The 284443-nt window shown below is 42.0% G+C and overlaps 23 protein-coding genes, 1 non-coding gene and 4 pseudogenes across 36 annotated transcripts; 13 read left to right on the top strand and 15 right to left on the bottom strand.

Moving 5' to 3' along the window:
- Positions 1-23040: 23040 nt before the first annotated feature.
- Positions 23041-49994, bottom strand: rab28 (RAB28, member RAS oncogene family). The gene is made up of 8 exons (XM_076149278.1): positions 49895-49994; positions 49569-49669; positions 44651-44747; positions 41822-41910; positions 39663-39792; positions 28524-28627; positions 28295-28372; positions 23041-24443 (listed from the first exon to the last, which is right to left on the bottom strand). Exons 2-8 carry the CDS (start codon positions 49641-49643, stop codon positions 24351-24353), a joined length of 666 nt encoding a protein of 221 aa, XP_076005393.1. The 5' UTR covers positions 49644-49669; positions 49895-49994; the 3' UTR covers positions 23041-24350.
- A 5439-nt stretch (positions 49995-55433) lies between these two features.
- nkx3-2 (NK3 homeobox 2) lies at positions 55434-57364 on the bottom strand. The gene is made up of 2 exons (XM_076149150.1): positions 56694-57364; positions 55434-56040 (listed from the first exon to the last, which is right to left on the bottom strand). Exons 1-2 carry the CDS (start codon positions 57088-57090, stop codon positions 55616-55618), a joined length of 822 nt encoding a protein of 273 aa, XP_076005265.1. The 5' UTR covers positions 57091-57364; the 3' UTR covers positions 55434-55615.
- A 7522-nt stretch (positions 57365-64886) lies between these two features.
- On the bottom strand, positions 64887-76351 carry bod1l1 (biorientation of chromosomes in cell division 1-like 1). Of its 2 annotated transcripts, none has more exons than XM_076149054.1 (30): positions 76116-76351; positions 75668-75792; positions 75381-75571; positions 74773-75267; positions 74468-74617; positions 74194-74354; positions 73846-73942; positions 73525-73651; positions 73384-73447; positions 71379-73278; positions 71241-71299; positions 71030-71150; positions 70813-70914; positions 70677-70720; positions 70537-70591; positions 70269-70333; positions 70101-70182; positions 69897-69946; positions 69736-69811; positions 69470-69510; positions 69173-69335; positions 68503-68570; positions 68260-68383; positions 68118-68167; positions 67941-68004; positions 67779-67858; positions 67500-67599; positions 67123-67237; positions 66520-66591; positions 64887-65868 (listed from the first exon to the last, which is right to left on the bottom strand). In XM_076149054.1, exons 1-30 carry the CDS (start codon positions 76230-76232, stop codon positions 65748-65750), a joined length of 5079 nt encoding a protein of 1692 aa, XP_076005169.1. In that variant the 5' UTR covers positions 76233-76351; the 3' UTR covers positions 64887-65747. The 2 variants fall into 2 exon arrangements, with proteins under 2 accessions (XP_076005169.1, XP_076005168.1); XM_076149053.1 differs by having other exon boundaries at positions 64888-65868; positions 70101-70191.
- A 507-nt stretch (positions 76352-76858) lies between these two features.
- Positions 76859-76940, bottom strand: trnal-aag (transfer RNA leucine (anticodon AAG)). The gene has a single exon. It is a non-coding gene; the product is annotated as a tRNA-Leu (tRNA).
- A 407-nt stretch (positions 76941-77347) lies between these two features.
- Positions 77348-80577, bottom strand: aurkb (aurora kinase B). The gene is made up of 9 exons (XM_076149068.1): positions 80471-80577; positions 80037-80075; positions 79496-79580; positions 79302-79347; positions 78994-79182; positions 78566-78704; positions 78200-78348; positions 77841-78015; positions 77348-77576 (listed from the first exon to the last, which is right to left on the bottom strand). The coding sequence occupies exons 1-9, from the start codon at positions 80474-80476 to the stop codon at positions 77403-77405; spliced, it is 1002 nt and encodes a 333-aa protein (XP_076005183.1). The 5' UTR covers positions 80477-80577; the 3' UTR covers positions 77348-77402.
- Positions 80578-81410: 833 nt separating this feature from the next.
- LOC142999574 (F-box/LRR-repeat protein 12) lies at positions 81411-83999 on the bottom strand. Its single transcript, XM_076149176.1, has 3 exons — positions 83833-83999; positions 83629-83704; positions 81411-83103 (listed from the first exon to the last, which is right to left on the bottom strand). The coding sequence occupies exons 1-3, from the start codon at positions 83931-83933 to the stop codon at positions 82063-82065; spliced, it is 1218 nt and encodes a 405-aa protein (XP_076005291.1). The 5' UTR covers positions 83934-83999; the 3' UTR covers positions 81411-82062.
- A 458-nt stretch (positions 84000-84457) lies between these two features.
- cops6 (COP9 signalosome subunit 6) lies at positions 84458-88068 on the top strand. Its single transcript, XM_076149214.1, has 10 exons — positions 84458-84519; positions 85318-85443; positions 85578-85709; positions 85804-85892; positions 86002-86064; positions 86169-86216; positions 86451-86565; positions 86846-86938; positions 87186-87286; positions 87584-88068. Exons 1-10 carry the CDS (start codon positions 84477-84479, stop codon positions 87722-87724), a joined length of 951 nt encoding a protein of 316 aa, XP_076005329.1. The 5' UTR covers positions 84458-84476; the 3' UTR covers positions 87725-88068.
- A 559-nt stretch (positions 88069-88627) lies between these two features.
- Positions 88628-90131, bottom strand: and4 (actinodin4). Its single transcript, XM_076149268.1, has 3 exons — positions 90035-90131; positions 89787-89947; positions 88628-89410 (listed from the first exon to the last, which is right to left on the bottom strand). Exons 1-3 carry the CDS (start codon positions 90129-90131, stop codon positions 88628-88630), a joined length of 1041 nt encoding a protein of 346 aa, XP_076005383.1.
- Positions 90132-91342: 1211 nt separating this feature from the next.
- mcm7 (minichromosome maintenance complex component 7) lies at positions 91343-98883 on the bottom strand. Of its 2 annotated transcripts, none has more exons than XM_076149207.1 (15): positions 98686-98883; positions 96435-96514; positions 95855-96019; positions 95630-95754; positions 95357-95537; positions 95088-95225; positions 94834-94983; positions 94585-94699; positions 94361-94492; positions 94158-94241; positions 93722-93933; positions 93370-93635; positions 93109-93277; positions 92196-92305; positions 91343-91872 (listed from the first exon to the last, which is right to left on the bottom strand). In XM_076149207.1, exons 1-15 carry the CDS (start codon positions 98714-98716, stop codon positions 91647-91649), a joined length of 2184 nt encoding a protein of 727 aa, XP_076005322.1. In that variant the 5' UTR covers positions 98717-98883; the 3' UTR covers positions 91343-91646. The 2 variants fall into 2 exon arrangements, with proteins under 2 accessions (XP_076005322.1, XP_076005323.1); XM_076149208.1 differs by lacking the exon at positions 98686-98883 and adding an exon at positions 97064-97080.
- A 313-nt stretch (positions 98884-99196) lies between these two features.
- On the bottom strand, positions 99197-113839 carry stag3 (STAG3 cohesin complex component). The gene is made up of 30 exons (XM_076149081.1): positions 113747-113839; positions 113323-113496; positions 112302-112398; positions 111953-112029; positions 111570-111774; positions 110946-111025; positions 110588-110863; positions 110261-110359; positions 109604-109683; positions 108906-109013; positions 108702-108774; positions 108471-108585; positions 108270-108373; positions 107906-107998; positions 107610-107702; positions 106715-106915; positions 105886-105953; positions 105696-105783; positions 105355-105435; positions 103652-103744; positions 103373-103541; positions 102979-103112; positions 102548-102649; positions 101988-102121; positions 101746-101880; positions 100874-101064; positions 100455-100638; positions 100110-100211; positions 99893-99992; positions 99197-99601 (listed from the first exon to the last, which is right to left on the bottom strand). Exons 1-30 carry the CDS (start codon positions 113837-113839, stop codon positions 99551-99553), a joined length of 3600 nt encoding a protein of 1199 aa, XP_076005196.1. The 3' UTR covers positions 99197-99550.
- Positions 113840-115927: 2088 nt separating this feature from the next.
- On the top strand, positions 115928-122743 carry gpc2 (glypican 2). Its single transcript, XM_076149082.1, has 11 exons — positions 115928-116105; positions 117783-117941; positions 118577-118711; positions 119484-119659; positions 119770-119850; positions 119966-120131; positions 120559-120689; positions 121247-121393; positions 121659-121795; positions 122201-122373; positions 122463-122743. The coding sequence occupies exons 1-11, from the start codon at positions 115928-115930 to the stop codon at positions 122741-122743; spliced, it is 1764 nt and encodes a 587-aa protein (XP_076005197.1).
- Positions 122744-123675: 932 nt separating this feature from the next.
- Positions 123676-131289, bottom strand: LOC142999645 (integrin alpha-6-like). The gene is made up of 25 exons (XM_076149267.1): positions 131108-131289; positions 130609-130730; positions 130412-130491; positions 130062-130332; positions 129856-129978; positions 129565-129778; positions 129270-129466; positions 129091-129179; positions 128787-128914; positions 128292-128381; positions 128144-128208; positions 127829-127974; positions 127431-127577; positions 127192-127313; positions 126885-127047; positions 126719-126802; positions 126542-126621; positions 126375-126449; positions 126146-126245; positions 125883-126059; positions 125704-125805; positions 125361-125471; positions 125153-125257; positions 124935-125060; positions 123676-124804 (listed from the first exon to the last, which is right to left on the bottom strand). The coding sequence occupies exons 1-25, from the start codon at positions 131287-131289 to the stop codon at positions 124715-124717; spliced, it is 3189 nt and encodes a 1062-aa protein (XP_076005382.1). The 3' UTR covers positions 123676-124714.
- A 5834-nt stretch (positions 131290-137123) lies between these two features.
- Positions 137124-141388, top strand: LOC142999424 (uncharacterized). The gene is made up of 7 exons (XM_076148989.1): positions 137124-137305; positions 137482-137578; positions 137725-138069; positions 138165-138521; positions 139783-139905; positions 140125-140189; positions 140560-141388. The coding sequence occupies exons 2-7, from the start codon at positions 137536-137538 to the stop codon at positions 140707-140709; spliced, it is 1083 nt and encodes a 360-aa protein (XP_076005104.1). The 5' UTR covers positions 137124-137305; positions 137482-137535; the 3' UTR covers positions 140710-141388.
- A 2049-nt stretch (positions 141389-143437) lies between these two features.
- On the top strand, positions 143438-154637 carry LOC142999430 (uncharacterized). 2 transcript variants are annotated; one of them, XM_076148996.1, is made up of 6 exons: positions 143438-143598; positions 143748-144089; positions 144173-144526; positions 151935-152057; positions 152274-152338; positions 152695-154633. In XM_076148996.1, the coding sequence occupies exons 1-6, from the start codon at positions 143556-143558 to the stop codon at positions 152821-152823; spliced, it is 1056 nt and encodes a 351-aa protein (XP_076005111.1). In that variant the 5' UTR covers positions 143438-143555; the 3' UTR covers positions 152824-154633. The 2 variants fall into 2 exon arrangements, with proteins under 2 accessions (XP_076005111.1, XP_076005112.1); XM_076148997.1 differs by lacking the exons at positions 143438-143598; positions 143748-144089; positions 144173-144526 and adding exons at positions 150023-150127; positions 150275-150616; positions 150699-151052 and having other exon boundaries at positions 152695-154637.
- A 1861-nt stretch (positions 154638-156498) lies between these two features.
- LOC142999428 (uncharacterized) lies at positions 156499-178529 on the top strand. Of its 2 annotated transcripts, XM_076148993.1 has the most exons (7): positions 156499-156659; positions 156811-157152; positions 157235-157588; positions 157963-158079; positions 158341-158405; positions 158596-158789; positions 177259-178529. In XM_076148993.1, exons 1-6 carry the CDS (start codon positions 156617-156619, stop codon positions 158743-158745), a joined length of 1071 nt encoding a protein of 356 aa, XP_076005108.1. In that variant the 5' UTR covers positions 156499-156616; the 3' UTR covers positions 158746-158789; positions 177259-178529. The 2 variants fall into 2 exon arrangements, with proteins under 2 accessions (XP_076005108.1, XP_076005107.1); XM_076148992.1 differs by lacking the exon at positions 177259-178529 and having other exon boundaries at positions 158596-159013.
- On the top strand, positions 160030-162183 carry LOC142999434 (uncharacterized; annotated as a pseudogene).
- LOC142999644 (uncharacterized) lies at positions 163664-169350 on the top strand. The gene is made up of 10 exons (XM_076149266.1): positions 163664-163723; positions 163879-164226; positions 164309-164653; positions 165224-165340; positions 165531-165595; positions 165694-165834; positions 167230-167314; positions 167449-167790; positions 167899-168249; positions 168560-169350. The coding sequence occupies exons 1-10, from the start codon at positions 163681-163683 to the stop codon at positions 168649-168651; spliced, it is 1929 nt and encodes a 642-aa protein (XP_076005381.1). The 5' UTR covers positions 163664-163680; the 3' UTR covers positions 168652-169350.
- Positions 169595-260226, bottom strand: LOC142999432 (uncharacterized). Of its 3 annotated transcripts, none has more exons than XM_076149000.1 (6): positions 260173-260226; positions 171788-172117; positions 171353-171700; positions 171124-171252; positions 170946-170980; positions 169595-170703 (listed from the first exon to the last, which is right to left on the bottom strand). In XM_076149000.1, exons 1-6 carry the CDS (start codon positions 260213-260215, stop codon positions 170581-170583), a joined length of 1008 nt encoding a protein of 335 aa, XP_076005115.1. In that variant the 5' UTR covers positions 260216-260226; the 3' UTR covers positions 169595-170580. The 3 variants fall into 3 exon arrangements, with proteins under 3 accessions (XP_076005115.1, XP_076005116.1, XP_076005114.1); XM_076149001.1 differs by lacking the exon at positions 260173-260226 and adding an exon at positions 245148-245201; XM_076148999.1 differs by lacking the exon at positions 260173-260226 and adding an exon at positions 172239-172299.
- LOC142999429 (uncharacterized) lies at positions 175031-177263 on the top strand. Its single transcript, XM_076148995.1, has 6 exons — positions 175031-175123; positions 175320-175658; positions 175777-176130; positions 176675-176791; positions 176908-176969; positions 177077-177263. Exons 1-6 carry the CDS (start codon positions 175081-175083, stop codon positions 177224-177226), a joined length of 1065 nt encoding a protein of 354 aa, XP_076005110.1. The 5' UTR covers positions 175031-175080; the 3' UTR covers positions 177227-177263.
- Positions 181138-183247, top strand: LOC142999431 (uncharacterized). The gene is made up of 6 exons (XM_076148998.1): positions 181138-181516; positions 181674-182012; positions 182131-182487; positions 182567-182707; positions 182839-182888; positions 182971-183247. Exons 1-6 carry the CDS (start codon positions 181474-181476, stop codon positions 183088-183090), a joined length of 1050 nt encoding a protein of 349 aa, XP_076005113.1. The 5' UTR covers positions 181138-181473; the 3' UTR covers positions 183091-183247.
- On the bottom strand, positions 183337-201767 carry LOC142999423 (uncharacterized). Of its 6 annotated transcripts, none has more exons than XM_076148988.1 (7): positions 201659-201717; positions 186352-186690; positions 185881-186234; positions 185139-185261; positions 184876-184940; positions 184548-184757; positions 183337-183928 (listed from the first exon to the last, which is right to left on the bottom strand). In XM_076148988.1, the coding sequence occupies exons 1-6, from the start codon at positions 201699-201701 to the stop codon at positions 184608-184610; spliced, it is 1074 nt and encodes a 357-aa protein (XP_076005103.1). In that variant the 5' UTR covers positions 201702-201717; the 3' UTR covers positions 183337-183928; positions 184548-184607. The 6 variants fall into 6 exon arrangements, with proteins under 6 accessions (XP_076005103.1, XP_076005098.1, XP_076005100.1 ...); XM_076148987.1 differs by lacking the exon at positions 186352-186690 and adding an exon at positions 201137-201475 and having other exon boundaries at positions 183351-183928; positions 201659-201762; XM_076148983.1 differs by having other exon boundaries at positions 185881-186690; positions 201659-201720.
- LOC142999427 (uncharacterized) lies at positions 191896-195439 on the top strand. Its single transcript, XM_076148991.1, has 7 exons — positions 191896-191953; positions 192802-192894; positions 193071-193415; positions 193534-193887; positions 194442-194558; positions 194671-194732; positions 194855-195439. Exons 2-7 carry the CDS (start codon positions 192852-192854, stop codon positions 195002-195004), a joined length of 1071 nt encoding a protein of 356 aa, XP_076005106.1. The 5' UTR covers positions 191896-191953; positions 192802-192851; the 3' UTR covers positions 195005-195439.
- Positions 197228-198975, top strand: LOC142999433 (uncharacterized; annotated as a pseudogene).
- LOC142999425 (uncharacterized) lies at positions 207989-213360 on the top strand. The gene is made up of 8 exons (XM_076148990.1): positions 207989-208068; positions 208227-208571; positions 208690-209046; positions 209520-209636; positions 209750-209811; positions 209919-211155; positions 212955-213047; positions 213245-213360. The coding sequence occupies exons 1-6, from the start codon at positions 208026-208028 to the stop codon at positions 210066-210068; spliced, it is 1074 nt and encodes a 357-aa protein (XP_076005105.1). The 5' UTR covers positions 207989-208025; the 3' UTR covers positions 210069-211155; positions 212955-213047; positions 213245-213360.
- Positions 212146-214524, top strand: LOC142999623 (uncharacterized; annotated as a pseudogene).
- Positions 214775-220170, bottom strand: LOC142999422 (uncharacterized). Of its 2 annotated transcripts, XM_076148982.1 has the most exons (6): positions 217351-220168; positions 216854-217192; positions 216383-216736; positions 215571-215693; positions 215308-215372; positions 214780-215189 (listed from the first exon to the last, which is right to left on the bottom strand). In XM_076148982.1, exons 1-6 carry the CDS (start codon positions 217394-217396, stop codon positions 215040-215042), a joined length of 1077 nt encoding a protein of 358 aa, XP_076005097.1. In that variant the 5' UTR covers positions 217397-220168; the 3' UTR covers positions 214780-215039. The 2 variants fall into 2 exon arrangements, with proteins under 2 accessions (XP_076005095.1, XP_076005097.1); XM_076148980.1 differs by having other exon boundaries at positions 214775-215189; positions 216383-217192; positions 217351-220170.
- On the bottom strand, positions 238601-240016 carry LOC142999621 (uncharacterized). Its single transcript, XM_076149244.1, has 5 exons — positions 240004-240016; positions 239554-239895; positions 239317-239424; positions 239120-239178; positions 238601-238998 (listed from the first exon to the last, which is right to left on the bottom strand). Exons 1-5 carry the CDS (start codon positions 240014-240016, stop codon positions 238870-238872), a joined length of 651 nt encoding a protein of 216 aa, XP_076005359.1. The 3' UTR covers positions 238601-238869.
- A 22149-nt stretch (positions 260227-282375) lies between the features above and the next one.
- Positions 282376-283701, bottom strand: LOC142999521 (uncharacterized; annotated as a pseudogene).
- Between the last annotated feature and the right edge of the window lie 742 nt (positions 283702-284443).

The raw sequence follows: 284443 nt of genomic DNA, 5'->3' as shown, positions 1-284443 counted from the left end.
TTTGAGGACAGAGCGCCTCCAGATGAAGAGAGTCTCTCCGCCACCACAGCCACCACAGAAAGCGCAGCATAAGCGCAAAAGTTTCTTGTGTAATTCGAGGCCACTCCAAATCTGCCATCCCTCCATTTTCTAATTAGTTAATTTCCCCACACGTAGCCGGTATGGAGTCTTTCAAAACGGCAAAGTGTTATGCAAAAGGTGAGAAATGCACACATTTAGCCTGCTCTGCGTCCCTTTGCAGCTAATTTAGTGTGGCAGGGCCTAGTTATGCCTGGATTACTGTTGCCCAGAAGAAAATCTACAATAATAAAATGACAGAGAAAACGCTGGCGAACCAAAGCAGAGAAACCATGAAGAAATTAGGTTTGATTAACCTTATGGGTGCTCGTTTCAATTCTCACAGGCCTATTTATTTTTGAACATGTGGTCGACATTCCTTCAGCTACACATTTCCCGGCACGTCTATTACATCTAATCTGTAAGTGGTTCCCCCCCCCCCCCCCAAAAAAAAGGACGAAAAAAGAACAGCATGTATGTGCGCATACGTCATACGGGCAATTTTGAAAATCGACATTTGAAATGGTAATACAGCCCCGACTGTTGCTCCTCAGGGGGCTACACACACTATAAATCAGGTGAAATCATCCACAGCACCATGTTATTGTGATGTGTTGCGTGTTATTCTACTTAATCATAAATATGAACGCATACCTGCAAGCCTTCAAGATATTCAACCTCTGAATAGGAACTCTTGATCGCCCTGAGGAGATCTTTTGTCTGTCTCTCTAATATCTTGTTGACTATGTGTGTGTGTGATTATGAATAATTAGAAGGAAAACTTAATTCATAAGCCATTAAGTGTTATGAACAGCAATTTCTGTGACTCTCTCAGTGGCTCTTTAAGGCCACTCTGAATGCGGCACACAGAGCCAGCTCAGTTCTCCCTCTTTCTGGCAGCTGTAATTGAGCCTAATAGCCGCAGCACAGACATAGGGAACCTCTTTGACACCTAGACCAAATTTTCTAATGAAACGATCAAATAAGCATCATCCAGCCTCGGCATATCAAAGCCGCCGGCAGCTGGCAGCGTGTCATGGTCTGACATTTGGGCTTTTTAAGCACTGCCAGGCCTGTTTCCCTCCATGTCCTCTGGCCTTGTATTAACACTAATAATAGGGAAAGGTCTACAAGGAGAAAAGATGTAGTGATGAATGGAGGTGCCTTTTGCCAGCTGCTGAGGAGAGGACATTGGCTGATTGCATCTGTAATGGACTATGACAAGTTGCAGCGGTGACGCGTGCACAAGTGTGTGTGTGTGTGTGTGTATGAGACAGAGAGAGAGCGACAGAGACAAAAGAGGAGAAAGTAGCGAGCTGAAGGCCTCATTTGATTCCACTGTATTTCATTGTGACATATTTTATTTAAAGAGTAATGCACAAGTTCATTAAATGATAGTGCTAATGTTGTTCCAGTTGTCTGTGCTCGTTTTACATTCTTGGTTCATTCTACACACAATCAGTTCAGTCTGAGATGTCAGAGCTCATTTTTCTCTTTTCAAAGGAAGAACTTCTGGAAACATCTCACACAAGCAAACCTGAACTTTATGTTGCTGTTTAATTATACGGTATTTGTGTACTTTAAAATCCTATTACTGTGAGTCACGATTGAGGAAGAATGATTATATTTGGGGTTCTTTAAAGAGCCAAAAATGTATAAATTGTGAAGGCAAAAAAAATTCATCTGAATGCATCTTGACTGTAGACAGTAAAAGGGGCGACGCCTCTGAATTCCAACAATAAATTGTCAAAGTGCCGCGTGTCGGTTTCTTCTCATTTAGCCCGACGGAGCTGAATTCAGACTAAAACCATTTCTCCAAACCTCTCTGTTCCTAAGTTTGACACCAAAGCCCCAGCAGGAGTGGTTAGACCTTTTCAGGAATACCCAGAGGAGCTCGGGATGTCGTCAGTCCGCCGCCTGCTTATTTTTCATGCTTCTATTGGGACTGAACACGTGCAGACCAGTTGCCCACTTTTTTCCCCCTCTCGCACTTGTTTGGTTACATTTGACTTTGTGCGAGATAAGAACCAGATTTAACTCTTGTTGCGCTGGGCGGCAATTGGGTGAGAGGACGCTGACAGAGAGAGCGGCTGAAAAACGTCTTAGGTAGACCGCTGCGTAGTCTGCTCTATCTCTACGAGGTCCCCCCTCTATTATGTTACCTTTCAAGTGCTTTGTCACAGGACGGAGCTATTCTGGTTTGTTTCGCCTGTGGAACGACTCAAACAGCCTCGGTGTTGTTTTAAGGCTCGACTTTAACGAGTGCGTGCGTGTGTGTGTGTTTGTGTGTGTGGAGAATGTTTCAAGTTAGCCACACAGTTTATTTATGGAATATTTTCTGACACCTACTTACACCATTATCAACCCCACTCTTGTAAAGCCCCCCGGGTGCTGTCTGTGAAGGTGCCTGCTTTATGACGACCCTGTCACAATTACCCACCCCCCCACACACACACACACACACACAAGCCAAGAATAAAATCAAATGATACTCCACAGTGGACATTTTTTATCTTACGTCACTGATGTGTAATATGGTTGTTTCTCAAACTGTGGTACGTGGACCATCAATGGTACAGTGAAACAAAACAACTGAACTGTATGGAAATTCTGTTAATGTGGCAAATATTCATTAATCAAATTGGTTTTATTAAGCGATTGTTTTTATAGTTTAATTATTGCGTTGTTTAAGTTAATAATACTACTTATTTGCTGTTTAAACTTCCATTCTCATGGAAAATATTTGTTCAGTCGTTGGGGATGTAATTTTTCTCAGAGCTGGTCCTTTTAAAAATCCGATTTCTCGTAGCCGTTTTTTGTCTTTTTATGCCATATTTTTTGTTTGCATTCAGCACAAACAAACTGAAATGATTGGCAGAATTAAATGCACATTTGGATGGAGAAAGCTGTTTTTGCGACCGCGTCCAAGGTTATAAAATCAAGCCAGGCTCGTCTGCAGCCAAGATCATCTACAGCTAATTATTCAAAATTGCATGCAGCCCAACACAACAATGCACCATTTGACAGTATGAAATTCAGCGCATTTTAATCACCATTTATAATTTAACTAAGTGGCGTGTATTCCAAATACAATTGATTAATTCAATACTGAGCACCTTGAATACATTACAGAGCAGCATTTGTGCTGAGAAGGTTTCCACTGCAGTCGCTGCAGCAGTAATGTCAGCGTAGCGTCACACAGGAGATCTGGGTTTGGCTCTTGTCTTGTTTTTACATTCCACTGCCTCAAAAACGTTTTCCTTCTTTTAAAATGAATCAGGCCGTTTATTCACAGGTGATAAAAGTACAGTCTACGGTTATTTCTGCACCTTTGTGAAAGCTGTGTGTTCACTTTTCATTTGCTGGAGCTGTGTGCTACCTTTCACCAGCACAATGCTTAAGTCATGTAGAGATCTGCTAACTATGATGATCAGGATACTAGTTTAACATTTGTAAAGAAAACTACAATTCTGTTGATTAAAGACTTAAGCAACAAGATGATCAAACCAATAATCATCGTCTCAGGTTAAATTAATGTGGTTTGACAATAATTACTTAATACAATATCTAAAAAATAAACACCAGATTATCCATAATGAGTTGAAAAAAGATCTTAATTAAACGTGACATGATGAAAAATTAACACCGTTTCTACCACAGTTGGTTTGGTTTGCTTGCTTGTTTGGGAGAGTTTACTCAAAAAAGGTTTGAATCCATTTTAATGAAACATAGTGGAAGGATCGGTCATGACCCAAGAACCCATTAAACGTTGGTTTGTATCCAGGTCCAGGAGCAGATCCAGGAATTTGTCAAATGAGATGTTTTACCATATTTTTCGACAGTTTCTTCACCCCCGATCAGTGAGAAGGGTTTGGTATGTTTATCTCATGACAGATCCGTCTGTAGGCGGAGTAAGGTCTGGAGCCACATTGACTGAATTGCTGTACTGTAACAAAACATGCAACGACCACTAATGTAGCTGAGATGATGCTGGTTCTGTGTAGATATAAGCACTTTTCTCATACTTTTAATAATTACAGAGACAGATGGAGATTATATGCGGTTAAGATAATCATTTCTTTCTTTTTTAGTCTGTTTTAGGAGACCACTTTTGTCTCGGTGTGTCCGGCCTTGGTGAAGGAATGCACTCCGATGGATTAATGCTCACTAAATATTTCTCCTGCTTGTTTTCAAGAGCAGCAGCTTGAATTTTTCATTCTGAAGGCTTGCTTGTAACACACACACACACAACCACACACACATCCAAGTCAACCTAAATCTGATATTGTTTGGTGTTGATGAAGGACAAACGAGATGGGACATTGTGTCCAAGTGCAACAAGCAACGCTTTCTGTCTGTCTGTCATCGGTCTCATCTCAGCGTATTTGTCTTGACTCCTGTTCTTACAAGGCTGCGGAGGATAGTTGTCTCATTCTTCTCTGTTTAGACAAGACCTCCTCCCCAACACCCCCTGATTTGCCAAGAGCTCTGCACAATTAGGAGTTCAAACATTTTTCTTTTAACAGGTATGGAGTCTTCCAGCCCTTCACCCAGCCTCCACTCACCGTTACCGCCCGAGGGTGCCGGCTCGTCATTGTGAGCGGTGGACAGGTAAAGCCGACTCTAAAGGCGGGGAAATAAGCCTTCATTCTCTATTTGACAGTGACAGAAGTCCCCCTCTCCTCTCTCTCTCTCTCTCTCTTTACTTTTTCTCTCTCTCTCTTCCCCATCTGGCGCAGCTGCCAAGAGAGGGCTCGGCTGTGACCCCGTTGTCAAGGACACAGATGGGAATTAGGAAAAGTGGACTTGTTTCAAACAATTATAGAAATTACTTTAATATCTTAAAACAAAAAGACTGAGCAATATATTTATTTGAAATGTTGACTGTCAGCTTGAATTTCCACTCCGGCGTGTATGAGTGTGTGCGAGTGTGTGCGTGTGTGTGTATTTGTGTTACAGACAAAGTCCAGTAAGGGATGATGTGGAGATTGTGTCCACCAGGTGTGTTTTGTATTGGACTTAATCTTAATGTTTGGTTGTGCTTGTTTTAAAATCACGTCTAACAAGCACCTGCCAGGGGCTTAGAGAGGATCGGGGTCGCGACCTCCAGCCGCCACCCCTGAAATGGACACCGACTAATAGAGACCCGTCTGTTAAATTGTAATTGAATGTTACACGGCACTCTGAACTCAGAATGGTCTTTTTTCCCGTAAGCGTGCAGGATTTGGGCAGACGCTCCAATGACAACTTAATTTCATCGCCGAGGAGCAACGCAGAGTGTTTTTGCTCAAGACTCTCCCTCAAAATGCGGCTGTTATTAATGATAATTGGTAAAAAAAAGGTGACACATGTCTGACTCTTGTTTATCTTGCATTTTAGATAATTTGAGGTGCATTTCTTTCACAAGGACAAATTGAAGAAATTGTAGAAAATTCAGCATAATGTGTTTTTTCATACAAGACTTATTTGGGGGGGAAATTTTACTTTTGTCGTGTTTGCATCAAAGCTGGGGTTCATTTTTATTCTTTAAAATAAACTAAAAACATTTGATATTGTAGTGCAGAAAGATTTTTTAGTAGAATTAAGTATATGGTGGTTTAAAATAGAGGATTTATTAAGAGATTAAAAGAAATGCAACATTTTCTTATATAGTAGTTGTTTGATTGAGGCAACAGATTTCTGTCTGGATTGTGTAATTTACTTACTTTTATTTTGTAAAATTTAGAACAATCTTGAAATGTAGGAGGAAATCTAAGTCCTCTGTAAACACTTGTCAAGTTCCAAGGGAAACCAATTCAGAGCGTCTCAGCGGGTCAAAGGTTTCCGTTGGTTAAGTCGCCTTCAATGTAAATTTGATTTTAAACAGGAGCGGCCTGACAGTAGATTGATTTGCGTAGGAACAGCCAGGGGGAGCTGTATTTACAGAGGAGAGGCAGTAGAGGGAGTATTGCCACTGTCTATGGGGAATATTTGTGTGTGTATTGTATTATAGCTGAGTGAAACAACCCTGGGCTGAAACGGATATACTCCTGCACCTGTGGACATCTTCAGCCCGTCTTTTCCAAACTTATACAGCCACTTTGGAGTCTGTAAGTACTATTTTCCCCCATCAGCTTCACGAAAAGCAAACACACACACACACACACACACACACACACACACACACACACACACACACACACACACACACACAACTGTTGTCTGATCTCAAAAGCCGAAGAAAGAAACGTACAAAGCAATGAAGGGCAAAGCTGGGATTGAGCTTGTCTAATGTTTCCAAAATGGCTAACTGTGAAAGGCCCCATAATTGATACGCGGGACCCCAGAGGGCACGACTCCTGTCAGATCAGCCGGAGGGAAGGACTGCCAGAGCCACGCACGGCGGGGAATATCGGCTAATTAGCTCCGTTTAAACATTTCCTGGTTTGAAGAACTTAAAGAGCAGGAGACGGGGGGGCACAATCACACGAACAATACCTGCTCACTTAACAAAACCCCCCTCCTCACACACACACACACACACACGAGTACGGATCAGACGCTTGGTAACGTTTAGGGAGAAGGGAGAGAGAAGCGTATCAAAACTGAACCATATGACTCGTGGCTCACCTGTGACCTGCTGCCACTGAAGCCTTCTCTAATCAGCTGCTGCAGGAGGAGGAACGCAAGCCCAGAGTGTGTGTGTGTGTGTGTGTGTGTGTGTGTGTGTGTGTGTGTGTGTGTGTGTGTGTGTGTGTGTGTGTGTGTGTGTGTGTGCGCAAGCTGCCCACACAAAAGAGAGAAGTTTACCGTCAATAATTTTCAGGTCCTATTGTGATTGATTAACTTGTGCACACGTTATTCCAGGTTTATAGATTTGATCATATTAAGGATACAGGCTAGAATCACCACCAATGCAGCTACACACTTGTTGCATGATTCAAGCTCTTTCTGGTCCTATTCAGTCTAGACGACCAGAGGACGAGACGACGAGGCACGCACCTAACAACACAGAACAACCACATGCAACACTTCTACAAACTACAGCACCAAAGTTACTTTAGTTACTTTACATTGCATTGCTCTTACACGGGATGTAATTACAACGCAGCGTCCACTCCTTGTATCTATACCAGTGTTCCCATCCACAGCAAAACACTGCTTTGAGTATCTAAATCCAGATAAGTGCATCCGATATTTGACTGTTTACTGGAGTCAAGTGCATGTTTTGCTGTCTGATGTGGAAAAGTCACCACACTGGCTGCTAAACACAATCAAATAAATCATATCAAAGAGTTTGTAAATACAACTTGATCCAGGCTTAGCTGCCAAAAGTGTTTATATAAGCCGAAGGGACTGAACCAACAGGTTTGTTGGGTTCATATATCTGCACCGCTGTTTACAATCCTGCTGAACATACTTTACAACTTTATCTGGATTTATTTCTTCATATTTTAATTTGACAGCATAAAGTAACAGGAGAGCCTTTTTCATGATGTTATCTCAGCGTGTATGAATGTACGGCGTGGTGAGTCTGACGGACACACACAGATACACACACACACAGACTGAAGTGTTACCTTCTCACTTCAACAGTGTGTGTTTCCATGCTGTGCCCACGAGACAATACACACCGTGAATAGGCATCAATAAATAATAGACAGCTGGATCGAGGGCTCCACACAATGCTCACAACAGGACACACCTCAGCCCAGGCCGACCCCACCCCCACCCCGAACACACCCTTCCACCCTCCCCACCCTCCACACCTCCAACCCCCCGTCCCCCCCGAGACTAAACCGCCTGTCAGAGATCATCATTAAAGTTGTCTCGCCTTGTCCCTTGGCTTAGAGAGACAAACACAGCACTAAGCAAATAAGCCTTTTCATCACGCACAGCAAGATTCTCAGTTATCAACGTCCCACTATAGGAAATTGTATAAGCAGTATCAGGCTGTGGTAATCTGCGTTCTAATTAAATTGGACATGCAGTGTTTGCTCACAAGATCGCATGTCACTGATTAGTGCAATGATGCCACGTTTAACCTTTAAATGTAATTCCTTTGTGATGTAAACTCACGCCGCCTGCATGACGGATTCTCTCCGCTGAACAATGAACGCATCGTGACAGACAGACGACTGAAAACAACTGGGCAGTATTTACTTTACTGTATTTGGTTTAAGGGCTTCTTTATCTTACTGTTTGTGAATGTGGAATTATACGTTTCATGGCGGATGGAGTGGAGCACAGATTGCAAAAATTAAGAACTTTCTAGTTGGTTTGTTGTTTAATATGAAAGTACAGAGGACACTTATAAGGTAGGGTTAGAAAGAGATGAAGTGATTTAGTCCAGTACTGTACTGAAGTATATTTTGGGATCTTGTGTTTAACTTTTATTCTACTGTAGTCTGCTTATACTAACTACATTCTGTTGCAAAATATGATGGCTGCAGTTTCATACTTTAATAAAATAAAAACAACTAATTTTTTACATTATATTACTTTTTATTTGAAACATAACCACGTTCCAAAACTGGACGTTGGATGACAAATATCATTATATATTATTTTATCTTTATCCTTTTTTTTAAAAAAATTTTACATTTACAATTTGGGTATATTACAGTGTATATTCCATATTTTTTTTATATATTTTTGCATTGTATTGGGGAAGTTTCAACATTGAACTTGACTTGATAGATAGATATTATTTAACAGTCTTGACAATACTATTTGACATAGAGTACTTTTGTTAATGTTACTGCAACTACTGAAACTGAAGACTGAACATTTCCATGGTGGAATTTCTACTCTTAATTAAATAAAAGATTTGAGTACATTAAGATTAAAACGATGGTCAGTGAAAAAATGTTGTATGATAATGAAGTAGCTGTTTCATTCTGCTGTTCTAAAGAAAATCACCACAAAGCAGGATAGTAACAGTCCCGTCTTTCTTCCTCTTGCTGTCCCTGATCGTCTCTGCCATTGCAACAATAACACCTTTCACCATATCTGCTCTTCCTGTTTGTGATCCTACACTGAAGCTCAAAGCTTTGTGTTCCCACCTGGCTGCAGGTTAGCAGGTCGCCAGGTAAGCATTTAACAAGCTCTCCATTGGCCTGTCTGCTCCACTTAACACCTGACATACCCCCTCCGTGCTGACCTATGACCCCTGACCCCAGACTGACAACCCGGGAGACGTCTCTCGGATACTTTCTTTTCTCAGCTCCGCTCGCCTTTTCTTCTCGGCCTCTTGCTGAGTGCCGCAGAGTGAGACGAGGTGAAAGGTATCCAGGCGTGTTCTGAGGGTTGGGGGGGAGGGGCACGCAGGTGTTCATGCCTCCACACCTCTCAAGTTCAAAAGCCATCGAGTCCTTAGCAACCAGGTAACAGTCAAACAATGTGTCACCCACCCCCACCCTGAGGGGACAGTGTCTCCTGTTTTACTCTGGCTAGCGAGGAATCACTGAGCGCTGAGCTTTAAAATGCATGATCCAAACGTCTCAGCGCTCACAGCCACGTCATCCTCACCCCCTGACAATGAAAATATACATATTAACCCAAGTGCTAACACCCATACATGTATGATATCATCGCTTAGTATTTAATCATAGCCAAAGTGACAAAAATAGGTGTCATACACAAACATGTGTGTAGCTAGAGACTTAAACCACAGGACAGACACGTCTGCGCTTATCCAACAAAACAGCCCTGCATCACGTCTGAATCTGCCTCCTATTTTATACTCCACATGTCCAATATTTCTTAGCTCCTGCAAGTTTATGGGTTCAAAAATGGGAGCAGGTCCAAGCATTACTAGTAACATTAGTGTCAGTAATTTAATGCGCAGGTGTGAATGGATTCTCAAACAAGCCGGGGAGGCCCCCGGCGAGGCCTGCGTCGGACTGCCAGGGCCAGCGGCAGGTTTAAATAAATACGCTGCTGAGCAGACATGTCGGCAGCTGGGGCCCGATATGGCCGCCGCTGTTTGTGTTGTGGCTTTGCCGCGGAGCTGAGGAGAAAGCAGCGGCGCTCTGCTTGGATGTTTCCTGGGAGAAGAAGGGGGGAGAAAAGCTGACGAGGAAAATAAGTGGCACCTGAAGACGTGCTGTGAGCTGCTGCATGTGTGGGCAGCTGACCAACATCAGCTCCCGTTAACACAGAAATACACTCAGGATGGGGTTTTTCATGTTTTTTAAAAGATGACATAATGATATCTGGTTTAATTTATTTACTACTTCATTCATCAAATAATGGAGAATGATTGACATTGAGAAAAATCCTTGATGATGAGATACTGGATGTAGAATATGCTTATAACGCTGCTACCTGCAATGTTTTCAATGATTTTAGATATCAGAGTTGTTCAGTTACAAACACACATACTCAGGAAAGCACATTCACACTCACGCTGTGCATAGTCCCATTAAGAAAACATTGTCATAATGTATGACCTGAATTAATTGATCATGCTCAAAGTCCATTTCATAATCACATATTGAAGATTACCATAGGTCCTGTCGCGTCAAACTTTGGTCATGTGGGCATTTTCCACGTTTACAAGGGGTCTATTAAATACAATGACCGGCTTCCAAACAAAACTTTCACAACAATGACGCCATCTTTGCTGTAAACCTCACATTGCTGCAGAGGGCAACAATGTGCAGAGTTAAAGATTTCAGCCTGAACATCTACTGCACTACCAACTACATCTGCAACGCCTTGATTGGGCGAACGTGGGGTAACGACACCTAAAGACCCAAATCACCCACAGAAAGATGGACAGACGGGAGTGAAATCACAGACAGGCAGGGAAAACCCCAGCGTCTCTCCTCCGTCCAGCCTGTAAGCAGATGAGAAAGGGAGGCGATGAGTAGGTGACCAGATGCCAGATGGGCCTGGTTAGGGATGGTTTATGGATTAAGAGCGGAGAAGAAAAAGGCAAAAGAGGAGGATCAGTTTCAATGTTTCTTTCCGACCTGCCAAAAATCCCTCATGGATGTCCTGACGGTCATAAAAAAAGCCCGAGCTGTTGATTCCCTCAGGCGCGATGCCAGAGGTGGAATAAAGAAAGTGCACCTCTAAATCCCACAGACAGACACCTGCAGGATATATGATACTGTATATTTCATCTCATCCTTTGAGCTCAGGTGAATTACTATCAGTGAGCATTAACTCGGCTTTAACTCTGCAAAACTCCTGTTTCATCACTCATCTCTGTACAGGTCTGAAAACACATCAAATTGGGAAACACTGCATTATCCTCTGCAAATGAGACTGCTGGGTATTTTTGAAAATATAAAATTGTTCAAAAATATGTGAAATGTTGTAGTTTTTAGTTATTTTCCATGCCTTGTCAATTTTCCTTCCAAAGTCCTTAACAATACATGGAAACACAAAACATGTTCAGTCATATTCATCAACAGTGATTCTGAATAATTAATATAAAATGTGTACTAAATGCTGTTTTTGTGCCGTATTCAATTAGGAACCAAGAATCTCTCTAAGACACTGTCACTTCTTGTAGTATTATCATTGCAGTAACTTTTAATTAATACTTCTCTAATTTATCCATTTGTGCAAAATTCACAAAGTTTACTAGTTTCAAAAGTTTTCAAACTCAAATCCTAAGTGTGCCTTTTTATTGTTCATCATTATAATCATTTCTTGACCTGCCACTTTTAGATTCAAACTGCTTTGTGTACTGGTGAATTTGTTTCTTGATTATGCAAAATGTGTGTGAGATGGATTGCAGATGCTTGTAAAGGAGAGAGGGACTGTGACTTTGTTTCACAAGCTACACACGCTTGGTGGTGCTTTCAGGGGGTTGACAAGGAAACAAACTAAAATTAATAATATGATTGATTACACAGTCAAACATAGAAAAGGAAGAGCGTGTAGCATACATTGTGAGCATTAATGGCATTAAGTTAAAGAATTGTTGATTTTGGCATAGAAACCTTTGTTCCTTAACTCTTCAAGTGCCCCCTGGAACCAAGAGACCCCCACAAGTAAAACGCACTGACTGCTCTGCACATTTATACTTAATACATTCATTTAACACTTGCTTCTAAGCCCATTTTGATGTTCTTTTAATGATATCCATTTATAAACGGTGCATGCTTTGGATCAACGTAATTTGCAGTGAAGAGTATAATATTTGAGGAAACTTAGATGATGCCTTTTTCTTTATTTAAGTTGTCCATCATTATAGCAGTGCGGCTATGCAGGAGCTCATATGATAGTGATGAGAAGGGCACAGGAACCTTTGTTATTCTGACTTCATTGTGTTTCTGTCTTCAGCGAAACTCTCAAAGTGGGAGTGCAGAACCCTATCCTCTGCTCTATGAATAGCAGACAGGATGAGGGGGGAAAACAATAGCGGAGGGCTTGGGTGTTCCCAGCATCACACACCGAGAGACCAACCTTTGGTTCATCCCAAGTCCTTCATCAAATATTAACCCTCCTGTCAGTCATCAGCCGCCGTGCAGGCAGAGCTGGACGGCCGACCCTTTTCACAGCTGGTGGGCCGCTGCCATTGGATCGGCTCGAGTCAGGGGCCAGACTGACAGAAACTCTGCTTGTGTCTCTACTGTCAGAGGATGCTGCTGAAACTGTAAAAACATTCATGTGAGAAATAGTGTTGTACGTTTTCAGGAGTTTACCGGCCACCAAACAAAGAATAAAAGGGAATAGACAACGGTTTCATTATATCAGTACATTACTTTTTGTTTGATTTTAAATATGCCTTTTACTTTGTTATGCTGGTGGAGTTTCAAAAAGGGGCAATATTTGAAAAGAATGTAATGTATTTCACTTAAATAATATTGTTTAGTTTTACAGCTATTTTATCTTGTGAAACTCTTCTTCTAATATAATAACCTGGTTGGTTTTGAGGTATGTTAGTAGATTAATTGTGCTGTAATGATTTTATGCTGAGCAGTGACACATAATTGAGAGCACATTCTACACATAATATTGTATGTTATAGTGCTTAGGCAGTTACTATAATTTGGTTGAGAGGATTTTTATTTTAAATTATTGTACTGTTTCATGTATTTCCCACTTTTAACGTGTCAAAAATGCATGTTTCTCTTTTCACCTGTATCACCCTTTATGATAATAATAAAATCATTAATATTCCTATGGAATGCACTAAGATGATACATACAAATCTGAAGCTGTGATGTGAAAAATGCACCTGAATAAAGATTAGTTTAATCAGTAGCATGAGTGAGACTTTTTATCAAGGAGTGGTGAAGATACAAAGAGGAAATTAATCCACAGTCAACATGTTACAACTGGCCTTAATCCTCCACTTATTGCCTTAGTTCAGCTGTAATATGAAATTTGTATAAGCCCATGTTAGTGTGCTCAAGAGTAACAAACCTTGTTTATGCGATTGTAAGTTCATTTTCTCAAACATTTAAATGTAGAATCAGAATCCTGTTCATTCCACCCATATAAAGCTGACTTCACATTTCATCACATAACCAAAACTAACTGTGCACGAAAACATACTGAGTAAATCAGTGCATTCTCCTCCATCAAACAAAAGCCCTGAGAGAGAGAGAGAGAGATTTGAATGCTTTTTAAACGTATAATAAAATTAGTCATAGCGTCATGACGGACCTGTTTAACTAGACCTGGGTCACATTGCCCCCAGTGGGGATTAATTCCATTCAGAGGGCCCTCTTGTGAATTTGCTGTGATGAGAGGAAGGAGGTAAGCATATGAGAGGATAAATGTAGAAACCTCACCTACAACTTCCCCCTTGTCTCTTTGTGCCAGTTTGGGGATTAGTCACCAGATACGACAGATATTAATGACTCCTGTTAAAATGAATATTACGTGACATCAGATCCCCTGTTGCATGATTTAATTTCCACACCCCACAACATAATGGTGGAAAATATAATTCCCCGGACCTGTCAAAAAGGCTGTAAGTGGCGTTAAGTCCTGTCAAATGAACAAAAAGGACGAAAATATTTTTTGTAAAGTCCATCACGGTGATAATGTTTCAGGTGACATTCTCCCTCCATACACCTGAGACAGGTGACTTTTGCGGTCAGAGGATTATCTGTTATAGAGTATGAAGAGGTTCCTATTGTGCCAGGCCAGGAATATGAATAACCAAAGAGTTGGCTGTGCGAAAGGGGGAAGACGTTGGCAGGAGGTGACACGAAGACAACATTAGCTCATCAGAATATATGAATTAGTAAAACAAGAGAGACACTTTGGAGGGTGCTCTCTAACTTCATCCTCCCAGTCACCTTTGACTGTGAAACACAGCTATTGGCCCGTCTATACATAAGTCATAACGTTTCCAAATTTGACTCAATAATTCAGCAGATAATTGGCCCGGCTTAATTGGGGGTGGAGCATAAAAGATTCAAGGTGCCTCTTAAGTGCAGCACATCAGGCGCCACTTATAATGATGACAGATGGCTGTTTGTTGGGTTGGGTGTCAGATGGGAAGGCTTTGTCATATTCACACTTCCCCTTGTTAGGAGACGGATCAGGTTTTTCCTCTCAGAGCGCTACATAGTTTCTCTTTTTCATACGCCAACTGTGACTGCGGTGAATTATTGAGACACTGCAAGCTGATGAAGTGCCAACCATTGGTCCTCGGTCAGCGTGCGAGTCAAATGTTTTGTTTGTGTTTCTTTCAAGCGAAATCGCCTTTAATGAAGTGCATTGTGGAAAATGTATCGTGTTACAGGCTGAACTAAGTGGGACATTTTTACAGCAAAAGTCTAGATTACAAAAAAAGGTTTCCCTCGCTTTCGTTTCAGAGATTGCTTGAAAACTTCTTACTCATACCTGCATACTCAATGCATTTTATATCTGCATTAAGAGCAAAATAACGATTGATAGAGTTAAAGAGAAGCCCCTGTAGAATTATTTTCTCTGGCTCCGACCTCCATGTACAAAATGAGTTTACCCAAAGACAAACATTACATTGAGTTCGCCGGAAAAAACGAAAATCACGCAGCAAAAAATTCTCCCCCGGCTCCGTATTTACCTAAAGCAAGACAGAAAATTAACCTAGCCGCAAATGTATTTATTCTTCCTCAACTTTTGCCCTGCGAATGAGCAAAGCGCTCACAAAGAACACCCACCACCACCATTTATTCATTAGTGCTACATTTATGAAGGGGTTAATTACACGAATGAGGCCTTGGCCAATTTTGAGCAGAAAAAACATCATTATTTTCAACTTTGTCTTTCAGTAAAGCTACATTCAGGGCTGAAACGCTCACACATACACACACACACACACACACACACACAAAACAGCTATCCGATTCATGGAAATCACACTCCACACTGTGTGAGTTAGCAGCATGTGCGCGTACGTCTAATGTGTTCCTGCGTTCCGTGTTTTGGACATTTCCTGTTCCTAATTGCCTAATAATTTAAACATACTTAGTTTGGCTCATTAGCTGTTTATGAAGACTTAAGGGGGGGAAACACCTGTTCATTTCCTAAATGAACTCCCAAAAAATACTGTGCTGTGTTCAGGGGCAAGAAAAAAATCAACTAAGACATAACATAGTGGTCTCAACACAGAGAACTGTTTAATGGAACTCCCAATACGAAAAAGTAAACACCAGCCTTTATGCCTTTGTTAATCTACCTGCAGAGACACGTTAGAGGAGCTTTCGGGGGCTGTAAATCAAGTGTTTCCTTCCACTGGAAAAATAATGACGGGATAATGAAGAGGCCTGGGGCAAGGCAGAAGCATTGAATTAGGAATAAAGTAAATGTCCAAGAGGAGCCATTTGGATTGTATTAATGATATTTCCGTGTGTGCATACGCGAGAGAGAGAGAGAGAGAGAGAGAGAGAGAGAGAGAGAGAGAGAGCGAAAGGGGGCTGGTGCAGAAAATGTCCATTTTTGCTCGTGGTGAAAAGACTCAAGGTTAAGGGGAAGAAATGGCGTTGGGTCCTTAGTTCAGCATGAACAGGTGCTCTACACAACACCATAGGGACTCCGGATGAATCGCTCTAATGCCTTCCAGTCATCAGATCGCTGTATACTTCACAGTACATGACAGTGTTTTCATGCATTCCCTTGTCAAAGTTGTCATTTCGCAAGCATTGACACAAAGAGGAGGCGTCCCCATGTCCTCGCTCTCATTGGCTGTTGCTTCCGTAGGCTGTCACATGATTCATGCCTGTGTTGGAGTCTAGATACCGCCTTGGCATCTGTAATACCTCACAGAGCCTCTGAAAATGTGTTATGTAATTTACTTGAGAATCCTTGCTCATGGGAGTAACTCCTAATGAGCCTCCGATCAATGGCGTCCAGATTTTGTTGGAAATGTTATGTGAATGACCAACGAGAGCAAAGAGTAAGCTTGATGAAAAACTGTATTCAGCCAGTAGCTACCATGCAGCAGTAAGCACCCAAAGCTACTTTATGCATCCTTTGTAGAATCTACTGAAATCCTCATTGCATCCTGATGGGACAAATTCAATGCTGGCTGAAAAAGGTCATGTCTGTCCTGCACCTACTACTGATGGATTATGATTTGGGAAAAACCTTTGGCCTCAAAAAACCACAAAGTCTACCACAGTTGTCCATCATGTTCTTGGTGGGATGAGTTGTGGAGGCTAAAGTGGGTTGTAGCACATGGGATGAGGGAGGAGGAACTCAATGTTTTCTCCACCATTCCACCTTCTCCGCAGAGATGGAATGTTTGTGCTTGAAATCGGAATACGAAGGGTGATGGAATTTCCACTGTTTACTCAACAAATCTAGGCTTGACTCTCATTAACTCACTGTCAAAACACATCTTATTATCATTGCAGAGGTATTTTACTCTGAAAGGCCATTACTTGTACTCAAAGCTCTGCATTGTACTTTCTCTCCTGCAAGTGAAAGAAAGACCTTTTAAGTTCTATAATTATTATTATTGTCATCATTTGTACTGATAACTAACAATTATAAACTTGAATAACAGCGATTCCGACTCAAAGGTCACAACATAGTAGAGACCACAAGGTCCAGGACCAAATGCAGCCCATGTAGTTGAGTGCACTTGGTCCACATTTGAACTCAGGCCATGTGCACTCAACCACATGGGCCACAACTGGAACACAACCCATGTGGACTCTTGACAGTTGTGGTGGAAACAGCGATCGAGCGCTGCGCCTCTGCTATGTGTTTGCGCAGACTTCTCATGCATTGTCCTATTCTGAGCATCTAAGTTTGCACAGTGCGACAGTACGAGCGAGAGAGAGACAGCGAGTGCATGTTTTTCACCTCGGACTCACAGATCCACTCTGTCATCTATGATCGATGGTCCAACTTTAGGACGGACTTGGCCCGTGCAGTGTTACCCCTTTGCCATCTTCACCAACAACCTTTGCTTGCACCTCTCTGTGCTGGAAACCTAAGACCACAGGCCACAAAGGGCTATGTAAAGCATCTCGCCCTCCCCTCTCAGTATTGTAATTAACCTGCCTCTCACCTCTCTGTCCAGCAGCATCCCCAGAACAGCCTGGCAATCACCAGACACTTCACACAACAGCCCGCACATGGGAACTTGACACTTTCTTCTTTTGTGACACTTTTCTCTGCGGCACTTCTCTTTCCAAATTATAACGACGGCCCGCCATGCCTCACACACGCAATGCCATTATATTCTGTAATAGCGCAGTGTCTCGATTAAAACGGTTTGACATATCACCATGAGTTAGTGAGGACTTATAAGTGATTTCATATGTTATAATACGGGACAGAGAAAAAACAACGTGGACCTCAAGTGGCTGAAGTCAGTAAATCACAGGCTCCACTCTGTCCATAGGCAATTTTCAAAGTAAGAAAACATTAAAGAGTTATTAACTTTTAGTGGACTTTCAATACAGGTCAAGAAATGGAAATAGGCTAAAATGCCAATAAAAGCATGAAGCCTTCTTTGGCCTGTGTCATGACAAAAGCAGCCCTTAAATCAGATGAGAACAACTCTGCCTTGTTCGTGTCTACAAACTCCACATCTAGCAGGTTTATTAGGGTGAACCTTTAAGGGCAGTCCAGCGCCTTTATTTCCATCAATAATTTCCTGATGACCTTAGAGCTCCACAAAAGGCTGCTTTTGATTAACAGTACTGTACTATGAGTCCTGCAGCGTTTGTGACGCTGTGATGGATACTCTGAAAAGACTCACACCATCCAGGGTTTCCACACTGCCCACATTGTGTTGGACAGAAAAAGGAATTCTAACGTCACCTCACATTATGTCAATGCTTTCGTGCTTCTCAATATGAAGCAGCTACGCTTTCCAACATACAATTTCTGTTACTGGCAATCCAAGGATAAGGGCACAATGAGAGAACATTCTTACCACCACGAATTGACCCAAGCACTCTCAGCACATTTCTTTCAAACATTTCAAGAAAACTTCCTTGATTTAAACAATTTCTGCGCTGCTCTGTTACGTGCCAGTCCCTCATTTAACTATATATTGTTATTGGCTGGACCAGCGGGGTGGTGGTGTGATTGGTGTCACAGTTGTTCAGCCAGAGGGCCTGGGTTCAATTCTCCTTGACAGCCAAAATCCACCCTGCTGAGGTGCCCTTCAGCAAGATACCGAATCCCTACTAGATCAAGGAGTGCTGTTCTCAAGCTCTATTAATTGTTTGGTCCACATACCTGAATGGACTGCTGACAAAAATATTTATCCTCATGTGATATGGTTTGATCAAGTCCAAGTTTTAGTGACTTTCATCTTCACGTTAGAGGAGTGCAGCGCTTTATTCATGGTAGCTCCCCGACCCCAGGCCTTATCAAATCCCTTTGGCTCACATTGAAAACTCATTGCTGTCAAGCTCAATACAAAGCCAGCTTTTTAATTCCTTGAAAATCTGACATTTGAGGTTCACTGACAGTATGTAACCTCTGTACACAAACCACGTCATTTCTAAAGACACATGCTGGAAAATGGTTATTCCTGTTCCTTTTGTCCTTAGGAAAGAGACTGGGTAGACAGACCACACATTTTCAACACATTTCAAGACATTTTCCTGCTTTGAGTCATCTCTGGAGAGAAATGAACACCTGAAGCTGTCACTCATGAATGTCAATAAATAGGGAGCTGTATAACAAGCCATCTTCACACACAATTGTACCTCCACTGAGGCCTGAGCAAGAGACTGATTTTGAGGCTCCCGCACTAAATGAATTTTCCAGTCTAGAAATGGAGTGAAAGTTCCACTCTGTCGTAAGTGCAATGGGACATAATTTGAGTAGCCTATGAACATGGCATTAGCCATTTTACCCAAATCCAGAAGGAATATTTCCTCTGGAAGTAGCCGTGGTATTGAATTTATTAGAGCTATGACCAATTTCTCTCCATTAAGGCCTCAATTTTATTCCTATGCCATATTTTTCTCACCTCAGAAAAATGCCACTGCGGAACATACACGTCTACATTCACACCCTTAAGTGTCTCTAAACACTGCAACATCTCCTAAGTAGTCTTTTGAAAAGCCTCAAAGTGTCATCCTCAGATAAATGCGATTTTCTTTGGACTGTAATGAATAGCACTTAAAGAGTCAATGGCTCTCATATCGGGTTGTGGATCCGCAGCATTTTGGGGAACAATGAGGGAGGAATCACAAAGCAAAAAGCGACAGAGATGAGCAGAGATGAGTAATGGCCTTGTAATCTGCCTCACTCATTATATTTACACAGTGCTTATCAACTCCTTTTATGTATATTTATCTTCTAACAGATGGAGTAAGCAGTGACATCCAACTCTGGTCCCACCCTGTGACTGTCTCTTTGTTGAGATATGTGCACAGGTTGGATTCAGGTGTTGAGAGGAGAGCCGGTGCCCAGGTGCTGGATCATTACTGTCATTTTTCCTCGATGATATCATTGTGTTTCGTCCTAACAGAGGAGATCCTTTATCCGGCACATTATCCATACAAGCCCGCAAGTAAGAGGAGATCTCAATTATCAATGCCGTAAAAGAGTTCATTAATCATTTGATCCTCAGGAACAACACACACACACACACACACACAGGCTCCAACCTTCATCTGCAACCGCCAACGTGTGTACAATACGATTTTGTTTTTGAATTTACGTCATTTGCAAGATACTTTTTCATTTGATTTGCAACCTCCTCACTGCTACAGCATTTTCCTGGGATCACAAAAAAAGTGCAGCCAGCAATCTGACCTTTTTTATTCCCCTTGTTTTCTGTCGCTGAGGTCTGAGCTTCTTTGGGTGGTGCTCTTTTTTGTCAGCCCTGACGGCTATCATCGCTAATGCTAACTAACTGGTGTTGACGTTGTCTGAAATTCTTACGAGCCAAAGAACTTTTCTTGACAGTCAGTATTCATAATATCTACAGTCAAGGCTTTCATAAACTCAGAATTATTGTGTTGCATTATTTGAGAGCAGAGAATGTCAAAATGGAAATTCATTCATATCAAAACATCTTACTTGAATTCTTTAAAGCAATAAAACAATATTTAATGGGAAGTTGCAGAGTAATTGCTTATCTCAACATACTTGAGAGTACCACTTGATATTTTGTAGTTGTTTTTGTTGGAATGAAATGATATCACAGCCCTGCAAAGAGGCCTTTGCTTTGTTACTGCTCTCTCATTGTTCCCTTCAATACTTTGAATCTAAAATCTGATACGAGAGCTATTCAGTTTTAAGTGCTATTCATTACAGCCCAGTGAAAATAGCATTCATCCATAGCCTCTAAAGAGAGGAAGGCTTTCAGTTTTCTGTCCCCGAGCCTCTTTTGCAGAATCTTTGCTTATACTGGCAGGTTCTCTCACCAGACCAACAGACTATAAATATGACCCCTCTGAATGCCCACATCCTTGCCCCTAAAATAAATCATATGCCTTTCAGCTGGAGCAGAAACATGGCACCTACCAGGACAGTCCAGTCTGTCTAAACAAGTCTAATATGTGCAATCTGCCAATGAGACAGGCAGAGTTCTCAGATCACAATCTCCAAACGCACACTTGGAAACACCCACAGACAACAAACGAATTAAATCCTCTGAAGTACCCTGGGAACTAAGCAGTGTTTGGCTCACCTTGGGGCTCTGAATAACTAGATGCCAGTTTTGGCCCAGAAGAGCCCGGCCTTGCCTGTCACTCCTCTAGTTGCTGGCTGGCCCGGCGTTCTGTAACAGAGAATAGGAGCCAGTGTGGGGACCAGGGGGACTGGAGCTCATCAGAGGGTTTGACTCACTCCTGCCTAGTCCCTCAACGCTGCGGGTCTGGCACTGGGTACAGGTGGAAAACGGAAGAGGGTGAGTGGGTAATCACGAGGGTGTTGGCCCCGTTCTGCCCACACAAAAACAGCACTGCCCACAACTATGGCCCTCTTACCAACTTGTCGTGTGTGGGTTTTTAGAATGTCATCACAGCATTACGGCAATGAGAAAAACAGACAGAGAGGAAGAGAAAAATGCAAAAAAGATTACTTGTTCCCACTGAATTCAAGTAATTGCATGTCAAAAGCAACGTGTTAAGGCAAAACCTTGAGAGGAAAAAGTGCTTTGGTTTCACGGAGGACCGAAATTTATTCCTAGATGACAAAGTAGTGAGCAAATTCAATGGGTCACAGTGGTCAACTAAATATTAACAAGGAAATTGTACAGTGTGTCTGTTTACTTCTGCATCCTTACTGGTATGTGTGTAGCCAAATGGTAAGTAAGCAAACACGAAAACCAAGCAGCACACATATTGATTCAAAGGGAACTTTTGAGGAAATGGAATGACAAATTCATTTTGACGCAAATCGCCTTTGACTTTTGGCAATCTGTCAAAGACCTCACCCTTCCGCATTACCCGTGCAGTGATATTCTTTCCTTCCGTCTTTAGGTGAGTGTCTGTGTGTTGAGAGTTTAAGCTGAAAAAGGGTCTGCAGTTGTTTTCTTTGCAAAAACACCTGTCTAAACAGCAGCGAAGCCAAGGGCAAAGTCTCGCCTGTCAGCACTGGTGACAGCTCTTGGCAAAAATTCAGCAGAGACAATTCTTAAGACATCCACTCAAGCGAAACAATGCACGTGTGCTGGAAAGACCCAACTGTGTTGCTTGACTCTCCATTAGGTTTCCGTGTTGTTTGTAGTAACTCGGTGGCGCTGAACAACACCTGTGTGAAGGAAAAATGCACTCTGGGTATTCTTGTAAAGCTACTGTCTTTGTTTCATTTGTTTATGTGGTTTTAAATGCACCTAATCCTCCTAAATACGCCCGTGGTTTCAGTGACATTGACTCAGCAGAAAAGGCTACACTAAGCTAAAACCCTCTTATAGTGGTGTGACGGCAACAAAAGGCTGAACTATCTAAGTGATTAATTAATACAGCTTACAACCATTAATAAAGCCGTTTGTATCATCTGTCCAGGGTGGATTTAGGTGCCATTTCAGTGAAGATTTACAGAACAAAGACCAGGTGGCTCATTAGCTTCCAGAGACTTAGGGCAGCCTGTATAGAAGGGGATCTCTGAGGTGGTCAAGTTTCAGTCCTTATGCTTAAATTTCAACACATGGATCCTTAATCTCTAATGCCCTCATCAGTTATAGTCCAGTTCCCATCATCTGCCACTCATCCAAGCACCTCGAGGGCCTGTTGCCATCGGCTCGTGTTGTGAAAAATGGGGATGAAACCAAGGCCCAAGCACGGTATACTCCAAATGTCAAGACTGCACTGCGGCTAACAAAGGTTGAGTAATGAGAAGGGCTGCGTGCATTGAAAGAGCTCATATTTTGGTAAAACTATACGACTGGAACTAAATGTGCTCGCTAATTTGTTAAAAAGTATAATCTCGGTTATTGTTTGATATCAGATCACAAACAAATGTCAACAGATGCAAATCATTTTTGTTTTCCATATAGCATTTTTATTTACAAACACAGATCTGGGCCATTACATCAAACTAAACATGCACTTTTTACTTTACATTCCTACTTTTTGTAACGTGTATTTTGTGTAATATTTGGTCTTTTTCCTATGAAAGGATTTTTTTCAGCATCTCAATGATGGACCTTTCAAATAAATGCTTTTAGTGTACAAGACAGAGTATTTTACACATATGGCAGATATATAAGTGGAACATAAGCAGAATCCTAACCTGTCAATAAACCATCATCAAGTCTGTGGTATAAACCTTTTCCCCCCAGTGGTCCAAACAATCTATTTTGACAAAAGTTGTATATGTTACAATACGTCAGCTCTCTATATCAATACACATGCTGTAAAATAGGCTATTAAAATGTGGCAAAACGTGAAGATCCCCTTTAATTTTTTATGAGTCATAGCCATTCTGCGATGCAAACTTCTGTTCTATAACGGACAGTAACATAAGGCTATGAGACCTCTAATAAACCGTTGTACATGACTGCTGCTTAACTGGACACTCGGGTTCTTCCTGAGTCATATTCAAATATCTTACTCCACAATATCACATAGTGTGGAGATGCACATCGAAATCGTGTTCACTTTTACGAGTGTAATCGTTAGTTATCTGGGGGAAGTCGATACTATTTGAGATTGGTAGATAGTGTTGATATAACCACAAGAATAAAGCATATAAATCTGTGTTACATTCTTGAAGTTGAAGGCTAGAATATATGTATGTCACGTTTACCTCACAGCATTGCTAATACAACCCTCATAATTGGCAAATAGAGAAGGTGAATTTACTTCAGACTCTTACAGTACCTTCATTTACCTTCTGCTCCACTTAGAAGCAGACCCACAGAGAGAATTCTATGAGACCTAATTCAGTCTCGCTTCTGTGGTTTTTATGCACCACACGATCACAACTTGCTGTTGTAAAGGACAAAGAAACGTGAAGAAATCTACTGAGCAGTGCATCAGTAACAGCAAAGGCAGAGGACAATATATTGATATAGATGTGAATATATATTCTGTATTTGCGAATACCATAGTTACTCTTTCTCCTTCAAAACCAAGTTACATCTCCATACAATCAAATGACCTCTTAAAGAGACTATTCTATTTATTGTAAAGTAATAATAGAAAATTAAGGAACGCTGTATGTAAACGTGAAAAGGGTGAGGTTTTCTTTTTAAACCTCCTCCTGCTAAATACTCCAACTACAAGCCAAGGCCTCGAAACCGCGCGGTCTGTTCTTCATCACACCCATACAACTGACATAGAAATACGGAAAACACGTTAAGGTCTTTTCAATCTGTAATATTTCAACTGGTGTCGACCCGAAAATGAAGAAAAAAAATACTGACAGTTTAATTGACATCTGTGTGTGTGTGTACGCGTGTGTTTGTGTATGTGTGTTGGAGAGGGTCACTGCACCGCACACATGGAGCTGCGAGGGGGGTTGACTGTCCTGGCCACAGGGTCCTGACTGTAGTTCACAATGTCTGCTTTCACCACTCGCTGAAAACATGCAAACAGACAAAACACACAGAATTAAAAAGGGGCTGCAATGAACAAAAGGCCCAGTCACCATGGTGTTAAATGTTAAAATACTCTTAACTAAAAAGGTTCCAAAAATGCTCTGCCAGGCTTTGGCTCAAATTAACTGCCCGCTGTGTTATCTGAATATTCTAGAGAGTTCTAAAGAATGTGATAATATTCCATACTTGGGATTACGTCATTCCTGTGCAATAAATGAGTATGCTAATGGAAATGACGCACTAAATATTCGACATGAGGCAATGTGGCAGCCACTCGCCCTCATGTCAAAATGTTTGTGCACTTCTGCCCTTAGCCAATCATGAGCCAGATGAAGGTCAAACTGAAGTCACGCCTGTTACCATCAAGTTTCCTTCACTACATCCATCTAAAAAAATAAAAATAACACACACACACACACACACACACTTTGAAATAGTTTGAATTCCTAAGAAGGTAAAATATAATTTTTTAACCTAATAATAAAACAAACAGCGTGATTAAGTTCTTTTAGTCATCTCTCTTCTCATTCTATTGCTAATCTACACACAATAAATGCTACCGCTGCCATGACAACACAATCTACCATAGCGACTATACAAACAAAACCACTGTTTTTGAGATTCTACTTGAAAATATGTCATCTGTGTAACTGGACATACTTCCAACTACTGAATAGAACATATTTTGCTCTGCATTGAGTTATCTTGTTTAATTGGGCCTTCATCTTGTGGGTAGTTCACCAACTCTGCCTTCACGATCCTCTGACCGGGATTGAATACATCAGACCAGTGGTAAGATGCAGGAAAAGAAAAAAACAGACAAAGATTCAGATATGAGAGAGGGAGATAACAGAGAGGAGAGTGGAGACAGAGGCCAGGAAGGTGAGTTATAGAAACGGGTGAGCAGACTGCATGGCACAAGACACAAGATAACAAAAGGATGGAATGACACGCTTCAAAATAATGAAGATTAGACGAGAAATCACATTAAGATCTTATAATCTAATATTCAACATTGTTTTTCAAAACTGTAAGGACATCAGCTGCAAAGCCAAGCAAGCAGTGTGATGAAAAATTGAAGCAAGACTCTAAATTTCTGAGCGCAAACCGACCCGAACAACACTTCTACAACAATCTCCCACCACTGAACAGAAATAAGTGATGATATGATGGAGCCAAAGACAATGTTACACTAAATTTGTGCCTGCTATACAGCCTTGATCATCAAAATGGTGGAAAAACATTATTTATTGTACAATGGCTCAAATGTATAACAGAGAATTCATCATTAGTAAAGTGATCTAATTTCAATTTGCTAATATAAGCTCATCAGTATTTGGTCCACTGACTCCTGCAGCATACCATTTTTCAAACGCAATGCCTACGGCTATAGTATGGGAAACCCGACACCGCTGAGGCATTTTTGTAGTTAGAGTTTTATCTTGTGGCTCCATTGAAACTTTGCTTTGGTACAGCCATTCAAATTTAGAAATGCTGAAATTCAGATGAAATATGAATTTGCCTTCATATTTACATACACGTTATTGTGAGTATAAATGACTGGTGGTCTCTGGGCTGCACGAGCGGTGAAGACCAGACCACTTGGCTGAATCCCAGAGCCCGATGGTTGCCTGATAAACGAGCTGCCGAAGCCTGGTGTCGGAGTCAGTGAGTGATCATTGGCATCGCTATCTGATCTAGCAGACAGATGACCATGACGGAAAGGGCTCCCAGGCAGATATAATATTGTTAGGGGTTGCGACCCTCATGTTCGGCTCTCTAAACCTGACAGCCGATAACGAGGCTTTGCTAGAAACCCGGCGAGACCCAGAGCCATGACCTGCTCAAAGCCTCGGCTTTACCTCCATGAAACAAACTCGGAGTCATTCCCTCACATCTCAAACATTATCCAAACACATACAGGGACCTGGACTTACTCTGCTCAGATTTGGCATAAATGATTAAATTGTGTGTTGGGTGTTGCTGTGTAGCTATTTGATCTACAGATAAGAATCTACCACAGTTGGCTACATCTGTTGCATTTATGTTAGGTTGATATTACGTTAGTGCCAAACTTCATGGTTGCATCGTTGCCATAATCGTACATTTCAGTCTACTGTATTTCTATATTTTTGATTTCTGTTTTAGTTTTTCGAGATGATCCTAAAGCATTCTGAATCACATTCAACAATCCAGACCACCATACTTAGTGGACATATTGTATAATGACATGAAACGTTTTCTAAAAATGAGAAATAAGATGAAGTAAAATGTTACACTTTGGTACGCAATTGTGATAAAAAAAATGTACATGTGAAAAAGCTCAGCTTCACAAATAGGCCAGTGTTGGCACTGTTTCATGAATTATGCTTTCCTCTGCATACTAAGTTTTAACACAGTATATAAATCAATGTTCATATCTATCCTGTTCACAACATCAATCACTTTCTTGGATTCACTGTTTTCCATAAACTGTCAAGCTTTCTGTTTGTTGAAGAACGACATCCAACGCAAATATCCTGATAAGGCTGAGACAGAAAAATATTCTCTCACACAGTCAGGACAATGAAACACTGGCAGCTGATGAAACCCCACATGGGGCGTGTGTGTACAAAATTTAAAAAAAAAAATCAAACAAATATCAAGTGCAAGTATATTCTTATACGTTAGCGCAATTATAGTTAAAAGTGGTGCTCTTCCTGGTGTTGCAAGCAGGAAATTAACTCTGCTTGCCTGAACAAGTCCAGGCTAAAAGTGGCTCTCTGAAAAAAAAAAACACTAGGGACGCCAAATTGCAGACATCACCTTATTGTGATAATTACACTGTTACTTCCACGGAACCTTTGCAGGAGCTGTACATACAAGTTATTGTTGAAACACACTAAGGTCTCGGTCTCAAGTTCTCTCCTTGATGAGCAGACGGGATCAGGCCACTTGTCCTACTTGATTTGCCTGGATTAAGGCACTTTGCCTTTTTGACACAGCTATCAAGGGAGATGAAGAAGTGCAAAGTAGATGGATGGCTTCATTAGCGGATGGTCACTTTTAGTTTGTCAACAGCAATGGCATTTGCAAGGGGAGACAGGCCTGAGAATTTGGCCAATCCTTCCCCTACATGCTCTCCCTTCTCTGGGGGTCCTGACCTCCTTGTAGCCCCCAAGCTCATCAACCACTACCCAGCCAGTGTGGCTCCAACTGGTCATATCAGACCCAGGATTAATGCTTCTGGGGGAGGTGACCCTGTAAATCCTACAGCTGCCATCACTGGGTACTTTGGTCTGGTTGGCAAGCCTGGACCCCGTTTCAGCCCAGGATGGTCAGAGATAAACCAAATAAATTAGACAGCCAACTCTAACCTTCTCACCTCTACAACTGCCTACCTTTAACCTCTGACTTCACGCATTAATGTGGTCAATGTGGGTCTATTTACAGATGGGCAGTGTCAGTGGCAGGTAGACCATCAGGAGGCCGACTTAACAAACTGATGTTTATGCAGCAAAGGTCCTTTACAGTGTGTGATGACCCCCGCTAACCTGGCCAACACACTCCCCGTGACCTCCCTAGAGTTCAGGCATAGTATTACACATTGAGCTGAGAGAAAGAAACCTTCCATTATTTAACCAGTCGATTCTCAAATTAAGTGCAAAAGGATCTCTTAGCATTGGCTGGTTTTCTGCCAAAGTGCTTGGAACCAGACTTCTAATTGCAGTAATGCACATTTAAAATCCCAGTTAGGAACCCATCGGTCCTTTAAGTTGTGGTGTGTGACGAGGCAGCTGCAGAGTAATTCAGCTGAAATTTGAGAGAGACCTTTTTAGTCTTATGGCTCACCTGGGACTGTTCTATCTCAGCTTTATTGAGCTTCACGCCAAGGATTTCAGCAGCAAGTCTCTGGAAACAAAGGTAAACCTGGAGACAGACGTGAGAGAAAAGTGGACATGGAAAATAGATCAAAGCAAGAAAATTCATATGAAAGTCAGTCAGTCTGTGGCTTTTAAACAATCAACTTTCACTTTGCTACATTGCTTTAATACTGGAGATTGAGTAAACTGTTACTAACCGAGTCCCCGGTCTTGGCCGATACAAACTGACTGATGAGGCCGTTCTCTTGGCAGAAGCGCTGGTGTTTGTCAGCTTTCACTGTCCTCATGTGCTCCAGGTCAACTGTGGATGAAACGCAGTGTGACGTGTCAGAAAACGTGCAGATAGGACAGGATTCATAAGGTGGGTATACGCCACCTCTCACAAGGTTAACCGTCACATGTGCAGACCTAAACAGAAAAGATAACAGTTTACACTCGAGTTAAGATGAGGGATCTGCCTAGTGTACGAGGCTGTAGCACACGGAGGCATGTACAAACAAAGCATAACTCAATTGTTATGCTGCTTTCAAATCAAATTTTATTGTCCGTTGATATTTCATCTCATGGCGGACTCATCACAGGGTGTTTGAGAGTGGAAACCCCGAGCTTCCTTTCCCAGCTGGTGTTCAAGCTTAATGTGACACATTCCACAGTGTAAGCCAAAGCCTAGTACAGTTGCACCCCGGAGCCATGCACCTCTATTTGACCTGAAACAGACAAACCGGCCCAGCTGTGGAGACATAGTTAAGACACAATACATGGATGACCGAAGACTTCAGGCTACGCTCGCAATCTCTGCATGGATGGCGAAAACAGTTTGACATATTAGTGTCCCGGCCTTTATGGTGGGCACAGGGACCCAAGAACTGGGTCTGTCACCTTCATGTTGATTTACCGCAAGTGTACAATGACAGCGCCTTCCTTTTTAGCTTTTGTCGTCGTGTCCCTGTGCATTCGACTCCTGTGCAGTGATACCAGGCTTTGCTTCTCTCCTTCCTAAGTACGGGGTCATGCTGGGGTCGCAGGAGAAGGTCACCTGGGGGTCTTGCTGCTGAAAGCAATAGCTTTCCTCTTTATTTCTCGCTTTGTGTGAAAAGGCAGCCACGCCCGGTACATGTCTATGGTTAGCTGGAGGAGGTCAGGCTACTGTACGGTGTTGCATTTCTCTCGTCCCCCCGAGTTTTACTCATTGTGTGAGGTTTCATTGAAGTTGTCAAGGATTTACCCCGTTCTCATGCCCCTTGGTGTGTGCGTGTATACGTGTGAGTGAGGGAGGATAAAGCTAGAAGCAGAGAAAGGAGACAGATACATAGCCAGGGAGAAATGTAAACACTGACCTAATCTAGTATTATTAATATCTCACTAAGTCATATGACCCAAAAATGTTAAAGGCCAAGCCACGGTGGAAAAAAATACATTTGGTGAGAGTCATTTTTGACTAAAATGAATATTACCGTCATCATAAGTGACATATAAACACAAACCTTTCTGGTCAAGGGCAGACACTTTTACGTCTACTCAGTGTCCAGAGCAGACTGTCATGTCTCTGCCCATACATAAACATAGCTGTCTCATAGGCGTCAGCAGGTTATTAATTCCAGTCATTAAGAGCGGAGGTACCCGGCACGCTACTAGAAGTAAACATTGCTAATCCGTTGGATCCTGCACACTTGGGAAAGGTTATCAATCATGTGTCACGGTCAGATTAGCCAACATTAACATGGTGGCTCAGGAGGAGAGGGAGAGCAGTGGGTTACTGTAAAACCCCATGATGAGAGTGAAGTTTCTTTGAACAGGTGAAACAAACATGCATGCAAAACTGATTAGCGCTTGTTGACATTTGCATGGTGGGGATTATAAATACAAAAGGGAGCAGGTGAAATACAAAGCACAACAGAAGAAGTCCAAAGACTGAAGCGCAGTCCGAGAGATAATTGCCTTAACAAGTGTCAGATTAGAGAGTTATTAAACACACTGGTGTTTAAATTCCGTACAATTTCTTGATACGATTTGTGAACGACGACTTATCTCTCTTTAGACGCCCAATAATAGCTCGGCCGACATTCTCAGACGGCAGAATTGTGCAGCATGTGGCATCCGTCTGTGCAAATTGAATATAAGGCTAATCCCACAGTTTTAGTGTTTTGCTCCATTTTTCTCCCTAATGTACCCATTTCTACTTATCAGGTTGAAACAATCTTCCCCCCGATGATCTGGTTTCCCTCCATTTCTGTCAAACTGTACATCAGCTTAACAACCCTTAGGAAGTGACTGCAAACACGAAATAAACTGTTTAGGCCTCTGAGCGCATAGAGATAGTGGAAAGGATCATCACTCGTCAAGACCGATAGCCCTCCCTCGCTCCGGTCACCGTCAGTGTTTATTTAAAAGGTCTGCCTGTCATTGCGGTGAGTTACAAGACAACAGTTAGAGATTAATATCTGTCGGATAAATTGGGGCTTTTACCATAACTAACCGGTTTGTTATGGTGCTGACCTATTACATAAATGGGAACGAATGAGAAGGAAATACAGATGTTTCTCGCCGCGAGTTAGCGGGACGTCAGCCTAGCTCCCTCACGGAAAGAATCCTCTCACTGGCAGGCCCAATTATCCGGGATCCAGACAGATTTGAAGAGTTATTTTTATGTCACTGAAAATGTAACACTAGTAAGGGAGTTGGAAGTAATCTGTGTGTTGAGTTTTCACTTTTACAGAGCTTTTACATCTCTGCTGTGTCAACATGCCTGAAGACCAGATACAACTCCAACTGCTCGTGTTTGCACTACATTCATTATTTAGGGAGACATTCACTATAGAAGAGGCAGAGATATAAGTTTAGTTTTGATTATGAGGAGGGAGGTGTATGGGAAATAAAAGGAACCACTAACACAACTAACTAAAGGACTACTCAGGAGGTGATATGGGGACATGAGGAAATTGCTTCATTTACAGATAGTACTCAGTGATCTTATTGTTGTCCAAGTCAACAATGTCTGTTTTTCTCCCACAACCGAGCTGAGATACTACCGTTTTTTCCAAAAAGCTTCTACTAAATGCCACAGTAAGAAATCAACACAAATCATTAAATTGACATCAAATTCTGTATCTCTGTTCTATCAATTAAAATCACTCCTTAAACTGCTGCACAGGTCTTAAATTATGGTTAGAGACAGAACGCTCCAATAAATGCACCGTGTTTGGTCAGAGGAGGATAGAACTCACAAAGGCGCTGGGATTCTAATAGCCGCCCAAATGCACAAGCTCTTCCACAAGGGAGCCAATTTAAATATGATTTACCTCTGAGAAACATTTACTGTCCAAATAGGTCGTTACACAGAAGTAGACAAAGCAAGCCATGAGAACATCGATTAGCAAGGAAAGGCAACAACAAGTCTAATATCAATATCTAAGAATGAAAGAGAAATCCAAGGTGAATTCTCCCTTTATACTTCAATATTTTGCAGTATTTCTGCAGTTAAACAAACTTTATGCTCAACATTAGCTAACTAGCCTCACATCTTAGACGCTGTGTGATCCTTTGTGGGCTACCGTTGTACTGTGTTGGCTGTTGGGGACCAATTGGAACAATTTATCTACTAAGCACCAACAAGAGAATATGCTGACATAACACAGCTAATTACCAATCGACTCATTTTTAAACTAAACAGCAGTGGGTGCAGCGGGGAGTATGGGGGCTGAGGGCGGTATGTGTGTGTGTCTGTGTGTGTGGTAGTGGTGTAGGGTATGCGAGTGTTGTCAGAGACTTGGGGCTCTAAGGGGTCGTATCCCGTTAAGTGAGAGTTACAGGGTTGTGCCTAATGAACCCCAAGGGAGAACCTATCACCTCCAACATTACCTCACACTATGACTTTGAGATCTGCTTAAGACAATTTCCCTCCCATTCACCTCAATGAAGGGAATCTAAAGAGCCAAATGAGCCCAAATCAACCAAGACTCCATTTTTAACATCTAACTAAATGCGTTCATGTCTGGACAAACTATTCACTACACAGCCCCCTCGATTATAACATTCAAATTCCATAAGAAAGCTATCATCAGTTCCCCTACTGAAAATAACTGCCCGCATGTTTCGGAGCATCCTGGTTACCGTCAAAGCACAGTAACGTTTTCTTTCCACTTTTTTCATTTATTATATACGAGCTTCAAATTGGGTGCGACACTGCAGATTAGGGAGAAGAATAAACCAGACATGCATTAAGTATTCACCAAGAGACCAAGCTAAAAGCATATTTTACCTCTGATATAAAACACAGCATTTGAAAATGTCATTTAATGGAAGGGCCCTTTAAGCTGTCACTAATAAACCTAAGTCACACCCGAACAAAGACTGTCTGACTATGCAGCCCTCAAGCCAGATTTCTCAGTGTATTTCTTATGTTGTTTTACAAAAAACTCATTTAAACATAGTTAATTCAAGTTAATTCAACTTTTCAGACATTCAGCAAATGAGTTGTTTACTAAAAACTGTTCTAAATCTATCACACCCTCCAAAAACCTGATGCAGAATACATCATGTTTATTGCAAGTGACGTTTAATTTATCTTTAAATTTTAAGTGCGAGATACAGGAAAGCATTTACAACCTTTCAAAGCCAGTGAAACTGTAATGAATCATTTTAAGTGTGATGTTTGATTCAATTAGACATTGATTTAACTTTCTCAGCACAAGCGGCCAATAAAAAAAAAAGAAATGTCTCCTGGAATTCATGTGAAACACTTAAATGATCAGTTCCAACTGTTTTACATCACTTTAAGACCTCATAAAAGCTGGGTATTACAAAACAACAAGGCCTTTATACTTGGAATCTTGAATGAGTCATGCAGGATGATAAGCTTATCCCTGTATCCCACTTATTAAAGTAGGAACAATTTATTTGAAAAAGAGTTATCAGAAGTGTGACAGAAAAAGTTGTCTGACTCAGTGGACACTATCAAGGCTTTCAGAAGTGACTGGTCATGCAAGAGTACTGCACGTTTTATTAGAGCTCCACAGTGTAGGTATCGTTTACAGAAATGATTTATTTTACAAGGACTGGAACTTCGAAATTTAATGCGAAAATAACACAACCCTGAAATATTGGAAAACATAATACTAAAATATTAACCATGGCCATAATAGCCATATATAATTATGGAAAGCATAATTCCATCATTAGCTCTTTATACCTCATCAATCATTAGCAAATCAAAAATTGCCATTAATAACAGGATATTATAAAAGTGGACCTATTAAAATAGTGAATTTTTGAATTTGTGAAAATATTTAAATAATCAACCTTATTATTATGCAATTATGGCTTCAGTCAATGATATTACATGATTTCTTCTTCTTTTTTTTTTTTTTTGCATCAAAGGAGGATAGAGTGAGTACAAACAGATGAAGTGCTGTTAGCAGCCTGGTGTTGTGGAGGTGAGCGGGCCCCGTGCAGGAGTTCTCGGGGGAATCCTGACAGAGACAGAGCGCTCTTTGTGCTCCGGCGCCCCTGCCCCGGTGGCCTGAAACGGGCCGGGACCATCGGGGACCGGCTTTCCACTAGGTCAGAAGTGTTCTGTCGACAGCTCATTGATCACAGCTCATCTTGTCATTTGATCGTTCCTCATGAAACGGTGTGCAGACACACTCGTACACACAGGAAAACACCCGTGCATTCACACTTCACAACATAATCAGATACTCTACAGCGGCTAGTAAAACATCTCACCTTCCTCCCTGGTAAGAGGGATGTAAAACAGTGAGTGACCAGCAGTAGCCATAGAGGCAGGGAGAGAGCTGGAGTGCCGCGCCGTCAGTTCTACAGTAAAACATGGGGAGCCGCGGGCCTTGCTGGCTGGATTAACAGGCTCTTAGGACTCATGAAAAGTGAACAAAAGGCCCAGTTCTGAGCTGACCGCACAAGACGCTGCCCAGGGTTTCACTGGCCATGTCCTCCAAGCTCTCCTGTCGCTGTTAAACTAAGTGGACTTTTATGGGGAAGTAGTAATACACGCCACTGTAAGGCAGCGACGTAACTATGAGCTTTAGTAATTATATGGCGCATAGGGGACCCTTCATAATTTTACACATTGCATCAGTTGAAGTCATTTCACAATTATAAAGTCTCACAGCGAACTATGATGCATGCACAAGCCCACAAATTCAAGTTTAAGCCTTCTGAACTGTGACATGGAAAGTGAGTGCTGCCCGAACAAACATCGTCCAAATTAAAAGTTCAAGCAACATTAGCGTGCACATACATTTATGTCATATTTCACACCAAAACAGCACAGTCTGCAAAACGAAGAACAGAAAGCTGGCTCTTCTACTCTGTCACATACAATTACAGCGTATACCCGTGAATCCAGATCAATAGGTTATTTACAAAAACCCTGCGACTGCACGGCCCCTTCCAGGAATTCCTCTATATCAATGTTGTGGAGCAGTGAAGAAATAAAGTAGAGGCTGAACATGATGAGGGTTCCAGGCTGCGCTCAGGTCAGGTGGCTAAGCTGTGCTGTGCAACTTAAATGGCCCGTGACGTACCACACAAGAAGGCATGCGAAGACTGATCATCTCCTGCATGTGCAACAATATTTGCTTTATGGATGGCTAAAATGAATGAGGACTTTCCATGTTTCGACAGGCATGAGAGTCCAGAGAGATGAGTTTAAGGACCAGAGCTGGGTCAAAGAGCTGTTACAATTAAAATCTCAGCATTTCCTTTATTCCAAACGGGAGGAACAGAGTGGATTGCGTTACCTCGACAGGAACAGCCACCTATTAGCCAACTGAGTAGGCTAAAACAAGCACTCGGAGGTATTTTAAAATTATACAAATGTTCTGTAGTGGTGGCTGGTAGGCGATTGACCACAGTGTAATACAGCTGTTATTCTTCATTCATCTGTCTATGTCCTTGTTGTAACCTGAATCTCCACTTCCCCATCTTTTCCAGACTTACAGTAAGACAGCCCACAACAGCCAATGTGGTTACTGAAACAATTTGATACACACGTCTATCCTGACCCCTTACCTTCAATAAAATTGGAAAAGAAACAGGAAACACTGGATTTGCTGTAAACTCTAAACATTCCAGATCTTTACCCAGCCGTACCCTGCCTTACTACATCTATATACTGTGTATGTATCTATATATATATGTATATATATATAATATTTTACAATGTCGAACCTGTGGTCATGCTCCCCACCGTGCACAGACACTGCTGACGTGTTCATCCCTTCTATCAGGGGAGGGGTGGGGGTGCCGGGGTAAGAGTACTGGGCTTTTGTCCCACCACATGTCTATTGTGGCTAAACCTTTCCCTTGGGGGCAATTAGGACCTTTTAGTTTGTTGTAAGAGGACCTAAGTACGAGTGGGTTGAGCCAGGAAAAACATTTTTGAGCTAAACCAAAAACAGAAGCACATTGAGCTCCTCTGCGCTCCTGGATTTCTGAGCATCTCTCTATTAAGAAATGTGCAGGCCTACACTGAACAGACAGGAACTGTGGCAGCTTTACAGGGTCAAGGAGGTGATGGGGGTGCTGGTGGGGGTGGGGGAGACTTCAACTCCAGCCTAGGCCTTGCCAAGAGGGCAAACAACTCAAGACCAACAATGTTGGTGGCAAGGACATGCTTCAAGAGAATTAGAGTAAGGGGAGCTACATGTTTCGTTTCAACTTTTTCATGGCTGGATAGAAGACTGGGGAGAGAGAAGTGTGAAGGGTAAAGGTATGCAGAGAGATCTGCTGTAGCGTGCAGAAGGCAAACACACGCATGTTGTTTAACACAACAGGGATACAGAGCCAATGAAAAGACATTACTGTAAGTAAAGGCAGCTACGGGCAGAAGTGTTGGTCTACACATGTGAGAGATAAGCGTTAAAAGAAGGCCTGAGTGTGTGAGTGAAAGAGTAAGGCCAGTGTTTGCACAGGGATGAAAATGAATGTGCAAGTGTGTTTGAGAGATGGAGCAAGATAGAGACATAGAGAACAAAGAGGGAAACCAAATGGAGTCAAAGAAAAGGTATGAGAGACAGACTGCGTGTGCAAATTCTTATTATGCGGGGACCTTATCTCCCTGCAGAAGGCAACGTTTCCCATGGCAGGCCTGAGTGGATCGGCAGTGAACAGTGTTAGAACCTCTGTGCAAAAAGCCATGAGTGATGAGGAGAGGTTAAGAGAACTGAACCCATTTAAGTCACCCAAATAAGGGCTGTACGAGCCCGTGATGGATGCTCTGGAGTTCCTGAGGGAGAGAGTGCTAGCAATGAGAAGGGTGATGGGTAGGGAGTGAGCCGGGGTCCTGCGATCCTGTCTTAATAAAAACAAATTGGATTGATAAACGGCAGAATGAAGTAAGGGCGCACAATCTTAATGTCTTCCAAGAAATATATGCACTCATTGCAGGTAGTCACTTCAGTAAGTCATGAAGGCAATTTTAAAATGACAACCATCGCATTTAACAATTGCGTGCGATGTGTAATGCCTTATTTTCTTATATCGCTGAGTTCTCTGATCTAAAAAGCAGCTGATGGCAAAGGGAGACGCAACAGAATGAATCCTATACAGCCCTTTGAAAACACACACACAGCTCTTATTTGCCTACAGAAAAACAAAGCACTGGACTGGAGGAAGACACGACCTTGCCGCAAGCCAACATTTCTCGAGAGAGGATCCCGTGTAACATACGGCGTTACACTGGACTGCACTGTAATAAACAGTTATAGTATGTTTAGACAGAGCAAGAGCTTAGCATTCTTCCATTGCCCACATGTGTTCCAAGGAACTCCACCAGTGTGCCTTGCTGCATGTGTCTCTGCACATTTGAGTGCCTGTGCATGTGCGGGTGCAAACGCTTGTGCGAGCAATTGTGTGCGCGCATGTACACCCTCAATAAAACATTTCATTGGCTTCCTCCCTGGATTGTTACAAGTGGTGCCATTATTTAACACGAGGCAGTGGGCAGCATGTGGAGGGCAAACGGGTGCAGCATACTGGTGCTTAACAAGCGCACTTAACCCCAGCTGGCCACGCTACGCCGAAGAAAGGAGAGGTTGTTCCCTACCGGTGACATGGCATAAGCGGAGTAGTAAGGTAAGGGGAAGAAGAGGAGGGGACAGCGTCATTAATGAACCCGTCTGCTCCATATAGGCTCTATTACCGGTGGGGAATGAAGACAGAGGTTAAATTAAATTAGATGGCAAGCATGGGGTAATTCTGGGAATTTTAGCTCAAACCTATATCCGGTAAGAGTGGTACATAAATAAGCCAAATAGAGCCGCATTTGATTGTAGCCTCATCCATGTTTACCCTGCTGATTTGCAGTTGCTATGCAAAATGTGAAAGATTTTTAAGTACTGCGACATGTTCAGTACGGGAGAGAACCTTCAGCTGTATATGCTGGCACCTTGTGTGACAGGTAGCTACTGCTGTGCACGGGACAGTGAGAACGGACGGCTGCCTTAATTAATCTGTGTGTACACAAGGGGAGAGCCACAGAAGATGCATCGACAAAGATCCTAACTATTAACAATGTTTCGAGAAAAAATTGTGTGTTGAAATGCAAGAACCTCCGCTAAGACAAGTCCGAACAGAGACATAAATCTAAAGTGTTTTCCTAAGCTCCTTGTTATGTCTGTATTGCTATTTTAGGTTGTCACAAACATGTTGCCCGACTCAGTCCAAATATCGTGGGAACCATTTGAAAGCAATCTCAACACTACTCCCAGAAGAATGCTATGTATCTGAATGTACAGCTCATTGTTAATGTGGGCAAAGTACCCATGTTGTAAAAAAAGAAAACGAAACACGACTAAAAAAGAGTTACATGTCCTCGGACCGAAAAACTGAGACAGGGTGGAGACGAAGAACAAAAACAGAAATGTCTGTGTGGATGATTCCAGCCATAGCTGGATTAACTCTCTGCAAGCTCCCTGAAAAGAAGGAGTCCATGGGAGGGTTCAGGGATTCATGAAGTCTTACAAGGTAATTGATTGCTCCTGGTGGGGCAATCTGTGTGGGACTTTGTTTTTCTTTTTTCGGCCAGTAGGAGCAGAAAAAACATGCACGGGCCGTTCTCAGCCACGCAGCCATTAGGGGAACGTCTGCGAGCGTGCTGGTGAGGAGCCTGACAGCGGGATGTACACTACTTACATATTAACAGTACACACACTCACCCACACAACCAAAACCTAGCCTAAATACAGCGGCGCCCATCGTTAAAGCCGGGGCATTAGGAGATGCGGCGGATGCAAAGACAAGAGAATCTGCTCGAGACATGCGAATTAAATCGTGACCTATGGTCCCCATTGAGTAACATTAGCAAGAGCTTCCTGTGTGCAGGCACCACTCTGTTGACCGTTTATCATTGCCTGTGAAGGTGGACAGTCATCATTACACACACACACATACACACACACACACACACACCGACCGACGCCTCACTTTATAATAACACGGCCGCAGCCATGACTCCACATCTGTCAGGGGGATGTTTAAAAAGAGTCATCATTATTACTCTTTATTTTGGAGATGGGTGGATAGGTGCAGCAGATAGCAGGGGGGAGGGAGGGAAGGGAGGGGAAGGGGGGGGAGATGGCCGAGCCCGTCTGGTTAACATCGAATTCGTCTCTTCTCCTTAACCAGCAAGAAGGGACAAGAGCAAAAGCTTGGGGCAGGGGGCAGAAGAGGCAGACGGGTACTGGCTGAGAGGGAGCGGGGGGGGCAACAGATAAGAGGTGCCCCAGGTCTGTTGGCCCGGGGATCTTAAATCACCGTCAGTCACTCCCCAGAGTGCACAAACATCAGCATTCCCATCCCTACCAAACTTCACTTTCTTATCTGTCTTATCACACTGATCGGGTATCTTGTACTCATCTCAGCAAACACGTGTGCTACCATCAAACACTCACTCCTCCACACATAAACACAGACACACACACGAGACATGAAATATGCATCGGAGTATAACAAAAAAAGAAACACCGTCTACTGTGATATTGTGTTTACCTACCTCACATCACCTTCAGAACTATTTCCTTTTAGAATTAAATTCGGAACTTTTTTGTAGAATTGAAAATAAAGCCAACCAAACTATTGTCTTGCAAAATTAAACTAGGAAGTGTGAGAGATTCTTTGTGGTCCAGCTGTCAGACTACTAAGAGACACTACAAGACAAAGATAACACAAATACAATCCACACAATCAGATCCACAGATTTCTAATTGTTTTCAAAGTGTGTCTCTAATATACTGCACCCTGTTGCTGCTAATTACTGTCAGGACATAACGTAATAGCGTGTGTGTGTTTGTGTGTACATGCACGTGTGTAACACTCACTTTTGTTCCCCAGCAGCGAGACAACAGGTTGGACTTCAGACTCCTCGTTGGCCTTCTTCACCATGCTGAGCCAGTCCTCCAAATCTTCAAAGCTTTGGTAGTTTGTGATGTCATACACCAGGAGAACACCCTGTATTGGCAAACAGATGCAGCAACAATGTCGATTCAGCCATTATTCAAGCCTAATTCCGGATTATTTTCCATGCAAGAGTTCTGCCTCATAATCAAAAACATGAGCAATATTGAGTGTGTAAGGGAACAGTAGGTGGCACTGCTCCTCTTCTTAGAGTGGGCAGGGGACAGATAGAGGGGGACACACTCACTCTTACTGAGATAAATTCAGCACTATTGAAATCTGCGTCCTAATGTGCAGTTTCACATGGAGGAGTAAAGTAAACGTAAACAGTAGTTGGACATAAACAGTTCCCGTTTTATAAATCCATTTCAGAAATCAGTGCAGAATAGTGGTGAGATCGGCTCAGTTGGCATCAAAGCTAATGAATGGAAGATTTCCGATGAGACACATATCCTTTTCCCCAATGTTAATCAATCAAATTAAATCAACAAGTAATCATTAGATACATGAGCTATTGGCATAATTCACGGCAAATAATCACAAACTAGTCTGGGCTAATTTAAAAGCACTGCAAATGAATGTGAGCCATGGTCAGAGACTTCAGCTTTTGCTGTTTGATGCAGCGAGACTGTGTCTCTGCTAAACGGGTGTCTCTTGCTTTGTGTTGCGCAGACATGGACTGTCACAACATCCAAGCTTGGTGACGACAGCTTGCGACTCTGACAATTACTCCTCGTCTCTCGGAAAGGCCATGATTAATCACAGGCTGCTCGGTGCTGAACGATAGGTGTGAAAACGTACAGCACAGAAGGGAAACTCCCTGTGCAAAGTGTCACAATGTGGCAGTGATGAACAATGTCGTGTTATTGGTGTAATGAAATGGTCAAGGAAGTGCTGAAGACAAAGCTTATGTTACACACGTCTAACATGTACACATGGAAGTAGTTCAACATTTTCTTTCATTTGCTGAATAAGCAGCAAACCTTACATCAAGTATAACTTCAAAAAGATGGCCGTCTATTTGTAATAGACAAACAATCAGTGATCCTTTGCCAACATAATTGGTATGGCAACCGTTCCTACAAACATCGTGTGCTCGTCTGTGGCTCACATCCAATACAGAGACGTGGAGACTTAAACTCTGATTAACTACTGCTTCTCAATCAAGAGAGATACTGGAGGTGACAGATCATCGTCTATAGCAACACAGATGCCTTTGCATAAGCCTTGAGAGAACACATGTGCAAGCTGGCACACACTCACACTAGTTCCTGTTTCCTATGCTGTCATTTAAATGAAGACCTTTTTAAGTTTTCCATTAGACAATAATAAAAGAATTACATGAGATGAGAGCAAACAGATCTTTTAGTGGCCTAGTTTTATCTGAGTCTCCTTCCTGTATGAGCCAAGATCAGATTCATATCAAATAAATAAAAGGAAATTTAACCTTAGAACAAATTAAATAAATTATGTATTAATTTAATATTTTCTCTAAATTTAATTATTAAAAAATTAATTATTAAAAAAATAAATTGAATTGTATTAAATGAGTGTTGAGCAAAAGCATGTGTCTAAATGTAATGTTTTTTATATGTTTGTTATTTTACAGTATTGACTTTCGGAAAATTATCAAGTCCAAAGCAGAAAAGGAAAAGGTAACAAAAACACAAAAGTAGAGATAAACAGAATTAGATGTGATTTTTAAAGCTCCGTTTGACCCGAGCCGTATTCGCTGTCTATTCGGGTGACAGTTTATTATGCTACGGCCCCAGAGGGAGGGAGTGGCAGACTCTGGATGGAGCTGCCGAGGCTGTAATAATAAGGCCGACCACAGTCACCAATACAGACCTATTTGGGAATTGAAACTAATTCTTCCTATGGCGAGTTTTTTTTTTTTAACCATTGTGACAACCTACACCAGCTGGTTTGTACACTAACGAATTTCCTATCCTTCCTGAGACTGAAGGAGTCGAAGACAGTTTGGCAGTTTCATTCATGTTGGAGACAAAGCAGCGGCAGAGGAGTGAGCGAGCGAGTGTGTGTGTGTGTGTGTGTGAGTGCGTGTGTATGTGTGTTACCGTACTTGAGCTCCATATATATATTTATCCAGCATTTTCCCTCCTAGCGTTTGGCCTCCAATGTCCCACACCTGCAGGGTCACATTCATATTGCCTAAAGTGGAAAAAGAGAAAGAAATCAATCAAAGATAGAAAAGCATTTTAAAATCAGTTTGAAAATGGTGTATTAATGTTTCATAGATAATATTCCATAATCTTATCCTAAACAATAATTGTTATGTGATCAATGATCAAAACTTGCAAAATGGTCAAGAAAGGTGATCATACAACAACTTGTCTGAGTTAATTCTGGATGTTTTGTACTTTTTAAATATTTTGCCGGTTGTTTTAACTGGGAAAATGACGACTCAGCTCAAAAGTGCATTTTGGGCAAAGGATTACCATAAATCATCACTGTTCATTTAAATAATAGAAACAATAAATCAGCGATTCATCTTTCATGCTAAGCCTTCTTGCCTGGCAAGTCACAGACGCCTCACGTCCAACAATACCCAGTCCAGGGATTGAGGGAGATGAATAGGTATGCTTGCTTACCCTCTAATTTAAACATTCACAGTACCTCTGCTCTTATTAGCCTAAGAAGTGCTGTTTGCATTGTGCCAAACCCTGCCAAGTTAGGAAAAGTGGGGAGAATTATGGGCTGTTAAGGAAAATGGCAATAATTAAACACAAAATAGGAGGAAAAGAAGGCTCTTGCCCCAATGCCTGTGGAAAGAGAAAGAAGGGGTGAATGAGAGAGAGAGACAGAGAGAGAGAGTGAGAGACGGGCACAAAAACCAAGTCCAAATAAATATTTTCTTCCTCTGGAAAATGAAAGGGGTGGTTTTAAAAAAAAAAGAAGAAGAGGAAGAAAAAGAGGAGGAGGGAGGACCAGACAGCGAGGAGTTTATGTTGGTGTGATGAGGGCCCTGCGCTGGGCCCGAGCTGCGATGGGGAGTTGAGCGTACAATGTGGACACGGCTGGACGACCCAACCCCTTCATAAGTCCCCTTTTAAAGCACGGGAAGGAAACGCTGAGGTTCACAGTCACTACATCTAGACTATACAGTGTCAATGTAAAGCTACACATGAGGAGTGCGATGAATAACGGCTCCTTGGTGTTACGAGGAGCCATCCCCACCCATCATCCATGCTCAGACATTCACTTTATTTATCTTTCAAAAGATCCACGCTGACTCAACAGCCACAGGAGTTTCTTGATCGTGCTTCGCGAGAAGGAGAAACTGCACTTGTGTGTGCCCGATAGCCCCGTTATGAAGCGCCTTTGAAAGACCGGAAGAAATGCACATTGATAACAAAATCTCCATCACTATGTGAGACGGAGCCGAAGCTGTCATAGTAGCTTCCAGTGGTGAAGTATGAAGTAAATTTCACCTCTAGTCAATCTCCTTAACCGCCGGTACCTCACTGGTTTGGCAGCGAGGAGACATCTGGACGAGGTATTGTTATAAAAAGCACACACAGAGGAGACTGTTGTGTGCCAGTCGGCCTCGCCTCACCTCTCCCCGCGTTGGAAAATGTACATTAAGTTTGACAAGCTGGGCCTTCATGGTGAGAGGGGCCGACGGCGACTATAGGCTACTCTCCCCCCTGCTGCAAAAGACCCTTACAGCCCCATAGAGACCCACAGAGCCAACCCACCTCTCCAATAGACGGGCGGAGGGTGGAGATCCTAACGAAGTTTCGAGACCACCCAACTCGCAGAGCCACCCTCCTCTTCATCAGCTCATCAACACCCAATTCCCCAGAAAATGGGCCATTTAACAACTCTGGTGCCACACCAGTATTTCAGCAGCGATATTGATATATAAAGTTGAAGCTAAGGTTAGTTTATCGCACAAAGATATCGATGATTATTTTAGGGAAGAAACTTACTGGAAAGAGAAGTTATGTGATATACAGCATTTGTTTCGAAAATTCTTATTAAAGTGTCCAGCATGTGCTTATGGTTGGCTCTTTTCATGCTGACTCCACCACAACATTTTTGGGGGTTTAGCTCTCCTAAGTATCATAACCTGAAACTGAGTCAAAATAGTATACTTCAGCCAACTCACAAATCAGCATTACTTTTAACTTTTAGCACTTAATTTGCCCCGTGCTTAATGTTGTTTTATTAGTAATGAAAGAATGGAGGCACTTTGCAGATTTTTGGGAGCTTAGGCCTTGGCAGAGTTTTAGAAATGCCATTTAAAATGCTGAAAATCCCCATTTCATACAGTAGGAAGTCAAAATGGAGTGCTCTCGTCTAAATATAGCATTAGTCAATAAACGTTTATTTTACAGATGTAACGGGGAGACAGACCGTGGCTTTATATCTGTGGGTTGTAACATAAACAAATAAGAACATGAATGTTTTATGTGGTGCAGGACAAAGCTCAGTTGAAGCTGGGAATCAATGATATGAATATAAAATGTTAATGTATTTACTCTGTACTGTGCCCACAGAATTATGAGTGCAGCTCGCCTGTTTGGACATAAGCTGTCCATTGGCTGAGTGGAATTAAAAAAACTCTTTCTGTTTGCTCAGGGGAGAACAGTTTTCAAAGTGAATAAACCTGACAAGAGGCAGACCCTCTACAATGAGGAGCGACCAAAAAAGACACATTCAATGCTTGAATTAACCTGAAGAACAAGCCCAGTCTCTGCAGAAATATGCAAGGAAAAATAGTTGCGCTAAATGGAAATAAGTGAGAGAAACAAGAATATAATTGTGCATGTGAATATCCAAGATATTTCCTTGCAACAACCCGTCTACAATCTGCAGCTACTTGCTTGTGCAATGCGCACGTCTCAGAACAAGTGAGCGCTCCCGACGGATTATGAAGGTGTCTCACCTGGAAGGCTTATTCTCTTCAGAAAGAAATCCAGACCGATGGTTTGTTTGTACTGCTTCCCGAAGGCCTCCTGTGCAAACCTGGTGGCGAGTGATGTCTGAAACAGACACACAAAGGGAGAGAGAGAGAGCGAATGAGCGCCAGAACACCTTTACAGCAATCAGCGTGGATAAAAATGTGTCATTCAAACCTGTTAAGTGTTTTAAAATGAAAAGGCTGTGAGAATAAAGGATTAACTTTGATTATGTGTCTGGCTTTGGTCTAATAGTCTCACACACACACACTCACATATGTGGTGTGAATACACATTCCCATACACACAAAACATAAAAACAAAATCACTAAGGCAATGGTCAAATTGCAAGATGCTGCAAAACTCCCTCCAGGGAAAATATAAGTGCTTCCTGAAAAAAAAACATATTTTAGTGGTCAGCAGAACTACTTCAATGCCTTCCACCAAAGAGAAAAACTTTGATTTCATTCACACTGACTAAATGCCAAACAAAGCTTTCACAATATTTCATTTCCTAATATTTTTATTCAAAGCAGTTACAAAAATACAAGTTCCTAATTAATCTTGCGACTCCTTTCCTAAACAGCAGTCAGCCATAATTCTTAAGCAATGTAACGTGGAGGTGTGCTCTCTAGAACATTAATTTCAACATTACAAATCCATTTTTAAGCACCTTCAAAAACGTCACGATTGACTGGAAGGTACGCTGATGTAATTGTCTGCCTCTGCTGCCGTCTCCCTGCCCAGCCACGGTTGTGACAGTGAAAATCGACGCGGATTACAAAAACAGGTGTCGGACGATGTGTCATGTCTCCAGACTGCAGACCCAATAATTGCCACAAATTATAAAACCTCCATCACTGTCACTGTCGTGTTTGAGGAGAAAAAAATAGCATGTTAGGGGCTCTCCTGAAATCCATGGGAATTCACTGCCGAGACTTGACATGCCAAGTTTAATTCATTTTGATGGATGAGGATAAGAAAAAAAAGTGCTGGATGTCTATTAGCTATCTTTAGAGCAGTGTGCTTACATAAACACGGCAGAGAAGTGAAGCAATGGGATTCCCTGAGTGTTCATGTGGCAGCAAATGCATTTTAATGTGCTACTTGACAATCACAGAGGGTTAGAGGATTTGAAGAGAATTCTTACTTTCAATCCACTAAGCCTCAACTTGAGCCTCTACTCTTATCTGCATCTACTCGTGTTCAGAAGTACATTCTCACCTTTAGACAAGTACCTTTTCAAATAAAACTGGGTGCTACTCTTTCCATTAAAGGCACTAAGAAAATGCACAATAAAACAGAATGACTCATAAGTTTAAATGTATATATGTGCACAAAATACATTATTTATTATATTGATCCAATTCTCTAAATCCAAATGTTAATCCTTATCCAATTCTTAAATGTTAGATTTAAACCCGATACTGTATTTGGCCTCATGTCTCTCTTGATGAACCTGTTTTGAGGAGCAGTAGAAAGATTTTTCCACCTAATTCTTTTTCAAGTTCCCCGACGCACAGACTTTTCAAAGCTCAGCATGAGCAGAGCATGTCACTGGCTCGAGAATGACTTAGAAATTACTAGAGGTGACTGACGCAACAAGGAGAAAATCGTCCATTTAAGTAGCCCAAACAATCACTGACAACACAGGAATAACAAGCTCGGACAGCAAAAATTTATTCCACATGCTCACGTTGGCCTAGTCGGCCATTTGTCTTGGCATTCCAGTAGCTTGGCTCTCCTCCCTCGTCGTAGTCCTTTTTTTCCATACTATTGGAGCTAACCAGCGAATGTAAAAGCTGGCGTAATCCCGACACTCCAACAGAGAACAGCACAGGGTCACCAATGATACCAGTGCCGGGAAATGGGGGAAGTTCTGAAAGGAACAACTAGGAGAGAGAAAAAATGGCAAGCTGTCCACAGTAAGTCCACGTGACGCAACTCCTATGAGAAATGTAACGCATCTGTATAGTATAGTGTTAGAACTGAAGCCTTTTGCCCCTCAGGACTGATTTCATTTCTTCTCATTGATGAAACGAACAATTTGCCTGCAAGCACCATTGCTGGGATTAAATAACTATTAATAGTTGTTGCGTAAAGCTCTTTTTAATGTATGGGAAAGAGAATAAAAACTATTCAGAAAAAAGAAAGACTGACTTGGAGCGTGGGGAGGAAAACAGAGCAGTGTGTAAGGCTGGGCCCTGCACCTTAAGAGGCTTGCTAAATGTGAGACTCTATATTTTGAAAACATCTCGCTCAGGTGGACAAGCCTACCTACACCTCTCCATACTTCTAAATGGACAACTGACCGCAAGCAAAAATACCTCCAAAAATGCTGTCCAAGAAAAACTGATCCGATTGCAATTTGCTGAGCAAATTGACATTAATAAGGGGGAAAACGGCATTCAAGATGTCAGTCAGTGGTGCCTTCTCAAAATGGGGTGCAGGGCTCCCGTTTTCTGCCCAAAACAGACAAGCAGGTAAGTCATTCAGACAGTGACGAGCTAACACCTGGCAGCAGTGTGAGGAGGGTTATTAATGTAGCGTATCTACTGGGAACTGAGTTGTGTGTGTTCTCTGCTCCGCCTCCCCCAAAAGAAAATGTCAACTTTCCAGAATGAGAACATTCATTTTTCTCATTGGGTCTCGCCATTACTGCTACATTCATTTTCTTTCTCCCAGAGGAAGGAGAGATTAGTTACGAAAGGGGATGTGTAGCTCAAAAGCACTTGAAGTCCCTGCCTTACATTAACACTCATTCATCTAGGGATTCAAGATGCAGTGAAGAAGAAACATAGCTGAATCGTCATGACAACCTTCTTGCTTTGCTGCAAATGATTGTTTGGTGTGACTCGGAAAAAGGGTCTCTGTAATGAATGAACGTTAGACTGTTTGCATCTGTGGTCTTTTAGAACATTTGAAAGAATATGCTGAACGCGTCTTTCAATTCAGTGCTTGTGAAAGCGTTGAGGGATCAACAGCAGTCCTTGAGAGCATCCATGGGTGTTGTGTAAGCATAGAGACAATGCAACGAGTAAAGGCACATTTGTTCACAGTTCTGACATTCATAAACGTCCCCACATGCAACACTCATCCCGCTGTTATTTTGCTCAGTCAATGAGAAAACAGCGACATTTCTCAGAGGGGCTGTCCAGACATAATTTTCTCAAATGGGGCCTCATTCTGGAGCCAAACGCATACGGGGTCCTTGGCCAGGAGAAGAGAGGTACACTGATGGAAAACAAGCACCAGCTGCAAGAGCCGGGCCTAGCAAACTGTAGTCTTCCTTTATCAACTGTCAGACTTGGTAACCACAATCACAGACATACATTTGATTGAAATCAGTCAATAATTTAAAAAGGGCCATCTTTTCATTTTGTTACGACATCAGAACACAAGATAAAAGGATACAAAATCTAGGACAGACAAATTTGTCACCACTGTAAACGCCATGGCTTCGTTTTCACTAGAAAACACAGCAGCGTGGACACAGAACCTTCAATTCTTCTGACAACTGCCAGAGCTACATTCAACTCGCCCGGGCAACATGGATTACAGGACTGCTAACCTTAATTGGTTTAGAACAAAAGATTTGTGCCAGATTACAATCCTTTATGCCATCTCTGAGACAGAATCAAAACCAAAGCCATCTGTAACTCTCAATCTAGCCACCGAATGGACAAGACAACCAAATCCTAGGGTATTCAAACTTTTCTTTGTAAAATAAAATCTACAATTACTCTGATTTACATAACTCAAACGTATTATATTTAGCTAATATTGCTGTACTAGAAATACAGATAATCCAGTTATCTAGTTATTTTCTCAAGCCATATCATCCCCTCAAACTAACGGTTCTTTAAATTCTATTACTCCGTTCATTATATTTCACATCAATCATTTAGCCGGTAAAATGTTAAAGAACACTGACAGATTGCCAGAGCCAAGGCTGACATCTTCAAATAGCTTGTTTTGTCCAACCAACGTTCGAAAAACCCGGAGAGGCGATTGACAAGGATTTACAGAGAGAGCAGTAAATCCTCACAGTGAGGGAGGAAGGAGGAAGCTACAAGTGTGTATCTTATAATAGTGACAGTAACTGGGTAGCATTGGTCTCCACTGCTTGCAATGTTATTATTATTATCAAAATAAGTGCAGGTCTATCCGTGTTGCTCTTAATAGCTGTGACAAATGGAGTGTGTCAATATTTACTCAGTAATATTCTGAAGGGGAATATGACACTTATATAAACTCAGATCATCAGGTTAAAATGGATAAAGGTGATGATGGCTCTGAAAAGAGGAAATCCACAATGAAGCAACCAACAACCTTCAACTCAAGCTAGAAATTAAACAACCGTCACCAGGTTACAGTGAAACACTGAAATGTAATATGCCTGAATTAAAAGTACACATTTAACTCAAATGAGCTGCATTTTGGTGAATAGAGTGAACTATCCCTTTAAAAAAACACTACATCGCAACTGATATTGATATTTAAGTGAATTGGCCGTTTAATAAAGCAATAACGTCACAAAAACATCACAGCATAACGCAAAATCTCAGCACTGTAACGTAGAGTTGATGTTTACTACGCTGTGGTCACAACAAAATGCAGCTGTGACGTCATTATATACCAATGTATCAAATCTTAGCTAATAGCCAACGTGGCTAACTAGCATCGGTCGCTATGGTGACTGGGAAGCGAGGAAGGGCTCGAGCCAAAGGGTAAACAGCCGTAAATCGCCACGGGTGATGACATTTAAGTCTTGAAAGTCGATATTAGGTTACGTTGTGCATGCGAAACACGCGAGTGAATAGCTACGTGTGTGTGAGAGAGTGTGTGTGTGTGTGTGAAAGAGAGAGAGAGAGAGTGAGTGTGAGTGAGTGTGTGTGTCCTCACCTTCCCACACGCACCGTCTCCAATCACTACAATTTTAAGCTGCCGGTCTTGGCTGTCCTCTTCTGAGTCCGACATTTCGCTACGCTGCGCTCCGACTGTATCTACGTGGAAAACACACACACGTACACGCCACAGTCAGTCACGGACGCTGAGTTGAGTTTCTCAGGTTAATCACAGATGGATTAAACGCAGCTGAGTGGGCGAGCACACGCCATTTTGACTCCGCTAATGCTGCTGCTGCGCTCGGCAGGAGCCCCTGACGGGACACTCGCTGCTCGCAGACATGTTTTCCGTCAAAACGAGGAAATATAAGACAAAATACAAACCCGAAGTCACAGTTAGGCGTTTTGGTTTGCAAAGCTCAAAGCTGTCGGCGGATATTCCCTTGCAAGAAGAAAGAGACCGTAAACCGGAAGCCAAGTGCAGTGCGTCCTGTGTGTGGCGCTGCGGTTGCCATGGTAATAAAGGTCAAAGGGTACGCATAGAAAATTAAGAATTACAATAAATAAAAATATTGTTTTCCAAACCATACTATTTGTTGTTGCTTGTGTGACGCATAGAATATGATACAACTGCTATATCTACATAAATTCAAAAACAAACTTTATCTCTCTCTCTCTCACACACACACAGACACAGACACACACACATTCACTTACTAAATATTGCACACACTTATTCTATTCCACAATATTCTATACAATTCAATTCACTTCACTATGATACACCTACATAACCATACAAAAGTATAATATAAAGTAAGTGTATGTTATTTATGTTCTGTTTGTTATTTGTGTTGCAAATATATCAAATAAAGGATCATATCTCGACTGATATCAACGATACCACTCTCAGCCATTCTCTTTCTCACACACACACACACACACATACACATACACATACACACCCAATCTTGAGTTTAGGCTGCCATTTTAATATTTGATACATTGTGTATGTTTTATCCGGACTTATCCTGAGCTAAAACCATTAAAATACATAATACACAAAAGCACACACGCACAGTCACTTAACATCAGTTAAACTGTAAACAGGCATGCCAATTATGAACACTGTATCCTGACATTTTGATAAATTGACCCCTGATCTGTCTCCCAGTCTGCTACAGCTCAAAGAGGAACTATCAACTGCGTCATTTGCTCTAAAAGTGATGTTGATACATTCACAAAATCAAATTTGATCGTTACTGGCAAACTGAACCGTATAGCCTCTGGTGAATTAAAAAAACATTAACAAAACAACATTAGATTTCAGTCCAATTCTTGTGCAACATTTGATTCTGGATTATCTGTGCGTGACCAAATTGTTTCAAGACGCAATGTAATGCTCAATCTATACATAAACAAAATATAATAATGTAATACCACTGGAAACGTCCAGCACAGTTCACAATGTCAATATGTCTGAACCAAACTGGATTGTAGCTTTTCATTAAAGAATTATACAGGGTTTTAGGTGTTTGCAATACCAGGAATTTAGATGCATTCCTCATAACACACCACAATGAAAACATGAGATAAGATGTAAAAAAAATAAAAATAAAATTGACATTTCTCTTGGTAATGAAAGAAAGAAAGCAGCCACCATTTATAGTGACCACAAACTGTCAAACAAAAGGGATGGGACACAAAAGGATGTGAATAATTTCACTATAAAACCTGTAATCGAGACTTGTGGTCACACACAAAAACATTTCTGGGTACAGTGTGTCTCTGTAAATGTGAAACGCCTGCTCTCCATCTTGCTACTGGGGGAACCTGGTCTGCGATTTTAGAATACTATAAAAGCAACATCACTGCAATCCTGATATGTGCAAATGTAATATAGAGGTTAGGGTGTAGTAGAAATGTTGCGTTCGTCACAGTATTTTCTATTGTTTGGTGATTGTGTTTGGTGATTTGGTGTTTTAAAAAGCCAGAGGATGAATCACTGTCCTCCTCTTTCACACTGTTTTCACTGCAGCGTCTCTGTATATGGGGGATGAAGAGGAATTTGCACCTGGGCCACTTTGAAGCAGGTGGCAGTGACTGTCAGGTCAGCATGGCTCAAAATGCTTATGGGGGTGTGATTGACAGTTTCCCAACCTGACAGAAAGGTCTGGGAAGGTATAACTGTTTTTAAAATGGCTGTTGGTAGATAAAGACGATCACAAAGGTCAAGGTCACAGGAGAAGATGCCACACCTCAAATATTGGGAATCAGTTTGGAACATGGAGAGAGTTTGAGTTTGTCCTCATATTGGATTAAGCTGTGATCAGGTAAGAGGATATTTAGGCTGTTGCTTGTTTTCATGTTTTATCAGTTGGATAGAGTCTGTAACCAAAACATATCTGGCCTCCATCTGAGCCCAATTAAGGCAAACACCACTTTTAAATCTAAAAAAACCTGTATGCAGAGCTCATCCTCACAACTCTATGCAGATCACATATATGAACAAATTCACTAACACTTCATGAAATCATTAAACTACTAAATCCTCAGCCATTTTCATTCAAATGTCTGATTCGTGACTGCAAAGTTGTACGAATATGCACCCCAAAAATATGAATGTATGAAACTGATTTGGAAATGGAACAAATATTATTGAAGTTACAGTCACATAGACGCAAATCTCGTTTTTGTTTTGTCTTCTGTTGTTAAATGAACAAAACAAAAAAGCAGTTCCGTCTGATTGAATTTTCTGTCTAACCTGTAGATTATTTATTTTTTATCTAGTTTACACGCCTTTGTTTGCAGTAATGAGGATCTATAATTCCAAAGTGTAGACGAATTAATTTTTTTCGCAAATAAAAGCCACGCAGGGTCAAAAACAAGGCTTCAAAAATGTTCGATATCCAAAAAATGTCTCTTGTAAGAGGTTTGTTAGAAATATAACGTTCGGTAAATATTTTTCAAAACTTGTACAAGTCCAAAAGGAAACATGAAGATATTTGAGATAAACAATGTTGTTAAGCAATTTAATTGTGTTGCTACATTTCGTTTTAGTCTATACTAGAAAAATGCTGATTCCATGAAGTCCAATGTCTTTTAATATTGTTATTCTTGACATGTTGAGATAAACCTGTTACAGAAACGTTTTCTACAAAAAAAGGACAGATTCCCTTCACAAAACACTTTTTTTAATTGAATACAACTTGAGTTATTTAATTCATTTCAAAGACGCGGACGAAGACAGAACGTGATATCGTGCTGAACTTTGTAATTCAAACTGGAGAGTCAGAACACCCTCCCGTTCCTCTCACTCCCGGATCAATGTATTTATCCCGCATTTGGGACACAATGTGGCCTGTTAGTTCATCAGGTCATGTCCACATCCACCCGTTGCTCATAATCAACGTGGATTTTGAGTCTAAATAACAATCAAATAAATCCAGCTCAGCAGCACATTCACTCACTGTGGGTTTAATAACAAACACTGTTCAATGGCGACTCTCTACGTGAATTATACCGCAACAGAATACGATACAACTACTGGTACAAACTAATACTTTATGAATGAAAATAATGTCCGGTATTACAGTTCATCACTGAGGTCAGGAGAAAACGGCTGCACGGCTCCAATACCCCGAGGATGAGTTGAGCAGTTGAGGCCAGTTAGGAATTTAAGAATAGAAAAATGCATCAAACGGAGTGATGACGGAGGTTAGAGTTTAAAGTGTGTGATCTACATTTACATTCACTGTAACTCCAGCAGACGCGTGTGAAAATGAGCTATCACATCCCGCACTTGTTACCAACATCTTATATGGTTGTAGCTCATTTAAATACATGCTACACCGGCATGATGACATCACAGAATATCCAGTCAAAGCCTATTTCTGATAAATATACAATAAATTCATCTCCCGCGCACCAAAAACGCGAGCACACCTTTATATGTTCTATGTTATCAGGGAGAGAATAACGGGGACACACATGGAGGATGGACGGGTCCATGCACATCAATGGGGGTGTTTGCATTTCAACGATCACGGAATGAAAAGCAAAGCACCGAGATATTTCCTCTATCAGATAGCTCAACATGCAGGTATGTGACAGGAAGTTATGTGGGACGGTCCGCTTCCCAGTGTCCCCCCCAATGCTCCCAAAGCATCGGTGCCGATGACCATGAACGCCTCGGGTGGCGTTCAGGCCCGCCTGTATCATCAAGGAGATTAGATTTTTAGGACATATAGGCTCTGCTGGTAAACAGGAGGATTATTTTTGTGTGCTGTAAAGGGTGTGTGTGTGTGTGTGTGTGTGTGTGTGGTATATACGTTGTTGTCATGGTGATCACCTGAAACATTTTGCAGCATCCTGATAGACATAATTAGTTTACGAGCAGCTGTTCATGCAGTTTATACGTTCAGAATGTCACTTTTTACGCGGGAAAACCGCCAATGTTGCTCCTATCAAGAAATTTAAGAGGCGAATTTAAACTATTTGAGTTGAATACAAATATTAAGAATAAAGTTAAATCGCTCCAGCACCAGAATGATGCTTTTTCTTCCCTCCATAACTCAGATGAAGGCGCAGTGACATGGGCCTCCTTAACCCTGCATCCTCCTCCTCTCCTTGTGTTGACACGCAGCTCTAAAGGTATACAGCTGTCTGTCTGTCTGTCTGTCTGTCTGCCCGCCCTGCTGTCCACCAAGCACACAGCGATTCATCATAGTCTGACAGGTGTGCTTGGGACGAAAGACACATAATGGCTCCATGTGTGAAGCAATGTTTCCTTATGAATCAATATTTAAGCTTATAATTGGCCCATATTACGTCAACAATCTATTATTATTGGTTGTTATTTTGCACATTAAACCGTCCTAATTTAGGTGAGATAAAGTTAGAACCAAGGTATTTCTGCACCAGGTTAATTTCACATATTTCTTATACCTTTTTGGAAAGAGAAAATGGAAATTTTGATATGAATTATAGGAAATAAAATTGAATAAAACTGTGACCTGGAATCACCCGAGTTAATATGAATCTTTAAATTGTAGTTTAACCTCTACTTTCCCATTTTTCAGTCAAAAAAAGTGAACCCATAAATCCTAAATTAACATATTACTTAAATTGCTTTGATAGTTATAATCTCTCCGCCCTAATTGTGTTCTGTGTCCTTGTGCACAGCAGTCTTGTATTTTACTCCAGAATAAAACGTTCAAACATCCTGATTTTTGGTAATGCCTGATATGTTTTAATGTTTTTCGACTTTAAAACGGTCAATTTACACAGATAGAAAAACAGGTACATTTGAATAGGAGTTTGGTCTGCTGCAGATCCCTCTCAGGCCAATAACACCACACACACACACACACACAAACACACACACACTCACACACCGGCGCTCCGCTGTACAGGTTCACACTATATGCATTGGGGTTTTTTTTTTTTTTTTTTACATTGTAATGATGTAACGTATATGCTCAAAAAAAGTGCTGAAATATCTTACCTTTACAAACACAGCAAGAAAAAACAACAACAACAACAAACCTGTAACAGAGACAAAGTCAATGGAATAAAGCCTATTTCCAATCACTGCAGAGGTAGGAAGGCGCATGTAAAACATATAAAACCAACATATAAGGTGACAATGTCATGTCTATAGACCGCCGGGGGAGGGGAGGGTGCCCAAAGTAGGGTCCGGGGGGCCTTCAGAGGTCCTTGAGGAATACTTGATACTGTATCGCTCGCTCAGTAGACGAGGAGGGCCAGACACGCACCATACACGTCGGGGCAGTAAAGGTCGCGACTTTTACATCAGATTTGTCTTCTTTGAGCGGCTTCCTCTGGACAGATCGTTACCAAAATGTGAGTGAGTGTGTTTCTATTATGGGGTGGGTGGGTGGGTTGGGGGCGCAGTAAATGGAACAACTTTGGTAAACACGATGAGGCAGTTCAGCTGGGAGACACTGAGGTTGGACTCTCAGCCCCCCTCAGGTCTTTCCTCTTGTCAAAAAAAAAAAAGTTTGAGTTTTGTTTGGTTTCCTGGGAGCAACAGAAGACAAAAAAAGAGCCCAAAAAAGTTGAATAAATACAGTCACCGAGTCCTCACTGGTTCCCCGCACACGCAGACAGTGTCCATGCGGGGAGACAGTAGGCGTAGGGGTAGTAGTAGGACGGTTGCAGGGACAGCAGCGGGGGCCGCAGGATCTCTCCCGGGCCGTACTGTCTCTGGTCGTCCCGGACCAACACTTTCACCGCCACCTTCTTGGCCGCCGGGGTGGACGCCATCAGATCCGCGGCCATCTGGCGGCGTTTCGTCTTGTACCGCCGGTTCTGGAACCAGATTTTCACTTGAGTCTCAGTCAGCTTCAGGGAGGCCGCCAGATCCGCCCGCTCCGGCCCGGACAGGTACCGCTGGTGGTTGAAGCGGCGCTCCAGCTCGAAGACCTGCGCATGAGAGAACGCGGCTCTGGAGCGCTTTTTCCGCTGTTTGGGCTGGTCCAGACCCTTATCATCCAAGGCCCCGGAGTCTGGAAGAAGGGGGACACAACTGGATGTTTTCAACTGAACGACCAGGAGCGTTTGGCGTTGAAATGAGCAAGAAAAATCGACTTTTACGCACAAAGAAGCTGTAATTTTCCATCTTATGTTGCATTAGAAGATCATTTCCATCCAAGCACAGAGATTGTTGGAACTTTCAAGCTTTAAAATCAAATAGAAAATATCTAACCAGTTGTTTTATTTTCAAATCCTATATTTGCGAAGTTTTCATATTCATTTTATTCAGTACGAGCATTTTTTTAATCCTCTTAATTCAACCGCATGTTGCCAGTAAAAGCACGTATAAGCTTTTATAAATGTCGGTTTAACGGTTTAACAGCCTGGGGGCCCTAAGTTGTGTCCCAAAGTTTGTCAACGAGCCAAAACGATTCACAAATATCTGCGCGTAAAACGTGGCCGAACCCATGCGTAAAAGTTTGGGTGTGGAGAGTAAAATAGGCCACAAGCACAACAATGACATAAACAAGGCAAATCGGTGTGGATCAGCGGTGTAAAAACAGTGTTTAATATGCAACAAATGTGTTATTTATGGGGATTTGAAGCCTGGAGGGTCCATTGAGTCGTTATGGTTTGATACAGAAGGTAAACAAACATGTAGAGAGGGGCTGTTTGTCCCGCTTACCCGTGATGGCGCTCGGCTCGCTGTCACTCTTGGAGTTCTCCGCAGCTGCACACTCCTGGTCCGTCTCCTCCGGCACGTCCGACGCTTGGTCCCCGTCTTTCTCCGACTTGCACGCCGCCGCCGCCGCCGCAGCAGCAGAAGCAGCAGTCTTACTGTCGTTGTCGTCGCTGAGTCCCGAGTCCGAGTCGTAGCTCTTCTGATCCGTCGGCTCGCAAGCGGCATCGGCGTCATCATCTCTCCCGGCGGCCGAGGCGGCGGCGTTCATCTCCCCGAATATTTTCCAACACGCCGTCTTAGAGAAGCACATGTCCAAATCTGGCAAGTGTCGGCTATCGTCCTTTTTGTTCAGAATGGCTTGGATGGAGAAAGGCATCAGCGAGTTGCCACGAACGGCCATTTTTATTTCAAAGTAGAAGTTTCTTTGCGTTCAAGTGGAGGAATTAAAGTCCAAATAGTGTAGAGGAAAAGTCAATTCATCCACATTGTAGGCGAGTCCCGCCGTGCGTGGAGCTCTGCTTGGGCCGCTTCACTCTTCCCTCCAGTGTTGCTTCTATTCCCCCCGTGGAGAAGCCGTGGAAAGGTTCTCCTACATCCGCAGACACGATGCTGCTCCTCCGCATAGCGCTGCCATCAGCCCGGGATCGTTCCACTCTCCGGCCCTTTTCACCCACTTTTACCGTCCACCCTCACCTGTGACTGACAGGCGCTCCTCGGCGTCACCTATTGGTCGAGAGCAGGGCTAAAGCCTCCTCGCTATTGGTCACTGTAAAACTACGTCACGCTGCGTTCAGACAAGTGGGAATTAAATCAAGACTACTACTAGAGAGGGTTGTAAGTAAAGTTTGTTTGCTCCTCTTTTTCGTTTTTAACGTTTTCACTTCGTATATATATCTTTCGCGAACACAATGCTTAACCGTTACTGTTGTTTTGTTACTTAAAGTAGTGGCTATTTGACATATTATATACGAAGGCGCAACTCTCCTCGGAAGCAATTCAGACAAATCAGACTCCCCCGTCCAAAACCCGCGGTATCAAATTAGCATTCTCGAATCTAACAAGCACAATTAACCGGATACGGAGTGGTTATATTAATTTCCGACTGTATTTTAAGGACTGAAAATGGAGAAAAAGCACGGAAATCCCCAGTGGACGTCATTGTCAAACAGGAATCTCACGTATCCCATTTTCCCTTCATACCTTGAATGCAGCACATCGGGACAATAAATACATAGGCTGTGGCATCGTTCTAAAACTTAACCCTTCACCTGCCGGGCTGCTCTGCTGCCTTTCCAGTGCGTAAAAAGCGTGAAGTCAGCGGGGTTTTTTTTTTTCGTGTTTTGGACAGAACTCTGGACACACACCGACGATTGTCAAGTTGTTATCGAAGTGTGAATGTTTTATTAAGACGTCAGAGTCAGTGAAGTGCTCCGAGTTGGACACTTTCGTAGCTGTAGCCCCCATTATGACTCGTCGTAATCAGGTAGGCCTCGATCAGCACAAATTCCTGCCTTTAATTAGTTGGTTGATTTCAAAGATGTTGTTTCTTAAAACGGAGTTAAATATCTTAGTCATCTTGTCTAGTTTAGTTGGATGGACTATCTCCTTCATAATCTGGTCTTAATCTGTTATACACATCCACACTTGAGCCTAAAAAAGAGATATACTGTCAGAATTTTTTTTAAATAACCTCCCTAATCAACTGATACTCGAGGTTAAATATCAGAATACATTATGGGATTTGCATTTTTAGGATTGGCTGTGAGGCTGCGCGTGTTTTTTGACGTGCAGATTCTCGTTGCAGACTTGAAATGTGAGAAATAACCATAGAAACCAAAGCAAGAGGTCATTATGTATTTACATGATTATCAAATATTAAATGTATACCGTCAGGCTCTGGATCATTTAGCGGATTAGTGTTTCAGTGTTATACTGTTGTCTCAGATCCGGATCATGACCTCTGTCGTTTTTCAGCTCTGTCTGAGCCGCGATCACAGACACACACACACTCACACTCTCTCCCTCTCTCTCACACACACACACACACTCACCTGCAGCTTCACATTTCCTCGGTTTGTCCCAATTTAAGCAAACCAATCACGGCTTCATTTGTATTTTGTCTCAAAGTCCCAGTTTAATTAATTTGATATAGTGCCGTTATTATTATAATTATTATGATTGGATTGGAAATATTCAGGAAATGTTTGTCTTATTTGAAGACACACACTAAAGAAAATTGTCCTGGTCGCTAGAATAAGAATTTTTGTCATTCTGTAAAATCTGTCATTTCTGTGGAATTGACGATTCATGTACGAATTTCTCCGGCCTCTTACTAATTCATTTGAAATGTTTAAGATTGGATGTTCCCACCACATTATATAATAGAAGAGATTTAATTGCTTTATCAGCGATCTTTAATATTATTGAGAAATAAATGGGCTGAAAAATGACATTATTATTGTTATTATGTTGGTTCGTTATTAAAGCGCAAAGGTTTATTCGCTCATTTGGAGAATTACAATATATATTTAAATAAAGGCTCGCGCTCTTATTTGTAAATATGAAAATCGAAAATCCGTCCAACGTGAATGTTACGATGCTTCAGGTCGACCAGACGCACATTTCCTCTGCTTTTCCCTTAATTTTGCTTATTTTTAAATTCTACACGTGAACGCCACACGGTCAAACACCTGCAGGTTGTTGGAAGAGAATTGACGCGCTGAATGTAAATGAGTCTCTGATCTGAACCATCACGCGCTGCGAGTCACTGCAGAGACGAGGAATCAAAGCTCTGACCTGATGTTGCCATTGGCTATACCCGGAAATTTTCGACCTTATAAATAAATTAAAGTTTCTCTCGTAAATTCTGACACTTGAACGTCCTGGGGAATATTTTTTTGTTACAAGAAATTTTAATTGCATAAAATCTGTAGGTTTGTGCGTCATATTTTTATATCATTGTAATTATTGTATTAAACCATCTAGTGGCCACTAAAACAAAATTTCATCATTGATCTTGTGACTTCTGAGTAAATGTATTCATAAACAAAATGCTGCATTTTGTAATATTAGCATGTGTTCATATCTCCGAAATGCTTGTGTGCAGGTTGTTGTGACTTGTACACTGACAGATCTCAGCCAAATGTTATTTCATCTGCAGAACTGACTTATTTTATGCTTTGTTTGTTTTTTACAAGCCCTGGATTACTAAATCTGGCTCAATCTTAAGGCTGTGTAATTGCAGGGGTGTCAGAATGAATGGAAAGCTGGTGAAACACATTATGTGGCATTGTCTCAGGAGTGGATGTGACCTTGGGGATGAAAGCGAGTAATGAAAACAGAACTAAAAAAGGGGAAAAGCAGCAAACCACCGAGACCGTCTGGATAGTTTCACACACAATGTCCTTCAGAAAGTCATTTCAGCCAAGGCCAATACACAAGTGGTCCTGTACATCACTTTGTTATTTATTCTCTTAGGTTATTTTAGTACAAGCAGCTCTTTTCTCTGCTTTTCTCCTCCACTCATCTCTATTGTTCCCTAACTGACCCATATACAAAGCTCTGCCTCGGGAAAATGGGAAAGAACTGAGGATTTTCCTGCACTGCCACGGAGCTCTGTAGCAAAGTGAGTTCCCCATATCAGTGTGATGCCAAGCAGAGCTGCATGGGTTCCTCTGTGTTTTGGTAACCACACTGGGATGAAGCGTAATAAGCAGTAAGTAGCTGTAAGTGGCAGGAAATGTAAACAGAAGCAGCTTGGTTTTCATTCACACAACTGTGGGCATGAAAAACAGAGATAGTAGACTTAAGCCTCTGCCATGTCTGCAGCCACAAATGTACACAACCGAGTTCATCACACGCCAATGAAAACAACATCTATATTATTGATCGATGGGTATGTTAGTTGCAGTTATTTTGAAATATTTTTAATGGAATATGAGGAGTTGTGGGCAATAAAAGATAGTCTTTAAAATTGCATTATTTCAAAATCAGTCTGGACTTGATTAAATGTACTTTCAGCTGGAGTTTTAAACATATATAACCTTTATGGGCTTTTGTTGTTCATGCAGTCAATATGTCTGTTTTGGGTGTTTTTGTGCATGAATGTCACCCTGTGGGTTTAAGAGTTTGTTTATTTGTATTTTATTTATGAAAGTATTATATATCGTGTATATATACATAAATACATATACAGCTTATATTATACACTACAACACTATATTATAAGTGCTTTGTATTTATTTATTGTTTCGGTTGTTTGCATGTTTTATATTTGTATGATCTCTTATTCTGAAAAAAGCATTTGAGGGTTTGGGGGGGGGGAAATCAAATTATTGTTATTGTTATTATTGTTAGTTTAAAATTTGAAATATTCAAAAATAAATCCGCTGTTTATTTAAAAGCTTGTATTCGTTTCCAGCCTGGAGGAGTGAGTGAGGGCTCCCCCTGCTGGTGCGGAAGAGTACCTGCTGTCATGCCGGCCGGTGATAAAGTGTGATTAGCTCGTAATGGCTGTGCTGGGAAAAGGTACACGCTTCCTCCAACCACCGCGGCTCCACTTACTATCTTCAGAGACACATCACGTCTTAATACGTCCAGACTGCCTGACTGCTCCTCCCCAGTGGAACGCAAGCGTGAAATTCCCACCACCTTTCCAGTAAAGAAATAAAGTTTAATGGCATATTACGCTAACAGCACAGTGGAAGACATTCTCCTCCTCCGCCCACACCAGGCCCCCTTTCCTGCCTTGTAACTTTAATCTTGTGATTTAAGCAGAAATCCTACCTGATGGTATGATGATGGTAACATCTCTGCTTCCCCTCCTCTCCAGGGTGTGTTTATGACAGGTCCTGAACTCTTTTCTTGCGTGCTGGTATGAAGAAACAGGCTCAGAGCACACACACGCACACATACACACTTACACACACGCCCTACCCTTGTGAGAATAGCTGCCAAATTGTGTTCAGATGGAGCAATACATGAGAGGGCACTGCCAAGAGTCATTTTCAATAAATGCTCCCAAAACGTCCTCTGAACTTCTCACCAAATATCAGCTCCACCATGATAGCAGCCTTAATCAACCTCAACACAGGAAAGTGGAAGGAAAGGGAAAGGATGGAGGGGAGAGTGAAGGAGGGGGGTTTTCTGCCAGCTTTAAGTATGCTTTTAGTTGCCGAAGTAACCATTGAACCCTCCAAATCTTCTTTTTTTTCCTAAAGAAAAATTATCCTTGCATGCGATGGAGCACTAAATGGCCAAGCCCCTGGGACAGCACACTTAATACAGTCAATGGAACCAAGAGACGAGCCGGGGGAGCAGCAGTTGTACTGTAAGTTCCTCCTCCTCTTGGAAGCGATTCAAAACATCTCAGCATGAACCACAACTACACTGAAGACACAGGAGCAGGAGCTGAAGGAGGGGGCGGCAGCACACTGTTACAGACCAATTAAGCTGTGTAGATAGCGCAGACGTGATTTATAGTTTATTTTGGGGTCTGCTGTGCTGACAAATGAGCTCTCATCCGCCGCTGGCACGCAATAGATAATGCAATGTAGCTGAAGCACATCATGAAAGGCTTGTGGGGTCTGAAGGGCCCGGCTGCCTGAAAGCTCAGTGAGCGGCTAAATAAAAACATCCTTCAAAAAAAGCGTCCCAGACCCCTTTGACTCCGTACACGTGTTACAAATGTAAAAATGCCACTTTGGAGTAACGAGGTGACGCAGTTCTGAAAACGTCAAGCGGCATTTAGAAATTCTTCAGGTATGTGAAGTCGATGTCAGACTGCAGCTGCGTTTGTCGTTTTGCATATTTAAAGATACAAGATTAAGCACTACAGCAGGTATGAAAAGTGTTTTAAAGGGGCTGATCCACTGGATTTATACAGTAAATCCAGTTAGTTGATCTCAGGGATCACTATTTAGCACGAGAAACTGTCAGGAAAATATCTACACTTCCAGAAAACAATTGTGTGTGTCAAACACATACTTTTAGTCTTTAGAACCGATACAAAGAGACCTTGGTGAGGTCACAGAGCTCATTTTAGTGACTTAAAACAGCCACAAAAACCTGTTGTAGATTTCTTTACTTGCTGAATAGTGATCCCCATAGCAATACACTAATACTTCAGTTGCGATGCAGATATAAATTCCTGAAATGGATCGGTTGGGATGAAGCAGTTTCATGTTCTGGGCTCATAATGAACCTGTAAGTAAACACAATAATCTTAAATGAAAAGAAGCACACGATCCTAACAATGAATGTTAACAATAGTCATCATTAACATTCTATATTATTACAAAAGCACAACTCAAGTCTTCTCCACTGCGGTTTGACCCCAGAATGTTCAGTCAGTAAGAACACTTCACACTGGTGTGTATTTCTTGCAGCTACAAATGCCAGACGTCAATCCAGATCTCGCTTTGGCTGCGGAATCATTTCAATACTGCGAAAGAATGAGGAAAAAAAAAAGACCCCCGAAGCCACCGCCCCTCCCCGCCGCCTGTCGCTGGCTATTTCTCAGAGTCTCGTATAAAACACTTCTGACGTTAAACACCTGTTAACTTTTATGTCTTGTGAGAGGAGTAGGGCTGAATGGGAGAGCATTATATTCTAGAGCTAGTCAACTTGGCCAAATCCCCAGTAGAGGAAAGACCACTCCCAGTACGGGGAGTGCAACGAGCGGGAGTGAGCGAGCCCCCTTATCCCGTGCAGCACAGGGCCCTTTGCAAGGATCCTCTCTGCTCCGACCCGACAGTGCTCCCGTCTCAACCGACAGCTGTGTGAAACCACCGTCTTTCCACAGCACTCTGCAGGATCGACTGCACCGCTGCCCACTAACCGGACCTGCTTAAGAGGGAAAGTGGGGAGATAGGAGGAGGAGGTTGGATCAAACACTGAGGCACTTCATGTTGCTGCTATGCTGGACCGTAGTCGCCGGTTTTTCCTTATACCACCTCTCACTCAGCTTCTCCTGCCAGAAACCAATAAACTAACACATTCTGTACATCACAACTTGCAATGTATTGTAGGATTATTGTCTAATTGATGTTGGTTCCTCAGATATATTGGATTGAAAATGTACAATTTGAGTTTTGTAGAAAAGAACTTCCAGTGTTTCTTCTTAACATCACAACAGATAAGAAAGCAGATTAAGTGGATCTTAATCTATGGTTGGATTTGGTGCAGGGTAACAGAATCAAGTTGGAAACATGCAACAAACTAATGTGGAGCTGAGATAATGCAGATTCATGATTCCTTTACAATTACCTACCTAATTCGGTCCCAGCTAGTTTGGTCTTGGTGGAGGTATGAGCTCTACTTAGTTCCCTTCTAGTTCTTAATGCAACGTTTTAAAAAAAATACTTTCCATCTCCTACAAACCCGCCCGATGTCCCTCAAACTGCTCCTCACAGGTAGAACTGCGTGGAAAACTCAAAAATCATTTAACTATAATACAAACGACTATAATAAAATGACTAAAATGACTCCTTAAGCAGCTCCGTTGGCATCGGGGAGTGAAAGGAGAGCTGTTCACCTGCCAGTCCTGGTGGTCAATCCAAACCTTTAAATGAGAGGTGTCGGGGTAATATTTAAAGCTTGGATTGCAGTACCAGGAAATACATGAAAGGAACACCTTTAAGGAATCAAATTTAGCAATCCGCAGGAATGGTCGGAAAACTTCAAACCGGCCTCTTTCTGCGAGAAGTTTGGCCTTCTGTAACCTTTCTCCACGCTTTTGGATCCCATAAGTTCAGGTGCAACGATTAAGGCCTCCTAACATGTTAATGATGGTGGAATATTTCATTCTTAGTTTGTCAGTTTTATCCCCCATTAGCAGGCAGGAATGTCCTCTCCTCCTCACCACTCGGGAGCTGATTGGACAACGCCTGTGGCTATTTACACGTTACAGACAGCACATCCATTTAGGAAAGGAGAGAGGAGATAACGTGCGAGACATAATACGGGTGAATTAATAAGCCATTGCGTATTCAGCCTTGTTCACTAGTTCTTCGTTTCTACTCCCAAAAGTGCCGAGCTTTCAAACAGCTGCAGGGGAAAAAAGCGTTTCACATTTCTGCACATTTGGATTTATCACGACTTGGGAAGGGAAAAAAGTAGGAACTCTAAATAAATATTTGCTGCGGCGTAAATACAAAGACTTCCATTCCATTTCCGGGAATAGTGACAAATATGTATGGACCACACATAGGAAACACAAAGTCATTTATCAGTGAAGTTCAAGCAGGACACAGTATATTTACAGTTAAAAAAAAAAACCAAACGTGTTCAAGCTTGTATGTCATCAATAAGACGCACACACACAGTCAACCGTGTTGATTCAGTCGTTTCTTTTCAGTGCCTAATACTGCTCTGCTATGTTACTGGAATGACTGAAAACCCTATAAACTAAAAAAAAAAAAAAAGAAGTGAATATTTCGTATAAAATCCCAAAAGCTCAAAGAAGTGGTGCGGAAAAATTCCTCCTTTACATTCACAGAATGAATATTCACTTATAAAACTCACAATGACAGCTAGATGCTTCACAGTGACGTCGACGGATAAGTGTGTGGATTTATAAAGCGGAGATGCAACAAAGGGATGCAGAAAGAACAAGAAGTTTAACTGTGACACAATCGGGCCTCTGACTGATAATTTCAATTCCCCCTCCTCTATCTCAAAGCATAACTCAGTGAGACTTTAGGCCTTTGATTGGCCTGAACTACTCTGGTTCACGAGAGTAAATGGAGGAATGATGAAGTCTGATCCAAACCATATGGGTGTAGCGTAGTAGAAGGTATTCAGGGGGATTTCGACACAGATCCTCGGGTTTAGGCCCGACCATCAGGGGAAAGTGTATAATACGATCCAGAGCTTTTCAATATCTCCAGTCAATGAAGCCCGACGCTCGACGTGCTAACTGACCGGGACAACAAAACTCTGGAGGGTTCACGCGTGAATAAAAGCAGGGATCCGTGTTGGGAAGGAAAAATGTTTGAGGAAAAAAAAAAAAAAAAAAACGTGTCGCTGGGGCAAATCAGTCCACTGCTGTCAAACCTTTTAACGTTTGGTTCTCTTGGAAGGGGGCTCCTCTGATTTCTGTCCTCCCCGCGTTCTCACCGCAGGGGGGCTGGCCTCTGGTTTACGGCCCCCCTTCGCCGCCGCTTGGCCCCTCGTTCCTCTGCAGGAGGGAAACAAGGAGCAAGTGTCAGTCAGTTTGTCGAAGTGTCATATTTAGGAGCTGGGAAAAAAAAAAATATGTGTCTAAAGAGTTACTCATGAAAAACGGTCACAATACAGCAGCAGCAGTTCTTCGTTACATAGAAAAAGGCACAAAGACGAGAACTTGGCGTGTCCGAGTGCTCCCGGGATTTGATGTGGAGGAGACGGGAATATCTGGAAATCTGGTTTGCAACAGACATTTGACACTTTACCGGAATACCATTTAAGAAGCAATAAGTTTTTTAAGATTACCATTACATTTGCATATTGGAATATTAATCCTGTGCGTTGATGAATCTAATCAGTCATTTTCCACCTGGAGAAAGACGATTAACACCAAATGAATTAGTTTAACGAGATTGCAAGTCTTCTTCTTGATTGTCAGTGTTCCCTGCATTTGTAGTGCATTTCCAGATGTTGGTACTTTCCTTTCAAAGAGCTTAGTATTTGTTTTCTTTATTTTGAGAGCTAATAACTCCAAACATTGAGAGATTCCGGGAAAACTTTGGAAAAATGTCCTCTTTCACGGAGAAGCCGCCTCGCAGTCGGTTTTGGTCGGGTTCCCCTTTAAGCCCGTTGGTTCTGCTGCGGCTCAATGAGGCAAACTCACCGGGTGCCAGCTGCGGTCTCCTCTTTACCGCTCTGTCGACTTGCCCGGGTGGACGGCTTACTTGGCTTGTTTCTAGAAGCAACAAAAACAAAATATGGAACAACAGTTGCTGCTTCAGCTCTAAACCTCCCCCCATTTTACTTTAATAGGATCTGACAGTGATGATGCCTTTGCGTGCTCAGAGAGCCGCCGGTAAACAATCCAGATGCTCGCTCGCCACCGCAGCATTTAGAATCCAATCTGCTTTACAACCTACACTACTATTTACACCATCAGTCGTCTGGTGTTATCTGCAGATGTGCGACATACTGTATCTTCTAACTAACTGTTGTGTGTTCAATCAAGTATATACTGTAAGTTGCAAAACGAAAGGGGAAATATTAGACATAGCCCCACATTTACAATGGTTTAATAATAATGGTTATTTCTGTGTCCGCTCAAACCAGGGGTGTTACGTGTGTCGTAAGTGAAGAACTGATCAAAAATTAGGTTTGAACAATTACTCCTTATATACAATAATGCTTATATCACTCTATAAAGCTCACTAAGATTCTGTTAGTGTTACAGTTGTTGTTCATTTGTGCCCACGCCCTGTTAGATGACCTTTCTGCCTCCAGGCGAGATGCTGAACGCGTGGTAGCCCTGGTCTTCGTTTCATCGTCCTCTTCCCCGTCATTCAGTTCCGTTTCCTTCTCGTCTGACTTTTTGTCCTTTTTATCTATAAAAGGAAAGAGTATAATTGGGTCACTTGATTGACACTTTTGTGAACCACCTTTAGAGTTATAAACATACACACAACTGATCATCGTCTCTGTCAGACTGAGGCAGAATTGTATCCTTGTCACAATCCCCCATCTAACATTAAGTGCGGTCAGTTAAAGTTGGAAGTTGCTGTCCGTTCTGGGTGACGGCCACTCTGCTTTGCATTCCTAATTCCTAAGCAAGCTCCTCGCTTGCTGTTAAGCGTCACATTTCCTTACCTGCATCCTCTGTGGCGCCTGCTGTCTTCGACGGTCTGCCTCTCCTCCCACGTTTCTTTACAGGCGTCTCTTGGTCCTCTTGGTGTTGCTCCTCCTCAGCCTGACGAACACACACAAACAACAACAACCAACATCTTTTCATTAAGTCGGATCAGATTTCATACACGCACAGAAATGTACATAAAGTATCAGCTTGTACACGAGGTCAGACTGAGGTCATCTCATCTAAATTATCAGTGAACTGAATTTGCATGTCCTTATTTTACATATTCAGCATACATCATCTGGTTTCTTCTCAGCGCCGCTCTCCTTGTTCGCCTCCTCTCGGCCCTCAGGCTCGCTCCCGGGAGGAGGACAAACTGCAAAAACACAAACGCAAGATGGAGAAACCGTACTGATCAACACATCCTCTTCGTCGGTCCAACTCGAAGCAATACTCACCGCTGTCTCGCTCAGGCTCATTATCGCTGTTGTCTTTCTCTTTCTCCTCCTCCGCCTGGGCCCCCTGTGGAATGACATCATTTGAGTGCGTGGCCTTAAACACATCAAGACTCCCAAAAACAACAACAATTCAGACGGGATGTGGAGAACACACAGATCCGCAAAGGCAAACCTCACCTCCGCACATTCCTCCTCCATTTCCTCAGACAACTTCGCCGAGGGGATACCTGTCAATATGAGGCACAGATAGTTTACTATGAAACAATCACCCTGGTAACCTGTAAATACACGGGAACTTGTAATGTAACACAGCGAGTACCTGTGGTGTCTTTGGAGTCAGGGCTTCCTGCGCCTTCGCCCTCCTCTGGTAGGGGTGGTGATGTCATCTGGGTTCCTTGTGGGCTGCTTTTCTCCAGCTCGCTTTCCTCTTCCGTTCTCTGCAGCTTTTGGAAAATTGCATATAGATAAGACAACAATCATGACCCATGAAATGTAGAAATTGGATAGAAACTGCTCATGTAAAGTATATGAAGTATATGAATGTCAGACTTTCTTAAAATACCTCTTCCTGTTGCTCTGCTTCCTGTGATGAGATTTTAGTAGAGTTCTCTTCATCGGTCTTCTTATCCTCTGATGAAGACAAAAAAGTTAAGAACTTTGTAACTTTGTTATTCTACACCGAGGTAAAGGACAAAATGTTCATTATAGTGTGTATTTATTCATATTTTGTGCATTCAAATGTAAATGGAGAAAAAGTGGGTAAGAAGAACCCTCAAACTTGATCTAAGGCAGTGGCAACGGACGTTCCCGGCGCCCGCGCGCGCAAAACCGCCGGTGCCGGGTTTAATATCGTCCACCCTGTAACGATACAGGGGACGCCTGACCCACTTGTGGTGCCGCACGGTCGTCCCGGTGGCCGGAAATAATGTAAAAGCACAGACGTGTTGTCCGTTGCCGGCAACGGTCGTGCCGGCGCCCGCGCGCGCAAAACTGGTTCCGGGTTTAATATCGCCCCTCCTGTAACCCCCCCTGAAACCTCTGGTTACAGGGGGGGTTAGGGTTACTAATTTTTTTACTAATAGATGAACAGATGGACATGTTTTTGATATGACTTACAGTAAGAAAGTACAGACGACTTTGGTGAAAATAATTTGTCATGACTAGATTCCTATTAAATCAATGACCCTTCCATACTTAAGACATCAGTCATGGATTAAAGGTAACAATCTTACCGGCAGCACTTTCTCTGGCTGAGGCTCCAGTCTGCTCCCCTCCATCAGGAGTCTCTTCCAGCTTCTCTGCTTCTTTAGGTTGCTCTTCCTCCTCAGTGATTGATTTGGATGATCGTCCTCTTCGTGGTATTTTAGCTTCTGGTACCTTCTCCTGATCGTCTTCCTGAGGACAAACAACCAGGGGAAAATGTGAAGTTTAAATTTGCTTTTTCAGAAAGTGGGCACATTACAGATAGATTTCAAGATTTCAAAATAATCAACGGTACTTGAATGAAAATAAAAGCAGTTTTCTTTCACCTGGGTGGTCGGTTGCTCTTCTTTTCCATCCTTCTCATCACCTGATCAATTACAAAACATAAATCACATCACATCATTAATTTTAGATGTGATTTAGGAATTAACCACAACTGCTGTACTTACTTTCAAAATTACAGACATGGCAGAATCATACAGGAATACGATCACAGATGATTGATTATTATTACAGTGCTGTGTGAGTCACAGATTGTGAATCCAGGTGTCGATCTGAAACAATCTTTACATTGAAATCTCAGCCACTGTACCTGATTCTTTTGTTGCTGTGACCTTCTGAGTGGACAGCCTTCGTTTGCGGCTCCCTCTTCCTGTTGTCCTCTCTTCCTGAAAACCAAAAGGTGGGTACATGTCAGTGCAGCAGGGGACGTACCAATGATTTTGACAGCATTAAACTAAATGAAGCACTTACCTTTTCTGATCCCTTTTCATCTTCCTGGCTGTCTGAGTAAGACACGTCACCTGGAAAACAAACACCGGAGGCTGAGACTGAGAGGGCACAAAGGCTCTACATGACGAGCAATATAAGAATATAATAAAAAGAAATAGAATCCCATCTATATAAACACACAAAATGTCTCTCCTGATCGTTTCCTCTCAATAAGTACACACTCACTGGCTTGTTTGACGAGTGTGGACAGACACTCAGGTCCACTTTCCGGAACGTCCTCCACCTTCTCTGCAACGTCAGATTCCATCTGATGTGGCTAATGGATGAGATGAACAGATCAACGCCGGATACATTTAGAAGACACGCATGAGACAAACGGCGAAAAGCACTTACAGTGTGAGGATCATTCTTCTCCGTGGTGACATCATCTTCCTCTGCTGTCTTAGGCTGAATCTCACCTAGTGGAAAAGACGTTACTGTCAAAATCTGATGTTTTAATTTGTATTATTATCACCTCCATCAACAAGTCTTACATTTCTGAAACAGAATTGACTGAATTAGCCGTCGGTGGATGTTTCTCACACTGGGATCTAAGAACAACAACAAATTCCAGATAGTCCAAAACTTGCTTGGTTATGGCTTAATTAAGGTTGCCACTTACTCATATCGTCAGTCTCCATCCTTGCCTGGTCGTTCTCAACTGCTTCTTCTTCTACCTGGAACCCAAAACACAAATTGCTTTACATTTTTTGAAACAGGTGAATGAAAGTACATCACAGTGCAGCATAAACGCTAACTCACCATCGGGCTCGCCTCTGTTTCTGCCACATTTTGCTGGGAGTCGCCTAAAATTAATGATAAAAAGACTTAAATTAACTTCACAATCTGAGGAGGCCTGCTGGTTGTTTTAGCCAGGACACTTCCAAATCTTCCTCACCTTGTTTGTCGGACATTTCCATCTCTCCAGCGTGGAGTGTGTCAGAAACAGCTGGTGTGCACTCCTCTGCGTCTCCTCCGACCTTCTCCACTTCAGACACAACTGCAGTGAGGATATTGGAGAAAAAGTCGGTGTGGAGTCAGCAAAAGTGTTTTGTCCTTCAAAACTTGAAACGAAAACAATCACAACAAATGGAAAAGGAGAAACGGCAATTTACCGTGTGTGTCAGCTGGTGGCGCCAGTGAGTCGCCCGGCTGCGTTTCAGGGCAAACCTCTGCACAGACGGCCTCTTCTTCACTCGACGGAACCTGACGTGCGTTGGAGTCAATGTCGGCATCCTGCACAGAAACAGAGCCATGACTCCACAGGTTAACACCTTCCATGTCATAACAAACCCAGGCAGGATGGAAACACTTTCATTTATTTACCTGTGGAGTGTGTGAGACGGATATTTCTCCCGTTTCTCTCTCTAATCCTTCTGACGCACCTGTGAAGGGATGCAGGCTTGAAATTAAACTCATGGAATAACTCTCGACACACGCAGGTGCAAAATCCTTTTTATGTACCTTCAATATGTGGCGTTTCGTCTGCCGTCTCCTCAGGCTGGAGAGTTTGCGGAGACGTAACCGTTGGCAACTCGGGGGCCGGAGGCTCAAACTGAGGGACCGTTTGCACGTCGCCTGGAAGCTGCTGCTCTTGTTCTTCAGCTGCGGCCGTGTCAATCAGTAATGAGGCGTGTGTGTCCGCCACTGGATCCTCCCGTGCATCTTCTCTGGTGAGGGCAGAGGTCACTGTGCTATCGGGGTCCATGGAGAGCAGAGTCAGGGCCGCCTCCGTCATCGTCATGTCGGCCTCCGTCATCGTCATGTCGGCCTCCTGAAGTGTAATCTCTGGGGCCGCGCGCTCCCGCGGGAGTCTGGCGTCCGCCGCGGTGCAGACGTCCATGAGAGTGAGCAGAGCGTCGGCCTCGGCCGGCACCAGCGTGGAGAGGGGGGCCATCTCGGCCAGACGCAGCTCGGTCTCGCCGTCTTCCGGCTCGGGGGTGATGTCGCTTAACGCGTCGCCCGTGTCGTCGGAGAAGGACGTGGGAGCGGTGGAGGGGACGAGATCTGAGTCCGTGCTGGTGTCTTGGAGGGCGGACGGTTTCTTAAGCGGCTCCTCGACCTCGAGACTCAGCGAGGATACCGAAGACTCCGAAGACTTTTCAGACTTGCCCGATTTGTCTTCTCTGTGCGTCTTTTTCTCGTCTTGGCTGTCATCTTTCTTTTCTGGGATTTTATCTTTCTTTTCCATTTTTTTCTTTGAGGTCTTGATCTCGGACTTCTCTTGGGAAGGCTCATCCGGAAGCTTCTGTTGTTCCTTTGCATTGCCCTCTTTTCTCTTCTCCTTCGTGGCGTCAGGTTTGCCGATGGGTGCACCTCCTTTGCTTTTCCCTTCCACACTTAGAACCTTCTTGTCTGTCTTTGAGGTTGATGCTGAGGATGATGGAGTCTTTATTTCCTCTCTGGATTTGGATTTGGCTTTTTCGACGACTCTTCCTTTCTCCGCTTGCTTCGCTCTTCTTGGATCTTTATCAGTTTCGACGCCGGCCTTGTTTGTTCTCTGGCCGTCTTGATCGGCTTTAAGTTTTTCCTTCTCGCCGTCTTTAGATTTGGGCTTGTCTCCTGGTCTGTCCTCCATGTGGCTCTTGGACCTTTTCAGGACTTCCTTGGGGTGCTTCTCTTTCTTCTTGGCGCCGTCTAAACCAGGCTCCATGTCTGATCTATCCTCAGAGGAGCTGGCAGAGTCTGGGCGGAGCAGCTGCTTGATATCAGTTTTGACAGAACTTTTCTCTCCTTTCGATTTGTCCTTCTCTTTAACCTTTTCCTTATCTTTGTCCTTTTCCCTAAGTTTGTCCTTCTCTTTCTCCGTCTTGGTCGCCTCTAAGAACGGCGCCTTCACTTTCTTTGCATCTTTAGCACCCGACTCGTCACACGCGCCCTCTGACACAGACGCCTTCCCGTCTTTTGTGGCTCCCAATATCTTCTTGTCACTTTTGACTTTAGCCTTCTTCTCCACCTTCTCTTCAGGAGACACTTTACCTGCCGTGACTTCCCTCTGCAGAGAATCATCCGCTGGGTGTTCGGACAATTTCTTCTCCTGCTTTTGTTTAAGCTTGGCGCGTTCATCAGACAAGCTGCGGTCTTTCTCTTTGCGTTCTTTGGGGTGCAGTTCTTTGGGGTGCAGTTCTTTGCGCGACGGCCGATCGAACTTTCCGCCTGAACGCTGCTTGAGCGCCTCTTGGGTCCCTTGCTCCAGATCCAGGATGAAGGAGTGCGTCCGGTTTGGGTCGGGCAGCTTTTTGGTGTCGTTGGAATCCTCCGAGACGCTGCTGCTTCTTCTCTGCCTCTCCTCGGACAAAATCGATTCTGGTGCTTTTCTTATCAGCTTCTGGAACGGCGGCTTTGAGGTTGTAGCTTTCACTTCCTAAATGTGAAGCAACACGACACACACTTCCATGTTAGGACCCGTCGACCCAAAGATCTGTTTAAATCTGAAATTTGTTGTGTTAGTTTGGTGGCTTTCACGTACCGCCTTCTTGAATCCTTCCCCTCCTGTATCGCCTTTCTTCTTATTTGAAACATCTCCCTCTTTCCTTCAGGGTGAAGAAGGAGCATGCATTTACAAAGGTGAACATTCACAAAAAACATCTCATTATCTACTGAGACGCACCTCGAGTCGAGCTTTCTCCTCCTGTTGAGAGCCATTTTTTTCTCCAGAACTTTCCTTTCTTTGCGGGCCTCTTTGGCCCTGGGACCATCCACACCAGAAAGGTCTCCACTTTGGTGTTTCCTCTGATCTGTGAAGGAAATTAAAGAGCGTGATTAAATACTGACTATGGTGAAAATCCTGGAGATCACACACAAGATACACCAATTTCGATTTGTCATCCTCCCCCACACAGACAAGCCAATTACAGACCCTTAACTTGGGAAACACATTGTTTAACATGAAATATGTGAGACAAAGTAAAGGCGTGATGGACAGACGGACCTTGTTCTTCAGCCTGCGTTGCTTTCTGTTTGCGTTTCTCCTCCATGCGCTCCCTGTTCTGCTGTCTCTTCAGCAGCCTTTCCTCTTTGTCCTTCGCCTAAGACAACACAAGACGTTGAGAGAGAAGAAAACAATCTTTTAAGTTAGAGATTCTGATCAGAATGCGAAATCATACAACCAACTGTTTTGAGGCACAAAAATAACTGAATATAGAAAAAACTGATGATGTAGGTGAAGAAATCACACAAATCATGGGCGACATTCTCACTGCAACAAGAAGCTGTGTTGCTTTTTTACAAGAACCAACCCTCTATTGATTCTGTTGATTTTCACGCTTGTGCAACTCACAGCAGATCGTCGGCGTTCTTCCACAGTGACCTCGTCGTCCGAGTCGCTATAGTAACGGGAGTAGAGGAACGGCTTGTGGACGTAGGCTTTGCGCCTGGGTTTGGGCTCCTTGTCGTCTTCTCCTGCGTCACTGCCGGCGTTCCTTCCCGCTCCCTCTTCATCTTGAAAGGAAAAGAATCCAACAGCCAAAGAGTTGAGACACAGACACAAAAACTGTTTCAAAATCAGCTGGTAAAGTCATGTAGGAATGATGGAAAAGTTGCTGTTGTGAGACCATCTGATAAAAGCTCGCCGTCCTCAGAGGAGTCGGACAGAGGTTGGTCGTCGTCACTCTCCCCCTCAAACGATGACAGGTCGCTGGTGTGGACGGAGCTCACAGTGATGTCACTCAGTCCGTCCAGGTCAGAATCCTCCAAAGAATATTCTGCAAGAGAAAGACGCTTAGGTTGTTTTGACAACATTTGACATTTCTCATTTGTTTACTCCTCTTTACTGCACTTTAAAGTTAGAAGTGTATGCCGTTTCTGCAGCTGGATAAAGTCTAGTTTTACCAAGAATTAGTTGCGTGTTCCATCTCACCTTCCTTTATCCTCTCTCTGGCTTTCTGCTTGGCCTGACAAGTGGATTTCACCAGGTCGTCATCCTGTTTATCTTCCATCTGTTTCCCAGTTAATTTGCTGGCGGCCTTCTCTTTGTCCTCCTCCGACTGTTCTTGCACTCCAGTCTCTTCATCTTCCAGCTTCACCTCCTCTGTGAACTTCTCTTTGAGCAGATCCATTTGTTCCTCAGCTTCCTCCGTCTTCACCTCTAAAGCCTGGGCTTCCGATGAGGGCTTCGCCTCCTCTGACTCTTCCGCCAACATCCCGTCATGCTGGTCATCTTCTTCCTCCACGAGATCCATGTCCTGTTCGCTATCCTCGTCTATTTGCATGGGCTCCTCTGAACTTAGGCCCTTTCGTCCTTTCTCTCCACTTGTGCTGGCCCTGCAGCTCGCCTCCTGGTTGAGAGAGGTTATTGTGTCCAGGATGGACATGGCATCACTGGCCGCAGCAGTACTGGGGACAGGTGGCAAAGCTGGAAACAGAATAATAGACATGTCTTTTAAAATGTGCACCCCCTCCATAGCAAACATGGTGTCCAAGGTGAAGTTAAGAGCAGAATAGTAACATGCATGACTTTGTGTGCACCTTGCTCTGGAACGCTGCTATCTGGTTTGGTCTCTGTCAAAGGCAGCGGGACAGGTGGTTCCTCTGAACAGCTGCCAGGTGACAGAAACTCACGGACCACCCGCTCCACCTGCGGCCTGAAGATATGATTGATTTTGGGATCCACCACCTGGGCCACTATCCTGTCCACTCCTTGTTCCAGCATTCCAGATCTGAGGTAAGCAGTAACAAAAAAACATGTAATACCAAAAAAAAAAGCATCAAACACCACCAGGACAAAGTTTTCTGTTGTCTTTGTTGTCACTTACTGTAGCACCAGCTGTCTGATGTTGTTTCTCAGCTGGTTCTTGTTCAAATGAGGGCTCCATGTGTGGTTAGAAAGGTGATTAGAGACAAAGTTGTCCACTCTTTGTTTCAGGTTCAGGTAAGCTGGCTGGAAGGGATTTCCAATATTTAACTCATCTTACATTATGAACACATTATGAACACTTTCACGCACAAAACTGTTACTAACCTAGATAGAATATAAATAATACACCAATGTTACAAATACAATGATAATATGCATAGTATAGTCATATTATCCCAGTTATCGCTCCTTTGTTTGACAACTATGCAGCCATGATTCGACTCTACACTTGCTACCCATATCTACAGCGTAAAAAAAACATCAAGAGGTCGTTTGTATTAAAAAACGTAACATTAATTATTTAAACACGACATTAATTCAAGCTTTTAAAGAAACCACACATGTACCTTTGTATCCACGTCTGCCAGGCAATCCCTCCTGAACTGGTCGAAGAGTCCTTGTGTTTTTAAATGACTAACGATCATTGAGACCAGCTGAGGGTCCCCCGGCGGCAAACCAGCCATGTGTGGATTAGCTTACAACAATTACAAGTAATAATAATGAAAAAGCATCGGGAAATTACCGAATATAACACAGCAGCTCTCTGTTTTGGTTGAAGTTCGAAGCAGGATCTGAACCGGAAGAAAACAGCCACTTCCACTGACCCGGAATATGTTTTTATTTTTTCATTTAAAAGAAAAACTTTATTTAAATCATTAAGTTAACCGTTTTGGGACGTTGAAATGAATAATTAAAGTGCATTGGTAAATACATTTTGAGAATAATAATGTGTTCTAGCCCGAACGCTGTTTTTCTTACCATGACTAAGGTTTGTGGCTAATCCGGTGTGGTTTAGCCATTTTGCTGCCCTCTAGTGCCTCAACCACAACCTTGTCTTTTATCAATTTAACCGGAAAACAATTCTTTTCGATTAATTTAAGTTGGTGACAATTCATTTTTCAAACATAATGAATAACATGCAAATGTCACATGTCCAAGAAGCTAATTGTGAGATCGCAATTGCATGTGTGTGAGCTGACCGAGTCCTTACTGGGCTTGTAAGGAAGGATTTCAAACATGAAGGAAGTTTAGACGTTTGTAATAACGCAGTCAAATACTACAGTTAAGTAAAGCTTTCAAGAAAAGATATTGGCAGCGGTGGGATTCGAACCCACGCCCCCGAAGAGACTGGAGCCTTAATCCAGCGCCTTAGACCGCTCGGCCACGCTACCATGCGCCCCTTTGTGTAAGAAGGATAATTTATCCACAGCACAGTCAATATTTGTCATAATTTTCTATGCTTAGAAAAAAAGATTTTAATTAAAAAACAACGTTTTTCTTATCCATATATATTTCGTAATTTGTTTATTAAAGATGTATAGGAAAACAAGGAAAACCCACTGTCTTTCATATAAACATGAAACTATGAGAACACACCAATAGCTTGATGCATTAAGTCACATACAGACAACCACAACAGAGCAAAGGCCATTTTAAAAGGTTTGCAGAAAAGGATAGTAAAAGCACTCTGAATACTAAAAAACAAACAACGAATATATGATAATCATCAAACTGTACAATATAAAACAAAACAGTATTATCTTATACCGATTATAAAATGTGCTCAAAGCCCAGAGTCCAAGTGAGTGTGAGAGCCTCCTCAGAGAAGGGAAATCAGAAAGGCTAGGCTGGGCTCAGGCCTTCTTGCCGGGGCAGATGGGGGGTAATACCCGGCGGGAATTGCCTTTCACCCATGGGTGGTCGATAACGCTCTGTAACGGGAGACGACTGAGTGGGCTGTGGCGGAGCAGCTTAGAGATCAGGTCCCGTGCTCCATCTGAGACGAATTTGGGGAAGTTGACATCCACCTAGAACGACACGGGTCGCATTTGGTCATTTCATCAGAAACAACTGCGTTTGACTCTCACTGTAACCATATGCTTTGATAATCTAGGTATTTAACAGTCTATGGATTGTGATATTTCAACTGCTGCCCTCGTAATCAGAGACATTTCTGACAGAAAGGTCAACCATCTTCAATCACACTTTGCACAGGTGTCACAACAGCAAAGTTTGTTCATCTGCATGCATTTCAACACGCAAAGAAACCCAAAAAAGAGAGAAATCCGAACCTTTGCAATTCTCCTATACGTCTCCGTGTGGTCGGCGGTTTCAAACGGTGGGTTTCCGACCAAACATTCATAGCAGAGGACCCCAATAGACCACAGGTCCACCTTCTCAGTGTGGGTGTGGCCCTCGACCATCTCTGGAGGGAGGTAGTCCAGTGTCCCGCACATCGTACGGCGCCTGGGGCAGATTTAGACAAAAGATGAGTATGGAACGCAAACAAGAAGCAACACACAGACTTCCTAACTGCAAGGAGGATTATAGAACTGTTACAAAAAAAGAGAGCAAATATGAAAGGTAAGATAAGTAAGGACTTGAAGAATCACTACTAAATCATAGAGAGGTAGAGATTTGGTTTGCTTACCTTAGAGAAGGTGCATGGACCGACCAGCCAAAATCGGCAATTTTCAGCTCCCCGCGATAGCCGAGAAGCAGATTCTCTGGCTTGATGTCACGATGAATCACTTTCTTTTCGTGGCAATAAAGCAGAGCATCGGCAATCTCCTCCATGTACTGCAATTGTTAGACGATTCAAGTTAGGTCGTAACAGGACATTCACTTGTATTACAATTATATCAACACTGCAAAGAGCAAGGCCTCTAGCAACAGCATGGTGCCTACAGTGGCACTCACACAGGACACAGGGAGTTGGAAAGTACTTCACAGCCATCAATAGAAAACAAACACCCCCAGACACTGCTTAAATTAAAAATACAGCATTGGCTCTTACTGTGGCAGTCCGTTGGTCATCAAATCTCCCAGCTTTCTGCAGCTCCTTGTACATTTCACCACGTGGTGCATACTCAAGGACCAGGAACACTCGTGTACGGTCATGAAAGTAGTTGTAGAAGCGTAAAATGTTGGGATGCCTGGAGAGAAAGGAGAGGTCGTATTTTACAGCAGCCGTACAGATTCAAAAACAGAAGTAGAAGGAACCATTAGTTGGTGTTTACAAAAGAAAATCCCCATTTGACTGAGCTGCATGAATGAAGGTGTTACTTCATTCAGGAATCAGACTGACCGCAACTGAAACGTGACCATTCCAAGATGCAGTTCAGTTCTGAATCAGTCAAGGAACACATTTTGCTTTAGCAGCAAATATAGATCAACATAAGAAAATAATAGATGACCAAAAGAGTCAATATGAACGACACTTACTTGAGATGGGATTGAATTTCAATCTCCCTCCTGAGTTGATGCTCCACACTCTCCTTCTCCATTTGTGACTTGAACAAAACCTTCAGTGCCACGACAGCTTGCAGCTTCTTCACCCTGGCCATGTAGACGTTGCCAAACTTGCCTTTGCCCAGAGGACGACCAATATCAAAGTCATCTATGGTAACTTTCCTGATTGAAAGTAGAGGGATATGTAGAGGCTCAGAAATATTCTTTGTGTTGAACACTCAAACCACGACAATGCAGACAATTCAAATCGATTGATAAGGGGAGGGGGGGGAGGCGCTCACCTGACAGCAGAGTTAGATGACGAGCTGACACACTCTCTCCCAGGGCCTAAAAATAACAATACGATCAAAAACAGGCACAGCATACAGTTGTTTTTGAATAGTCTGTGTGTGTGTGTGTGTGTGTGTGTGTGTGTGTGTGTGTGTGTGTGTGTGTGTGTGTGTGTGTGTGTGTGTGTGTGTGTATATAACATTACCTGTGACAGCATTTTTGTCTGCATCTGGACGTGGGTTCACTAGGACACGCTGGGGGCCTGTAAGCATGCTGCTGGGTGTCATGAACTGATATTTGGGGAAAAGATCAAACATAGTAACCAGTTAGTCAGAAACATCTAAATGACTCCATCCCAGTTCTTTGAAAAGCAATAACATTCCTGAAAACAGAACTTAGGAATACTTTGTTGTGATGTCTGGACAGGTGCCTACATAGGAAGCTGTGTGATGTTGTGGATTGCAAGATCACATTATAAAAAGGTGGAAAGCGGTCCAACATGATTTTCAGTGTAGGGAGCCATTAGGTAACCTGCAGGGTGTGTGCGTGTGTGCATGCTCTTGGTTTAAGCACAATGAACAGGATGATGTCTCTGCTTTCACATATATGTATTTAAATAATGTTGATTCAAATACAGGTTCAAAAGAAATTACTGACTGACTTTGTAGATTTAAATAAGACGCTGAATAAACACAATACACAAGAACACTTCATCTACACATCTTATTACATATATTAGAACTTACCGGCCTGTGCAGAGCCCTGGGCTCTTGATTTTCCTTGTTCTGTAAAGACGTCCAACATTAACGTTATTATTACTTATTTCTGTTTTAGTCTATTATATGGCTGCGGCGGTGTATTGTTAGACGTGACTACGTCGAAGTACAGCACGGTGAAGGCAGAACGCTGGTTTAAAAAAAACTTGATTCGGCGAAATGGTAACATTCCGAAGGCTACTTAAAAAACACACACACCAATAAGGAAACATGATATCTTTGTTAAGTGAATAGCTTTTTTGCGTTTAGGATATTATAATATCGAAGTCTGACAATATGCTGTTAGCTTAGCCAGGTATTAGCTTCAGTCAAACATGGGCGATTGACTCTATCGCTGAAATCGCTAGGTGTTCTCACCTTCGCTTACTTTGCTTTAATACTTTGAACAAATATATAAAGATTACCTGCATTGTGGTGATGAAGCGCCGTATATATGTCGCTTCGTGGAAAACACCGTCCTTCTATTTAGAACTTCCACAGCCGCCAACCTTTTCAAAAGTCTAGTCTTAACGGTCCCGATTGGTGGCCACGCTCCAGAAAGAGAGCCTCCTATTGGCCACAATGGTTGACAAAGGAAGCGTGTGATTGGTTAAACGCAAGTCCCGCAACCCCGGTGGCTTGTTGCTGTTGCTTTGGCTTCTGTATTTCCTGTCTGCAATTTCTTTGAGCATTTCCATGCATAAAGACCCTGTTCTTCTATTTTCCCTATTCTTATAAATCCCCATTCTTATACACTACTAACTAAAACCTGATATTTTACACAGAAATATTGAATAGTTATAAAATGCATTTACAATTAGGATTTTATTCTGCATGCAAATGACAAGTGTTCCACTGTCCTGTGCTTCTGAATGTTAATATACATTTAAATTAGTATTATCGCATATTTAAACACCTTTTGTCACACACTACACTTCCGTCTAAGTTTGCTTGGTTACATGATGTACCTTCTCTTTCCAACCAATCCAGCTCAACATGTGCCAAGGCCAGCACGTCGCTTCTATATCTTTTAAGCAAAACCATGCAAACTCAAAGACGAACTCTCCCTCTAGCGAACATGTCTCATGTTATTTAAGTCTGTGTCAATTCTAAATCCATGAGACAGCTGAGACATTTTCATATTTTGGAATAGTTGCACATGATGTAAAATGACTGACAAAGGCTGTATTGTTCTGGTATGAATATGGCTGACGGGCCCAAGTAGGTAGAACGTTATCACAGCAACGTTCATGGAAGTAGTCACTGCTTATTTGTCATCCATTTTGTACAACTCCTGATCCTCAGGTAGTTCTGAAACTTATTTCTTACAATCAAGAAAATCCAACATAAAATACAAAGACAACATGACATTTTAGAAGGATTTATTCGAAAAAGACAGAATTGCTTTGACTGTTTCTCATTCATAATTGATGCCCTCAGAAAGATGAGCTCTGAAAGTGACACTCAAGGTCAAATCTATGTTATTTCTGCTTCATGACACACTCAGAAATAGCCTCATTTATGTTTCTCTTTTTTTTCATTACAGCATATTTTCACGATAACCATTTCTTATTGTTGTTCTTTTCCATCATCATCTCGAAACCATGTAAATAAAAGAATTGGGATTAATAACAGGGAATGAGCCCTTTATAAAAACAAAATCTGATTAATTCTAATTATGTTCTGCTTCTGTAACACCAAAACATATGGTCACACACCTGCTTGTAACAGACATTTATGATCATTTACATTTGTTTTCAAAAAAGGGAAAAGGAACCGGAAACAGGTGGCTCATTGCCAACAATGCTTTAGTATTCTGCCTTTGTAGCTCACATCTGTTTATATGTACAGTATGTACAGTTGAGCAGAAATATTTCCCTTGTTGTTATACTTCAAGTGTGGCAGACCCGTCTTAATTCATGTGACGACTCATTCAGGAGGTGGGACCATATTCATACGAGTGTTAAGATTCAGAACAGAAGAAAAGAACACAATCTTCTTCAATCCAAACTATCATTTAGTCTGAATTTGTCTGAACGCAGCAGTTGGTGAAAATGACGGTGCAGTTTGGCAGCAGGACAGCTAGTGAGCGACGTAGACCCGGAATGGGATCATTGGTTTCTACTGTTTTGTTCTCATCTTCGCCACCATCTTCTCCACCATCTTCGCCATCTACAGCCTCCCTGTTGTCCTGTTCCTCTTCGGCCCCTCCCTCCCCCTCTACCACTGGAGGACACTGCCGAGGCTGGAAGAACACCTCGGAGAACTCTAGTCTGTGGAGTCCGCGGAGCATCCTGCAGCTCCGCAGTATCTGCATCTCGCTGAGCGTGCAGGCCCACAGGCAAAGGTTCTTCAGGTCCTTCAGGCGGCTTGCACAAAGCAAGCCTGGACCTACCTCCTTGCCTCCCAAACTCAGCTCCTCCAGCCCGAGCCATCCGGCTCCCAGCCCCAAGGAGACCATTTGTAACTGGTATCCCTGTCGCCCAGTGATGCCAACTTCCAGAAATTTGAGCTTTGTAAGACCTTCTACGCCAGAGCCTGTGTGTTTGGCGGCGCAGCTCCTGAGCCCGTTTGCTGTCACACGAAAAGTGTCACGCAGCTCCAGGCGACTAAGCATCTCCCATGATGTCAGACTTTGCAGGTGCTGGTCTGTGAAAGATGGCACATTGTTAAGGACTAACCTCTCAATAGCAATCTTTGGAGGGGAGTTGAGCCCTTTTCCTGCATGACCCCTGGATGTGGCTTCTCCCTTTTCTGGAGGACAAGCAGGTTCTGAAGGCAGGCTCTGGTTGAAAAATCCCGGTGGCAGCTCACAGCCACGCAACTCCAGCACTTGCAAAGTTGGAGGCAGGAGCAGGCAACTGGGCAGGACTCTCAGGTCTGCATGCAGGAGGTAGAGCTTACGCAGTCGTGGGCACTTTGTGGACAAAGCTTTGATCCAAGACTCAGAGAGAAAGATGCCCCCACGGGCAGAGAGCAGCAGCCCACGCAACCGCAGACATCTTAAGCCGCAGCCCAGGTAATGACGCAGGAGCCCCCACAGGATGCGAGCTGTCACCTGACTCACAAGGAACAGTCCATGCCGTGTGTGTGTATGTTAAGAGTGAAGGAGCAAAACAGAGATTTCAGTCAGTATTTGATCAAACACAAACAATATGTAATAACATTTGTTTCATTAGACTGATGGAGCTGAAGAGACAGCTTGTATATCAGGAAACAATGGAAAACTATTTCAATAATTGTAATAGAAATTTGTCAACTGACATCATTCTTTCAGCTTTCAATTTGACTTTTGATTAGAGTTAAATTGCAATTGTTAGACATCTTCAAACGTCTTTAGGCTTTGGAACACTTTGATGTCCGTTTTTCTTGGCATTATCTTTCAATATCAATGCTTTGACAGCAGGATTGATTAATAAAAATGCAGTTTAATAAAGAAAGCCTTATTAATTCAGGTATTGTCTATGCGCTTCCGATTTGTCCCAAAGTTTTTCCCGACACTTTGTTCACATAGCTGAGAAACCAAAGAAAGATGAAAAGACGACAATATGTGTTGTATACATGTTACCAGACACAATCCTACCCCTTTCCATGCGGTTAGATCGACGTGCCTCCACAGTCTTTGGTCTTTAACAAGGCGGCCCCATCTTTTACACACTCTGAAACGACACCGACAAATACGTGATGTAATCATGGAACACAAGTCGAAACAAAGCAGCCTATTACTTTTGCCACACGCGACAAACAAACTGATCAAATATTGCCAGCGAAGTAAAATAGTCATTACCTTCGAGCCCTAACTAGCTCTTTCACGTTCAGATAGGACAAGACATCGATTAAAATGTTTTCCGGGAAATAATCCAGATTACAGGCTCCGTATTCATCCATTTTGTAAACAAAACTCTAAAACCTTCGACACGGACTCAATATCGCGTTGCACACGGGTTGTGTTCAGTTGAGAAATCCGGAAGAAACCGTTCATAGCAGGTGTTCCGGCTATACGAGTAACCGCGTTAACTTGTGACTTCTAGTCCACCAGTTAACACGGACACCAGTGAATCAGTTACACGCATTGGCGCGGCTATAATAGTGGATGTGAGGATATGGAGAGCTCCATGCGAATGACATTGAGACTACAGTATTTTAGTATTAGTTTTTGGTCACTTATGGTGTAGACACCTAACATGCAAATAAATGTTAATGTCATGATTTGTTCGGATCGATCGTTCAAATAATCAACAGATAAACATTCCCAGAAGTTTTTGACAGAAAACATTTGCATAACCTCTGAAGAACGTCTCGTGAATTTTATTGTATCGCTAGTATAGATAGACTCCTTAAAAGCCTTACAGCGACAACAGCGCCACGCTGCGGTCGATCTCTAAAAGTCACAAAACTAATCCATTGCGCCTGCGCCGTTCACCGGACAAGATGGCGACGAGCAATGGTGGAGGAATGGAAGTGGACGGGGCAGGTAGATTATTTCTGTGTTATCTCTTAATTTCTGTCCCATATCAACATTGAATCATACGTACATTATACTGTATAAGGTATATTCGTCCTATGAGTGTCCGTAGCTAAATTATACACGCTGTTAAACCTGACAAATGGCGAGTTTACTGACACAAGCCGGATAACGTGACGCCGTCCAGTACAACTGTCAACAATTGAGTTACAATTAGTTTCCACGTTTCAATCGGAATGATCTTGTACGCGGTTTGTATTAGAGATCTAAATCCGTGTCTACAAACGCGTAATAACCTTATGGAACACATATGTCTACTATAAACGTGGTGTAGTGACCGGCCCGGGAGATGTACCGGCTTACAGAAAAGGCCACTGTCTCATCATGTCTTACCTAAAAGTAAAAGTAACGTCTTTGTAAGAGTAATGACGCGTGGCTGCTGCAAACCTGCATCGATACTCTGACAATTAGCAACGGGATAAGTCCAAATGATAACCCACCATGACGATATCTATCCCATGGTAACAAAAGGCTCAGGGCACGCGCGATATTGTAAATCACCGGACAACTCACCATGACGATATCTATCCCATAATAACAAAAGGCTCAGGGCACGCGCGATATTATACGCCTTTATCAATTGTTTACTAAATAACTTTTAATTTACATTCTAGAGTTTTATATAAAAATTGAATGTCATATTTAAGTACAAAGAATCGAAGCCAGTTATTTTGTTATGTATAATATTTCTTTATGGCTTGGTAATACACATATACATTTGTTCTTTGTGCTGTTGTGTGACTTTAGCCAGCCCCAGTGTCATGGCGTCAGGAGTCACCGGGAGTGTTTCTGTCGCCTTACATCCTCTGGTCATCCTCAACATATCTGACCACTGGATACGCATCCGCTCACAGGAGGGACGACCCATGCAGGGTAAGAACAACAAGTCTGTAACAGGGGCCGTACAAGCTACAGTCGAGCGCACGAGTCACAACACGTCACGGCACAGTTCAGCCGCCATGAATGATTCATTACAGCACCTGTTGTTCCCTCTGCTTGCTCTTCAGTGATCGGGGCTCTGATTGGGAAGCAGGAGGGTAGAAACATCGAGGTGATGAACTCGTTTGAGCTGCTGTCTCACACCGTAGACGACCGAGTACATATTGACAAGGAGTACTACTACACAAAGGAGGAACAATGTAGGTGGTGCTGATTGTGGTTTCTAAACTGTAGAATTTCTGTGCTCAACTTTACAGTGAGCAAGTGATGGCAATACATCCCCTTTTCTCTCAGTCAAACAGGTCTTCAAGGACATGGAGTTCTTGGGCTGGTACACCACAGGAGGCCCCCCCGACCCCTCAGACATCCACATTCACAAGCAGGTAGGCAGAGGTCGCATCGGACAAAGATACATTTGACTTTGACGTCAGATCGCCTCAATTATTTGATGTTGGAGACAGAACATGTACCTATTTCCTGCTCCCCTGCCAGGTGTGTGAGATCATTGAGAGCCCTCTCTTCCTTAAGCTCAACCCAATGACCAAACACACAGATGTGAGTCTTTCATCTTTGGATTTGTTTTTTGCATTAAAGAAAATGGTCAAATATGGGCGTATATTCACATCCAGCTGAACTAAACGATGCCTCCTCTCCTTTAGCTTCCTGTTAGTGTGTACGAATCCGTGATTGACATCATCAGTGGCGAGGTAGGTTCACACATTTAACACATTCATGGCTCTCAAGACTCTGATTTGACGCAAAATAGTCACCTGTGTAAATCTCTCTATAGTTACCATAGCAATAGTAATAGTTACCATAGCAATTAATCTTTCTAAGCAGCCAAACACTTCATATTTGCCTCCCAGGTGTACTTTATGTCTTGTCCAATAACTTAATATTCCATGCAAGTACACATGTGGACTCTTTCCTGTTTGCTCCAGGCCACCATGTTGTTTGCTGAGCTGACGTACACTCTGGCCACAGAGGAAGCAGAGCGGATCGGCGTCGACCACGTCGCTCGCATGACGGCCACCGGCACAGGAGAGAACTCAACAGGTACAACCACCATTACAGAAACATGCTGCCAATGAGAAGGAGATTATTGCTCCATTGTTGCTGCTATAATGAGAAACGGAGACATTGTTGAGGCGTCCAGCATTTGCAAACGCTGCTTTTGGTTTCATTTACTCAATGGAATCATGAATGATGTCACAGTTGTTAATGATGTCACAGTTGTCGCACACTATTTGCACTATTGCTACACAGTGCACAGTCATAGTCTCAACTGGTGTCCTTGCGGCTCTTAACTCTCTCTCATTCTGTTTGCGCCCCTCAGTTGCTGAACACCTCATAGCCCAGCACAGCGCCATAAAGATGCTCCACAGCAGGGTGAAGATCATTCTGGAATACGTCAAAGCGGTGGAAACGGGTGAGGCAAGGGGCGGGGCCGTTTCACAAGGGACCGAGGGCAAAGAATGTCAAATGAAAGTCTGGAGAGCAGCTGTGGTTTAATTAGGAGCCTCCTTTCCTCACTTAACACCCTGAAACCAGGCCCCTCACACTCACACACACACCTCCATAATCACATCCCCTTATTTCATCATCTCTTTCTCTGCTTTAAAATGACCTCAACACTTTCCTGTATATTTCCTTATTCTTATCTTCATGCGCTGCAGGAGAGGTGCCCTTCAACCACGAGATCCTTCGTGAAGCAAACGCTTTGTGCCACAGACTTCCTGTCCTCAGCACCACGAAATTCAAGACAGACTTCTATGATGTAAGCAAACTGGAATCGTCACTTTACCATGAAAAGAAATGATTTGTTAAACTGTCTCATTGTTGCGGTTTTGGCTCTTTACATACAATAGGTTATTTTGGGGCTATAGGTTTGGTTTTGAAGTAACAGAAAGTACATTTGTATCTTTAACCGTCCAATGGAAACAAGTACAAACAGAGAACAAGAAGAGAAGCGCAAATACTAGTTTCCTGAATACTGCATCCATACATTCAAAGGCCTGTAAAGTTTGATTGATTGGTGTGTCATGTTTTGTTTTTGTTTGCGTCTCCCCTGCAGCAATGTAACGACGTGGGCCTGATGGCCTACTTAGGCACCATCACCAAGACCTGCAACAGCATGAACCAGTTCATCAACAAGTTCAACGTCCTGTACGACAGACAGGGCATCGGGCGCAGGATGAGAGGACTTTTCTTTTGAGCCGGAGCAGAGACACCCGAGGTCACAAAAAAAAACAAGCACTGCAGTTTGTTTCATGTTTTTGTTTTTCTTTGTCTCTACTCGTCCATTTTTCGTTTTTTTGTGTTCAGGTTAGTCTAACAGTCAACTTTTCAAAACCAGTTAACCATTTCCAGAGGCGAGCGTTTCCACAAGCACTCGCTTTAACAGTCAGCGAGTAATGTAAAGAGAAAGACGACGATGTACAAAATCACTTTCTCCGTATGCACAGCAAAGGAACCCACTGTACATTAACCATTATTTGACCCCCCTTTGTTTTATTGTTGTTTCATGTTTCTGTGTAATAAAATGAACTGCTGATTTTTCATGCCAATCTCCTTCTTTCTCACGCCGTCATTAAACCCAACACCACTCGTTAAAAAAGCTAGAGACCTGCCGCTTAAATGAGCAGGTTTACTGGTCTGTGTGTTTGTAGTTAACACGCTGTTTGAAGTGTGTGTTCCTGCCTTTCCATTGGCTTGTAGAGGTACAGACGGACACAAAATGGAGGTGGGGTGGAGGAGGAGGGGGTAAAAGCAGGCATCAGCATCTTTTTTTATGGTATTAAACGTAGAGCGGAAGCAGACTTTTACTGCCCCACCAGGCGCCGGGAGGAGAAAACGTTTAAGTGGAGTTTTTTCACGCACTGCTGCTTTTCCATAACGTCACTCAAAGGTATAATACTCTTCTTCGTTCCCTGATTTTTGGACATTTTATTAAATGAGTTCACACACATGAACACTGTAACTGAAGTACACAAGAAAGTTACATCATGAAACGACACAAAATCTGAAACTACTGCTTGGATGTTTTCACTCAGTTATTCACAGATTTAAAAGTTTGATTCATTGCCTCACACACACACACACACACCTTCTGGATGTTCTATTTTTCCTCCTCAGGCTCATCAGCAGGAGGTTGTGGGTACTGGAAGCGTGAGGGGTCGTACAGGTCGTCCATGGGGTTGTATGGGCGCTGGAGGTAGTAAGGGCTGGGGAACAGAGCCACTTTCTTCTTCTTCTCCACGGGTGCAGGCGGGGCCGGCACCTCCACGAGCTCCTCCTCCTCTTCCTCCTCTGGGATAGGAGGAGGAGGCGGCGGGGGCGGGAGCATGATCTTCCCTTTGATGGGCCTTGGCGGGTTGTCGATCAGGCAGTCGGGGTCCCAGTAGGGATCACAGTCATACTCCATGCCCTTGAAGACGCGGATGGGGGCCGGGGGTGGCTTTTTGACCAGAACGGGGGGAGGCAGAACGGGTTTCTTGGGCGGTGGGGGTGGAGGCTGAAGCACGGCTACGGGGGCGGGCGCGGCCTTCTGTGGCGTGCAGTGTGGGTGGTAACGGGGGTCACAGAGCACAGGCACGGCGCCGCTGGGCAGGTAGACGATGTGGGGCTTGCAGAGGGGGTCCTTGCGGTTGCACAGGTAGAGGACGTCGGCCTGGGAGATGGACGGAGGGGGAGGGGCGGTCACTGGGGGCTCTGTGGGCCTTGGGACCCCTTTCATGGGAGAAGGGGGAGGTAGGGGTTTACATTTCTTATCTATTGCCGGGTCGCACATGGGGACGGGGACCCCCAGTTTGCTCTGGAAGTAAGAGGCGTCTGGGCCGTAGGTGTCCTCCAGGTACCTCATCTGCTGGTAGAGCATCCGCAGTTTATCGATCTCATACAGCTGGGAGGGGGACAACACAGGGGACAGACGCAGACAGTGAGATTAGAGGGAAAATACAATGAAAGCAGGAGAGAAAACATTTAAATATGTTAAACGGACAGACAGGACACAAAAGTCCTTGTTTCCATGGTAATTGTATTGGGATATGGGAACGTTCTATAGATATGGTGGACGTCTGACCCCCAAGTCCTTATTCATCCCTATATCAATCTCATGAGGTCAGTATTAATGTAATGAATCACAACCAATAAGCAATCGTAGGCGATCAATTCAGTCTCACCGCTCTGATTTAAACTGAATGCTACAGTATTTCAAGGTTCCATTCCAGGTTGAAAGTGTGTGAGATCACAGTCATCCCCGACCCTTCCTGTCTTACCCCCTCAGTGTGCCCGATGCTGCTGTAGTAGCGATAGTAAGACTGGAAGTCTGGGCTCCCTCTGTACCACCGTGGATCCGCATTACGCTTTGACCTGGAGTGAGTCAGAAAGTCATTGGCTCTCTCTGAGTCCATGGTAAAATCCCCGACAGGAACCATCCCTGTGAGAAAGGAAAAGATGAGGCTCGTTATGTTGCAAAGCACAAAGTGTGTGTACAGAGAGAGAGAGAGTAAAGTGATGATTTTACCTTCCTGCATCATGGAATTCAACAAGGACTTGGCCTCCATCAGGCCAGGGATCCACAGGACACAGCAGAGACCTGCCAGCCACAAGGGAGAAACCATCTTCAAGCCCTGAGAGGGAGAGAAGTGATGGGTGGTAGAAGTTTAGATCAGCTGGAGGGAAAAGTTCAGCTCTTTAAATATGATTGTTATGACTAAACAAACTGTCATTATTAGTGATCTCACAGTTGATAATGTCTCATATCTCTATCACATCTTCTTTACATGTCCAGGACAGAATCGGAAAATCACAGCAAAGATGTTGAATGTCTTTAAATAAAACATTTCTACTGCAACAACTTATACATAATTCATCTAAAACAACTATCTACATACATTAGATTTGTAGTTGATAAACACAATAAGCTTCAAAAACAACAACCAACACTTCAACCATCTAACTGTATAACATGTTAGATTGGACTCACCTATGTTAGGACGTCGTCTTCACTGGTCCAACGGTGTCCAGTGTGTTAAATACAGATTTCCCTGTCAGTCTCCCTGACGCGTCCTCTCCCGTCCAATAGGATCACACAGCCGTTGAAAGTAAAATCTGGTCTCCACCTCTCTCTTTAATACCATTTAATAAGGGGCTTCTGGCGCCAATTACGGATAAAAGCCCCCTGACGTGGAGCTGCAGAGCCATAAAGAGAACCGACTTCAAAAAGGAAAAATCCCCATTAAAGTCTGGAGGGAAACATCACCTGCTGGGACAAACTGCTTCTGTGGAGGAAATGCTGCTCACTGCACAATGTCTCAGCCCCTAAAGACAATCTACCTCAAGTTACAGTTGAGCTTTAGATATTTGCTAAACAATGTTGAAAGGTGCATTTTCACCCGTCGAACACTTGCTTTTACGATAGTTCAGTCCAGTTCCAATCTGACCTTTGATGAAGATGAATTAACCCCAAAAGTAAATCAATAATCTGACTTTTGTTTCTGCCTCAATGATGGAAAACATCTGGCCACAGCTCAACCAGGAGGAGTAAACACGTTGCACAAAGACAGATCGAGTTGTCTCAGGACGTAACGGGCGACACGTGGCCTCGACACAGCTGCTTTAGATGAGCCAACACTAAATGGATGCGACTTCTGGTGAAAGTTCGGTATTTTGTTCAAACGCGTGTCGGCTCAAGCTTTATGAGAAAGACGCGTAAAAGTGAGAATAAACCAGGTGTTCAGACGGCTGCAGCATACACACCTGCTGGACTTAAACGTACGTGTGTGTGTGTGTGTGTGTGTGTCGTGCACAATGAACCAAACACTTCAACATCTTCTTTTACATCAAATTTATTAGAACAGCAACAACGCAAAGATCCACATTTATACTGACAGATTTACATGAGGGATAGAAGGAACCGGAGTCAGAGACGCTGGAAGCTCATTTATATTCTGTGAAGCACCAAGTTAGAAAATACATATTTACAAGTGCTCAAACATGGGACAGAGAAAGCGTAGCCACGTTTCCAACAGCAGACATAATGCAGCTAAAAATATACAGATTCTGCTCGTCGTTTGGGGAGGAGTTAAGAGCTCCATACAAGTCTGTAAGACGCAGGACGTCCGCGCCGCGCGTCTTCACACGAAGGTGACGCGTGTGCGGGCCTGGTTGACCTGCCACACGTTGAGCTCCTCGTACTCCTCCAGGGCCTCCTGGAACTGTGCGGGGGTGAAGCCGCGGGAGACGCAGCGCTGCTCCGCCTCGGCCATGCGCACCACGCCCCCGGGCCCGCCGCGCCCCGACACGCCCTCCGTGGCGAGCTCGCGCACCAGGGAGAAGATGACGTCGGACGGACGCTGGGTCCTGCGGAAGGACGAGAGGGAAGAAGAAGAAGTGAGAAACGGGAGAGCGTTGAGGAGTTTAAGGGAACGATTTTGATAATTTTCTTGTCTTCTCCCTTTGTTATAGAACTTTTGAGTCTCATCCGAATGAGCAGAAAGGAGCTCGGAGCCGACACGAAGCGTTGCCGTGAGAACAGCGCTCTATAAAACCTCCGAGACACTTCACAGCTTCCTCCAGGATATGCAACTATTATTACAGGGCATGAGGCGCTCTTAAAGTTAATACGAGGACGCGTGTTTAACGGCTCGCGGCGCATAAACACGTTAATGCGCAGACGGTCTAACCTGGTGGCGTTGGACTTGTCCGCCTGGAGGGAGTCCTTGGACATCTCCATCAGCCTCATGGCCTCGTTGACGTCTTCTTTCTCCACGCCGTCCACCATGCGGAGGCGAGCCTGCGGGCGGCGGATAGAGATTCATTTAAAACAGGTCAAAGTTAAGACAAAATGAGTTTATTTGACAGAGGATCCAGTGGAGACGTGTCCCTGGTTGCGTGTTCGTGGCGGCGTAGGGCTGCGCTGTGCCGGCACTGTCAGACCGAGACAAGTGCAATGCCCTCTGGGACGCCCGGCAATTGCCCAAGTCTCCGCCTCTCAACACCAGCTAGTCTCTTTTTCGTAACGGGGACGGACGCGGGTCAAGGCGACGACGCGTCTGGACCGTGGTCAGTTTTGCATGGGTTTGCACAGCGATGCACAAAGGCCGACTGCCAACCCTGCAAAGCTGACCAGAGCAGACAAACCCTCACGCTGGTCGGGGCGGCCGGTCCCCCTGGTGGACGTCGGTGTGCATTGCCTGCCCGTCTGCCTGAAGTGCTGGTTTTGCAGTAGGTTGGGTGACAGCTACCTGCACAAACAGCACTTTTGACAACCAGTGGCCAAGAGGGCGACGCTTCCGTTACCAAGGGGAACACATTCGGGTAGGAAACAAAAAGGAACAGGAAGATAAACTGTACATTTATTTGAACTGTGCGTAAGTTGGCTCATCTGGCTGCGCTGTTGTGTTCCATTTCTTCGTTCCGTTCTTGTGTCCAGCGTGAGAAACAAGTGCTCACACTGCAGTAGGCCTGGTTATCGTCACTACCTGCACTGTAAGCACTTTACCTCACACAAAACCGCACTGAGGCCGACGACGGCGAGGGGCTGCAAACACAATTTACATCATCACCACCCGTCGCTGTTTACGGCGCAGTTCTCACCAGGGCGGTGGAGAGGCGGAGGATGGAAAGCAGGGTACGGGCAGAGGTGAAGGTGGTGTCCTTGCTGACGCGGGCCTCTTTCCTCATCTCCACGTAGGCGGCAGTGATGTAATCGGAGAGCGACTCGGGCACCGCCGGCTGTCTCTTCTTACACAGGGCGATGTAACGCCTGCGGAGAACGGCGAGACGCCTGGTTATCGTACTGCTCACGTTAACACGGGCGGGGTTTCAACACGGACACGCGCCGGCTGTTCTACGCACCTCATGAGCTTCATGTCGATGGGCTCGTAGTGGGTGGGCGGCTGGCGCGAGTGCTGGTGGACGTAGGTGATGTGCTGCGCCAGACGCAGGTCGGCCTCGGCGTCCGGTTTGTCCTGGATCAGCCACAGCAGGTCGAATCGGGAGAGCAGCGCCGCCGGCAGCTGGATGTTCTGCTCGATGGTCTTGCGGGGGTTGTAGCGGCCGTAGGCGGGGTTGGCCGCCGCCAGGATAGAGCAGCGGGCGTTGAGCGAGGTCATGATGCCGGCCTGAGACGGAGAATAAAACACCATTAAGAGCGGCAAGACGAAGAAGGAGACGAGTCTTCTTTTGATAAGTAGGGTCGATCTGTTACCTTGGCGATGGAGATGGTCTGCTGCTCCATCACCTCGTGGATGGCCGTGCGGTCGGCGTCGGCCATCTTGTCAAACTCGTCGATGCAGCAGACGCCCAGGTCGGCGAGCACCAGGGCCCCGCCTTCTAGGGTCATCTCACCCGTCAGGGGGTCACGCATCACGGCGGCGGTCAGACCAACGCCGGACGAGCCGCGACCTGTGGTGTACTGGCCTGAGGACAGGACAGAGAGACACTCATGAGACGTGGACGGAAGGTGGATCCCACGAGTCTGCAGGCCGTACTTCAGGCTGACTAGAGGCAGAATGAGTCTCTATAATCTCAGTCAGTGGCGACTAAGTCACACGAGAAGTTAATAGTTTATCATGTTCACGTGAAAAGACAAATTATTAAACCGGACTGATGGATTTTGTTCTGCTCCGGGGGAATGAACTCACTTCGAGGAGCCAGACGGTCAATGTAGGACAGCAGCTGGGACTTGGCAACTCCCGGGTCGCCCATCAGACAGATGTTTATGCTGCCTTGAGGAAGAGGGAGGAGGACGAGTGTTAAAACGTCTGCCGTTTCCGTGACGGCAAATGAGAAACATAAGCTTGTTTTTGGAAACGGACGAATGCGCCGCCCCCCTGAGTCTGCTCACCTCTGATCTTCATGCCTTTGGGCGCCTGTTCAACTCCTCCCACCAGCAGCAGGAGCAGAGCCTTCTTCACGTCCTCGTGTCCGTAGATCTCCGGTGCAATGGAGCCGGACAACTTCTCGTAAAATCCTTCCTCTGCAACAGAAGAACATTGTCTCGTTCAGTTTCCGGCACGAGCGAGAGACAGAACAGAAGCTGCGGCGCCGTGAGACCTCAGACCCTCGAACCTGAGATGCTGCGCAGCTCCTCTGGACTCAGATCCTCGTTGCCGAGCGTGTCGTCCTCCGTCTTGTTCATCAGCGTGATGCTGTGGGCCTCCATGTACGTCTCTGACAGAAGACCCTGGGAGGACAAAAATCACAATTAGGACACTTGAAATAGGGAAACCGATTAGAAGCGGCGACAACTTAACACCGCCAGCAAGACCATCTCCTTCCCGGTGCTGTTGTCATAGAGACAGGAGCTAAATGTTTTACCTGGGCAGCCTGTTTGAAGCCGGTGCGCAGCAGAGGCAGGAACACGCCTGAGATGGCCACGTGGTCTCCCGGCTGAGCCAGACGCGTGTTCTCACCGCGGGCGTAGATGGACATGCTCCTGGGAATGTTACCCACGGGGACCTGGTCGCTCTGTGGACGGACGAGGGGACATCTATCAGCGACATGCGGTGCCGTGTGTGTGAGTGAGACTGTGGTGACGTCAATGAGCAAACAGGGATATCAAAGCTCCTTACGTGTTCCTGAATACGCAGCTCCTGGAATTTGACAAATTTGGAGCCTCTGGTCTGCAGGTAGAGTCGACCTCCGGACTTGTTGGTGACGCACTCTTGGCTGGGACACATGATGAGCGGCATGAAGGACGGGGACTGGATCTGAGGGGCAAGGCGACATTGTGAGTCAGGCTTAATTAACCGCCCACCGTCTCCCAGAGGACCTAAATGAGGACTGCAACAAGACGACGTCACCGGTGTCTTTGAAGAGCGTTTCCGGAGGGCGACCTTACCGGCTGATAGGTCTCGGCGCCGCACTGGTCGCAGGTGTATGTCGCCACGGCCATCATGGGCTTGACCTCGGTGGCTCGGGTCACGATGCCGCGGACGTTCACCAGGTGCCCGATGCTGTCGGCCCGCACGTCGCGCACCACTTTGGGCTTGGCGGTGCCGGGAGGCTTGAAGTACAGCTCACTGTGGACAGGGACACGATCAGTCAAACACAAGCCAAGGTTTAAAAAGACCCAATGAGGACTTCATCCAACTCTAAACGCAACTGGACTTACAATCTCCTCATGAGTTCAGGGGGGTACTGGTTGTGTGCGTCCCGGGTGTCTGCAGGGTCCCGACCCCGCTGCTCCATCATCAGCCTGTGCTCGATGTAAACGTCCAGAGAATCCTTGGCCACCGCCTGGTCAGAGCCACGATTGGTTAGTTTATACACATCTCCGGCTAAGTACTTTAAGATCTCAAACAAATCTCCAACAGTCTGAGCTGTGAACCTGGCGCACCTCTCGCTCCCTGTACTCCGGCAGCAGCTCGTGGATGGAGTCGGCAAACAGGCCCGTGTAGCGCTTGGCGTTCTCGCAGACGCTCTCCACCAGCTCGGGGTCTTCCTCCGCCACGTCGTCCAGGTCCACGAAGAGGGCGACCTGCTCCCTGTGGGCCAGCGCCACCTGCGGGCGAGCAGAGGGGCAATGAGCCGTCGAGCGGTTACGGAAACAGAAGGACAAAACACTGAGCAGCACCTACATGATGGCCGCTGATTGTCTTCTGTAATATGACAAGCTGCTGTTTAAAGTCGCCGACACAACTTAAAACAAGCAATTTGGTTCCAATCTTGTGCATCAACATCATTAACACAGTATTCTACATGCTTCAACACTTAAATGACTTTGGATAAAATTACAACAATGCATAATGGCACAATAGATGAAGTGTGTGTATCTTTTAAATGGTTTCTACAGATTATTGACAAGTTTAGAGAGCTGATCCCTGGGGACAAAGACAGCCCCGACCCTTAACTGGCCGCTCCATTGTGTGTGTAAAAGAAGCAACATCACATCAGTGTACACAGACACTCATACTTACAAGTTGCGCTCCATATTTGAACACTTTCTTCCCATTATCGTCCTCGCTGTAAAACTCCTGCAGGAACCTTTTGCATTTCTCTGTAAACAACAACAACAACAACAACACATATACGTTACACATCAAAAAAACAAGTCAGCTATACATTTAAAGAAAACATTGCGCACAAGCCCCACCTTATGCTATGTTTACGATACTAAAACGAGTTTTGGTCCGAGTTTAAGCTGGATAACAGCAGCAGCACCTCCAGCGGGCCTTTTACTCGCTGGGAGCTAATTTGTTGTCCTGCGACGACCCCCTTTGTTGAGTAACATGGCATCCTGTAATCTCGATGAGTCACTACAGCCCGACAGTAAAGCGTTCGCCGAATCGACTGTAGGCACCGCGGTTTAGCCCCGAAAATGTGTGGGGTTTTTTTTGGGGGGGGGGGGTCGAGATGGGAGACGTTACGCAGCTAGAAACGAAGAATTAAAGACACACAACTGGCGCGCTCAGTTCAGTGTCCATTTTTTAAGTGGGAAATTTCACTCACTTCTTCGAAAAAGAACAACAACAAAGCGGCAATATTCAATTCCGCGGCGCGTGAAAGCAAACTAGGTGGTAAACGGTCGTAAAAGTGCGTCACTTACTCGGATGCTGCGGTTGAAAATCTGCTCCGGTGCTTTATTATTTCTGCGCTGGAGGATGTTATTGTAAACAAAGCAGCACATGGCTTTGGAACTCGCCGCGGCCGGTATCCCTCCGCGAGACATTCCGCTCGAAAACTAGGCCCCGTTGTTTTCAACAGGACAAACAACCACATTCCAATTAAAACTAACCCAAATCGTGTTAGAAATAAATACTTTAAAAATGTCAGTGTATATCAGTTGATACAGGGTTGTTCGGTAACGCAGAAGCAAAACGCGACACGGTGAAGGCGCGGACATAAACAAGTTCCTTAGAAAAGCCGTTTGTTGCGCCTTTATTTACCGAGCAGATCAATGGGTTCATTTAAACATTGCCAAAAGCCAATATTGTCAGGGGTAAGGTGAAATTATACAACAAAAAAAATAAGTGAATAACAAGTGTACACTGTGAGAGATGGAACGTGTTTGCTTTGTGTTGGAATTGCTTAACGAATTACATTTGGACGTACATTGTGTTTATGAAAATTAAGTTTAAGGGTCAAACGGTTTCTGTGGGAACAATGCACAAGTGACTTTGACTAAGAAAAGGCTCCAGTGAGTAATTTAACACAATTTGTTGAGTAGCTGGGTCGACTTAATACAAACCAGCGCGGTAGCAAATACAACATGGCTGTGTTGGTCATTTAAGGAGTACTGGCTAACCTGCTAGCACGCTAACATGAGTTTGGTAAAACCAAGTCGTTAGACAAGGATTTCCAAATTATACACATCCTAAAAAAAGGCCCATTTAACTACGTCGTGACCGGTATCAAGAAATGGTAATTCTCGGTTCAACCGAGTTCGTGTAAAACTTTTGGTGCAACACCTTTTGTCTTGTTTAAAGAATGAATTTGAATTGTTACGAGATAGCCCGTCCCGCCTTTAGAGTACTTTTACGCAAACGTTACGTCCGCTATATCGTTACCTCTCATATGAGCTCAAAGTTGACGCAAACCGTTCTTGTAAGCGGCGTGTGCTTGCGTAACACGAACCAACCATGTTTAAACAGACACTAACACAGTAAGAGTCTTTACACACGTTTAATGGCGCTGACTTCCTTCGTAAGTTGGTGTTTTGTACTTAACGTCAAATAGGACAAGGCTTGTGCTTCTAACTCTTCTCTGTAGTTTGGTTGAACTTGGCACAGTTCTGTGTCCCATGTGCGGCACACTGCGGTCCGGTCCTTTGTTTAAGGAAATCCATCCGGGTCACTAACGCTACTCATGACAATGATGGTAACTGGCGTTCGGAAACGTCACAGAAGTTTAAGCCGAAACTCTACCGTCTACCTCTAGCCGTCTCTACTTTAACTACAAGAGGCTTTACGGTACATGTAACACAAAACAAACGGACATAACGTTTGGGAGCAACTTGCTATTTTATGTGCGAACACAGATGAACAAAATGGGATCATAAATTACTGAAGTTACACTAGTTTATCATCCACCGCGAAACATCCTGTAACTATATATAGTGTTAGTTAAATGCAATGCTACTAAAAAGCTAACCTAGAGCACATTTAAGTTAACAAGCAATGCAGGACTACCTGTTGCTGCCATGCAGTTACTATAAAGTAAAGCCTTTACCTTTCTCTGCTGCGTAATCCTTCCGAGCCATGGCTGCAGCTGTTCAGTTTCGGGTAAAAGATTGATCTCACGTTAACTATCAGCCAAATCAAATTAAAATCCACGTTTTTAGTTCTTCCACTATCAGCGGAGACGATTATTCATTCACTTGCAGGCTGCCGGAGTCTCTCTCTCCTCAGACGCGGTGCAAAAAGTGGCGCGAGTCTGACGTCTGCGCCGACCAATCAGATCGCGTCTTTCCCTTAAGAGAGGCGGGTTTTCGTGGTGGCGCGAAAGTAGCTGCTGCTGTGTGACCACGTGACCCGACAAACTTCCGCCCTGTTTGTTAGGAGTGGCGCGAAAAGCTGCCATTGGATTGCTCACCCTTCAATGACCGGAAGGTGAACCCATAGAACACGTAATGGTAGACAAAGTTCATATCTGGATCCAAAAATAAATCCTCATTAATAACAGAATCTGCTTCTTACTTTGCTCTATAAATCATTCTTTATTATATAAACAAGTGCAGATCAAGGACAGGAGCCATCAAAAATACACTGAAGATATTCTGAAAGATAACATCATCAAAACAGGCGTCCCAATAAGCACAGACACATTTACTTTTGAACATGAAATAGTAATTAATTTGACCTGCTTTTGTGTCTTTATTTTCAAGTATTTTTCTTCTGTCAAACAACATTAACAACCGAAAATTGTCCCATAAGTGAAACCCTTAACTGGTTAATTCTGAGTACCACACTAGCTGGATATTTTGTACCTGCAAATGTACTGAAACACGTGAAATGCAGCAGTGCTGAAGAGATGAAGCGGTGAAGCTGCTTCATGGTGAGTAGTGACCCGTAGGTGCTGCAGACCCGTCATGGTCTCATTGAAAGAGCTTGTCGAGGAAATTGGGCGACGTGTGACGAGTGGAGGGCTGGAGGGCAAGAATAACAATGTCTGAGCTGTCCAGCGATGTCATCTTACTGCATTAACACCGCTCTAATTATTGACTGTGAAAAATGCCCAAACTGGATCAAATCTCTATTACTACAGTCGGCATTTCAAAATTAAACATACAGGTTTATTAAGAATGGTGAGTGACTCTTTGGCCTGCATCACTGAAGTATAACCAACTGATAAATTGCAACTTTATCAGATTTAAATCATTGTGTATGAACCGCAGTAAAACAATGCTATTTTAGTGCCCTGTTTTGTTTTTTTTTACCAGTGAATATTCAGCATCTTGATCCGAGTCAGAGTGGAACTCTTCAATCTCAGCCTCTCCTTCTCCTTCTTTTGCATTAGCCTCCTCAATCAGAGACAGCCTGGGGAGCACAACACAGATCCTATTGGACTTTTCTTATCTATACCTCAATGAGCCAGTTATTCATAGTGTCCGAGCAGTATAATGAACGAGTCGTCTCCTCTTGAGTTGGTCTAACCTTGTGATGTGGGAGTCCAGCTCTTGCTCATCTGCAGTGTGGATAGAATGGCTTGAGGATGACAGGGGGCGTTTTCTCGGCTTCACCTTTCGCATTCGGAACCTGAAGAACAGCAGCTACTTAATTTTTCCCTTTGTAAAAAGGTTTGTCAAAGTACTTCAGACATATGTACTCTACGTAGCTTTGGATAAAAGCATCTGCCAGGAGCTTAATCGTTTGAAAGAGATTATATAGGTAGAGTTGTTGACTTGGACAGCAAACAAAATGTCCAGCCACTGCTAACGTCATGATATTATATTGATATTATACATACTGCAGAGGTGTTGATGCACGGACCCATCTTACCCTGAGAACTCATCGTCAGAGCCCAACTCAGCCGAGCCACTGCCACGAACTGTGCCTTCCTGGGGGTCAGGGGTCACCTGTTCACCTGGCTGTCGCTGGACGGTGGAGGTGAAGGCCGGGGTGGGCAGGTTGCTGTGGATACTGCTGTCCAACCAGGATGCTCTGCTGCCGCTGGACACAGTGTCTGAAAACACAGGACGCCTTCGATGACGTGTTCGCGGCACTCCTCACAAACTTATACCACAAATACAACACTGGCACGGTGAGAGGTTCACTTCCTGATTAATAGTGTCAAGGTACAAACATTAAAACAGGCTTTACTGACAATTTCCCCCCATGCTGCCACCTTTTCATCATAACAATGTCCTGTGTGTGCATCTGTATTGTTCTGCTGGAGCCTGTGTGTGTGTGTATCTCACCCTGAGCTGTGGCTCTGCTGCGTTTTGCTGCAGGGGTGCTGCGTGAGGAGGCAGCCTTGCTTCTCCTCCCACCCGCCTCCCCCGCCTCTCTCTGTCTGGAAGAGGAGCGGGCCGCCAGGGAGCCCCGGTAGATTCTGACTGACGGACAGGGGAGGGCAGCAGCGGGACACTCTGCCACCAGAAACGCAGCCCTAAGAAGGACGAGGACAAAGAGCCAGCAAAACCTTAGTTTGGGTGCAGCGGCTCGGTTCTTATTTTGCAGCCAAGTACATCAGGACGAGTTACAGTGTTAGAATATAATCCATAGAACACACATTTGATTCCAAAATGACATCCGACAAAATCATTGGTTCAGACGAGAAGTGCTGATAATAAATAAGAATAAATATATCATCCTTATCCTCTCTAATTCATTGTTGTCATGCAATATACAGAGACGCCACTGGTTTGGCATTATTTGAAAAATGTGTTTTAATTGTAACTTTGTAATTTAGGCCAATCTAACCACTTCTGTGCAGAAACAATAAAATGAGTAAGACCAAACTCGTTTGAGTAAATGAGAGCATTGTAAATCTGCTCGTTTAGATGACATCACTGTTATTCTTGGTTTATTGGATGACATCATTGTTGGTAGCTCCATGGCGTCACCTTGTTGGTTTGCCGGCATCATTATGAGTCTGACACTGTTGGAAGCGTGGCCGTACATTAGAAAGTACAGTTGACTTTGTAATTTTCGTGTTTTTCAAAGACGTATGATCGTTTAATGTTGCCCAGTTAGTATTAAAATTCTGAGATTCAGTCGTACATCTGAATGTGAAAGTGAGTTTGTAAATGAAGGTTTGCATGGACGGGTGTGTGTTCTCTGTCCTCACAGTTGGTTGCGGTCCTGCTGGAGCACCTTGGAACTGAACTCGCTGAGGATCTCAAAGAAGGCCAGGTTTGGGCGCTGCTCCTCCTCCTCCTCCTCCTCCTCGTCGGCGCACCGCAATGCAAAACGTATGCCATCCCTATGAGCACGCACACGATACTTAATTTTTTAACAACCTAAAGTAGAACACGTGTGCAGAATGACAATCCCACACGGTGCGTCTGTCAGAGTGAGCGTGTTACTGACATGTGCAGGGTCACCAGTAGTTTGCTGACGGGTTGAAGAACGATCCCAAAGCTCATGGCCAGCCTCTTGGCCAAATCTCGAATCTCAGCCAGATCCTCGCTGCTATACTCCTCCAAAAGCATCTCTGAGAACATCTGAACACACACAGACACACACACACCAGACGAAAGTCAAACACGTTATTCAAAAGGAAGGATAAGGTTACAAAAGGTCATTTAATCATGCGTTGTGGTAAGAAGCCAAATTAGAGGGTTCATTTAGTAACATTTTCTGATTGGTTACTTTCTTGACATGATATTGAAATTCCACTGCTTATGTGAAACCCCCATCTGGTCTGATGAGGCAAACGTGTTGCTTTGCCTGGGCTCCATTTCTCTGTGAAATGATTCTTCCATCTGAGGCTGAAATCAGGAAAAGCCGATGAAGTGGATCGACTGGAGTTTGAACGTGTAATTACGCTACCGTGATTAGTATCCAATAGTTCTGTTGTCATGCACAATGACAATTACAAGGGAGGGGGGGGGGGGAACATGGATGTGGATTCTGAATTTGCGGCTCACCTGCTGCAGAGTCAGACAGACGGTCTTGGCGCTCTGCTCGGGACTGATGAGCTTGGTCTTGCTTAGAGTCTCTTTAATGATGTCACCAAAGTCTCCGTAGTACTACAGACAGCGGAGAGAGGAAGAGATGTCTTACACGTCACCCGATGTCCGAAAGTGTCGATGGAATCCAATCCTCTCCGGTCGTATTTGGATTAACCGCTGTTCCCTCTGACTCATTCTCTCACTGGTTCTAAAAAGACTTCCTCACCTTCCTCCACTTTCTTACACGTTTCTGCCATTATTCCCTTTTTCCCCTTTAACTAATCTGTGTCCTGGCATCTAATAGACTTCTCCACAGACTGACAGGTGGTCTGACATAATCGCTATCACCTCCTGCTGCACAGAGACACAATGAATAAACAATCGACCTTTCTCCTTCCGCTTGCTACCTTGTTGTAGTGCTTCAGGACGTTGGTGACGGCGGAGAGATCCAGCACTCCGTAGATGACCAGCTTGCAATAGCCGGCGAGCTGGTTACGCTTCTTCCTGAGGACGGTTATCTTCATATTTGCATCATCCTCATCTGAAAAAGGAGCAAGAATCCTAGTTAGAACTTAGGGGAGGAGGAGCTGACATAGACGTGTAGGCGTTGATGGGGAACATGCCACACAAAAGGAGACGAAACAGTAGTTCACTTCTAAATCACTACACATGCAAAGGAGCGTGCAAAGGAAATCCAAATTGAAATCTCATTACTCACGAGCTCTCTAATACAGAGGATGACTGTTATCACTTTGGTCTGAAGGTGCTTTTGAAAAGTGCCACTTATTGGTTGCAACAAACCGGTCAGCTCCACATCATTGGGGCCGGTGAAGACGTAGTCCACGACGAAGGTGGCCAACATGAAGCGCAGGGAATCGGAGGGTTTGTGGGCCAACATTTGGAGGGCGGGCTCAGAGCGGACCGAAGTCTCACTGTAAATCACCAGCAGGTCGCACAGCAGCTCAAACGCCTGTGGATGGACGGAAGCACACACACGCACGAGCTGTCTGAGGTCGAGGCCCGTAATGAGGTGCTAACACGTCCCGTCTTCCTCTCTCCCTTCAATGACGAAGCTCGTACCTGATCTCTGACCTCCGCCTGGTCCTGTGACAGACACGTCTGACACACTTTGCAGAACGAACGCACCTCTCTCTTAAGACGCTCTAGCTCCGCCTAGGAGAGATGCAGGAGGGTTAAAGGACAGAGGTGAGGAAGATGCTTAGATATGTGCCCATTTGTGTGTGTGTGTGTGTGTGTGTGTGTGTGTGTGTGTGTGTGTGTGTGTGTGTGTGTGTGTGTGTGTGTGTGTGTGTGTGTGTGTGTGTGTGTGTGTGTGTGTGTGTGTGTGTGTAGGACAGTACTAGGATACAGGGCAGGTTACTTTCATCCACCAGATGCAATACATGTAAATTAAGCTCTGTATTCAAATATTTACAAGCCGAAGGTTTAAGGTCCTTTCTGCTAACTACAGCAAAGTGGTGTGTGTGGGTTTGTGTGTACAAATTGCAAAGGAGGGCTGTTGGGGGGGTGAGGGGGGCTGCAATGCAGATGGAAATAAGCAAACATGAGGGAGTTATTTGTATTTGCTATGGAATTATGCTTTAGGTAAACACACAAATGGCTTCATGACTAATAATGATTCACCGAGCCTGTGAGAATGTGAGAGCGTGTGTGTGTGTGTGTGTGTGTGTGAAAAAAGAGTCAAACAGCAGGGGGAGTGAGAACAAACGCACAAGCAAAGAACAAGAGTGGAAAAGTGAAGAAAGAAAAAACACACACACACACACACACACAGCGAGTAAAGAGTGTGAGACAAGTGTTTTTGTGTGTCACTGTGAGCTCAGAAACTCTCCAACAGATTGGTGTGTTAATTGCCTGCTGTCCGCACAGCTGGTGGGTCGATTGAAGGAACGGGCAGGTAAGAGCTCCAAAGTGGACAGGAACCCCACCAACACCGCTTCTACAGGTCTATCAAGCAGGTCTTTATCATGTGTGTGTGTGTGTGTGTGCCTCTTTTGGCCTGCGCTCACACACACACACACACACACACACAAATGCACACAAGCCACGAGAGGCCGAGCTTCACAGGGAGCTTGGCACAGATGAGAGGAGGTGTTTGGCATCAGGTGAAGCTAATTAAGACGTTAACGCCACAGCAATAACAAACCAATGACCAACTCTGTCTGAGGCACCTGTCACTCAAATGAAAAGGCACCGAGGCAAATAAAAGGACTCTTCTCTTCCTAAAAACTGTTTACCTGTCAACTGTGTTCTCTCGGCCCGTATTATTACCCTCCCTGACTTGTGAGTGAACGCTACATTTGCATTTCCCGTGTATTACACAACAGCTTCCAATGTGACTCAGCTCGCAGGATCACAACTATCGATTTATATAACAGACTGGATTCTCTCATTTACACATCAACTGCTCAGATGTGCAAACTGAGCGCCTGGAAAAGGATGAGATCACTCGCAGGTTTTCTGTCCAACGCTGAACGCCATAACGCCCCGCGGTTTACGAGACCAGCTCTCTCTTATATTGGGCCGTGTACGTTCAAGCTTGTGTCTTAGACGTAGACGGAGCTGAAGTATGAATCGTTACTCCGTCGTCTCGACATTACACGGCCTGCTAAAATATACATATATATATAAATATATATACGGACCCCACCACAGGGGTCCCAGTAAATTATGAATGCAGTGTTGGAGGAGAATAAGCGGAATAAGGAATAATGTGTGTGTGTGTGTGTTTGTGTGTGTATGTGTGTGTGTGAGACGAGCACCTGGGCTGGTTTGGAGTTGACCACGTGCAGTTTGGCCCACATCAGGTGCAACGCTGCGCACTTCAGAGCCGCCACCACCAGCTGAAATGACACCGAGGAGAAGTTGATCAGTCTACGATGTGTCTGTGTGTGTGTTCGGGGATTTCACACACACACACACACAGACACACACACAAATATAATACATAATATTCATCCCTAGAAGGAGTTTTTGTCTTGAAATCACACCGGCCACTGGGAAGCACTTACAGGAAATGAAGCTATCTCGCTCTCACACACATTGCGGCAATATTCAGTGTACACAAAACCGACACATATCCGTCCTCCCACTCATCACAAACCTCCTTGTCGACGCCGATGGACTCCATGGAGTGTTTCAGGAGCTGCATGCAGGGGTCAAGCAGCTTCCAGCCTGTCAGGTCCTTGGCACTGGGAAACGCAAAACACACATACCCGCACACACGCCGATGTAAGGAACAGCGTGTAGCACCGCCGTCATGACAAACACACCGTATAAGGACACACACTGACCTGCTGAAGGCTGCGACCCTTTTCAAGGCAGTGGCTGCAGAATACACTTCATCCTCATCTGCAGTAGCCTATGGGTGGGTGCACACACACACACACAGTTTTTGTTGGTTTTACTAGACTTGTTGTCTGCTTACACACCTGTCCTGTATTTCTGAACCAGAATTGTCAGAGATTAATGTTTGAGTTCCTTCACATTTTGTTCCTGGGTTAAGTTTCCTGGTTGAATAAGAAATTGGGTTGGAAAAATGTACGGGAATGATAATGAGCAATCATAGAGAGACCAGCCATAGCAACCAGCCCAAACTAGGATACTGACATACATGTAAACACACTGAGCATGTATGGATTTTCCTGCTGACACACAGAAGCGTTTCTGCAGTGTTCCATACCTGAAGGCTGCGATTGATCATGGATTTGCTTGAGGACATGCTTCACTGTAATTCTATGCTTAACAGGATGTCCTCTTTGGTTTTTTTTTGTTTCCTCTCCTCTCCTCTCTCTCTCTATCACAGCCTATGATGTCATTTGTACTAGCCTACATTGCTGTTTGACATCATCCTGTAAGAACTGTATTTACCCTATGACATCATTGCAATTTCAATCTACTTGTATTCTAGACCTCAGGGTCTACGTATAAAGTTTTAACAACAAACAATAGTAATAATAATACAGCCTTCCGTCCCTCTCTCTCTATCTCTCTCTCTCTCTCCTCTTTCTGTATCAAAATGATCTCCAAAATATCCTACAACTGTATGCGCAATGTCATGTAAGATGTTTGCTTCAATAACAACAAAAGGCAAATGAACTGTAGTTGGACATGCTCTCCCACCTGCAGCAGGTCATTTAAGTAGGCGTTGAAGCAGTCGGTCAGGCCGTCCAGCAGTTGGCCGAATGCGAGGTGAGCGCGGGAGGAGAAGGTGTAGCGGTCCGAGCAAAGGGCGCTAGCCAGACGGGCGCAGGCCTCCAGCACGGCGGCCTTAGTGTGTTTCTTCACAATGCCACATATCTGAGACAGCAGCAGGTCCAGATACTAGGGAAAAGCAAACAAACCAGACATTTTCTCTCCTTTCAATTCCCGAGCGCGTCTGTCTGTTCATGCTTCGCCTCGGTAATGGAGCACACATCGCAGCGCTCTGAGGTCATTTCAGCTTTTTCCACTTTGTGATGTCGTTAGAGGTCGTGGTCATAGAGGGGGGAGACACGTCCCCTCCCGGTGGCTGCAGCAAGGACTACAAGCTGTCGCGGCAGCCACCGAGAAGACTACAGAACCCATAGGCAGCGGGGCGGTGAGAACAAAGGATGCTGCCCAGCTGAACATGGTTGAGCTGATTGTTCCAGGGGCGGGAACAAGAGGTGAACAGAGTGTAGAGAGAGGAGAGAGCTGAGAGGCAGGGAGAGAGAAGGAGTTTGTTTGATAAGTGGCCAAGAAGACAGAGACTGAGAGTTTTTGGTTCAATTTTGTGTTTTGGTTTGTTTGTCTTTTGGACTGCAAGTGTTAAGTTAAGCTGTTAGAGAAGAATGAATACACCGAATTTAAGTTGAAAAGCAAAGCCGGCCTGTCTTCATTTCCTGCACCCACACCTCTAAAAGCTCTGGACGTCTCCAGACATCACAGCTTCTCTAGCTTTACCAGTGAGGGAGATAAACTGCCCACGCACAACGCAAGCAGACTTCACCATCTATTAAGGGAGACTTGTTGGTCTCCAGACTTGCGGCCCTCCTACCTTCTCCAGCCGCCCACTGCTGCTGTACATCTCCAGGTCAAAGTAGAGCGGAAGCATAAGAAGGAGGCCGACCTTCTCGACGTCTGCCGAGAACTGGAGGTTGGAGGAAAAAGCAATTACATTAAGATATCAATACAACATTTACAGTATGAATAATTATCATGACATTAGCTCTGTTCGCACTGCAACATCAGAGGTTAACTGACTACGGTCTGATTAAAATAAACTGATAATGTCAAGCAAACTGCGTGTGTGTGTGTGTGTGTGTGTGTGTGTGTGTGTGTGTGTGTATGAACCTTAGCCACCAGCTGTGGCAGTAGGGGAATAAAGTGGGTGGTGATGCGTCTCCTGTCTTGCGCCTGGATCTTCTTTTCCTTGGTGCTGAGGCTCTACAGTGCACAGACGCATCACACAACAGAAAGAGAAGCAGTCAGGAGAAAGCAGCTCGTTTCGGATTTGGAGTCGGCCTGCACCGTGTTTTCAAGTGACGGCAAAAGAACATCATTCAGTGAGATGGATAAAAAGGAATGTATCACAGACTCCTGCATAGATTTAGAACTTGGACCAAACCCTGGGAGGATCTGAAGTTGAAACAAAAACAGAAGACATTTCCCCTGAAGCGCCGCTGCTGCCTCCCCGCATGTTCGTCCGGGTCCCCACCTTCTTGCCCTGACTTCTCCCAGCAGGCGGCGTTGCCTCTGCCGCTTGTCTGACGGCACATATCATCAATTCTATGAGAGTGCCTTCTTCCTCGTCCGAGAAGCCTGACAACATAGAGATGCAGAGACAGATAGGGAATGATGTACTGGGAGTTAGGATGGATAGAAAGGAGTTACAGGACGTTTCTTGTCGGCGTCGTACCATTTTCAGCATCAGTCTCCTGCAGCAGAGACGCTGTCATGGCCTCCCAGTCCTTCAGCTCAGAGCCTGCGACACTCCACAAACCATCCACCAGGTACGCCCAGTGGTCATGGAACTGCAAACAGTAAATACAAGGGAAAGAAGCCTTACTTTCTATAAAATACCTGAGGATGGAAGGAAGATGATTAAATGCTCCGATACGGTCAAATGATCTTAAATTACAGCGTCTACCTGAGTCTCGATGTGGAAGGAGACGAGGACTTGTAAGAAGTTCACTTGATTTGCCACGATCAGACTTTGCATCCTAATGGGCACACAGACGCACACACGTCAAATGATCCCCAGGAATCATGTAACAGCTGAGGTGGACTATTGCAAATCCAATATTCTGTTTTTTTCTGACATCGTGGGACATAAAAAGTATAAAAATCGTACTTTTTGTAGAGGAAGAGAGCGGCAGCAGACGCCAGGCCTCGGTGCGACGCGTACACCAGGGTATAGATGTTGCCGATGTCTTCTTCCGGCAGTCCTTCCTCCGTGTTCCTGATGCATTCAGTGCGCATGGAAACACACACACACACACACACACACACACACACACACACACACACCCTCATTCTTTTGTAACCTTGTATTGTAGGCTGAACGTGCATTTCATATTCAGTCACAGAATTGCGAAGACAACCAATACGAGCCAGATCTGCTCATCGAATAAATTAACATTATTGCCATAAACCTCCCAAAACAAACCTCTGAACTTGACAATACTGAGAGGAAAAGGAAAGGGAATGTGTAGGAAATAACCAGCGGCAAAAAGGGGAAAAAATAAATCTTATATTCTTAACTTTTGGCTCTAAAAACTAAAATATATAGGCAGAATTTTTATCAGTTAAGATCAGAATAATTCATGTATTTCTGTATTTCACAAGGCGCCCCCAAGTACATAGCCACTGCTCCCCAAATTTCCAGTCAGTACGGGTTAACATCTCCCCATGGATATAAATTCATTCAGTCATTTAACCCTATGCTGTATGGTTATTAACAGGCATTCATGTCCATCTCCTGGAATCCCATTCACGTGTTGCATGTGGCAGACACATAGGAGAGGCGCAAAGAAGCCGGCCTTGACCCACCGATGGATGAGAAACAGCAGATGCAGCACTTCTACGGCCACATCTGGGTCTTTATCCAGCGCCATACTGAGCATCCTCTCCTAGACGCGCACGGACACAAAACAGGCAGTGAGACAAAGAGACGTAAGCGCACACGCGTACAGACAAATGCACTCGTACACACGCGTGCGGAAATGTGTTCGCGCCCACGCCGATTAGGCACTAAGCCACGGCGAACACATTTATCTGCTGCGGCACATGTGGCTTTCAAAGCTTTTGTTGTGCTTGGGGAAGAGCTTATTAAGCAGCAGTAATTTGGCAGCAATTAATGTGTCCAGACACAAATCCAGACAGAGGAGGGGACTACACCAACTAAGAGAAAGATTTGTTTTTAAAAAGGCAAAGAAATACATGGGAGGGGAAAATCAATGACACCTGATATAAAACAGCTAAATATAGAGAGAGACAACGAGAGAAAGAATGAAGAAAAGAGATGCAAAAGGGACAAAGGCAGGAAAACACGGCAGGAAATATAACAACACAATAAGCCCGAATAGAAAAACAGAGAGGTAATGAAGGCAGACGGACAGACAGAGACGCAGGATAAAAAACCCGAAGGGCTGAATAAAGACGAGCAGTCAGTGCGGGGTTGAGTCCGGTCCGGCGGGACGCGCTCACTCGAAATCTGTTGGTGAAGAGCTCCAGGCGACCAATGAACTCCTTCTCCTGGTACAGACCCTGCAGGGCGCGCACGCACACCAGACGCACTGGACTTTGCTGTGAGGAATCAGAGAGAACAGTAACAACACACACACATGTCGATTATGAAGAGACGTGCAAGCACTCGGCGCGCAGGTCATGAGGTGTGTGTTTGTGTGTGTGTGTGTGTGTGTGTGAGAGAAGCAGACGCATGATGTGGAAAAACACAACACTGCTACTACACTGCTACTACTGGATGAAAATGTACCTGCTGTCCAGTGTGTGTGTGTGTGTGTGTGTGTCCACCTTATCATGCAGGGTCCAGCCCAGGTACTTGAGGCATCCATCATTCAGGAAGTCCTCGGGAGCCGTCTTCAGCCACGTGCCCAGCCCCTCGATACACGCCACCCGGATTTCAGGCACCCGGTCCCGGTAGCGATGCACAAACACGCCGCGGAAGACGCTGTTCATCAAAGACGACAGCTCCTCTCTGTTCTCCAGCCGCTGGAACATACACGTTAGAAAACACACTCTAGATTCTACATTCTGGCCTCTAACTTGGCGCGTTGAGCTGCATGTTGTCTCGACGGCGTCGACGGAGGACGTGTGCGTGTGTCACCTCTATCCTGATGCGCGACGTCTCCTCCGTTCCTTCCTTCGCCACGTCGTGGAGGTGCTGGGTGTTCTGCAGCTGCACGGACACGGCCACGGCCACTTCCACCAGCCCGGTCATCAGCTTCAGGACTGTTGGGTTGAAGACAGACAAGAAATAGCAGTGATGACGGGACGGGCTCAGTTTGAAACCTGGCCTTCATTTACAATCCGCCAATCGACAAATTCCATATAAATGTTTTTAAACGTTGCAAAAACTATAGGCAGTATTTAATTAATAGCCAGAGGAAAGCAAACGCAGAGCTTCCTTCCTTCCTTCCTCTCCCAGCTGGTCATCTTCACAACATGACACAGACAACTTTGTTCTTCCCTTTTGCTTGAACTGTACCAGGCTCTTCAACCCGGTGTCCACTTAATGTGTGTGTACTGCGGGACATGTGTGCCTGTGTGTGTGGGTGTATCGGTGAGTCAGGCGCTGGACACAGAGGTCTAATAAAAAAAAATAGAAAGATTACGTTCACACTGGAATTCAAACTGCGAGGTGCAATATGCTTTATTGCACTCGGAAAAAAAACCAATAAATATCCGAGCTGAAGCGTCCGTTTCACCAGCCGCCTTTAATTTCATTGCGCGGGTCATTTTTTATTGCGCGGGTGCGTTGTGCTGTTGTGCTTACCGAGCAGGGTGCTGGTGTGTCTGAAGGCCCTGACCTGGGAGTCGGACAGGCCGGTGAGCAGAGCCAGCAGGGAGGGGAAGAGGAACTCGTCGTAGATCAGGCTGTTCTGACAGGAACGCACCAGGACCCGAGCGAACTCGCACAGGCCCGCTTTGAAACGCTTCAGCTGGGGGCCCGGGGTGCACAGAGGGTAAATGGCCGAATGCTGGACGGGGGCAGGAAATCAAACTCATTCCATTTGCAATTTCATCAACATTCGATTGTTGTTAAATGAATCACATAGCCTGGAACACAAATCACATTTCTCCAAACTAAAGAAAACTAATTTACAGTCTTTACTTTGAATTTGCTACATTTCTGGACCGATGCTTTCCCTTTCTTACCTCATTAAACTCTTGGGTAAGCATGCTTATGATCTCAGCATTCTGCTTGTTGTCTAACATCTCTCTGTTTACCACTCCTGGACAAAAATTACAAAAGGTTACACCCTGAATTAAACACAGAGAACTGAAATACAGATTTGCACATTTACAAACCATTAAAACTAAAAGATTTTTTTCCTTTTCCTCTTACAAGTAATCTCCCTCACCCTTAAAAACTGCACTGAAAGCACACTGGGAGATCAATACCCGATTGCTGATCGATGCTCGTGGTGAAATTGGAAAGCTAATCTGCTGAACTCTGACCCCGACATCTCCCCGCAAATCTCCTGGCCTGCCCTCGACCTCTCACCTTTGCATCCGCAGCACTGAACAATGAAGTTGACGAGCACCAGCAGGCCCTCCTTGCGGCTTTCCTTGTAGCTGTCCAGCCACTCGTCCACCACCGTCTATGGATGGACGGAGAGAAAGAGAGACAGCGGCCAATGAGAACACGGCACCCGGATCAGAAGTACCGGTGTGAAGAGAGCTGACAGTTTGGGTTCGTTTCCTCTTGCAGATGGCAGCCCAGTGATTCATTACACTGCAAATATGTGGACAGAATAAACATATATCTATTAAGTTCCCAATGAAAAGATTTCAGTTTACAGCTTTCACTTATTTGGCCTTTATGCTCCACCTTTCCTTTCCTTTCCTTTCATCTTCTATTCCCTCTGAAATCCTGTTCCGTTCACTCTCTTTTGCATAATCGGTTTAGTCAAGCGTGACGCCATTACACATAAAGATGCTCCTCCTCAAAATGTCTTGAGGCGACCACTTGTGTTGTCAATAATGAGGAACCTAAGCAAACTGAAATTACAATACAACTTCTTGTATTAAAATAGGATTAGAATTTCTAAAACAGCGGTAAACAAAACTTGGTGATTATGTTGCACGGTCTCCTCAGAGCAGGTGGAGGGGAGGGAAGGGGGGGCACAAAGAGGAGTTCAACCAGAGCCTCCATCTGTGTTGTGGTATAACTATACTGTAGTAACAAATATCTGACCTTTTTGGTCTGTGTTCCTTTTTACTTGATTTTACCCAGAAGTGATTGGGGAAACACCTTTTCACAACCCAACAATGGCTGGGACGGATGCGTGCTGTCAATCATTGACCACGGCACCCAATGGAAGCGTTCCTTCCTCTCAGTACTTCAAAGGCAACTCCATCGGGTCACATCAGTCAGCCGCTGACAGTGCATGATAATCGCTCTCATTGTGGGCTCTTAGGGCCGGGGCTCTCCTCATTACAGATGCCTCCTACCCTCCCTTCTTATGTTTATACTCCCTTCCCCCCTCCACTCTCTGTTATTCCTGTGAGGGGATTTTGCTCACCACCATGGCACTCTTTCCAGAGCAGACAGCCTCATAGAGATCCCCAGCACTGATACCCTGAGAGGCCTGGCGGGATGTTCCCCTGGAGTGTTGCTGCTGCTGACTGGGGATGGAGCTTCTGCTGTGGCTGGATGATGCCCTCACTGCAGCATTCTGCCTGGGTCTCTTGGGTAGCTTTGGATGAGAGGAGGAGGAGGAGGAAAGAGGGAGTGGGGGTGTTATCCCAGGAAGATACTGCTCACTTTAATATAGCACCGAAATAGCAGTGGAGATAAGGTTTATGTCGAAACTCTATGACTCCAGTGAAGCCTTTCTGATCTTTTACTAAATAAGATAATTGTTTTTACAAGATGCCCCAAAAAATAAACACAGTTTTGATATGATAAAGCCATCATCTTCTGTCCGGGTTTGGGAGATAGCTCACCTGTGGTCCGGGCATGGCCACAGACTTCTTTTTACGTTTCAAAGATTTCATCTGTGCCTCAAAGTCACTGCCAGATCCTGAAGGATCATCCATGGAACTATATGGATTTAGAAAACAAGTTTCAAAAATCAACAGAATAACGCAAAAGCCACTCAACAACTTTTTGTGATGTGATTATCAAGTTGTACAGAGGCTTTCAGTATGACTAACATTACCTAGACATGTCCAGATCTTCACTTGCTGTGCTTGGTGAAACAGCCATCTTGTTAGAAGCGCCACTATGAAGGAGACGAAGACACACAATTACGAGACAACGCTAGCGAGCAGGCAAAATTGAACATTTTCACGTGTTCATTATGTAAAATTCTCTTATATGGGCAGAATAAAAAAACACAACGATTCCCCCCACTTTTGTATTCATTTGTAACATCCCTAAATTGCGATGGTGACATTTTTAAACTATAATGGAAACTTGAACATGAACACAAGTTAACATTTTAAGTTCAAAGGAAAACACACAGCAAAACGACGAGATGACGTCCCAAACCTGAACACAATCAACATATTAATTATTATGACCTGTTAAAACGATTACTGATCGATAGTTTCCTCTGAGGTGTCTTTCTTTCTTTTCGTGAGTGCAGGACGGCAAAATAATCGGTATAATTGACTCTGACACTACATTTGCCTGCGCGTCACCATACCAGAAGATGATTGGTCCGTCCAGGAACTTAGGTGACGGTGATTGGTCCTTCCAGGAACTCAGGTGACGATGATTGGCACACATTATACTTCTACACTTACCGCTTCGTGATCATGGCCGCCTGATGCCTTCAGGTTCAACAAATAAAACTTTTGTGTCGATATCCAAATAACAACGTACTGAGTTCATTCTTATCATCGAAAGACATTACTGTGGTCCTTTATTGACACAACAAAAACAATACAGACAGAGTTGTTTGGTCTTCCGTTTGGTCCATACACCTGCCTACATGATTTACAATTAGTAATGTTTGATTTTGTAATGTAATGATTTTTAAAAGCCTGCACATCCTTGGTACTTTTGGCACATACTTGATACACTAAACTTGAGTCGACATTAGACAGATTAGGTCATTACTTTGGACAAACAAAACGCAATATAATTGATCCAGTGTTTTGGTGCGAATGGTGTCCATATGCATCATGAAAGTGGCGTGGAGTACGGAGTACATTGTACTGTTTAAGTTTATATGTTTACCTTCTCATTGGTATTGATGGTCGAAGTGAACTCTTTCTGGCTGTCCGTTGTGTGGCCCCGGGTTTAGGACCCTGAGGTGTTGGCTTCCATTGTTGTCCCATGGTCCCCGCGTCAAACTTACCAGAGTAAAATATCTTCTTTCCGCTACAACCCTTCAAAATAAGGGTCCACGTTTGCGCGTACAGCTCACCTACATCATCTGACACGTGAAGATTGAACGTTATTTATATTTTTTTGGAATCTATTTAAACTCGAGTATAGGGCAAAATAGTTTGAAAAGGCTAGGCCACACCACCCTGCTGTGTTGATAAATATTCAATTTATACTGTGGCTATAATTCTTCAGTGTCGGCTATAATTCTTCAGATTAATATTAATTTATTTTTAGGGAGGAACTAAGGACCGATGTAATTACTTGAGATTATAAACAAACTTTGTATACATTGGTATTACGACATGCAGTGATCACAAACGACAATCAATCCCAACTTCACAATTAATAAAGGATATGTTTTAGTAACATTTTATTCTGAACGCAAATTAATCATTTCCTGTTATCACCCGTTCTAACTCCACTCCTCTTGACGCAGTTTGTCTGCCAGATGATGCTGAGGGACGGCAGCGCCTCCGCCAGCCTCACTTCCCTCTCCGTTCATGCTCCACAGCATCTTCTCTCAACAAGGACCATTTAACTTGACACGCTCGATGAAAACATATGTGTAATACAAAACAGTAGAGTATTTGACACTCATACGGGGAGAACTATGACTGTTTTTAACGATTGACGATTTTGGATCCTGTTTCTCAATTTTTTTGAATTACTTTTGTGTTCATTTTTTACCGGACAGTCATTCATTCATTGTAAAGGTGCTGCACCCATAGTCTGTGTTGATACAACAACCGCCACCCCTTGCTGCCCTTTTTGCACCCCCGTGGTGAGGAATGGATACCCGGTTCTCTTTACACAGGTACCCGCTGCTGGTGTCGCTCTGCACGGTCTATGTCCTGTCAGGGACCCGGACCCCGGGGGCTGCCGCGGGTAGGAGCTGCTCCGACACCCGGCAGGCGTACTCGGAGAAAGGCTACAGCACCGGCACAGCTCCGATGACTCAAATCTCCGGTAAGTCTGTCTCCTGTGGGGTTAGGGTTACGTAAATGACTGAGTCAGACAGGCAGACAGTTTTGGGACCACCTGGAAATAAGGCACCACGTGAATATCTATAACACAACATTAGATATTAGATGAAAATACGGACACGAATTAACATGTTCTGACTTCTTTATTTATAATTTATATTTCGAATGAAGCACAGTGAGATCATGTCGCTGATCAGTAGCACAGTCTTTCATGATATCACTCTACAACTACAACTGTAAACTCAAAGCACAATCACCTAACACGCACTATTAGGAGTATTATAAGACAAATATGACTGAAAACTAAATAATACGCCACACAGGCATAATCTAGGCATATCATGGTTAATTTCCTTAAGAAAAAAAGAAAAAAAGAACAACTGCATTGTGGCTTAAAAACAAACGACCCGAGCCCATCCTCCCCTCTGTGGTGTTTAAATAGGATGATTAAGGGGATGAGCAAATTGCCAACACCGGTGCAACAAAGAACCTCGCCCCTAATTAGTCTTTGCCTACTGGTCCTCTGTTAAGCTCCTTTGTATACCCCATAGGCTCTGCTCAGGGCTGATTATCGCATTTTATGATTAGAAAGATGCCATTTAGATAACGAACACATTGGGATTTGAGATGTTGAATGACTTAAAGTTTTGGTGGAGAGAGAGAGAGAGAGAGAGAGAGAGAGAGAGAGAGAGAGAGAGAGAGAGAGAGAGAGAGAGAGAGAGAGAGAGAGAGAGAGAGAGAGAGAGAGAGAGAGTCTGAACAAGTAAAGGGACAATAATGCATTTGAGTATAGCAAATAGCTTTGCAATGGGAGATTAGAGGTGCATGTAATAGAGGTGTGTATGTATTGGATGTGAGAAGTAGAATTGTAAGAATAATTTCAAATGTCGTGCAGTGCTGGAGTGTGAGGTTTTATTTTCAGGCAATTCAGCTCTGTAGGTGGAGTGATTGAGACAACTGCAATATTGATTGATTTTGTGTGTGTGTGTGTGTGGTGTGGTGTGGTGTGGTGGGGGTGGTGGGTTATCACTGTCTGAGTGTTGGCTCACTGTCCCGTGGGCCAGGGGGGAGCAGATGGCGGGGGAGAGCGAGGGATGAAGCCAGGGAGGCAGTTTAGAAATGGAAATAGAGGGATGAGAGAGGGCTAATAGTGAGAACACGGAGAGAACAAAAGAGCTGGAGAGGAACCGGGGCGAGGGTGGAGTTGGGATGGAGACTTTCCACTGTGCCTCCACAGTGTTATTGGTACCAGGTGGAACGTGTGGCAATAAAGAATTCAAACCTTTGTCCATATTGAAGTGTAGAGTGCTGTGTTTATGTCCCTGCGTCTCTGTTTGCATATCATTACCTCTGACATATCAAAGACTCAATCTGAGGTGACAAAGAAAGACGGATTGAGTCTGAATTATTCATGCGGGGGGAAATTACAATTCTCTATTAATCCCTTACCTTTGATAAGATGCCCCCTCAGTAACAGAACAGGCTGAAGGAATTAACATTGCCCAGTTTCACCTGATAATTACAGCTCCTGGTGTTATGAAGGATAAGCCGCGCTCTTTCTGGAGCTTTTGTAATTTCGTGCTCTATTAAACACAAAAATACTTGTATGTGTGATTAATGGTTCTGTTTCTACCTGTCCGGTTCTTGCTTTCGGGTGCAGGCGAGCACCTGCGGCTCTGTCCTCAAGACTACACCTGCTGCTCCAGCAACATGGAAGAGACGCTGGCCCTCCAGAGCGAGAGGGACTTCCTCAAAGCCGTGGAGGACAACAGCCAGTTTCTTTTGACCACCTTCACGCAGAGACACCGCAGGTTTGACGGTGAGCGGGTGACTCAGACTCAGGTTGAATGAAACGGCCCGCGCCCCGGCCGTCGCCCACTAACCCACCCACAGAGCCAGAGAGGATAGAGTCACCGCTGACTGAAACTGCTGCACAATTCACTTCAAAGGGTCAGATTTTAGAAACCAAAGGCAGAAAATTCCACCATGACTTCTGCATTTACTACTTCTGAACTGAAACAGATGGTTCACACCTACTGTACATTCACTGTATGTCTAAGTCTTGTCTGGATTCGAGGGAATGTAATCATTTTGCCCACATTATCTCAAATCCTGTATGTATCGCCGCAAGATTTCCAAATCTCACAGCCAAGGTTGAAATAGACACATTTCCACCTACTTGTTTTGGACTGGAATCACCTAATCCTCCTCTTCCTCTTTATATAATATATGCGATGAATCACTGGTGGACGCTAAAGGTGTGGGAGACTGCGTACATATCTCGTAAAGACTCAGACACAGAGTACATCTTGTCACGGCCATTAATCCAGGATCTGATGTAAGCGTCCCTGTGAGTTAGGGGGCGGTGGGCTGTTGGGTTTGGGGGGTCGACATCACAAGAATAGGTGGGTGACAGAACCGTATCTCTAATCTCTGTCCTTCCTGTCTCTGTAGAGTTCTTCAGGGAGCTAATAGACCTGTCAGAGAAGACCATGAACCAGATGTTTACCAAGACCTACGGGCGGCTCTTCACCCAGAACGCACACGTCTTCCAGGAGCTGTTTGTGGAGCTGCGCAGATACTATTCTGGTGCGTTGAGCGAGAATGCCCAATGCACTCGAAAAGCCGACGTGATCTGAACCGACAAACAGGGCCGCTGGTCCCGGTCGGAGGCGGGCCTGGAATGGTTCATAGCCGCACTACATGTCGACGTGTTTGGCCGCGCAGAGGCAACAGTGTCCCTCGAGGAGTCTTTGAAATGCCACAGAGAGCGAGAGAGAGCGAGAGCGAGAGAGAGAGAGAGAGAGAGAGAGAGAGTGTTGGAATCCCACGGATGCCAGACCGTTTCCTTTCCTGGCCTGGATCCCTCCGCTTTGGCCCGGCGGCGGCGGCGGCGGCAGCGAGCTGGCGAGCCCAGTCACAGGCTGTTGCTGCTTAGTCAAACTGTCATTGTCTGCCAAACACCATGTACGGCTAATTTGAGCGCGTGCTGCAGACTACAGATTGAGCAATTGCATATTCAGAATCTAGATACCAGTTGTCTCATTTGCAAAAATGGACAAACATCCAACCACAATACACATAACGTAACAAACAAATAAAAGTATTCAAGTCCACACTGCATATTTTGACACTTGAAACTGTTTTGGCAAAGTGCTCACATTGTCTCATATTGGCTGCAGTTATAAATGTGGTGAAAAGTTTGCAAATAATCTTTCTGAAACCTTTAGTTTCTCGTTATAATGGTGCCCAGTGAGTAAGGATATGATCCCGAAGATGAAGATGAAGAGCTTGAGTTCCTAGTTTTCATGTTGCCTCTGTACTTTGATCGTGAACTTGACCGTTCCCGTTGCGTCCACAGGAGGCAGCGTGAGCCTGACCGAGGTCCTTTCCGAGTTCTGGTCCCGGCTGGTGGAGCGCGTCTTCTCCCTGGTCAACCCCCAGTACCACTTCGGCGAGGAATACCTGGAGTGTGTCAGCAAGCACGCCGAGCAGCTGCTGCCGTTCGGCGACGTGCCTCGCAAAATGCGCGTGCAGGTGCGTAGAGTGTTTTGAGTCTACGTGAACGCATGAACCCATGAACACACCAGACTGAGACTGATCCTGAGACTGATCCCCTCCTGCTCTTCTGTCTCTTCCTCTTCCAGGTGACGAGGGCCTTCATCGCAGCTCGAGCTCTAGCTCAAGGCCTGGCCACCGGTCGGGATATCGTGAACAAAGCAACAAAGGTAAATGGGCGATGTTGCTCCCGTCCACTCTGCTATAATGAAACAAAAGACGGAGCTGAAGCGTTGTCTCATATTGTAATTTCTGTCCCCCGTGTCCTCCTGTGTCCACGTCCAGCTGACTGCAGATCCAGAGTGTGTGCGTGGGCTGATGCGTCAGTGGTACTGCCCGCTGTGTCGCGGCCTGCCCTCCCTGCGACCCTGCCACTCTCTGTGCCTTAACGTGGTGAAGGGTTGCCTTGCCAACCAGGCCGACCTGGAGACCGAGTGGAACAACTTCATCGGTGGGTTAAGGGAGGAAGAGGAGGAGGAGGATGTATACAAACTACTGTTCAACTGAAGTTTGGTGTCTGGGTTTCGTTCCCTGAGTCTCTAATCACGTCTTTAATATGAACCTAAAATCTAAAGTGGAGTTAAAGACATAAATTGCTTCCTGTCACTCATTTCCTTTTCCCCCAAATGCATCTCTTCCTCATTAAACATTAACGCAGCTCTCCTCCTTCACAATTGATCCGTCTTCCTGCTCTTTCTCTCCTTTCATTCCCCCAATCCCCCCCTCTCGCCTTCATCACTCTAGCCATGTCTGCTGCTCCCCTGATCCCTTATGATCACAAACACGTCTCCAGTCCTTCCTCTTTCTCTCTCTCTCTCTGACTTCTTCCCAATAACACAATCGCTCTCTGTCTCTCCCCTCCTTTTGTCCTCTTCCAGACGCTCTGTACCAGATTTCGGAGAAGCTGGAGGGGCCGTTCAACATGGAGCTGGCGGCTGACTCCATCTCGGTGAAAGTGTCGGAGGCCATCATGCACATGCAGGAGAACAGCGTCAGCATCTCTGCTAAGGTGCGGGGACGGGGTGGGGGGATCCGTATCTTTACTGCTTTCCAATCATTTGGAACGCAGAAAATAACTCCCAGGCTTCCTGTATGATTAAAACACGGCAGGTATCCCATAGAAACACCCACATCCCTACACACACAGGAGTTCTCCAAAAAAGGGAAATTTCCTGTTGTGTGGTCGCAGCTCAGCTCTGTATCTTCTCACTTTCCAATAACAGGATGTAATCTCGAGCAATAACTGAGCCCGAGACTGTTTTCACCCAGTTTACACAACAACACAAGGATGAATCCACCGCAGCAGATGAAGGGATAATAACTTCTCTGGTAGATGATGTCATATAGCCTCCAGACGCGTGTTTTGTGTTTCTTCGGCAACTCGACTCTCACTTTCCTCTAATGGACCAACCTTTGATCTTAGCACCACTCTGCAATTACTCTCCTCCCTGTATATGGATTTGAGGTCATTCTCTGTGGGCTTGTTGTAACAAATTGTAAAAATATCAATACGTGAAGCGGAACTGTTATGTTTGAAAGATGCTGTCGGGTTGTGGTTTGCCGTAGGTGTTCCAGGGCTGCGGGAGCCCCAGGCCCGCTCAGGTACGATCCAAGCGCTCGCCGAAAGAGGCCGGCGGCAACAGGAGGCCCTTCCGCACCTACAGCCCGGAGGAGAAACCCACCACTGCGGCCGGCACCAACCTGGACCGGCTGGTGAGTTTGGAGGAACGTGCATGCAAAGGAAGGAAGCCAGCCAGTTGAATGAGTGGAATGTTAGGATAAAGAGCTGAAAGGAATGAGTAGGGAGGATGAGGAGGAGGTGGATGAGGAGGAGGAGTGTTCAGGTCTATTAATAAGAAAGAAATGAGTCTGGTTCAAGGTCTGACGCTGCAGCAGTGTCGTGCAAATGCTTCCCCCTCCGGCCAGCGAACCCGCTCCAACTTTATCTTCTTTATGTTCTTCTTCCGCCTCCGCTCAGGTTACCGAGCTGAAGGAGCGACTGCGGCCCATGCGGGGCTTCTGGGTGTCCCTCCCACGCACCATCTGCAACGACGAGAGGATGGCCGCCGACGTCACCAACGAAGACCGCTGCTGGAACGGGCAGACGCGGGGGAGGTAGGAGAGACGGAGAGAGGAAGGGGCCGGGAGGGAAGTGGGAGGGAAGGATGGAGGGGGGGGGGCGAGCACAGAGGTGGGCGGGGGTACACGGCAGATGGAGCAGGGCTTTATTTCATTTAGTCTTAGTCGCCACAACTTGTCCACACTTGGACAACTTGTCCACACACACACACAGCCCCCTGTGTGTGTGTGTGTGTGTGTGTGTGTGTGTGTGTGTGTGTGTGTGTGTGTGTGTGTGTGTGTGTGTGTGTGTGTGTGTGTGTGTGTGTGTGTGTGTGTGTGTGTGTGTGTGTGTGTGTGTGTGTGTGTGTGTGTGTGTGTGTGTGTGTGTGTGTGTGTGTGTGTGTGTCCACATGCGTGTTGTTATTCAGGCAAATCCATTTCGGCCTCTGCGCTCCTCAGGTACCTCCCCGATGTGACGGGTGACGGGCTGGTGAGTCAGATCAACAACCCCGAGGTGGAGGTGGACATCGCCAGGCCGGACGTGAAGACCAGGCAGCTGATCATGGAGCTGAGGGTGGTGACCAACAAACTGAGACACGCTCAGAACGGACAGAACATGGACTTCGTGGACAGTAAGTGTCCCCGCCCAAGGGCTTTGTCTTCCAGTATAAATAACCTGAATTCATCCTCTGAAGCCTGCCTTGTCCTCTCCCCGTGCCAGGCGAGGAGGGCAGCGGCTCGGGCGGCGGAGACCACAGCGACAGGTACAGCGACGACTGGCCGGGCTACGGGCCACACTCGCCGCCCCAGAGCAAACCCCCCCGCAACCCCATCACGTCCAACCCCGCCAAGCCGCCACGCATCAGGGAGAGAAACGGGCCCAAGTGGAACAAGAACGGCGGCCACGGGAGGGTCAAGTCCGCCACCGGCCCGCTCACCTTCTCCCTGGGCCCCGTGTTGTCTCTGCCCTTACTGCTCACCGTCTCCCCCATGTGGAGATAGCCTGTTATTACAGTCTGGAGGGAATTTTTGGTCATGCTGGAGTCTTGAAGGCACATTATGAAAAGAAGTACGATTGTATTTGGTCACACCAGCAGAAAAGAAACAAAATTTAGGAGTTAAATTGAAACATTTTGTGGCGGAGCAATAATCAACGAACTTGTTTACAGCACAAATGAGTAAGATATGACAGGTACACAATAAGTTTTCGGCTGCAAGAGCAACAAAATAATGAAAACAAAGTTAGCTGAATTCTCAATAACTGCCATCTTTTACTAAACAATCAGCAGACATAGGAGCTTTTGCAGACTCTTGAAAGATATGCAACCTCAAGACATAATCAGCACGTTTGCATTTGGTTCTAATGGTTTGATGATGGTTTATAATATAGTTTCAGTGAGCATTTAATATAACGTTTTCTTTGCCGTCCCGCTCCCAAAATTCACATAATTAATTTCACCGATCTTGGTCTCAGTGGTCCATGTCAGTTTCGCCTCATTAATGAATGAATTAATAATTAAATAATGTCATATTTAGCTGTCAACGTTCAAAATAAGACTTGGGTAAACAATTAAGAGAAATGTAAGTTTACAGTATGACTCTTGCAATCAAACAAAGGGTTTATTGGGAATGGACTGCATTTTGTAATAACAAGGGATTGATACATGTAATATATTGATGCCTTTTAATTTATTTGTAATATTTGATTGTTTTTATTGGTATTTTTAAGTGACGGAATGAGAGTGTTCTTCTAAAAGAAGCGAGTGGCCCTTACATTTATCCAGCCGAGAAAAAAAGGAAGTTGTACTTTTTGTAAACCACTATTTTAAAATATTTATTTTTAATGGAAACAGTCAGGACAAAATCTCAGAATTTGGGCATTGTTGTGGTTGTCTTTCTTAGTCTTGTCTGCAATTGTTAAGGAACAATGTCTGTGTGTGTGTGTGTGTGTGTGTGTGTGTGTGTGTGTGTGTGTGTGTGTGTGTGTGTGTGTGTGTGTGTGTGTGTGTGTGTGTGTGTGTGTGTGTGTGTGTTCTAATCTCACGTTACAGTGGTCTGAGGTCATGCTGAGAAGGTTTTGGGACATTTTTTTAAACAGTTAGCTTTTCTACAGATTTTCCTAAAAGCAACACAAGGCGACGGCAGCTTCGACTGAGCTCGTGGTGCGTGATGACAAAATGGAGCGAATGACGTTTATAGAAGTAGAAAACGCTGTGAAGAACTGTGACAGGATGTGATTGGACAAAACGACAACACAGATGGCGAATAGAATGAGGATGTATAGATGCTGTGCAAGGAATGTTGCTGAACACTTGGCACAGGAAGAGAAGGGTTTCATTCCAAAACATACCAATGCCAAAAATGTTACTATTGTCATTGCCTCATTCAACACAATGAAAAATTCATCTAAACTGGCACTACTTTGTAAATAGCTGAATGATAGTAGGTGTTAACTTCAGTGTTATTGATCCGTGATTGATGCCATCGGTCAAATTGTTCAAGTATTTGCGTCTTTTTTCGCTTTCTGATTTGGAATGAAACCCTTTGCAATCAGCAGTATGAGACGTCAGCTGAAAACACAGTGTTACGTCGCACAATTACAAAAGCAAACGTACTTCACATCATTGAATAAAACACAATCGTACCGTGTGTGCTTTCAGTAGTCAGCATTCAGATTAGTAGCTGCTGCAATATTTCATTGAATAATGAGGTAACTTGTTCTGTATATGACCTCTCGTCCATTCCCACATCTGGCAACATTCCATTATGGTGAAAGTATAGCACAACCTTTTTCATGTTGTAATGGTTTTTGGTATCAAACAACTGATATTTTCTGCTTCATTAAAAAATCTGAAGAAAATGCTGTCGAATTTCTGTCAGGGGTTTTTACACAGATTTGCAAACAACAACAATAAGCAGTAGGAACGTAAAGATGGCACCTACATACCCAGCATCTGCACTGGGTTTGTGGTTTCAGCTCTGAGGGTGAGCAGGCTGTGTGTCCTGAGCTCTGTCATCATCAGAGGACTTGGGGTCACGTGTGGGACATTTGATGCATCCTTGCTGTAAAAGACGAAGCAGAATAAGAGACAGTTACAGCAGATAACATCTACTAAACTTTAAGTGATACCAGGTGAAATTGTCAATGTTTTCACTTAACACTATGTTAGCTTTAACATATTGGGTTTGCTACCTTCCATAGCAGGAGGCCAAGAGCAGACAGTAACAGGAGTCCTGCCAAGACGGTCAGCAAGATAATCCACCAGGCAACTTTGGTTAAATATTCTGTCTTTCTCTTTGTGAAAACAGTCAGCTTCACCTGTCGACAAAGACACAACATTTTACGTAAAGCCATATACAGTAGATAGCATTTAATATATATATATATATATATATATATCTTTTTTTTACCTTGATCCCAGGATCATCCAGTTTTAGTTGAATATTTTCTGGAGAGTCAGTTAGACTGAGGGAAGCGTCCACAACAATGTCCAGATAGTTGAAAGAGCTGTAATCCTGAGTGGGAGCAGCAAAAATGAACACATTTTGTTTTTGAGTTTCCTTGTACAACCACTTGAAACAGTTGATAGAAAAAAGTTTTTTAAAAAGAAGTCATCACCTCTGTAAAAGTGCTGTGCCAAAGGTGCGAATGAAGAACCACTACTGCAGTACTGTCGAAGCCCAGCAGAGGGCAGCGTATCTCCACACACTTCACTCCATCTGAGCAGGTCTGAGGAAGAGAGAACAGTATGTTGAATATCAAATCAATAACTTTTACCCATTTTACCTATAACAAATTACAACTTTTTTTAATACACACAAATATACAGACATTAATTCAATATTATCAAGCATTTTCAGATTATGGGCCAGTTTCAATTTTATATCATTAAAACCTCAAAAAGCTTGTTTTTATGGCTTTGCGAATCATAATGAGACCGTCAACATCGTCAGCATCTTACCAGCATTTTATGTTTTCTTTTTGATGGAAAGAATGGAAACCCATCAGTAGAGAGAGCTTCATGTTCAGCTTGGCGTCTCTTCCTTGAGGTATCTTTCCAACCCTACGAGTCAAACAATACAAGGTTACAGGTGCAGGTTATAGGCGGTGATATGGAGATATAAAAAGAAGAGGCTTTACTTTTAAATGTTGGATTGGATTGATCTCTTGTGCAGGGGAGCAGGGGACAGACTGGACACCTCTGCTGCTGATCTGAGCCAAGTACAGCAGCCATTTCCCTGCAGGATTCTCCTTGGGCCAGAAGATGTTGAGGGACGCATTGGCGAACGACTTCAGCGGTTTGCCTAAATTAGCAATCTGTAACAAAGTGAAAGAGAAAACGCTTTCACGATGTCATTAAAATGGCAATGGATTCAATTTTGTAGGATGAAATGGCAGCTCACCCAAAATTCATATTGAACCACAGTTCCATTTTCATCCAGTGACTTTACAGGATTCCCACTCTTGTCTTCACCAAAGGACACTTGGGAGGGTCTGGCTAGTCTGAAAAGCAAACACACGAGTTAATAATACATTTCCAGGTAAATCACTTTCATTTCAGAGCATAAACAAAGTGCCTAGGCTTTTGTGTGTGAATATGTTGCTTTCTTTATGTATGTGTTCAGCACCTACCCGAACACTTGCAGCTGGAGCTCAAAAACCACATTGGCCATCGCTTCGACTGGTTGTATGACCTGCAGGCTTGACCTACATTACACAAGAACAGAACACTTTCTTCATAATTGTGTACAGCTCAATACAAGAGCCAGTTTCTGCTTTTGGCAATTGCACGTACATACGTTTGGAGCTGCAGGGTCACGTTAACAGACGTTGTACTCAGTGAGATGCCACCGGTTGAAAGTATGATGTAAAAAGTAACCTAGAGGGAAAGAAAGGCATACAGTGATCTCTCTCTCCAACTCTCTCTCTCTCACTGTCACACACGCATATACTGGAATCTGAACAATGGCACTCACTTCAGCATCTCTTTGGAATGGATTTCCTAGTTCACAGTCGATTATAATTCCCTTGTCATTGGCTGTACATGTCACCTGTGTTTCCTGCAAATTAAAGTATTTTTCGCATTACTAGTATGCAGTACCAACACTAACCCAAATGTGTGATAGTCAATGGTATACACACTGATGTTGTGTTTGTGTCGTAGACGATGGATGAGTAGTGAAGAGTATCTGGGAGACTGATGACTGAGTGACTCTGGTGTGCGTCATCACCGTCCCTGTTGGTCACCGTGACCTCCAAAGCTACGTCTTTATCAGAAGGGGAGATGACTGCCATACCACCATCCCTAATGACAGCAAGTAACTCCAAAATGAGTGGGTGTGGACACACACACATTCTGGTTTGGTACCAGCTGGTGCTGTTTTCTACCAAACAAATAGAATCAAGTTGGAACAAATGAGGCATAAAAGGGAGAAAAGTTCAATTTTACCTGCTCAGTGATCTGAAGACATCCCGGTCATGTTGTTTTTGTATGGAACAGAACTTATACTGTAGCTGCAAGTTACTTTGGCAAATGTTGTCGTCGCCACAGCCTTTGTTTATTAAGAGAATCTGCAAAAAAGAGAAGCAGAAAATGTTTACACCTTTCATTTATGTACAAACACAAACAGACACATTTATACAGTAGAATTTACACACACACAGACACACACACACACACACACGTACCTGCGACACGGTCCTCTTCTGCTGATAGCGGTTGAGAACAGGAGTAACTGCAGGTAAATCAGCTCTGCGTCCGGTCGTTTGACTGGAACTCCATAATGACACAGTGACAGAGACGGGGACACTGTGCAGCATGTCCTTGATGTCACTCTGGGGAAGACATCAAGATGGCAATATAAGCAATATTATAACCTTTTATTCTCCCATCATCATTCTACTATTAGGCTATTAGTTTTTCTGTGCACAAAGGGTGACGCCTCTGGGCTTTTGGTTTTGGTCCAACTGTCCAATATGTACTTTATCAGCTTATGCGCTTGTCTCTGGCCTCTGGGCTTTGCCAACATGCTGTAATACAACTGTGAGAGACAATAAACAGTGTGAGACAGACAATGAGTCAGTACCAGAAGCCTGAGCCTGGTGTCTGCACAGATTTCTCTGCCCTTTTGAGGAAGCTTCAGACCTCCACGAGATGAGCCCAGGAACTCCACTCTTGGTGGGAGCTCCAATTTTCTCTGCTCAGCATCGGCCTCGAAGGTGTAGTTAAATACTGAGGACCAACCATATCAGGTTACTACTACAACTGCTGCTACGACTAGTATTGGTTAATGTTACTTATTTTGGTACTTGGTCAGTGTCACAGGGCTTCTTATACCACTTAGAATCATGTAATTATATCACTATATACTGTATTGCAAGGGTTTGTCTGTGTGACTCACTCAGTTTGGGGTTGTAGGATGCTGGATGGGCAGAGTAAGTCAAACATGCACGAGCAGCAAAATAACTTTACAGGAGGAGAAAAACACTGGATAAATGTCTGAATTTGCCATTTGATTATGATAAACGTCATTATTTTGAATCTTTTACCATGTGTGTTTATCACACCGCTCCTTTGTGATGTCGACTTCATGTGGTGTTAGCTTCAGATAAGTGCTGACACTCACCACCGGCCTTGATCTGGAACAGAGAAAACAAAATGTTAAAAGCCGTGTCGATGTACAGTGACTTCAGATCTGTTATGGTGTAGGACATGACGTGGATGCAGCAAAATGAAATGCTTTAACCATATTTAGAACTTAAATGCAGAGAAAGAAACACGGCACATATCTGAAAAGAGCCTCTACACCACTTTGTAATAAGGAATATATAGAGAGACTGTGTAAAAATATACAAAATGTGGGAAACAATCCAGTGGAAATAGTTAAAATGTAAGAATATGCTACACACAACAAGAGAGCAACAGACAAGAGTTACAACATGGTATTACAATTACGAAAGAAAGTTCAAAGGTGCTTTTGCTGTACTACTACGAGAGTGTGCGAGAGGGTTTGTACTATACATTTACAGTTAATATGAAATTACCTGTAAACAAAGACAGAATCAGACAGTGAGCCAACAGCCAAATCAGGATACTGATTGTCATCAATGTCCAGGTGTCCAGACAGAGAATATCCAAATAAAGTTGTTTTTTTCCATCCTGGCAAGAGCACCTGTTAGTAGATAAAATTGTGTTCATCTATAATATATTAGATTACATACACAAACGTAGAGTTACTCTCAAACAGTGGAAGTTTTTTGGGAGCTACATAAATCACGCATGCTGTTGTTTATTTACGCAGGGTTTGGAACGATTGGATGGCTGACACTATTACCATGACAACCTCACCTGTGCTGGCTTTTTGTTGATTCCGTTTGATGAGCCATAATAGAGGTACACGCGACCAGAATCTTCATAAGGTGCCCCTACAGCCATATCTATTAGAAACAGGTTAAGGCATGAATCCTCTTAAATCAGTGGTTAGTAATGCAGTTAGTGCATTATGGAATGGCATAAAAACCTCAAACCTCCATAGCCGTCTTGATTGACATCGCCTATGTTTTCCACCGCGAGGCCAAACATGGAATCTATACGTCCCAGGAGTGGCACGGGGTCGATCTTGCTCCAGTTCTTCCCCTTGTTGTTGATATAGATGTAGACGGCTCCTCCCACCACGCCATCTTTGACAAAATACTGAGGCGCTCCCACAGCGAGGTCATCCCACCTGGAATCAAGGAGCCGCGTTTTAGACTCCCTCACACCGAACCATGACTATATCTACATTTTTGCTGCTCTTCCAGAAGGCTGAGAGAAGTCTTTCACCCGTCTCCGTTCAGATCCACCACGGCCACATCATAGCCAAAGGATGAGGCGAGGCCTGGACCGGACAGCACAAACTCCACGGACAAACTTCTCTTTGCCGCAGTGTCCGTCTTGAGAAACGCCACCTGGCCGCTGTAGCCACCCCTGGGTGCTCCTGACACTACGGTCAGCTCGCCCTTGCTGATGAGGGCCATTCCAGAGTCGGTTGAGAATCCTGTCAGACAGAACGTTCAGCAGTTTGATCCAAAACTTATACTTCATAAAGGGACTCTGGCCCAGATACAAACTGACCCAGGTAGCTGTTCCTCTGGAGTGGAATGAGTTCTTCGTTGAACTGGTCTGTGTCTCCAGTCTCACGCGGCTCTTCATCCGACGAGTCCATGCGGTTGTCCAAGAGCTCCATCCTTACAATTCCTTACAGTGTCATCAAATATGAAAATAACACAGAATAAGAAACGTTCTAGCTCAGGAATTAACAGTTACATAGATGTACTTACCTTTCCAATGGTAAGCGCCCGGTGCCCCAAACAACAGGGACCTATTGTCCTTGGCAAAAGACGCTCCATGACCCTGTTGGCAGTACGCAAACCACCTGTGATCCCTTTGACGTCTGGTTAAGTGTTCATTATCACAAACGACTCTCCTCCACGTCCTCTCTGCCTCCCCTACATGCAGGTCGTCCCCCAAGATGTAGCACTGACCTGTGACCAAGTGAGGGCCGTAAAGGCTCGGGCTTGGACTCCACTGCTGGTACCGATGAGCACAAGTCTTTAAGGAAGGAATGTTGGAATACACATTTTAATAAATACACATCTTTTCTCTTTAATTGCATGCAGATCTTCCTTACCATTATGCTTTGTCCAGGACCTTGACTCGTCACTCTGACCCCCATCCACTGGCCATTTATGTCTTTACTATCAAGGAACTCTGCAAGATCAGTTTAAATATGAGCTCATTGTGTCGCTGCAATGTCAGTATGATAACACATCAAAATTCTACTCTGTTACTCATAAAAACAATTTCAGACATTAAAGACAAACAAACCTTTATTATTAAACTCAATGGGCTGACAGCCTTCAGACGCTGAAGCAAGCTCACACTGGTAGACAACTCCTGTAACATTAACTTGGCTCTGATGTTTTGCTCGTGGAGCTCCAACCAGCAACCTGGGGGAAAATATGGAATACACAGCATATATAAATATTAGAAAATGGAACACTAAAGCCACGTTTTTTTACTGCCGTTTCTCCAACAAATTTCTTTAGGGTTATCTGTGTAAGTTGTGTTGTGTCCAAGTGTGTGCAGTGTCCAAATGTACCTTAAGGTCTGTAAGATGTACAAGGTGATGGCTTTATAGCAGCAGAGAATGAAACTTGGATAAAATTGTGTTAGCATCATTTGCAGAAGGGCATCGTTGCAACAAGATGTCGAATACAAACAAATAGTTCTGACATTGCAATTGTTTGATGCTATGTTCAGAACTTAACGTCCATTCACAGTTGTTGTAACTAAAGTATCAAGTGTTTTCAGTCATTTCACTCACATGTTCTTTCTGACGGGCTTCAGCTGCTGGTGAAAAGCAACAGAAAATCCAAACAGGGTCCCTGGATCCCCATTTCTCCTCAGCACATTCTGGGTGTCCAGATTGAAAGCTGCAACATGAAGAGTGTCAAAGTACAAACCGCTCCACAGACACAACAGGACTATGTGCCATTGTTTTGCCATGATTGTGGTTTGATCAGCAGCACAGCTGTGTAAGAGCATATAAAGTGTGTAAACCCTCCTAGAAATGGGATTGGCCCTAGCAGGTGGTAAATGGCTCAGTGTGAGCATAGACAAACAGGGTGTGGTGTTGAGAAATGAATTCAACCACAAGCTGCACTGTACAGCTTTATGACTTGATAGGCAAAGTTAATATTAACCATTTCTGTTTTAATGTCAAACATGAGACACACCCTCTGACCAAAAGTCATGTCTGCTGGGAGTGTGTTAACGGCTGACTGTGGCCCGTTAACCTGAATAACCATGAACATATAAGTTAATGTAAATATCACTTGCTCTGCGTAATGCAATGCAATGTGTGATTTACTCTCCATTGTTGGCTAGATTTATCGGTCACGTCAGCCACGCCATGCTCCTCATTCCCACCTGAAAACTGCCTTGTATGAGCACTTTTTCCCTGCTGTTGCCATGGCGGCCAATCATGGAGCCATGAAGTAAAGTTTTCCAGCAATGGCTTAGTTCGTGACACAAAACACACATTTGTTTATCTTATTATTCTGTACTGTGTCCATGCCTTCCTGAATGTTTAAACTTTAAAAACGTATTCTAATATAAATTATTACAAGATTTTACAGATAATAAATCTCAAAACAGAAAGAGAAGTGAAAAATCTAAGCAGCTCTTAGGGAACACTCAGGTTGTTGGGCAATGAGTGTGTGGCTCAGGATCCTGGACTGCTCATATTGGGTCCTTGTTCAAAACCTTTGTTTTGTCTCATAATGCCGTTTCACATTGGCATTTTCAATACGTGCCACCGTTTCTGAACATGCGAGACACACTGGTTTAGTGCTCGAAGCATGTATGGACAGAAATGACTCCATTCCGGATTAAATGCTCTATTTTCCGTCCACTTTTCTTTTTTTGGACCGCCATTTTTGTCTCACTTTCCCCGGCTCAGTCGTCTGTTCCTCTCCCTTTCTCCGTCTCACTCCTCTGTTTCCCGACATTCTCCGGCTCAGTCGTCTGTATATCTCTCTTTGTTTTCTCTTACCTGTATCGCTTTTTCTTTCTAACGTCTTTAATTTACCTCCTACTCTCTCACCTGTCTGCACTGTAGAGTCACAATGTTTACCGCCTAGAATGCACAAACTTGATTGGCTGAGTAGTATCAGGTGGGATGGCTTAACTCGCATGCAATTGGTCTGAACGTTTTCCTCGCTAAACCATTACCGTAAAAACATCAAAAGTGGCGCCATTCTAAATTGTAGGCCCGTGTCCGTATGGGCTTCTGGGTCCAGACCCGTACCGCGGTTTCGGCTGTTGGTGACCTAGGCGCTACATCATTAAAGTGACTTTGCCTTTTTGACTGTTAATTGTGTAACTTCAAAGATTATACTGTGGGGTGGTTTGAGGCTGTCCTCCACTAGATGGCAGCAGAGGATTTATTCAATACGATAAATTGTAATAAGCAGTAGGTTTCAGCATAGGTACTTCCGCTACCACAGTTTTGGTGTATCCATTCTATTTTTAATATGTCTCTCAGCTTAAGCTCCAACAGTTTACAGCATTTCACCTATGACTTACAGCTTTCAGGAAATACCACTTAGATTGTGCTGCAGTTGATGAGGCGATGACTGCTACAATAATTATATAGAGTGTTTATTGTGGTAGTAGTGGTAGTAGCAGTAGTTGTGGTGGTGGTTTATTTGTGAGTCGGTGCTGATCCTTGGAGTACTTTGAACCACAGGAAACATGTAAACCAGGGGGGAGGCAGTGGCTCAGTGGGTAGTGCTTCCGCTTTGGAACCGGAGGGTCGCCGGTTCGAGCCCCTGCCGAGGTGCCCCTGAGCAAGGCAACGAAACCTTAATTGCTCCCCCCTCTGCGAAGGGTGGTAATGAAATGTAATGTAAGTTGACGCTTTTATCCAAAGCGTCTGCCAAAATGATCGTGATGTAATGTAATGTAACCATTATGAAAGACAACAACAACCAACACATCACACAGTCGCACAAATCTGAATAATGAGTAAGTGTGTGTTATATTTGCAAGTTGTTGCGGAGGCAGTGCACTTAAGGTTCATGACACACAACAATGACATTGATGGCGTGACTCTGGCTCCTATTCTGCAGCATCACAACTGTGTTTGACTTCCTGTTAGTCTACAATGGATACACACATATGCACACACACGCTGATGTGGGCAAACATATAAACAAGCACGCAGCAACAGAATGAAGCACTTGCTGATTTGGTGATTTTTGTCATCAAAGCCATTGGAATTACATCACCATTCATTCAAAGTAGAGGGGAAATGCTGACAGGACAGACGAACAGTTCCAGTCCAATTAATTTGTATTTGTCAAAAGTAAATAGATAGAACTGATCTGAAATTTCTTAGCATCATAGGCCACAAGCTTTCAGTTAAATTCATGGTATATCCACATTGTCACAAGTGATGTAAAGGTCCTCTCTGAAATTAGAAACATTCACACCAGGCTGTATCAACGCCCACTCATACACGCACTTGCACATGCACACACACACACACACACACACACACACACACACACACACACAGTGATGGAAGGTGGAAATGTCAGTAGCGGTGTGGTTGGACTGTCACTGGGCTATTTATAGTTTCAGTCTCGGGGGACATTTCAAACGAGGCATATAGAACAAAACAGCATTCTTTATTTTGTACACCTTGCAGGAGGAGCTACAGCTACAGCTACACACACACACACACACACACACACACACACACACACACACACACACAGCTCTGCACAATTACTCATTGTGCATTTCCACTGCAGTAGTTATAAATTCCATTTATGGAAGATACTGTTGTTTGTCATAATATGAGAGCGGAGAGTGTTTCTCTGACTCTTAAGCTACCACTGCTTCAAAAGAGATCAATCAACCAATCCCTGCTTTGTAGGTCTTTGACGTTAGATTACTTTCACTAAATAAAACAGTATTTTCAAATTCACCACAGTAAACTACACATTGATTGATGTAATTGTATTATATTATATTTTTTTCACAGACTTAAGCAAAGAGCAGTCACAACAAAACATTAAAGAAACCTTTGACCTGAAAGCTGAAGAACCTTAGCTGCTGAAACAGGGAATTTAGGCGCAATGCATATTTAGTGCTTAACCTCATCAGGAAAGGGTCGGCATATACAAATGGTACATGTAATGACTGCATGTGTATGAAATACAATTGATCTTCGGAGCATTGGAGCTATTTCAGTTTTAAACATAGCTGGTTTCCTCTTCACACTCTGGGTCAGTGAAGGTTTCAGAATGATTCACTGATTCAGTGCCTGGTGGCTTGGCTCATCGTGCTCTTTGAACACTGACTGTTCCAAGAAGACACAGAGAGACTACACGTAACCCAGCACAGAATATCAATTGTTATTGAAATGATACTGCTGCTGCTGTTTTGTCATCATTTCTGCTATAATAATTCCATCAAACATTTTGATTGAATTGATGATTTGTTAAGAATAATAAGAAAATCTCAGTCGTTCGGCTTTGTACTATTAAACTCACTTCAAATAAACACTTATCTGAGTAACTAATTTGATAACTAGAGTTGAGACTGGACACACACACAAACACACACACACACACACATAGGGAGAGCAAGAGAGAGTGAGAGAGAGATGTGAACTAAATCTGATGAAGAAAGGCAAATGTTTCAGGTAAACTGTTCATACTAAATTTAGCCCTTTGAGGCCTCTTGTACCTTCACAGCACATCCTGTTGATGCTCTATATATGGGCTATTCTGCGTAAAGAGACTTGGTGGTCTGTCAAAAGCAGAGAAATAGCCAACCACAACCCACGTCTTTAAGAGAAGCTGCTGCATGCACCGTTGCTTGTTGTTTCTTGGTATACAAATCATTCAACCACAGTGCTGTGAAACTGAGAAGGCAAAACCCCCTTGTTGACTCATATAGGAAATTTATACCTGGTTTGGTTTGGTTTTATTAACATATTCTTCAGTACGTGAGCTTTTGTATGCGGGTCAGAGTTCTAATTGCATAGTTAAAATGCTCATGGTAGACAACTGCTTAGAGTATCACTAATCTCCTGCTGTGCAATGGGACTGAAACTTCATTATTATTGATACAAAATAATCACTAACTGGTGTAATTAGGTCACACAATGCAAGTTTTATGTCAGCAAAGGTTCTCACTAAGGAGGGTTTTGGATATGCAGCAGTCCAGGTAACCTTGTCAAGGTCTGAGTCAGTGGCAGGCAGTTAACCATCATCCATCCCCTGGGAGCTGTTCACACCCTGGACGAGGTGACTCCATGGGCCACATGGTCATATGAGGTCTGCTAAAGTCTATAAAGTCAAAGTAAGTGAAAGTGATTGGAGCAGTTGGAGTCACATGAATGAAGCAGCATAGGAATCACTTAGCCCAAGGACTCTCAGAGGATAAATGGAAGTTACTGCTCACCTCTGACTCAAAACTGAAGAAGCTGCTTTGATGAGTGGGGAAACATGTTCAAGACGAACCAGCAAGGTCTATTTACCTGCTAGATTACCAGGTTTTACTAAAGCATAGTGAATTTATATTCCAATGTACTGCTCAATATAAATATAAATGACTTATTTATGACTACAACATATTTCCGGATGTTGTTTTTGCTCATCGGGATAAAGCGACACTCAGCACAAGGCTGAGGAGAGTTCATGCTATTCTGCATGTAGTGATGTCTATTTCACATCACAGACAGTTCTTTTTAACATCATAAGCATTGTATTTTAACAAGAACCTGAGCCGGTTTTAGGCACAATTTGTTAAGTAGCTCTATTTCAAAACAACACATCGGCATAGTCTGGTCTTGTTTCCAAGTTCCTGAACTGAGAAGATCACACGCCTTCTCTGAAATGGTAAGACCTGACAGTGTACACTGAAAATATCGAGGGGCGTTATTGTCAAACCACATGTCCGCTACTAGCAGATGTTTGTGCAGAGTATGGGTGGATTCAGCGGGAGGTTACAACATGAAAGTCTGCATGCATTACCTCTTCTCATGCAACTCCTAAAGTATAAAAAGAGGAAGTGACAGTAACAATGTCCATTCCACTCAGATGTAGGGTTATATTTAGGGTCAGGGCATGTGTGCATGTATGTTTGCATGCATGAATGAATGTGATCTATACTATAAAGGGGGTGACTTCTCTGGCAGGGCCTGAACTACTTAGTATTTATCCTATAACTAAGATGAAGCAATTGCTACAAAACCATAGCAAAAATTCTCAAAAGGCTTAATAATTTCAGAACTGTGTCACGAAAGACTTTGTGTTCCACACTACAACATCAAGGTGCATGTAGGTACCTGCAACAGTGGGCCTCTTACAGGAGAATCTGTGGTTGCCTACTTTCTTTCCTCTGCCCTCAATTTTCCACTCAGTCGACTCTAAAACAGGATGATTTCAGCCTTCTTTTTTGCATGTACCACAAATACCTTACAATCAGTGTTGAACTATAGATTAAACTGTAGCTCCTTGATTTCAGGTCTTTGAACAACAGCATTGATAATACGAGAGAAGTGGCAGAAATGTAGTTTCCTAAATACAAAAAACATATAAAAACATAAACCGGCTTAAATCCATCTAGCTGAAGTCCCCTTGTGTGAATTCTAATTCTATGTATCATCGGATGTGTGTAGGAGAGTTGTGTTCAAGCTTCTTCCTTCTAAAGCTATTTAAAATCACATAAGATTGAGATTGGATGTGTGGGTTGAGGTTCCCCTCTCCTACAAGAAAGGCACACCAAGTCACAGTCTCAGTCTCCTCCTCTCAAGAATAATCTGTTTGTTTGAACCATTGCCTGATCTAAACTAATTCAGAGGGCGAGGAATTGTGGAGATGCATGAAACTGGAAAGGCTCCAAATGCACCCAAGTGTTCATCACTGCTATCCAAATAAGGAAAGTTGGATGATAAAACAAGAAAATTGACCCAAAACTCAGAAGAAAACCATGAAGATGAAAAGTAAGTAATATGTTTTGGAAAGGCCAATTCATTATGTATTTGAACTAAAATATGCAGTTAATGGAATAAAATAATCATCTAAAAGTAAACAACTGTACTTAGATTTACAAAACATGGGTTAGAGAAGGAGAGGAAGTGGTCAGCCAATCAGTGTGATTTCCACTTTGTTGCAAAAGCTTCCATTTGAGTGGGGAGGCATCAGTTTTTCAAGACAAACGCGATGTGCCACCATGATTGCAGGACTGATTGCGTTGATTCTTCTCAGAACAGTATGTAAGTATAAGATGAGATACTATGAGATAAGTATTATTCCAAGTAGCTCTTTCTATTAATTTCTGTGTTTGAGAAAAACAAAATGGTGATATTTTTTCATTTGTTATTATGAGGTAAAGTAGCTCTGATTGTTTGTCTTTTTTCAGGCCTGAGTCAAACCACTGAGGTTTCCCAGTTGATTGTGTTGACTGTGGCTGAAGTTGGTGATAATGTCACGCTGCACTGCAAGATCTCCCAAAAAAACTTTGGACTGTTTTACTGGCAGAAGCATTCTTTAGGCTATATGGCTCAAACAGTTGCTATAGAGACATTTGGTGAAGTTAAGCTCAGTGGACAATTTAATAACTCACGTTTCACAGTCAAAGTTGATGCTGCTCAGTATTTTCTAACCATCACAAATGTGAACAAAGAGGATGAAGCAACATACTTTTGTCAAGTAGGAACAGTATATGCAATGGAGTTCTATAACGGCACGTTTCTGGCTGTGAATGGTACGTATATTATTTTCATATCTGATGCAACTTCATCAATCAGGAAATTAAATATTTTATTTATACTGTTTGTTGCCTTTCACTATATCACACAGATAACAATCAGCAAAACTCTGTGGATGTAAAACAAGAACCAAGAAAGACCAAGTTTGTCCAGCTGGATGACCACATAAATCTCCAGTGTTCACTGCGCTACAAGAACCAAGAGAACAGAGCTAACTGCTCAGGTGGACACAGAGTGTCCTGGTTCAGATCCGGAAATTCTTACCCAGGCCTCGTTTACACTCACTGGAACAGTAGTGCTGCCTGTGTGGAGAGTCCTTCTTCTCAAAGGAGCTGTGTCTACACTCTGCCTAAACATAAAGCGAGCTCCTCTGCTGCTGGGACTTACTACTGTGCTGTGGCCACATGTGGAGAGATCCTGTTTGGTGATGGAACCACAGTGGAACCAAGTATGTGATGTTTAAAATTGTATCTAACTCAGATCATAAATGCATTTGAAGCCTCCGAAGTCTAAAGCCAGTTTTAGCCAGCAATTGTACTTTTAATTGGCCTCCATTTGCCTCTCAAAAAGCTTGAATACGTGTCAGTCAACATCGAAATACGAGTCACGATAGAAAGCTTGTTTGATGAATTGTGTGGTCTTACTTACAGAGCTTTCTTTTTTGCCTTCACGTTATGGGGTTTGCAAATGAACAACTTGGTAGCTATAGGTCGATGAAATTGGTCTACAAACCTTAATTGTCATACAAAAAAGGAAAGATGAAGATCCCAAATACACTTCAGGTCATGTTAATTAACGCAGAGAAATTGAATTTCTCTGTCTGTCTGTCTGTCTGTCTGTCTGTCTGTCTGTCTGTCTGTGTGACTCCTCAAGAAGAGAGCATGTTTTCCTGTAATGACCACAATGTTGCCGTTGCATATTATGTAGTGTAAGTGAATTGCTGGACAAGCTCTCTCGTCAAACTTGTCCTGAACTCGGTATCAGTAAGTATTAAAGGAAACACACAAAAGTGCGGGTTTGACATTGATTCAACCAAGACCGGAACAAATTATAAAAAACAATGACAATTATTCACTTTATCTGCATTCCCCTGCACAAAAAAACAACAGATAGACAATTTACTGAACATAGTCAGGATTTGGAATCTGTGTCTACTATAATTGTTAGCTTTGCTGTGCTTCTAATGCGTTTATAGAGAGTTACAGGCATTAAAACAAACTAAAAACACAGGCGAGATTAGCCTATTGCTGAGCCAAGAAGACCCTTACTCACTACCACAGTGTCCTGAAGATCGAGGACGTTTGTGTTATCTAGTATAAGGGATAATGATGTGTTGACAGTGGGCGACATCAGTAGGCGGACGAAAAATCAAACATCAATGGATGTACGGTTCAATCACATTTCTATCTGGTTCCTTATCTTTCTTCTGGGACAGCCCAAACGTTGTGTGTAGAGACCCTTCAACACCGCATTGCCTAAATTACAGGCACTGCCACCAAATACGAGAAGATATTGTTGGTATCAGCACTCTTGCTTTGAGCTATGCATTTTGGAACATTATGTAACTCTTTTGTCATCCAAACTCCTAGGAGGGTTGATAAGATGAAATAACCTTTACATACTTTTGTTTTAACTGTAAAAAGCAACAATCAATGTGTTAGAAGCAAAGAATAGGTGCGGGTCTCTATTGAACTTTCTGTTTTTTCTAGTTTCAGGACCAGAACTGGACCTAGTGAAGCTTGTGCTTGGAATTCTCTTGGTCTGCTGTGTGATTGTGATCTTGGTCCTCATTGTCTCCAGAAAGCAAAGGCCATGTTGTGAACATTGCAAACGTAGGTTCCTCAAGGCTATGGATTCTTTCTGATGCGTAACATATTAATATACTTTAATATACATATTTTGACAATATGATCAAATCCATGTTTTGTATGTGTGTCCGTATGTTAGTTAATGTCACCCAGCATGAATTGATGACTAAAATCTCACTGTAATAATGAGAGTAAACCTGTTCCAAGTGCTGACCAGCTTTGATGGTATGCTTTGATTGGCAGGACCAGCAAGTGCTTTCTACTCTCGTGGACATGAGATGCCAACTGGAGATCCATCAAGACATATGGTGAGGCTAATTTAGGTTTAGGTTATCATGTAAAATACATCAGTATAATTGCATCATATGTAGGATGTCTGCAAGGGCTCTCAGTCATCTTGCTCATGGAATCCAAGGATGGTTCATCTGAGGCAAGTGGTCAACTACAAAGTCCAGTTGCCTCAGATTAACCTTCCTTATTTATCATTTGTATCATTTTTCTGGTACATATTTCCTCTAGAATTTACTCAGTGCACACACTGCTTTAACTTTCGCAAATTCTAGTATTTAGCTTGAGTTTCTTTTGATCTTTAACAGCACATGATCCGATACCAACGTCTAGAACACGAGTTGAAGAATGATGATGTTGTGGTATTGATCTCGATACAATTACTTACAGGATAGTGAAGCTGATGCGATGAACTATGCAGCACTGAATTTCTCCTCAAGAAAACCTCAGAGAAGGACGAAAACAAGCGCGTCACCACAGGACTGTGTGTATTCTGCAATGAGAGAAGACTTGGAGGGAAATGGAGGCGAAATTATATAAATAGAAACAGACTTATATGCTCAGAAAACATGACATATTGATTGGATAACTTAAAATTTTCCATTTGCTTCATTAAGATAAGATAACAGATACTGTTATTTGTCACTTCCATGCAATCACATGCAGTCACATAGAATCACACAGATTTGAAATGCATCTTGCGCCCCTCTTACATATGTAACACAACATACACATGATTTATACCGAGGGAGCCCAGGGCAGCCATAACTCGGTGCCCCTGGGGCAGTTTGGGGGTTCGGTTCCTTGCTCAAGGACACCTCGGCAGTGCTGTGTAGGCAAACTGTCAACTCTCCAGCTGCCAGTCCACTTTCGTGGTCTATACGGGGTCTCGAACCAGGGACCCTCTGGTTCCCGAGCTGAGTCACCTGACTGAGCTACTGCTTCCCCCCATTCACTCTTTAGACATTATTTTACATTATTTCATGACAGACTCAATGCTGTTTCTGTGTTTGTCTTATGTGCAATAAATATAGATTCATTTATTATGCAAAGTCATTGTTGGTATTCCTTCCTGAAGTCAGGCATTTCCATAAGGCTATTCATACTTGACTCGTTCTCTCATACTCATACTCTCTCCAACACACAATATGGACAAACATAAGTGTGGTTGCTCCTCATTGTGTTAGCCAGAGAGCTAATAAGGACATCCCGTCAGTTCACAAACCTCCATAAGCATCAGCAAAACAACACCCTCTTCTGTGCTCTTGTGTTCTTAATAAACAAATTAAAATAATTAAAATAAATTCTAACTCATCCTCTCTTGAAGTTGATTATCTGAAGCCTTTCTGTAGGTGAGGTTAGGCTTTAATCCCATCGACACTGTTGCCAGTTGTGTGTTGAGCTGACACTATGAATGTTAGAAGCGTCCCCTATGTTATCTTATCCACACACATCACAAACAAACTGATAATTAAAATAATTCGCTCACCAACACAGCAAACACAAACCTGGACCTCTAAATGTCCAGCGCAGTGCTCCACATGCGAGAACACACATGTCGTGGTAGTTTTGTAATTAATAAAAGTCCATGTACCTCCTCTGTGTGTGCATGTTATTATAACAAACACACCAAATTTCAATCAACAGCCATTCCATACTTTACTTTCTGTTTGAACATGATAATTTCACCATGACAAATTCATTTACTAGCTAGATGAGCTATCCAAGCAGCGTCTGCCTCAAGGCCGGTCACAAACAACAAACAAAACTGGGCATTTAAATTTTGACATTTTGAAAACGTTTTCTTAACACTGCTAAAATGTGGCACAAATTTACCATGATTTTGAAGCTGAAACTGTCCCAAAAGCTTAATCAGGCTTGTAGCAACCTGGTAGCAATGACAGTCATTTTGCTTGAATGACTCTCTCCCGCCTACACTGCCTAGTTCGGCCCTGGTTTCACCCAATAGAAGTGCTTCTACCCTATCCAACAAGCTATCTCACACTCCAAACAGCTGTCATTTGACCAATCTGTGATACTTGACCACTGACCACTCCGATGATGCATGGGAAATGAAGGTTTGAGGCCTAGATGGCCATTGAAAGCCTGTTATGACGTCTTTAGCTTTGAAAAACAAGTTATAATCGCAGGTTTTGTGATGTGATTCTGTACTGCCTTTGATCACTTTTTAACAGTTCATATGCGAAGACTGAAGCATTGTTTTGGTTGGACAGTTTGAGTCATATTTGAGGATCATATGTCAAAGCATTATTTGGCGACCTTAAATGCAGCACTTGATCCAGATATAGCCTCCTGTGTCGGAGTGATTGTTTATTTAACCTGTCACCATTATCTGAGACACACACACACACACACGCACACACGCACACACGCACACACGCACACGCACACACACACACACACACACAGGCACACACACAGACACACACACACACACTTGTAGTCCACTGGCATGCTTGTTTCACTGGATCAAGCAGAAACAGAGCTAGGTGATATCAAAGTGCACACTGTGTTGTTGTGTTCTGGCGGCTGTGAGACACAGTGGGGTAGAGAAGACACAAGATGAAGACAGAAAGCTATTGTGCTTTAATGTTTGAGCTCGTTTCCACTGAAGAAAAAAGACCTGTGGTTTGTTATTTATCGCACGCTTCTCCTTTTTCTTCCTGCCGGAGCTCTGCAAACATCAAAGTAGGTCTAAATTCTCCATTGTGTATAATAGATGGAGATCATATTTTTTCTCCTTCCCACATTTTTAGTCCATTTCACATTGCACACTGTACAAACATGAATTAAAATACACATTTCAACTTTTCTGGAGAGTTTTGGCCAAGCTACAGCCGCAAAGGATCACTTTAAAAATATTAAAACGCTTTCTAGTTGTCTAGACGGATAAATTTTGGCACATTTGGTGATATACAAAGAGCAAAAAAACAAGCAAAATCACAAGCACGATTAACCTATTGCTGTAAAAAAACTAATACTTCTTTATCGTTACTATCATTACACTAACACTCATTGACGTTTTCTTGCTATTGTTGCTCACCAGACCTGAATGCCATGAATCATGTATAGACAATTATACGATTGAAGGTCATATTTAGGTAAATAAGTTCCATTCTTTATAATTAACTAGGCATACCTAAATTTTTGATGAAAAAAATGATTCATGTATTAAATCACAACTAGTATGTTGAAACATGAGAGGATTAACTGTATGGCTTTGATTTACTGATGTCACCAGGTTTGCTAAATGTAAGAGGAGGTGCATCCGAAGTGCAGCCAATCAAAGTGGTTTCCACTTGGTTACAAAGGTTTCCATTTGAGGAAGAAGGCGACAGTTTTGCTTGACAAAGCAGCATGCCAACATGATTGGAGGACTGATTGCTTGGATTCTTCTCAGAACATTATGTAAGCGTAATTCTTATGAGGTACTATGAGATAAGTAGTATTCTAAGTAGCTCTTCCTCTTCCTATTTCTGTTTTACAAAATAACAAAAAAGTCTATCTGAGACTTTTTCATTTGTTATTCTTTTGTAAAATGTTTGTCTTCTTTTCAGGCCTGGGTCAAACCACTGAGGTTCCCCAGTTGAACGTGTTGACTGTGGCTGAAGTTGGTGATAATGTCACGCTGCACTGCAGGATCTCCACAAAAAACCTTGGACTGTTTTACTGGCAGAAGCAATCTGTAGGCTATATGGCTCAAATAGTTGCTACAGAGGCTTTTGGTAACGTCATACTCAGTGAACAATTTAGTAATGCACGTTTCATTGTTACAAATGAAGATGCTCAGTATTTTCTAACCATCAAAAACGTGAGCAAAGATGATGAAGCAACGTACTCTTGTCAGGGACCATCATATGTTAAGATCTTCTACAACAGCACATTTCTAGTTGTGAATGGTACGTATATGATATCCACAGTTAATATCAGATGAACCTTCATCAATTCATTGAGTTTGTTTGCTTCCCTCTGAATCACACAGATTCCAATCAGCAAAAATCTGTCGATGTAAAAGAAGAAGCAGAGACCAAGTCTGTCCAGCTGGGCGACCAAGTGACTCTCCACTGTTCACTTCACTTCAAGAACCAAGAGAACAGAACTAAGTGCTCAGGTGGACACAGGGTGTCCTGGTTCAGATCTGGAAATTCCTACCCAGGCCTCGTTTACACTCACTGGAACAGTAGTGCTGCCTGTGTGGAGAGTCCTTCTTCTCAAAGGAGCTGTGTCTACACTCTGTCCAAACATATAAGGAGCTCCTCTGATGCTGGGACTTACTACTGTGCTGTGGCCACATGTGGAGAGATCCTGTTTGGTGATGGAACCAGAGTGGAAACAAGTATGTGATGTAATTTTTTTTATCTAGTTTAAATCATAAATGCGTTTTAACCCGCCGAAGTCTAAAGCCATTTGTAGCCAGCTATCATACTTTTAATTGACCTCCATTTGTCTCCGAAAAAGCTTGACTAGAGTCAGTCAACATCGGAATAAGAGTCACAATAGAAAGCTGGTTTGATGAATTTGTGTGGTCTTGCTCACAGCTTTTCTTTTTTGCCTTCACGTTATGGGGTTTGCAAATGAATATCTCGGTGGCTATAGGTCAGGGGTGGGAAAAGTACGGACTTTTAATGCGGCCTGTCGAATATTGGTACAAATATGGACGGATCGCCATTTTTGCCTGTAAAATGATCCGAATTTAACAGGCAAAAATACCGGGCTGCTTAAACCAATTTGTGCACGAAATGTAAAACAATGTCAGAGCCTTCTTGCCATTAATAGATATAAATTGCACTGTAGCATCCCGGACAAGTACACCGGCACTCATTACTTATGCGAGTTTGCGAACGAACCAGCTCACACACATCATAAACAAAGTAAGTGCCGGCTCTTTTAGGTGAACGATGGAAGCCTACTCCCGGCTATTTTCTGCAACACAATACATGGCTGAATGAATGGATGGTCGTCTGGCTGAAATGATTGCAAAAGAATCTCGCACTCACTTTGCTCATTTAATTTGCGCGATTAAAAGGTATCAGGATCAGTATCGGCAATAGTGGCCCTGTATTTACTTGGTATCTGATCCACACCAAAGTCTGGAGTACCGCCCAACCCTACTTTATAGAAAATTATGAAATGGTGTCCTATCTTTTGGACTGTTGAATTTAGTGACAGATGCACTTCAGAACTTGGCAGTGGAACTGCTAAGAGTGGCAAAAGAGTGGCTAGTTGAAAACAAAGTGGTTTGCTGTGTTAGTGTCAATGCAGCTTACATGATCAAATATAATACAAATAATAATAAAATTAAGGTATTCTGGAAATTATAAGGTTTAGTATAATTACATTGAATAATGTGCTATATGTGCACACATACTAATACTGGTCATAGGTCTAGGACTACCCGGATCCGCCCTCTTAGGACATCACCTATTTTGTCCTAGCTCTTCTGATGCACTTATTTGTTTTCTAATTTGTCCTTTCTAATTTGTCCCTCTTTCTCATTCATCTTGGTACCTAACTTACTGCACTTCTACTCTAGCTCTAGTTATGCTCTTAGCTGTTGGTTTTGGAAGGAAATGCACTTGCGATTTCTTGTGACCTGAAGTTCTTTTATCTACCTTTGTTGAACACACTTATTGGAAGTTGCTTTGGATAAAAGCGTCTGCTAAATGACCGTAATGTTATGTAATGTAGGTCAAATCAGCACTAAATTTGGATGAATTATAAAAGGCAGAAATGGTCAAATAAAGAGCCGTTTGGGAGCCGAAAGAGGCGGCTCTTCATGGTGAGCTGAGCCACAGGCTCACTAAAAAGAACCGTAATTCCCATCACTAGCACGTGTGGGGGGATGTCGAACCCCTAATTGTTGGCCAGGGAGAGACAGGGAGGCATTCAGTAGTGAGAGGGAAAGTCAGTGAGTCTCTTGTTGTTGTTTTGGGTAAGCTCCCAACCCAAGTTTAGGTGTATAAATAGGGAATAAACTTGCCATTCTGTTGACATTTACAACGTCTCGGTGTTCCTCTCTAATAATAACAGCATGTTGAACACGTTTGCATGTTGGCAATACAGAAATTGAATAAAAAATGGAGGTAAGGGCAAGTTTCAGTGAGCATTTCGGCTTTGGCATAGCTTTTACAGGTAATTTATGGAAGTTCACACTGGCCCGGCCTGTCTGTCAAATTTAAACAGTTTGCCCACCCCTGCTATAGGTTGATGAAATTGGTCCCCAAACTTTTATTGCCGTACAAAAAAGAAAAGAAAAGGATCCCCTACTTGTGAGGAGCTCTGCAGTTAATAGGTAGAAACCTTGACTTCCTTGTGGTCTGTTGTGAGTAGTTTTTTCTTTTCTTTCTATGTCTGTGTCACTCCTCAAGAAGAGAGCGTGTTTTACTGTAATAATCTCAATGCTGTGAATGATGTTTGGAATGAATTGCTGGATTAGTTCTCTCGTCAATCCTGTCCTGAACTCGGTATCAGTAAATTTTACGGGAAACACACAAAAGTGCGAGTTTGACATTGATTCAACCAAGACCGGAACAAACTGTAAAAAACAATGACAATTATTCACTTTATCTGCATTCCCCTGCACAAAATAACCACTGATGGACATTTTACTGACCATAATCTAGTCAGGATGTGGAATCTGATGGTACAAGTGTCTATAATTGTTAGCTTTGTTGTGTTTTTCCAAGATGCTATTAAAGAGAGTCATAGGCATAATAAACAAACTATAAACACAGGCAAGATTAAGAAACCCTTAATCACTTCCACGATGTCCTGAAGATCCAGTTCCTTTGTATTATATAGTATAAGGGACAATGATGTGTTGCCAGTGGGCGGCAGCAGTAGGAGGATGAACACCAACCATCCATGGATGTGAGGTGCAATCACAGTTCCATCTTGTTCCTTATCTTTCTTCTGGGACAGCCCAAAGGTTGTCTGTAGGGACCCCTCAACACCGCATTGCCTAAATTACAGGCACTGCCAACAAATACGAGAGGATATTGTAGGTATCGGCACTCTTGCTTGAGCTATGCATTTTGGAACATTATGTAACTCCTTCATCATCCAGTTTGTTTCTTCTTTTTCATTACGGTCTAGGTTTAATTTAAAAACAAACTCCTTTGAGGAATGATTCGAGGACTTACCCTTTCAATACTTCTATTTTATCTGTTAAAAGCAAAAATAATTAAGCGTCTCGATAGAATTTTGTGTTTTTTCTGATTCCAGGACCAGAACTGGACCTAGTGAACCTTGTGCTTGGAATTCTCTTGGTCTGCTGTGCGATCGTGATCTCTGTCCTCATTGTCTTCAGAAAGCGAAGGCCATGTTGTGAACATTGCAAACGTAGGTTCCAATTTGCTTAAATACACCTTTAGCCTATTTTGACAAAATGATGATGTTTAGTATTTGTGTCCATATGTTCGTCAATGTCACCCAGCATGAATTGTTGACAAAAATCTCACTGTAATAACGAGAGTAATCCTGTTCCAAGTGCTTACAAGCTTTGATGGTATGCTTTGATACACAGGAACAGCAAGTGCTTTCTACTCTCGTGGACATGAGATGCCAACTGTAGATCCATCAAGACATATGGTGAGGCTAACGGTTTAGGTTGTCATGTAAACTGCATCAGTATAATTGTATCTATGTAGGGTGTCTGCAAGGGATCTCAGTCATCCTGCTCATGGTAACCAAGGATGGTTCCTCTGAGGCAAGTGGTCAACTACCAAGTCCAGTAGCTGTAGATTAGCCTTCCTTGTTTATCAAATGTCATTTTTTTGGCAGATATTTCTTCTAAGTCTTTGCTAATTTTCATTACAAAGAGTGCACGCACTGCTTTTACTTTGACAAATTCATTCTAGTATTTGGCTTGATTTTTTGGTCTTTAACGGCATGTGATCCGATACCAACGTCTTGAACAGGGGTGGGGAACCTCCGGCCCGCGAGGCTGCTTGGTCCGGCCCGCGAGGCTGTTTGGTCCGGCCCGCGAGCGGATCCGGCCCAAACGGCCGCAATACGGCCTGCCTGGCCTGCGATTCGGCCCGCAACCGGCGGATCGCCCCGCAACCGGCGGATCGCCCCGTGACCTACACATGGCCCCGCAAATTTTGAAGCGCCGATAATTCAGTATGGCCCCTGGGGGCTGATGGCAACATCAAAATGGACCGCGATAGGAAAAAGGTTCCCCACCCCTGGTCTAGAACATGAGTTGATGAATGATGATGTTGTGGTATTGATCTCGATACGATTACTTACAGGATTGTGAAGCTGAGGCGATGAACTATGCAGCCCTGAATTTCTCCTCAAGAAAACCGCAGAGAAGGATGAAAACAAGCGATTCACCACAGGCCTGTGTGTATTCTGCAATAAGAGAAGACAGGGAGTGAAATGGAGGTGAAAATAAATAAATAGAAACAGATTTATATGCTCAGAATACCTGAAATACTGATTGGACAACTTTTTTCAGTTTGCTTCATTCAGTCTTTTGACATTATTTGACATTATTTCATGTGACCCCATGCTGTTTTGTGCTTGTCTTGTGTGCAATAAACATAGTTTCATTTATTATGAAAAGTCATTGTTGGTATTCCTTCCTGCAGGCGGGTATTTCCCTGCGGTGCTTCATACTTGACTCATACTCTCATAATTGATCTTCATTGTGTTAGTCAGATAGCTAATAAAGACACCAGGCCAGTTCACAAACCATTAGCATAAGCAAAACAACACCCTCTTTTGTGCTCTTGAGTTATTCATGAATAAATTCATAAATTATAACTCATCCTCTCTTGTCATTATTATCTGAAGCCTTTCTGTAGGTAAGGTTAGGCTTTAATCCCATCGACACTGTTGCCAGTTGTGTGTGAGTTTACACTGTGAATGTTAGAAGCGTCCCCTGTGTTATCTTATCCACACACATCACAAACAAACTGATAATAAAAATAATTCGCTCACCAACACGGCGAACACAAACCTGGACCTCTAAATGTCCAGCGCAGTGCTCCACATGAGAGAACACACATGTCGTGGTCATTTTGTAATTAATAAAAGTCCATGCACTCTGTGTGTGCATCTTATTACAGCAAACACACCAACTTTCCAGCAACAGCCATTCAACACTTTACTTTCGGTTTTAACATGATTATTTCAAACCGACACGCTATCTCATGCTCCAAACATCTGTCGTTTGGCCTATTGGTGATACTTAGAAGACATGACATCATCACTGACCACTCCAATGATGCATGGGAAATGAGGGCTTGAGGCCTAGATGGCCATTGAAAGCCTGTTATGTTGTTTTTCTTTGAAAAACAAGTTACAAATGCAATTTTGTGATGTGATTCTGTACAAAAATGAATTAAAATGCACATTTGAGCTTTTCTAGAGAGGTTTGGTGGGGCTACGACACTTTGTCGTTGTCTTGACGGATCAATTTTGGTATACTTGGTTGTATATAAAAAACAAGCAAAAACACAGGCAGGATTAACGTATTGCTGTAAAAAAAGCACATACCTTCTATCATAACTTTCATTACACCAACACTCACTGAAGTTTTCTTGCTATTGTTGCTCATCGGACCTGAATGACATAAATCATCTAAAAAAAAAGGAAGATAAGTGAAGGTCAAATTTATGTAAATAAGTTCCATTCTTTATAATTAACTTTGCATATCTAAATTTTTGACACACAAAGAAAATTATTCATGTATCAAATCACAACAAGTATGTTGAAACATCAGAGGATTAACTGAATGGCTTTCATTTATTGAGGTCACCAGGTTTGCAAATGTAACAGGAAGTGCATCCAAAGAGCAACCAATCAAAATGGTTTTCACTTGGTTACAAAGGCTTCGATTTGAGGAGGAGGTGACAGTTTTGCTTGACAAAGCTGCGTACCACCATGATTGGAGGATTGATTGCTTTGATTCTTCTCAGAACATTATGTAAGTGAAATTCTTATGAGATACGAGGAGATAAGTACTATTTTAAGAAGCTTTTCTATTCATTTCTGTTTAACAAAAAGTCTAACTGAGACTTTTTTCACTAGTTATTCTTTTATGAAGTACCTCTGATTGTCTGTCTTTTTTCAGGCCTGAGTCAAACCACTGAGGTTCCCCAGTTGAACGCGTTGACTGTGGTTGAAGTTGGTGATAATGTCACGCTGCACTGCAAGATCTCCTCACAACACTTTGGACTGTTTTACTGGCAGAAGCAATCTTTAGGCTATATGTCTCAAACAGTTGCTACAGGGACTTTTGGTAAAGTTACACTCAGTGAACAACTTAATAACTCACGTTTTACATTCAAAGTTGATGGTGCTCAGTATTTTCTAACCATCACAAATGTGAGCAAAGAGGATGAAGCAACATACTCATGTCAGGGACCATCATATGTTATGATCTTCTATAACAGCACGTTTCTGGTTGTGAATGGTACGTATATTATATTCACAGTTCAAATCATACACACTTTCATCCATTCATTCAATTTGTTGCCTTTCCCTGAAACACACAGATACCAATCAGCAAAAATCTGTCGATGTAAAACAAGAAGCAGAGACCAAGTCTGTCCAGCTGGGCGACCAAGTGACTCTCCGGTGTTCACTTGACTTCAAGAACCAAGAGAACAGAGCTAAGTGCTCAGGTGGACACACAGTGTCCTGGTTCAGATCTGGAAATTCCTACCCAGGCCTTGTTTACACTCACTGGAACAGTAGTGCTGCCTGTGTGGAGAGTCCTTCTTCTCAAAGGAGCTGTGACTACACTCTGTCCAAACATATACGCAGCTCCTCTGATGCTGGGACTTACTACTGTGCTGTGGCCACATGTGGAGAGATCCTGTTTGGTCATGGGACCAAAGTGGAAACAAGTATGTGATGTTTACAATGATATATAATTGAAATCATAAATGCCTTTTTAGCCTCCAAAGTCTAAAGCCATTTTTAGCCAGCAATCGTACTTTTAATTGACCTCCATTTGCCTCTAAAAAGCTTGAATTCAAGTCAGCCAACATTGGAAAAAGAGTCACGATAGAAAGCTGGTTTGATGAATTTGTGTTGTCTTGCTCATGGCTTTATTGCCTTCATGTTATGGGGTTTGCAAATGAACAATTTGGTGGCTATAGGTTGACGAAAATGGGCGCGGTGCGGGATCGGAAGAGGAGCGATATGAATAAGTACCGCCTCAGGTAAATGAATGAGGCGATACTTCTTCGTCTCGCTGTAGGAGAACGAGCTGTATTTGTATCCTCTGTTATCAGGTTTGTCTGTCTGTTTTTACCGCAATTCTTCGTCCCGTATTGTTTTTGCTGATGATGTGTTGCTAGTCGGAGACATCAGTAGGCGGAAGAAAATCAACCCTCCATGGATGTTCGGTTCAATCACATTTCTATCTTGTTCCTTATCTTTCTTCTGGGACAGCCCAAATATTGCCTGTGGGGACCCTTGAACACCACATTGCCTAAATTACAGGCACTGCCTACAAATACGAGAGGATATTGTTGTTATCGGCACTCTTGCCTGAGCTATGCATTTTGGAACATTATGTAACTCCTTCATCATCCAGTTTGTTTCTTCTTTTTCATTATGGTCAAGTGTAAGTGTTAAATGTAATTTAAAAACAAACTCCTAGGAGGACTGATAAGATGAATCCTTTACATTCTATTATTTTAACTGAAAAAGCAATCAACAATCAATTAGTTAAAAGCAAAGAAAAGGGTAGCTTCTCTATTGAATTTTCATTTTTTTTCTAGTTTCAGGACCAGAACTGGACCTAGTGAACCTTGTGCTTGGAGTTCTCTTGGTCTGCTGTGTGATTGTGATCTCTGTCCTCATTGTCTCCAGAAAGCGAAGACCATGTTGTGAACATTGCAAACGTAGGTTCCTCAAGGCTAAGGATTCTTTTTGATACGTAACATATAAATACACTTTGAGCATATTTTGAGAATATGGTCAAATCCATGTTTTGTATGTGTGTCCATATGTTAGTTTATGTCACCCAGCATGAATTGATGACTAAAATCTCACTGTAATAACGAGAGTAATCCTGTTCCAAGTGCTCACAAGCTTTGATGGTATGCTTTGATTGACAGGACCAGCAAGTGCTTTCTACTCTCGTGGACATGAGATGCCAACTGGAGATCCATCAAGACATATGGTGAGGCTAATGGTTTAGGTTATCATGTAAAATACATCAGTATAATTGTATCATATGTAGATGTCTGCAAGGGCTCTCAGTCATCCAGCTCATGGTGTCCAAGGATGGTTCATCTGAGGCAAGTGGTCAAGTCCAGTTGCCGCAGATTAGCCTTTCTTGTTTATCATATGTAATATTCTGGCACATATTTCCTCTAGAATCTACTCAGTGCACACACTGCTTTAACTTTCACAAATTCTAGTATTTAGCTTGAGTTTCTTTTGGTCTTTAACGGCACATGATCCGATACCAACGTCTAGAACATGAGTTGATGAATGATGATGTTGTGGTATTGATCTCGATACGATTACTTACAGGATAGTGAAGCTGAGGCGATGAGCTATGCAGCACTGAATTTCTCCTCAAGAAAACCTCAGAGAAGGATGAAAACAAGCGAGTCCCCACAGGCCTGTGTGTATTCTGCAACAAGAGAAGACTGGGAGTGAAATGGAGACGAAAATATATAAATAGAAACAGTCATATGCTCAGAATACATGAAATATTGATTGTATAACTAACTCCATTTGCTTCATTCACTCTTTTGACATTATCTTACATTATTTCATGAGACTCCATGCTGTTTTTGTGTTTGTCTTGTGTGCAATAAATATAGATTCAGGGCGGCAAGTCAAATTAATGAGGCGATACTTATTCGTATCGCAGAAGGAGAATGAGCGTCCAGATAACATTATTGCTCCATGTTCTTGTGACCTCTGTTATGAGGCTTGACTGTCTGTTTTTACTGTGACTCTTTGGCCTGGTTGTGTCTTTTTATCGGCGCCGCTTTACAGTTTGTCCCAATCAGTCGGTCTGACACATGGGAGTCGTTAGCTTCGCTATCCGCTAGTTTAGCATTTCGGATTTAATTAATTATTTTTATTAACAACTTATTGGTATCCCAGCATGGGGAATGAGCCATATGCCACTGCTAGGTAGGAGAGCCATGGCCACACTCCTTCCTTTTGCCACATCCAACCTATGTAAGTAGCCTCAATAAAAACTAAATACAGGTCGAAGCTGGACATAAAAATGAACTAAGAGTGTCAGTCTCACAACCCTGATTTGAAAAGATCTGCAGCACAAAGCAAGACCACACGAGTCACTGAAAAGATGTGGTGATTTGCAAGGAAATGTTCAGGTTGAATTTTTTTCTCCCAGGGAGCTGGTTAAGTTTTAAAAGCCAGAGAAGTAATTTTGAGCAAATATATTAAAAAATATTGTAAAACTATTCTTACCCACAAAAGGGGGGCCCTGCAGAAAAGAGTTTGGGAATCACTGCCCTATGTTATCTTATGCACACACATCACAAACAAACTGATCAATAGAATAATTTGCTCACCAACACAGCAAACACAAACCTGGACCTCTAAGCGCAGGGCTACACATGTGTAACACACATGGAGTGGTTGTTTTGTGATTAATAAAGGTCCATGTACCTCCTCTGTGTGTGTTATAACAGCAAACACACAAACAGCCATTCAATACTTTACTTTCTGATTGAACATGATAATTTCACCATGACAAATTCATTTACTAGCTACATGAGTTATCCAAGCAGCATCCTCCTCATGGCCAGTCACAAACAACAAACAAAAACTGGGCATTTCAATGTTGACATTTTGAAAACGTTCTCTCAGCCATAACACTGCTAAAATATGGCATATATTTGCTATCATTTTGAAGATGAAACAGTCATAGAAGCTTAATCAGAATCAGAATCAGAAGAGCTTTATTGCCAAGTAAGTTTTCACTTACAAGGAATTTGTTCTGGTCGTTGTTGCGATCAACATACTGTATGAGAGCAACAGTAAATCTACAATAAAAACATACATTGTTATATACAGAAAGTGTAACTGAATTGGTCGGAGTGCAAGATAAATATAGTATGAAACAAATGTGCAATATTCAAACTGTGCAAAAAAATTGAATGTGCAAATTACAAGGTACAAATGTTCAAGTACCAATTGTTCTGATTATATGGCCAGTGGAAGACCCGGGCCATGTTGATGAGGCCCACTGCGGAGGGGAAGAAGCTGTTTTTGTGGCGTGAGGTTTTGGTTCCTGATGGACCTCAGCCTCCTGCCAGAGGGGAGGGTTACAAACAGTTTGTGTGCGGGGTGGGAGGGGTCGGCCACAATCTTGCCTGCCCGCCTCAGGGTCCGGGAGGTGTACAGGTCCTGGAGGGACGACAGGTTCCAGCCGATCACCTTCTCTCTGCAGCAGATGATACACGAACCAGCGATGGAACCAGATGGTGATGAAGGCGATGAGGATAGACTCAATGATGGCAGAGTGGAAGTGCACCATCATTGTCTTTGACAGGTTGAACCTCTTCAGCTGCCGCAGGAAGAACATCCTCTGCTGGGATTATTTGGTGAGGGAGTTGATGTGGAGCTCACACCACCATCCCCTTTGTTTTCAGAGCATTAAGCTCCAGATTCTGTTCTGTTATGTTCTGCCTGCACCATTTCACCGATTGATCAATTTCCCGCCTGTAGGCAGACTCGTCCCCATCAGAGATGAGTCCAATGAGGGTGGTGTCATCCGCGAACCTAGGTGCTGGACTGACTGATGACTGGTGGTGCAGTCGTTGTTGTACAAGGAGAAGAGCAGAGGGGAAAGAACGCAGTCCTGAGGGGAAGCAGTGCTGATGGTGCGTGAATCCGAGCTTCATGTGCTGCTACCTGTCAGTCAGCGGAGACAGCTGATCAGCGCAGTGCTTCAGCGTGGAGGGGGAGACAGAATCCGATAATGAGAGCGTGTACCCTGCAATGTTCCTGCTGTCTAAGCAGTTCACCCACTGGGATGAGACCCTGAGGAAGCTGGAGGAGGCCAGAGGCATCCGGCCTGTGGAGTAGCTGCTCTCAGGGCTGGACTGATGAAGACAGCGGTGGTGATGATGAAGATCTGCGTTGGAGTTTGTGACGGCCAAGCTCCAAGTTTGAATGTCAGGCAGTAATATTGGAAGTAGCTTTGGATAAAAGCGTCTGCTAAATGACTGTAATGTAATGTAATGTAATGTATCAACCTGGTAGCAATGGCGGCTAAGTATTAGCTCTCAGAAGGCACAAGGAGCTAATGCAGTGGTTTCCAAACTTTTTCTGCAGGGCCCCCCCTTTTGTAGATAAGGATAATTTCACGTAATTTGGAGCGTCATGACTCTCTCCTGCCTACACTGACTTGATTGACCCCGGGTTCATCCAATAGAGAGCTTCTAAGCCAGTGTTTTTCAACAGGTGTGCCGCGGCACACTAGTGTGCCGTAAGGGGGTTGTCAGGTGTGCCGTTTTGGTAATTATCCAACTTCACTAGATTAGTCCGCGAGCCGATCTGGAGATCCGAAAACTGTCTGACACCCCCCGCCCCCCTCAACAGAAGTGCAAATTTCGAAGCGTTTTTTTCATGTTTTTTCATGCCTGGCTAAAAAAAGGTTGAAAAACACTGTTCTAAGCTATCCAACGTGCTATCTCATGCTCCAATTGGCTGTTGTTTGGCCGATCTGTGATACTCAGAAGACATGACATCATCATTGACCACTCCAATGAGGCATGGGAAATGAAGGTTTGAGGCCTAGATGGCCATTGAAAGCCTGTTGTGGCGCCTTTTCTTTGAAAAATAAGATATAAATGCAGTTTTTGTGATGTGATTCTGTGCAAACATGAATAAATGCACATTTCAGCCTCTCTGGTGCGGTTTGGCTCAGCTACGGCCACAAAGGATCACATTAAGAAGATTAACATGCTTCCTAGTTGTCTACTCTAGACAGATCAATTTTGGTACATTTGGTGTTATATAAAGCAAGCAAAAAAACAAGAAAAAAACACTATTGCTGTAAAAAACATATACTTCTTTATCATTACTATCATAACAACAACACTTACTGAAGTTTTCTTGCTATTGTTGCTCCTCAGACCTGAATGACACAAATTGTGCATAACAAATTATACAAGTGAAGGTCAAATGTATGTAAATAAGTTCCATTCTTTATAATTAACTAGGCATATCAAATTTTTTGACACACAAACAAAATTATTCATGTTTTAAATCACAACGAGTATGCTGAAACATGAGAAGAAGAAGAAGAACTGTATGGGTTTGATTTATTGATGTCACCAGGTTTGCTAAATGTAAGAGGAGGTGCATCCGAAGTGCAGCCAATCAAAGTGGTTTCCACTTGGTTACAAAGGTTTCCATTTGAGTAAGAAGGCGACAGTTTTGCTTGACAAAGCAGCATGCCAACATGATTGGAGGACTGATTGCTTGGATTCTTCTCAGAACATTATGTAAGTGTAATTCTTATGAGGTACTATGAGATAAGTATGTTAAGTTAAGAGAAGTATTCTAAGTAGCACTTTCTGTTCATTTCTGTTTAAAAAAAAACAACCTTTTCACAATTCTTTTTTGAAGTACCTCTGATTGTTTGTCTTTTTTCAGGCCTCAGTCAAACCACTGAGGTTCCACTGTTGAACGCGTTGACTGTGGCTGAAGTTGGTGATAATGTCACGCTGCACTGCAATATCTCCTCATTAGGATTTGGAAGGTTTTACTGGCTGAAGCATTCTTTAGGCTATATGGCTCAAACAGTTGCTACAGGGCCTTATGGTAAAGTTAAACTCAGTGGACAATTTAATTACTCACGTTTCACATTCAGAGTTGATGGTGCTCAGTATTTTCTAACCATCACAAATGTGAGCAAAGTGGATGAAGCAACATACTTTTGTGAAGGACCAGCATATGCCATGATCTTCTATAACAGCACGTTTCTGGCTGTGAATGGTATGTAAATTATATTCACAGTTCAAATCATATACACCTTCATCAATTCATTCAGTTTGTTGCCTTTCACTGAATCACACAGATTACGATCAGCAAAACTCTGTGGATGTAAAACAAGACCCAGAGACCAAGTCTGTCCAGCTGGGCGACCAAGTGACTCTCCGGTGTTCACTTCACTTCAAGAACCAAGAGAAGAGAGCTAAGTGCTCAGGTGGACACAGAGTGTCCTGGTTCAGATCTGGAAATTCCTACCCAGCCCTAGTTAATACTCACTGGAACAGTAGTGCTGCCTGTGTGGAGAGTCCTTCTTCTCAAAGGAGCTGTGTCTACACTCTGTCCAAACATATACGGAGCTCCTCTGATGCTGGGACTTACTACTGTGCTGTGGCCACATGTGGAGAGATCCTGTTTGGTGATGGGACCAGAGTGGAAACAAGTATGTGATGTTGCATTTCAATCATGAATGCATCTTAACAGGATTTCATTAAACTGCACGAGTGTGGGTTGATGCTGAAAATGGCTTTAAAATAGAGCCACAATATAAATTTGATGGAGATACCGATGACTGGTGACAGCTATAGAATAAAGCACCAGGTGAAGATTCTTCAGTCTGCCTCCTTCTTCCACTACTGGGCCTATGCTGACAGAGATGCCGATATTTAACATTTAATTGCACCTGTTGAAGTCATTTCAAGCAATGATGAGGGTCCTTAGGCAAAATTTGATTTCAGATCAGGTGGTCTGATTCCTGCTCTGGTAGTGTTTAATAAAACAAACATAAATGAGGAGTGTCACTTTTTCTGATTCCAGGATCAAAACTGGACCCAGTTACCCTCGCGCTTGGAATCCTCCTGGTCTGCTGTGTGATTGTAATTTCTGTGCTGTGTTACTTTGTGAAGCGAGGCAGAATTTGTGAACATTGCAAAGGTATGTCCATCATATACTCTAACATTTCACATCCTCAGTACAGAATACAGTTTGTTTAGTTGTCAAACATGTACAAAGTAGTACAATGTAGTTTTATTGTGTATATCACAGGGTTATGTATAGTATGTGAATCTGTATAGAGACAAATGTTGAATATTGAAAATATGATCCAACCCCGTTACTGGATGTGAACCAGCATCATAGGATGAGAAAAGGTCACACTAAATGACAACAGTAATTATATAATGTTTTTATTTATAGGAGCAACAAGTGCTTCCGTTCATCTTACACATGGCAAGTCAGCTGTTGATCTATCAAGCGCTGCGGTAAATAAATTTCAATCTCAAACTGTCAAATGAACATTTTAGACACTCTCCATGTTGGCCCCCCTGGATTGTCTCGCCTATCAATGTAAATCTTACTTGTAATCCTTGATGGCACATAAAGCAGTAACAAACTCTGGTATGTATATTCTAAATTGAAGTTGCAACCCTACCATTTAAAATGTATTTGTAGGTGGCTGAAGAGGAGGCACCGAATTATGCAGCATTAAATTTCTCCGCAAGACAAGTTCAGAAAGGGAGGCGGAAGAGAGAGTCCCAGCAGGAAAGTGTGTACTCTGATGTGAGAACACACCCCACAACACCACACCGGCCGTTAGTGTAGACTGAGCAGAGTCTCACCACAGAGCCCCCAAGGCTCAGCTTCTTGTGTTTCTAATTACGCCTTCTTCAGTTTTTTCAGCTACATTTGTATCACTGTTTAGTTATAAAACAAATATAGAGCTTTTGTGCAGAAATGGGAAATACAGTCACTGCTTGAAGTTCATATTAAGATTTGTCACCAAGTGCAACATAATGTGTTTTGTTATGTACTTCACTAATGTTATTATAGCCATTTTATGTATTTGTTGCAAATAAAAGTTGAAAGTTGAACAACCTCACTCAATTAAGTGGTGGATCAGAGAAAGGGTCCAGTGAGTTGAACAGGGTACGTGTAAGAGTGAACAAAACCTCAGAATAACTTGGCTGTTGTCGTGTTGCAGTCATGCAGTGAACAACTCATTCAAATCAAAGTTGATCTACGGGAGCAAACATCCTACAAAATATTACATGCATATAAAATTTTAAAAATAGACATAAGACTGCATTTACGACACCTTTTCATCTTTATGAACACCTCAGAATGCCAATGGGAGTTTGTAATGGGCCAGCAACCTTTCAAAGGTTGATGCGGCTATCTAGGTAGGTTATCTAGATGTAGGTTAGGTCTTTATCAAATGTTACACATAGATTCTTCACCGTTGTGGAGCATTTGATGGGACCGTGTCAAAGTTCACTAAAAGGTTCTGAAGTGTCAATTTCTCTGAGCAAGAAGTAGTATTTTTGGGACACCATATTTTTGCAGAGGGTTTAGCAACAGATCCCAACAAGATCTCAGCCGTAAAGCAGTGCGAGATCGTTTTAATGAGCTAAGAGTAGCAGAGATGAAAATGTCGGTCCTCATCGCATGTAGATTAAATTCTGGTAATAAGACGCAGTATTCTGTCTTAACAGCGGTGTACATATGAAACTGCCGTTGGAGTGCGGTTAATGTTATAAATAGCGTGGTTGCATGAAGATTTATTGTCAGGCCTGAGTTGCATGGTTTGAAAAGGTGCTGGGATTAGCAGGTCAGTTCCAACAGTCTCACATTTTCTTGCCATTGTATATTGCTGCTCATCAGACCTGAATGACGCAAGTTTCAGATTAGAAGTTTTGTCACTCACACAAAATTATTATAATTAATGTATACACAACGAGCATGTCTAAACATAAGTAGACTAACTGCATCGTTTAGATTGACTAAATGGAAGAGGAAGTGCATATTTTACATCAGCCAATCAAAATGGTTTCCACTTGGTTACAAAGGCTTCCATATGAGGAAGAAGGTGACAGTTTTGCTCAAGTTGACAAAGCTGCGTACCACCATGATTGGAGGATTGATTGCTTTGATTCTTCTCAGAACATTGTGTAAGTGGAATTCTTATGAGATACGAGGAGATAAGTACTATTCAAAGTAGCTCTTTTTATTAATTTCTGTTTAAAATACTTTTTTCATTAGTTATTCTTTTGTGAAGTACCTCTGATTGTTTGTCTTTTTTCAGGCCTGAGTCAAACCACTGAGGTTCTGCTGTTGAACGCGTTGACTGTGGCTGAAGTTGGTGATAATGTCACGCTGCACTGCAATATCTCCTCATTAGGATTAGGAAAGTTTTACTGGCAGAAGCATTCTTTAGGCTATATGGCTCAAACAGTTGCTACAGGGCCTTATGGTAAAGTTAAACTCAGTGAACAACTTAATAACTCACGTTTCACATTCAAAGTTGACGGTGATCAGTATTTTCTAACCATCACAAATGTGAGCAAAGTGGATGAAGCAACATACTTTTGTGAAGGACCATCATATGCCATGATCTTCTATAACAGCACGTTTCTGGCTGTGAATGGTATGTAAATTATATTCACAATTCAAATCATATACACCTTCATCAATTCATTCAGTTTGTTGCCTTTCACTGAATCACACAGATTACGATCAGCAAAACTCTGTGGATGTAAAACAAGAAGCAGGTTTAGATCTGGAAAATCCCACCCGGGCCTTGTTTACACTCACTGGAACAGTAGTGCTGACTGTGTGGAGAGTCCTTCTTCTCAAAGGAGCTGTGTCTACACTCTGTCCAAACATATACGGAGCTCCTCTGATGCTGGGACTTACTACTGTGCTGTGGCCACATGTGGAGAGATCCTATTTGGTGATGGAACAAAACTGGAGACTGGACTGGAGACCGAAGGTAACTCTATTGTTAATAAGGATGAAATTCTTCACTAAGTGAACATTTATTTCCACTGTCTGTTCCTCTTGTTTCAGCAAAGGAAAAGGTGATTCTGTTTGTTTTCTCTGCTTATTGGGCCATAAGTGTGATTGTCATAGCTGCCCTCATTCACGCCATCAAGACAAAAGCATCCGACCGCTGCAAAGGTATTTCTCTACTCACTGTTGCCTTTTTGCCAGTGGATTCACTGGATCAGTCAACATAACTATTAAATTCATCTTTATTTACTTAATTTTTCCATTCTTATTTCTTAATGGAGCACTGCAAACAAATGCTGCAGCAGCCAGAGGTGATCAATGGAGTCAGCAGGTAGGGAAAGTATTAATAGATCAATAAAGCAATGACTTCAACTACTGCATGACATGTATGTGCTGTATTTCCATAGAGAGACATGAGGGATTATTCTGCAGTCGTCTTTGCCCTGAAGAAAACTGCAAGCTGTAAGATGTAAAAGCAGCAGAGCGAGATCAGATCTACGCTGCAGTCAGAGCTTTTGGACTTGGCAAGTCAAACAGTGGATTACTCAGCAGCAATAACTTCACTATGTAAATGCTTGTGTATTTGATTCTACAATCAGTTATCAGATGTGTAACATTCACTTCGCTACAACTAGCAGAATGAAAACAGTAGAAAGGGTAGTGCTGGCCTTCTGGTGACGGGCTGGAAAATCAAGACCGATGACATTACCAGGAAAAGGTGTTTTTCTGCTTGTGTTTATTGTAGATTGTGCTCCAATTTGGAAACCAAACATTTGCAAGATAGTCTTCAGTCCTATAGGCTTTTACATGTTGTGACAGCAAATATTCTGCTACAAACCATATTGTTCTCTCTCTATCTCATCTATCACGGTCTGAATTTCAAAATGAAGCATTTTATTGTGAACTCATAATGTTTATGTTCAAATATTTTGTAAGACATTTGTGACCATATATCAATAAAGTTAGATTTACTCTCTCTGATCCACCACTTAACTTAATGGGGGTGGGGGGGTTCAGAAGGTGAGCTGACCGATTCCAGGCTCCTCCTACGAAGCCTGTTGAAGTGTTGTTGAGCAAGACACTGAACCGCTAACTGCTTCAGTTGTGCAGGTTGGTGCCTTGCATGGTGCGTCTCTGTCATTGCTGTATGAATCAGTGAATGTGAGGTCATTGTCAAGTGCTTTGGATAAAAGCACTATATGAGTACAGACCCTCTAATGGGGATAAATAACTTTTATTATTTTCAGTATTAGAAACTAATCTATAAAAAGGCAATAATACCAATAATAGCATACATCTGTGCCATAGAATGTATTGTCATCAAGAAAATGCTAAACACATTCTGTTGCACTTGGTGACAAATCTTTAAATGAACTTAACGCAGTGACTATTTCCTGTTTCTGCACATTAGTTCTCTTGTCCTGTTTGCTCTGCTTTGCTCATATGTTTTATAACTAAACAGTGATGCAAATGTAGCTGAAAAAACTGAAGAAGGCGTAATCAGAGGAGGAAACACAAGAAGCTGAGCCTTGTGGGCTCTGTGGTGAGACTCAGCTCAGTCTACACAAGGGGCCGGTGTGGTGTCTGGTCTGTCCTCATTTCAGAGAACACACTTTGGACTCTCTCTTCCGCCTCCCTTTCTGAACTTGCCTTGTGGAGAAATTCAGTGCTACATAATTCAGTGCCTCCACTTCAGCCTCCCGTAAATACATTTTCAACATGAATTTAGATATGTGATACAGAGCAAAGATAATAGAGCTTTTAGACTGGGAGACTGGGAAGTTTATTTACCGCAGCGCTTGTTCAATCAACAGCTGACTTGCCATGCGTGAGATGAATGGAAGAACTTGTTGCTACCACAAATAAAAACACAACATTATATGATAACTGTTGTCATTGTTGTCAACAGGTTAGTGTGACTTTTTCTCATTCTATGATGCTGGTTCACGTCCAGTGAGGGGATTTGATCATATTTCCATAGATATGTGTCTCTATACACATACACATACAGTAGGTAACCCTCTGATATGCACAAAAATACCTCGTTCGCTTCTGATGTTGGTCACTGAACAAACACTGTAGTGTGATTAGCAGGTTAGCTGGTGGAAAATGTATAGAAATACCTGAGTATGTAGCTGTTTGTATTTTGCTGTGTAAAGTAAGTACAAAGTTCTTTATATAATGTTAGAAGAAACATTGCTGAGTTTGAATGGCGTATTCGTGCATATGTTTCTTATGTTTTAACAGCATTGTCACTCTATATCACTTTATAGTTGAAAATGTGAAAAGACCCCAGGTTGACATTGAAATTGGGTAAATTTAGGTTATTGCATTCACTGAAGAAGAGTGAAAATTCTAAGACACTTTATTTTATGTCTTTTAATATATTTCTACACTAACACTCAGTAACATTTTCTTGCATTGTATATTGTTGCTCATCAGACCTGAATGACACAAAATCTGATACGATTGAAGATGAAATTTAAGCAAATAATTTCTATTCTTTATAATTAAGGGGGCATATCTGAAGTTTTCACACTCACACAAATTCAATATAATCAATGTATACAATCACAACGAGCATGTCCAGACATGAGAAGATTAACTGCATTGCTTAGGTTGACTAAATGGAAGAGGAAGTGCATCTCTTACTTGAGCCAATCAAAAAAGTTTCCACTTGGTTACAAAGGCTTCCACATGAGAAAGAAGGTCACAGTTTTACTTAAGTTGACAAAGCTGCATGCCACCATGACTGGACGTCTGATTGCTTGGATTCTTCTCAGAACATCATGTAAGTGTAATTCTTATGAGAGACGATGAGATAAGTACTATTCAAAGTAGCTCTTTCTATTAATTTCTGTTTAAAAAACAACAAAAAAGTGTACTGAAACTTTTTTCATTTGTTTTTCTGTTGCGGAATACCTTTGATTGTTTGTCTTTTTTCAGGCCTGAGTCGAGCCGCTGAGGTTCCCCAGTTGAACCTGTTGACTGTGGCTGAAGTTGGTGGTAATGTCACGCTGCACTGCAAGATCTCCACGACAGAACTCATTGGACTGTTTTACTGGCAGACGCAATCTTTAGGCTATAAGGCTCAAACAGTTGCTCTGGGGACTTTTTCTCAAATTACACTCAGTGGACAATTTAATCACTCACGTTTCACAGTGAAAACTTCTGCTGCTCATTATTTTCTAACCATCACAAATGTGAGGAAAGAGGATGAAGGATCATACTTTTGTCAAGCAGGACCATCATATGCCATGATCTTCTATAACAGCACGTTTCTGGTTGTGAATGGTACGTATATTATATTCACAGTTCATATCAGATGCACCTCCATCAATTCATTCAGTTTGTTGCCTTTCACTGAATCACACAGATAACCATCAGCAAAACTCTGTGGATTTAAAACAAGAAGCAGAGATCAAGTCTGTCCAGCTGGGCGACCAAGTGACTCTCCGGTGTTCACTTCACTTCAAGAACAGAGCTAAGTGCTCAGGTGGACACAGAGTGTCCTGGTTCAGATCTGGAAATTCCTACCCAGGCCTCGTTTACACTCACTGGAACAGTAGTGCTGACTGTGTGCAGAATCCTTCTTCTCAAAGAAGCTGTAACTACACTCTGTCCAAACATGTAAGGAGCTCCTCTGATGCTGGGACTTACTACTGTGCTGTGGCCACATGTGGAGAGATCCTGTTTGGTCATGGAACAAGAGTGGAAACAAGTATGTGATGATGCATTTCACTCATTAATGCATCTAAACATTATTTCTTTAAATTGCATGTGTGTGGGTTGATGCGGATAATCCCATGTGGAATATACTTGGCAATTTCAATGTAATATAATTTATCGTGAATTTATTGTGTTCATATTTTTATAGATTTTAAAAATTGAGAAGTCTGTTTAAAGCTTGATCCAAAGACCAGGTGAAAACGACACATTTGTCCCAATCACACGCTTTTGATATTTTATATAAATCTCAGTTATGTCAATCACAGATCCATGTCAAATTTTCCATTCAGCGTTTTCTTATTTTGGCTTTCATATCGATCACATAGCTCTTCCTTAAATATTTGATGGCGGCACTAATGACTGGTGACAGCAAAAACATTAAGCGCCTTCCTTCTTCCATTACTGGGCCATTCTGACTGAGATGGCAATATTCAACATTAAATTGCGTTTAATAAACTGAATTCATTTTGGGTCACTAAAAGTAATGATGATCGTTCTTCTTGCTCTGGTGGTCTTTAATAAAACAGATAGAAATGAGGAGTGTCACTTTTTTTGATTCCAGGATCAAAATTGGACCCAGTTGACCTCGTGCTTGGGATTCTCTTGGCTTGCTGTGTTATTGTAATTTCTGTGCTGTGTTACTTTGTGAAGCACAGGAGACTTTGTGAACATTGCAAAGGTATGTTCATCATATACACTAACATTTTACATCCTCAGTATAGAATACAGTTTCTTAAATTATCTATGGAAATATAATCAAATCCACCTCACTGGACGGGAACCAGCATAATAGGATGACAGAAAAATCACACTAAACCGTCACACTAAATGACAACAGTAATCATATAATGCTGTGTTTTTATTTATAGGAGCAACAAGTGCTTCCATTCATCTCTCACATGGAAAGTCAGCTGTTGATCGATCAAGCGCTGTGGTAAAAAAAACATTCCAGTCCAAAAGCTCTTTTATCTTTGCTCTGCATTGTAGATCGAAATGGATGTTGCAGTCCTAACTTCTTAAACGTATTTACAGGAGACTGAAGAGGAAGCACTGAATTATGCAGCACTGGATTTCTCCACAAGGCAAGTTCAGAAAGGGAGGAAGAGAGAGTCTCAGGAGGAAAGTGTGTACTCTGATATGAGGGCAGACCAAACACCACAGCGGCCCCTTTGTGTAGACTAAGCAGAGTCTCACCACAGAGCCCTCAAAGGCTCAGCTTCTTGTGTTTCCGCTTCTGATTATGCCTTCTTCAGTTTTTTCAGCTACATTTGTATCACTGTTTAGTTAAAAAACAAATGTGCAAAGCAGTGTAAACAGGACAAGTGTTCTTAATCATTTTCTTTGTGAGATTACGTTCTAAGGAATGTCATGCTTAATATCATGCTTTGTTATTGGTATTATTGCCTTTTATGTATTCATTTCAAATAAAAGTTTGATTGAACAACCTCAAGAAGTTAAGTGGTGGATCAGAGAGAGGGAGAGAGGGACGAGTGAGCTGAACAGGGTATGTGTAAGAAGAAACAAGACCGCTAGAATGACTTACTTGTGATTAAAAAATCTTTTTTAAAACACGTTTTCCATGTGACATCATGGGTCATGGTATATCTTGTTCCAGCACCTCACCTTTATGTAATATTCTGTAGTTTAACGCCTGAAAATTCACAATTTAGGCAGCGCTGTCTCAGATTAGCTCCTCCTACTTTTATACTGCCGGTCTCTGTAACTGCCGGTCTCTGTAAGTGTGATTTGCATACGTAGCCCAAAACTATTTATCTATGTTAGAGTTGCAGAAAGAATTTGCCAAGAAGTTTTATAGTTGATTATTTGGTTTGAGCAACACTCTGATCTAACAGCAACATCATTTGACAGAGGAAGTACAGTATATTCATGCAAATGTTGACCAATGACTGACTCGTGTCGCTTCATCAGTCATATTTATTAGTTTATACGGTTGTCTTTGGTCCACCTACCCAGGTGTAAATTAGCTGTTACATTTTACAAGTCTCCTTTAAAATAAACAAAACATTTATTAAAACAAATGCCCCACCAAGAGAAGGGGAAAGAAACTGAAACCTTCCCCGCTCTGTGTAAAGAGTGAAATGCTGCCCGCCTTCATGTGCCCAATTACTGTTGACTGTGTTTTTGTTTTGATGACTTTGAGCAGTTTGAGCCGTGTACAACTTTCCTTATTAACATTGCGGTGGAGGGGGCAGATGGCTTGTATGTATGCATTGTAGTTGTAACTCTATAGTGAATATCTCTAAAAAAGAGGTCAAACATCTCTCTCTCTCTCATGAATGTGTTGACTGTGGTTTCTGTTTGTGCTGAGCATGTAAGGTTAGCATGTAAAAAAAGTAGGAGTGAAAAAACACGTGCATGGCTTGGTGTGATGGACGCATAAACACTTGGCACCTTACTTACGCAGCTCAAGCCACCAGCCAATACGGTCTGAGTGATCAGATAGCAATCCATCTCAAAGTAGGGGAGATTTACATATGGCCTTTCTACAACCATTCTACTTCAGCCAATCAAAATGGTTTCCACTTAGTTACAAAGGCTTCCAAATGAGGAAGAAGGCGACAGTTTTACTTGACAAAGCTGCGTACCACCATGATTGGAGGACTGATTGCTTTGATTCTTCTCAGAACATTATGTAAGTGTAATTCCTAAGGGATACTACAAGATAAGTATTATTCTAAGAAGCTTTTTGTATTCATGTGTGTTTTAAAAAAAACAACATTTGTTATTCTTTTGTAAAGTAGGTCTTGTTATTTGTCTTTTTTTTAGGCCTGAGTCAAACCACTGAGGTTCCCAAGTTGAACATGTTGATGGCTGAAGTCGGTGATAATGTCACACTGCACTGCAACTTATCCTCAAAAGCATTAAGACTGTTTTACTGGCACAAGCAATCTTTGGTCTATATGGCTGAAACAGTTGCTGCAATTACTTTTGGTGAAGGTAAACTCTGGGGACAGTTTAATAACTCACGTTTCATCGTTACAAATGAAGATGCTGATTATTTTCTAACTATCATAAATGTGAGCAAAGAGGATGAAGCAATATACTCTTGTCAAGTAGGAACAATACATGGAATTAAGTTATCTAACGGCACATTTCTGGTTGTGAATGGTACGTATATTATTTTCAGAGTTCATATCTGATGCACCTTCAATAATAAGAAAATGAAAAATGTTTGCTTTTTTTCCCTGATGTGTTGCCTTTCACTGAATCACACAGATTACGATCAGCAAAATTCTGTGGATGTAAAACAAGAAGCAGAGACCAAGTCTATCCTGCTGGGCGACCAAGTTACTCTCCGGTGTTCACTTCACTTCAAGAACCAAGAGAACACAGCTAAGTGCTCAGATGGACACAGAGTGTCCTGGTTTAGATCCGGAAATTCCTACCCAGGCCTTGTTTACACTCACTGGAACAGTAGTGCTGACTGTGTGGAGAGTCCTTCTCAAAGGAGCTGTCTCTACACTCTGTCCAAACATATACGGAGCTCCTCTGATGCTGTGACTTACTACTGTGCTGTGGCCAATTGTGGAGAGATCCTGTTTGGTCATGGAACCAGAGTGCAAGCAAGTATGTGATGTCCGTTTCATTGACAAATTCATCTGACTTCAGCACAAAATGCTGTCAGCAGTGTTTTAATATAACCATACAAAAGGACCATGTTTGATTTGGCCAATAAGTTGTTCATGACTTGGTATACAGAAATGAGTTTGTCATCAAAGTCTCTGCTATGTTCCAACATTACTTTGCTTCATGTACACAGTGGAATCTTATGATATACAATGCTCACGTTTCACGGATTCACAGGAATTTCAATATTAGTAAAAATGTACATTTAAACGTATATTTTAAGTTAAGTGTTTATTTTTTCCAATTCCAGGGTTGGAGCTGGACCTAGTTGTTCCTGTACTTGGGATACTGTTGGCCTTGTGTGTGATTGTGATTGCTGTCCTTGTTTTCTCCAAACAATAAAGGCCAGTTTGTGACCATTGCAAAGCTGGATTATCTGATGCATTACACATATTTCAGTTAACGTGAACCTGAATGAGACAGCCATTTAAAAGAGATCACGCTCAAATAACATGAGTGACCATAATATCACAAAGTAGTTTAAGTACTTTCTGCTGATTGCTTTCACAAATTCATTGGAATAAAGACATTTCTTTGAACTTTGAGGGCACAATCAAAGTTATTTGGGGTCTATAAACCATTGAACAGATAAGATTATGATAATAATAACATAATTCTGACTGTCATTCATTCACACTATTTTTTGTAGGGTGGTGAAACTGCAGTATTGATTTCTCTGCGAGGAAAGTTCAGAGATGGATGTCGCCAGAGTATCATCAGTTTCAGGCAGAACTGGTTTCTGTTTGCATTGCATTTGATTTCGCGATTTCAACAAGCTGAGGACACCATCTTCTCTTACTTCTGTACTTTAATGCGAACATTTAAGGGCAGAAAAATACAAACTGTGCCATGATGAGGACAGCTTCTGCTATTCAAAAACAGACAAAAGATCAAATGATTAGTCACCAATGGTGGAATGTACTGTGATTTGCTTCAACACCTCAAAATCATGAACTGAAGAATGAATAGTAATTCAATTTATTTATCGCATTTAAAATGCAAAAGCACAAACATGTTGCCCTGCCTTTGAAATGCATTTTACACATCACTTTCAAATCCGAGAACAGCAGCAGCCTTCTATGCTTTGCTCAACGTAGATGACACATATAGCACAGAACAGCTAATATACGGCACTGCATCTGTCTGCCAACTCCATGGAAGGGTGAATAATGAAACTGCATGCGGCTCAAACTGCTCAAAGTCATGAAATGTGTCATCCAATTCTTGTGCAGCCTTGGTAAGATACAAATACATACATTGGACCCATGAAGAAGATTGCCAGCCATTTCCCTCTTTGACCCGGGGGTTCATTTAATTAATTTGGGTAGTAGGTGGACAAATGACAAAGACAACCACGAAATAACACAAACATAACATGAAACACTACAATCTATGAAGTCCAACAGTATAAAATGATAAATGTGACTGCAGAATCAACACAAGGCCATCATTGGTGGTCACAGGGTAAAGCTGCTTAAAGTAGGTCACAGAGCATATAATGGTTTCCTGTAAAAAGGCTGTTAAAAAAGAAGGTTTTGAGCTTTGTCTCTGTAAATATATGACTTATAAAACTCACTTTAGCCTTCCTGAACAGTATTCGCCATATTCTGAGAAAAAGACGACACTTGTAAAATAGGTTCCCCATAGCCTATATTGCTCAAATTTGGTGCCGATTCAGATTGGAGCACTTGTGAACACACATGCATTGCTTCTATGACTCCTGTAGAAAGTTAGTGATATAAGAGTATTAAAACTTAATTATTGTTTATTAACGGGTGGGTTTTTACCTGTATTATTATTTATAATGATGTGTTTTTTTCAAAACTTGGAAGGTGTTTTGGAAAACACATGATAATAAAGGAAAATACAGGTAAAAACCAAGCTACCCCTAACGCAGGCTACGTCCCTTTTGAGGCAGTACTGTCCCAAATCATTGGTAACTCCAGCTGATGCAAATTACACAAAAATACAGGCACAAAAACAGTGCTGCTCTATTGGACTGGTACCACCTAAAGCTAAACTTCACATTGGGTCATTTTGCATAAATATGTCACAATGAAATTTGATCTTCTACTCTGAAGTCATGAGACTCAAACTTGGGATAGATTGAAATATATACATTAGATACTGTAATACATCTTTAAGGTTATCCAAAATAAATGAATGTCACTGAGGTGCAAGCACCAGTCTTGCATAGGCTCCACATGTTCCACGCACTGTACCATAATCATAATAATGTAGTACATTACACTGTTTGTTCGTCTAATCCACTCAAGCTCTGACACAAGCGTAGGTGCTTTCTGTCTCTGCGGCTCTGACAGGCCTTTCTCCTGCATCACCAAAGTTCCTCTTGGTGAAATTTGGTGCAGAGTAAACCAACAGGTCCTCATCTCTCTGAGGAAATACAGACACATTTTAGAGACACAAGAATGAAAGTCTACAAACATTACGAACGACCTTCCATTCATTTACTAAAAAAAAAAAAAAAAAAAATGGGTTTGGGAGGTGAAACGGTTGCTTCCATCTTTTTGTTTTGACTTTTCACACTCTACAATAATAAAAAAATCAATTGTATTTAAGACGTTGTATTTTAATCAGTGTGAGTGTGGTTACAGGCCATTTATTTTATTTCTTACCTGCTGACTTGGCTGATCAGCACTGACTGTTGCAGCTGGAATATAAAATGAACAAGCAGTCAGGAATAATCAACACAAGTGTTCTAAAGGTTCATTGCTCAATTTACTGAAGACATTAAACCCATTAAGTTCCTGTTAACAAAATGCTCTTAGTGGGTGTGAAAGTGAGTTCTCCTACCTTTGCAGCAGTGACATGTTTTTTTCTTGATGTTGTAAATGAGGAAAGCGATCACAATCAAACTAACGGCCAAAGCAGCAGATAACAGTGGCACAACTGTATCAACCTCAAATGCCTGTGTGCTGCTTCCTACAATGAAAATTCCCAATGAGTAGTAATAATAAGTGTAATTATACCCTGATTGATGCAGTATGCACACATTTGCCAATTAACAAAACAATGTATTTACCTTCAATGTTCAGTTTTGATCCATTTCCAAACCAAATCTCCCCACATGAGGCCACAGCACAGTAATAAGTTCCAGCATCAGAGGAGCTGACGTGCTTAGAGATGTTGTAGACACAACTCTGTGGAGAGCCTCTCTCAACACAATCATCACCACTGTTACCATGAGCATGAATGAAACTGGGATGAGATCCATCTGATCTGGCTCTGAACCAGAACACACTGTCCTCTCCTGGACAGAGTTTGTCCTCAGAATCAATGAGGACTGAACAGCGGAGAGTCACTGAGATTCCTGGACGGACCGGGTCAGATGGAAACGTCTGAATAACAGCATTGATATCAGGATCTGTTCCTGGGTCAAACAAAAGAGGAGACAATTTGTGTATAAAATCTAATTTAATTCCGTAAGATCTGTTTGAATTCTGAATTGTGTGTTTACCTTTGATTTTTAGACATGTTGCATTCAAGACTGTCATGTTGATGTTGTCTGCTTTTAAACAGCAGTAAACTCCAGAATCACTCATCTCTGTTTCTTTAATATGCAGAACAAAGCTTCCAGGCTCTTGTTTTGCTGTAAAGTGAGGTGTTGTATCAGAAACATTATAATCAAAGTAATGTGTTCCTCCTAAAACTTCTGGAAATTTTCCAAAAGCAAGTCTGATCCAGAATAAGTGTGCTCCAAACCAAGACTTATCCCGGATACAGGTTAAGGTCACAGGTTCTCCAACTCGAACTGTTTTTGTGTCAAAGCTTGGCGCATCTTTACATTCTGTAAAACAAATGAAACACACGCAGTGATTAAGGAGCAACATTCAACCTAATCACTGTCAGAAAATGACAGAAATTGAAAAACATCTGTAGTAAAAAAAGAAAATCTTTCCCATACTTACGCCCAGTTCGAAGAATGAGAATGATAGAAAGTATAACCAGCATCCTCCGATTGATTCTCTTCAAACTGCACTGACAGATGATTCATGTTTGATGTGTTAATATCAAATGGGAGGGAACAATCTCAAGACTAATCTGATTGGCCTGCTGGCATATTTGTGTTTTGCACAGCACTGCCACAGTGGAAACAATCGCAACCAAATGTTCCAACCTAAACTAAAGAAACAACACAAGCAGCAAATGATTAAATGTTGAATTGATGTTTGCATGATTTAGTTTCTATCATTGACACTTGACTTTAGAATGAAAAACTAAAGCAATGTTTTCTATGTGTTTTTTTCACATAACCCCTTTCTGCTGAAGGTCTGAAAATTTCCTCCAAGCTGTTGAAGATTCTTGTCTCATTGCTGTCTTAATTTGGACTTCACCTGTTGGATTCTCTGCATGTCTAGACTAGAGTCCTTAAACATGATGGCAATTAGAAATTAAGTGCAACCACATAAACCTGAGAATTAAATTAGATTAATTATGAATGTATGAATCCCCAAATGTGAAGATTTTGGCAATGTTGTATTTCATAGATGATTTCTCACTGATCTCTGATCTTTTTCATCTTTGATGTCTGTAAATTTGTAACATCAGCTACTTTTTTTTAAAATATGACTGCCCTCTTCTGGTGTAAAACTATCTGACACAGAAGACAAAGTTTCACGAACCCATCCCATGGGGTCCCATCATAAACTGGCAATATGATGCTGTTACAGGATTATACAAGATTGAAGATTTTATAGTTGTTCAATATCTGTACAGGGTTAGATAACATTAATAGATTATTACCTCGTATCATTGATAAACAGCACTGGTTTTAAGACACACACACACACACACACACACACACACCAATGTAGACGTACACAAAAATACACACACGCACACAGCAACAGGCACCCTGACAAACACTATATGGAACGTTTAGCATCGTTGCGGTTGTCAGTCAAAAAGGTGTGAACTGAACTGGGCTCTTCTTCCTGTCATGTTCTACTAAAGAACATTTTTTGTTTTAATGTCAGGAAGTGGTCTGACTTTTTTTTTATCCTTAATGGAATTTTCATTCTCAATAGATTTGTTGAAGAAAAGAAAAACTTTTTTTTGCAGTGGTTCACTATTTCACAAAGGTTAATTACATAGATTTGGTGCCAGACGTACTCATTTAAAAGATGTTTATCCAAATGTAAGTGTTGATGTCTGTGAGTGTTCTCAGTCATTCAGGTCATGGTATCCAAGGAAAAGTTAATCTTTAGCAACTGGACTTGACAATGCTTAGCTCTTTCATGTCCACATGTCATATTCAACAAAGCTGAAACTAAAGCAAGCAGCAACTCCTGCTGAAGCCTCCCCACCCTGTTGTATTTCACCACACATCCTGTTGATGCCTATACACAGATCTATTCTGAGTAAAAACACTCGGTGGTCGGCCAGAGGTGAAAGAGATCCACACAAGCGTAGCTGCTGCATGTGGCTTTGCTATTTGTTTCCATGGCAAATGAACTTCAACTTTGTACAGTGCTGTGAAACGACACCAGAACTGACACACAGACAACCTAAAATGAAAATATTTCCATTATATCATTTGCGTGAATGGATGTACATATAACATAAGAAGGTGAGTGGCTTTGGATCTGTCCAATAATCAGTCATTAGGAGCATAAAGAGCAGGTGGTGCAGAACCCAGGTTTGCTTCCCTGCAGCACAAAAGAAATTTACATTACTCATTGTGAACACACACACACACACACACACACACACACACACACACACACACACACACACACACACACACACACACACACACACACACACACACACACACACACACACACACACACACACACACACACACACACACACACACACACACACACACACACACACACACACACGACAGGAACACAGTCCGGCCAGAGAGTGGCAGGGTCAGTTCTATCATGGGAGAAGTGGGTGGAGTGCTGGGGTGAGTAGAAATAACTCACAATGATGAGCAGCTAAGTTCTAATGAGACTGAAGCTAGTGTGCTCAGTGTTTAACATGTCAGGGCCCAATGTCTGTCCAAGCTCCTGCAGCCGTGTACTGGAATTTGGGACTACAGTATTTTGTATGGAAATCAGGACAAGATAATTAAGTTAAGGCTAGGAGAGCAGGAATGGACATCCAACAGAATGCATTCAATTCAAACAATGTATTGAACAAGAACATATACACAGTGTTCAGAAAGTAAAATGATAACAAAATTGAAATTTCGGGGCCCGACAACGAAACAGTAATGCACAAAAAAACAAACAAACACTCCCTTCCCTCCAAATGTAACATCTACATGTTGTTTGGGCCACAGAATTAGTTTATTGGCAATTTTGGTGGAAGACAAACAATAACAATAGAAATGTGAGCAACAACAACAGGGTTCTTGAACTGTGTGCTTGGACCCCTAATTATATAGATTTTTACATGTTTAATCGTCATGTCTTTACTCTTTGTGCTTGGGATTCTATTCCTTGACACTGTAAATGAAACATGGTTATGATGACTTTGCCAACGAGAAGCAGGTGAAATTCTTGCTCAGAGTTGCACTACATGGAAATACCATATTGTGTAATTATTTAAAGAACAAAACTAAAGTTGGCATAAATGAAATCTGGGATTTTGATTTTGAATTGAATTCTATGTAAATTCAAGAGGAAGTGCGGTTTCTATCTTTCAGCCAATCACTTTGTAAACCTCGATCCCCTTGTGTCTAAAGCTTCTCCTTCAGTGGAAAGGCATCAGTTGTGGTGGTGTTGATGTGTCACGATGATTGAAAGACTGTTTGCTTTTCTTCTTTTAATGACAATATGTAAGTACAACTCTTTTATTGTAGAAGAAGAAAAACCTGTTTGTACTAAGCTCTGTGAAAACTTTTACTTCTATTAGACAAATTATACTGTATTTCTCAAAGATGGTTGCAATAATGTTTTGACTTAAATATTTCTTATAAAAAAATCATTTTTCCCATTTCACATTAATTTTACTTTCAATGTCTCTTTCTTCAGGCTTAACTCAAACTGTAGAGGTTCCTCGTCCAATCTCTTTGACTGTGGCTGAACTTGGTGACAGCATTACTCTGCAGTGTCCAGCCTCTGCACACAGATTCTTTCACTGGTATAAGCAGTCTGTGGGTTATTTGCTCCAAACCATTGCAACAGTGAGCCTTGAAAAAATACATTTCCTTGGAGAGTTTAATAACTCTCGTTTTACAATCACAAAGGAGGTTTCTCAGTATTTTCTTGTCATCACAAATGTGCGTAAAGAAGATGAAGCAGCATACCTCTGCCAAACTGGAAGTGTGTATGAGCAGAGTTTTGTTAACGGGACATTCCTGACTGTGAATGGTAAAGTATATTATCAATTTGTGGTTCCATCAATAATCACTAACTTCTACCACCATGCTAAGATATTGATATTGAATTTCACAATAAAATGCTTTTGCTTTTTTCACTGGACACTCAGATTACGATCTGCAAAAGTCTGTCTACGTCAAACAAGAACCAGAGACCAAGTCTGTCCAGCTGGGCGACCCAGTGTCTCTCCAGTGTTCGCTTCTCTTCAGGAACCAAGAGAACAGAACTGAGTGTCTAGATAAACGCAGAGTGTCCTGGTTCAGATCTGGAAAATCCCACCCGGGCCTTGTTTACACTCACTGGAACAGTAGTGCTGACTGTGTGGAGAGTCCTTCTTCTCAAAGGAGCTGTGTCTACACTCTGCCTAAACATATACGGAGCTCCTCTGATGCTGGGACTTACTACTGTGCTGTGGCCACATGTGGAGAGATCCTGTTTGGTGATGGGACCAGAGTGGAAACAAGTATGTGATGTTATAATTATCAACCCGTCTGTTTCATTGACAAATTCATCTGATATCAGCACCTAATGCTGTCAGTAGTGTTTCAATATAACCATGCAAAAGAACCATAATTATGGACTTATTTTATCGTTTTGGACACATTAGATTAAAAAACTAATTTACTCTTTTTTTTTAGAAAAATAGAATAGAATAGAAGTCTTTCTCAAGTTTAAACCAAAAAGTAGTTGAAATTGTCAGTTTGTCTCAATGGTCTTATTCCAATCGTACCCTTTTGATATTTCATGCACACTTCAGTGATATCATTCACAGATCAAAGTCATGTTTTCTATTCAGCTTCTTCTTATAGTGGCTTTCACATCAATCACATTCATTCAACTCTTCTTAAAACATGTTGCTATGGTAAAGCACTAGAGAAAGTAAGATTGAAAATGAAATTACACCTATTTAAGAGATGGAATTCATGTTGGGCCTCCCAAAGCAGTGATGAGAAATGAAAAAAATAGTTTATGAATGAATAAAACAAAGACACTTTTTCTGATTCCAGGATCAGAATTGGACCCAGTTGCCCTCGTGCTTGGGATCCTCCTGGTCTGCTGTCTGATTGTAATTTCTGTGCTCTGTTACTTTGTGAAGCGAAGCAGGATTTGTGAACATTGCAAAGGTATGTTCATCATATACACAAACCATTACACGTCATCAATATAAGATGCAGTTTGTTAAATTCAGTTTTACATAATGTACCTAATTATATAATTGTTGCTGTGTTTTCATTTATAGGAGCAACAAGTGCTTCCATTCATCTTACACATGGCCAGTCGATGGAACAAAGAAGCGCTGCGGTAAATTAACTCCACAGTCTCGAGCTAACAAAAACAAACATTTCACATCGTCTCCTACTATGAATGAAATCTTAATTGATGTCCTAACTTCTATAATGTTTTTACAGGAGACTGAAGAGGAGGCACTGAATTACGTAGCACTGAATTTCTCCACAAGGCAAGTTCAGAAAGGGAGAGGGAAGAGAGAGTCTCAGCAGGAAAGTGTGTACTCTGATGTGAGAACACAACCCACAATCTCGCACCGGCCCTTTAAGTAGACTGAGCAGAGTCCCAAGGCTCAGAGAGAGAGAGAACTAATCATGAACTAATGTGCAGAAATGGGAAATACAGTCGCTGCTTTTAGTTCATTTTATAAAGATTTCGCATTCAGTCTTATCCAACCCTATTTGAGAGTCCACCATCTTGCACTCATTTAGTGGAGCATGATATTGATAAGGGTGATGCTCAGTCTTTTGAACCACATTTTTACCAACTATCTCCTGACAAGTGAGAGATATCAGAATCTGAGGTAAATTCTATGCTGCTATCGCTGAGCCCTCTTCCTCTGCTTGGTCATCCCCATGTCTGTTGGTTAAGAAGCCTGATTCAACATTTAGGCCTTGGATTGACTTTCATAAACACAAAAATGCAAATCCTGATGCAGGTCCTCTTCCTAGATTGGAGGATTGTGGGGGTTGCAAAAGTTTGTGAACAAGTTATGTCAACCATGGGTGGGGCGCTATTAAATCTATGGCAAACCTGTTTTATACAGTGATGTTGTACAATCTAAAACAGGGTATTTATATGTTCCTTGAATAGTGGCGCATAATTTGGTTTATCATTAAAAATGTAGAAAAATGTAATGAAACAAAAACTTTTTTTTTTTGCTATGCATACTAGAATACAAATGTACTGATCGCGCAATGCAGAATAATGTCCTGTTTGATTGAATAGATGGTTTGGATGTGACTCATAATTGTGCATTTTGTTGCATTTAAACTACTTAACCTGCACGTCTCACTGACTTCTTCATTTCCTGTCACTTTATCTATAGTGTGTGCAAATGTCTTACGTCATCTCCTATCTTTACTTGACCGCCATCTTCTGGTTAAAAACTTTATAGCACAGAAGTTTGAGGAACCATTTTAAATGACTGACTTTTTTTAAATGACTGACTTTGCTTTCATTGTGCTCTCTGTAACATCGTCTCCCCATCGTCCTCTGTTGGAGCCTGGAGTCCCATCATAAACTGGTAATATGATGCTGTTACAGGATTATACAAGCAATGAAGCTTTCCCTCAGGTAGATGTTCAATATCTGTACAGGGTTAGAGAACATCTCACAATATTGCAACTAACATCTATTTCCAACTGTTCGAATTAGACTCATGCAGAATGAAATGTGTGTGAACCGGGTGGACAGAACAAAGGGAAACATGGTACAACCTGATTAAAAACAATGTTTCATGAAAAACATTAGAGAGAAAATTTGTTTTACTCTATGTATGTACAGCACTGTGCGCACGCACGCACGCACACACACACACACACACACACACACACACACACACACTATGGAACATTGAGCACTGTTGTGGCTGACATGTCAAAAAAAAGGTGTGACATTAACTGGGGTCTTCTTCCTGTCATGTTCTCAGTTTTAGACTTCAGGAAGTGGTCCGACTTGTTTTTTTTAACTCTTGAAACAAGATAGGTAGGATTACTGTCATTATTTTTAGTAGTATGTTTTTACAGATATTAATCTTGCATAAAACCACTGGGGAACCTTCATAGTGAGTCAAAAAATCTTTTAAGATTTTAAGATACTTTATTAATCGTCATTTTGCATGCAATTCACAGCAAATCGCATTCAGATGAAATCTATCTTGCACATGCATTACAGAGGTGGTGCAGATTTTTTTGCACATGACGCCACTATTTCACAAAAGTTTATAGATCATAGTCATAGATACCTAGACATATTGGTTTGGTTTCTTTATGGCTCTACATTTTCATGAACCACTGGTGCAATGTTCTAGCAAAATCCATGTGGAATCATGGATTCTATCAATATCAATATCAGATGAAAGAATCAAATACAATCTGGCCTGTTTGATCACACAAAGCTTTGTATCGGGTATCAGAAGTGTTCATGCTGGATGAAACCCTTTATAAGCCTTACATACTGTTGTATCTGATAGTGTGATGGTTCATGGTCACTGATAGACCCATTATTGTTGCTCCTCTTGCACCTGGTTGCATTAGTGACAGGGGACGATGCTGAGCTCTTTCATGTCCACATGTCATATTCAACAAAGCTGAAACTAAAGCAAGCGGGTAAACTCAATGAATCGTGTTGAAGCCTCCCCACCATCTTGTACTGTTGATGCCTGCACACAGATCTATTCTGAGTAACTACACTTGTTGGTTGGCCAGAGGTGAAAGAGATGAGCAACCACAGCTCACACACTCTTAGTCCTTCTCACCCTCCGTCTCATACATTTAGCATGGACACAAAACTCTTCACTATCTCACACACACAAAATACACAATGGTATGGCCATAGTCACACACACACACACACACACACACACACACACACACACACACACACACACACACACACACACACACACACACACACACACACACACACACACACACACACACACACACACACACACACACACAGCAACAGGCACCCTGACAAACACTATATGGAACCTTGAGCATTGTTGCGGCTGTCTGTCAAAAAGGTGTGAACTGAACTCGGCTCTTCTTCCTGTCATGTTCTACTAAAGTACATTTTTTGTTTCGATGTCAGGAAGTGGTCTGACTTTTTGACCTTAATGGAATTTTCATTCTCAATAGATCTGTTGAAGATTTTTTTTTTGCATTTAGTCACTATTTCACAAAGGTTAATTTCATAGATTTGGTACCAGACGTACTCATTTAAAAGATGTTCATTCAAATGTAAGTGTTGATGTCTGTGAGGGTTCTCAGTCATTCAGGTCATGGTATCCAAGGAAAAGTTAATCTTTAGCAACTGGACTGGACAATGCCTAGCTCTTTCATGTCCATGTGTCATATTCAACAAAGCTGAAACTAAAGCAAGCAGGTAAACTAAATGAATCCTGCTGAAGCCTCCCCACCCTGTTGTACTTCACCACACATCCTGTTGATGATCACAGATCTTTTCTGAGTAAACACACTTGGTGGTCGGCCAGAGGTGAAAGAGATGGCCAACTACAGCATACGTACATATGTACAAGCGTAGCTGCTGCATGTGGCTTTGCTAGTTGTTTCCATGGCAGATCAAATTTGTACAGTGCTGTGAAACGACACCAGAACTGACAGTCAGACAATCTAAAATGAAAATAATTTTCATTACATTATTTGAATGAATGTACATATAACAAGAGGAAGGAACGGCTTTGGATGTGTCCAATATTCAGTCACATTAGGAGCATAAAGAGCCGGTGGGGCAGAACCCAGGTTTGCTTCCCTGCAGCACGAAAGAAATACACGCACGCACGCACGCACGCACGCACGCACGCACGCACGCACGCACGCACGCACGCACGCACGCACGCACGCACGCACGCACGCACGCACACGACAGGAACACAGTCTGACCAGAGAGTGGCAGGGTCAGTTCTATCATGGGAGAAGTGGGTGGAGTGCTGGGGTGAGTAGAAATAACTCACAATGATGAGCAGCTAAGTTCTAATGAGACTGAAGCTAGTGTGCTCAGTGTTTAACATGTCAGGGCCCAATGTCTGTCTAAGCTCCTGAAGCCGTGTACTGGAATTAGGGACTACAGCATTTTGTACGGAAATCAGGACCAGATAATTAAGTTAAGGCTAGGAGAGCAGGAATGGACATCCAACAGAATGCATTCAGTTTAAACAATGTAGTGAACAAGAACACATAAACAGTATTCAGAAAGTAAAATGATCATAAAATTGATATGTTGTTCGCCCAACAACAAAACAGTAATGCATAAAATAAAAAATCAAACTCCCTTCCCTTTAAATGTAACATCTACATGTTGTTTGGGCCACAGAATTAGTTTATTGGCAATTTTGGTGGCAGAAAATAGATAAAAAAAATCTGAGCAACAACAACAGGGTTCTTGAACTGTGTGCTTGGACCCCTAATTATATAGATTTTTACGTTTTTTATCGTCATGTCTTTACTCTTTGTGCTTGGGATTCTATTCCTTGACACTGTAAATGAAACATGGTTATGATGACTTTGCTAATGAGAAGCAGGTGAAATTCTTGCTCAGAGTTGTTTTACATGGAAATACCATATTGTTTAATTATTAAAAGAACAAAACTGTTCAGCTTAGGTTGGCATAAATGAAATCTGGGATTTTAAATTTGAATTGAATTCTATGCAAATGTAAGAGGAAGTGTGGTTTCTATCTTTCAGCCAATCACTTTGTAAACCTTGATCCCCTTGTGTCTAAAGCTTCTCCTTCCGTGGAAAGGCATCAGTTGTGGTGGTGTTGCTGTGCCGCGATGATTGAAAGACCGTTTGCTTTTCTTCTTTTAATGACAATATGTAAGTACAACTCTTTTATTGTAGAAGAAGAAACACCTGTTTGTACTAAGCTCTATGTGAAAACGATGTACTATTCGACAAATTATACAGTATTTCTCAAAGATGGTTGCAATAATGTTTTGACTTAAAAGTTTACTTTCAATGTCTCTTTCTTCAGGCTTAACTCAAACTGTAGAGGTTCCTCGTCCGATCTCTTTGACTGTGGCTGAACTTGGTGACAGCATTACTCTGCAGTGTCCAGTCTCTAGAGACGGATTCTTTCAGTGGTATAAGCAGTCTGTGGGTTATTTGCTACAAACCATTGTTAAAGGGAGCTATGAGAAAATAAATCTCCTTGGAGGGTTAAATAACTCTCGTTTTACAATCACAAAGGAGGTTTCTCAGTATTTTCTTGTCATCACAAATGTGAGTAAAGAAGATGAAGCAACATACCTCTGCCAAACTGGAAGTGTGTATGAGCAGAGTTTTGTTAACGGGACATTTCTGACTGTGAATGGTAAAGTATATTATCAATTTGTGGTTCCATCAATAATCACTAACTTCTACCACCATGCTAAAATATTGATTTTGAACTTCACAATAAAATGCTTTTGCCTTTTCACTGAATCACTCAGATTACGATCTGCAAAAGTCTGTCTACGTCAAACAAGAAGCAGAGACCAAGTCTGTCCAGCTGGGCGACCCAGTGTCTCTCCAGTGTTCACTTCTCTCCAGGAACCAAAAGAACAGAACTCCGTGTCCAGATAAACGCAGAGTGTCCTGGTTCAGATCTGGAAAATCCCACCCGGGCCTCGTTTACACTCACTGGAACAGTAGTGCTGACTGTGTGGAGAGTCATTCATCTCAAAGGAGCTGTGTCTACACTCTGCCTAAACATATGCGGAGCTCCTCTGATGCTGGGACTTACTACTGTGCTGTGGCCACATGTGGAGAGATCCTGTTTGGTGATGGGACCAGAGTGGACATGAAAGGTGACTGCAGTTTTAGGTGAAATTCTGCACAAAGAGAAAATGTAATATTTATTTCCACTGTCTGTTCCTCTCGTTTCAGCAAACGGCTTATGGTCAGTTGCAGATTCATGGAAGGACAATGTGATTCTGTTAGTTTTCTCTGCTTATGCGGCCATAAGTGTGATTGTCATAGCTGCCCTCACTCACGCCATCAAGACAAAAGCATGTGGCTGCTGCAAAGGTATTTCTCTACTCACTGTTACCTTTTTGCCAGTGGATTCACTGGATTCTCATTGAATCAGTCGACATAAATATTAAATTGATCTTCACTCACAGCCGTTAACATTTTTCCATTCTTATTTCACAACCCAGAGCTGCAAACAAATGCTGCAGCAGCCAGAGGTGATCAATGGAGTCAGCAGGTAGGGGAAGTAATAATAGATCAATAAAGTTGTAGCAATGACTTCAACTACTGCATGACATGTATGTGCTGTATTTCCATAGAGAGACATGAGGGATTATTCTGCAGTCGTCTTTGCCGTGAAGAAAACTGCAAGCAGAGATGTAAAAGCAGCAGAGCGAGATCATATCTACGCTGCAATCAGAGCTTTTGGACTGGATTAGCAGGTCAAACAGTGGATTACTCAGCAGCAAATACTGCACTTTCTTCTATCACTGTCTGAATTTAAAATCAAAGCATTTCTTTGTTAACTCAAAATTTTTATGTTCAAATATTTTGTGGGACATTTGTGACCAATAAAGTTTGATTGACTCTGATCCACCACTTTGTATTGAACTTTTATTTCATTTTAGTATTAGAAACAAATCCATAAAAAGCCAATAATACTTACAATGAAGCATAACTGTTACATAGAATGTATTGCCATTAAGAATGATGAAAAACACATTGTTGCACAAATCTTAAAATGAACTTAAAGCAGTGAATGTATTTCCTAAATCTGCACATTAGTTATTTTGTCCTGTTTGCTCATTTGTTTTATAACTTACAGTAAAAAGTTAGGGATATTTGGCTTTCGGGTGAAATTTCAAGATGAACCTAAAATGCACTATAACCCTTACAGGTGAACTTAATGTGACCTTCTCTAAACTTTTGAATGCACATGTCCAACTGTTCAATGTTTCAGTACTTGTTGCACAACTTGCTGTTCCCTAACAAAGAGCTTAATGGTAAGATTCACAACATGTGTTTAATCCATGAATCGACCAATAAATGTCCTGGTTCAATCAGAATTGGTATTTAAACAGTCCTCCTCATCATGCTGTTAACATTTTGACATTGTGAGACCAAGATGACACCTAACAATTGATCAACAGTACCTCGCCATTGCGATGCTTCAAACAGGATGTTCTCAGACGGAAGTGGCCACTGAGCTTAGAGCAGGGGTGCCCAATACGTCGATCGATCGCGAAGGTAATGTGGGTAGATCGCATAGCATTCCCCCTAAAAAAAAAAAAAGCAATACAACCGATCAGAACTCAAATGCACAGTTTGAGTTGAGTGGGATTCATCATCCGGTTCCGCAGGGCACTGTTCACAATGAAGCGGTCATCAGTGTGGGATGTGGCCAAAGGACGTCCACTTCTATGCCTTTCTGTGACTCTTCCAGTCTCTCTGTATCTCTATTGCAACCTGCTGATGACACTCTGACACTCTAAGCTCAGTGGCCACTTCCGTCTGAGAACATCCTGTGTGAAGCCTTGCAATGGCGAGGTACTGTTGATCAGTTGTTAGGTGTCGTCTTGGTCTCTTGATGTCAAAATGTGAACAGCATGATGGAGGACTGTTTAAATACCAATTCTGATTGAACCAGGACATTTATTGGTCGATTCATGGATCAAACACATGTTGTGAATTTTACCGTTAAGCTCTTTGTTAGAGAAGAGCAAGTTGTGCAAAAAGTACTGAAACATTGAACAGTTGGACATGTGCATTCAAAAGCTTAGAGAGGGTAGGCATTTGAGGTTCATCCTGAAATTTCACCCGAAAGCTGAATATCCCTAACTTTTTGTGAGTAGTGTAACAGTGATACAAATGTAGCTTAAGAAAACTGAAGGCTTACTCAGATGAGGAAACACAAGAAGCTGAGCCTTGGGGGCTCTGTGGTGAGACTCTGCTCAGTCTACACAAAGGGCCGGTGAAGTGTCGTGGGGTGTGTTTTCACATCAGAGTACACACTTTCCTGCTGGGACTCTCTGGTCCGCCTCCCTTTCTGAACTTGCCTTGTGGAGAAATTCAGTGCTGCGTAATTCAGTGCCTCCTCTTCAGTCTCCTGTAAATACATTACAGAAGTTAGGACATCAATTTAGATTTACATTCCAGAGCATTCAAAGTAGGAGATGATGTGAAATGTTTGTTTTTGTCAGTTTTAGATTGGGACGTTTATTTACCGCAGCGCTTGATCGGTCAACAGCTGACTTGCCATGTGTAAGATGAATGGAAGAACTTGTTGCTCCTATAAATAAAAACACTATTATTTGATTACTTTTGTCATTTAGTGTGACTTTTTCTCATCCTATGATGCTGGTTCACATCCAGTGAGGTGGATTTGATCAAACTTCCATGAACATGTGTCTCTTTACAGATGCACATATAATTTAACAAAGTGTATTCTGTACAGGATGTAAAATGTTTGTGTATATGATGAACATACCTTTGCAATGTTCACAAACTCTCCTTTGCTTCACAAAGTAACACAGCACAGAAATTACAACAACACAGCAGGCCAAGAGGATCCCAAGCACGAGGTCAACTGGGCCTAAATTAGATCTGGATCCTGGAATCAGAAAAGGCAAAACTCATTTATCTTTGTTATATTGAAGACTACCAGAGCAAGAATCAGACCATCTGATCATCTTTGATGTATCTCATACCACTGGTTGTGATTGATGTAACTACTTCAACTGCAATGACACTGAACGCTAGAGAAGTAGTGCAACATGAGTGGCAAGAATCCTGTCAGCCGGCAAGACAGTTTCCTAAGCTGCTTCTCAAAGCTGTGTGCAACCTACTTACTAGAAAACATGGAACTTCACAGCTTTGCTATAACAAAACGTTCTGAGACGAGATGAACAAATGTGATCGACATGAAAGCCACGTGAACAAGAATGCTGAATGGAAAATATGACATAACTGATACACACATTAAATAGCAAAAGCATATGATTGGAATAACGCCATTGAGACAAACGTGTGAATTTCAACTGGTCTTTGGATCAAGCTTGGTTTATACAAAAAATATTAACATAAACTAATTGACAAAAGTTCAAACTTGAATGAAATTAGATTCAAATTGCCAAGTATATGCTGCATGGAATTATGCGCATCAACACACACATGCAGCTTAATGAAATAAAGTTAAGATGCATTAATGAGGGAAACGCAACATCACGTACTTGTTTCCACTCTGGTCCCATCACCAAACAGGATCTCTCCACATGTGGCCACAGCACAGTAGTAAGTCCCAGCATCAGAGGAGCTCCGTATATGTTTAGGTAGAGTGTAGACACAGCTCCTTTGAGAAGGAGGACTCACTATACAGTCAGCACTACTGTTCCAGTGAGTGTAAACGAGGCCCGGGTGGGATTTTCCAGATCTGAACCAGGACACTCTGCGTTTATCTGGACACTGAGTTCTGTTCTCTTGGTTCCTCAAGTAAAGTGAACACTGGAGAGACACTGGGTCGCCCAGCTGGACAGACTTGGTCTCTGGGTCTTGTTTGACGTAGACAGACTTTTGCAGATCGTAATCTGAGTGTCCAGTGAAAAAGCAAAAGCATTTTATTGTGAAATTCAAAATCAGTATTTTAGCATGGTGGTAGAAGTTAGTGATTATTGATGGAACCACAAATTGATAATATACTTTACCATTCACAGTCAGAAATGTCCCGTTAACAAAACTCTGCTCAAACACAGTTCCAGTTTGGCAGAGGTATGCTGCTTCATCTTCTTTACTCACATTTGTGATGGCAAGAAAATACTGAGAATCCCCCCTTGTGATTGTAAAACGGGAGTCTTGAAATTTTGCGTCAAGTTCTAGTATGCCGTGAGCCCCTTTTGCAACAGTTTGGAGCAAATAACCCACAGACTGCTTATACCAGTGAAAGAATCTGTCTCCAGAGGCTGGACACTGCAGAGTAATGCTGTCACCAAATTCAGCCACAGTCAAAGAGATCAGACGAGGAACCTCTACAGTTTGAGTTAAGCCTGAAGAGAAGAGGTAATTGAAGGTAGAATTAATGTACACCAACAAAAATGATTAAAAAAAAAAAAGAGTCAAAACATTATTGCAACAACCTTTGCGAAATACTGTATAATACAACAATGTTTTCACATAGAGCTTAGTACAAACAGGTGTTTCTTCTTCTACAATAAAAGTTGTACTTACATATTGTAATTAAAAGAAAAGCAAACAGTCTCCTGATCATCGCGACACAGCAACACCACCACAACTGATGCCTTTCCACTGAAGGAGAAGCTTAAGACACAAGGTGATCAAGGCTTGCAAAGTGATTGGCTGAAAAATAGAGAACGCACTTCCTCTGAAATTTACATAGAATTGAATTCAAATCCCAGATTTCATTTATGTACAGTTTTTGAAAATTATGACACCATGATACTGCCATGCCATATTAAGCATTTTTGAAGTTTTTCACCTGCTTCACATTAGCGAAGCCATCATTACCATGTTTAATTCACAGTGTCAGGAAGTAGAATCCCAATCACAGAGTTACAGACGTGATTGTTAAACATACAATCTATGCAATAATAATTGTTAGAATTATATTGGCATCAACCAAATTTGCACTCATATTGTCCCAGTTTTAAGGGAACAGGTGTTCTAAAGAGTCTATCTAGTAGCCCAGACCTACACAGTTGAGTGCAAGTCAATCTGGATGAGAGATCTCCCATGGAGACCTTTGCATTAGAAATGTCATTGTCCAGGACCAGACCATGAGCAGTAAATACAACACCCTCAAGATGAACTTTGCCTGCACCACCTGAACCTTCCAAAAAGCTGGTGGAGAAGATGGGAGGAACAAATAAACAGGCCCAGACGCCATTGCTGTGAGGGTGTTGTGTGTTGAGGATTCAAGACTTCAGAGAGGACAGGAATCCTCATATCCCATAACCTCATTCTCATATGTTATACGTTCGCACCTGGAACCGCAGCAAATTCCTCTTAAGTGTAAACTTAATTGGGAAATAAAGCAATTCTGATCTGATAACAGAGGTCTTGGAGGCAACAGTTGCTACCCTGGGCCCATAACCACAACTCAGTCAGGAGGTGACAGAGGATCCTGTGAGTGGACAGAATAATCAGGAATGAGTTGAGGGTTTTGTATTCCATTGGCTTTGGTTACACTATCCAGCAAGCAAATTCAGCACCTGTGAACTCATCATCATGGGGTCTGAGATGCCCTGAGCCCCAGGTCAGAGCCTCCAACAGAACTTGGGCTGTGTTCGAGGAACTTAGAGACGTAAATGCAGGACATAAGGAGTCTGTACTGCACTTAGCTTACGTAGCAGTAGACAGAAGGAGCACTCCCAGTCCCATTGCTGAGGCTCAGACTATGGAAGCCACAGGTAACGGCATAATACCCAGAAAGAGGCCAACAACAGGGCTGCTATTTCTGGCTCTAATGGGAGTTAACTCTTTGTAGATATACAGGTAAAACGTTTAACCTCAAACCATTTCCTAGCTGGCTCAACTTCTTGCTCACCAGCCCAAACAAAGGGTTAGGGTTAGCAGCGCTCCTCTCAAAGTGGAAACAGGGGCAAATTGCTACTGCTTGCCTTTTGACCACACATCTGTTCCTCCACTTGCCCCCAACAGTGAACAGAGTCTAGAAGTTGAAACTAAAGTTGATCTGCCATGGAAACAAGTAGCAAAGCCACATGCAGCAGCTACGCTTGTACATGTAAGCTGTGGTTGGCCATCTCTTTCACCTCTAGCCGACCACCAGTGTGTTTACTCAGAATAGATCTGTGTTTAGGCATCAACAGGATGTGGGGTGAAGTACAAGATGGTGGGAAGGCTTCAGCAGGACTCATTTACTTTACCTGCTTGCTTTAGTTTTAGCTTGGTTGAATATGACATGTGAACAGAGTGAAGAGTGACACTCAAGAGGCAGGTTAGATACAAATATGTGTAGTAGTTCTGGCAATGAACATCTAGTAGTAAATTAAAAACACACTCTTGTAAGGTTGGCTCAGTTAAGCATTTCAAGTTAGTTTGCCGTGTGAGTACATTTTCCTTTACAGTTACCAGAGAAAAGCAGGTCAGTGTGGTCAAAAGCAGTTAGATTGTGGTGGGTGGTGGGACTTATGTAGCCCAAAGAAGAGCACCAAAGCCTGACTGCTGCAATACAAAAGCTCAGTGCCAAACAGAAGATCTATGGGAGAGTTTGTCTCACTGTCCTGCCCCAAATAATAAACTCTTGTAGTTTATGAATAATACTGTTGTCTAATCCTTATCTTGTCTAAAAGTGTTAACAAAAAGTCAGACCACTTCCTGACATTTAAACTGAGAACATGACAGGAAGAAGAGCCCAGTTCAGTTAGTTCACACCTTTTTGACAGACAGCCGCAACACTGCTCAGCGTGTTTGTCAGGGAGCCTGTGTGTGTGTGTGTGTGTGTGTGTGTGGTATGTTTACTTATCTCATGTTTTTCATGAAATTAGGTTATCTATTAATGTTATCTAATCCTTTACAGATTTTTAACATCAACCTGAGGAAAATCTTCATTGCTTGTATAATCCTGTTACAGCATCATATTGCCAGTTTATGATGGGACTCCAGGCTCCAACAGAGGACTGAAGTGAGATGATGATGTAATACGCAGAATGAAAGCAAAGTGAGAGAATAAAATGGTTCTGTCATATTGTTTCCACCAGAAGATGGCAGTCATGTGAAGAAATTAGATGATATGCACATATATAAACACACATATATATAAATATATAAGTGCAAATACACCCCATGTTACCCATTTGGCAGCATCACCCAAGTGGGACATGGATGGCCCACACAATATTAATTCCAAATCGATACTTAGTAGTGCCACAAACACACAAGTTTCAATATCTTACCTTCCTTGGATTTCTTAAAAGTACAAATTAAGAACACACCTAAAATAGCCATTAGAGTGTTTGAATATAATATTTCACATCAGTTACAGGCCTAGCACCCTAGCAGAGAAAGCTGGATAGAGCTCAGACATCACATACTTGTTTCCATTGCATTTAAATTTCCAGATGCCATCATATCATTCTTTCAACCATAACTCCACCAAAGTAACAGTGCCCCACAGCTGGGGGCGCTGTTATGTAATATAAACTGGAAGACATAATTCAGCCCTGATACAGCTGACAGGAAGGAAAACTCTTCAATCACTTGTGTCAATACTACTCTGTCCCACCTACTCCATGTTATGATCTGCAGCGATCACGTTGTTTTAATGTTGGAGTCAATAATGCAGAACACAGACCCCAGAACATGGACCGCGAAATACTGATATTTGAGTAAACACACATACCAGGATGAAGCTGAAGACACGGGGGCTGGGCGCTGCTGCTGGAGACGCTGAGCAGAACAACAAAGCAGGAACAACAAAAAGGTCCATGCACTCACCAAAACAAAACAAGGCCCAACCAAAAATACTATGAAACAAATGGATTTCAAACTGGAGTCGATCAGAACTGGAAACAAACTGCGTTCAAACTCGATTGAATCGGAACTCTGTGGAAAGGCCTGGCTGGCTGACCTGGAACCTAAATACCACCACTGATGAGCCCTGAATGGTAATCAGCTGTGTGGAAGCAGATGGCGGGAACAGGAATCAGATAGCCACGCCCAGCCAGGAACAATGACACAAGCCTGAAAACAAACATCTACAACACATAGATCCTGACACTCCAATTTCATTTACATCCAATAGTAGAGCTTTGAAGCTTCAGAATGCCACCTTGCTTGACGTTGAAATGAGGCCAGGAGTGCGAGGGACAAACGGTAAATGTAAAGGGCAGGCAGGCGGTCATTCCGGGCCTGCAGCCCTGTGCAAAGCAGCTGAATGATTGCTGTGATTGAGATACAAAAACAGATTGTATTTGTATGTAATCCACTTAACCTCCACCTCTCACTGATCACTTCATTTTCTGTCACTTCAGCTTTGAAATGTGCAAATCTGTTAAAGCATGTCCTTTCTTCACATGACTGCCATCTTCTGGTGGAAAACTATGTGACAGAACCATTTTATTCACTCACTTTGCTTTCATTCTGCATGATACTTCATCATCATCTCCCTTCAGTCCTCTGTTGGAGCCTGGAGTCCCACCATAAACTGGTAATATGAGGCTGTTACAGGATTATACAAGCAATGAAGATTTTCCTCAGGTAATTGTTCAATGTCTCTACAGGGTTAGATAACAATAATAGATTATTACCTCATGTCATTGATAAACAGTTACAGCACTGGTTTTAATACACACACACGCAAGCACGTGCGCACGCATACACAGTCCTTCTCACCCTCTGTCTCCCACAATTTAGCACGGACACAAAACTCTTCACTATCTCACACACACACAACATACGCAATGGTATGGCCATAGTTAAACACAAGGACTGAAACACACACACACACACACACACACACACACACACACACACACACACACACACACACACACACACACACACACACACACACACACACACACACACACACACACACACACACACACACACACACACACACACACACACACACACACACACACACACCCAGACAAACACTATATGGAACGTAGAGCATTGTTGCGGCTGTCTATCACAAAAGTGTTAAACTGAACTGGGCTCTTCTTCCTGTCATCTTCTACTACAGTACATTTTAGTCAGGAAGTGTCATATTCAACAAAGCTGAAACTAAAGCAAGCAGGTAAACTAAATGAATCCTGCTGAAGCCTCCCCACCCTGTTGTACTTCACCACACATCCTGTTGATGATCACAGATCTATTCTGAGTAAACACACTTGGTGGTTGGCCAGAGGTGAAAGAGATGGCCAACTACAGCATACGTACATATGTACAAGCGTAGCTGCTGCATGTGGCTTTGCTATTTGTTTCCATGGCAAATCAACCTCAACTTTGTACAGTGCTGTGAAACGACACCAGAACTGACAATCTAAAATGTCAATAAAAGAATATTTTCATTATATTAATTGAATGAATGAATGTACATAAAACATTTGAAGGTATGTGGCTTTGGATGTGTCCAATATTCAGTCACATTAGGAGCATAAAGAGCAGGTGGTGCAGAACCCAGGTTTGCTTCCCTGCAGCACCAAAGAAATATACATTACTCATTGTGAATAAACACACACACACACAGAGATAAGACAGGAACACAGTCCAGCCAGAGAGTGGCAGGGTCAGTTCTATCATGGGAGAAGTGGGTGGAGTGCTGGGGTGAGTAGAAATAACTCACAATGATGAGCAGCTAAGTTCTAATGAGACTGAAGCTAGTGTGCTCAGTGTTTAACATGTCAGGGCCCAATGTCTGTCCAAGCTCCTGCAGCCGTGTACTGGAATTTGGGACCACAGAATTTTGTATGGAAATCAGGACCAGATAATTAAGTTAAGGCTAGGAGAGCAGGAATGGACATCCAACAGAATGCATTCAGTTTAAACAATGTAGTGAACAAGAACAAATATACAGTATTCAGAAAGTAAAATGATAATAAAATTGAAATTTCGGGGCCCAACAACAAAACAGTAATGCATTTAATAAATGAAAAAACTCCCTTCTCTCCAAATGTAACATCTACATGTTGTTTTGGCCACAGAATGAGTTTAAGGACAATTTTGGCTGGAGAAAAACAATAATAATAGAAATCTGAGCAAAAACAACAGGGTTCTTGAACTTTGTGCTTGAACCCCTAATTATATAGATTTTTGTGTTTTTTATCATCATGTCTTTACTCTTTGTGCTAGGGATTCTACTCCTTGACCCTGTAAATGAAACATGGTTATGATGACTTTGCTGATGAGAAGCGAAGAAATTCTTGCTCAGAGTTGTATTACATGGAAATACCATATTGTGTAATAATTCAAAGAACAAAACTGTACAGTTTAGATTGGCATAAATGAGATCTGGGATCTTGAATATGTATTCTATACATATATAGAATACATATATTATTATTCTATACATATAAAGAATACATATTCTATATTTCTATGCAAATGTAAGAGGAAGTGCGGTTTCTATCTTCCAGCCAATCACTTTGTAAACCTTGATCCCCTTGTGTCTAAAGCTTCTCCTTCAGTGGAAAGGCATCAGTTGTGGTGGTGTTGCTGTGCCGCGATGATTGAAAGACCGTGTGCTTTTCTTCTTTTAATGACAATATGTAAGTACAACTCTTTTATTGTAGAAGAAGAAACACCTGTTTGTACTAAGCTCTATGTGAAAACTTTGTGATATTTAACAAATTATACAGTATTTGATGGTTGATGACATAAATATCTCTTTTTTAAAAAACTTTTCCTGTACATTTATTTTACTTTCAATGTCTCTTCTCTTCAGGCTTAACTCAAACTGTAGAGGTTCCTCGTCCAATCTCTTTGACTGTGGTTGAACTTGGTGACAGCATTACTCTGCAGTGTCCAGTCTCTAAGGGGAGAGATAGATTCTTTTACTGGTATAAGCAGTCTGTGGGTTATTTGCTCCAAACTGTTGCAAAAGCGAGCTATGACAAAATAAATCTCCTTGGAGAATTTGAAAACTCTCGTTTTACAATCACAAAGGAGGTTTCTCAGTATTTTCTTGTCATCACAAATGTGCGCAAAGAAGATGAAGCAACATACCTCTGCCAAACTGGAACTGCATATGAGCAGAGTTTTGTTAATGGGACATTTCTGACTGTGAATGGTAAAGTATATTATCAATTTGTGGTTCCATCAATAATCACTAACTTCTACCACCATGCTAAGATATTGATATTGAATTTCACAATAAAATGCTTTTGCTTTTTTCACTGGACACTCAGATTACGATCTGCAAAAGTCTGTCTACGTGAAACAAGACCCAGAGACCAAGTCTGTCCAGCTGGGCGACCCAGTGTCTCTCCAGTGTTCGCTTCTCTTCGGGAACCAAGAGAACAGAACTGAGTGTCCAGATAAACGCAGAGTGTCCTGGTTCAGATCTGGAAAATCCCACCCGGGCCTTGTTTACACTCATTGGAACAGTAGTGCTGCCTGTGTGGAGAGCCCTTCTTCTCAAAGGAGCTGTGTCTACACTCTGTCTAAACATAAAGCGAGCTCCTCTGCTGCTGGGACTTACTACTGTGCTGTGGCCACATGTGGAGAGATCCTGTTTGGTGATGGGACCAGAGTGGAAACAAGTACGTGATGTTATAATTATCAACATGTCTGTTTTTTTGTTGAAAAATTCATCTGATTTCACCACCTAATGCTGTCAGTAGTGTTTTAATATAACGATGCAAAAGGACCATTATTATGGACTTATTTTGTCGTTCTGGACATATTAAATAAATAAACTAATTTACTCATTTTTGTTTTAGAAAAATAGAATAGAAGACTTTTTTAAGTTTGAACCAAAAAGTAGTTAAAATGGACATGTTTGTCTCAATGGTCTTATTCCAATCATACCCTTTATATATTTCATGCACACTTCAGTGATATCATTCACAGATCAGTCATATTTTCTATTCAGCTTTTTCTTTTAGTGGCTTTCACATCAATCACATTCATTCAACTCTTCTTAAAACATGTTATGGAAAAGCACTAGAGAAAGTAAGATTGAAAATTAAATTACACCTATTTAAGAGATGGAATTCATGTTGGGCCTCCCAAAGCAGTGATGAGAAATGAAAAAAATAGTTTATGAATGAATAAAACAAAGATAAATGAGGAGTTTCACTTTTTCTGATTCCAGGATCAGAATTGGGCCCAGTTGCCCTCGTGCTTGGGATCCTCCTGGTCTGCTGTCTGATTGTAATTTCTGTGCTCTGTTATTTTGTGAAGCGAAGCAGGATTTGTGAACATTGCAAAGGTATGTTCATCATATACACAAACCATTACACGTCATCAATATAAGATGCAGTTTGTTTACTTCAGTTTTACATAATGTACCTAATTATATAATTGCTTGGTTTCATTAATAGGAGCAACAAGTGCTTCCATTCATCTTACACATGGCAAGTCGATGGAACAAATAAATGCTGCGGTAAATTAACTTCACAGTCTGACAAAAACTAAGAAAAACAAACATTTCACAGCGTCTCCTACTTTGAATGCTCTGGAACATACATCTAAATTGATGTCCTAACTCCTATAATGTTTTTACAGGAGTCTGAAGAGGAGGCACTGAATTACGCAGCACTGAATTTCTCCACAAGGCAAGTTCAGAAAGGGAGAGGGATGAGAGAGACCCAGCAGGAAAGTGTGTACTCTGATGTGAGAACACACCCCACAATCTCGCACCGGCCCTTTAAGTAGACTGAACAGGGCAAGGCTCAGAGAGCGAGAACTAATCATGAACTAATGTGCAGAAATGGGAAATACAGTCGCTGCTTTTAATTCCTTTTATAAAGAATTTGCACTCAGTGCAACAGAATGTGTTTTTAATGATTTTCTCGACAACGATACATTGTATATGATGAATGCATCATTCAGTCTTATCCAACTTATTCGAGAGTCCATCATCTTGCACTCATTTGAACCGCATTTTTACCAACTATCTCCTGACAAGTTTGAGATATTAGAATCTGAGGTCAATTCTATGCTGGTATTGCTGAGCCCTCTTCCTCTGCCTGGCCATCCCCATGTCTGTTGGTTAAGAAGCCTGATTCAACATTTAGGCCTTGGATTGACTTTCATAAACGCAAAAATGCAAAGCCTGATGCAGGTCCTCTTCCTAGAATGGAGGATTGTTGGGGTCGCAAAAGTTTGTGAACAAGTTATGTCAACCATGGGTGGGGCACTATTAAATCTATGGCAAACCTGTTTTATACAGTGATGTTGTACAATCTAAAACAGGGTATTTATATGTTCCTTGAATAGTGGCGCATAATTTGGTTTATTATTAAAAATGTAAAAAAATGTTAATGTGTTAAATGTTAAAATAAGATGCAGAATAATGTCAATGTCTGCATTTTGTTGCATTTAAACTTCTTAACCTGCACCTCTCACTGACCTCTTCATTTCCTGTCACTTTATCTATGCTGTGTGCAAATGTCTTACATCATCTCCTATCTTTACCTGACCATTTTCTGGACAAAATTATATCACACACACACACACACACACACACACACACACACACACACACACACACACACACACACACACACACACACACACACACACACACACACACACACACACACACACACACACACACACACACACACACTTTACGGAACATTAAGCATTGTTGCTGCTGACTTGTCAAAAAGAAAAAAAGGTGTGACATGAACTGGGCTCTTCTTCCTGTCATGCTCTCAGTTTTAGATATCAGGAAGTGGTCTGACTTGGTTTTTAAACTCTTGAAACAGTAGTCGTAGTATGTTTTTTGAGATATTAATCTAACATAAAACCGCTGGGGAACCTTAATAGTGAATAGAACAATCTTTTTGCACGAGGCCACTATTACAAAAGTTTACATCATTGGTGTAAAGTTCTGGCAAAATCCATGTGGACTCATGGATTCTATCATTATCAATTCCAGATGAAACTGAACGAAGCCTGCTGAAGCCTCCCCACCTTCTTGTACAGTTGATGCATGTACACAGATCTATTCTGAGTAAACACCCTTGGTGGTTGGCCAGAGGTGAAAGAGATGAGCAACCACAGTAACAAGTACAAGCGTAGCTGCTGCATGTGGTTTTGCTATTTGTTTCCATAGCAAATCAACTTTAGTTTCAACTTCAACTTTACACTGTGATGTGATTTGACAAAAATCTTCAAAACAAAATCTTGAATAATATCTTTGAGTGTATTAATTGACAGATAACGTAAGAAGGTCACTGGTATTGGATCTATCTAAAATATTTGGTCACATTACGACATAACGAGCAGGTGGTGCAGGTGTTAAACATTCACCCCCCATCCCCCCCTGTGCAGAGACTCAGGTTGGCCCCCCTGCAGCGGTTTCACAATTGGAGAATTGGGTGGGGTGCTGGGGTGCCTAGAAATAGCTCACAATGATGAGCAGCAAAGTTGTTAGAGGATTTAACATGTCTGTACAAGCTCCTGGAGCCACGATGAAGATGGGGGCAAATAGACCGTGGTGGTAAACCAAGTGCATGCTCCCTTCGTGGCCATGTTGGAGGAGTTGGGTGATAAACGTTTCTTTCCTCCACTCTCTGAACCGGAAAGAGGACAGGATGACAAATCAGGAGACTGTGTTCAATTTTGGGGGCAGGTTGACCCAGGTCTAAAGCTTTTGAATGCACTTTATTTTATTTGTCTGCCAAAATATTTCTACACTTACCCTCAGTAACATTTTCTTGCATTGTATATTGTTGCTCATCAGATCTGAATGACACAAAACCTGATACAATTGAAGGTGACACTGATGTAAATAATTTCTATTCTTTATAAATAAGTGGGCATATCTGAAGTTTTGACACTCCCACACAATTATTATTATGAATGTATACAATCGCAACAAGCATGTATAAACATGAGAAGATTAACCGCATGGCTTAGATTGACTAAATGGAAGAGGAAGTGTTTTTCACATCAGCCAATCCAAATGGTTTCCACTTGGTTACAAAAAGTTACAATATGAGGAAGAAGGTCACATTTTTGCTTGAGTACACAAAGCTGCGTACCACCATGATTGGAGGATTGATTGCTTTGTATCTTCTCAGAAGATTATGTAAGTGGAATTCTTACGAGATACTATAAGACAAGTACTATTCTAAGTAGCTCTTTCTATTCATTTCTGTTTTAAAAAATAACAAAAAAGTGTAACTGAAACTTTTTTCATTTGTTTTTCTTTTGCGGAATACCTCTGATTGTTTGTCTTTTTTTAGGCCTGAGTCAAACCGCTGAGGTTTCCCAGTTGATTGTGTTGACTGTGGCTGAAGTTGGTGATAGTGTCACACTGCACTGCAAGATCTCCCAAAAAAACTTTGGACTGTTTTACTGGCAGAAGCATTCTTTAGGCTATATGGCTCAAACAGTTGCTATAGAGACATTTGGTGAAGTTAAGCTCAGTGGACAATTTAATAACTCACGTTTCACAGTCAAAGTTGATGCTGCTCAGTATTTTCTAACCATCCCAAATGTGAACAAAGAGGATGAAGCAACATACTTTTGTCAAGTAGGAACAATATATGCAAAGGAGTTCTATAACAGCACGTTTCTGGCTGTGAATGGTACGTATATTATTTTCATATCTGATGCACCTTCATCAATCAGGAAATGAAATATTTTATTTATTCCGTTTGTTGCCCTTTGACTATATCACACAGATTCCAATCAGCAAAAGTCTATCGATGTAAAACAAGAACCAGAGACCAAGTTTGTCCAGCTGGATGACCACGTGAATCTCCAGTGTTCACTGCGCTACAAGAACCAAGAGAACAGAGCTAACTGCTCAGGTGGACACAGAGTGTCCTGGTTCAGATCCGGAAATTCCTACCCAGGCCTCATTTACACTCACTGGAACAGTAGTGTTGCCTGTGTGGAGAGTCCTTCTTCTCAAAGGAGCTGTGTCTACACTCTGTCCAAACAGGAGCTCCTCTGATGCTGGGACTTACTACTGTGCTGTGGCCACATGTGGAGAGATCCTGTTTGGTGATGGGACCAGAGTGGAAACAAAAGGGAACTCCATTCTTAACGACATTCTGCACAAAGTAAACAATTATTAATTTCCACTGTCTGTTCCTCTTGTTTCAGCAAAGCACAATGGGATTCTGTTTGTTTTCTCTGCTTATGCGGCCATAAGTGTGATTGTCATAGCTGCCCTCATTCACGCCATCAAGACAAACGCATGCAACTGCTGTAAAGGTATTTCTCTACTCACTGTTGCCTTTTTGCCAGTGGATTCACTGTTACAGTCAACATAACTATTGAATCATTATTCACAGCTGTTTTTTTTCCCCCCCATTCTTATTTCATAATCCAGAGCTGCAAACAAATACTGCAGCAGCCAGAGGTGATCAATGGAGTCAGCAGTTAGGGAAACATAATGGATCAGTAAAGTTGTTGCTATGACTTCTACTTCTTCTACTGCATGACATGTATCTGCTGTATTTCCATAGAGAGACATGAGGGATTACTCTGCAGTCATCTTTGCTGTGAAGAAAACTGCTAGCAGAGATGTAAAAGCAGCAGAGCGAGATCAGATCTACGCTGCAGTCAGCGCTTTTGGACTGGATTAGCAGGTCAAACAGTGGATTACTCAGCAGCAAATACTGCACTCTCTTCTATCACTGTCTGAATTAAAAATCAAAGCATCTCATTGTCAACTCATGTTTATGTTCAAATATTTTGTGGGACATTTGTGACCATATATCAATAAAGCTTGATTGACTCTGATCCACCACTTTGTATTGAACTTTTATTTTATTTTAGTATTAGAAACAAATCCATAAAAAGCCAATAATAATAATAATAATGACGCATAACTCTGTCACATAGAATGAATCGCCATCAAGAATGATGAAAAACACATTCTGTTGCACATATCTTAAAATGAACTTCAAGCAATGATGTATTTCCTAATTCTGCACATTAGTTCTTTTGTCCTGTTTACTCTGCTTTGCTCATTTGTTTTATAACTAAACAGTGATACAAATGTAGCTGAAAGAAGGTGTAATCAGAAGAGGAAACAAGAAGCTGAGCCTTGGGGGCTCTGTGGTGAGACTCAGCTCAGTCTACACAAAGGGCCGGTGTGATGTCGTGGGGTGTGTTCTCATATCTCACATCAGAGTACACACTTTCCTGCTGGGACTCTCTGGTCCGCCTCCCTTTCTGAACTTGTCTTGTGGAGAAATTCAGTGCTGCGTAATTCAGTGCCTCCTCTTCAGTCTCCTGTAAATACATTACAGAAGTTAGGACAAAATTTTGGATTTACATTCCAGAGCATTCAAAGTAGGAGATGCTTGTTTGTTTTTGTCAGTTTGAGACTGGGACGTTTATTTACCGCAGTGCTTGATCGATCAATCAAGTTGCCACGTGTAAGATGAATGGAATCACTTGTTGCTCCTATAAATAAAAACACAATATTATTTGATCACTTTTGTCATTTAGTGTGACTTTTTCTCATCCTATGATGCTGGTTCACATCCAGTGAGGTGGATTTGATCAAACTTCCATGAACATGTGTCTCTATACAGATGCACATATAATTTAACAAAGTGTATTCTGTACAGGATGTAAAATGTTTGTATATATGATGAACATACCTTTGCAATGTTCACAAACTCTCCTTTGCTTCACAAAGTAACACAGCACAGAAATTACAACAACACAGCAGGCCAAGAGAATCCCAAGCACGAGGTCAACTGGGCCTAAATTAGATCTGGATCCTGGAATCAGAAAAGGAAAAGCTCCTCATTTATCTTTGTTATATTGAAGACTACCAGAGGACGAATCAGACCATCTGATCATCTTAGATGTATCTCATACCACTGGTTGTGATTGATGTTACTACTTCAACTGCAATGACACTGAACGCTAGGGAAGTAGTGCAACATGAGTTTCAAGAATCCTGTCAGCCGGCAAGATAGAAAAACAGTTTCCTAAGCTGCTTCTTAAAGCTGTGTGCAACCTACTTACTAGAAAACATGGAACTTCACAGCTTTTCTATAACAAAACGTTCTGAGACGAGATGAACAAATGTGATTGACATGAAAGCCACGTGAACAAGAATGCTGAATGGAAAATATGACATAACCGATACATACATGCAATAGCAAAAGCATATGATTGGAATAACGCCATTGAGACAAACGTGTGAATTTCAACTGGTCTTTGGATCAAGCTTGGTTTATATAAAAAATATTAACATAAACTAATTGACAAAAGTTCAAACTTGATTCAAATTGCCAAGTATATGCTGCATGGAATTATGCGCATCAACATACACATGCAGCTTAATGAATTAAAGTTAAGATGCATTAATGAGGGAAACGCAAAATCACGTACTTGTTTCCACTCTGGTCCCATCACCAAACAGGATCTCTCCACATGTGGCCACAGCACAGTAGTAAGTCTCAGCATCAGAGGAGCTCCGTATATGTTTAGGTAGAGTGTAGACACAGCTCCTTTGAGAAGGAGGACTCGCTATACAGTCAGCACTACTGTTCCAGTGAGTGTAAACGAGGCCCGGGTGGGATTTTCCAGATCTGAACCAGGACACTCTGCGTTTATCTGGACACGGAGTTCTGTTCTTTTGGTTCCTGAAGAGAAGTGAACACTGGAGAGACACTGGGTCACCCAGCTGGACAGACTCGGTCTCTGGGTCTTGTTTGACGTAGACAGACTTTTGCTGACCGTAAACTGATTCAGTGAAAAAGCAAAAGCATTTTATTGTGAACTCCAATATCAATATTTTAGCATGGTGGTAGAAGTTAGTGATTATTGATGGAACCACAAATTGATAATATACTTTACCATTCACAGTCAGAAATGTCCCGTTAACAAAACTCTGCTCATACACAGTTCCAGATTGGCAGAGGTATGCTGCTTCATCTTCTTTACTCACATTTGTGATGGCAAGAAAATACTGAGAATCCCCCCTTGTGATTGTAAAACGAGAGCCTTGAAATTTTGCGTCAAGTTCTAGTATGCCGTGAGCCCCTTTTGCAACAGTTTGGAGCAAATGACCCACAGACTGCTTATACCACTTAAAGAATCTGTCCCCAGAGAATGGACACTGCAGAGTAATGCTGTCACCAAGTTCAGCCACAGTCAAAGAGATCAGACGAGGAACCTCTACAGTTTGAGTAAAGCCTGAAGAGAAGAGGCAATTGAAGGTAGAATTAATGTACAACAAAAATTATAAAAAAAAAAAAAAAAAAAGAGTCAAAACATTATTGCAACAACCTTTGAGAAATACTGTGCAAATCTAACAGTTTTCACAGAGCTTAGTACAAACAGGTGTTTCTTCTTCTGCAATAAAAGAGTTGTACTTACATATTGTCATTAAAAGAAGAAAAGCTAACAGTCTTTTGATCATCGCGACACAGCAACACCACCACAACTGATGCCTTTCCACTGAAGGAGAAGCTTTAGACACAAGGTGATCAAGGTTTACAAAGTGATTGGCTGAAAGATAGAAACCGCACTTCCTCTTAAATTTACATAGAATTCAATTCAAATCCCGGATTTTATCTACAGTACATACAGTTTTTGAAAATTATGACGCAATGATACTTCCACGCCATGCGATACTGAGCATTTTTGAAGTCTTTCACCTGCTTCACATTAGCAAAGCCATCATAACTATGTTTGATTTACAGTGTCAGGAAGTAGAATCCCAATTATAGAGAGTAAAGATGCGATTGTTAAACATACAAGCTATGTAATAATAATTGTAAGAATTATATTGGCATCAACCAAATTTGCACTCATTTTGTCCCAGTTTTAAAGGGAACAGGTGATGTAAAGAGTCTATCTAACCAAACCCACTACTCCAAGCCCTCAAAGCCCAGACCTACACAGTTGAGTGCAAGCCAATCTGGATGAGGGATCTCCCATGGAGACCTTTGCATTGGAAATGTCATTGTCCAGGACCAGACCATGAGCAGTAAATACAACACCCTCAAGATGAACTTTGCCTGCACCACCTGAACCTTCCAAAAAGCTGGTGGAGCAGATGGGAGGAACGCATAAACAGGCCCAGACGCCATAGCTGTGGGGACAAGCTCTGTGTGTTGAGGATTCAAGACTTCAGAGAGGACAGGAATCCTCATAGTTATCCCATAACAGAGGTCTTGGAGGCAACAGTTGCTACCCACAGCCCATAACCACAACTCAGTCAGGAGGTGACAGAGGATCCTGTGAGTGGACAGAATAATCAGGAATGAGTTGAGGGTTTTGTATTCCATTGGCTTTGGTTACACTATCCAGCAAGCAAATTCAGCACCTGTGAACTCCTCATCATGGGGTCTGAGATGCCCTGAGCCCCAGGTCAGAGCCTCCAACAGAACTGGGGCTGTGTTCGAGGAACTCAGAGACGTAAATGTAGGATATAAGGAGTCTGTTGTGCACTGCAGCTCTGCTCCCGTGTCTGACGTTAACACTCCCTGGCGTAGCAGTAGACAGAAGGCACACTCCCAGTCCCATTGCTGAGGCTCAGACTATGGAAGCCACAGGTTACAGCATAATACCCAGAAAGAGGCCAACAACAGGGCTGCTATTTCTGGCTCTAATGGGAGTTAACTCTTTGTGGATATACAGGTAAAACGTTTAACTTCAAACAGTTTCCTAGCTGGCTCAACTTCTTGCTCACCAGCCCAAACAAAGGGTTAGGGTTAGCAGCGCTCCTCTCAAAGTGGAAACAGGGGCAAATTGCTACTGCTTGCCTTTTGACCACACATCTGTTCCCCCACTTGCCACCAACAGTGACTACAGTCTAGAAGTTGAAACTAAAGTTGATCTGCCATGGAAACAAGTAGCAAAGCCACATGCAGCAGCTACGCTTGTACATGTAAGCTGTGGTTGGCCATCTCTTCCACCTATGGCCGACCACCAAGTGTGTTTACTCAGAATAGATCTGTGTTTAGGCATCAACAGGATGTGGGGTGAAGTACAAGATGGTGTGAAGGCTTCAGCAGGACTCCAGGACTTTAAATACGATTTCTGCCAAATATTCTTACAAATGGTTGATGAAAATGTAGAGCTTTAAAGAGACCTTAAAGTGTGACACTCAAGAGGCAAGTTAAATTCTATCATGTGTAGTTGGCATAATTATTGAAATGAACATCTTTAAAAAGAGTACATCAAGGACCAAATCTATGAAATTAACCTTTGAAATAGATCAGAAATTTCTAATAGTAAATTAAAAACAGATATCTCTTGTAAGGTTGGCTCACTTAAGCATGTCAAGTTAGTTGGCATGCGAGTACATTTTCCTTTACAGTTACCAGAGAAAAGCAGGTCAGTGTGGTCAAAAGCAGTTAGATTGTGGTGGGTGGTGGGACTTATGTAGCCCAAAGAAGAAGAAGACTGCTGTCAACAAAAAGTCAGACCACTTCCTGACATTTAAACTGAGAACATGACAGGAAGAAGAGCCCAGTTCAGTTCACACCTTTTTGACAGGCAGCCGCAACACTGCTCTGTCTGTCTCTGTGTGTGTGTGTGTGTGTGTGTGTGTGTGTGTGTGTGTGTGTGTGTGTGTGTGTGTGTGTGTGTGTGTGTGTGTGTGTGTGTGTGTGTGTGTGTGTGTGTGTGTGTGTGTGTGTGTGTGTGTGTGTGTGTGTGTGTGTGTGTGTGTGTGTGTGTGTGTGTGTGTGTGTGTGTGTGTGTGTGTGTGTGTGTGTGTGTGTGTGTGTGTGTGTGTGTGTGTGTGTGTGTGTGTGTGTGTGTGTGTGTGTGTGTGTGTGTGTGTGTGTGTGTGTGTGTGTGTGTGTGTGTGTGTGTGTGTGTGTGTGTGTGTGTGTGTGTGTGTCGAACAATGTTGTCCATACAAAGCAGGACAAAATGCATTTATTTCATTGTATGTTTACTTATCTAATGTTTTTCATGAAATTAGGTTATCTATTAATGTTATCTAACCCTTTACAGATTTTTAACAACCTGAGGAAAATCTTCATTGCTTGTATAATCCTGTTACAGCATCATATTGCCAGTTTATGATGGGACTCCAGGCTCCAACAGAGGACTGAAGTGAGATGATGATGTAACACGCAGAATGAAAGCAAAGTGAGAGAATAAAATGGTTCTGTCATATTGTTTCCACCAGAAGATGGCAGTCATGTGAAGAAATTAGATGATATGCACATATATAAACACACATATAAGTGCAAATACACCCCATGTTACCCATTTGGCAGCATCACCCAAGTGGGACATGGATGGCCCACACAATATTAATTCCAAATCGATACTTAGTTGTGCCACAAACACACACAAGTTTCAATATCCTACCTACCTTGGATTTCTCAAAAGTACAAATTAAGAACACACCTAAAATAGCCATTAAAGTGTTTCACTATAATATTTCACATCAGTTACAGGCCTAGCACCCTAGCAGAGAAAGCTGGATAGAGCTCAGACATCACATACTTGTTTCCATTGCATTCAAATTTCCAGATGCCATCATATCATTCTTTCAACTCCACCAACGTAACAGCGCCCCACAGCTGGGGGCGCTGTTATGTAATATAAACTGGAAGACATAATTCAGCCCTGATACAGCTGACAGGAAGGAGAACTCTTCAATCACTTGTGTCAATACTACTCTGTCCCACCTACTCCATGTTATGATCTGCAGCGATCACGTTGTTTTAATGTTGGAGCCAATTATGCGGAACACAGACACCAGAACATGGAACGTGAAATACTGATATTTGAGTAAACACACATACCAGGATGAAGCTGAAGACACGGGGGCTGGGCGCTGCTGCTGGAGACGCTGAGCAGAACAACAAAGCAGGAACAAAAAGGTCCATGCACTCACCAAAACAAAACAAGGCCCAACCAAAAGTACTATGAAACAAATGGATTTCAAACTGGAGTTGATCAGAACTGGAAACAAACTGCGTTCAAACTCGATTGAATCGGAACTCTGTGGAAAGGCCTGGCTGGCTGACCTGGAACCTAAATACCACCACTGATGAGCCCTGAATGGTAATCAGCTGTGTGGAAGCAGATGGCGGGAACAGGAATCAGATAGCCACGCCCAGCCAGGAACAATGACACAAGCCTGAAAAGAAACATCTACAACACATAGATCCTGACACTCCAATTTCATTTACATCCAATAGTAGAGCTTTGAAGCTTCCGAATGACACCTTGCTTGACGTTGAAATGAGGCCAGGAGTGCGAGGGACAAACGGTAAATGTAAAGGGCAGGCAGGCGGTCATTCCGGGTCTGCAGCCCTGTGCAAAGCAGCTGAATGATTGCTGTGATTGAGATACAAAAACAGATTGTATTTGTATGTAATCCACTTAACCTCCACCTCTCACTGATCACTTCATTTTCTGTCACTTCAGCTTTGAAATGTGCAAATCTGTTACAGCATGTCCTTTCTTCACATGACTGCCATCTTCTGGTGGAAAACTATGTGACAGAACCATTCTATTCACTCACTTTGCTTTCATTCTGCATGATACATCATCATCATCTCCCTTCAGTCCTCTGTTGGAGCCTGGAGTCCCACCATAAACTGGTAATATGAGGCTGTTACAGGATTATACAAGCAATGAAGATTTTCCTCAGGTAATTGTTCAATGTCTCTACAGGGTTAGATAACAATAATAGATTATTACCTCATGTCATTGATAAACAATTACAGCACTGGTTTTAAGACACACAGACATGTTCATGTGTTCACAAACGCACGCACGCTAGCACGCACGCACGCACGCACGCACGCACGCACGCACGCACGCACGCACGCACGCACGCACGCACGCACACATACACACACAAACATTCCCTCTCACCCTCTGTCTCCCACAATTTAGCATGGACTGAAGGACTGAAAACACACACACACACACACACACACACACACACACACACACACACACACACACACACACACACACACAGCAACAGGCACCCAGACAAACACTATATGGAACGTAGAGCATTGTTGCGGCTGTCTATCACAAAAGTGTTGAACTGAACTGGGCTCTTCTTCCTGTCATCTTCTACTACAGTACATTTCAGTCAGGAAGTGTCATATTCAACACAGCTGAAACTAAAGCAAGCAGGTAAACTAAATGAATCCTGCTGAAGCCTCCCCACCCTGTTGCACTTCACCACACATCCTGTTGATGATCACAGATCTATTCTGAGGAAACACACTTGGTGGTCGGCCAGAGGTGAAAGAGATGGCCAACCACAGCAAACGTACATATGTACAAGCGTAGCTGCTGCATGTGGCTTTGCTATTTGTTTCCATGGCAAATCAACTTCAACTATGTACAGTGCTGTGAAACGACACCAGAACTGACAGTCAGACAATCTAAAACATTTTTTTCATTATATTATTTGAGTGAATGAATGTACATATAACATTTGAAGGTGAGTGGCTTTGGATGTGTCCAATATTCAGTCACATTAGGAGCATAAAGAGCAGGTGGAGCAGAACTCAGGCTTGGTTTCCTGCAGCACCAAAGAAATATACATTACTCATTGTGCTTAACACACACACACACACACACACACACACACACACACACACACACACACACACACACACACACACACACACACACACACACACACACACGACAGGAACACAGTCCGACCAGAGAGTGGCAGGGTCAGTTCTATCATGGGAGTGGCTCAGTGGGTAGTGCTTCCGCTTGGGAACCGGAGGGTCGCCGGTTCGAGCCCCTGCCGAGGTGCCCCTGAGCAAGGCACCGAACCCTCAATTGCTCCCCCCTCTGCAAAGGGTGGTAATGTAATGTAAGTCGCTTTGGATAAACCAAACCCAAAGCGTCTGCCAAATGATCGTAATGTAATGAGAAGTGGGTGGAGTGCTGGGGTGAGTAAAATAGTGAGTAAAATAGAGTAGAAATAACTCACAATGATGAGCAGCTAAGTTCTAATGAGACTGAAGCTAGTGTGCTCAGTGTTTAACATGTCAGGGCCCAATGTCTGTCTAAGCTCCTGAAGCCGTGTACTGGAATTAGCGACTACGGTATTTTGTACGGAAATCAGGACCAGAAAATTAAGTTAAGGCTACGAGAGCAGGAATGGACATCCAACAGAATGCATTCAGTTCAAACAATGTGTCGAACAAGAACATATATACAGTATTCAGAAAGTGAAATGATAATAAAATTGAAATTTCCAGGCCCAACAACAAAACAGTCATGTATAAAAAACAAACAAACACTCCCTTCCCTTCAAATGTAACATCTACACGTTGTTTGGGCCACAGAATGAGTTTTAGGGCAATTTTGGTAGGAGGAAAACAATAATAATAAGAATCTGAGCAAAAACAACAGGGTTGTTGGACCCCTAATTATATAGATTTTTATCGTCATGTCTTCACTCTTTGTGCTTGGGATTCTACTCCTTGACCCTGTAAATGAAACATGGTTATGGTGACTTTGCTGATGAGAAGCGAAGAAATTCTTGCTCAGAGTTGTATTACATGGAAATACCATATTGTGTAATAATTCAAAGAACAAAACTTTACAGCTTTGATTGGAATAAATGAGATCTGGGATTTTGAATTTGAATTGAATAATATGTAAATTTAAGAGGAAGTGCGGTTTCTATCTTTCAGCCAATCACTTTGTAAACCTTGATCCCCTTGTGTCTAAAGCTTCTCCTTCAGTGGAAAGGCATCAGTTGTGGTGGTGTTGCTGTGTCGAGATGATTGAAAGACTGTTTGCTTTTCTTCTTTTAATGACAATATGTAAGTACAACTCTTTTATTGTAGAAGAAGAAATACCTGTTTGTACTAAGCTCTATGTGAAAACTTTGTTATATTAGACAAATTATACAGTATTTCTCAAAGATGGTTGCAATAATGTTTTGACTTAAAAGTTTGCTATCAATGTCTCTTCTCTTCAGGCTTAACTCAAACTGTAGCGGTTCCTCGTCTGATCTCTTTGACTGTGGCTGAACTTGGTGACAGCATTACTCTGCGGTGTCCAGCCTCTGAGGGGGGAGACATGTTCTTTCAGTGGTATAAGCAGTCTGTGGGTTATTTGCTCCAAACCATTGCAAAAGGGAGCTATGAGAAAATAGATCTCCTTGGAGAGTTTAATAACTCTCGTTTTACATTCACAAAGGAGGTTTCTCAGTATTTTCTTGTCATCACAAATGTGCGTAAAGAAGATGAAGCAGCATACCTCTGCCAAACTGGAAGTGTGTATGAGCAGAGTTTTGTTAACGGGACATTTCTGACTGTGAATGGTAAAGTATATTATCAATTTAATGTTCCATCAATAATCACTAACTTCTACCACCATGCTAAGATATTGATATTGAATTTCACAATAAAATGCTTTTGCTTTTTCACTGAATCACTCAGATTACGATCAAAAGCAAAAGTCTGTCTACGTCAAACAAGACCCAGAGACCAAGTCTGTCCAGCTGGGCGACCCAGTGTCTCTCCAGTGTTCACTTCTCTTCCGGAACCAAAAGAACAGAACCGAGTGTCCAGATAAACGCAGAGTGTCCTGGTTCAGATCTGGAAAATCCCACCCGGGCCTCGTTTACACTCACTTGAACAGTAGTGCTGCCTGTGTGGAGAGTCCTTCTTCTCAAAGGAGCTGTGTCTACACTCTGCCTAAACATATACGGAGCTCCTCTGCTGCTGGGACTTACTACTGTGCTGTGGCCACATGTGGAGAGATCCTGTTTGGTGATGGGACCAGAGTGGAAACAAGTATGTGATGTTATAATTATCAACCCGTCTGTTTCATTGACAAATTCATCTGATTTCAGCACCTAATGCTGTCAGTAGTGTTATAATATAACCATCCAAAAGGACCATAATTATGGACTTATTTTGTAGTTCTGGACATATTAAATAAATAAACAAATTTATTAAAAAATAGAATAGAATAGAAGTCTTTCTCAAGTTTAAACCAAAAACTAGTTGAAATTGTCAGATCAGTCATATTTTCTATTCAGCTTCTTCTTATAGTGGCTTTCACATCAATCACATTCATTCAACTCTTCTTAAAACATGTTGCTATGGAAAAGCACTACAGAAAGTAAGATTGAAAATTAAATTACACCTATTTAAGAGATGGAATTCATGTTGGGCCTCCCAAAGCAGTGATGAGAAATGAAAAAAATTGTTTATGAATGAATAAAACAAAGATAAATGAGGAGTTTCACTTTTTCTGATTCCAGGATCAGAATTGGACCCAGTTACCCTCGTGCTTGGGATCCTCCTGGTCTGCTGTCTGATTGTAATTTCTGTGCTCTGTTACTTTGTGAAGCGAAGCAGAATTTGTGAACATTGCAAAGGTATGTTCATCATATACACAAACCATTACACGTCATCAATATAAGATGCAGTTTGTTAAATTCAGTTTTACATAATGTACCTAATTATATAATTGTTGTGTTTTCATTAACAGGAGCAACAAGTGCTTCCATTCATCTTACACATGGCCAGTCGATGGAACAAAGAAGCGCTGCAGTAAATTAACTTCACAGTCTCGAGCTAACAAAAACAAACATTTCACATCGTCTCCTACTATGAATGAAATCTAAATTGATGTCCTAACTTTTATAATGTTTTTACAGGAGACTGAAGAGGAGGCACTGAATTACGCAGCACTGAATTTCTCTACAAGGCAAGTTCAGAAAGGGAGAGGGAAGAGAGAGTCTCAGCAGGAAAGTGTGTACTCTGATGTGAGAACACAACCCACAATCTCGCACCGGCCCTTTAAGTAGACTGAGCAGAGTCTCACCACAGAGCCCCCTCGGCTCAGAGAGAGAGAACTAATAATGAACTAATGTGCAGAAATGGGAAATAGTCACTGCTTTAAGTTCATTTTAGAATTTTTTTCACACTCAGTGCAACAGAATGTGTTTTTAATGATTTTCTCGACAACAATACACTGTATATGATGAAGAGCATCATTCAGTCTTATCCAACCTTATTCCAGAGTCCACCATCTTGCACTCATTTAGTGGAGCATGATATTGATAAGGGTGATGCTCAGCCTATTGAACCGCATTTTTACCAACTATCTCCTGACAAGTGAGAGATATCAGAATCTGAGGTCAATTCTATGCTGCTATCGCTGAGCCCTCTTCCTCTGCTTGGTCATCCCCATGTCTGTGGGTTAAGAAGCCTGATTCAACATTTAGGCCTTGGATTGACTTTCATAAATGCAAAAATGCAAAGCCTGATGCAGATCCTCTTCCTAGAATGGAGGATTGTAGGGGTCGCAAAAGTTTGTGCACAAGTTATGTCAACCATGGGTGGGGCACTATTAAATCTATGGCAAACCTGTTTTATACAGTGATGTTGTACAATCTAAAACAGGGTATTTATATGTTCCTTGAATAGTGGCGCATAATTTGGTTTATTATTAAAAATGTAGAAAAATGTAATTAGACAAAAGCTATTGTTGTTTTGCTATGCATACTAGAATGCAAATGTACCGATCTCACAATGCAGAATAATGTCACGTTTCATTGAATAGATGGTTTGGATGTGGCTGATATTCCACATTTTGTTGCATTTAAACTACTTAACCTGCACCTCTCACTGACCTCTTCATTTCCTGTCTCTTTATCTTTGCTGTGTGCAAATGTCTTACGTCATCTCCTATCTTTACTTGACCACCATCTTCTGGATAAAAACTTTATAGCACAGAAGTTTGCGGAACCATTTTAAATGACTGACTTTGCTTTTATTGAACATTCTCTGACATTATCTCACTTCAGTCCTCTGTTGGAGCCTGGAGTCCCATCATAAACTGGTAATATGATGCTGTTACAGGATTATACAAGCAATGAAGCTTTCCCTCAGGTAGATGTTCAATATCTGTACAGGGTTAGAGAACATCTCACAATATTGCAACTAACATCTATTTCCAACTGTTCGAATTAGACTCATGCAGAATGAAATGTGTCTGTAACGGGTGGACAGAACAAAAGGAAACATGGTACAACCTGATTAAAAAACAATGTTTCATGAAAAACATTTCATTTTTACCTGACAAAACACAACATTTTACTCTGCTATGTATGTACAGCACTGCCCCCCCGACCCTGACTTTTTTTAACCTTAATGGAATTTTCATTCTCAATAGATTTGTTGAAGAAAATATATATATTTTTTTGCATTAAGTCACTATTTCACAAAGGTTAATTTCATAGATTTGGTACCAGACGTGCTCATTTAAAAGATGTTCATTCAAATGTAAGTGTTGATGTCTGTGAGGGTTCTCAGTCATTCAGGTCATGGTATCCAAGGAAAAGTAAATCTTTAGCAACTGGACTGGACGATGCTTAGCTCTTTCATGTCCATGTGTCATATTCAACAAAGCTGAAACTAAAGCAAGCGGGTACACCCAATGAATCCTGCTGAAGCCTCCCCACCCTGTTGCACTTCACCACACATCCTGTTGATGATCACAGATCTATTCTGAGGAAACACACTTGGTGGTCGGCCAGAGGTGAAAGAGATGGCCAACCACAGCATACGTACATATGTACAAGCGTAGCTGCTGCATGTGGCTTTGCTAGTTGTTTCCATGGCAAATCAACTTCCACTTTGTACAGTGCTGTGAAACGACACCAGAACTGACAGACAACCTAAAATCTAAAAAAAAAACTATTTTCATTATACCAAAAGACCAAAGAAATATACATTACTCATTGTGAATAAACACACACACACACACACACACACACACACACACACACAGACACACACACACACACACAGACACACACACACACACACAGATAAGACAGGAACACAGTCCGACCAGAGAGTGGCAGGGTCAGTTCTATCATGGGAGAAGTGGGTGGAGCGCTGGGGTGAGTAGAAATAACTCACAATGATGAGCAGCTAAGTTCTAATGAGACTGAAGCTAGTGTGCTCAGTGTTTAACATGTCAGGGCCCAATGTCTGTCCAAGCTCCTGCAGCCGTGTACTGGAATTTGGGACCACAGAATTTTGTATGGAAATCAGGACCAGATAATTAAGTTAAGGCTAGGAGAGCAGGAATGGACATCCAACAGAATGCATTCAGTTTAAACAATGTAGTGAACAAGAACAAATATACAGTATTCAGAAAGTAAAATGATAACAAAATTGAAATATCGGGGCCCAACAACAAAACAGTAATGCATTAAATAAATAGAAAAACTCCCTTCCCTCCAAATTTAACATCTACATGTTGTTTGGGCCACAGAATGAGTATAAGGGAGGTGGAAGAAAAACAATAAAAATATAAATCTGAGCAAAAACAACAGAGTTCTTGAACTGTGTGCTTGGACCCCTAATTATGTAGATTTTTACGTTTTTTATCGTCATGTCTTTACTCTTTGTGCTTGGGAGTCTACTCCTTGACCCTGTAAATGAAACATGGTTATGATGACTTTGCTAATGAGAAGCGAAATAATTCTTGCTCAGAGTTGTATAACATGGAAATACCATATTGTGTAATTATTAAAAGAACAAAACTGTTCAGCTTACGTTGGCATAAATGAAATCTGGGATTTTGAATTTGATTTGAATTCTATGTAAATTCAAGAGGAAGTGTGGTTTCTATCTTTCAGCCAATCACTTTGTAAACCTTGATCCCCTTGTGTCTAAAGCTTCTCCTTCAGTGGAAAGGCATCAGTTGTGGTGGTGTTGCTGTGTCGAGATGATTGAAAAACTGTTTGCTTTTCTTCTTTTAATGACAATATGTAAGTACAACTCTTTTATTGTAGAAGAAGAAAAACCTGTTTGTACTAAGCTCTATGAAAACTTTTACTTCTATTAGACAGATTATACTGTATTTCTCAAAGATGGTTGCAATAATGTTTTGACTTAAATATTTCTTATAAAAAAATCATTTTTCCCGTTTCACATTAATTTTACTTTCAATGTCTCTTCTCTTCAGGCTTAACTCAAACTGTAGAGGTTCCTCGTCCAATCTCTTTGACTGTGGCTGAACTTGGTGACAGCATTACTCTGCAGTGTCCAGCCTCTGGACACTGATTCTTTCACTGGTATAAGCAGTCTGTGGGTTATTTGCTCCAAACCGTTGCAACAGTGAGCCTTGAAAAAATACATTTCCTTGGAGAGTTTAATAACTCTCGTTTTACAATCACAAAGGAGGTTTCTCAGTATTTTCTTGTCATCACAAATGTGCGTAAAGATGATGAAGCAGCATACCTCTGCCAAACTGGAAGTGTGTATGAGCAGAGTTTTGTTAACGGGACATTTCTGACTGTGAATGGTAAAGTATATTATCAATTTAATGTTCCATCAATAATCACTAACTTCTACCACCATGCTAAAATATTGATATTGACGTTCACAATAAAATGCTTTTGCCTTTTCACTGAATCACTCAGATTACGATCAAAAGCAAAAGTCTGTCTACGTCAAACAAGACCCAGAGACCGAGTCTGTCCCGCTGGGCGACCCAGTGTCTCTCCAGTGTTCACTTTTCTTCGGGAATCAAAAGAACAGAACCGAGTGTCCAGATAAACGCAGAGTGTCCTGGTTTAGATCTGGAAAATCCCACCCGGGCCTTGTTTACACTCACTGGAACAGTAGTGCTGACTGTGTGGAGAGTCCTTCTTCTCAAAGGAGCTGTGTCTACACTCTGCCTAAACATATACGGAGCTCCTCTGATGCTGGGACTTACTACTGTGCTGTGGCCACATGTGGAGAGATCCTGTTTGGTGATGGGACCAGAGTGGAAGCAGAAGGTAACTCTATTCTTAATAAGGACGACATTCTGCACAAAGTAAACAATTATTCATATCCACTGTCTGTTCCTCTTGTTTCAGCAAGGCACAATGGGATTCTGTTTGTTTTCTCTGCTTATGCGGCCATAAGTGTGATTGTCATAGCTGCCCTCATTCACGCCATCAAGACAAAAGCATGTGACTGCTGCAAAGGTATTTCTCTACTCACTGTTGCCTTTTTGCCAGTGGATTCACTGTTACAGTCAACATAACTATTGAATCATTATTCACAACTGTTTTTTTCCCATTCTTAATTCATAACCCAGAGCTGCAAACAAATACTGCAGCCGCCAGAGGTGATCAATGGAGTCAGCAGGTAGGGAATAGATCAATAAAGTTGTTGCTATGACTTCTACTACTTCTACTGCATGACATGTATCTGCTGTATTTCCATAGAGAGACATGAGGGATTACTCTGCAGTCATCTTTGCTGTGAAGAAAACTGCAAGCAGAGATGTAAAAGCAGCAGAGCGAGATCATATCTACGCTGCAGTCAGAGCTTTTGGACTGGATTAGCAGGTCAAACAGTGGATTACTCAGGAGCAATAACTGCACTCTCTTCTATCACTGTCTGAATTAAAAATCAAAGCATCTCATTGTTAACTCATAATGTTTATGTTCAAATATTTTGTGGGACATTTGTGACTATATATCAATAAAGTTCGATTGACTCTGATCCACCACTTTGTATTGAACTTTTATTTCATTTTAGTATTAGAAACAAATCCATAAAAAGCCAATAATACATGAACTTCAAACAGTGACTGTATTTCCTGATTCTGCACATTAGTTCTTTTGTCCTGTTTGCTCTGCTTTGCTCATTTGTCTTCTAACTTAACAGTGATACAAATGAAGCTAAAAAAAAAACTGAAGGCTTACTCAGATGAGGAAACACAAGAAGCTGAGCCTTGGGGGCTCTGTGGTGAGACTCTGCTCAGTCTACACAAAGGGCCGGTGAAGTGTCGTGGGGTGTGATTTCACATCAGAGTACACACTTTCCTGCTGGGACTCTCTGGTCCGCCTCCCTTTCTGAACTTGCCTTGTGGAGAAATTCAGTGCTGCGTAATTCAGTGCCTCCTCTTCAGTCTCCTGTAAATACATTACAGAAGTTAGGACATCAATTTAGATTTACATTCCAGAGCATTCAAAGTAGGAGATGATGTGAAATGTTTGTTTTTGTCAGTTTTAGATTGGGACGTTTATTTACCGCAGCGCTTGATCGGTCAACAGCTGACTTGCCATGTGTAAGATGAATGGAAGCACTTGTTGCTCCTGTAAATAAAAACACAATTATTTGAATACTTTTGTCATTTAGTGTGACTTTTTCTCATCCTATGATGCTGGTTCACATCCAGTGAGGTGGAATTGATCATACTTCCATGAACATGTGTCTCTATACAGATGCATATTTAATTTAACAAAGTGTATTCTGTACAGGATGTAAAATGTTTGTGTATATGATGAACATACCTTTGCAATGTTCACAAACTCTCCTTTGCTTCACAAAGTAACACAGCACAGAAATGATAACAACACAGCAGGCCAAGAGGATCCCAAGCACAAGGTCAACTGGGCCTAAATTAGATCTGGATCCTGGAATCAGAAAAGGCAAAACTCATTTATCTTTGTTATATTGAAGACTACCAGAGGAAGAATCAGACCATCTGAAAAAAATCATCCATTAACTCTTTACTTACTTCAATACTTTTTTGTGCCCCTTGATGTATCTCTTACCACTGGTTGTGATTAATGTAACTACTGTAACTGCAATGATACTGAACACTAGGGAAGTTTTACAAAACAAGTAGCAACAATCCTATCAGTCTGCAAGATGGAGTAAAGAATAGAAATGCATGTCCCTAAGCTGCTTTTTAAAGCTGTGTGCAACCTACTTACTAGAAAACATAGAAAATCACAGCTTTTCTATCACAAAACGTTCTGAGACGAGATGAACAAATGTGATTGACATGAAAGCCTCGTGAACAAGAATGCTGAATGGAAAATATGACATAACCGATACATACATGCAATGGCAAAAGCATATGATTGGAATAACGCCATTGACACAAACCTGTGAATTGCAACTAGTCCTTGGATCAAGCTTGGTTTATATAAAAAATGTTAACATAAACTAATTGACAAAAGTTAAAAACTGAAGGAAATTAGATTCATATTGCCAAGTATATGCTGCATGGAATTATCCGCATCAACACACACACAAAAATTCAGCTTAATGAAATAATGCTAATATGCATTAATGAGGGAAATGCAACATCACGTACTTGTTTCCACTCTGGTCCCATCACCAAACAGGATCTCTCCACATGTGGCCACAGCACAGTAGTAAGTCTCAGCATCAGAGGAGCTCCGTATATGTTTAGGCAGAGTGTAGACACAGCTCCTTTGAGAAAGAGGACTCGCTCTACAGTCAGCACTACTGTTCCAGGGAGTGTAAACGAGGTCTGGGTGGGATTTTCCAGATCTAAACCAGGACACTCTGCGTTTATCTGGACACTCAGTTCTGTTCTCTTGGTTCCTGAAGAGAAGCGAACACTGGAGAGACACTGGGTCGCCCAGCTGGACAGACTTGGTCTCTGGGTCTTGTTTGACGTAGACAGACTTTTGCAGATCGTAATCTGAGTGTCCAGTGAAAAAGCAAAAGCATTTTATTGTGAAATTCAAAATCAATATCTTAGCATGGTGGTAGAAGTTAGTGATTATTGATGGAACCACAAATTGATAATATACTTTACCATTCACAGTCAGAAATGTCCCGTTAACAAAATTCAGGTCATACGCACTTCCAGATTGGCAGAGGTATGCTGCTTCATCTTCTTTACTCACATTTGTGATGACAAGAAAATACTGAGAAACCTCCTTTGTGATTATAAAACGGGAGTTATTAAACTCTCCAAGGAGATATATTTTCTCAAGGCTCACTTCTGCAACGGTTTGGAGCAAATAACCCACAGACTGCTTATACCAGTAAAATATTCTCTCTCTAGAGACTGGACACTGCAGAGTAATGCTGTCACCAAGTTCAGCCACAGTCAAAGAGATCGGACGAGGAACCTCTACAGTTTGAGTTAAGCCTGAAGAGAAGAGACATTGACAGTAAACTTTTAAGTCAAAACATTATTGCAACCATCTTTGAGAAATACTGTATAATTTGTCTAATAGTACATCGTTTTCACATAGAGCTTAGTACAAACAGGTGTTTCTTCTTCTACAATATAAGAGTTGTACTTACATATTGTAATTAAAAGAAGAAGAAAAGCAAACAGCCTTTTGATCATCGCGACACATCAACACCACCACAACTGATGTCTTTCCACTGAAGGAGAAGCTTTAGACACAAGGGGATCAAGGTTTACAAAGTGATTGGCTGAAAGATAGAAACCGCACTTCCTCTTAAATTTACATAGAATTTCATTTCACCTGCTTCACATTAGCAAAGCCATCATGACCATGTTTAATTTACAGTGTCAGGAAGTAGAATCCCAATCACAGAGAGAAAAGATGCGATTATTAAACATGAATTATATTATGATTATTGTAAGAATTATTAATTTATCAACCAAATTTGCACTCATATTGTCCCAGTTTTTTGGGAATAGGTGTTGTAAAGAGTCTATCTAACCAAACCCACTACTCCAAGCCCTCAAAGCCCAGACCTACAGAGTTAAGTGCAAGTCAATCTGGATGGGGGATCTCCCATGGAGACCTTTGCATTGGAAATGTCATTGTCCAGGACCAGACCATGAGCAGTAAATACAACACCCTCAAGATGAACTTCGCCTGCACCACCTGAACCTTCCAAAAAGCTAGTGGAGCAGATGGGAGGACTGCATGAACAGGCCCAGACGCCATGGCTGTGGGGACAAGTTCTGTGTGTTGAGGATTCAAGACTTAAGACCTAAGAAGACAGGAATCCATCTTAGTTATTCCATAACAGAGGTCTTGGAGGCAACAGTTGCTACCCTGGGCCCATAACCACAACTCTGTCAGGAGGTGACAGAGGATCCTATGAGTGGACAGAATAATCAGGAATGAGTTGAGGGTTTTGTATTCCATTGGCTTTGGTTACACTATCCAGCAAGCAAATTCAGCACCTGTGAACTCCTCATCATGGGGTCTGAGATGCCCTGAGCCCCAGGTCAGAGCCTCCAACAGAACTGGGGCTGTGTTCGAGGAACTCAGAGACATAAATGTAGGATATAAGGAGTCTGTTGTGCACTTAGCTTACGTAGCAGTAAACAGAAGGAGCACTCCCAATCCCACTGCTGAGGCTCAGACTATGGAAGCCACAGGTAACGGCATAATACCCAGAAAGAGGCCAACAACAAGGCTGCTATTTCTGGCTCTAATGGGAGTTAACTCTTTGTAGATATACAGGTTAAACGTTTAACTTCAAACAGTTTCCTAGCTGGCTCAACTTCTTGCTCACCAGCCCAAACAAAGGGTTAGGGTTAGCAGCGCTCCTCTCAAAGTGGAAACAGGGGCAAATTGCCTTTTGACCACACATCTGTTCCTCCACTTGCCCCCAACAGTGAACACAGTCTAGAAGTTGAAACTAAAGTTGATCTGCCATGGAAACAACTAGCAAAGCCACATGCAGCAGCTACGCTTGTGCATGTAAGCTGTGGTTGGCCATCTCTTTCACCTATGGCCGACCCCCAAATGTGTTTACTCAGAAACGATCTGTGTACATGCATCAACAGGATGTGGGGTGAAGTACAAGATGGTGGGAAGGCTTCAGCAGGACTCATTTACTTTACCTGCTTGCTTTAGTTTTAGCTTGGTTGAATATGACATGTGAACATGAAACAGCTAAGCATCGTCCCCTGTCACTAATGTAACCAGGTGTAAGAGGAGAGACAATAATGGGTCTCTCAGAAACAGTGAACCATCACACGATCAGACACGACAGTATGTGAGGCTTATAAAGGGTTTCACCCAGCATGAATACTTTTGATACTCGATACAAAGCTTTGTGTGGTTAAACAGGCCAGATTGTATTTGATTCTTTCATCTGGAAATGATAATGATACAATCCATGATTTGGATTAGATTTTCCCAAAACCATCACAAATAGTTGATGAAAATTAAGAGATTTAAAGAGTGACACTCAAGAGGCAGGTTAGATACAAATATGTCTATAGTTCTGGCATAATTATTGAAATGAACATCTTTTAAATGAGTAAATCAAGGACCAAATCTTTGAAATTAACCTTTAAGATCAGAAATTTCTAATAGTACATTTAAAACACATCTCTTGTAAGGTTGGCTCACTTAAGCATAGCACGTTAGTTTGCCGTGTGAGTACATTTTCCTTTACAGTTACCAGAGAAAAGCAGGTCAGTGTGGTCAAAAGCAGTAAGTTTGTGGTGGGTGGTGGGACTTATGTAGCCCAAAGAAGAAGAAGAAGAAGAAGACTGCTGCAATGCAAAAGCTCAGTGACAAACAGATGAACTATGGGAGAGTTTGTCTCACTGTCCTGCCCCTAATTATCAACTCATATAGTTTATGAATAATACTGTTGTCTAATCCTTATCTTGTCTAAAAGGGTTAAAAAAAAAAAGTCAGACCACTTCCTGACATTAAAACTGAGAACATGACAGGAAGAAGAGCTCAGTTCACTTCACACCTTTTTGACAGGCAGCAGCAACAATGCTCAACGTGTTTGTCAGGGAGCCAGTAACTGTGTGTGTGTGTGTGTATGTGTGAGTGCCTGCGTGTGTGTATGTTATGTGCGAGAGTGTGTGTGTGTGCATGCATGTGTGTATGAGTCATACAAACAGTGTCGTCCATACAAAGCAGGACAAAATGCATTTATTTCATTGTATGTCTACTTATCTAATGTTTTTCATGAAATAAGGTTATCTATTAATGTCATCTAAACCTGAACAAATACTTATCAACCTGAGGAAAATCTTCAATTCTTGTATAATCCTGTTACCGCATCATATTGCCGTTTATGACGGGACTCCAGGCTCCAACAGAGGACTGAAGTGAGATGATGATGTGACACGCAGAATGAAAGCAAAGTGAGAGAATGAAATGGTTCCGTCATATAGTTTCCGACCAGAAGATGGCAGTCACGTTAAGAATTTAGTTGATGTAACATATGCACATAATTAACACATATCAAAGATGAAGTGACAGAAAAATAAAGAGATTAGTGAGAGATGGAGTTTAAGTGGATTAAATGCAAAACTGATGCAAAATAAAAATGCAGATGTATTATCAAATGCAAATCATCTATGGCATAAAACATGGCCGTTGTTTTATATTGAGGAATCCATACATTCATATAAGAATTCAATATTAATCTATTTTCTATGGTTGCACTTCACTTCTAATTACCTTCATGTCCAAGGACTCTAGTCTGGACGTGAAGCTGAAGTCCAAATTGGCGGATGGTCAACAAACTGAAGAGTGACCTCATCACAGCTTGTGACAGGCCAGCAACTAAACAGAGGCACTGTTGAAGTGCCAGGAAGTGGCAATGGAGTTAATGTCAGGAAGTGGTGTGAGCTTTTTTTCAACCCTTTAGACAAGGTAAAACAGATTAGACAACAGTAGTATTCATAAACAATAAAACATGATTATTAGGGGCAGGAGACAAACTCTCCCACACACTAACATTACTTGTGTGAGCAAACCTTGATCTATTATAAAGATATGGTCGTCACTCATTAAGGTCTTTTTAAGGCTCTATATTTACATGAGTTAATGGTGAAAAGGTCTGGCAAAAAGATGTGGAAACATGGATTCTATCATTATAAATTTCAAATACGAACTAGCCTGTTTATAGTCTAATATTCACTGTGGGCAAGACACTATCTAAGTCTCACATACTGTCGTGTCTGATTGTGTGATGGTTCACACAATATTGTCTCTGCTCTTGCACCTGGTTACATTAGTGACAGGGGACAATGCTTAGTTGTGGAATCACATTCATATGATTGAGATGGAGCACAGTCTCATGTGGACAGGTCATATTCAACTAAGATAAAAACTAAAGCAAGCAGGTAAACTAAATGAATCCTGCTGAAGCCTCCCCACCCTGTTGTACTTCACCCCACATCCTGTTGATGCCTATACACAGATCTATTCTGAGGAAACACACTTGGTGGTCGGCCAGAGGTGAAAGAGATGGCCAACCACAGCATACATGTACAAGCGTAGCTGCTGCATGTGGCTTTGCTATTTGTTTCCATGGCAGATCAACTTGAGTTTTGACTTCAACACTGTACAACTTTGTAAAGTAATTTCGGCCACTAGTTCTGAAAAACAAGCAACACGCAAGAGCGAACGCATTGACAAAGAAAAGCTGAAACGTGGGTCATCCCCAAGAGCTGAAGCTGGAAAGTTCACTGCAGGCACGCACACACACACACACACACACACACACACACACACACACACACACACACACACACACACACACACACACACACACACACACACACACACACACACACACACACCCGGTCCCGTGTTATCAAATACCGGTACAGGTGCCGGTATATATACACCGATATATACAGTATATGCTGGTTGATATGACGATGTATATATGCTGGTTTTATATATCCCCGGCAACGGCCCCGTGTTATTAAACACCGGTACCGGTAGAAGTCATTAACAGATGTCAGTCAATCAAACTTTATACATTGATATATGGTCACAAATGTCCTACAAAATATTTGAACATTAACATTATGAGTTGGCAATAAAATGCTTCGATTTGAAATTCAGACAGTGATAGAAGAGAAAGAGAGAATAAGGTTTGTAGCAGAATATTTGCAGTTACAACATTTAAAAGCCTGTTGGATTGAAGACTATCTGGTAAATGCTTGTTTTGGGGCTCCTTTTCCTGGTAATGTCATCGGTCTTGTGACGTCACCGTCACCTGAAGGCCAGCACTACCTTAACTTCGTTTTTTTCATTCTGCTAGTTGTAGCAAGGTGAATGTTACACATATGATAACTGATTGTAGAATTGAGTACACAAGCATATACATAGTAGAGTATTTGCTGCCGAGTAATCCACTGTTTGACCTGCTAATCCAGTTCAAGAGCTCTGACTGCAGCGTAGATCTGATCTCGCTCTGCTGCTTTTACATCTCTGCTTGCAGTTTTCTTCACAGCAAAGACGACTGCAGAATAATCTCTCATGTCTTTCTATGGAAATACAGCAGATACATGTCTAAGTAGAAATAGCAGAAGTCATTGCTTCAATTTGTATCAATCTATTTACGGGGGCGGCAGTAGCTCAGTCTGCTGGGTCGACAGCTGGGAACCGGAGGGTCGTCGGTTCGAGTCCCCTGTGTGGACCAAGCAAGCAGACTGGCAGCTGGTGAGTTGCCAGTTTGCCTCCAGAGCACTGCCGAGGTGCACATGAGCAAGGCACTGAACCCCCAACTGCTCCATGGGCGCCGAAAAATGGCTGCCCTGCATCCCCTCTGTAATGCGTAATGCATGTGTTTGTGTGTGTGAAATGTAAGAGGGGGTGCAAGATAAATTTCAATTGCATGTAATTTGTGCGTGAATTGCATGCAACATGATAAATAAACTTAATCTTACTTTCCTTACCTGCTGACTCCATTGATCACCTCTGGCTGCTGTAATGTCAGGGCCGGGTACCCTTGGTAAGCCAAAATCCAATGTGGTAGTGATTGCTAAAACTTCAGGCAGATTTCCAGTCACAAGCTTCATCCACATTAACACTCCTGACAGTGCAGAGTTGCGTGTACATGTTAGAGTCACATCGTCTCCAGCACCAACAGTTTTTGTCACAAAGCTTTGACCGTCTGATCCTGAAAAACAAATTAAATACAGAGTAGTAAATAACAAAGATTTTATAAACTGTACATCACCACCTGTTTAACTGTACAAGGAAAGAACATTTCTAATATATATAATATAGCAACATATAAGTTCTACATTTACCGACTTACTTATTTGAGAGTACAAGCGCTATGCACAATTCAATAAGCATTGTTTGGTTGATCCACAGCACACAGTGGTTAAATTGGAATGTGCTGCAAGACGATTATTGTCAATGAGACTTTATCAAAGGGGAGGGAGCAATCAGAAGGGAGGGAGCAACTTATCAATCTGATTGGCTGCTTTCTTCAGTGTATTAAACATACAGGCTGTAGTTGCAATGCTTAATATCAGCTCAGTGTTTCTTCAGGCTTGTGCTTTTGTGTTTATTCATGCTGGGTGAAACCCTTTATAAGTCTCAAATACTATTGTGTCCGAGCAGAATCTCATGTCCACGTGTAGTATTTAATAAAGATAAAACTAAAGCAAACTAACCTTCCCACCCTCTTGTACTTCACCCCACATCCTGTTGATACATGAACACGGACCTATTCTGAGGAAACACTCATGGTGGTTGGCCAGAGGTGAAAGAGATGGCCAACCACAGTTTACAAGTACAAGTGAGCTGATGCATGTGGCTTTGCTATATGTTTCCATGGCAAACAAACTTGAGTTTCAACGTCAGCTTCACACCCTGCTGTGAGATGACACAGTTGAACAGTTGCACAAAAAAATCTCTTAAACAAAATATTCTAATAAAGGATTTTGAGAGAAAAATGTGTACTTATAACATAAGAAGGTGAGTGGCTTTGGATCTGTCTAATATTCAGTTACATTAGAAGCATAACGAGCAGGTGGTGCAGGGGTTAAACATTCACCCCCACTGCAGAGACGCATGTTTGTCTCCCTGCAGCACCAACCAAATATACATTACTCATTGTGAATAAACACATTACACATACACACTTATGGAGAGATGAGACAGGAACACATTCAGACCAGAAAGTGAGCAAGAGCTGGTGAGATTGAAACTACTTTGCTCAGTGTTTAAAATATCTGTCGTATCAGTAAAAGTAATTGGTTACAGGTAGAGCAGTACAGATACTCCAATCTAGAGTGATCTAAAATGTCTAGGTGGTGTGATGCAACACATCCAGGTCAGTGGAACAGGCAGACAAGTGGCTGAGAAAGATCGAGGGCTCAGGTTTACCAGGCAAGTTCAAAGTCTGGTAAGAAGTGACTCAGACATCCGTGGAAGGAGTCAAGAGGGGAGTATAATAAACATCTTCACAGGTGGCTTGGAATTTCACCAAGCTGACACATCAGTGGCACAGGCAGAGACATACTGAGGTGGTAACACACTTTAGGGAACATGTGCATGGGGACAATTCCAACCACCCACTTCCAGCAGTAGGGGAAAGCAAACCCAAGGCAAAAGAGAGACATGATCCAAGCCGAGGTCCGACACCTGGAGGAGGAAGGGCAAAGGTCAAGGGCCCTCGAACTTGAATCACAAGAAGCCTGCACTCAGTGGGAGTTGCCAATGTGGAAGACCACATGGCCCATGCTTTGGAGGCTTCCACATCTATTTCCTTCTCTCATCAGTGTTTGGCACTGTCCAAACACCAATGAAGCTCCCCAGGTGGGGAAAGAGTTATGCACTTAGCCAGGGCTAGATATACCAAGAAAAGTTCCTCAGAGTACTGGCTGACAACTTGGAGAAGGTGAGACAAAGGACGGACACATCCATACAGTTCATCAAGTAAGGGGAGAAGCCACCATCCTCCTCTAACAAGACCAAGGAAGGCCTCCTGCAACTGGTACAATCATGGGAGATGAGGGTGGACCTGGGAAGGATACTACACTATCCCAGGCCTTCTTAACATCTCTAAGGCCTGATGTCATCATTTGGTCTAAGCAGGTGAAGAGGATCATCCTGATTGAACTCACGGTCTTGTGGGAAGACAGATGGAAAGAGACCCCCTAAGGAAGGCCACCAAGTACCAGGATCTGGTCCAACAGTGCAGAGACAGAGGATGGCAGGCATGGCTACTTCCAGTGGAGGTTGGCCAAAGGGGTTTCCCCGCACAGTCAGCATGGAAGCTGCCTGCAGTCTGGGAATAGCAGGAAGGATCGGGAAGATAGCTGCACGTAGGTTGGGGGAGGCAGAGGAGCATCTTGCTGGCTCTGGAACGGGAGGGAGGAGTCGAGACAGAAGCCATTAGAAGATTGACAGTGACTGTCCATAACTGACGACCCACCAACTGGAGGACATAGAGGTTCAGGGTCGAATTGTTGAATAGATTTGGACGCCGCCTGATAACATTTTCTTCGGGCCAAAAGCTTCAGTCATAGGCAAGTGACTGAATGTACCTAGCATCAAGACGTATCTAATTAGTGGGAAGACATCTTGTGGGATTAGCAGCCCCAATGCTGGCCTCTTTCTGGGTATTATGGCCTTCCCTGGTCTTACCCTCAGAAATAGGACTTGGAGTGCTCCTTCAGTCTGCTGGCAGAGCTTCCAGCCATGTATCACTTGAATGTAGCAAGGTAGCTACATCAGACACAGGAGCTGCTGTGCACACCAGCCTCTCACATCCTATAGTTATGTCTCCTCTGTTTTGCATCCGTCAGGATGTGAAACAGACCGGGCGCTTTTGTGTAGACACATCGTCTACACGTTTGTGTAGATGATGTCTGGGTGGGTTTTACCAGAACCAGAACGCACTGCGATAGGGACACAGTTGTGTGACAACATTCACTCTATAAACCTTGATATTTTGCAACCCAAATGCATTTACAACTATGGCCAAAACACAAATGACTTAGATACAACAATTTCATCAAATTTCGTACTGCTAACAGCTTTAGCGTAATACTCATTCTTGCTTGATATCTTGGGTTCATAGATAGAAAGTGAGAAAATGTTCGCAGAGTAGTCTGTTGGTCCAATGCTTATAGTTTGAACAAGGAAGGAAATCACACGAGCTATCCAATGAATATTTTTTGCAACAGTTGCCTAAGATTTACTATTCCTTGGAAAATCTTTAAAAGGTAGTTGGGATTTCATGTCAGACTCGAATTCCCTTGGGTCTATCTGCATCCATTCACGTAGGCCACGCCCATTTATGTGTAAATCATTTTCTCTCCTCCTACAATTTTAGCCCAATTATCACAACATTGTACATACGTGTTACATTAATGTCTAAGCCGGACAAAAGACACCCTTTGATCGCTAGGATTGTGCATCGGCGCCTATGTTTGCTTGATGCAGGAGTTCATTCAGTCTTATGTCTTGCCAACAACTGCTGTGGGCGTGTCGCATCTCTCCCAGTAATAATTTGAGAATATAATTATTAGAGTATTTTTGGACAGAAGCTGTAAAAAAAAAAAATCAGAAAGCACAAACTTAATATAAATGCTCCTATGCAGGTCCAGTTGTTGGACTACAGACCTCTTTTTAGCTTAAGAATATTACACACATGAGGCCAAACCACAAAGCCTTAATTCAGCTTAAGAACAAGTCCCCTTTGTTACTGTGTCTGTACACAATAACAAATAAAAATATATTTGATATAATCCATCAACAATGTGGTAAAATTTTTCCGGACAGACTCCTTTTCTTTTGCAATGCTACACTTGCCCCTGTGCTACATTTATGTGCTGAACAAGATGTGTAGACGATGAAGTTATAAATCACATTTTATTAGCAAAACTCTTTCATTCTACAATCAAAATAAAACATGTCATGACCGAACGGTAAAGATCCATTACAATAAAGTGTTAAATCCAATACTTGAGTATGTATTACACTGAGATAGACAGACAGGTTGGTCGGTCCATTGATAGATTTTTTTTTGGTAAATTCATTCTAAAAGACTAAAGTCTAAATTTACAAAAAGCCCATTTGGCAATATAATTTTTGGTTAAATCATGACTGATTTCATTGGAAAACCTTCACATCAGAGTAGACGCTCGCCTCCCCCGCTGCAGCTGTATCTCTCCTCAGGCCTTTGTCTGGCTTCCTCCTGCCAAACCTTGGTGCTGCATAAACCAAAGAGTCCTCGCCTCTCTATAAGGAAATATGGAAATATGAAACAAAAACCCCAATATAAATAATTTCAGCATATACATATGCATATCTCAATGACAATGAAAAAACATTCATGTCATTTCTATCGTCACATTTCTTACCTGCTGACCTTGCTGATCACTGTTAGTTGCTGCCGTCCGTGAAAAGCAGGCTGGATTATAAAATCACAAAAACAATCACCAAAATGGATGTAATTTCATAGCTGTGTTTAGGGAATAAGTGTTGATATCAATCCAGAGAAGTTGAGTAAATCAAAACCCTTTTTACTACAATGGGGTACGCTTGAGTTTGCTTACCGTCGCCCCAATCAAAACATTTGTTCTTCAGTGCGTAAATGAGAAAAACTACAACGATCAGACTTAGGATCAAAGCAGCAGACAACAGGAACAGAATGGAACTGGTCGTCTGTGAATCTGCATGACAAGAAAAGAGATAAATAAATGTGAAAGTTGAGTAAGAGTATAATGATTTGATTTTGTTAGTTAAATTGTTTTTCCTGACTGAATAGAATGCACAATAAGCAGATTCCTGATTGATATGATAGTCACCTTCAATGTCCAGTTTTGTTCCATTTCCAAACCAAATCTCCCCACATGTGGCCACAGCACAGTAATAAGTCCCAGCATCAGAGGGGCTGACGTTCTTAGAGAAGCTGTAGAAACAACTCTGTACAGGGGGAATCAGGCCCTTGTGACATTCATCACCACTGTTTCTATGAGCGTAAATCAAACTGGGGTTAGATTCATCTGATCCGGCTTTAAACCAGTACACACGGTCTTCTGGACAGGTTTTTTCCTCATAGTAAGTGACTGAACACTGGAGGGTCACAGAGTCTCCTGGACGGACTGGATCAGGTGGGAAAATGACAGCCTTGATATCACGTTCTGGCCCTGGGAAACAAAAACAAAAAACAGGCAATGAAAATGTTCCTACTGTCTGCAATGAAAATGAAATTGTACTGCAGTAAGAACGCATAGTATGAAGCAACATGAATTACATCCAACCTGTGTCCAAAATCCAATCCTGTTCAAAAATAATTTGGGTTTATATTTGAGAAAGCACAACGTAACCTTTACTTCTTAAGTTTTGAAAGATATTACAAACACACAAATTGAGGCAGCCATCATTCAGTGTGATCATGCATGTTATGTGATGAATTTGCTCGCTCAGAAAGTTCATGCCCAGCCTAAACAGAGATTAAAAATTAAGCTTCATCATCATCAATCTGTTTACCTTTGACTCTCAGAAGAGTTGCATTCAAAATTGTTATGTTGAGTCCAGCGACTTCTGTACAGTAGTAAAAAGCAGCATCAGTTGTCCTTATATTTTTCATATGAAGAGTAAAGGATTCAGGTTTTTGCTCTACTGTAAAGTCAGGGCCAAGTACTTTGGGTAAGCCATAATCAAACGTGTAAGTGATTGCTAAGATTTCAGGCAGGTTTCCAGTCACAAGCTTCATCCACATTAACACTCCTGACAGTGCAGAGTTGCGTGTACATGTTAGAGTCACATCGTCTCCAGCACCAACAGTTTTTGTCACAAAGCTTTGACTGTCTGATCCTGAAAAACAAATCAAATACAGAGTAGTAAGTAAGAAAGACTTTATAAACTGTACATCACCACCTGTTTAACTGTACAAGGGAAAACAATGCCTAAGACATAGCAAGCTTGAACATGAACGTTCTACATATACTGTACTTACGGCCAATTGAGAGAACAAGCGCTATGCACAATACAATCAACATTTTCTGGTTTATCCACAGCACACAGTGGGTACATTGGAATGTGCTGCAAGACGATTAATGTAAATGAGACTATATCAAAGGGGAGGGAACAATCAAAAGGGAGGGAGCAACTTAACTTCAATCTGATTGGCTGCTTTTTTCAGTGTATGAAACATACAGGCTGTAGTTGCAATGCTAATATCAGCTCAGGGTTTTTAATATACACACGTGACAGTGCTTTCACCATCATTTTGTGTGCTTTTGTGTGCTGATGCTTTCACTGTGCTCAATGTCTCTGTTTCAATTGTTGCACTATTTGGTCCAGAACAATTTGCAGGTGGAAGGAGACAATATTCATTCAACCTTTACATACTCGAATGTGTTGATTAACACAAGTGAAGACAGTAGTTGGGAGGCAGTAGCTCAGTGAGTAGAGCCTCCGCTTGGGAACCGGAGGGTTGCCGGTTCGAGTCCCTGCTGAGGTGCCCCTGAGCAAGGCACCAAACCCTCAATTGCTCCCCCCTCTGCTAAGGGTGGTAATGTAATGTAAATCGCTTTGGATTAAAGCGTCTGCAAAATGGTCGTAAGACAACATCCCAACAAGCTCAGAATAATAGGATTTAACTTAATATAACATCAAGATGGCATGTTTAAGTTAAGCCCCTGTGTGAACTGTGGTTACTACTGTTAGGCCTCTCAGCTTTGACATGTGTATTCTACCTTCACCATCTCCTTACACACTGCTGCCATCTTTTGGCAGGAAGAAGCTCTAACAGACCAGCAGCTTTAATCACAATTAACAAGATGTTTGACTAGTTCAGACATTCAGAGATGACAGCAATCACAATCTCATCAGATAAGGAAGATTAAATGTATATTTATCTCATCAATCACTATTTCAAGAAGTTCAAAGGATGCAGGAAAAGAAAAGCAAAAAGACCAATAACACTTAGAAAAACTAACAATGACCATGTTCACTCACTCATACACTGATGGCAGGGACACACTACGCTCGGCACCAACCAGCACATCAGGAGCAGTGAGAGGTTCAATGTCTTGTTAAGGAACAATGACAGGCAGGAACTGAACCAGACAACTGATCTACCATCCAGAGCCAGGCTGCCCCATGTTGCATCTGAACTCAGACATGGACATCAGTGGAGTTTCAATGGCAGTTTAACATTCAACATAAGAATCATCCATTAACATCACTCACCCAAATCAGATACTGACTGAAGAATCAACACCAGTCAATCATTGGTGGTGAAAGCAGATATTTGAAAAAATCTAATTGTGATACAAGCACCAACTTATGCATGAATATACTTTAGCAACATGAAATTCCAAACTAAGCTCCATATTCAACTAAAAAATGACCTATAACATTTTCAGAACTTCAATCTACCAATTGTTACATGTATAAATTGTTTTAGGCCACATTTGCAAGGGTAATCCACAACAAACACAAAGCAGACATATAAACACTTACTAGGCACTAATGAAGTAGCTCAAGGTACAAAGGAGGAATCCAGGAACACGACAGCAGAAAACTGGATCCACACCAGGAGAAAACAAGAAACAGGGCCCATAACTGGAACAACAGAACAAGATAACAACACAAACTGGCAAAGGGTAACACAAAATGGAGTCTAAACACAGGTGAAACCAATAAGGGAGGGGGGCAACAATCATCAAGGGCAAAGAAAGTAGAACAGAGGGGAGAACAAAATAACACAGGAAACCAGACAAACGCAAGTATCATGAAAGCTCACACAACACAGATAGAGAGAGAGACTGAAAGTTTAGACACCATTGACTGACTACAGGAGATTTTGTGAAATTAGCTCTGAAATGCCATGTAAATAAAGCTTGTTTAGCCATATAAATATACATATCCATTAGAATTGGACATGAATATTATGTCCTACGTTCATTGCTGTTTGTTTCCAATGCAGTCTGAACTCTCCCCCTGTAACTACATGCAGAAGTCATGTTAAGCCACTTGGCCTGGCTCTCCTGTACTGGCTCACCCTGTCAGTTCAGGTGCCACTATCTAACTGCACCATCTGTGTTATTGATGCTGGGCTTTTTAAATTGTATTTGGAAATGTAATCTTCACCATGAACACGTCTATTCATATCCATTTTTGAACATCCAAAATTCACAATTCAAGCTTTAGAAATGTGGAAAACATTTCTTTACACAGACAGGAAACGTTTCTCGCGTCTGCTTCATTTTATTGAAGACTTCACTCAATCTAATAGTTAGTTACAAAGGAACACTATCACCAAAGGCCAAACTCATAAATTAGGTCATTTTGCAGAACAATGTCACAGGAAAAGTTGATCTTCTGTGCTGAAGTAATGAGACTCCACCTTAAGTTCTGACTCTAGCGTAGGTGCTTTCTGCCTCAGCGGCTCTCACAGGCCTTTCTCCTGCATCACCAAAGTTCCTCCTGGTGAAGTTTGGTGCAGAATAAACCAACAGGTCCTCATCTCTCTGAGGAAATACAGACAAATGTTGTCAGAGTGTAGGACTTACACAAAGCAACCCCACCCAAAGTCAGCAGGTCAACTCAGAGTCTACTGTTGCTATTTCAGTCAAGCAAGAATGGAGTTTAATGAGAGCATGCAAGTGACCTCAATAATTCTTTTGTGAAAAAAATATGAAAAAGCGGGTTTGGGAGGTCAAATGGTTCCTTCCATCTTCCATCAACATGTAATAATATGACAAAATTTACATTTATAGACATTCTGTTAAAAATGTGAATCCCTTTTAAAGTAAACTAATATGTATAAAAAGTGAACTGCTACTACTTTTAAAGATATATTTTATTTCTTACCTGCTGACTTTGCGGATCCGCACAGACTGTTGCAGCTGGAATATAAGATGAACAAGCAGTCAGTAATAATCAACACATGTTAGAGTGTGTGTGTGTGTGTGTGTGTGTGTGTGTGTGTGCTCTCTTACCTTTGCAGCAGTGACATGTTTTATTCTTTATGGTGTAAATGAGGAGAGTGATCACAATCAAATTAACGGCCAAAGCAGCAGATAACAGTGGCACAATTACATTGATCTCAAATGCCTGCGTGCTGCTTCCTACAATGAAAATTCACAATGAGTATAGTATAATTATAATGCCCTTTGATGAGATTTAGATAGTTATTTGAACTTCAGTGAATCTTATATGACTCAGTATGCACATATATCTCCATTTGTTCAATTAACAGAACAATGTATTTACCTTCAGTGTTCAGTTTTGTTCCATTTCCAAACCAAATCTACCCACATGAGGCCACAGCACAGTAATAAGTCCCAGCATCAGAGGAGCTGACGTGCTTAGAGAAGCTGTAGACACAACTCTGTGGAGAGCCTCTCTCAACACGTCTCTCACACTCATCACCACTGTTACCATGAGCATGAATGAAACTGGGATGAGATCCATCTGATCTGGCTCTGAACCAGAACACACTGTCCTCTCCTGGACAGAGTTTGTCCTCAGAATCAATGAGGACCGAACACTGGAGAGTCACTGAGTCTCCTGGACGGGCTTGGTCAGATGGAAACGTCTGAATGCCAGCATTGATATCAGGATCTGCTCCTGGGTCAAACAAAACATGAAAAGTCATACTAATACTTCAATAAAATCCTTAAGGAATTCCTGGAGACATGTTGTTTCACATCACATTGAATCAGAAACATGTAACGATTTAAATTACAAAAAGGTCATCATCTGAGCAGGTTCCCGACTTTTACAAGAATAATAAATTCTATGTTTATCTTCAAATTTTAGCAATGTTGCATTCAAAACTGTCAAGTCGAGGCTGTCTGTTTTTACACAGCAGTAAACTCCAGAATCACTCATCTCCGTTTCTGTTATGTGAAGAACAAAGCTTCCAGGCTCTTGTTTTGTTGTAAAGCGAGGAGTTGAATTAACAACTTCAGAATCAAACGCAAATGCTCCTCCTAAAACTTCTGGAAATTTTCCGTAAGCAAGTCTTATCCAGAATAAGCGTACTAAATTCCAAGAGTTATCCCGGATACAGGTTAAGGTCACAGGTTCTCCAACTTGAACTGTTTTTGTGTCAAAGCACGGAGCATCTTTGCATTCTGTAAAACAAATGAAACACACGCTGTGATTAAGGAGCAACATTCAACCTTATTCATTCAAACAAATTACAGTAATTGAAATACATTTGTAGTAAAACCTTTTCCCATACTTACGCCCAGTTTTGAGAATGAGAATGAAAGAAAGTATAACCAGCATCCTCTGATTGATTCTCCTCAAACTGCATTGACAGACGATTCATGTTTGATGTGTTAATATCAAATGGGAGGGAACAATCTTAAGACTAATCTGATTGGCCTGCTGGCATGTGTGTTTTGCACAGCACTGCCACAGTGGAAACAATCGCAACCAAATGTTCTAACTCACACCCAAGAAACAACACGAGCAGCAAGACTTTGTCATTTAATGTTTACATGAGTTGGCTTCTACATTAGGACTTCACCTATTAGATTCTCTGCATGTCCAGTTGAGCGTGCTTGGAGATGAAGGTAAGTAGAAATTAAGTTCAACCCCATTAATATTAGACTCATATTAGATTCATATAAATGAATGTAAAGAAGGTACAGGTTAATCAGCTCCGATCTTTAAGTGACTGCCATCTTCTGGTGTGAAACTATATGACACCAAAGTCAAAATTCAGGAACCATTTTATTTACTCACTTTCATTTTGCATGTTACATCATCGTCTCCCTTCAGTCCTCTGTTGGAGCCTGGAGTCCCATCATACACTGGCAATATGAGGCTGTTACAGGATTTTACAAGCAATGAAGATTTTCCTCACGTAGATGTTCAATATCTGTACAGGGTTAGAGAACATTAAAAGCTAATTTTATGAAATATATTAGATAAGTAGACATGCACTGCAATAAATGACTTGATGACACACACACACGCAGGCAGGCACACACGCAGGCAGGCAGGCAGGCACACACGCAGGCAGGCACACCCGCAGGCAGGCAGACACACAGTTACAGGCACCCTGACAGACATTGAGCATCGTTGCGGCTGCCTGTCAAAAAAGTTGCGAACTGAACTAGGCTCTTCTTCCTGTCATGTTCTCAGTTTTACTTTTCAGGAAGTGGTCAGACTTTTATTGAACCCTTAAGCCAACCTAAGTAGGATTACACAACAGTAGCTCTGTTCACAAACAATAACAGTTGATTATTGGGGGCAGGACAGTGAGACAAACACTCCCATAGTTCATCTGTTTGTCACTGAGCTTTTGCACTGCAGCAGTCGGGCTTTGGTGCTCTTCTTTCGGCTACATAAGTCCCACCACCCACCACAATCTAACTGCTTTTGACCACCCGGCCCCTTTTCTCTGATAACTGTAAAGGAAACTGTTCTCACCCAGCAAACTAACATTAGTTTAAGTGCTTAAATGAGCCAACCATACAAGACATATCTCTGTTTTCAGATATCAATCTTCAATAAATGTTCTGGTTGCAAACTTCATGTTGAAAAGAAAAATACGAGACCACAATTTCACAAAGGATCATTTCGCAGATCTGGTCCTAAACGTATTTGTTTAAAAGATTTTGTATCTCATGTATACATATAAACATATTTAACCTACCTAGTGTGTCACACTTTCAGGTCTCTTTTAAGCTCTACATTTTCATGAACTAAGAGTGAAATGCAGTCTATCTTTATCAATTCCAGATGAAAGAATCGAATTCAACCTGGCCTGTTAAACAAAACAAAGCTTTGTATCCAATCCTTTGTAGTAAACACAGACTGTCAGAGCCAGTATCCTGATTAGAAATGTAACCTTTGTTAACCCCCAACTTCTTCATTGCATTTATCCATATTTTTCCCTTACAAAAGTATTCATGCAGGATGAAAACCTTTATAAGCCTCACATACTGTCGTGTCTGATCGTGTGATGGTTCACTGTTTCTGACAGACCCATTGTTGTCTCTCCTCTTGTACCTGGTTACATTAGTGACAGGGGACAATGCTTAGCTGTGGAATCACATGTTATGATTGAGATGGAGCAGAATCTCATGTCCACGTGTCGTATTCAATTCAGATAAAACTAAAGCAAACTAAATGAAGCCTTCCCACCCTCTTGTACTTCACCCCACATCCTGTTGATGCATGAACACAGACCTATTCTGAGTAAACACACTTGGTGGTTGGCCAGAGGTGAAAGAGATGGCCAACCACAGCTTACAAGTACAAGCGTAACTGCTGCATGTGGCTTTGCTGTTTGTTTCCATGGCAAACAAGTCAGCTTCAGCTTCACACCCTGCTGTGAGATGACACAGTTGATCAGTTGCACAAAAAAATCTTCTGAACAAAATATTTTAATAAAGGATTTTTAGAGAAGAAAATATATTTATATAGATAAAACGAACACATTCAGACCAGAAAGTGAGCAAGAGCTGGTGAGACTGAAACTACTTTGCTCAGTGTTTAAAATCAGTCAGTCAGTATCAGTAAAAGTAATTTGTTACAGGTAGAGAAGGACAAGTACTTGAATCTAGAGTAATCTAGAATGTCTAGGTGGTGTGATGCAACACATCCAAGTCAGTGGAACAGGCAGACAAGTGGCTGAGAAAGATCGAGGGCTCAGGTTTACCAGGCAAGTTCAAAGTCTGGTAAGAAGTGCCTCTGACATCCGTGGAAGGAGGCAAGAGGGGAGTAAAGTGCAGGCGTCACCTTAAGATCAGTACACAAATGGCCAGCTGACACATCAGTGGCACAGGCAGAGACATACTGAGGTGGAAGCACACTTTAGGGAACATGTGCATGGGGACACTTCCAATCAACGACTTCCAGCAGTAAGGAAAAGCAGACCCAAGGCAAAGGAGAGCCATCTTCCAAGCCGGGGTCCGACACCTGGAGGAGGTAGGGCGAAAGAACTTGAATCACACGGAGCCTGCACTCAGTGGGAGTTGCCAATGTGGAAGATCACATGGCCCATGCTTTGGAGGCTTTCACATCTATTTCCTTCTCTGGCCAGTGTTTGGCACTGTCCAAACACCAATGAAGCTCCCCAGGTGGGGAAAGAGTTATGCACTTAGCCAGGGCTAGATATACCAAGACAAGTTCCTCAGAGTACTGGCTGACATCTTGGAGAAGGTGAGACAAAGGACGGACACATCCATACAGTTCATCAAGTAAGGGGAGAAGCCACCATCTTCCTCGAACAAGACCAAGAAAGGCCTCCTGCAACTGGCACAATCATGGGAGATGAGGGTGGACCTGGGAAGGATACCACACTACCCCAGACCTTCTAAACATCTCTAAGGCCTGATGTCATCATTTGGTCTAAGCAGGTGAAGAGGATCATCCTGATTGAACTGACGGTCTTGTGGGAAGACAGATGGAAGGGCCTCAGAGAGGAAGGCCAACAAGTACCAGGATCTGGTCCAACAGTGCAGAGACAGAGGATGGCAGGCATGGCTTCTTCCAGCGGAGGTTGGTCAAAGGGGTTTCCTGGCACAGTCAGCATGGAAGATGCTTACAGTCTGGGAATCACTTGAATGTAGTAAGGTAGCTACATCAGACACAGGAGCTGCTGTGCACACCAGCCTCTCACATCCTATAGTTATGTCTCCTCTGTTTTGCATGCAACAGGATGTGAGAGCACACCTGGCGCGTTTGTGTAGACAATGTCTACACATCGTCTACATGTTTGTGTAGATGTTTGTCTGGATGGGTTTTACCAGAACCAGCTTTGAACCAGAACGCACTGCGATCGGGACACAGTTGTGTGACAATATTCACACTTTAAACCTTGATATTTTGCGACCCAAATGCATTTACAACTATTGCCAAAACACACAAAAATTACTTAGATACAACAATTTCATCAAAGGTCATACTGCTAACAGCTTCAGCGTGAGACTTGTCCCTGCTTGATATCTTGGGTTCATAGAGGAAATCACACATGAGCTATCCTATGAATATTTTGGCAACTTTTCCTTGGATAATCTTTAGAAGATAGTGTGACGGAGCGGCACTGTGACGGCGCAGCCCCGTCAATGACTGTGGTCAGCGCACACACGCACATCCCCCCTCCCTCCTATCCATTCTCCCTCGGTTTTGAATAAACCCCGTTATTTTTTCTCCGTCAGTAGTGCAACCAAAGGTCCCGACTTGGTGGTTCTGCGGTCGGTCTAAACATACATTTACACAAACAGTCAGATACGCGCACCATGTGGTTGAGATGCGCTGCACGTTCGCTCAGCAGTGTCTCAGCCAGGGTTGGTTGGCCAAACAGAGGCGTAACTATTCCTTTGTTGAAAAAGAATGTTTTCGAGCACTTTCACGATGATGTCATATGTTTTTGGTTTGTTGTACTATTTTTGGGTAACAGATGGTTTCATTGCTGAAGAATGAGATAAAAATCAAAATAATTTGTGTTATTTCTATTTGGGTTTAAGGAAGCTACGACTGCTGTGTTGTGATTAGAAATTGTGTTAATTGTTTTTGTGAAATTGTTTAAGCCTAGTGGGAGGGGCTAGGGACATAAAAGAGACTGCCTTCAGCCTGGGAGCCGGCAGATGTGGTCTGGTTACAACAAAGGTAACATTGACATTTATGCTATTGGATTGGATTGAGTTTTCTTTTGAAAAACTGTTAGTGAGGAACTCCTTTTTTTTCTTAAATTGAGAAAAAAGTTATTTAAGGTATTTTTTTTGTTTGGCTGTCTTTGTGCATTTTGTTTTGTATCGTGAATATTTTCATAATAAAATAGCATCAACAATATCTTCTGACGACGCCTGGTGTTTGTGGAGTTTGGAGGAAGAACCCTGCGACAGATAGTTTGTATCTCATGTCATAAACTCGAATTTCCTTGGGTCTATCTGCATCCATTCACATAGGACAAAAAGTGCCGGATCTCATGAATGAATGAATCTACTGTAACCAGATTTTGTGGACATTTACACTCACTTTGTCGATAACAGGAAGATTTGGCTCATCACATCTAAACATGACATTGTAGAATCAATAGGATTTTTCCCTCTTCTTTGGGATCAGCTTCATCTACCCATGCCGACCACACCCACTTGCATCCAGCAGAGTTTCCACCATTTTTGTCTGAAACCCTTGAATCGTTTTCCATGAAGAATGTTTGCTCTAACACAGGGACATAGTCTTGGAAAGCAGACACAACCAATCGATAGAGAAAAAGATGATTTGTTTACCAACTGCAAAATATGGGTGTGTCCGCTGCATGATTGGTCCATGTGTGTTGTTTATCCACTATGTGTGTTTGTGTGTGACTAGCTGGGCGTTATTCTGAATCCTGCAGCAGTTCTAAACAAGACACCCTTTGATCGCGAAGATAGTGCATAGGCGCCTATGTTTGCTTGATGCAAGAGTTCATTCTGACATCATCCCATCTCAGCAATATGCAGTCTTACGTCTTGCCAACAACTGCTGTGGGCGTGTAGCATCTCTCCCAGTAATAATTTTTAAATATAATTATTATTGTAATTTTAGAAAAAAAAATCAGAAAGCACAAACTTGATATAAATGCTCCTATGCAGGTCCAGTTGTTGGACTACAGACCTCTTTTTAGCTTCAGAATATTACAAACATGATGCCAAACCACAAAGCCTTTGTTCAACCAGCATAAGAACAAGTCACCTTTGTTACTGTGTCTGTGCACAATAGCAAATAAATAAAAAAATTGATATTATCCATCAACAATGTGGTTCATATTTTATCGGACAACCTCCTTTTCTTTTGCAATGCTTCACTTGCCCCTGTGCTGCATTTATGTGCTGAACAAGATGTGTAGAGGATGAATCAATAAATCACATTTTATTAGCAAAACTCTTTCATTCTACAACCAAAATAAAACACGTCATGACTGAACCCGATGGATTCAACACTTTATTGTAAAATAAAAAAAGTGTTAAATCCAATACTTGAGTATGTATTACAATGAGATAGACAGACAGACAGGTTGGTCGGTCCATTGATAGAAAGGTTTTTCGGTAAATTCATTCTTAAAGACTAGATTCTAGATTTACAAAAAGCCCATTTGGAAATTTGCAATATATTTTTGGGTTAAATGAGGTGACTAATTTCATTGGTAAACCTTCACATCAGAGTAGACGCTCTCCTCCCCCGCTGCAGCTGTATCTCTCCTCAGGCCTTCGTCTGGCTTCCTTCTGGCAAACCTTGGTGCTGCATAAACCAGAGAGTCCTCACCTCTCTATAAGGAAATATGGAAATGTCAAACAACAACCCCCAATTTAAATCATTTTCACCATATACACATACACATCTAAATGACAATGAAAAGACATTCATGTTTCTATTATCACATTTCTTACCTGCTGACCTTGCTGATCACTGTTAGTTGTTGCCGTCCGTGGTTGCCGTGAAAAGCAGGCTGGATTATAAAAATACAAAAACAACAATATTGATGGAATTTCATAACTGTGCTTCGGGAATAAGTGTTGATATCAATCCAGAGAAGTCTATTAAATCAAAACCCTTTTTTACTACATTGGGGTTGGAGTTTGCTTACCGTCGCCGTACTTCAGTGCGTAAATGAGAAAAACTACAACGATCAGACTCAGGATCAAAGCAGCAGACAACAGGAACAGAATGGAACTGGTCTTATGTGAATCTGCATCTGCCGGGAAAAGGGACAAATGAAAATGTAGCTTTTGATGTTTCATTAGTTGATCATTGATTTTCTTGACTTTCCATAACTTCAAATAGAATACTCAATCGGCAGATTCCTGATTGATATGATAGTCACCTTCAATGTCCAGTTGTCTTCCATTTCCAAACCAAATCTCCCCACATGTGGCCACAGCACAGTAATAAGTCCCAGCATCAGAGGAGCTGACGTTCTTGGAGATGTTGTAGAAACAACTCTGTACAGGGGGAATCAGGCCCTTCTGACATTCATCACCACTGTTTCTATGAGCATAAATCAAACTGGGGTTAGATTCATTTGACCTGGCTTTAAACCAGTACACTCGGTCTTCTGGACAGATTTTTTCTTCATAGTAAGTGACTGAACACTGGAGAGTCACAGAGTCTCCTGGACGGACTGGATCAGGTGGGAAAATTACAGCTTCGATATCCCGTTCTGGCCCTGGGAAACAAAAAACAAGTGGTGAATGTATTCCTACTGTCTTCTATGAAAATTAAATTGTAATGCAGAAAGAACGCATAGTATGAAGCAACATGAAATACATCCAACCTGGAGATTCCATCAATCCTCAAAAAAATTCAGGTTTTTATTCAAAAAAGCATAATATAACCCTTATTCTTGTTTACATCAGTTTTGAATGATATTACAAACAACAAAACGCTTTTCAGACATGGATTTGAAAGTTGAAAGTCAGGCATCATTCAGTGTGAACATATTCATTGTAATGAATTTGCCTGATCAGAAATCCAGTATATGTCTGGAGACAGAAATACAAAATGTTTTGCCATCATCAATTTGTTTACCTTTGACTCTCAGAAGAGTTGCATTCAAAATTGCTGTCTTGAGTCTAGCGACTTCTGTACAGTAGTAAAAAGCAGCATCACTTCTCTTTATATTTTTCATATGAAGAATAAAGGATCCAGGTTCTTCCTCTACTGTAATGTCAGGGCCAAGTACTCTGGCAAACCCAGAACCAAATGTGTAAGTGATTGCTAAAACTTCAGGCAGGTTTCCAGTCACAAGCTTCATCCACATTAACACTCCGAACTTTGTAGAGTTGCGTGTACATGTTAGAGTCACATCGTCTCCAGCACCAACAGTTTTTGTCACAAAGCTTTGACTGTCTGATCCTGAAAACAAATCAAATGCAGAGAAATAAGTAACAAAGATTTTATAAACTGTACATCACCACATATTTTACTGTTCAAGGGAAAACAATACCTAAGATAAAGTAAGCTTGAATATGAACGTTCTGATCTACATATGCTGTACTTACCGCCAATTGAGAGAACAAGCGCTATGCACAATACAATCAGCATTTTCTGGATTATCCACAGCACACAGTGGGTAAATTAGAATGTGCTGCAAAACAATTATTGTTTATGAGACTATATCAAAGGGGAGGGAACAATCAGAAGGGAGGGAGCAACTTAACATCAATCTGATTGGCTGCTTTTTTCAGTGTATTAAACACACAGGCTGTAGTTGTACCACAATGCTAATATCAGCTCAGTGTTTTTAATATACACATGTGACAGTGCTTTATCATAACTTTTTGTGCTTTTGTGGTCTGATGATTTCATTGTGTTCAAAGTCGCTGTTTGAATTGTTGCACTATTTGGTCCAGAACAATTTGCAGGTGGAAGGAGACAGTATTCATTCCACCTTTTCATACTCAAATGCGTTGCTTAACACAAGTCAAGACAACATCCTAACAAGCTCAGAATAATAGCATTTAACTTAAAATAACTTCAACAAGGCATGTTTAATTTAAGCCATGTGTGCCTTATCAACCCGTGTGAACTGTGGTTCCTACTGTAAGGCCTCTCAGCTTTGACTTGTGTAGTCTACCTTCACCATCTCCTTACACACTGCTGCCATCTTTTGGCAGGAACAAGCTCTAACAGACCAGCAGCTTTAATCACAATTAACAAGATGTTTGACTATTTCAGACATTCAGAGAGGACAGTAACCACAATCTAATCAGAAAAAGGAGATAAAATGAATATTTATCTCCTCAATTTTAATTCAAGCAGTTGAAGGGATGCAGGAAAAGAACAACAAAAAGACCAATAACACTTAGAAAAACTAACACAGAACAAACAAAAGTAAAGCTTTCAAACTTTTTTTCCATTAGATGAAGCATGAATTTAATCAGCTCGAGTAGCAGACAATGCCTCTTTCAATGTGAACAGGGAAACCCGAGTCATTTTTCAATTTGAGATGTTACAATGACCTCGTGTTAACCCACTCATACACTGATGGCAGGGACATACTACGCACAGCATCAACCAGCACATCAGGAGCAGTGAGAGGTTCAATGTCTTGTTAAGGGACAATGACAGGCTGGAACTGAACCAGACAACTGATCTACCATCCAGAGCCAGGCTGCCCCATGTTGCATATGAACTCAGACATGGATGTCAGTGTAGTTTCATAGCAGTTTAACATTCAACACAAGTATCATCCATAAACATCACTCACCCAAATCAGATCCTGACTGAAGAATCAACACCAGAATCAACACCAGACCCTAACCCTTAGAGTCATTGGTGGTGAAAGCAGATAACTGAAATCATCTAATTGGGATATAAGCACCAACTTATGCATGAATATACCTTTGCAACATGAAATTCCAAACTAAGCTCCATATTTAAACAAAAAAATGACCTATAACATTTTCAGAACTTCAATCTACCAATTGTTACATGTATAAATTGTTTTAGGCCACATTTGCAAGGGTAATCCACAACAAACACAAAGCAGACATATAAACACTTCCTAGGCACTAATGAAGTAGCTCAAGGTACAAAGGAGGAATCCAGGAACACGACAGCAGAAAACAGGATCCACACCAGGAGAAAACAAGAAACAGGGCCCATAACTGGAACAACAGAACAAGATAACAACACAAACTGGCAAAGGGTAACACAAAATGGAGTCTAAACACACTTGGACAACTGATGGGTAGACAAAGACATGTGACAGGAGGTGAACATGAACAAAGGGAAACCAATGAGACACAGGTGAAACCAATAAGGGAGGGGGGGCAACAATCATCAAGGGCAAAGAAATGAGAACAGAGGGGAGAACAAAATAAAACAGGAAACCAGACAAACGCAAGTATCATGAAAGCTCACACTTAGATAGATAGATAGAGAGAGAGACTGAAAGTTTAGACACCATTGACTGACTACAGGAGATTTTGTGAAATTAGCTATGAAATGCCATGTAAATAAAGCTTGTTTATCCATATCAATATACATATCCATTAGATTTGGACATGAACATTATGTTTTACATTCATTGCTGTTTGTTTCCCATGCAGTCTGAACTCTCCCCCTGTCACTACATGCAGAAGTCATGTTAAGCTGCTAAGTTAATGTAAAACACTTGGCTGGGCTCTCCTGTACTGGCTCACCCTGTCAGTTCAGGTGCCACTATCTAACTACACCATCTGTGTTATTGATGCTGGGCTCTTTAGATTGTATTTGGAAATGTAATCTTCACCATGAACACGTCTATTCATATCCATTTTTGATCACCCAAAATTCACAATTTAAGCTTTAGAAATGTGGAAAGCATTTCTTTACACAGACAGGAAACTTTTTTTCGCATCTGCTTCATTTTATCATAACTCTTTTATTGAAGACTTCACTCAAGTTATTAGTTAGTTACAAAGGTAAGGTATCAGCAAAGGCCAAACTATTAAATTAGGTCATTTTGCAGAACAATGTAACAGGAAAATTTGATCTTCTGTGCTGAAGTAATGAGACTCCACCTTAAGTTCTGACTCTAGCGTAGGGGCTTTCTGCCTCAGCGGCTCTCACAGGCCTGCATCACCAAAGTTCCTCCTGGTGAAGTTTGGTGCAGAATAAACCAACAGGTCCTCATCTCTCTGAGGAAATACAGACAAATGTTATCAGAGTGAAGAACTTACACACAGAAACCCCACCCAAAGTTAGCAGGTCAACTGTCAACTCAGTCTACTGTTGCTATTTCAGTCACGCAAGAATGGAGTTTAATGAGAGCATGCAAGTGACCTCAATAATTGTTTTGTGAAAGAAATATTTAATAACTGGGTTTGAGGGGTTAAATGGTTCCTTCCATCTTCCATCAACATGTAATAACATGACAAAATTTGTATTTGAGAGATTCTCTTTAAATGTTAGTGTGTGCCTATTTTAGTCTTTGACAATCATAGTATTTGACAATATTTAAACGTTTATTAGGATTTTAATGTCCAGCTCGGGACATCAAATGACAAACCCCAAAATCTCAAGTTAATGTCAAACAATTATTGTCCCTTTGAAAGTAAACTATTACTACTTTTACATAAATATATTTTATTTCTCACCTGCTGACTTTGCTGATCAGCACCGAATGTTGCAGCTGGAATATAAAATGAACAAGCAGTCAGTAATAATACTACAAGTGTTCAAGGTTCATTGCTCGATTTACTGAAGACATTAAACCAATTTAGTTCCTACAAAATACTGTTAGAGTGTGTGTGTGTGTGTGTGTGTGTATGTGTGTGTGTGTGTGTGTGTGTGTGTGTGTTTGTGAACTCTCTTACCTTTGCAGCAGTGACGTGTTTTTTTCTTCATGTTGTAAATGAGGAGAGCGATCACAATCAAATTAACGGCCAAAGCAGCAGATATATCTCCATTTTTCCAATTAACAGAACAGTGTATTTACCTTCAGGGTTCAGTTTTGTTCCATTTCCAAACCAAATCTCCCCACATGAGGCCACAGCACAGTAATAAGTCCCAGCATCAGAGGAGCTGACGTGCTTAGAGAAGCTGTAGACACAACTCTGTGGAGAGCCTCTCTCAACACGTCTCTCACACTCATCACCACTGTTACCATGAGCATGAATGAAACTGGGATGAGATCCATCTGATCTGGCTCTGAACCAGAACACACTGTCCTCTCCTGGACAGAGTTTGTCCTCAGAATCAATGAGGACCGAACACTGGAGAGTCACTGAGTCTCCTGGATGGGCTTGGTCAGATGGAAACGTCTGAATGTCGGCAGTGATATCAGGATCTGCTCCTGGGTCAAACAAAACAAGAGAAACTCACTTCAATAGAATTCTTAAGGAATTCCTGGAGACATGTTAGAGTCTCACATAACTTTAAAACAGAAACATGTTACGATTTAAATTACAAAAAAGATCTACATCTGAGCAGGTTTACATTTTAACAAAAGCGGTTCTTGCCTTTTACAAGAATTGTAATTTTTGTGTTTACCTTCGATTTTTAGAAATGTTGCATTCAAAACTGTCATGTCGAGGTGTTTCGTTTTTAAACAGCAGTAAAGTCCAGAATCACTCATCTCTGTTTTATTAATATGCAGAACAAAGCTTCCAGGCTCTTGTTTTGCTGTAAAGCGAAGTGTTGAATGAACAATTTCAGAATCAAAAGCATATGCTCCTCCTAAAACTTCAGGAAATTTTCCATAAGCAAGTCTGATCCAGAATAAGCGTGCTGGATTCCAAGACTTATCCCGGATACAAGTTAAGGTCACAGGTTCTCCAACTCGAACAGTTTTTGTATCAAAGCTCGGAGCATCGTTGCATTCTGTAAAACAAATGAAACACACGCTGTGATTAAGGAGCAACATTCAACCAAATTCATTCAAAATTACAGTAATTGAAATACATTTGTAGTAAAACCTTTTCCCATACTTACGCCCAGTTCTGAGAATGAGAATGATAGAAAGTATAATCAGCATCCTCTGATTGATTCTCTTCAAACTGCACTGACGATTCATGTTTGATGTGTTAATATCAAATGGGAGGGAACAATCTCAAAACTAATCTGATTGGCCTGCTGGCATGTTTGTGTTTTGCACAGCACTGCCACAGTGGAAACAATCGCAACCAAATGTTCCAACCTAAACCCAGGAAACAACATCAGCAGCAAGGCTTTGTCATTTATGGTTGTCATAAGGTTGGTCTCTATCATTGACACGAGCAGTGATCCCATCAAAATACTTAATGTGATTTTTCTGTGGTTTGTCGACTATTCGCCATTTTGGGTTCCACCTGCTGGATTCTTGTTGGATTACAAATGAAGGTAATTAGACATTAAGTGCAACCACATAAATGTGAGACTTGTATTATATTCATATAAAATGTATAGATCTCTCAGTGGAATATAATTGCAATGTATTTGAAAGATTTGTATGTAAATCATATTCTGTATTTTGTTGCATCAGGTTTTTGCTTTTAATCCACTTAACCTCCACCTCTCATGTTCATGTTCAGTCACTTCATCTTAGATATGTGTAAAATGTGTTACATCAAGCTCTGATCTTTACATGATGACTGCTATCTTCTGGTGGAAAACTTAAAGTCAAAGCTTCAGGAACCTTTTTATTCACTCACTTTGCTTTCATGCTTTTGTCTTGATGGCGTGAATGAGGGCAGCTATGGCAATCACACTTATGGCCGAATAAGCAGAGAAAACAAACTGATTACACTTTAATAAAATACGGTGAAACAGAATGTGTTTGAATAATTTTTTTAATGACAATAATTTCTATGGCAAAAAGTCAGTCTGATGTCAGTCATGCATTCAACAAGTCATTCAAAGCTGTCAGTCAACCTTTATTGTTATATGGTGGCAAATGTGCTGCAAAACATTTGAAGAAAATTAAAATCTTGCATCTTAATAGCAGACAGATAGAAGAGATAATGAAATACATTTACCTGAAATGTACATTATACATGAACTAGTAACATCTTTAACATGTATTTTCTCTGGCTGAGTCACACACACACACACACACACACACACACACACACACACACACACACACACACACACACACACACACACACACACACACACACACACACACACACACACACACACACACACACACACACACACACACACACACACACACACACACACACACACACACACACACACACACACACACACACACACACACGTTAATCATTGTTGCGGCTGTCTGTCAAAAAGGTGTGAAGTGAACTGGCCTCTTCTTCCTGTCATGTTCTCAGTTTTAATGTCAGGAAGTGCTCTGACTTCTTTAAAAAAAAACATTTAGACAAGATCAGTAGGATTACAGTAGTAATATTCATAAAGATTAAGAATTAATTATTAGGAGCAAAGTTCATCTACTGTTTGTCACTGCACATTTGCATTGAAGCAGTCAAGGTTATGGCGCTCTGCTTTGGGCAACAGAAGTCCCAACACCCACACGATCTTACTTTTGATCAAGCTGACATCTGAAAGTCTCCCATACTGCCGTACCTGAGACGATGGATGATTCACTGTTACTGATAGACTCATAATTGTCTCTCCTCTTGTGCCTCATTACATTAGGGACAGGGACAATGTTTAGCTTTTTCATGTCAATGTGTCATATTCAACCAAGCTAAAACCAAAGAGAGCAGGGAAACTATGAATCCTGCTGAAGCCTCCCCACCCTCTTGTACTTCAAACATCCTGTTCATACTGAAACACAGATCTATTTTGAGTAAACACACTTGGTGGTTGGCAATAGGTGAAAGAGATGGCCAACCACAGCATACATGTACAAGCGTAGCTGCTGCATGTGGCTTTGCTATTTGTTTCCATGGCAAATCAACTTTAGTTTCGACCTCAACTACACACCCTGCTGTGACGCCACACAAGAGTGACAGTTTCACATTATGACATAAAGAGCAGGTGGTGTTGGGGTAAAACATTCAGCCCCCACTGCAGAGACCCAGGTTTGCCTCCCTACAGTGTCAAACAAATAAATATTACTCATTTTGAATAAGCATACACACACATGAATAGATGAGACACCGAGCACTGGCTGACATCTTGGAGCAGGTGAGACAGAAGACAGACTGACCTGCTCCATCCATACAGTTCATCAGGGAAGGGGAGAAGCCACCATTATCCTAGAACAAGACCAAGAAAGGCCTCGTGGAACTGGCACAATCATGGGAGATGAGGGTGGACCTCGGAGGGATACTACACTTTCCCCAGGTTGTCTAAACATCTCCAAGGACTGACGTCATCATTTGGTCTAAGCAGGTTAAGAGGATCATCCTGACTGAACTGAGGGTCTTGAGGGAAGACAGATGGAAAGAGGCCTCAGAGAGGAAGGCTACCAAGTACCACGATCTTTGCACTTGACTGATGAGAGCAATAAAGTAAAGCACCAGGACACAACCAGTAAGAACCGTCAAGAGGTGAGGGAACGATGCAGACGATATACACACAGGGTTGATGACAACGGGGAACAGGTGAGGACAATTAAACAGGAGGAAGCAATCAGGTAATGCCAGACAGGAAAAGAAGGGCAGGAAGTCAAATACACAACAGGACAACCACAAAATAAAACAGGAAATACACACAACACAAAAACAGAGGATCATAACACACTGGAATGTAAATCTAATTGAAAGTGTGTACTCTGATGTGAGAACAGACCAAACCCCACACTGGCCCTTTGTGTACCTGAGCAGAGTCTCTGACCCCAAGGCTCAGCTTTGTGTGTTTCCTTTTCTGATTACGCTTTAATAAAATACGGTGAAACAGAATGTGTTTGAATCATTTTCTTAATGACAATAATTTCTATGGCAAAAAGTCATGTCTGATGTCAGTCATGCATTCAACAAGTCATTCAAAGCTGTCAGTCATTCAACCTTTATTGATATATGGTGGCAAACGTGCTACAAAACATTTCAAGAAATTTAAAATCTTGCATCTTAGACAGATAGAAGAAATAATGATACATTTACCCAAAATGTACAATATACATGAACTAGTACTAGTAATAACTAACATGCATTGAGTAATCAAAATGGTATATTCTATTTTTTAAACATATTGTCTTCATGATGTCATGGGTTATGTGATGTTGCAGGTTCTAGGCTAGCTCTACCTTATCTCTAGCTGTGTCATGTTGCTAGCTGTCTAAATCAAGTAAGATTTAGCGATTGTGCGATTTAACTGAAAGTTTGTAATTTCTTGATTTATCAGATAACACCAAGTTAATTATTATGATATGATGGCATTGTTACACTCTGTATCTGTATCACAGTATCTGCATGTGACTCAATAATTTGACCTGCTGTCCTTCATTTTTATGGATATAGCATCCCAAATTATGCACATATGATAACTGATATACACATAGAACAAAATAATTGTAGAATTGAGAAAGCATTAAAATAGTGCAGTTATTGCTGCTGAGTAATCCACTGTTTGACCTGCTAATCCAGTCCAAAAGCGCTGACTGCAGCGTAGATCTGATCTCGCTCTGCTGCTTTTACATCTCTGCTAGCAGTTTTCTTCACGGCAAAGACGACTGCAGAATAATCCCTCATGTCTCTGTATGGAAATACAGCACATACATGTCATTCAGTAGTAGTAGAAGTCATTGCTACAATATTATTGATCGATTATTAATCCCCATACCCGCTGACTCCATTGATCACCTCTGGCTCCTGCAGCATTTGTTTGCAGCTCTGGATTATGAAATAAGAATGAAAAAATGTTGACAGCAGTGAATGGAGAGGTCTTTTTCATATAATAGTTATGTTGACTGATTCACTGAGAATCCAGTGAATCAACTGGCAAAAAGGCCACAGTGAGTAGAGAAATACCTTTGCAGCAGTCACATGCTTTTGTCTTGATGGCGTGAATGAGGGCAGCTATGACAATCACACTTATGGCCCAATAAGCAGAGAAAACTAACAGAATCACATTGTCCTTCCATGAATCTGCAACTGACCATGAGCTGTTTGCTGAAACAAGAGGAACAGACAGTGGAAATGAATATTTAATTTTCACTTTGTGCAGAATTGAATCCAAAAATGTATTTACCTTCAGGGTTCAGGTTTGTTCCATTTCCAAACCAAATCTCCCCACATGAGGCCACAGCACAGTAATAAGTCCCAGCATCAGAGGAGCTGACGTGCTTAGAGAAGCTGTAGACACAACTCTGTGGAGAGCCTCTCTCAACACGTCTCTCACACTCATCACTACTGTTACCATGAGCATGAATGAAACTGGGATGAGATCCATCTGATCTGGCTCTGAACCAGAACACACTGTCCTCTCCTGGACAGAGTTTGTCCTCAGAATCAATGAGGACCGAACACAGGAGAGTCACTGAGTCTCCTGGACGGGCTTGGTCAGATGGAAACGTCTGAATGTCGACAGTGATATCAGGATCTGCTCCTGGGTCAAGCAAAACAAGAGAAACTCACTTCAATAGAATTCTTAAGGAATTCCTGGAGACATGTTAGAGTCTCACATAACATTAAAACAGAAACATGTTACGATTTAAATGACAAAAAGGTCAACAGCTGAGCAGGTTTACATTTTAACAAAAGCGGTTCTTGCCTTTTACAAGAAATGTAATTTTTGTGTTTACCTTCGATTTTTAGGAATGTTGCATTCAAAACTGTCATGTCGAGGCGTTTTGATTTTAAACAGCAGTAAAGTCCAGAATCACTCATCTCTGTTTTATTAATATGCAGAACAAAGCTTCCAGGCTCTTGTTTTGCTGTAAAGCGAAGTGTTGAATGAACAATTTCAGAATCAAAAGCATATGCTCCTCCTAAAACTTCAGGAAATTTTCCATAAGCAAGTCTGATCCAGAATAAGCGTGCTGGATTCCAAGACTTATCCCGGATACAAGTTAAGGTCACAGGTTCTCCAACTCGAACAGTTTTTGTATCAAAGCTCGGAGCATCTTTGCATTCTGTAAAACAAATGAAACACACGCTGTGATTAAGGAGCAACATTCAACCAAATTCATTCAAAATTACAGTAATTGAAATACATTTGTAGTAAAACCTTTTCCCATACTTACGCCCAGTTCTGAGAATGAGAATGATAGAAAGTATAATCAGCATCCTCCGATTGATTCTCTTCAAACTGCACTGACGATTCATGTTTGATGTGTTAATATCAAATGGGAGGGAACAATCTCAAAACTAATCCGATTGGCCTGTTGGCATGTTTGTGTTTTGCACAGCACCGCCACAGTGGAAACAATCGCAACCAAATGTTCCAACCTAAACCCAGGAAACAACATGAGCAGCAAGGCTTTGTCATTTATGGTTTTCATAAGGTTGGTTTCTATCATTGACACGAGCAGTGATCCCATCAAAATACTTAATGTGATTTTTCTGTGGTTTGTCGACTATCGACATTTTGGGTTCCACCTGTTGGATTCTTGTTGGATTACAAATGAAGGTAATTAGACATTAAGTGCAACCACATAAATGTGAGACTTGTATTATATTCATATAAAATGTATAGATCTCTCAGTGGAATATAATTGCAATGTATTTGAAAGATTTGTATGTAAATCATATTCTGTATTTTGTTGCATCAGGTTTTTGCTTTTAATCCACTTAACCTCCACCTCTCATGTTCATGTTCAGTCACTTCATCTTAGATATGTGTAAAATGTGTTACATCAAGCTCTGATCTTTACATGATGACTGCTATCTTCTGGTGGAAAACTTAAAGTCAGAGCTTCAGGAACCTTTTTATTCACTCACTTTGCTTTCATGCTTTTGTCTTGATGGCGTGAATGAGGGCAGCTATGACAATCACACTTATGGCCGAATAAGCAGAGAAAACAAACTGATTACACTTTAATAAAATACGGTGAAACAGAATGTGTTTGAATCATTTTTTTAAAGACAATAATTTCTATGGCCAAAAGTCAGTCTGATGTCAGTCATGTATTCAACAAGTCATTCAAAGCTGTCAGTCATTCAACCTTTATTGATATATGGTGGCAAATGTGCTGCAAAACATTTGAAGAAAATTAAAATGTTGCATCTGAGTAGCAGACAGATAGAAGAGATAATGAAATACATTTACCTGAAATGTACATTATACATGAACTAGTAACATCTTTAACATGTATTTTTTCTGGCACACACACACACACACACACACACACACACACACACACACACACACACACACACACACACACACACACACACACACACACACACACACACACACACACACACACACACACACACACACACACACACACACACACACACACACACACACACACACACACACACGTTAATCATTGTTGCGGCTGTCTGTCAAAAAGGTGTGAAGTGAACTGGCCTCTTCTTCCTGTCATGTTCTCAGTTTTAATGTCAGGAAGTGGTCTGACTTATTTAAAAAAACATTGAGACAAGATCAGTAGGATTACAGTAGTAATATTCATAAAGAATAAGAATTAATTATTAGGAGCAAAGTTCATCTGTTTGTCACTGCACATTTGCTTTGAAGCAGTCAAGGTTATGGCGCTCTGCTTTGGGCAACAGAAGTCCGACCACCAACAACAATCTTGCTGCTTTTGATCAAGCTGACCTCTGAAAGTCTCCCATACTGCCGTACCTGAGACGATGGAGGATTCACTGTTACTGATTCATTATTGTCTCTCCTCTTGTGCCTCATTACATTAGGGACAGTGACAATGTTTAGCTTTTTCATGTCAATGTGTCATATTCAACCAAGCTAAAACCAAAGAGAGCAGGGAAACTATGAATCCTGCTGAAGCCTCCCCACCCTCTTGTACTTCAAACATCCTGTTCATACTGAAACACAGATCTATTTTGAGTAAACACACTTGGTGGTTGGCAATAGGTGAAAGAGATGGCCAACCACAGCATACATGTACAAGCGTAGCTGCTGCATGTGGCTTTGCCATTTGTTTCCATGGCAAATCAACTTTAGTTTCGACCTCAACTTCACACCCTGCTGTGACACCACACAAGAGTGACAGTTTCACATAAGGACATAAAGAGCAGGTGGTGTTGGGGTAAAACATTCACCCCCCACTGCAGAGACCCAGGTTTGCCTCCCTACAGCGTCAAACAAATACATATTACTCATTTTGAATAAGCATACACACACATGAATAGATGAGACACCGAGCACTGGCTGACATCTTGAGCAGGTGAGACAGAAATCAGACTGACCTGCTCCATCCATACAGTTCATCAGGGAAGGGGAGAAGCCACCATTATCCTAGAACAAGACCAAGAAAGGCCTCGTGGAACTGGCACAATCATGGGAGATGAGGGTGGACCTCGGAGGGATACTACACTTTCCCCAGGTCGTCTAAACATCTCCAAGGACTGACGTCATCATTTGGTCTAAGCAGGTTAAGAGGATCATCCTGACTGAACTGAGGGTCTTGAGGGAAGACGGATGGAAAGAGGCCTCAGAGAGGAAGGCCACCAAGTACCAGGATCTTTGCACTTGACTGATGAGAGCAATAAAGTAAAGCACCAGGAAACAACCAGTAAGAACCGTCAAGAGGTGAGGGAAAGATGCAGACGAGATACACACAGGGTTGATGACAACGGGGAACAGGTGAGGACAATTAAACAGGAGGAAGCAATCAGGTAATGCCAGACAGGAAAAGAAGGGCAGGAAGTCAAATACACAACAGGACAACCACAAAATAAAACAGGAAATACACACAACACAAAAACAGAGGATCATAACACGCTGGAATGTAAATCTAAATTGAAAGTGTGTACTCTGAAATGAGAACAGACCAAACCCCTCACTGGCCCTTTGTGTACCTGAGCAGAGTCTCTGACCCCAAGGCTCAGCTTTGTGTGTTTCCTTTTCTGATTACGCTTTAATAAAATACAGTGAAACAGAAAGTGTTTGAATCATTTTCTTAATGACAATAATTTGTATGGCAAAAAGTCATGTCTGATGTCAGTCATGCATTCAACAAGTCATTCAAAGCTGTCAGTCATTCAACCTTTATTGATATATGGTGGCAAACGTGCTACAAAACATTTCAAGAAATTTAAAATCTTGCATCTTAGACAGATAGAAGAAACAATGATACATTTACCCAAAATGTACAATATACATGAACTAGTACTAGGAATAACTAACATGCATTGAGTAATCAAAATGGTATATTCTATTTTTTAAACATATTGTCTTCATGATGTCATGGGTTATGTGATGTTGCAGGTTCTAGGCTAGCTCTACCTTATCTCTAGCTGTGTCATATTGCTAGCTGTCTAAATTAAGTAAAAAATTAGCGATTCTGCGATTTTACTGAAAGTTTGTCATTTCTTATCAGATAACACCAAGTTAATTACATTATGATTATTTAGCAGATGCTTTTATCCAAAGCGACTTACATTACATTACCTCCCATTACAGAGGGGGGAGCAGTTGGGGGTTCGTTGCCTTGCTCAGGGGCACCTCGGCAGACCCTCCGGTTCCCAAGCGGAAGCCCTACCGACTGAGCTACTGCCCCCCGAATTATTGTGATATGTGATGTTTCTTGTGACCTGAAGTTCTTTTACCTACCTATGTTGATCGCTCTTATTGGAAGTCGCTTTGGATAAAAGCGTCTGCTAAATGACCGAAAAGTAATGATGGCATTGTCACACTCTGTATCTGTATCACAGTATCTGCATGCGGCTCAATAATTTTACTTCCTTAATTTTTATGGTTATAGCATCCCAAATTGTTGCACATATGATAACAGATATACACAAAGAACAAGCTGATTGTAGAATTGAGTAAACAAGCATTAACATAGTGCAGTTATTGCTGCTGAATAATCCACTGTTTGACCTGCTAATCCAGTCCAAAAGCTCTGACTGCAGCGTAGATGTGATCTCGCTCTGCTGCTTTTACATCTCTGCTTGCAGTTTTCTTCACGGCAAAGACGACTGCAGAATAATCCCTCATGTCTCTCTATGGAAATACAGCACATACATGTCATGCAGTAGAAGTAGTAGAAGTAATTACTACAATTTCTATCCATTATAACTTTACCTACCCGCAGACTCCATTGATCACCTCTGGCTGCTGCAGCATTTGTTTGCAGCTCTGGATTATGAAATACAAATGAAAAAAATGTTAACAGCAGGGAATAAAGATTAAATTAATAGTTATGTTGACCGATTCAATGAGAATCCAGTGAATCCACTGGCAAAAGGGCAACAGTGAGTAGAGAAACACCTTTGCAGCAGTCGCATGCTTTTGTCTTGATGGCGTGAATGAGGGCAGCTATGACAATCACACTTATGGCCCAATAAGCAGAGAAAACTAACTTCCATGAAGCTGCAACTGACCATAAGCTGTTTGCTGAAATGAGAGGAACAGACAGTGGAAATAAATATTACATTTTCTCTTTGTGCAGAATTACACCTAAACGGCAGTCACCTTCAATGTCCAGTTTTCTTCCATTTCCAAACCAAATCTCCCCACATGTGGCCACAGCACAGTAATAAGTCCCAGCATCAGAGGAGCTGACGTTCTTAGAGAAGCTGTAGAAACAACTCTGTACAGGGGGCATGAGGGGCTTCTGACATCCATCACCACTGTTTCCATGAGCGTAAATCAAACTGGGGTTAGATTCATCTGATCCGGCTTTAAACCAGTACACTCGGTCTTCTGGACAGGTTTTTTCCTCATAGTAAGTGACTGAACACTGGAGGGTCACAGAGTCTCCTGGACGGACTGGATCAGGTGGGAAAATGACAGCGTTGATATCACGTCCTGGCCCTGGGAAACAAAAAACAAGCAGTGAAAATGTTCCTACTGTCTGCAATGAAAATGAAATTGTACTGCAGTAAGAACGCATAGTATGAAGCAACATGAAATACATCCAACCTGTGTCCAAAATCCAATCCTGTTCAAAAATAATTTGGGTTTATATTTGAGAAAGCACAACGTAACCTTTATTTCTTAAGTTTTGAAAGATATTACAAACACACAAATTGAGGCAGCCATCATTCAGTGTGATCATGCATGTTATGTGATGAATTTGCTCGCTCAGAAAGTTCATGCCCAGCATAAACAGAGATTAAAAATTAAGCTTCATCATCATCAATCTGTTTACCTTTGACTCTCAGAAGAGTTGCATTCAAAATTGTTATGTTGAGTCCAGCGACTTCTGTACAGTAGTAAAAAGCAGCATCAGTTGTCCTTATATTTTTCATATGAAGAGTAAAGGATTCAGGTTTTTGCTCTACTGTAAAGTCAGGGCCAAGTACTTTGGGTAAGCCATAATCAAACGTGTAAGTGATTGCTAAGATTTCAGGCAGGTTTCCAGTCACAAGCTTCATCCACATTAACACTCCTGACAGTGCAGAGTTGCGTGTACATGTTAGAGTCACATCGTCTCCAGCACCAACAGTTTTTGTCACAAAGCTTTGACTGTCTGATCCTGAAAAACAAATCAAATACAGAGTAGTAAGTAAGAAAGACTTTATAAACTGTACATCACCACCTGTTTAACTGTACAAGGGAAAACAATGCCTAAGACATAGCAAGCTTGAACATGAACGTTCTACATATACTGTACTTACGGCCAATTGAGAGAACAAGCGCTATGCACAATACAATCAACATTTTCTGGTTTATCCACAGCACACAGTGGGTACATTGGAATGTGCTGCAAGATGATTAATGTAAATGAGACTATATCAAAGGGGAGGGAACAATCAAAAGGGAGGGAGCAACTTAACTTCAATCTGATTGGCTGCTTTCTTCAGTGTGTTAAACACACGGGCTGTAGTGGCAATGCTTAATATCAGCTCAGTGTTTTTAATATACACACGTGACAGTGCTTTCACCATCATTTTGTGTGCTTTTGTGTGCTGATGCTTTCATTGTGTTCAATGTCGCTGTTTCAATTGTTGCACTATTTGGTCCAGAACAATTTGCAGGTGGAAGGAGACAATATTCATTCAACCTTTTCATACTCAAATGTGTTGATTAACACAAGTCAAGACAGTAGTTGGGAGGCAGTAGCTCAGTGAGTAGAGCCTCCGCTTGGGAACCGGAGGGTTGCCGGTTCGAGTCCCTGCTGAGGTGCCCCTGAGCAAGGCACCAAACCCTCAATTGCTCCCCCCTCTGCGAAGGGTGGTAATGTAATGTAAGTCGCTTTGGATAAAAGCGTCTGCAAAATGGTCGTAAGACAACATCCCAACAAGCTCAGAATAATAGGATTTAACTTAACATCAAGATGGCATGTTTAAGTTAAGCCCCTGGGTGAACTGTGGTTACTACTGTTAGGCCTCTCAGCTTTGACGTGTGTATTCTACCTTCACCATCTCCTTAGACACTGCTGCCATCTTTTGGCAGGAACAAGCTCTAACAGACCAGCAGCTTTAATCATAATTATCAAGATGTTTGACTAGTTCAGACATTCAGAGATGACAGCAATCACAATCTCATCAGATAAGGGAGATTAAATGTATATTTATCTCATCAATTTTTATTTCAAGGAGTTCAAAGGATGCAGGAAAAGAAAAACAAAAAGACCAATAACAGCTAGAAAAACTAACAATAACCATGTTCACTCACTCATACACTGATGGCAGGGACACACTACGCACGGCACCAACCAGCACATCCGGAGCAGTGAGAGGTTCAATGTCTTGTTAAGGAACAATGACAGGCTGGAACTGAACCAGACAACTGATCTACCATCCAGAGCCAGGCTGCCCCATGTTGCATCTGAACTCAGACATGGACGTCAGTGGAGTTTCAATGGCAGTTTAACATTCAACATAAGAATCATCCATTAACATCCCTCACCCAAATCAGATCCTGACTGAAGAATCAATACCAGGCAATCATTGGTGGTGAAAGCAGATATTTGAAAAAATCTAATTGTGATACAAGCACCAACTTCTGCATGAATATACTTTTGCAACATGAAATTCCAAACAAAGCTCCATATTCAACCAAAAAATGACCTATAACATTATCAGAACTTCAATCTACCAATTGTTACATGTATAAATTGTTTTAGGCCACATTTGCAAGGGTAATCCACAACAAACACAAAGCAGACATATAAACACTTACTAGGCACTAATGAAGTAGCTCAAGGTACAAAGGAGGAATCCAGGAACACGACAGCAGAAAAACAGGATCCACACCAGGAGAAAACAAGAAACAGGGCCCATAACTGGAACAACAGAACAAGATAACAACACAAACTGGCAAAGGGTAACACAAAATGGAGTCTAAACACACTTTGACAACTGATGGCTAGACAAAGACATGTGACAGGAGGTGAACATGAACAAAGGGAAACCAATGAGACACAGGTGAAACCAATAAGGGAGGGGGGGCAACAATCATCAAGGGCAAAGAAATGAGAACAGAGGGGAGAACAAAATAAAACAGGAAACCAGACAAATGCAAGTATCATGAAAGCTCACACTTACAAACAGATAGATAGAGAGAGAGACTGAAAGTTTAGACACCATTGACTGACTACAGGAGATTTTGTGAAATTAGCTATGAAATGCCATGTAAATAAAGCTTGTTTATCCATATCAATATGTTTATACATATCCATTAGAATTGGACATGAATATTATGTCCTACATTCATTGCTGTTTGTTTCCCATGCAGTCTGAACTCTCCCCCTGTAACTACATGCAGAAGTCATGTTAAGCTGCAAACTTAATGTAAAACACTTGGCTGGGCTCTCCTGTACTGGCTCACCCTGTCAGTTCAGGTGCCACTATCTAACTACACCATCTGTGTTATTGATGCTGGGCTTTTTAAATTGTATTTGGAAATGTAATCTTCACCATGAACACGTCTATTCATATACATTTTTGAACATCCAAAATTCACAATTCAAGCTTAAGAAATGTGGAAAACATTTCTTTACACAGACAGGAATCGTTTCTTGCGTCTGCTTCATTTTATCACAACTCTTTTATTGAAGACTTCACTCAATCTAATAGTTAGTAACAAAGGAACACTATCACCAAAGGCCAAACTATTAAATTAGGTCAGAACAATGTCACAGGAAAATTTGATCTTCTGTGCTGAAGTAATGAGACTCCACCTTAAGTTCTGACTCTAGCGTAGGTGCTTTCTGCCTCAGCGGCTCTCACAGGCCTTTCTTCTGCATCACCAAAGTTCCTCCTGGTGAAGTTTGGTGCAGAATAAACCAACAGGTCCTCATCTCTCTGAGGAAATACAGACACATGTTGTCAGAGTGAAGAACTTACACACAGCAACCCCACTCTCAGAGTCTACTGTTGCTATTTCAGTCAAGCAAGAATGGAGTTTAATGAGAGCATGTAAGTGACCTCAATAATTCTTTTGTGAAAAAAATATGAAAAAGTCGGTTTGGGAGGTTAAATGGTTCCTTCCATCTTCCATCAACATGCAATAATACGACAAAATTTACATTTCAGACATTCTGTTAAAAATGTGAATCCCTTTTAAAGTAAACTAATATACAAAAATTTAACTGCTACTACTTTTAAAGATATATTTTATTTCTTACCTGCTGACTTTGCTGATCCGCACAGACTGTTGCAGCTGGAATATAAGATGAACAAGCAGTCAGTAATAATCAACACATGTTAGAGTGTGTGTGTGTGTGTGTGTGTGTGTGTGCTCTCTTACCTTTGCAGCAGTGACATGTTTTATTCTTTATGGTGTAAATGAGGAGAGCGATCACAATCAAATTAACGGCCAAAGCAGCAGATAACAGTGGCACAATTACATTGACCCCAAATGCCTGCGTGCTGCTTCCTACAATGAAAATTCACAATGAGTAAAGTATAATTATAATGCCTTTTGATGAGATATAGATAAAGTTATTTGAACTTCAGTGAATCGTATATGACTCAGTATGCACATCTATCTCCATTTGTTCAATTAACAGAACAATGTATTTACCTTCAGTGTTCAGTTTTGTTCCATTTCCAAACCAAATCTCCCCACATGAGGCCACAGCACAGTAATAAGTCCCAGCATCAGAGGAGCTGACGTGCTTAGAGAAGCTGTAGACACAACTCTGTGGAGAGCCTCTCTCAACAAGTCTCTCACACTCATCACCACTGTTACCATGAGCATGAATGAAACTGGGATGAGATCCATCTGTTCTGGCTCTGAACCAGAACACACTGTCCTCTCCTGGACAGTGTTTGTCCTCAGAATCAATGAGGACCGAACACTGGAGAGTCACTGAGTCTCCTGGACGGGCTTGGTCAGATGGAAACGTCTGAATGCCAGCAGTGATATCAGGATCTGCTCCTGGGTCACACAAAACATGAAAAGTCATATTAATACTTCAATAAAATCCTTAAGGAATTCCTGGAGACATGTTAGAGTTTCACATCACATTGATTCAGAAACATGTAACGATTTAAATTACAAAAAGGTCATCATCTGAGCAGGTTCTTGACTTTAACAAGAATAATAAATTCTATGTTTACCTTCAAATTTTAGCAATGTTGCATTCAAAACTGTCAAGTCGAGGCTGTCTGTTTTTACACAGCAGTAAACTCCAGAATCACTCATCTCCGTTTCTGTTATGTGAAGAACAAAGCTTCCAGGCTCTTGTTTTGTTGTAAAGCCAGGAGTTGAATTAACAACTTCAGAATCAAACGCAAATGCTCCTCCTAAAACTTCTGGAAATTTTCCGTAAGCAAGTCTTATCCAGAATAAGCGTACTAAATTCCAAGAGTTATCCCGGATACAGGTTAAGGTCACAGGTTCTCCAACTTGAACTGTTTTTGTGTCAAAGCTCGGAGCATCTTTGCATTCTGTAAAACAAATGAAACACACGCAGTGATTAAGGAGCAACATTCAACCTTATTCATTCAAACAAATTACAGTAATTGAAATACATTTGTATAAAACCTTTTCCCATACTTACGCCCAGTTCTGAGAATGAGAATGAAAGAAAGTATAACCAGCATCCTCTGATTGATTCTCTTCAAACTGCATTGACAGACGATTCATGTTTGATGTGTTAATATCAAATGGGAGGGAACAATCTCAAGACTAATCTGATTGGCCCGCTGGCATGTGTGTTTTGCACAGCACTGCCACAGTGGAAACAATCGCAACCAAATGTTCCAACTCACACCCAAGAAACAACACGAGCAGCGAGACTTTGTCATTTAATGTTTACATGAGTTGGCTTCTACATTAGGACTTCACCTATTAGATTCTCTGCATGTCCAGTTGAGCGTGCTTGGACATGAAGGTAAGTAGAAATTAAGTTCAACCCCATTAATCTTAGACTCATATTAGATTCATATAAATGAATGTAAAGAAGGTACAGGTTAATCAGCTCCGATCTTTAAGTGACTGCCATCTTCTGGTGTGAAACTATATGACACTAAAGTCAAAATTCAGGAACCATTTTATTCACTCACTTTGCTTTCATTCTGCATGTTACATCATCGTCTCCCTTCAGTCCTGTTGGAGCCTGGAGTCCCATCATACACTGGCAATATGATGCTGTTACAGGATTATACAAGCAATGAAGATTTTCCTCAGGTAGATGTTCAATATCTGTACAGGGTTAGAGAACATTAACAGAAAAAGCATAAAAAAGCCCATTTCATGAAATATAGTAGATAAGTAAACATGCACTACAATAAATGACTTTATGACACACACACACACACACTTACGCAGGCAAGCAGGCAGGCAGGCAGGCAGGCAGGCACAGTTACAGGCACCCTGACAAACATTGAGCATTGTTGCAGCTGCCTGTCAAAAAGGTATGAACTGAACTGGGCTCTTCTTCCTGTCATGTTCTCAGTTTTACTTTTCAGGAAGTGGTCAGACTTTTTTTTAACCCTTTAGACAACCTAAGTAGGATTACACAACAGTTGTATTGTTCATAAACAATAACAGTTGGTTATTAGGGGCAGGAGACTGAGACAAACTCTCCCATAGTTCACCTGTTTGTCACTGAGATTTGGTGCTCTTCTCTGGGCCACATAAGTCCCACCACAATCTAACGGCTTTTGACCACACTGAACTGCTTTTCTCTGGTAACGGCAAAGGAAACTGTTCTCACACAGCAAACTAACATTAGTTTAAGTGCTTAAATGAGACAACCATACAAGACATATCTCTGTTTTCAGATATCAATCTTCAATAAATGTTCTGGGGCACCTTCATGGTGAGAAGAAAAATATGACCACGATTTCACAAAGGATCATTTCACAGATTTGGTCCCAAAGGTATTTGTTTAAAAGATTTTGTATCTCATATATACATATAAACAAAGTTAACCTACCTAGTGTGTCACACTTTCAGGTCTCTTTAAAGCTCTACATTTTCATGAATTAAGAGTGAAATGGATTCTATCATTATCAATTCCAGATGAAAGAATCAAATACAACCTGGCCTGTTTAACAACACAAAGCTTTGTATCCGATCCTTTGTAGTAAACAGACTGTCAGAGCCAGTATCCTGATGTAATGTAACCTTTGTTAACCCCCAACTTCATTGCATTTATCCATATTTTTCCCTTACAAAAGTAATCATGCAGGGTGAAAACCTTTAAAAGCCTCACATACTGTCGTGTCTGATCGTGTGATGGTTCACTGTTTCTATAGAACCATTATTGTCTCTCCTCTTGTACCTGGTTACATTACAGGGGACAATGCTTAGCTGTGGAATCACATGTTATGATTGAGATTACATTACATTACGATCTTTTGGCAGACGCATTTATCCAAAGCGACTTACATTACATTACCACCCTTCGCAGAGGGGGGAGCAATTGAGGGTTCGGTGCCTTGCTCAGAGGCACCTCGGCAGGAGCTCGAACCGGCGACCCTCCGGTTCCCAAGCAGAAGCTCTACCCACTGAGCTACTGCCTCCCAGATGTAGCAGAATGTCAAGTCCACGTGTCGTATTTAATGACGATAAAACTAAAGCAAACTAAATGAAGCCTTCCCACGATCTTGTACTTCACCACACATCCTGTTGATGCATGTACACTGACCTATTCTGAGGAAACACTCATGGTGGTTGGCCAGAGGTGAAAGAGATGGCCAACCACAGCTTTCAAGTACAAGCGTAGCTGCTGCATGTGGCTTTGCTATATGTTTCCATGGCAAACAAACTTGAGTTTCAACTTTAGCTTCACACCCTGCTGTGAGACGACACAGTTGAACAGTTGCACAAAAAATCCTCATAACAAAATATTTTAATAAAGGATTTTTAGAGAATAGTTATATAGATAAGACGAACACATACAGACCAGAAAGTGAGCAAGAGCTGTGAGACTGAAACTACTTTGCTCAGTGTTTAAAATATCTGTCAGTATCAGTAAAAGTAATTTGTTACAGGTAGAGCACAACAGATACTCTAATCTAGAGTGAGCTAAAATGTCTGGGTGGTGTGATGAAACACATCCAAGTCAGTGGAACAGGCAGAGACAAGTGGCGAGAAAGATCGAGGGCTCAGGTTTACCAGGAAAGTTCAAAGTCTGGTAAGAAGTGCTTCTGACATCCCTGGAAGAAGTCAAGAGGGGAGTATAATAAACATCTTCACAGGTGGTTTGGAAATTCACCAAGCTTCATGTCGGTAGGCCTATACATCAGGTCTGTACAGTTACAGCTACCCCGATCATCAGTGGTAGAAGAGTTCAAGGTGGTGAAGTACAACAATGTATGGAGACTCCAGTGATGAAAAGGTCAGAGGTGCAGCTGTCACCTTAAGATCAGTACACAAATGGCCAGCTGACACATCAGTGGCACAGGCAGAGACATACTGAGGTGGGAGCACACTATAGGGAACCTGTGCATGGGGACACTTCCAACCACCCACTTCCAGCAGTAGGGGAAAGCAGACCCAAGGCAAAAGAGAGAAATGATTTAAGCCGAGGTCCAACACCTGTAGGAGGTAGGGCGAAGGTCAAGGGCCCTGGAACTTGAATCACAAGAAGCCTGCACTCAGTGGGAGTTGCCAATGTGGAAGACCATATGGCCCATGCTTTGGAGGCTTCCACATCTATTTCCTTCTCTGGTCAGTGTTTGGCACTGTCCAAACACCAATGAAGCTCCCCAGGTGGGGAAAGAGTTTTGTACTTAGCCAGGGCTAGATATACCAACACAAGTTCCTCAAAGAACTGGCTGACATCTTGGAGAAGGTGAGACAAAGGACGCACACATCCATACAGTTCATCAAGTAAGGGGAGAAGCCACCATCCTCCTCTAACAAGACCAAGAAAGGCCTCCTGCAACTGGTACAGTCATGGGAGATGAGGGTGGACCTGGGAAGGATACTACTCTATCCCAGGTCGTCTAAACATCCGTAAGGCCTGATGTCATCATTTAGTCTAAGCAGGTGAAGAGGATCATCTTGATTGAACTGACGGTCTTGTGGGAAGACAGATGGAAAGAGGCCCCAGAGAGGAAGGCCACCAAGTACCAGGATCTGGTCCAGCAGTGCAGAGGATGGCAGGCATAGCTACTTCCAGTGGAGGTTGGCCAATGGGGTTTCCCGGCACAGTCAGCATGGAAGCTGCTTACAGTCTGGGAATAGCAGGAAGGGTCAGGAAGACAGACAGCTGCTTGTAGGTTGGGGGAGGCAGAGGAACATCTCGTCTGCTTTGGACCGGGAGGGAGGAGTTGAGACAGAAGCCATTAGAAGATTGACAGTGACTGTCCATCCCTGACGACCCATCAGGGTCGAAATGTTGAATAGATTTGGGCGCAGCCTGATAACATCTTCTCCTGGCCAAAAGCTTCAGTCATAGGAATGTGACTGAATGTACCTAGCATCAAGACGTATCTAATTAGTGAGTAGAGCAGCCCCAGTGCTGGCCTCTTTCTGGGTATTATGGCCCTCCCTAGTCTTACCCTCACAAATGGGACTTGGAGTGCTCCTTCAGTCTGCTGGCAGAGCTTCCAGCCATGTATCACTTGAATGCAGCAAGATCGCTACATCATACACAGGAGCTGCTGTGCACACCAGCCTCTAACATCCGTTAGTTATGTCTCCTCTGTTTTGCATCCGTCAGGATGTGAAAGCAGACCTGGCACGTTTGTGTAGATGATGTCTACACATCGTCTATACATTTGCGTAGATGATGTCTGGATGGGTTTTACCAGAACCAGCTTTGAACCAGAACGCACTGCGATCGGGACACAGTTGTGGGACAATATTCACTCAATAAACCTTGATATTTTGCAAACCAAATGCATTTACAACTATGGCCAAAGCACACAAAAATGACTTAGATACAACAATTTCATCAAATTAACAGCTTTAGCGTGATACTCGTTCCTGCTTGATGTCTAGGTTTAATAGATAGAAATTGAGCAAATGTTCGCAGAGTAGTCTGTTGGTCCAATGCTTATAGTTGAACAAGGAAGGAAATCACACATGAGCTATCCAATGAATATTTTGGCAACAGTTGCCTAAGATTTACTTTTCCTTGGATAATCTTTAAAAAGGTAGTTGGAATTTCATGGCATAGACTCAAATTTCCTTGGGTCTATCTGCAGCCATTCACATAGGCCACGCCCATTTATGTGTAAATACATTTTCTCTCCTCCTACAATTTTAGCCCAATTATCACAACATTGTACATACGTGTTACATTAATGTCTAAGCCAGACAAAAGACACCCTTTGATCGCTAGGATTTTGCATAGGCGCCTATGTTTGCTTGATGCAAGAGTTCATTCTGACATCATCCCATCTCAGCAATATGCTATCTTACGTCTTGTAAACAACTGCTGTGGGCGTGCAGCATCTCTGCCAGTAATAATTAGAGAATATAATTATTATAGAATTTCTGGACAGAAGCTGTTAAAAAAATCAGAAAGCACAAACTTAATATAAATGCTCCTATGCAGGTCCAGTTGTTGGACTACAGACCTCTTTATAGCTTAAGCATATTACAAACATGAGGCCAAACTACAAAGCCTTTGTTCAACCAGCGTAAGAACAAGTCACCTTGTTACTGTGTCTGTGCACAATAACAAATAAAAACATATATTTTATATAATCCATCAACAATGTGGTAATATTTTATCGGACTCCTTTTCTATTTTTTTTTCAGTATTGTTTTTCGCTTTTTGCAGCTAGCTACCGGTGCTGTGGACACTTCACACTAGTGATGTGTCCTTTCGTGTCGAGGCTTCGAAGCGTGTGTCGAGTTATCCAGGAAGATTTTAGCGAAGCGTGTATCGAGGCGTGTGTTGGTGACGTATGTGGTGACATTCGAAGCCTGGTTCGCCGGTTTGGCGTGCGATTCGAGATATGAGGGGCAGCGAAACGCAATCGATCCCCCGGCTGACGTGCGGCTCGGCTCGAGTGCTGCTCACTGATTTTTCTCTGGTGTACAAGATTTTCATATTGTAAAATAAACATCTAAAATGCACAGGTCTATATTTGGCGATGCAGACAAGAAGCGGTCCGATTTCAATGTAATATTTCTTCACATATAATTTGTCATCACACGATCTTGACGGATGTCTCTAAGTAACGTTAATGTTCCAAACATGAAACATTCTGATGTGCGCACGCAGTCTTAGTGTTACTGAGAAGCACCATGGATGCAGGAAAGCGTTAAACTAAACGAAAATATGACACCGGAGGTTTTGCGCTACTGCGTCTCCCAAGGCCGTCTGATTATGGGATGGGCCGGTCTCTCTGTTTACTGTTTGATGCAGTAGCTCAGTCCATAGGGATTCAGCTTGGGAACCCGAGGGTCACCAGTTCGAGTCCCGTATGGACCAAGTAAGCGTACTGGTAGCTGGTGAGTTGCCAGTTCGCCTTCAGGGCACGGCCGAGGTGCCGATGAGTTATTTTACCGCCAGCCTGTATTTTGATTTATTCTCGGTCACCTCTATGGCTCTTCTCTATGGTGTTTGGAATGTTTTGTGGCTCTATGAGCTGGACTGGTTAACCACTTCTGATTTATTCAATTCAAAGCTTCACACACCAAATCCATGGTGTCAATAGAATCAGTGCCTGTTTTGCATTTATTGTCCACTTGATGGAACAGTAGAGCAAATGAACCGTTCGGTTGAAGCTTCAGCCCGTGTGTTGAGCAATTGGATGGAAAGCTTCACCGCTTCATGAAGCTTCATCTCGCCATCACTACTTCACACTACTTATGTTGCTGCTAATGTTCGCACTCCGTTCGCACTCCGTTCACCGTCGTTCAGGCTATTTAAGATATCCTCCTCCTGATCCGCAGACTTCGACCTTTTGGTTCCCCTCTGGAGCCACGATTTAAGTGAATTTGGACCGCTCATACGTTTTTCCCCCTTTCTCCGCTTACCACCTTGCCATCACAGTTAAGTTTAGCCTGTAATAGTCAGCTAATAGTTGACGTTTGCACGCAGTGCCACTATCGGTAAGGAGTAGTAGTGTACCGTATGCAAACATTAATATTAAGTCGCATTAAAATTTTTTGAAGGTTCAGATTTTTTCTTCTTCCGCCGCGTACCACCGGTGGTACCACAGTTTGAGAATCACTGGACTAGAGTCTAGATTTAGAGTAGACGCTCTCCTCCCTCGCTGCTGCTGCATCTCTCCTCAGGTCTTGGTCTGGCTTCCTCCTGGCAAACCTCGGTGCTGCATAAACCAAAGAGTCCTCACCTCTCTGTAAGGAAATATAAAACAATTTAAATAATTTTATCATATACATACACACATCTAAATGACAATGAAAAGACATTCATGTCATTTCTATCATCACATTTCTTACCTGCTGACCTTGATGATCACTGTTAGTTGTTGCCGTCCGTGTTTGCCATGAAAAGCAGGCTGGATTATAAAATTACAAAAACAATCAGCAAAATCGACGTAATTTCATGGCTGTGTTTAGGGAATAAGTTGATTTCAATCCAGAGAAGTCTAGTAAGTCAAAACCCTTTTTACTACATTGGGGTACGCTTGAGTTTGCTTACCGTCGCAACAATCAAACCATTTGTTCTTCAGTGCCTAAATGAGAAAAACTACAACGATCAGACTTGGAATCAAAGCAGCAGACAACAGGAACAGAATGGAACTGGTTGTCTGTGAATCTGCATGACAAGAAAAGAGATAAATAAAAGTGAAAGATGAGTAAGAGAATAATTATTTGATTTAGTTTGTTAAATTGTTTTTCCTGACTGAATAGAATACACAATAGGCAGATTCCTGATTGATATGATATGATAGTCACCTTCAATGTCCAGTTTTGTTCCATTTCCGAAGCAAATCTCCCCACATGAGGCCACAGCACAGTAATAAGTCCCAGCATCAGAGGAGCTGACGTTCTTAGAGAAGCTGTTAGAAACAACTTTGTACAGGGGGCATCAGGCGCTTCTGACATTCATCACCACCGTTTCCATGAGCGTATATATAACTGGGGTTAGATTCATTTGATCCGGCTTTAAACCAGTACACACGGTCTTCTGGACAGGTTTTTTCCCTCATAGTAAGTGACTGAACAATGGAGAGTCACAGAGTCTCCTGGACGGACTGGATCAGGTGGGAAAATGACAGCTTTGATTTCACGTTCTGGCCCTGTGAAATGCAAATGAAGCAATGAAAATGTTCAAACTGTCTGCTATGAAAATAGAACTGTAATGCAATAAGAATGCATAGTATAACGCAACATGAAATACATCCAACCTGTAGATGCCATCAATCCTCAAACATACATTGGGTTTATAGTCGAGTAAGCACAACATAACCTTGATTCTTTAAAATTTATATCGGTTTTGAATTATATAACACTCACAAATATAATACATATTCATTGTGATGAATTTGCCTGTTCAGAAATCCAGTATATGTCTGGAGACAGAAATCCAAAATGTTATGCCATCATCAATCGGTTTACCTTTGACTCTCAGAAGAGTTGCATTCAAAATTGCTGCGTTGAGTCCAGCGACTTCTTTACAGTAGTAAAAAGGAGCATCACTTCTCTTTATATTTTTCATATGAATAATTAAGGATCCCCTGTAATGCTCTACTGTAATGTCAGGGCCAAGTACTCTGGCAAACCCAGAACCAAATGTGTAAGTGATTGCTAAAACTTCAGGCAGGTTTCCAGTCACAAGCTTCATCCACATTAACTCTCCTGACTGTGCAGAGTTGCGTGTACATGTGAGAGTCACATCGTCTCCAGCACCAACAGTTTTTGTCACAAAGCTTTGACCGTCTGATCCTGAAAAACAAATTAAATGCAGAGTAGTAAGGAACAAAGATTTTATAAACTGTACATCACCACCTGTTTTACTGTACAAGAAAAGGAAATTCCTAATATATATATAATATAGCAACATGAACGTTCTACATATACTGTACTTATCGCCAATTGAGAGAGCAAGCACTATGCACAATACAATCAGCAATGTCTGGTTTATCCACAGCGGTTAGATTGCAATGTTCTGCAAGACGATTAATGTAAATGAGACTTTATCAAAGGGGAGGGAACAATCAGAAGGGAGGGAGCAACTTATCAATGTGATTGGCTGCTTTTTTTGGCGTATTAACCACACAGGCTGTAGTTGTACCACAATGCTAATATCAGCTCAGTGTTTTTAATATACACATGTGACAGTGCTTTCACCATCATTTTTTGTGCTTTTTTTTCTGATGATTTCATTGTGTTCAAAGTCGCCGTTTCAATTGTTGCACTATTTGCGCCTGAACAATTTGCAGGTGGAAGGAGACAGTATTCATTCAACCTTTTCATACTCAAATGTGTTGCTTAACAGAAGTCAAGACAACATCCTAACAAGCTCAGAACAATAGGATTTAACTTAATACAACTTCAACAAGGCATGTTTAAATTACTGTGTGAACTGTGGTTACTACTGTTAGGCCTCTCAGCTTTGATGTGTGTATTCTACCTTCACCATCTCCTTACACACTGCTGCCATCTTTTGGCAGGAACAAGCTCTAACAGACCAGCAGCTTTAATCATAATTAACAAGATGTTTGACTAGTTCAGACATTCAGAGAGGACAGTAATCACAATCTCATCAGATAAGGAATATTGAATTAATTTACTGAATATTGATCTCATCACTTTTAATTCAAGCAGTTGAAGGGATTCAGGAAAAGAAAAACAAAAAAAACAATGACACTTAGAAAAACCACAGAACAAACAAAAGTTAAGCTTTCAAAATTGTTCTATACGATTAGATGAAGCACACAACATTTAATCAGCTCGAGGAGCAAACTTTTTTTCAATTTGAACAGGGAAACCTGAGTCACATTTAATTGAAATGTTTGTTACAATGACCTTGTGTTCACCCACTCATACACTGATAGCAGGGACATACTACGCACTGCACCAACCAGCACATCAGGAGCAGTGAGAGGTTCCATGTCTTGTTAAGGAACAATGACAGGCTGGAGCTGAACCAGACAACTGATCTACCATCCAGAGCCAGGCTGCCCCATGTTGCATCTGAACTCAGACATGGATGTCAGTATGAGGTGCTACAACCAACTGTACCTTTAAATGCTCCAATAAAATATCAATATATGCATGCAGCCTAAAGCACACTGCGATCATAGTTACACTTTCATGTCTCTTGAACAACTCTCAGGATGTTTGTTTGGACGCTGCATTGTTACATTCCAGAGTAACTCCAAATGACACCAGAACCAAATCTAAACCATCAAAGTGATAGAATGTGGCATGAGTCTTAGTCACATTGTTTAACCTCATCAGCCTGCACCACAGGGTTAATAATGAAACTTGCCCAAGGTTAAAAACACAATAAAAAAATGCCAATTTGCACCTGGGAAGGTGGACAGAAGATGAGCAGCAAAAGAAACATGACACATAATCCATAAAATCCAACAATATAAATTATGACAGAAGAATCAACACAAGGCAATCACTGGTGGTGGAAGCAGATAACTGAAAACATCTAATTGTGATACAGGTACCAATTTAAGCATAAATATACTTTCAAAACATGAAATTCCAAACCAAGCCCCATATTTAACCAAACAATTACCTATAAAACTTCTTTGGAACCTCAATCTCCATATTGTTCTATGTATAAATTGTTTTAGGCTATGTATGCAAGGGTAATCCACAAAAAACACAAAGCAAAAAGAGAAACACTTACTAGGCACAAATGAAGAAGCTCAAGGTACAAAGGAGGAATCCAGGAACACGACAGCAGAAAACAGGATCCACACCAGGAGAAAACAAGAAAGAGAGACCAAAACTGGAACAACAGAATAAGATAACAAGACAAACTGGCAAAGAGCAACGTAAAATGGAGTCTTAACAGACTTGGAAAACAATGAGGGAATCAGAAGTGTGAGGCTGAAGCAGCAGAGACAACTGATGGGTAGACAATGACATATGACAGGAGGTGAACATGAACAAAGGGAAACCAATGAGACACAGGTGAAACCAATAAGGGGGGGCAACAATCACCAAGGGCAGGAAGTGAAGTGCACAGAAATGAGAACAGGGGGAGAACAAAATATAACAGGAAACCAGACAAACGCAAGGATCATGAAAGCTCACACTTGCATTCTGAACTCTGCAAAGTTAATGTAAAACACTTGGCTGGGCTCTCCTGTACTGGCTCACCCTGTCAGTTCAGGTGCCACTATCTAACTACACCATCTGTGTTGTTGATGCTGGGCCCTTTAGATTGTATTTGGAAAACTAATCTACACTAGAAACATGTCTATTCATATACATTTTTGATCACCCAAAATGCACAATTTAAGCTTTAGAAATGTGGAAAACATAAAGAGACAGGAAACGTTTCTCGCATGTACTTCATTTATCATTACTCTTTTATTGAAGGCTTCACTAAAGCTACAAGTTAGTTACAAAGGTATGGTATCACCCAAAGCAGAACTATTAGTCATTTTGCAGAACAATGTTGCAATAAAATTTGATCTTCTGTGCTGAAGTAATCAGACTCCACCTTAAGTTCTGACACAAGCGTAGGTGCTTTCTGCCTCAGCGGCTCTCACAGGCCTTTCTCCTGCATCACCAAAGTTCCTCCTGGTGAAGTTTGGTGCACAATAAACCAACAGGTCCTCATCTCTCTGAGGAAATACAGACAAATGTTATCACAGTGTAGGACACACAGCAACCCCACCCAAAGTTAGCAGGTCAACTCAGTCTACTGTTGTTATTTCAGTCACACAAGAATGGAGTTTAATGAGAGCATGTGAGTGACCTCAATAATTCTTTTGCGGAATAAATAGTTAAAAAAGTGGGTTTGGGAGGTCAAATGGTTCCTTCCATCTTCCATCAACATGTAATAATACGATAAATTTGTATTTCAAACATTCTATTTAAATTTGATTGTGTGCACATTGTTGTCTTTGACAATCATCATTTAATTTTAATGTTTATGAGAATTTAAATGTCCAGCTTGGGACATCAAATGACAAACAACACGAGCAGCGAGACTTTGTCATTTACATGAGTTGGTTTCTATCATTTGGACTTCACCCGTTAGATTCTCTGCATGTCCAATTGAGCATCCTTGGACATGAAGGTAAGCAGAAAATAAGTGCAACCCTGTTAATCTTAGACTCATATAAGATGCATATAAATGAATGTAAATAAGGTACAGGTTAAATCAGCATCTTTAAGTGACTGCCATCTTCTGGTGTGAAACTATATAACACCAAAGTCAAATTTCAGGAACCATGTATTACCTCACATTGCTTTCATCCTGCATTTTACATCGTTATCTCACTTCAGTCCTCTGTTGGAGCCTGGAGTCCCATCATAAACTGGCAATATGAGGCTGTTACAGGATTATGACGATTTTCCCCAGGTAGATAATGAAATTTATTAGATAAGTAAACATGCTACGCGATAACTGAGTTTATGACACGTCTGCACACACACACACACACACACACACACACACACACACACACACACCATTGTTGCGGCTGCCTGTCAAAAAGGTGTGAACTGAACTGGGCTCTTCTTCCTGTCATGTTCTCTTTTTTACTTTTCAGGAAGTGGTCAGACTTTTTTTTTTAACCCTTTAGACTAGCTAAGTAGGATTACACAAAAGTAGTATTAGGGGCAGGACACTGAGACAACCTCTCCCATAGTTCATCTACTGTTTGTCACTGAGCTTTTGCATTGCAGCAGTCGGGCTTTGGTGCTCTTTTCTGGGCCACATAAGTCCCACCACCCACCACAATCTAACTGCTTTTGACCACACTGACCTGCTTTTCTCTGGTAACTGAGAAGGAAACTGTTCTCACACAGCAAACTAACATTAGTTTAAGTGCTTAAATGAGCCAACCATACAAGACATATCTCTGTTTTCAGATATCAATCTTCAATAAATGTTCTGGGGCACCTTCATGTTGAAAAGAAAAATATGAGACCACGATTTCACAAAGGATCATTTCACAGATTTGGTCCCAAAGGTATTTGTATAAAGGTTTTGTATCTCATATACATATAAACATATTTAACCTACCTAGTGTGTCACACTTTCAGGTCTCTTTTAAGCTCTACATTTTCATGAACTAAGAGTGAAGTGGATTCTTCCTTTATCAATTCCAGAAAGAATCAAATACAACCTGGCCTGTTTAACCACGCAAAGCTTTGTATCCGATCCTTTGTAGTAAACACAGACTATCAGAGAAATGTAACCTTTTTTAACCCCCAACTTCTTCATTGCATTTATCTATATTTTTCCCTTACAAAAGTATTCATGCTGGGTGAAACCCTATATAAGTCTGATCGTCGTGTCTGATCGTGTGATGGTTCACTGTTTCTATAGAACCATTATTGTCTCTCCTCTGTACCTGGTTACATTAGTGACAGCGGACAATGCTTAGCTGTGGAATCACATGTTATGATTGAGATGTAGCAGAATCTCATGTCCACGTGTCGTATTTAATGACGATAAAACTAAAGCAAACTAAATGAAGCCCTCCCACCCTCTTGTACTTCACCCCACATCCTGTTGATGCATGTACACGGACCTATTCTGAGTAAACACACTTGGTGGTTGGCCAGAGGTGGAATAGATGGCCAACCACAGCTTACAAGTACAAGCGTAGCTGCTGCATGTGGCTTTGCTGTTTGTTTCCATGGCAAACAAACTTGAGTTTCAACTTCTGCTTCACACCCTGCTGTGAGACGACACAAAAATTGTTGCAATGTTCAACAGTTGCACAAAAAAACTTCAACAAAATATCCTAATAAAAGATTTTGAGAGAAAATCCCCCCCCCCACACACACACACACACACTGCAGAGATGCACGTTTATCTCCCTGCAGCACCAAACAAATATACATTACTCATTGTGAATAAACACACACACACTCATAGAGAGATAAGACAGGAACACAGTCAGACCAGAAAGTGAGCAAGAGCTGTGAGATTGAAACTGCTTTGCTCAGTGTTTAAAATATGTCAGTATCAGTAAAAGTAATTTGTTACAGTAGAGCAGAACAGATACTCTAATCTAGAGTGAGCTAAAATGTCTAGGTGGTGTGATGCAACACAGCTATGTCAGTGGAACAGGCAGACAAGTGGCGAGAAAGATCGAGGGCTCAGGTTTACCAGGCAAGTTCAAAGTCTGGTAAGACGTGCCTCTGACATCCGTGGAAGGAGTCAAGAGGGGAGTATAATAAACATCTTCACAGGTGGCTTGGAATTTCACCAAGCTTCATGTCAGTAGGCCTATACATCAGGTCTGTACAGTTACAGCTACCCCCATCATCAGTGGTGGAAGAGTTCAAGGTGGTGAAGCACAACAATGTATGGAGACTGCAGTGATGAAAAGGTCAGAGGTGCAGGTCAGTACAAAAATGGCCAGCTGACACATCAGTGGCACAGGCAGAGACATACTGAGGTGGAAGCACACTAAAGGGCACCTGTGCATGGGGACACTTCCAACCACCCACTTCCAGCGTAGGGGAAAGCAGACCCAAGGCAAAGGAGGGACATGATCCAAGCCGAGGTCTGACACGTGGAGGAGGTAGGGCGAAGGAACTTGAATCACAAGGAGCCTGCACTCAGTGGGAGTTTCCAATGTGGAAGACCACATGGCCCATGCTTTGGAGACTTCCACATCTATTTCCTTCTCTGGTCAGTGTTTGGCACTGTCCAAACACCTATGAAGCTCCCCAGGTGGGGAAAGAGGGAGGACCCACTGTGCAAGTTATGCACACAAGACATGTTCCTCAGAGCACTGACTGACATCTTGGAGCAGGTGAGACAGAAGACAAATACGCTCCATCCATACAGTTCATCAAGTAAGGGGAGAGGCCACCATCCTCCTCTAACAAGACCAACAAAGGCCTCCTGCAACTGGCACAGTCATTGGAGATGAGGGTGGACCTGGGAGGGATACTACACTTTACCCAGGTCGTCTAAACATCTCTAGGGCCTGATGTCATCATTTGGTCTAAGCAGGTTAAGAGGATCCTGATTGAACTGAGGATCTTGTGGGAAGACGGATGTAAAGAGGCCTCAGAGAGGAAGGCCACCAAGTACCAGGATCTTTGCACTTGACTGATGAGAGCAATAAAGTAAAGAACCAGGACACAACCAGTAAGAACCGCCAAGAGGTGAGGGAACGATGCAGACGATATACACACGGGGTTGATGACAACGGGGGAACAGGTGAGGACAATTAAACAGGAGGAAGCAATCAGGTAATGCCAGACAGGAAACAGAAGGGCAGGAAGTTAAGTCAAATACACAACAACAGGACAACCACAAAATGAAACAGGAAATACACACAACACAAAAACAGAGGATCATAACACACTGGAATGTAAATCTAATTGAAAGTGTGTACTCTGATGTGAGAACAGACCAAACCCCACACTGGCCCTTTGTGTACCTGAGCAGAGTCTCTGACCTCAAGGCTCAGCTTTGTGTGTTTCCTTTTCTGATTACGCTTTAATAAAATACAGTGAAACAGAATGTGTTTGAATCATTTTCTTAATGACAATAATTTCTATGGCAAAAAGTCATGTCTGATGTCAGTCATGCATTCAACAAGTCGTTCAAAGCTGTCAGTCATTCAACCTTTATTGATATATGGTGGCAAACATGCTACAAAACGCTTAAAGAAAATTAATTTTTAATAAAATCTTGAATCTTGGTAGCAGACAGATAGAAGAGATAATGAGATACATTTACCCAAAATGTAAAATATACATGAACTAGTACTAGTAAAAACTTTAACATGCAAGTAGTGATCAAAATGATATATTCTATTTTTAAACATTGTCTTCATGATGTCATGGGTTATGTGATGTTGCAGGTTCTAGGCTAGCTCTACCTTATCTCTAGCTGTGTCATGTTGCTAGCTGTCTGAATCAAGTAAAATGTATCGATGTGCGATTTAACTGAAAGTTTGTAATTTCTTGATTTATCAGATAACACCAAGTTAATTACTATGATATGATGGCATTGTCACACTCTGTATCTGTATCACAGTATCTACATGCGGCTCAATAATTTTACCTGCCGTCCTTCATTTTTATGGTTATAGCATCCCAAATTGTTGCATATATGATAACTGATAGCCACATAGAACAAACTGATTGTAAAATAAGCTAAACAAGCATTAACATAGTGCAGTTATTGCTGCTGAGTAATCCACTGTTTGACCTGCTAATCCAGTCCAAAAGCGCTGACTGCAGCGTAGATCTGATCTCGCTCTGCTGCTTTTACATCTCTGCTTGCAGTTTTCTTCACGGCAAAGACGACTGCAGAATAATCCCTCATGTCTCTCTATGGAAATACAGCAGATACATGTCATGCAGTAGTAGTAGAAGTCATTGCTACAATATTATTGATCTATTATTAATCCCCATACCTGCTGACTCCATTGATCACCTCTGGCTGCTGCAGCATTTGTTTGCAGCTCTGGATTATGAAATGACAGCAGTGAATACAGAGGTCTTTTTAATATAACAGTTATGTTGACTGATTCACTGAGAATCCAGTGAATCAACTGGCAAGAAGGCAACAGTGAGTAGAGAAATACCTTTGCAGTCACATGCACTGTTAGTTGTTGCCGTCCGTGTTTGCCGTGAAAAGCAGGCTGGATTATAAAATCACAAAAACAATCAGCAAAATTGATGTAATTTCATAGCTGTGTTTAGGGAATAAGCGTTGGTATCAATCCAGAGAAGTCGAGTAAATCAAAACCCTTTTTACTACATCGGGGTACGCTTGAGTTTGCTTACCGTTGCAACAATCAAACCATTTGTTCTTCAGTGCATAAATGAGAAAAACTACAATAATCAGACTTGGAATCAGAGCAGCAGACAGGAACGGAATGGACCTGGTCGTCTGTGAATCTGCATCTGCCGAGAAAGGAGATAAATAAAAGTGAAAGATGAGTAGGAGTACAATTATTTGATTTTGTTTGTTAGATTGTTTTTCCTGACTGAATAGAATACTCAATAGGCAGATTCCTGTTTGATATGATAGTAACCTTCAATGTCCAGTTTTCTTCCATTTCCAAACCAAATCGCCCCACATGATTGTGCCGGGTTGAGCGACCGGGTTGAGCGACTTCTGTACAGTAGTAAAAAGCAGCATGACTTCTCCTTATTTTCTTCATATGAAGAATCAAGGCTCTACTGTAAGACTCTACAGCAATGCCTGGGCCAAGTACCAGGGGTGAGCCAAAATCAGTGGCGTTAGTGATTCCTAAAACTTCAGGCAGGTTTCCAGTCACAAGCTTCATCCACATTAACTCTATAGAGTTGCGTGTACATGTTAGAGTCACATCGTCTCCAGCATCAACAGTTTTTGTTTCAAAGCTTTTTCTGTCTGATCCTGAAAAACAAATTAAATGCAGAGTAGTAAGTAACAGAGATTTGTATAAACTGTACATCACCACCTGTTTAACTGTACAAGGAAGAACATTCCTAATATATATAATATAGCAACATGAACGTTCTACATATACTGTACTTACTGCCAATTGCGAGAACAAGCGCTATGCACATTACAATCAGCATTTTCTGGTTTATCCACAGCACACAGTGGGTAAATTAGAATGTGCTGTGAGACCTTTAATGTTAATGAGACTATATCAAAGGGGAGGGAACAATCAGAAGGGAGGGAGCAACTTAACATCAATCTGATTGGCTGCTTTTTTCAGTGTATTAAACACACAGGCTGTAGTTGAACCACAACCACTTTAACGAGGCATATTGAAGTTAAGCCATGTGTGCCATATCAGCCCCTGTGTGAACTGTGGTTACTACTTTGAGGCCACTCAGCTTTGACACGTTTATTCTTCAGTAGAGTCATCACCATCTCTACACACTGCTCCCATCTTTTGGCAGGTACAAGCTCTAACAGACCAGCAGCTTTAATCATAATTAACCAGATGTTTGACTAGTTCAGGCATTTGGAGAGGACAGCAATCACAATCTCATCAGATAAGGAAGATTAAATGATTTATCTCATTAATCTTAATGCAAGCAGTTCAAAGGATGCAGGAAAAAAACAAAACAGACCACTGACACTAAGAAAAACTACCTCAGAACAAACATAAGTGAAGCTTTCAAACTTGTTTCATTGGATTAGATGAAGCAAACAACATTTAATCAGCTCGAGGGGCGAACAATGCCTTTTTCAATGTGAACAGGGAAACCTGGGTCACATTTAATTGAAATGTTTGTTACAATGACCTTGTGTTCAACCACTCAATTTCAATGGCAGTTTAAGTTTCACATTCAACATAAGTATGATCCATTAACATCACTCACCCAAATTAGATCCTGACAGTAGGAGGTTCTCTAACCAACTGTACCTTTAAATGCTCCAATAATATATCAATATATGCATGCAGCCTGAAGCACACTGCGATCATAGTTACACTTTCATGTCTCTTGAACAATTCTCAGGATGTTTGTTTGGATGCTGCATTGTTACATTCCAGAGTAACTCCAAATGACACCAGAACCAAATCTAAAATTGTACATTACAGTCTAAAATGTGGCATGAGTCTTACAGCCTCCACCGAAGGGTTAATAATGAAACTTGCATAAGGTTCAAAACACAATTAAAAAAACAACCAATTTGCACCTTGGAAGGTGAACAGAACATGAGCAGAAAAAGAAACATGACATAATCCATAACGTCCAACAATACAAATTTAGTATGACTGAAGAATCAACACCAGTTAATCATTGGTGGTGGAAGCAGATAATTGAAAACATTGTGATACAAGCACCAACTTATGCATAAATATACTTTCAAAACATGAAATTCCTTTTTCACTTTCTACTTCAATCTTCCAATTGTTACATGTATAAATTGTTTAAGGCCAGCTGCAAGGGTAATCCACAACAAACACAAAGCAGACATAGAAACACTTACTAGGCACTAATGAAGTAGCTCAAGGCAGGAACACGACAGCAGAAAACAGGATCCACACCAGGAGAAAACAAGAAACAGGGACCAAAAATGGAACAACAAAACACAAAACAGGGTAACACAGGGTGTGTGTGTGTGTGTTTGTGTGTACACACACACACAAAGCACACACACACACACATTTATTACATTGTATGTGTACTTATGTAATGTTTTTCATCTATCAATGTTAATGTCATGAAGAAGTAACATGCAGAATGAAAGCAAAGTGAGTGAATGAAAAGGTTCCTGAAACTTTTGAAACTTTGTCCCAAACACACACGCGTGCGTGCGCGCGCACGCACGCGCGCGCACGCACACACACACACACACACACACACACACACACACACACACACACACACACACACACACACACACACACACACACACACACACAAAGAGTATGGAACGTTGAGCATTGTTGCGGCTGCCTGTCAAAAAGGTGTGAACTGAACTGGCCTCTTCTTCCTGTCATGTTCTCAGTTTTAATGTCAGGAAGTGGTCTGACTTCTTTTTTTTCTACCATTTAGACAAGATCAGTAGGATTACAGTAGTAATATTCATAAAGATTAAGAATTTATTATAAGGAGCAAAGTTCATCTACTGTTTGTCACTGCACATTTGCATTGAAGCAGTCAAGGTTATGGCGCTCTGCTTTGGGCAACAGAAGCTCGACCACCAACAAAAATCTTGCTGCTTTTGATCAAGCTGACCTCTGAAAGTCTCCCATACTGCCGTACCATGGATGATTCACTGTTACTGATAGACTCATTATTGTCTCTCCTCTTGCGCCTCATTACATTAGGGACAGGGACAATGTTTAGCTTGTTCATGTCCATGTGTCTTATTCAACCAAGCTAAAACCAAGCCTCCCCACCCTCTTGTACTTTATCACACATCCTGTTCATACTCAAACACAGATCTATTCTGAGTAAACACACTTGGTGGTTGGCCATAGGTGAAAGAGATGGCCAACCACAGCATACGTACATATGTACAAGCGTAGCTGCTGCGTGTGGCTTTGCCATTTGTTTCCATGGCGAATCAACTTTAGTTTCGACCTCAACTTCACACCCTGCTGTGACACCACACAAGAGTGACAGTTTCACATTAGGACATAAAGAGCAGGTGGTGTTGGGGTAAAACATTCACCCCCCACTGCAGAGACCCAGGTTTGCCTCCCTGCAGAACCAAACTCATTTTGAATAAGCATGCACACACATGGATAGATGAGACATAAAAACAGTCAGACCAGAGAGTGATCAAGAGCTGGTGCTGTTATGAGATTGAAATGAGTGTGCTCAGTGTTTAACATGTCTGTCAGGACACAGAGCCTGAACAAGCTTCTGGAGCCACTATGAAGATGGCAGCTAAGAGATTGTGGCGGTAGACCAAGTACATCCTCCCTCCTGTAGGAGGGGTTGGGTAGGCAGCTGCCTGCCATGCTACTTCAGCCACTGTTGTCACCTTTTGGCTGGTGAGCATGAAGTTGAGTCAGCTTGAAAAATGCCTAAGGTCATCATAAAAACTATATCAGCAAAAATAGCTTGTTACGGTTAGAGCAGGAAAACAGATAATCTGATCTACAATGTGATGCATCTCTCTCTCACAGAAACAACACATCCAAGCCTGTGGAACAGGCAGACCAGTGGCTGAGAATGACAAGAGGTCAGGTTTACGAGGCAAGTTCAATGTTTGGTTCTTCCAGCATTGCCGTCTACCAAGGCTCAGTTTGCTATAATAACATTGATTTATGGAGTGCCTATGACACCAGCGGAATGAGTTGAGAGGCGAGTGAATGAACATCTTCACAGGTGGCTTAGAATTCCACCAAGCCTCATGTCAGTATGCCTATACATTAAGTCTGGACAGTTACAGCTACCTCTATCATCAATAGTGGAAGAGTTCAAGTGCAGGGTTGACCCAAGCAAGAGGAGAGATATGATCAAAGCTGAGGTCCAATACCTTTAGGAGGAACAGCAAAGGTTAAGGGCCACAGAACTTGCATCACAAGGAGCCTGGACTAAGTGGGAGTTGCAAATGGGGAGGATCATATGGCTCAGTGTACCACACTCTACCAACAGCAACAAGCACAGGTGAGGAAAGACCTGTGCACAGAGAGAGAGAGAGAGAGAGAGAGAGAGAGAGAGACAGAGAGAGGGAGAGAGAGAGAGAGGGTGGGGGGGGGGGCACATTGGCACACATCCTGGCTAGGACTGCACCTAGCCAGGAGAGATATAAACGGCACCAAGACAAAGTCCTCAGAGCACTGGCTGACATATTGGAGCAGGTGAGACAGGAGACAGACTGACCTGCTCCATCCATACAGTTAATCAAGTAAGGGGAGAAGTCACCATCCTCCGCTAACAAGACCAAGAAAGGCCTCCTGCAACTGGCACAATCATGGCAGATGAGGGTGGACCTGGGAAGGATACTACATTTTACCCAGGTCCTCTAAACCACCCTTAGGCCAGAAGTCATTATTTGGTCTAAGCATGTGAAGAGGATCATCCTGATTGAACTGATGGTCTCCTGGAAATAGCAGGAAGGGTCAGGAAGCTGCTCGTAGGTTGGGGGAGGCAGAGGAGCATCTTGTTGGCTTTGGAACACAGGGAGGAGTTGAGCTGGAAGCCATTAGAAGATGGACAGTGACTGTCCATCGCTGCTGACCAACCAACTGGAGGACAAAGAGGTTCAGGGACTGGTTAATTAATTTGGGCGCCACCTGATAACATCTTCTCCTGGCCGAATGCTTCAGTCATAGGCGACTGAATGAATTTAGCATCAAGACGTATCTAATCAGTGAGAAGACATCTGTTGACAGCCTCAACACACAGAGCCTGTTAACCCCCTGGCCTCAGAGCTTTCATTGAGGTCAAACAAGATATGTGCCCAGAGCATACCTCTGTTACGATGGCACTGTCACACTCTGTGTCTGTTTCACAGTATCTACATGTGGCTCAATAATCTGACCTGCAATCCTTTATTTCTACGCTTATGGTATCCCAATATGTTGCACATATCACAACTGATAGCCACATAGAACAAACAGATTGTAGTACACAAGCATTTAAAAACAAAACATTTACATAGTGCAGTTATTGCTGCTGAGTAATCCACTGTTTGACCTGCTAATCCAGTCCAAAAGCTCTGACTGCAGCGTAGATCTGATCTCGCTCTGCTGCTTTTACATCTCTGCTTGCCGTTTTCTTCACGGCAAAGACGACTGCAGAATAATCCCTCATGTCTCTCTATGGACATACAGCACATACATGTCATGCAGTAGCAGTAGTAGTACTAGAAGTCATTGCTACATTTTGTATCGATCCATTATAACTTTCCCTACCTGCTGACTCCATTGATCACCTCTGGCTGCTGCAGTATTTGTTTGCAGCTCTGGATTATGAAATAAGAATGAAAACATGTTAACAGCAGTGAATAAAGATTCATTTAATAGTTATGTTGACCGAGAATCCAGTGAATAAACTGGCAAAAAGGCAACAGTGAGTAGAGAAATACCTTTGCAGCATGCTTTTGTCTTGATGGCTTGAATGAGGGCAGCTATGACAATCACACTTATGGCGGAATAAGCAGAGAAAACAAACTTCCATAAATCTCCAACTGACCATAAGCTGTTTGCTGAAACAAGAGGAACAGAGGAAATAAATATAACATTTTTACTTTGTGCAGAGTTACATTACATTACAGTCATTTAGCAGACGCTTTTATCCAAAGGGACTTCCAATAAGTGCGTTCAACATAGGTAGGCAAAAGAACTTCAGGTCACAAGAAATCGTAAGTTTAGTTGAACCAAAAACTGCAGTCACCTTCAATGTCCAGTTTTGTTCCATTTCCAAACCAAATCTCCCCACATGTGGCCACAGCACAGTAATAAGTCCCAGCATCAGAGGAGCTGACGTTCTTAGAGAAGCTGTAGACGCAGCTCTTTAGAGAAGAAATAGCGCCAGGACTGCTTTCACATCCGTCAGGGGGATTTATGTTTGTGTAGATGATGTCTGGATGGGATTTATCAGAACCAGCTTTGAACCAGAACACACTGCGATCGGGACAGATTTCGTCTTTAGATCCAGAGAGGACCGAACACTGGAGAGACACTGAGTCTCCTGGATGGACTGGATCAGACACTGTGGGCTCTTGCACAATAATCAGGTCGGATGTCCTCAGAGAATTTCCTGCAGTTTGTAAATGAAATGGAAAGAAATGTAGGAATACCAAGGATGTCTTCAGATTTTTAGAAGGATTTCATTACATTTGAATTTAACAGAAACATCATTTTCTCCAATATGTGTATGAGAGGGAAAACTGAGAACCTCAGTAAAATCAGACATCTGAGGCTCTAATTAAAGCTACATGTTACCTTTTACAGACAAATAGGTCCCACTCCACACGGCCTGCCTCCAACTAGAGATCGCACAATGGCTTCGTCCTCTCGGGTTGTCCTCAAAATAGTCAGATTGCTGATATCTTTGACATAGATTGCTTTAAATCTTGACGGCTCAAACATTTGATCAAGTATAGATTCTGAAACAGATTTCATAAGTGTAGAAATCAGTATCAGATTACCACCAGTACTCTGTTTGTACCACTTGATGCGAGTATTGCTGTATTCCTCATCGGTGACAACACACGTAAAGGTTGCAGGTTCACCAAGCTGAACTGTGGTCACTGGCATCAGCGTGTCTGGGTTCAGGGGGAGCAGAACACACAAATACACATTACTATTACAATCACAACAGCGACAAATGTAAAGCTTTTTTGGAATTGGGCCAATGCTGTAATTGGTCATAATTCCTTTACTACACTGTTGAAAAAATCAATAATTGATAGCACATTTTCAAAATGAAAGCATATACTTACATCCCTCATGGATAAGAAGCAGTAGAAGCCATATCAGGATCATCTTGCAATGTTCTCCTGTTAGAAAGCTTTTGTGTATTGCAGCAAGAGAAAGACGGTATGAGATGGCCGAGACAGGAAGCACAACTGAATGGTTTTCACGGAAAATAGGTTTCAGTTGCACACTTCCTGTCACATGCAGCTTCACCAGTACTAAGGTTTTGCAGTCAGCTGAACAGAGGTTTGCCTAGTTAATGGTGAAGCAGTTACTTGTTCCTGCCTGATATCTTGGGTTCATAGATAGAAACTGGGGAAACTTTTGCAAACCTGTTGGTCCAATGCTTATAGTTTGGACAAGGAAGGAAATCACACATGAGCGATCCAAGGAAAAGTAAATCTCAGGCAACAGTTGCCTTCTTATGACAACAGGACGATTTGTCTCATCAGGTCTAATGTGACTTGTAGAATCAAAATGATTTCCCCCTCTATTCCTTGGAATCAGCTGCATCTACCCAGTCCGACCACGCCCACTTGCAACCAGCAGATTTTCCAAGTAAAGTCAAGTCAATTTTATTTGTATAGCCCAATATCACATACAATGTCTCAAAGCGCTTTACAGACCCACAACATCAGGAAAATCCAGCACTCTGCCCAAAGCTCTCTAGGAAGACGAGGAAAAACTGTGGTGAAAACCTTCATGTATAAGGAAAAAAGGAAGAGACCTCAGGAAGGGCAATTACAGTACACACACTCTACTGTCCAGGTATTATTGTACTGTCTGTGCTAGATGCCTTGGTGTTCGCTTCGGTGAGAGCGGCAGGGTGTCTGGGGTTTGTGTTGTCATGTGATTTACTGTTTTTTGTTGTTCTTATGCTGTGTTTGTTCTGATGTGTATGGTTTGGTGTCATCTGACTCAGACTATACCTTTGATGTTTGA

The sequence above is a fragment of the Genypterus blacodes genome, unplaced genomic scaffold (assembly GCF_046128005.1).
Source record: "Genypterus blacodes isolate CSIRO-AG114 ecotype Tasmania unplaced genomic scaffold, CSIRO-AGI_Gbla_v1 ptg000044l_1, whole genome shotgun sequence".
Lineage (NCBI taxonomy): Eukaryota > Metazoa > Chordata > Actinopteri > Ophidiiformes > Ophidiidae > Genypterus > Genypterus blacodes.
Note: the sequence above shows the minus strand (reverse complement) of the source record. Positions and strands in the feature narration are given on the sequence as shown.

Excerpts from the sequence above, each read along its gene's own strand:
- rab28 (XM_076149278.1), bottom strand. The coding sequence starts at position 49,643 with ATGTCGGACTCAGAAGAGGACAGCCAAGACCGGCAGCTTAAAATTGTA. Across the intron at positions 44,748-49,568 it reads GAGACGGTGCGTGTGGGAAG|ACATCACTCGCCACCAGGTT; the intron begins GTGAGGACACAC and ends TGTCTGTTTCAG. Across the intron at positions 28,628-39,662 it reads CTCGCTGCTGGGGAACAAAA|TTGACCTGGAGCACATGAGG; the intron begins GTGAGTGTTACA and ends TTTCATCCACAG.
- nkx3-2 (XM_076149150.1), bottom strand. The coding sequence starts at position 57,090 with ATGGCCGTTCGTGGCAACTCGCTGATGCCTTTCTCCATCCAAGCCATT. Across the intron at positions 56,041-56,693 it reads CGAGCCGAGCGCCATCACGG|ACTCCGGGGCCTTGGATGAT; the intron begins GTAAGCGGGACA and ends CCCTTCTTCCAG.
- bod1l1 (XM_076149053.1), bottom strand. The coding sequence starts at position 76,232 with ATGGCTGGTTTGCCGCCGGGGGACCCTCAGCTGGTCTCAATGATCGTT. Across the intron at positions 73,279-73,383 it reads GGGAAGGATTCAAGAAGGCG|GAAGTGAAAGCTACAACCTC; the intron begins GTACGTGAAAGC and ends CTTCACATTTAG. Across the intron at positions 67,600-67,778 it reads CTGAGAAGAAACCAGATGAT|GCTGAGGAGGAGCAACACCA; the intron begins GTATGCTGAATA and ends TGTGTTCGTCAG.
- aurkb (XM_076149068.1), bottom strand. Across the intron at positions 79,348-79,495 it reads AGACAAAAATGCTGTCACAG|GCCCTGGGAGAGAGTGTGTC; the intron begins GTAATGTTATAT and ends TGTTATTTTTAG. Across the intron at positions 78,349-78,565 it reads ATGACCAACGGACTGCCACA|TACATGGAGGAGATTGCCGA; the intron begins GTAAGAGCCAAT and ends TAACAATTGCAG.
- LOC142999574 (XM_076149176.1), bottom strand. The coding sequence starts at position 83,933 with ATGGATGAATACGGAGCCTGTAATCTGGATTATTTCCCGGAAAACATT. Across the intron at positions 83,705-83,832 it reads GAGCTAGTTAGGGCTCGAAG|AGTGTGTAAAAGATGGGGCC; the intron begins GTAATGACTATT and ends GTGTCGTTTCAG. Across the intron at positions 83,104-83,628 it reads ATCTAACCGCATGGAAAGGG|GTGACAGCTCGCATCCTGTG; the intron begins GTAGGATTGTGT and ends CTTGTGAGTCAG.
- cops6 (XM_076149214.1), top strand. The coding sequence starts at position 84,477 with ATGGCGACGAGCAATGGTGGAGGAATGGAAGTGGACGGGGCAG. Across the intron at positions 84,520-85,317 it reads AATGGAAGTGGACGGGGCAG|CCAGCCCCAGTGTCATGGCG; the intron begins GTAGATTATTTC and ends GTGTGACTTTAG. Across the intron at positions 86,566-86,845 it reads CACAGGAGAGAACTCAACAG|TTGCTGAACACCTCATAGCC; the intron begins GTACAACCACCA and ends TGCGCCCCTCAG.
- and4 (XM_076149268.1), bottom strand. The coding sequence starts at position 90,131 with ATGGTTTCTCCCTTGTGGCTGGCAGGTCTCTGCTGTGTCCTGTGGATC. Across the intron at positions 89,948-90,034 it reads GAATTCCATGATGCAGGAAG|GGATGGTTCCTGTCGGGGAT; the intron begins GTAAAATCATCA and ends CCTTTCTCACAG. Across the intron at positions 89,411-89,786 it reads GCATCGGGCACACTGAGGGG|CTGTATGAGATCGATAAACT; the intron begins GTAAGACAGGAA and ends TCCCCCTCCCAG.
- mcm7 (XM_076149207.1), bottom strand. The coding sequence starts at position 98,716 with ATGGCTCGGAAGGATTACGCAGCAGAGAAAG. Across the intron at positions 95,538-95,629 it reads CCTGAACTCATGAGGAGATT|TGAGCTGTACTTCAAGCCTC; the intron begins GTAAGTCCAGTT and ends CCCTGTCCACAG. Across the intron at positions 93,636-93,721 it reads AGACCATCTCCATCGCCAAG|GCCGGCATCATGACCTCGCT; the intron begins GTAACAGATCGA and ends TCTCCGTCTCAG.
- stag3 (XM_076149081.1), bottom strand. The coding sequence starts at position 113,839 with ATGGATGATCCTTCAGGATCTGGCAGTGACTTTGAGGCACAGATGAAA. Across the intron at positions 103,745-105,354 it reads TCAACTCCAAACCAGCCCAG|GCGGAGCTAGAGCGTCTTAA; the intron begins GTGCTCGTCTCA and ends CATCTCTCCTAG. Across the intron at positions 99,602-99,892 it reads AAGATGCTGAATATTCACTG|CCCTCCACTCGTCACACGTC; the intron begins GTAAAAAAAAAC and ends CTTGCCCTCCAG.
- gpc2 (XM_076149082.1), top strand. The coding sequence starts at position 115,928 with ATGGATACCCGGTTCTCTTTACACAGGTACCCGCTGCTGGTGTCGCTC. Across the intron at positions 120,690-121,246 it reads GCGTCAGCATCTCTGCTAAG|GTGTTCCAGGGCTGCGGGAG; the intron begins GTGCGGGGACGG and ends GGTTTGCCGTAG. Across the intron at positions 122,374-122,462 it reads GAACATGGACTTCGTGGACA|GCGAGGAGGGCAGCGGCTCG; the intron begins GTAAGTGTCCCC and ends TCCCCGTGCCAG.
- LOC142999645 (XM_076149267.1), bottom strand. The coding sequence starts at position 131,289 with ATGGCAAAACAATGGCACATAGTCCTGTTGTGTCTGTGGAGCGGTTTG. Across the intron at positions 129,779-129,855 it reads CCAGAGGAACAGCTACCTGG|GATTCTCAACCGACTCTGGA; the intron begins GTCAGTTTGTAT and ends TCTGTCTGACAG. Across the intron at positions 125,806-125,882 it reads ATCCAATCCAACATTTAAAA|GGTTGGAAAGATACCTCAAG; the intron begins GTAAAGCCTCTT and ends TTTGACTCGTAG.
- LOC142999424 (XM_076148989.1), top strand. The coding sequence starts at position 137,536 with ATGATTGCAGGACTGATTGCGTTGATTCTTCTCAGAACAGTAT. Across the intron at positions 138,522-139,782 it reads TGGAACCACAGTGGAACCAA|TTTCAGGACCAGAACTGGAC; the intron begins GTATGTGATGTT and ends TGTTTTTTCTAG. Across the intron at positions 140,190-140,559 it reads GAGATCCATCAAGACATATG|GATAGTGAAGCTGATGCGAT; the intron begins GTGAGGCTAATT and ends AATTACTTACAG.
- LOC142999430 (XM_076148997.1), top strand. The coding sequence starts at position 150,085 with ATGATTGGAGGATTGATTGCTTTGATTCTTCTCAGAACATTAT. Across the intron at positions 150,617-150,698 it reads CACGTTTCTGGTTGTGAATG|ATACCAATCAGCAAAAATCT; the intron begins GTACGTATATTA and ends TGAAACACACAG. Across the intron at positions 151,053-151,934 it reads TGGGACCAAAGTGGAAACAA|TTTCAGGACCAGAACTGGAC; the intron begins GTATGTGATGTT and ends TTTTTTTTCTAG.
- LOC142999428 (XM_076148993.1), top strand. The coding sequence starts at position 156,617 with ATGATTGGAGGACTGATTGCTTGGATTCTTCTCAGAACATTAT. Across the intron at positions 156,660-156,810 it reads GATTCTTCTCAGAACATTAT|GCCTCAGTCAAACCACTGAG; the intron begins GTAAGTGTAATT and ends GTCTTTTTTCAG. Across the intron at positions 158,406-158,595 it reads TTGATCTATCAAGCGCTGCG|GTGGCTGAAGAGGAGGCACC; the intron begins GTAAATAAATTT and ends ATGTATTTGTAG.
- LOC142999644 (XM_076149266.1), top strand. The coding sequence starts at position 163,681 with ATGACTGGACGTCTGATTGCTTGGATTCTTCTCAGAACATCAT. Across the intron at positions 163,724-163,878 it reads GATTCTTCTCAGAACATCAT|GCCTGAGTCGAGCCGCTGAG; the intron begins GTAAGTGTAATT and ends GTCTTTTTTCAG. Across the intron at positions 165,596-165,693 it reads TTGATCGATCAAGCGCTGTG|GAGACTGAAGAGGAAGCACT; the intron begins GTAAAAAAAACA and ends ACGTATTTACAG.
- LOC142999429 (XM_076148995.1), top strand. The coding sequence starts at position 175,081 with ATGATTGAAAGACTGTTTGCTTTTCTTCTTTTAATGACAATAT. Across the intron at positions 175,124-175,319 it reads TCTTCTTTTAATGACAATAT|GCTTAACTCAAACTGTAGAG; the intron begins GTAAGTACAACT and ends CTCTTTCTTCAG. Across the intron at positions 175,659-175,776 it reads GACATTCCTGACTGTGAATG|ATTACGATCTGCAAAAGTCT; the intron begins GTAAAGTATATT and ends CTGGACACTCAG.
- LOC142999431 (XM_076148998.1), top strand. The coding sequence starts at position 181,474 with ATGATTGAAAGACCGTTTGCTTTTCTTCTTTTAATGACAATAT. Across the intron at positions 181,517-181,673 it reads TCTTCTTTTAATGACAATAT|GCTTAACTCAAACTGTAGAG; the intron begins GTAAGTACAACT and ends CTCTTTCTTCAG. Across the intron at positions 182,708-182,838 it reads AGCATGTGGCTGCTGCAAAG|AGCTGCAAACAAATGCTGCA; the intron begins GTATTTCTCTAC and ends TTCACAACCCAG.
- LOC142999427 (XM_076148991.1), top strand. The coding sequence starts at position 192,852 with ATGATTGAAAGACCGTGTGCTTTTCTTCTTTTAATGACAATAT. Across the intron at positions 192,895-193,070 it reads TCTTCTTTTAATGACAATAT|GCTTAACTCAAACTGTAGAG; the intron begins GTAAGTACAACT and ends TCTTCTCTTCAG. Across the intron at positions 193,416-193,533 it reads GACATTTCTGACTGTGAATG|ATTACGATCTGCAAAAGTCT; the intron begins GTAAAGTATATT and ends CTGGACACTCAG.
- LOC142999423 (XM_076148984.1), bottom strand. The coding sequence starts at position 201,701 with ATGATCAAAAGACTGTTAGCTTTTCTTCTTTTAATGACAATAT. Across the intron at positions 185,262-185,880 it reads TGGGACCAGAGTGGAAACAA|GATCCAGATCTAATTTAGGC; the intron begins GTACGTGATGTT and ends TTCTGATTCCAG. Across the intron at positions 184,758-184,875 it reads TTGACCGATCAAGCGCTGCG|GAGACTGAAGAGGAGGCACT; the intron begins GTAAATAAACGT and ends ATGTATTTACAG.
- LOC142999425 (XM_076148990.1), top strand. The coding sequence starts at position 208,026 with ATGATTGAAAGACTGTTTGCTTTTCTTCTTTTAATGACAATAT. Across the intron at positions 208,572-208,689 it reads GACATTTCTGACTGTGAATG|ATTACGATCAAAAGCAAAAG; the intron begins GTAAAGTATATT and ends TGAATCACTCAG. Across the intron at positions 209,637-209,749 it reads AATTTGTGAACATTGCAAAG|GAGCAACAAGTGCTTCCATT; the intron begins GTATGTTCATCA and ends TTTCATTAACAG.
- LOC142999422 (XM_076148980.1), bottom strand. The coding sequence starts at position 217,396 with ATGATCAAAAGGCTGTTTGCTTTTCTTCTTCTTTTAATTACAATAT. Across the intron at positions 217,193-217,350 it reads TCTTCTTTTAATTACAATAT|GCTTAACTCAAACTGTAGAG; the intron begins GTAAGTACAACT and ends TCTTCTCTTCAG. Across the intron at positions 215,373-215,570 it reads AGTTTGTGAACATTGCAAAG|GAGCAACAAGTGCTTCCATT; the intron begins GTATGTTCATCA and ends TTTTATTTACAG.
- LOC142999621 (XM_076149244.1), bottom strand. Across the intron at positions 239,179-239,316 it reads CGCACTGAAGTACGGCGACG|CCTGCTTTTCACGGCAACCA; the intron begins GTAAGCAAACTC and ends TTTATAATCCAG. Across the intron at positions 238,999-239,119 it reads GTGATCAGCAAGGTCAGCAG|AGAGGTGAGGACTCTCTGGT; the intron begins GTAAGAAATGTG and ends ATTTCCTTATAG.
- LOC142999432 (XM_076149000.1), bottom strand. The coding sequence starts at position 260,215 with ATGCTGGTTATACTTTCTTTCATTCTCATTCTCAGAACTGGGC. Across the intron at positions 171,701-171,787 it reads AACATGTCTAAAAATCAAAG|GAACAGATCCTGATATCAAT; the intron begins GTAAACACACAA and ends TGTTTGACCCAG. Across the intron at positions 170,981-171,123 it reads AACATGTCACTGCTGCAAAG|CTGCAACAGTCAGTGCTGAT; the intron begins GTAGGAGAACTC and ends TTTATATTCCAG.